The following is a 244575-nucleotide window of genomic DNA, read 5'->3' on the forward strand; positions in this document are numbered from 1 at the left end:
CTAGAGAGTTTTATTTTTTTTAATTTTTTGTCTTTTTGCCTTTTCTTTTCTAGGGCCGCTCCAGCAGCACGTGGAAGTTCCCAGGATAGGGGTCCAATCGGAGCCTCAAACAGATCCTGAAACCAGTGAGCAAGGCCAGGGATCGAACCTGCAACCTCATGGTTCCTAGTTGGACTAGTTTCCACTGCACCAAGATGGGAACTCCTAGCTTCCTAGAGAGTTTTAATGTGCAACCAGAAAGGAGAACCTCTGCTATCATAGGTAGGAGTTAAGTCTAATAGCAGTGGTTTTAGCTAGGAGTATAAATCAGAATTATCTAGGGAACTTTTAAACATAAGCCTACAAACCATCACTGCAGAGGTAAATACAGTCTCTGTTGTGAGACTTGGGCTCGTATATTAAAAAAACTCCCAGGTGAGTCTCACACAGATACCATGTTAGGAAACACTGACCGAAAATGTAGGAAGGATTGAAGAACCTGGGAGTTGGGAGAACAGTCCTCGAAATGGATATAATTACGAGTAATCTATTCTGCATGTACAGAGAAACATCCCAAAAGAAATTCTGTCAAATAACTAAACTTTAAAAGATTGATGAGACCAAGTATTATGAGAGGGGAAACAACTGGTATTCTAACATATTGTTGGTAGAAATATAAAAGGGCACAGTCATTCTGGAAAAGAGTTTGACATTTTCTCATAAAGTTAAATGTACTTGTACAGTCCAGCAATCCCACACCTAGGTATTTACCCGAGAGAAATGAAAAGAAGTATCCACGCAAAGAGTTATTATACCTGATGTCCATAGCAGCATTGTTTATAACAGCCGGAAAAGTGGAAATAACTCAAACGTCCATCAACATGTGCGTGGGTAACCAGTCTGTGGTATATCCGTACAACAAAAAAGGGCGCAAACCACCTCTAAAACAAGATAGATGGGTCTCCAAAACATTATGCTATGTAAAATAAGTATGTAAAAAGGAGCACATGCTATATATTGACATCTTCACCAAGGTCAAGAAGAGGCAAGAGTGGAGTTCCTGTGGTGGCTCAGTGGTTAACAAATCTGACTAGGAACCATGAGGTTGCAGGTTCGATCCCTGGCCTTGCTCAGTGGGTTAAGCTGTGGTGTAGGTCACAGACGCAGCTCGGATCCCGCGTTGCTGTGGCTGTGGCGTAGGCCGGCGGCTACAGCTCCGATTTGACCCCTAGCCTGGGAACCTCCATATGCTGCAGGAGCGGTCCAAGAAATGGCAAAAAGAAAAAAGAAAAAAAAAAAAGAATAGGCAAGAGTAATCGATAGTGTTAGAATTCACCATAGGGGGTGGAGTTAACTACAAAGGCATACACAGGGTCTTCTGGAGCTGATGAAAATATTCTACATCTCAATTCAGGTGGTGATAACATGGGTGTGCACAGTTATCAAAAATCAAATTGTAAGCTTAAGATCTGCATGCTTTCTTTTTTTCTTTTTCAGGGCTGCACCCGTGAGCATGTAGAGGTTCCCAGGCTAGGGGTCGAATCAGAGCTGTAGCTACCGGCCTATACCACAGCCACAGCAACACGGGATCCTAGCCGTGTCTGTGACCTAAACCAGAGCACATGGCAACACCAGATCCCCAACCTACTGAGGGAGGCCAGGTATTGAACCTGCATCCTCATGAATCCCAGTCGGATTTGTTAATGACTGAGCCACAAAGGGAACTCTGTATTGCCTTTTTTTTTTTTTTTTTTGGTCTTTTCTAGGGCTGCTCCTGCAGCATATGGAAGTTCCCAGGCTAGGGGTCTAATCAGAGTGGTAGCCACCGGCCTACGCCAGAGCCACAGCAACAAGAGATCCGAGCGGCGTCTGCAACCTACACCACAGCTCATGGCAACGCTGGAGCCTTAACCCACTGATCAAGGCCAGGGATCGAACCCACAACCTCATGGTTCCTAGTCGGATTCGTTAACCACCGTGCCATGAGGGGAACTCCTATATTGCTTTCTAATGGATTTTAATTTTGTCTGAATTTTGAAAAGTAAAATAAATACCTCACATCATGCACAAAAATAAACTCAAAATCACTTAAAGACTTACATAAAACAAGATATCATAAAACTTCTAGAAGAGAACATAGGCAAAACATACTCTGACATCAACCATACCAATGTTTTCTTAGGTCAGTCTCCCAAGGCAATAGAAATGAAAACAAAAATAAACCAATGAGCCTTAATCAAACTTACAAGCTTTGGCACAGCAAAGCAACCCATAAAAACAACAACAACAACAAAAAAAACCCCAAAAGATAACCAATGAAATGGGAGAAAACAGTTGCAAACAATGCAACCAACAAGGGCTTAATTACCAAAATATACAAATAACTCATACAACTCAATAGCAAAAAAACAAACAACCCATTTGAAAAATGGGCAGAAGACCTACATAGACATTTCTCCAAAAAAGACATATGGACAACCACGGGCACATGAAGAAATGCTCAATAACACTAATTATCATAGAAATGCAAATCAAAACTACAATGAAATACCACCTCACACTGGTCTGAATGGCTATCATTAATTAGTCTACAAATAACAAATGCTGGAGAGTGTGGAGAAAAGAGAACCCTCCCACACTATTGGTAGGAAAGTGGTACAACCACTATGGAAAACATTATGGAGGTACCTCAGAAAACTAAATATAGAACTACCATATGATCCAGCAATCCCACTCCTGGGGATATATCTGGACCAAACCTTCATTCAAAAAGATACATGCACCCCTATGTTCACAAAAGCCAAGACATGGAAACAATCTAAATGCTCATTGACAGATGAATGGATTAAAAAGATGTGGTACAGGAGTACCCATCATGGCTCAGCAGAAATGAACTGATTGGTATCCATGAGGATACAGGTTTGATTCTTGGCCTCCCTCAGTGGGTTAAGGATCTGGTGTTGCTGTGAGCTGTGGTGTAGGTCACAGACATGGCTCAGATCTTCTGTTGGTGTGGCTGTGGTGTAGGCTTGCAGCTGCAGCTCTCATTCAACCCCCAGCCTGGGAACCTCCATACACTATGGGTGCAGCCCTTAAAAAAAAAAAATATGTTGTACATATACACAGTGGAATACTACTCAGTCATAAAAAAGAACAAGACAATGCCATTTGTAGCAATGTGGATGGAACTAGAGCATCTCATACTAAGTGAAGTAAGTGAGAAAGAGAAAGACAAATACCATATGATATCACTTATATGTGGAAACTAAAACATGGCACAAATGAATCTATCTACAGAACAGAAACAAACTTATGGACATAGAGAACAGACTTATGGTTGCCAAGAGGGGGAGGGAGTGGGATGGACTGGGAGTTTGGGGTTAGTAGACACAAACTATTACATTTAGAATGGATAAGCAATGAGGTCCTGCTGTATAGCATATGGAACTATATCCATTCGCTTTTGTTTGTTTGTTTTGCTATTTTAGGGCCACACTTCAGGTATATGGAGGTTCCCAGGCTAGGGGTCGAATTGGAGCTACAGCTGCCGGCCTATACCACAGCCACAGCAACATGGGATCCTAGCCAAGTCTTCGATCTGCACCACAGCTCACGGCAATGCTGGATCCTTAACCCACTGAGCGAGGCCAGGGATAGAACCTGCATCCTCATGGATCCTAGTCAGGTTCGTTAACCGCTGAGCCGCAAAGGGAACTCCCTTTTTTTTTTCCATTCACTTGTTTTTTTTGTTTGTTTGTTTTTGTCTTTTTAGAGCTGCACTCATGGCATATGGATGTTCCCAGGCTAGGAGTCGAACCTGAGCTGCAGCTGCCAGCCTACGCCACAGCCAGAGCAACTCGAGGTCCGAGCCCCATCTACTACCTACACTGCAGCCCACAGCAATTGTGGATCCTTAATCCAATGAGCAGGGTCAGGGCTTGAACCCACATCCTCATGAATATTAGTCAAGTTTGTTACTGCTGAGCCACAACAGGAAACCCTATATCCAATCATTTGTGATAGAACATGATAGAAGGTAATATGAGGAAAAGAATGTATATATATGTATAACTGGGTCACTTTGCTGTACAGTGAAAGTTGACAGAACATTGTAAATCAACTGTAATAAAAAATGTTAAAATAAAATAAGCAAAAAGAGCATCTAATTCAAATAATCAGATACAAATCCTCTACATTCATTGTCTATTTTTTTTTGCAAAACAAATTACCACAAATTTAATGCCTTAAAACAACACCCATTCATTATCTACAGAATTCAGTTCCTTGAAGTTATAAGAACAAGGTCCCCATTGTCCCAGTACAAACTCTCAACTACTAGAGGACCTTATCAGGTTCTAGGCATGAGGCCTCCTCCACCCCAGGGATGGAGGAGATCCCTTAAATTGAATCCCTCTTACATTTCCAATCTTTTTTTAAACTGATTTTTATTTTTTCCATTATAGTTGATTTACAGTGTTCTGCCAATCTTTTTGATTTCTCCTTCTGAGACAGTTGGGAAAAAACTGCCTGCCTGCTTTTAGAAGGCTCCTATGATTACATTAAGCCCACTTAGATCATATTTCTTTTTGTTAAAGTCAGCTGATTAGGAACCCTACTTACATCTGCAAAATCCCTCTTACCACATAAGGGAACACTATCACACACACGACTGCTCATCATATATTTACAGTCCAGGGATTAGGAGTAAATTTTGGGGTACCATCCTAGAATGCTGCCTCCCACAACACCATATCAAAGCCATATGCTCTCAGAGAGCTCTTTCAGGGTCCCAGTTCTGAAGAAATCGCCAAAAAGCCAAACGTGGTTGGTCCAGCATCAACTTGCTATAACAAGAGACTAAGGACAAAACACAGACACAAGGAAGCAAGGGCCCATTACCTGCTACCCTGTCAATCTGAGTCACAGGGGCATTCACCACCCTCAAACCTTTAGTCATGTTCACAGGCACTGAGAAGCAGCCAGCACCGAAGCTAAAGTTGACAGAAACCAAAAGCCATCCCAACAAACCAACCAAAACCAACAGTAAGGCTGAACTAATACAATCAGGACATTTTATAGATGATTCTGATGATTCACGCATTCAACATCATTTACTGAGGATTTACTATATGTCATTACTCAGCCTCTTGGTGAGAAAAACATGGTAATTATTAAACAAAGCCCTTATTTGGATCTTTATTCAAAAAATTCTCCTAAAAACATGAGAAGGGAAGGAAAGGGAAAAACTATGAGATAACCGCAAAAATGCAAACACTGAATATTTTATGATACTGAGGGAGAATTACTTTTTGGGGTGGCAATGGTACTTGATTACGTTTTTTAAAGCACCCTTATATTTTAGTAACACCACTGCAATATTCACAGATGGGATGCTTTGATATCTGGGATTTCCTTCAGAACAAGCCAGGTTTGGGAAAAGGAGTATAAATGCAACCAAGCTGGCCATGACATGACAGTTGCTGAAGCTGCATGATGAGCACATGTAGATTCATTATATTATGAGCGTTACTCCTGTAACTATTTGAAAATTTCTGGAATAAAAAAAGTCCTTGCTCTCCAGAACTTATAACACAAGAGTCAGATAGTTCAACACACAGAACACAAGTAGTTAAACAAAATATACGCAAAGTGCTAGTCGAGCTCTAAGGACAGTGACTGCCCCGGGAGAGGCAGGAGTCAGACCCGATGTCAAGGGAGCGGCTCCCTTGACCAGAGTCTTTAAGGAAGAGTCTTCCGGGCAAAAAGGCAGGCAAGCGGGTACCAAGCCTGTGGATGCGAAGCTGCAAAGCTTCCACACACTCTTCTGAGGACTCACTAGAGGCCACGTTACCTTCTAGAGCCAGACCAGCTGTGCTGGAGCACCTGCTCCGGAGTCCCTACCGGGAGACTCCAGGCAAGCTACCCGTAGTGTCTCTGCCTCAGACGCTTCACCTATAAAACGGGGATTATAACATTACCCACTTCACAGGGCTGTTGTCAGGACTCAGTGAGTTAATCTGTGTGCAAAATGCTTAGAAGACAGCAGGTGAGCAATAAATGTTTGCTGTTCTTGACAGAAGCAGTATCCCAGCCCACACCACCACGCATCTAGAAATTCTCATCCAGTTTCTCTTTGTTGTTGTCTTCTTTCAGTTAGACTGTACATGGTAAGTGGGGACTATGTCTATTGATCTCTACAGCCCAGAACCTAGCCTAAAGCCAGGTCCATAATAGCCACCGATCAGGCAACTCTTCTTGCAGGCAGCAGGGGTGGGACCACCCAAAGTCTCTGTCTAGCCCCCTCTTTATTCTCCTATGGATCAGACCCTCACTTCCTACAGTTCTTTGGCTTCCTTTAGTTCCCTTCCTTCTTTGCACCTCATCTCTTGGTCTGTCCTAGAGATGCTCTCTGGTTCCCTTCCCTGGCAGGTGATCCAATGCTTCCTCCACTTTATCTAAATGGAGGAACACAATCTGCAACTAATAAAGGGGGGGAGGAGGATGAATCTATAGACATTTGGCCTCATATCTCTTTGTGAGATTAGACACCTCTGGAAAAGAGAAAAGCATGTAAAATGGTAACCAGAACATAGGTCTCCCCACCTTTAAGGAGATCCTATAGATATATTGGTACAATCAGCTACTTTCTCACCTGGGTTTGGAGGGGTGTTCACGAACCACTAGGGAGGAGAGGGAGGCATGATGGGCAGGGAGCTCAGCTTTACATTAATTTTTGCTGTGCACTCTTTTTCTTTTTCCTCTACTAGTAGACATTGTCACTTCACCCCAAGAACAGAGAAGAAAAGAGGAAGAGAATATGAAAATCTAGAGCTTTACACCTGAGAAGACACAAGACCACAGGTTAAATATAGACTCTAAAGATGAAGTACAAAGGTCAGGTGCAGGTCTCTCTCGAAATCTCAACTCTCTACAGAGTGCCCTCTGCCCTGAGCAGTGATGTGGGGCTGGAATATGATCCTCTGCTCCTCACAATAGGAAGTGCTGGTAGAACATTAACCAACTATCCAGGAGCACAAGGAAATGTAGCCACATGACATTCTTCTCCCTACACATTCTCCCCAAGTTACTTTGAGAATTGGACAATTCAGGGCTACGTCCCAGCCCTAGGACTTGATGGTTCTTTACCATACAAACGGTGGCGGAGGGATCACAGAGCAGAAGTGGAACAATGGAAAGGACAGACCAAAAAGAGCTGCTTAAGCTTGCTTTGTTTAAAGGTCAAAGTCTTGTGAAGCCTGCCAACTTCCCTTCCCTGCCTGGGCTCTCTATGGGGATGGACCTTGCCCCCTGCCTCATACTTGGAGCCCCATAGAATCCAGAACTCTTCTTGCTTGAAGACTAGAACAACAAAGAAAAAGGGGGACTGGGAACTGGAAGACAAAAACAAGCAGAGTGGCAAACTCTCACTGTGATAGTGTGATTATAAGAAAGTTTAACTGGCTTTCTTGCATGGCTGAGACTAGTTTTGAGAGGAATGCTAGATGAGGTGACCACAATATTTTTAGCAATGAAAGAATTTTTGAATAAATATGTAGCTAACTAGGACAACTACTTAAAAATTTTTTTTATTATAGTTGATTTACAATGTTGTGCCAATTTCTGCTGCACTGCAAAATGACCCCAGTTATATATCTATATACACATTCCCTTTCTTATGTTATCTTTCATCGTGGTCTACCCCAAGACACTGCACAGAGTTCCCTGTGCTGTACAGTAGAATCTCATTTTTTATCCATTCTAAATGTATTAATTTGCATCTACTAACCCCAAACTCTCAGTCCATCCAGCTCTTTCCCCGCTTCTCCTTGGCAACCACAAGTCTGCTCTCCACGTCTGTGAGTCTGTCTCTGTTTTTGTAGATAGGTTCACTTGTGCCATATTTTATTTTATTTTATTTTTTAAATGCACTGAGTTATTTAAGGTTCTAGCATTTTATTTTATCTTTTTTTTTTTTTGCTTTTTAGGGCCACACCCATGGCATGTGGAGGTTCCCAGGCTGGGGGTCGAATCGGAGCTACAGCACCTTACGCCACATTCACAGCACCTTACGCCACAGCCACAGCAACACCAGATCTGAGTCGCATCTGCAACCTATGCCACAGCTCACAGCAATGCCAGATCCTTAACCCACTGAGAGAGGCCAGGGATTGAACCCACAACCTCATGGTTCCTAGTCGGTTTCTTTTCCACTGCGCCATGACGAGAATTCCCTGTGCCATATTTTAGATTCCACATATAAGTGATATCACATGGTATTTGTCTTTCTCTCTCAAACTTACTTTACTTACGATAATCTCTAGTTGCATCCATGTTGTTGCAAATGGCACTATTTAATTCATTTCTATATATGTATAGACATGCCTGAGTAGTCTATTGTATATATATATATACTAATCTTTTTAATCCATTCATCTGTCAATGAACATTTAGGCTGCTTCTATGTAGGACAACTACATTCAAGGTACCGATATTTATCTGGATATGAAATGCTTGTAAATGTACTCCTAAAACTCATGTGAGTCTCATAACTTTATTGTCTTAACTTACAAAGGTCTGAGGAACAGTTTGATATAACCAAGAGTGTGGTTCTATCACACTCTATATATAAGAGGGAAGACTGGGGAAAAAATAGGGGTGTAAATGGATGTGTGGATAAGACAAAAGTAGACCCAAAGAGAAGAGTAATACAAAAGGAACAATAAATGCCAGAGATGGAAGCACTGTGTTAATTATGGCTAAAATCAGCTAATAGGCCCCCTTCCCCATCTGAAGCTTTTCGGGTAACACTGTCAGCCAGCCCTGTGCGACCCTGTGTGGAAACAGGCAGAAACAGACAGGAAAGTCTCCCACTTCCATGTAAGCCCAAGAAGGGCTTTATTAACATACACTAGAGAATTAGACTTTGCACATTTGTTGGCTCCTTTACATTAGACAGAGAAATTTGATTAATGTCAATTCTGCAAAGAACCAGCTGTAAAAAAGAACGAGCTGTAAAACTTGCCTGTCACTAAATTAACAAATTAAGGAGCAAGAGTTATTCAAATAAAGTACTTCACGTGTTTGTGTGGTTATTCTCTCTAAAACAACATAATTTCTTAAGAATCCCAAGGCCTCTTTATGGCTTAGTAATTTTACACACCTGTATGAATACTCAAGATAAATGAAAATACATATCCACACAAAACTTGTACAAGAATGTTCATAAGTGGGATTATTTATAATAACCAAAGAGTAAAAACTATCAATGTGTCCATCAATTATGAATGGATAAACAAAATGGGTTATACAGTGGAATATTATCTGGCAATAGAAAATAAATAAAGTACTTTATATGACAGAACATGGATGAATTTTGAAAACATTATGCTAGGTGAAAGAAGCCAGTCATAAAAACCACATATTATATGATTCCATTCATATAAAATATCCAGAATATGCAAATTCATAGAGACAAAAAATAGATTAGTTGCTTTCAGGGGATAAAGAGAGGACATGAGCGGAGGAATGGGAATGAGGAGTGATTGCTAACAGGTATAAGGCTTCTTGTTGGGATGATGAAAATGTTCTAAAGTTGAGTATAGTGATGGTTGCACAATTGTGTGAATACACTGAAAACCACTGAATTATACACTTTAAATGGATAAATTGTAAGGTGTATTAAATATAGGCTGAAAAATCTGGTTTTGGGGGGTATTTTTTTTTAAGGAGACTCTTAAAGCCTGGACAGGGGCTATGTCAGCTGACTGTAATTCAGATTTAGCTAAATTATCTTATAGGCCTATTCAAGCCCAGAGTCAGCTTCTAAAACTGCAAAAATCTGAACGTTGATTTAATTTTTTAAAAAATAACTGACATTAAGATCTTGGACCTCATCTCTGCTCTTTCTCGACAACTCTATACCACTTGTTCAATTGGTTTAAGAAGAAACATATCTGAAATAACAATGGAACTCATTCACTGAGATCACAAGTGTTTACTGAGCATCTATTATGTGATGGATGGCTTTCCAGGCTCCAGGAATTCAACAATGAGACGCAAAGTCCCTGCTTAAAAGATGCTTACAATACATTCACCAGGCAGTCTCAAGAAACCATTGATAAGTGCTACAAAAGGGTAAGTGTTGAATGCTTCAGGAGCATAATCTGGGGTTGGTGTGTCAGTACGGGAATACGGAAGAAGGAATGCCTCAACCCAGGCATGAATAATAACTAAAATTGATAGAAAAATAATGAGGCTTGACAGGAGTGTTCTAGGCAGATGGAGTAAGTACAAAGGCCCAGATGCAATAGTGAGCAGGGATAATTAAGAAATAAAGCACTTTGATGTGCCTGGAGCATAAACTGCAAGAATTGGGGTTGCAAGCAGGGAGGGCTGATATAGCTGAAGCTGGTGAAGACCGAGACCTTTTAAATTTTTTTTTTCCTTTTTAGGGCCGCATGAGTGGCATATGGAAGTTCTCAGGCTAGGGGTCAAACTGGAACTACAGCTGCTGGGCTATGCCACAGCCACAACAGCACGGGATCTGAGCAGGGTCCACCTATACCACAGCTCACTGCAATGCTTGATCCTTAACCCACTGAGCAAGGCCAGGGATGGAACCCGCGTCCTCATGGATACTAGTCGGATTTGTTTCTGCTGTGCCACAATGGGAACTCCCCCTTTTAAATTTGTAGCGTGACAAAAGACTTGGGAGCCAAGCTGAAGAGATCAAAGTGCATCCTGAGGGAAAGAGAACTAAAGGACTTTAGTAATGGGAAAAGAGCTGATCAGAATTTAGTTTTCTAAGATCACTCCAGCTGCACCATGGACAATGAATTAGAGGGGGTGTGGAATTAGATTGGAGGCAGGGAATGGGGAGAGAAGACGGTTGGTGTGATCTAGAGAAGGACTGGTGGTGTCCTGAGTGAGTATGTGAGGAAGGTTAGAAAAAGGAGTGGACAGGATACAGAGATATTTAGGAGGTAGCACTTTTAAGACCACGTGATTGGCTAGATAAGGGAATGATGAGAGGAGGAGCCTTAGGATGGTGGCTAGGTTTCTGGCAGAGATCACTGTGGGGTACCAGCCACTAAAACAGAAAACTATATTTTAAAAATCAGGTTTGAAGGTAAGATAAGTTCAGTTGTATAGTCAAAGCAGATCTCCAACAGACAACTGAGATATACAACATGAAAGCAAATGATTATAACCAAAGTCACACAGGGCATGATGAGTAGATGCAGAAAGAGAAGAGTGCTCAGGTCAGGCCTCTAAAGCCAACTGACATTTATGGGATGGACAGATCAGGGGAGGTGGCAAAGAAAACTGCAAAGGAATGGCCGGATTGGTGGAAGCCAACAGAGTGAAGGCCATAGCAGCAGCTCCAGAGGGAGGCAGTGGTCAACAGTGGTAAGTGCTCAGTGATATCAGGTAAAACAGAGAGAGAGAAGAGTTTAGCGTATTTTGGGACTTCACCATTAGAGACCTTGGTTAGAGCAGTTTCAGCTGCACGGAGAACAGGGGGAAAATAAACTCCACAATACTGAGGCGTGGATAGGAGATAAGTAACTGGGGATACTGGCTAATAAACAGGTAGAGGGGAGGGATGGAATGGGGGCTTGGCACTGGCATATACATACTGTAGTATATGGAATGACTGGCCAATGGGGACCAGCCGTGTAGCACAGGGAACTCTACCCAATACTCTGTGATAATCTATATGGGAAAAGAATCTGAGAAAGAATGGATATGCGTATATGTATAACTGAATCACTCTGCTGTACACTAGAAATTATCACAATATTGTCAATCAACTATATTTCAATAAAACTTTAAAAAATGAAAGAAAAAAAAAAACAACTGAAGATCAATAGTAGGTTGCCAGGCATGATGATGTGACAAATGCCAACAGAATGATCATTATGGCTCTTGTTGAAGTTTCCCACTTTCTCTCTCTGGTCAAAGTTTACAATAAAAAAATTCACAATTAAAAAGAAAAGCTTCTCCATAAAAAGGAAGAAAGGGATAGGGTAAGAGTCAGCAAAAGAAATAGAGTTCAAAAAGGGATTTTTTTTAAGATGAGAAAGACCTAAAATATTTAAGTAGTAAAATAGATATGGAGAGTCTGCAGTCTTATAATCTTTCCCTTAAATACCTCCCTTCTTCATATCTGATGTTAGGAGTGAAGCATTTTTTTAAAATGTTTTATTAAAGTAGGAGTTCCCATCATGGCACAGTGGAAACAAATCCAAGTAGGAACCATGAGGTTGCAGGTTCCATCCCTGGCCTCACTCAGTGGGTTAAGGATCTGAGCTGTATGTTGCAGACATGGCTCGGATCTGGGGTCGCTATGGCTGTGGTTTAGGCCGGCAGCTATAGCTCCGATTAGACCTGTAGCCTTAGAACCTCCAAATGCCGCAGGTGCAGCCCTAAAAAGACTAAAATTAAATTAAATTAAATGTTTTATTATAGTTGATTTACAGTGTTGTGCCAATTTCTGCTGTACAGCAAAGTGACCCATTCATATATATATATATATATATATATATATATATATACACACATTCCCTTTCTTATATTATCTTCCATCATGTTCTATCCTAAGAGAGTGGATATAGTTCCCTGTGCTGTACAGTAGGACCTCTTTGCTTATCCATTCTTAATGTAATAATTTGCATCTACTAACCCCAAACTCCCAGTCTATCCCATTCCCCGCCCCCTTGGCAACCACAAGTCTGTTTTCTAAGTCCAGGAGACTGTTTCTGTTTTGTAGATAGGTTCATTTGTGCCATATTTTAGATTCCATGTATAAGTGATATCATGTGATGTTTGTCTTTTTCTGTCCTATTTCATTTTGTATGATAATCTTTAGTTGCATCTGTATTGCTGCAAATGGCATTATTTCATTCTTTTTTATGGTTGAGTTGTATTTCATTGTATATATGTACCACATCTTCTTAATCCCTTCATCTGTCGATGGACATTTAGGTTGTTTCCATGCCTTGGCTATTGTGAATAGTGCTGCTATGAACATGTGGGTACATGTATATTTTTGAACTGCAGTTTTATCTGGGTATATGCCCAGAAGTGGGGTTGCTAGATGATACGGTAGTTCTTTTTTTTTTTAAGTCTTTTTTTTTTGTCTTTTTGCTATTTCTTGGGCCGCTCCTGTGGCATATGGAGGTTCCCAGGCTAGGGGTCGAATTGGAACTGTAGCTGCCAGCCTACACCAGAGCCACAGCAACTCAGGACCCGAGCCGCGTCTGCAACCTACACCACAGCTCACGGCAACGCCGGATCGTTAATCCACTGAGCAAGGGCAGGGACCGAACCCGCAACCTCATGGTTCCTAGTCGGATTTGTTAACCACTGTGCCACGATGGGAACTCCTGGTAGTTCTATATTAAGTTTTCTGAGGAACCTCCATAGTGTTTTCCATAGTAGTTGTACCAATTTACATTCCTACCAACAGTGTAGGAGGGTTCCCTTTTCTCCACACCCTCTCCAGAATTTGTTATTTGTAGACTTATTAGTAATGGCCATTCTGACCAGTGTAAGGTGGTATCTCACTGTAGGTGGTTTTTTTTTTTTGTCATTTTAGGGTTGCACCCACAGCATATGGAAGTTCCCAGGCTAGGGGTTCAATCAGAGCTATAACTGATGGCCTATGCTACAGCCACGGCAATGACAGGTCTGTGCCACATCTGCAACCTGCACTACAGCTCACAGCAATGCCGGATCCTTAACCCACTGAGCAAGGCCAGGGACTGAACCGAGTCCTCATGGATATTAGTTGGGTTTGTTACTGCTGAGCCACAACAGGAACTCCTCATTGTAGTTTTGATTTATAATTTTGTAATAATTAGTGATGTTGAGCATCTTTTCATGTGACTACGGCCCATCTATATGTCTTCTTTAGAAAAATGTCTATTCTATTAAGATCCTCTACCCATTTTTTGATTGGGTTTTTTTGTTGTTGTTGATGAGTTGTATGAACTGTTTGTATATTTTGTAGATTAAGCCCTTGCCAGTTGCATTGTTTGCAACTATTCCATTTCATAGGTTGTCTTTTCAGTTTTTTTTGTGGTTTACTTTGCTGTGCAAAAGCTTGTCAGTTTGATTAGGTCTCATTTGTTTATTTTTGTTTTTATTTCTATAGACAAAATAGACTTTAGAAGAAAGGTGATAACAAAAGAAAAAGAAGGGTATTATAGAGAGTTCCTATTGTGGCTCGGTGGGTTGCAAACCTGACTAATATGCATGAGGAAGCAGGTTCAATCCGTGGCCTCACTCAGTGGGTTAAGGATCCGGTGTCACCGCGAGCTGTGGTATAGTTCACAGATGCAGCTTGGATCTGGTGTTGCTGTGGCTGTGGCGTAGACCGGAAGCTGTAGCTCTGATTAGACCCCTAGCCTGGGAACCTCCACATGCTGCGGGTGCGGCCCTAAAAAGACAAAGAAAAAAGAAAGAAGAAAAGATAAATGCATCCCAGTGTTCATAGTGGCACTATTTACAATAGCCAAGATATGGGAGCAACCCAAGTGTCCATCAACAAAAATGGAACAGAAGATGTGGTATATACACTGGAATGTTACTGAACCATTAAAAAAATGAAATTCTGTCATATGCAGCAAGGTGGGTGGTTCCAGAGAATCTTATACTTAGTGAAATATGTCAGACAAAGACAAATACTACATGATATCACTTATAATGTGGAATCTAAAATTAATACACACAAAGATATAAGCAAAATGGGAACAGACTCACTCATACAGGAAACAGACTGGTGGTCACCAGAGGGGTATGGAAACTACTCTGTATAAAAGAGATAAGCAACAAGGACATGTTATATAGCACAGGGAATTATAGCAATTATCTTAAAATAACTTTTAATAGAGTATAATTTGTAAAAATACTAAACATTATGCTGCACACCTGCAACTAATATAATACTATAAATCAACTATTTTTCAATTAAAAAAATCTTATGGAGTTCCTGTTTTGGCTCAGTGATTAACGAATCCAACTAGGAACCATGAGGTTGCAGGTTCGACCCCTGGCCTTACTCAGTGGGTTAAGGATCCTGTGTTGCCGTGGGCTGTGGTGTAGGTCGCAGACACAACTCAGATCCTGCTGTTGCTGTGGCTCTGGAGTAGGCTGGTGGCTACAGCTCCAATTAGACCCCTAGCCTAGGAACCTCCATATGCTGTGGGAGCAGCCCTAGAAAAGGCAAAAAGACCCCCCCCCCAAAAAAAAACAAAAACAAAACTTAGTGTGCAAGGAAAATTGAAAGCCATTTGTCTAAGGGTAGGTGGGAACAGACATCATTCCCATCTCCTAAGTAGGACCTAATTCTGGCCCAGAACCTATCAGAAACCATTTCAGTTCAACTGCTAAATATTTCTGAGAAGTATCTTACTTCCTATTCTGCTAAATTCTCCCACCTCCTAGAGTTCCTCTCTGTCTCAGGCCTTCAAAATGCCCAGTTACCCCTGTTAAAAAGCTTCCAAGTGGGAATCACCATCTAATTAATATTTACAGTATATTTCATGACACACATTTCAAGTTCTAAACAATGTCTTTTTTAAATTATTGTTACTGTTATTTCCCCCATAAATTTTTTTCCCTGCTGTACAGCATAGTGACCCAGTTACACATACATGTATACATTCTTTTTTCTCCCATTATCATGCTCCGTCATAAGTGACTAGACATAGTTCTCAGTGCTTAACACCAGGATCTCATCGCTAATCCATTCCAAAAGCAAGAGTTTGCATCCATTAACCCCAAGCTCCTGATCCATCCCACTCCCTCCTCCTCCCCCTAGGCAGCCACAAGTCTATTCTCCAAATCCATGATTTTCTACCAGTGGAACAGAAGAGAGAAGGCAGAAATAAACCCAGACACCTATGGTCAATTAATCTTTGACGAAGAGGCGAGAACATAAAATGAGAAAAGACAGTCTTTTCAGCAAGTATTGCTGGGAAACCTGGACAGCTGCATGCAAATCAATGAAACTAGAACACACCCTCACACCATGCACAAAAAATAAACTCAAAATTGCTGAAAGACTTAAATATAAGACAAGACACCATCAAACTCCTGGAAGAGAATATAGGCAAAACATTCTCTGACATCAACCTTACAAATGTTTTCTCAGGTCAGTCTCCCAGAGCAACAGAAATAAAAGCAAAAATAAACCAATGGGACCTAATCAAACAATTTCAAATTATTAAACATTTCTATCATCACATAATGTGTACCTTGTACTGTGATAAGTCTAGGGGGAAAGAAATAAATCACAAAACCACAGTTCCTGCCCTCAAGGACCCACTATCTGTTATCAACCTAGGTTCCTGGATGCTTTCCTCAGTAGAAATAGATAAGAGGCCAGACAAGAAATTCAGGCAAGGCTTTATGGGCACTGGCACGAGGGAGGGAGAATAAGTAACATGTTCCCTTGCTCCCAGGCGGGGGGGGGGGGGGGGGGGGGTGGCAAGCTGGTCCCTTCAATGGGGTGAGGATGGGGGTCGACCTACAGACTGGGCCAAGGAGTGGCTTAGGTGGTCTGCCCACACCCTTGGTGGGATCGTGGTAAGTACTTTTGCTCCTGGCATCTTAGCCCTGGCAGTTGGACTTTGGTCTTTTCGGATCTTGTCGATGATTTGTTCCAACTGCAAATAACTGGTTATTTTTGGTGTCTTATACTTTCTTTGTATCCTGTTGGTTGAGGACACGTTTGTCCAGGTGTAAGCACTGCAGCAAAGGGACAATGTCCCAGTCTGTCTCACTCGTGTGTACTTTGGAACTTGTTGCAAGATGGAGAAGGTCTTTGGAGGCATCTTGAGAAGGGCCATGCAAAATATATCTTCAAGGTCACTTCTGACCCGCAAAGAAATTTTTCCTGGTTTGTGACCACAGGAAAAAAAAGTGCCAACCGACATTCTTTTAGGGCTGCACCCTCAGCTTGGTTCCTAGTCAAATTCGTTTCTGCTGCACCACGACAGGAACTCCTCAACCTACACTCAGATCAGAGCTCAGTGGCTGCTAGCACAAGCCAGAGCAGTGGAGCTGACCAACCTGAACCAAGCACCTCCCAATATCAGCTATTGTGTTAGGCTTGGGAGATGCAAAGAGGAGTGAGCTAGCTAAGATGCTTTTATTAAATGCCTCCTGTTTACCAGATGCCATGGCAGGTACTGGGGACCTAGTCAGTGAAGATGGAAAGGAGTAGCCTAGAGAAGGAAGCAGCATCACAGCTAACTCGGCATTTCCTGTTCCTTGCCAAACCGCCCCAGCCTTAGCTCGTTTTCCCAGCTCGTTGACTCAATCTATTCTCCACTTTAACATTCAGGATGATCTCCCTGATTACAAATCCAATCGTGTCAATGCCCTGCCTAAAATCTAGATGCCGCTCTCCATCACTTTGAGGAGAAAATTCAAAATCTGCACCCAGTATGCTGGAATTTTCATAATCTGCTCCTTGCTTCTTTCCAACCACCACCCTCTGTACTCTGTTACAACATATTCAACTACCAGCTTTCCCTGAAGAGAGGTACTCTCTCACATCACTGACTTTACACATGCTGTTCCCTCTGCCCGAAGGGCCCTTCCCTCATTTTTCAGCTCTTGAAAAAAGAAAAAAGAATCAAGCTGTCTCTTACTGATCTCGACACTTCCACACGCATCCCAAATTGACTTGGAAGACCCTCCGCTGAGCCTCTATAACACCTCCTCTGTCCTTCAGTCACAACACTCTGTTCTGTAACTGTCTGTACACTGTAGAGGACACAAAACCCTGAGCTGTTATTCCCATGCTTAGGATCTACTAGGCATTCAGGAAACTAAATACTTACTAAGGGACTGATTGAATGAAAAGTCCCAAGCACTGGCCGAAATCCAAGTGGGAGACAGACACATGGAGAAATCTTCAATTTAATGAATATTCATTGTGTATCTTCAGTGTAAGTAGTATCTTGCCAGATACTTTAAAAATCAGAAACAGGGGAGTTCCCATCGTGGCGCAGTGGTTAACGAATCCGACTAGGAACCGTGAGGTTGCGGGTTCGGTCCCTGCCCTTGCTCAGTGGGTTGACGATCCAGCGTTGCTGTGAGCTGTGGTGTAGGTTGCAGACGCGGCTCGGGTCCCACATTGCTGTAGCTCTGGAGTAGGCCATTGGCTACAGCTCCGATTCGACCCCTAGCCTGGGAACCTCCATATGCCGCAGAAGCGGCCCAAAGAAATAGCAAAAAGACAAAAAAAATTAAATTAAATTAAATTAAAAATCAGAAACAGGAGTCCCCGTCGTGGGACAGTGGTTAACGAATCCGACTACCATGAGGACTCAGGTTCGATCCCTGACCTCGCTCAGTGGGTTAAGGATCCGGCATTGCCATGAGCTGTGGTGTAGGTCACAGATGCAGCTCCCCCGTGTTGCTATGGCTGTGGCGTAGGCTGGCAGCTGCAGCTCCGATTCAACCCCTAGACTGGGAACCTCTATAGGCCGCAGGTGCGGCCCTAAAAAGACAAAAGACAAAAAGAAAAAAAAATCAGAAACAAAGACACAGCTTCTATCTTTAAGCTGCTTTCAGAAGAGAGTGAGAAAGTAAATATGTACTCAAACAGAGAACAAGGTACAGTGAGCCATAAAAATGAAATAATGCCATTTACAGCAACATGGATGGGCCTGGAGATTATCATACTAAGAGAAGTCAGACAGAGAAAGACAGGGATCATGATATCACTTATATGTGGAATCTAATAAAAATGGTACAAAAGAACTTACTTATAAAGTTAAAAAGTTATAAAGAGGGCAATGGGATGGCCATGGGATCATCACCTGTTTTCAAGAGTTGCTCTTTCAACTGCCCTAGTTATGCTGTGTAGGTAAGAATGCATCTTTTGTACTTCGTTCAGCCAAGTCTGACTAACTTTTCAGTAGGGACTAACAACAACAACAAGCGAAGAAAAAGTACAAAAGAACTTTTTTTTAAAAGATAGGGATTGTCAGCCAAGTATAACTGAAGCATAGCCAGAGAGTTCTCTCTGGATAGCTCATGCCTGGAACTTCCTTGAAAAACAGATCCAGCTCCTGGGGCCCCTGACCAGCTCCCCTAGGGTTTGGCCTGACTTACTTTCCCCTCCCTTTCACTAATCCCTCGCCCTGCTGTATGTAAACTCTGCAGATCCTGGTCCCTGGGGGAGGAGAAAAGCCCTCCTCTCTGTACTCCAGGCTTCTCTCCTGAGCTTTTAGCCTGAACTGAGCCCTACCTGGCAACAGCCTCCTTTGCCCTACCCCTGAATCATTCTAATTTTGAGGCCCTGGAATTTCTTCAGATGCCTGAAACTCACCATTTCTCTTCCTTTTTTTTTATTAAACACACACACATACACACACACACACACACCCCTCTGTGGAACATACGCCTTAGCCTGATCTTTGTCAAGGATGGTGCTATCTTTTAGGGTGTCTTAACATTTTTTTTTTATCAAGGCTAGACTCAGAGCCAGACTCCAATGGCAGGTTCATCTTCCAGAGGCTTCCTCATGTCCACCCTTGCCAAAACAATAGAAAACAGCTTCTTTTCCCACTCCAAAACCCTCTACCTCCACTCATATAATGCCAATGTGGTTACAGATAATTCTAACAACTTTTGGGAAACAATGTGGCAATATTTGTCAAGAGCCCAGGTAACTCCTTTGACCAAATTATCTGTTCACATTCAGAAACATAGCTGAGGGAAATACTGGAATGCAAAACAAACATAATGCCAAAAGACATTTTTTGTAGCAATATTTAAAAGAGAAAAAATTGGAAATAATACAGATGTCCAACAAGAGGGGGATTATTAAGTACACTGTGAATCATTCATTAATATAAAGTTATACACTCATTTTAAAATGTTTGTTAAAATTTAAATACATAAAAAATTCATAACAAGTAGAGTTCCCACTGTGGTGTAGTGGGTCAAGGATCCGACTGCAGTGGCTTGGGTCACTGTGGAGGTGCAGGTTTGATCCCCGGCCCGGCGCATTGGGTTAAATAAAGATACAGCACTGATGCAGCTATGGCATAGGTTGCAGCTTTGGCTCAGATTCAATCCCTGGCCTGGGAACTTCCACATGCTGTCAGTGTGGCCCCCCAAAAATTCATAGCAAGTGAAAAAATGGTAAAAAATGATATATAAAGTATGATCTCATTCCCCGCTGTCCCTCTGCTCTGCGGCCGCCGCCGCCCTCGTCCCCCCTTCCTCTCTCCCCTGCTCTGCCCTCAGGGGCCACCAGGCCTCCAGCTCCCCTCCCCGGTCTCACTCCCCGGGTCACCTTCCCACACTCGGCCGTCCTCGCCAGGCCTCCTGCTCCTCTGCACACCGCCCTCCTCTGTGTCCCTCCCTCTGTCACTCTCTCGCTCAGGGCTCATGGGTCCCCCTGCTCGCATCACCTGGACCCCAGTTGTCTCCTTGCTCCGGCCTCCCCTCCCGCTTTCCTCTCCGGTCACTGGGCCCTGCTCTCTGGGGACAACCAGCAGAGCTGGCCCTGCCCTCGGCAGCTGTGGTCAGAGGGTCAAGGACCTGGTCCCCTTGAGCTCCTCCAAGAGCAGGCGTGACGTGGGGCAAGCTAGGCCTGGACAGCACTCAGCGGGGTGCCCTCTGTTCACCACAAGGTGTGGGCTCACTGTTACGGCGGGAGGGAGGCGCTCCAGGGTAAGGTGATGGCAGCACACAGTGTCCCGCGTCACAGCCCGGGTGCGCCTGGCCTCCCCCAGGGGCCTTGAATGTTGAAGGGAGAGTGGGGCCCAGGCAGTGGAGAGGAAGGAGTGGGGCACAAACAGGGGGCAGGGTACACGGGACCTGCTTTCCAGCCCAGGACCCAGGAGGGGACCCTGGCTGCCCCGAGTGCTGTTCCCGGGGCCATAGCGGGCAGGTTACCATTTCTCCTTGTTTTTCACGCCCTTGGCCTTGTGTTCCTCTTCCTCCCACCACTGAAGGTGGCGTCGCTTCTCCTGGGCAGAGCCGGTTGGGCCTGGGCCAGCTTTGGAGTTGGGGGTGCAGGGTGGGCTGCAGCCTCTCCTATGCCCCCCGGGAGGGACATCCAGGGTGGCAACAGTGTTTTTAGGCTTGAGGCAAGACTGGTTCAAATACTTTCTGCCAGTTACTGCCCAGGCGACACTGGCCAAGTGGCTTTGTCCTCGGGTCTGTAAAGGTAGGACCGCACAGCTTAGGGAGGCGGGGAGGGAGTTCATGCTGCGGCACCTGGAAGAGCTCATTCCCAGCGCCAGCTGGGCCTCCGACCAGCCAGGTCCCCCAGGGTAGCCGTCAGCCCTGCCGCCCCGTGCCTGTCCCCTGCCCCTCGGTCACAGTGGGCCCTCTTCTGAGGGTCTGGCCAGGCCCCAGCCAGCAGAAGAGCTGGCGGGGCCCTTCCCTCCTAGCCCCTCCTCCCGGTCCCCCCACCCCTGCACAGGTAAGTGAGGGCGAGGGGGGGCGCAGCCGGGGCTGGGGCTCCCAACCCTCCCCCCCGGCCCCCCCCCGCCCCCGAGCCCGCGGTGGGGAGGCTGTGGGCTGGTGGTGGGGTCAGCAGGTAACGTGCTGAGGAAACCTTTTGGGTACCTGAATGGGGGGCACCCACTCCCTGCTCGTGGGGCCCTCCCCAGTCCGCCGCCCGCCTCATCGCGTTCTCCTCTTGTCTCCGTAGCTTCCGCCCTGCGCTGCCAGTCTCCTACCTGCAGGCCGAGCTGGCCTTCGAGGGCGAGGCCGCCTGCCGGGCCTTCCTAGAGCCCCTAGGCCTGGCCTACACGGGCCCGGACAACTCCAGCATCGACTGCCGCCTCAGCCTGGCGTAGCTGTCAGCCTTCTGAGCACTAGCGCCGACGGGGGCGGGGGGCAGGGCTGCAGCCCCCCAGCACCGCCATGGCACATTTTGTTTTTGAGCCATGGACTTGGGTTGTAAATTAATTTGTGGGGATTGGGCTCCAGGACGAGCCACCACCCCTGCCCCCGTTTTCCCACCGGGGAGTCTGTACAGAGATGTTTTCTACGTTTTTATTTTTGCCTCAGAGGGATGGGATGGGATGGGATGGGATGGGATTTGGGGGGGCAGCGGAGGGCTGGGGCAGGGTCTGTAGGCTGCTCTGTGTCCGCCTTGTACCTCCACTAATGCTGTCTCAGTGTTTTCTCTCTCTCTCTCTAGCTTGTACTCCGGTACCGACCCGGCACCCTGGCCAGTTCCATGCCGGGGGGCCAGTGGAAGAGGACAGGCCGCTCCGCCCGTGCCCGCCTGTGGCGGGGGCAACCAGCACACCAGCCCGCCGCCCGCTGCCCCATCCGCCTCACCACAGACTCTTGTTGCCCAGCCCTCCGGGGCCTCAGTGTTTGGGGCGAGGGGAGCCGCGTAGAGACTGTGCCCTGCCCTCGGCCCCGACCCCAGAAATGACAACACCTCTCCACCACCAGATCCACGCCACCATGCTGCACTGAGGACTCCCGGAGGCCATCGCGGGACCTGACGGCAGGGCCGCCTCGTCTGCAGTTGTATTGAGTTGTCTCCGTGTCCCCTCCTCCCTCTACTCCCAATGTTTCTCTGGTTTTTTTCCCCTCCCTCCCCCTCCTCCCCCGCTCCTCCCTTGGTTCAGCACAGGTAAAACGGTTACCCTCCCGCCCTGCCTCATGGATCACCAGTTCACGTCATGTTTCCTCCTCTTTTCTTTTTGTGTGTGTTTATTTGTTATTTTTTTTCTTCCTCCCCTTTTCTTTTCCGTCCTCCCTCCCTCTTCTGCCATGTAACTGGAGGATGTGCAATGAGTTTGCTAACAGCTGGACTGTCAGGCTGCTTTTTTTCCAGATGTTCCTCCTCTGCCTCCCCTCCCCTCCTCTCCCCTCCCCTTTCCTTCCTTCACTCTTTCCTTGGAGTACTGAGCGCCATTTGGAAGCTTGAGACCCAAAATTAAAGAAAGAGAGCGAAAAAATAAAATAAAATAAAAATAAAGTATGATCTCAGTAAGTAGAAAAAGCACAAAGCAAAATCGAAACGTGTCTCGAGGTGGTGTGCTTCGGAAAACCTTTAACTTTACAAAATTTCTACAGTATGCATGTATTGCTTTTACAATCAGCAAAAAAGTATTTTTCCTTAAATATATACCCTCTGTGGACTCATCAGCACAGTACCTGATGCATATTGGGCACTTAATAAATCCGTGGTGAGTTAATTAAAGAAAGAAGGGATCCTATTTACTGCGTGAGGAGTAAGGAGCAGGGAAAGGTAACTGCACGTAGAATGAGGAGGCCTAGCTTTGAGACACGGAGAAGCTATGGCCTCTCTTTATCCAGAAAATGGAGAAGCACCTGCCTAACCCTCTTCAGGAGACTCTGATGCGAAGCAAAGGAAGATCATGCCTGTGAAATTATTTTGTAAATTGAAAAACTCTACACAGCATCTAAAGACACACAATAGGGGGCTGCTGCTGTTATTTTTTTGCAGCAGAATGGGAGTGATATAAACCTGAAGCCCACCAAATAATCACTCCTTTCCCAGAACAGTTAACCAGTTTCCCCACTTTACCAGGTGCCCCAAGAGTGGGTATCTCCTGGGGAGGCATCTTGCAGAACTCAAATCGGTATAGAGTTATAATGTCAAAGTACTTAAAACATACAGTAAAAACCTCCCCCACCTACACCTGGAGTCTCTTTCAAGTGGCAATAACAATGCCTGATACTGCACTGGCTTCCTCTACCTCCGGCTTCTCCCTCCAACAAATTCTGCACTTTATCATCAAAATAATCGTTCTGTAACATTGAATCATGGACTCCTTTACAATCACATGGTCCAAAGTTCTTCCTTACTTTAAAGATGAGGAATCTAAGGCCCAGAGAGGTTAAAGGAATGTCATTGAATCGAGGTCCTAATAGGAATGTCATTGCCATCCGCAAAAGCCTTTGGATAAATCCCCAACTCTTTAGGCTAACAGGCAAAGCCCTTCCCACCCCACCCACAACCCACCTATTGAAACTCCTCTCCCTCTAGTCTCCCTCACAAACCCTTGAACCTGACTGATTTCCTCTCTATTCCTTGAACGCATGCCACACACATGGCCTCATCTCAGATGGTTTCAATGGAATGTCCCTCCACCTGCTCTTCCAACCTTCTCACATGTGTGAGGGTCACTGGCTCTGGAAGCCTTCTCTGGCCAGCTTAGCCCACAGGGCAGCTCTCCAACCTTTGAACTCCCAAAGCTCTCACTGTCCATTACAACTCTTTGTTTTTTAATTTTTTGTCTTTTTAGGGCCTCACTCGCAGCATATGGAGGTTCCCAGGTCAAATCAGAGCTGTAGCCACCAGCCTACACCACAGCCACAGCAAGGTGGGATCCAAGCCGCATCTGCGACCTACACCATAGTTCACGGCAACACCACTGAGCGAGACCAGGGATCAAACCACTGAGCGAGACCAGGGATCAACCCACTGAGAGAGACCAGGGATCAAACCTGCGTCCTCATGGATGCTAGTCAGGTTCATTAACCACTGAGCTACGATGGGAACTCCTGTCCGTCACAACTCTTGGCCTGTGTTTAATTATATGCAGTCCTGATACTGTGATTTCTATGTTCACCTGTCTTATTGCCTCTCCCTCCACCCAGACCAAAACCTCCTAAAAGACAAGGGTTGTACTTTCTGTTTCTCCACATCTACCCATGACGGAGAACATTTCCTTGAGCACCTACTGTATGGAAACTGCTGTTCTGGGTACTTTACGTAATGTTATTTCATTTGGTCCTCACAATTTTCTCATAAATGTGAAAACTGAAGCTCAGAGAACAAAACACTGAGGTCACACAACCAAAACGTGGCAGAATCGTGAAGGGAATCCAGGTCCCCGAGCCTCAAAAAGCCTTCAGTCATAAACGATGCTACCCCTCTGTTCCAATCCCTGCAGCACCTGGGGATGGGGCACATGACTCGCAGCAGATGATCAAGGCCGTGGGAGATAACGCCTGCTGGCAGATGTCTCCAGAGCAAAAGACAATAGCACTGAAACAGCTGCAGGGCCACATGTGGAGGGCAGCATTCAAAGCTGGGTGCATGAAAGCAGAGTTCTTTGAAGATATAGTTCCCTCAGTCAGGAAATGGAGATAGGCTGGAATGTCAGGGAGTAGAGGCACAGAAACTATTACTTGGGCAATCTGCGGAGGGAGATATTCCTGAGCTTGTTGATGGTCACTTTGATACCAACACTGGACACAAAGTGGAGGGTAAGAGTTATCGAAAGATTGCCAACAGCATTGGGTACTCTACCAGCAACATCTTGCTTCTGAAGGATGTCACCCAAGAGGCCAGTGCTGCTGAGGAGTCAGATGTGCATGTGGCTACTGTGGTGAGACCTGGCAACTCGGGGTCAGCAAACAGTGAGAAGACTTTCTGCAGCCTCACGCTGAACTTGCCTTCCTCCATCTAGTGGGGAAGGCGCTAGGGAAGACCAGACTGTCTTCACAGAGTGCTCCCTGCAGCCTCATTTTATTCTGATGGTAGAAGTAATTTACTTAAAAAATACACTAAGGTATGTAAGTGTGTATATGTGTATGTTCAAATTACCTTTTCAGAGGCACATAAAAAAAGAGTTGTCAGTCAGAGCACACGTTGGACATTTGGAAAACAACAATGGCAACAACTGTATGACACACTTAATGCCTGGAAATAACACTTGAACAAAGTGAAAAACAGCCTTTTGAGTCTTTCTGACACCTAAATTCTTTTTTTTTTTTTGTCTTTTTGCCTTTTCTTGAGCCGCTCCCACTGCGTATGGAGGTTCCCAGGCTAGGGGTCCAATCAGAGCTATAGCTGCCAGCCTACACCAGAGCCACAGCAACGCAGGATCTAAGCTGTGTTTGCAACCTACACCACAGCTCATGGCAACGCTGGAGCCTTAACCCACTGAGCAAGGCCAGGGATCGAACCTGAAACTTCATGGTTCCTAGTCAGATTTGTTAACCACTATGCCATGACGGGAACTCCTCTGACACCTAAATTCTTATGCTATATAATTTTGTTCTTTTTGGAAAAAAAAAATCTAAATCATAGTAAAACATTATAGACCCTCAGTGGTTAATGAATCCAACTAGGAACCATGAGGTTGCAGGTTCCATCCCTGGCCTTGCTCAGTGGGTTAAGGATCCAGTGTTGCCGTGAGCTGTGGTGTAGGTCACAGACTCGGCTCGGATCCCGAGTTCCTGCGGCTGTGGTGTAGGCCGGCAGCTGTAGCTCCGATTAGACCCCTAGCCTGGGAACCTCCATATGCTGCGGGAGCAGCCCAAGAAGTGGCAAAAAGACAAAAAACAAACAAACAAACGAAAAAACATTATAGACTGAAATCTGACTATAGTATGGACATTTACTGTCTCAACTTTAAAAGAAATTAAAAAGAGGTCACAATCTTCAGAGGATACAAAGTAGTTACAAAGGGTCACTACGTCTATCTTGTAGAATACATAAGTTGTGTTCTGTTAGGAAGGGCTTTGAGCTGCAACAAGAGCCTTACTGAGAGGATATATGGAGGAAAGACACTTTAATTAGGGGAATGGGTTGCAAGGATCAAACCTTGCAATCTTAGCTATCTCCAATGAAGCATTTACTGAGCAGAGATGTCATAGTAATATAATTACATCACATCAGAAAAGGTTGGAAAACTGAGTACAACTATAAAACCTTAGGTGTAATTGTCATTGTGTTCTGATCTAAACCACGTAGATATTTTAATTCAATCATCCAGAACTGAAAAAATAAATAAGTAAATACATAAACCTTGCTGCCCCTAACCCAGCCTGTGCCTTGTGAGGGCAGGCGCACTGGAACTGCTCACCGCTCACTGAGCTGGTCCCAGGGTGGGGCGGAGTGCCAAGGTACACACGACAGGAAACAGAACAAGCTTGATGCACCCCTCCTCTGAGCCCACACTGGGTTTCCCTGGCTCCCTGGAGGGCCTCTGAGCTTCCTAGCATTAACCCTTCACCCTTTGCCAATCTTGGCAGCAGACCCACAATGTTTCACAGGCAGCTCATCTGGGAGCTCTGACCAAATGGGCAAGATGACAGGATATGAAAAGCCAAATTCCTCTGAAGAAGAGTCAGAAAAGTAAGCAGCTGGCTCCCTGGGAGGGAGGGAGCCCCTCCCTATGGCCACCCAGTTTCAGCTCCTGTGTTTTCTTTTCAGGGCCTGTCAGACAACTTTGGGACTGCAGGGACAACACCTTGCCAAAAGCCCTGTCAAAGAGGGCAGGTTGGAAGAAGTCCTGATGCTGTGTGAACCCAGGTCCCAGGAGGACCTGTGTCTCTCCTGCCACGCCCCGACCCAGAGCCGTATCTTCCACATGCCCACCTGGAAGCAGGCTTCCCCCCTTTGGTGGTAACAGCATTTATTGAGTGCCTACTGTGTGCCTACTATACCTGGGCTTTAAATGTTCATCCCAATTAATTCTTATTAATGGTCTCTGAACTGCACAGTCCATTGCAGTAGTTAAGGATATAGGATCCAGGATCTAACTGTCCAAAATCAGAATCCCAGCTCCACCCCTTACATGTTATATGAACTTGGACCTGCTATTTAACTTTTCTGTGCCTCAATTTCTCATCTGACAAATGACAGCTACCCTAATTCCTAGAAATGTATGAAGATTAACTGAATTAGTAAGTATTAACTGCTCAGCGTTCCTATTATGGCTCAGCAGGTTAAGAACCTGACTAGTATCCATGAGTATGTGGGTTTGATCCCTGGCCTCACTCAGTGTAGGTTAAGGATCCAGTGCTGTTGCAAGCGTCAGTGTAGGTCACAGATGCAGCTCAGATTTGACCCCTAGCCTGGGCCTTCCACGTGCCCCAGGTATGGCTATAAAAAGGGAAAAAAAAAGTATAAAATGCTCAATACATGTTGGCTACTATAATAACTATTATGTGGGAACTGTCTGCATTTTACAGCAACTGAGTCTTGAAGAGCTTATGTCACTTGCCAAGGTCATACAGTTAATGAAGGACAAAGTATGGATTCAAATCCAGGTCTGGTCTACCTGACTCCAAAAGCACATGGACACTTGACAAGCTCAGGGCCTGAAGCTTCTCTCTCTTTCTGTCTCTGTCTCTCTCTGTCCCTTGGTAAACTGCTCTTAGGAGCTGCTGGGTGGTGAAAGAAAAACAAAAGTCCTTAGATTTTAATTACATTCCCAGGGTCATCATGGAGAAGTAGACGGGTGCAAGGCCTAGAGCCAGCCCTAGGAATGTGGGGTCTGGAAAACTTTCACTCACCCTGCCCCCTGTGATTTTACACAAGAACACTGGGCTAAAGTGAATATCGCAGGCAGTATTGAAGGAGAAAGAAGTCACACAAGGGCCCCAAGAAGCCTTAGCAGAGGGGGTTTTCAGCACAGAGGGCAGGTCCTACCAAGTTGACTTGGGGCCTCAGTGTGGTCAAAGGGACATATGCCTAATATGGGAGCCTCAGAAAATATTTGGCACTGGTTGCTCTGAGCATTTTCGTGCATCTTTCTCTCCACCTCACCCTTAGCTACTGTTCAATCTCCTGGTCTGAACGGTTCCCTAGAGACAATACCACAAGGCCTCCAACTGCCCTGACCTCTCACTGCCATTGTCCTTCTTAACAGTGGCTAACAGTGGCCTGCTTCTTGCTTGTCAAAGTGCCTCTAACCTTCCTGGAATAGGATGATTCCTCTGTCATAGAAGCTCTCAAATCCCCTGGATCCTACTCACAAGTCCAAAGGTGATGATGGCTAAATACTCAACACTGAATTTCTGAGAGCTGACTTCAGACAGCTCAGGAAGGTCTGGTGTGTCATCCTCCACTGCCACACCCTCACACAGCCAAGAATAAAACAAAATACATTTCAGACCAGATTAAGGCAAATTCTAACATCTTTTTAATCAGCCCTCTGACAACACAAGTTACTAGTATGTTGCATAAAAAGCAGAAACATAAAGAGAGCAAACCCAGCTCCTGAATCACTTCCACACTCTGACCTACATGCTCACACTCCCGCTCACTCACAGCACCCACTCTCAACTCTTAGTTGGCAGGAACAGACGTTAGGGCTCCACAAGGGTTCACATATGCGTTATGAGGCAACTTTAAGAACATAACCCCACCCTTCTCCATACGCAAATGCTGGGAGCTGGAGGGGGCACATGCGTCCCCCTGAGCCCTGTGTGTTCTGTCAGGCTCTATGGGGAAAGAGGAAAACATGAAGCAGAGACTCTGGTGGCTATGAAATGAATTTCCTCCTCTCTGTTTCAGGGAACTACAGGCAGGAAAGAAATAGCCAGAAAAGTTATCAAACAATCTTAGCCCACTCCGGAAACTGAAAGGGATGCTCAGGGTTGGGGAGGGGGTGGGGGGAGGACAGGAAGGAAGTCTTGTCACAACAAAACAGAGTCTCTATGATGGCAGGGTACCTATCACCTAGGCCTCCTTCCCCAGCACCACGAGGACTCCTGGCTCCAGAGACTTCTCACCACCTGCAGGGCACATCGCGAGGCCACTGCGACACAGCGCTGTGCAAGAGGGGCACAGACAGAACTCACTACCTGCTCGTAGCGGGGGAGACATGCATGTGAGACATAATAAATACACACACACACACACACACACACACACACACACACACACACACAAGAAAGAAAGAAGCATTCACAGCTCTGCCACACCTGCCCTGGCCTCCCTGAGGTGGATTACAGAAGCAGAACTTGAGAGCAAAGATTTTCTCACCCCAATCCAACAATTCCCAGATGGGAAAACTCAAGTCCAGAGTGAGCAATTGACTTTCTCATAGTAACAAAGAAACTGGTTGCTGAGCTGACTCAGAACCAGCTCTCCTCACTCCTAGCCCATGGCTCTGCCCACACCCCACCCCATACCCCTATCTCTGCAGGTCCCCAAGGTCACAGTGTGTGAACATCCCAAAATAAACCATAGAAACTCTTCATTGTCCTCCCTCGAGGTAGGGAGTGTAGATGGATCAGCCCGGCAAACATGCTATGCCAGCTCCGCATTTCCTCCTGGGGCTCTGCACAGCAGCTCAGAGCCTGGAGGGAGACCAACCCTCCATTTCAGAAAGATGGGGAGCAGGCAGACCCCTGCATGGGTGACAGATTTCACTTCACATGCCAAGCTGCCCCTCCACCATCCCCACCCCTGTTCTCAGCATGTCTCTGCTCTTCATGGGGTGAAGCACTTGAACTTCATGGAAAATTCCACCTCCATGTCAGGGTGGCTGGGCCTGAGAAGAACCTAGCAACTGCTCCTCTCCCAGCACTCAGCCCCACTGAGCCCCAAACCTCACGGATGTTGCCCTGCCCTCCCCAATCTCGTCCCACCCAGGCAGTAAGCCACCTCGAGTGACAGGCAGAGAGGTGAAACCCACAAGAGAGGAGAGAAGCAAATGAAGGGTGACAGGAAAGTGAGTAATAAAAGATGCTGCCTCAAACACCACTCCCCAGCATGAGCGTCAGCATAATTTTATCCATTCTTAGATGGGAAGGACCCCTCCAACAGCCCAGAGAAAGAAGGAAAGCAGAGACTACAGTGTCAGCCTCACAAAGGGACAAGATCCAAACTGCAGGTGGCTGGAGAAGGCAAGATTCCATTGCCTTCCAGAAACCCAGACATCCAGCCCCAACTCAGTCTCAAATACCAGTGTTTGAGAAATTTTGCTTTTGGTTGGTCCCAAGGTGAGACATCTCAATTACTAACAAAGATCCCAGGTAACACTCACACGGACAGTCTGAGCACCACTCTGTGAGAATCCCACATCATCACGTCCCCAGAGGACTGCTGAGTGGTTAAGAGCACAGGCCAGAAAGTCCTCCAGGCAACCTGGCTTCAAATTCTGGCTCAAGCCCTGCAGCTGCAAGGCCTTGGGCAACAGACTACATCTTAGTCCCCACATCTGTAAAAAGGGGGCTCATAAAAGTACCTACCACATGTGCCCTTGTGAGGAACAAATGAGGTCATCTGGTTATTTAAAGTGTTTAGCACACTGCCTGGCCTGCAGTAAGCACACAATATTTGTTGATTGTCAGTTGTTCTATTAGTATACGACTAGTGGTACTAGTTGTCAACTGTACTGTCACCAGCAATGTCAATCAATGCGCTGGCTGTTAGGAGTTTCTACTGCAGTATGTACACATCAAACGCCTTACCCCCGAGGAATGGGCAGGTCAAGAAATTTTTAAGCAGTAAGGAGCCTTCCAAGGACGTTTCTAGACCTAGGAGCCTAGCTACTAGCTTCTCCTTCTAAGGCACTTCTTCCTCTCCACCCTCCTGGTCTCACCCCTCTGCCTTCTGCCCGTGGACAGGTGCTCTCAACACAACCTCACATTCACGCTGTGCTCTGGGTTTCGTAAAGAAAGCCAAAGGGCCTTAGAGTGCGTGACTGCCTGCCCTTCTCCGCCACTTTGTCCAGAAGTTCTTCCTTTCTCCCTCCCTCCCACCTCGCCCCTCGTCGCGTAACAGCGCCCATTTGCCAAAGACTTACATTACAGGCAGGTAGTAAGTGACCCCCAGGTTAAGAATGTCTCTCTCGCCCAAACCCTGAAAAGGCACCCTGATCAACAGAGGAAAGGGTGATGAGGAGCGGAACTCAGCCCTGTGCCTTGTGACGAGGAGACCAGGCCGAGCAGTACCGCACAGGCGCAGCCCCCAGGCTTGCTCCCGCTTCCCCCCCTCAGCCTCCACCACTCACTCGCTCCAGCCCCAGCTCCTTGGGGAGCTTCTTCCCACTGCCTGGGCAGCACTTCCACCTGCACAGTCCACAGGCATCTTGTCTAAACATTTCCAGGTCTGAGTTAGCATCTCGGGCCCTAGACAACCTCCCCTCATCCTTATCTCAGGGTTCATGGCATCTGATCGCCCAAGAGCCCTAACTGGACGCCGCTCCCGCTCATCTTCAGGCCTCCTCCTCACCACCCTCTCCTCTTGGGTCACTCGCCAAGGCCTGCTCGTCTTCCAAAGGCTCTCCTGTCCCCTGTTCCCCAGGCCTTCTGCTCTCCCCGTTCCGATCTCAGCCTCTCATGGGGACGCTCCACAGCCACAGTTCTCCCTACATAACAGCTGCCAGAGCACATGTCCCAACACACAGATCTGACCAGGTCACTTCCCACTTAAAGCCGCTGGTGGTTCCTCAGTCACAAGAGTCCAAACTCCTTAAGCTGCTCGTCGAGACTTTCACAATTTCATACAACCCTGCCCTTCCTGCCACCAAAGAGGGTCCCAAATGAGACCAGGCCAAAAATATCCACCCTTCACTCCATCCTAAAAGACCAGCCAACTGGGTACAGGATACCTGGGAGCGGGTCCCCTCTCACACAGACATTAGTCAAGTTAGTTTTATCTGATGGTGGATCCTTGGGCTCAGAAGGAATGATACAGATTTCAAAGAGGAAGAGGAAAGAAAATGCATGGCGGGTGTTCAAGCCGGAGTGCCTGAGCTCATCGTTCTGCAGCAGGGAAGGCTGAGGCCTAGAGAAACAAGTCTGCTAATTCAAGGTCAAGCTTAGTCACCAGCCCCAGGACCTAGGTCCCCTGGCCCACAATCCTGCTTCTTCTGCAAACAGGCCTAGAACTGCTTGGGATTCTCACAGGCCTCCCCTTTCCCTGAATGCAACTCAGGACCCCCTTCCAGACCCACAAGCCTGTAGATTCTATGATGACCTGGAAGAAACAGAACAGGGAAACTCAACCTGTGGCACCAGTTCAGTGTGGAACTTCTAGGGACAAACACAGGGGCCTTTGACTATAGAGAAAAAAAAAAAAAAATAGGCCTATTGTCTTGATGGGTGGAACCAAACCACAGCAGGATCAAGGAAACCAGTTCTATGCCAGATATCAGGACTTGGCACTAAAATACCAGAGTGGAGAAGGAGGAAAAGAGAAAGAAACATATCCTCTAAGAAAATAAAGGAGTTCTGGTCATGGCTCAGTGGTTAACAAACCTGACTAGGATCCATGAGGAAGCGGGTTCGATCCCTGGCCTCGCTCAGTGTGTTAAGGATCTGAGCTGTGGTGTAGGTCACAGATGTGGCTCAGATCCTGAGTTGCTGTGGTCTGGTGTAGCTGGCAGCTGCAGCTCTGATTGGACCCCTAGCCTGGGAAACTCCATATGCTTCGGGTGTGGCCCTAAAAAGGCAAATAAATAAATAAATAAATAAATAAATAAATAACATCTTCAGTTAAAGACAAAAGAAGTGATGCCTTAAAAAAAAAAAGAAAGAAAGAAAATAAGGACATTACAACAGTTCTTACTCACCTCTGGTTTTTGTTTTGTTAGTGTTTTTCTTTTTTTCCTCTCCTCTCTCTCTCTCTCTTTTTTTCTTTTTTTCTTTTTAGGGCTGCACCTGTGGCATGTGTAAGTTCCTGGGCTAAGGGTTGAATCAGAGCTGCAGCTACTGGCCTATGCCACAGTCACAGCAATGCCAGATCCAAGATGCACCTGCAACCTACACTGCAGCTTGTGGCAATGCCAGATCCTTAACCCAGTGATCGAGGCCAGGGATTGAATCTGCATCCTCATGGACGCTAGTCCAGGTCTTAACCCACCGAGTCACATCAGGAACTCCCTGTTGTTGTTTGTTTGTTTGCTTTTTAGGGCCATGCTCACGGCATATGATATGGAGGTTCCCAGGCTAGGGGTCAAATCTGAGCTGCAGCTGTCAGCCTATGCCACAGTCACAGCAACGCAGGATCCGAACCACATCTATGACCTACATCACAGCTCATGGCAAAGGTGGATACCCGACCCACTGAGAGAGGCCAGGGATTGAACCCCCATCCTAGTCTGATTTGTTTCTACTGCACCACAGTGGGAACTCCTGGTATTTTTTAAATTCAATTTTATTAATAATTTTATTAACAAATTAACGATGTTTGTTAATTTCTGCTGTACAGCAAAATGATTCAGCCAGGAGTTCCCATTATGGCTTAGCGGTAACAAACCCGACTAGTATCCATGAGGATTCGGGTTGGATCCCTGGCCTCATTTGGTGGGTTAAGGATTCAGCATTGCTGAGAGCTGTGGTGTAGGCTGCAGACTTGGCTCAGATCCTGAGTTGCCAAGGCTATGGCGTAGACTGACAGCTACAGCTGGAATCTGACCCCTAGCCTGGGAACTTCCATATGCCTCAGGTGTGGCCCTTAAAAAAAAAAAAAAAGAAAAAAGTGATTCAGCTATACATATGCGCATATCTATTCCCATATCAGTTATGTAGAATATTGAGTAGATTTCCCCGTGCTATACAGCAGGTCCCCATTGACCATCCATTCCATATACAAAGGTGTGCATTTGCCAGTGCTAAACCTCCAATTAACCGCTCCCCCCACTTTCCCTTTGATAACCATAAGTTTGTTTTTGAAGTCTGTGAGTCTGTTTCTGTTTTGTAAATAAGTTCATCTATATCATTTTTTAAGATTCCACATATAAGTGATATCATGTGATATTTGTCTTTGTCTGTTGTTGGGTTTTTTTCCCCTCACATAGGCCTCTGAATTCCCCAGGATATGGGAGGGCCAGGGACAGGAAAAGAAGCTTCCCTGGAGGGTGGAGGACTCCTGAGGAGATTCGATGGCTCCACTGTAAGACTGTTAGGAGAGAAAAAACCTACTCTACCATTTCCCTAAGAATAAGTTAAAAAAAAAAAATAGCACGAAACCCTCTACCCCTCAACAAAGGCAACAAACCCTCCTGCAAAATACAGGGGATGTATTTGGGGACTGAGAACCTGACCACCTGCAGGAAACAGGAGGAGGGAAAAGCACAAAAGCCTGAGCCTTAAACAACAACTCTTTCACGAGCACATCCTCCCCAGCCACCGAGTCTGAAGCTACTTGTATGATTTCAAAATGCCAGAAAGTCTTGGTTCAGCCCATAAAATGTCCCCAACCATATTCCCTGATACCTAGAGACTCGTCCCTTTGGATTTCATCCTTTGCATGACTAAACATTTTAGACTGAAGGACAAAGTCTCATGCTCACCCCGACAAAGTCTATCACTCCTCCTTCCTGTCCTGGCACGAGCTGTTCCTCTACCTGTAACATCCGTCCTTCCCCTGCCCTTGCCCTCAGCAAACTCACAGGGCACACACCCTCAGAGTGGGAAGGGCCTCCACAGACAAAAGAGTGTGGTTCCCTCTCTGTGCTCCTACAATTCATTGAACATACTTATATTTCAACGTTCATAACATCACAAAGTAATGATATTTCATTTTTACTTTTGAAAATTAAGGTAAAGTATGAAAAAAACGATCGCCCGTGTTCCATTCTCCACCCATCATCTAGGCTTAATCAGTTTAATATATGGACATATTTCTACCAGTCTCCTTTCCTAGGTGGCAAACTGGAATCTCCTTGAAATGCAATGGCAATATACACCCCTCCACCCCCGTTCATACAGTTCTAGAGGTAGAAGCCCAAAATGGGTGTCACTGGGATAAAATCGAGGTGTTGGCAGGATGGTAGTCCTTCTGGAGATCCAAGGAGCAAAACCGCTCCCTTCCCTGCTCCAGTTTCCAGGGGCCACTCGCATTCCTTGGCCCACAGCCCCTGTATCTGCAAAGCCAGCGATGCTGGTGGAGTCTTTCTCACGCTGCGCTGTTCTGACCCTGACTCTCCTGCCTCCCTCCTTCACTTATGAGGACGCTTGTGATGACACTGGGCCCAGCTGGAAAACCCAGGATATTCTCACTGTCTCAAGATCCTGAACTTCATCACATCTGCAGAGTCCCTTTTCCCCTAAAAAGTAACATTCACAGGTTCCAGGGATCAGGATGGGGACGTTTGGGGAAGACCATTATCTGCCTAAACTTGACCCACACCCAAACTTGCTTTGCCTTCCTTCTCTTTCCTTTTTCTGATCCACAGGCAGGAGCACAAGCCTCGACGTGAAACACACTAGCTCTGTCATTAACTGGCTGGATGACCCTGGAGCCATCACTTTGTCTCCTTTAGCCCCTTCTTCCTCATCTGTAACACGAGAATAACTCTTACCTCACTGGGAAATGACAGTAAGACGGCAGGTGAGACATCTAAGGCATTAAACACAGTGCCTGCTACGTGATGAGCCTGAAGTAAACCTCCCTTTCAACCCCTGTCTTTTTCCATCCTGTTTTCTCTCACTCTCGTCCATCTTCTCGTCTCCTTGCACATCAGTGACTCATTCTTATTATTTAGCCAAAAAGGTTGTACACATATCCCTTGTGATTCCGCTTCAGTGCTTCTTCAGATGGGAGTCTATTATCAGTGGAGATAGCTAGCTATATTTACATGGAGAGATCTGTTTTTTAAAAAGTCTTTTTTTTTCTTTCTTTCTTTCTTTTTTTTGTCTTTTTTTCCATTTTTTTATTACTCAAATGAATTTATCACATCTGTGGTTGTATAATGATCATAACAATCTGACTTCACAGGATTTCCATCCCACAGCCCAAGCACATCCCCCCACCCCCCGAACTGTCTCCTCCGGAGACCATAAGTTTTTCAATGTCTGTGAGTCAGCATCTGTTCTGCAAAGAAGTTCCGTCTGTCCTTTTTTCAGATTCCACATGTCAGTGAAAGCATTTGATGTTGGTGTCTCATTGTATGGCTGACTTCACTTAGCATGATAGTTTCTAGGTCCATCCATGTTGCTAAAAATGCTGATATTTCGTTGTTTTTGATGGCTGAGTAATATTCCAGCCGCACCCACAGTGAATGGAAGTTCCCAGGCTAGCGGTTGAATCGGAGCTACAAACGCCAGCCTATGCCACAGCCACAGCAACACCAGATCCAAGCTGCATTTGTGACCTACACCCAGCTCAGGGCAATGCTGGATCCTTTAACCCATCAAAAGAGGTCAAGGATCGAACCTGCATTCTCATGGATGCGAGGCAAATTCATTTCCGATGAGCCTCAATGGGAACTCTCTCTTTTCTTTTCTTTTTTTTTTTCTTTCTTTCTTTCTTTTTTAATGAGAGTTGCAACATTTATTTCAGGTTCTTGCTCTCTCTTTTTGTGTTTTTTTTTTTTTCTTTTTTGCCACACAGGCAGTATGTAGGAATTCCTAGGCCAGGGATTGAACCTACACCACACAGCCCCAACCAGAGTCACAACAGTAAGAACACAGGAGCCTCAACCTGCTAGGCCATCTGAGAACTCCCTAAAACATCTTTTTATGTTCACATGAAACTTTATATGTTCTTTTAACTTATACCTGCCAGTCCTAATTCTGCCCTGTTAATTTCTACATATGTTTCCTTATTTCCTATTTCTAAGGGCTTTATATGTAGGTACAGTTTTCACCCCAAACCCCAGACATCCAAGTTAATACTAGGAAATATTATGGGAGTAGATTTAGACAAGTCTTTGTATTGCTAAGAACTTAAGGTTTCTGTGTCCTGTCAGTCGTGATGTCACCAGCTGTTCTCAAAGCAGCATCAGCGGGCAGCTGCAACCTTACATTTTCATGGTCTCCTCTTATAAAAACAGAAAGGAGGCAACATGTATAAGGACCAATAGCTCCTGTTAATTATGTGTTAATACCACATCAAACATTAAAACCAACTTAGATAAAACTACACTCCACCTTCAACACTACCGGTATCAACCTATATCCCAAGCCTCTGTTTAATCTTATTTTTCTTTTCTCCCCATCCTCTATGGTAGGAACCTACCATGTCCAGCCACCCAGGATTCGTCGCCCCTAGCCAGCAGGAAGTAGCTACAAAAGAGTGGACCGTTGCCCCTATCCCATTTAAGAAAAGGCTGGAATGATAGGTTCCCAGGAAGATGGAGACAGACCCCAAACCCCCAAATGTGGCTGTTCATCTTGCAGCCTAGCACAAGATCTACTCACTTTCCCAGAATGTGGAGTCTCAGGTTGGGCAGCAAGAAACAATGGCCTATGGAAAACTACTGCCTGCATAGATTAACCTCCTACAAGGATTAACTGCCCTCTGTCATGGGACTCAACACCCCTACTCCTCCCTTAACCTTCCCCTCCTTCTTCTTTATCATTCCTGCCACAAGTTCCAGCCATAAACTCCATCCAGACACAGATTCCCACCACAGATCTTTATAAACCTGGCACCTCCTCACGGTCAGAGCTGGTGCCACCTTAAGCTCAGCTCATGCCCCTCTGATGCCTTAATAAATTCTTTTGCTTTACTAACTTGGCCTTGCGTGTTCCTCCCTTGGCAAACCTAACATTATCATCTCTGCTTTTAAAAGATTTTAAAAACTGAGACATAGATGTTCCTTAACTTACTCAGCATCATACAACTCCATAATTTAACCTTACCTCCCACCCAAATAAGTGTTAATGATTTAATCTGGGCAAAGGATACTCTAAGATTTCTGAGGTTTCCTGAATGAAATTCACATTTTAGTTTGATTTTGTCCCCTCCATTTTCAGGATTCAACAAACACTCAGCAGTTTAATTTCCTGTCTTGTCTTCCACTCACACACCTGTTCCCTAATTTTACTCATAATTATACATCCCTTCAAAAGAGCTCGCTTTTATGAATCTCAGTCTCTTTGGGGATGAAATAGGGTTCCCAGTTCCAAGAAGACTTTTTCATTTTTACTGAACTATCAACTATCTGCACAGCTATTCTCTGGCCATAGACAGGGAGCACTGGAGAAAGAATGTGTAACGAGTAGGAGAGGAGGGAGAGTCCCTGGGTTGATCACAAAGGGGAGGAGGTTCCTAAATGCAGAAACAATCATAAAACACACCCAGGGTTTGTGGCCTTTGAACAATGGCAGTCCCACCTGCCTCCTTCCCTACCTGCTGGCCTCTGACTTCCTCCCCAGCCTGCCCCTCCTGGCCTTGACGTCTTAGACCCATACTAGGGGCCTGGAACCGGGGGGCCAAACCAGAGCACCCAACACCGAACTGTGTGGGTGGAGGGAGCAGCAAGGGAGAAAGCACTCAATTTACAAGGGGCCTGACTCACTGTGTACACAACACCTGGGCACAGAATGGATTAGGGAAGGCTTGCTAAGCAGAACTCGTGGTTTAGGGAGTTTTACTAAGGACACTTCCTCAATGTCCTACTGAGAGCAGAGGGGTGGGTGTGGGAGGCATGGTGGCTTCCTCCCAATGTTTTTAACCCATACTCTACCTGCCCCCGCCCTGCTCAGTTACATTCCTCTATCCATAGGTCACTTATTTGCTGAGTTGGTTTCTAGGAAATTAAAAAAAAAAAAAAATCTCAGTTGAATTCCTTGATGATCCAAGCACTCAGTTCAGATCAAGTGTGTCTGTCATCTTAGTGATGACCAGTCAGATATCTTTTCAGGCTCTGGAGGAAATTTTGACAAGAGCTTTGTACCACCCACTTTCCCTTTGAGGAAAACTGAGCTACAAACAAGAGGAGGAAGGAACCTCCCGTGTGCTGGGACATTTATGTTTGCACCTCTAATGCCCACGAGGACCCTGTGAAGTAGGTACTATTATCCCTATTTGGCAAACAAGAAACCAAAACGTCAAGATCAGTTAACTTGGCCCTTATCCAAGAACTGCAGAAACAGAACCAGGACTCAGATTCTGAATCTAAAGCTCATGTTTTCACTCCTCACCATCCTACCCACCAGCATCCAAGGACAGGAATATAACTGCTCCCAGCAGAAATACTCATAAAAGACTTCCATGAAGTGACAGGATCTGAAATGGGCCTTAAGATGAAAAATAATCCAGGAGGCTAAGCAGGAAGGCAAGGGTACTACAGGAAAAAGGAAACAAATTAGAATAAATGCAGATATGAGAATGTAAAATGTGCGTTCAAGTCTTACTGCAGAGCCCAAAGGAACAGACCTAGGTCATGCTTTGGGATTCCGAATGACATCTTAGGAATTTGAACTTCATTCTACAGATGCTAGGAGTCACTGAAGAGCTTTAAGAAAGTCATAATCATGACAAAAAGCATTTTTAGGAAGATTACTCTGACAGTATTAGGCAAGTTGATTCAGGAAAGTGGTTCTCAATTTTGGAAACTCATTAATTATCTGCAAATTATCTTACTTTCCTTTTCTTAACTTTTCCTCTGTGTGTGTGTGTGTGTGTGTGTGTGTGTAGGGACACACCTGCAGCATATGGAGGTTCCCAGGCTAGGGATCAAGTTGGAGCTACAGCCGCTGGCCCACAGCCACAGCCACGCGGGATCCGAGCCAGTCTGTGACCTACATCACAGCTCATGCCAATGCCAGATCCTTAACCCACTGAGCAAGGCCAGGGATCAAACCCACATCCTCTTGGATACATCAGATTCGTTACTGCTGAGCCACAAAGGGAACTCCCTTAACTTTTCATTTTAGCATAATTTTAGACATTCAAAGACTTTTCAAAAATAGTCAAAAGTCCCCATATATCCTTCACTGAACTTCTGCAAAGATTAATCATGTAGGTAAAACCACAACGATGTTCAAAATCAAGAAATTATTGTTGATATAATACAATGAACAAATCAATAGATCTTACTCTAATTTCATCGCCTTTCCCACTAATGCCTTTTTTCTGAACTAGGATCCAGTCTAGGATCACTCACTGCATTTAGTTGTTTTAATCTCCTAATTCCCATTAATCTGGGCCAGTTCCTCAGAATTCCTTATACTTTCCTAACCTTCACATTTTTAAAAGTATTAGCCACTTATTTTGTAGAATGACCCTCAGTTTGAGATAATCTAATATTTGTTTATGATTCGATTTAGATTATGCAGTTCTGGCAAAAAGAGCACAGGAGCTGTGCTGTGCCTTCTCAGTCCATTATATCAGGCCCATGGTATCAGGATATTTCATTACTGGTGATGTTAACTTCGAACACTTGCCTAAGGTTTCTCAACTCTGAAGTGACTACTGTTTTACTTGGCAGCTTTAAAAACTACCACTGCCTGGGCCACAGCACAGGCAAATTAGGAAAAAAAAAAAAAAAAAAGACTCTCTGGGAATAAGGCACAGGCATTGCTAGGTCTAGATGACCTGGCTTCTAACTAGCATCCAGGTTTGGAAACCACCAGCTGAGACAATGACATTAGAATTCTGGAAGTCAGCCAAAAAAGTCCTTATATGAGCCAGCCTTTTTCAGAGAACAGCCAGTTCAAGGCACAGATAAATTTATCTGGACTTTGGCATGAACTAAAAGTAGGGGATGGGAAAGGCCAAAAATCCCCTGATAGAGAAAGTGGTGGGTGAGTAGGTTGCTGCCCAGTGAAAGAGAAGGCAGGACGCCAAGTAAAGTATCCAGCCCTCCTAGTCTATTTTCTCTCCGGACCTGAGAGAAATCTTTGCTGCAGTGAAAACACACATGGCATAATCTTCCTGTCAGGAGCCTGTGAGCTCCTAAGTGCCACTGAGGGAGGGAATTATGGATCATGTGATATGTGGCCACACATGTAACACTTCCAGGTATAGTTGAATGAATAATTCACAGCACCTAGGTCAGAAGTATGCGACCTCCCTTAAACAGCCGTGCCCTCCCCACCTGTTCTTTTGTCCTTAGTGTCTTCTGAAATAAGAGAGTAAGGACCTCAGCCAAGACATGGAAACAACCTAAATGCCCATGGACAGAGAAGTGGATAAAGAAGATATGGTACATATACACAATGGAATATTACTCAGCCATTAAAAGGAAAGAAATAACGGCATTTGCAGCAACATGGATGGACCTAGAAATTATCATGCTAAGTGAAGTCGGTCAGACAATAAGACACCAACATCATATGCTATCACTTACATGTGGAATCTAAAAAAAGGACACAATGAACTTTGCAGAACAGATACTGATTCACAGACTTTGAAAAACTTATGGTTTCCAAATGAGACAGGTTGGTGGGTGGGGGGATACACTGGGGGTTTGGGATGGAAATGCTATAAAATTTGGTTGTGATGATCACTGTGCAACTATAAATGTAATAAAATTCATTGAGTAATTAAAAAAAGAGAGTAAGGACCTTGTACATTTCATGAAATAGGAAATTGCACACATCTTCTGTCACCAGGCTGTTGAAGCAATGACTTTGTGCTCAACTTCCTTAATGTTATTATCTTGGGGTTGCCAGAGAGAGATTTCACCAACCCCTTCCTTGGATGAGCCATTCAATAAGATGCAAAGGGAAACACAAATTTACCTGAAATGCAAAGGCTAGAAGGACCCCAACAAGAACTAGCCGTAAAGTATTCACAAACCATAAGGATCTGGTGCTGCTGGTGCAGGAGGAGCTTCTGCTAAGCAGTAAGAGACCAAAGAAAAGGCAGGAAGTACTCTAAAACTCAGGGAATACTAAAACAAATTAATTCAATTATCCCTCAATTATTACACAATTTTCCCTAAAGCCTCTCTATGGGATCTTACTAAAAGGGCTGGTACATAGGAAAATGCTATAGGCAGGGATGAAATAACTTAGAGAAAGATGGGATTGACTAGGCCAGGAATGGCTGGGAAGATTTCATAGAAGATGCAGGATTCAGGTTAGACCTTTGAATGGTTAAGCATTAGGGAAACAGAGACAGAGAGAAACACAAGCACAGGAAACCAACTGTCAGGTATCACTGTAGATGCAAATTTTGAAAAGGATTTCAGATGTGGAGTGGGTTTGCATGTTCTTTTATCTACTCCACTCAATCCCTGTATGCAGTTATTTCAGAGGAGGATGCTGGTTCTCCGAAAGGTGAAGCGACTTGCCACCATCAGTGGTGGATCTGGAATTAGAAAGTAGCTATACCTAACTCCAAAGCCCATGCCAATACCACTACCACTGAGAAAGGATTGCACACAGACTGTTTAGGGAAAGGAAGGAGCAAGGATGGCTACAGAGGAAAGACAGCGTTAAGAAACAGGGAATTTAAGTAAGCTTGCAAAAGTGGGAACCAGTGTCATACAGCCATGAAGATGAGACAGACATTTGAAATTGATCTCGTAATTACATTCAGAGCCACGATGGGAACTCAAACATTTTTTTTCTTTTTACAGCTGCACCTGTGGGATATGGAAGTTCCCAGGGCTAGGAGTCAAATGGCAGCTGCAGCTGCCAGCCTATGCCACAGCCACAGCATCGCTGGATCTGAACCATATCTGTGACCCATGCTGCAGCTTGAGGCACCGCAGGATCCTTAACCCATTGAGTGAGGCCAGGGATCAAACCCGTCATCACAGACACCATGTCGGGTTCTTAACCAGCTGCATCACAATGGAAGCTCCATATTTTTATATTTATTCATTTTGGGCTGTGCCTGGAGCATGTGGAAATTCATGATCTAGGGACTGAACCCAAACCACAGAGTGACAACACTAGCTCCTTAACACGCTGAGCTATCAAGGAACTCCTTTTTATTTTCATTAAAGAATAGTTGATTTACGGAGTTCCCGTCATGGCGCAGAGGTTAACGAATCCGACTAGGAACCATGAGGTTTCGGGTTTGATCCCTGGCCTCGCTCAGTGGGTTAAGGATCTGGCATTGCCATGAGCTGTGGTGTAGGTTGCAGACGCGGCTCGGATCTGGCGTTGCTGTGGCTCTGGCGTAGGCTGGCGGCAACAGCTCCGATTAGACCCCCTGGCCTGGGAAACTCCATATGCCAAGGGTGCGGCCCTCAAAAAAAGAAAAAAAGAAAATTAAAAAAAAGAATAGTTGATTTACAATGTTGTACTAATTTATTTTTTTTCTTTTTCTTTTTTATTACTCAAATGAATTTATCACATGTATAGTTGTATAAGGATCCTAACAATGCAATTTCACAGGATTTCCATCCCACAGCCCAAGCACACAATGTTGTACTAATTTCTGTTGTATAGCATAGTGACTTAGTTATACACAGTTGTACATTCTCTTTTTTTTTTTTTTTTTTGTCTTTTTGCTATTTCTTTGGGCTGCTCCCGCGGCATATGGAGGTTCCCAGGCTAGGGGTTGAATCGGAGCTGTAGCCACTGGCCTACGCCAGAGCCACAGCAATGCGGGATCCGAGCCGAGTCTGCAACCTACACCACAGCTCACGGCAATGCCAGATCCCCAACCCACTGAGCAAGGCCAGGGACCGAACCCGCAACCTCATGGTTCCTAGTCAGATTCGTTAACCACTGCGCCATGACGGGAACTCCTGTACATTCTTTTAAAAATTTTTATTGGAGTATAGTTGACTTATAATGTTGTATTTCAGGTGTACAGCAAAGTGATTCAATTAATACTCTCTGTATATATCCATTATTTTTCCCATATAGGTCATTACAGAATATTGAGTAGATTTCTCAGTGCCATACAGTGGGTCCTTGTTAGTTATCTGCTGGATATATAGCAGTGTGTATATGTTAATCCCATCCTCCTCATTTATCCCTCCCTTATGGTTTCTCCATTGGTAACCATAAGTTTGCTTTTGAAATTTGTGAGTTTGTTTCTGTTTTATAAATAAGAAAACAGGCCATGTGGGAAAACCTTTGAATCCCAATCACCCAGTTTTAGCTGGAAGCAGGCACTCGGTAAATGTCTATTGAACAAATGAACTCGAGTTTCCGAAGGCAAGAATTGTGAGGAGTTCCCGTCCTGGCTCAGTGGTTAACGAATCCAACTAGGAACCATGAGGTGGCGGATTCGATCCCTGGCCTTGCTTAGTGGGTTAAGGATCCGGCGTTGCCGTGAGCTGTGGTGTAGGTTGCAGGCGCGGCTCGGATCCCACGTTGCTGTGGCTCTGGCGTAGGCCGGCAGCTACAGCTCCGATTACAAATGGCAAAAAGACCAAAAAAAAAAAAAAAAAATTGTGAGAAACTTCTCTCCTGTTCTCCATGGTGCACTGCTGTGGTCTCTAGAAAATCCACAGGTTAAATACATAACCAAGTTGGAGAGGATCTACTGGTCTAACTTGGTGAATGGTCCATGTGAACCTGAAAAGAATGTGTGCTTTGATGTTGGATGGAGTCTTAAAGACCAAGAGACTCTTCATTATTTTTAAGACATAAAGAACATCAATTCTAGGATTTGGGGTAGGCTAAAAATTATAAATAAGAAAACATTTGTATCACTTTTTTTTTGTCTTTGTTGTTGTTGTTGCTATTTCTTGGGCCACTCCCGCGGCATATGGAGGTTCCCAGGCTAGGGGTTGAATCGGAGCTGTAGCTACCGGCCTACGCCAGAGCCACAGCAACGCGGGATCCGAGCCGCATCTGCAACCTACACCACAGCTCACGGCAACGCCAGATCCTTAACCCACTGAGCAAGGGCAGGGACCAAACCCGCAACCTCATGGTTCCTAGTCGGATTCGTTAACCACTGCGCCACGACGGGAACTCCTGTATCACTTTTTATTAGATTCCACATATAAATGATATATGATGTTTGTCTTTCTTTGACTTACTGCACTTGGTATGGTAATTTCTGAGTCCATCCATATTGCTGCAAATGACATTATTTTGTTCTTTTTTATGGCTAAATAATATTCCATTGTATATATGTACCAAGTCTTCTTTATCCACTCCCCTGTCCATGGACATTTAGGTTGCTTCCGTGTCTTGGCTAATGTAAAAAGTGCTGCAACAAACATTGGGAGGCATGCATCTTCAAATTATGGTTCTCTCTGGATATATGCCTAGAAGTGGGATTGTGGAATCATACGGTAGTTCTATATTTAGGTGTTTGTTTTTGTTTTTGTTTTTCTTTTTAGGGCTGCACCTGGGGCATATGGAGGTTCCCAGGATAGGGGTCTAATCAGAGCTACAGCTGCCGGCCTGCACCAGAGTCACAGCAACACCAGATCCAAGCCGCATCTGCGACCTACACCACAGTTCCCGGCAACTCTGGATCCTTTAACCCACTGAGCGAGGCCAGGGATGGAACCCGCATCCTCATGGATTCTAGTCAGGTTTGTTACTGCTGAGCCACGATGAGAACTCCTATATTTAGTTGTTTTTTGTTTTTCAGTGAGAGAGAGATGGAATTCAGTTTTATTTTGTCCTCTCTGAAACTTCCATTTACACCATGGCCTCATCTATCAACGAAGAGGAGGAGGAGGAAAAAAAAACCTCTGCCCGTTACTTCTGAACTCAAGTACTCAAGTACCTGTTCCTTAGAGGTGGCAGGGTATTTGTTTCTCCAATTTTTTGGCTCTAAGAGATTACACTTTCAGGACCAGGGTAATGAGGAACCACTGGCAAAATGCTGGAAAAGTCTTCTGGATGAATCAGTGTGTCATTTCACAAAGTGCTTCTGGAGTTAAAATCTTGTCAAGCTGTCAAAAAGTGTGCACGCTTTTGCAACACAAAGGACAAAAGAATCCCAATGGGTATGTATGCCTCTGAGTCCTTCCCAACTGGGTCTCACCATTGGCATTGCCGCTTAAACCGCTGAGGCACTGGCCCTCATCCCAGGTGAGGCCTCCTGGCCACTCTTTAGTTAGTGGATTGTAATTTGGATCTTCATCTGATGTATCAAAAACAGCAGAATAGACAGTGCTTTCAGAAATCTTATTCTGCCAGGCTGATTGGGAAATACATCTTCCAAGAAAAAAATATACATGTCCAACTGCAATATCCCAGAGGTCCACAAGGATTGACTTCCCCAACAACAAGGAAAAGCCCACAAGCACCCAGGGTAGAAAGGGAGCTTGGAAATCGAGAAGGTCAAAGAAGTTTATGCAGACATATGGGTTCCTACAGCTCCACACGTAGACAAGCAATACTGTAAAGGCCTGGCCCAAGAACACTAAGCTCGAACACAAACCAAAAAGAGTCATTAAGAATCCACCAAAAAGGAACGTAAATACAAAGTTTGCTGTCTGACCTCTGAAAGAGTCTTCTAGCATTCAACAGTACTGATACAGAAAAATCATGTTAAATAAAAAATTGAAGGAAGTTCCCGTCGTGGCTCAGTGGTTAACGAATCCAACTAGGAACCATGAGGTTGTGGGTTCGATCCCTGGCCTGGCTCAGTGGGTTAAGGATCCTGTGTTGCCGTGAGCTGTGGTGTAGGTTGCAGACAAGGCTTGGATCCCACATTGCTGTGGCTCTGGCATAGGCCGGTGGCTACAGCTCCGACTGGACCCCTAGCCTGGGAATCTCCATATGCCGTGGGAGCGGCCCAAGAAATGGCAAAAAGACCAATAAATAAATAAATAAATAAATAAATAATAAAATAAAAAATTGAATCCAGCTGGCCCCCAAAATAAGAAATTGGTGATTAGCCTCCATATCTGAAAGTGTTTAAAGATTAATTCAGGATTGAAGAACAAGTGAAAAGGTATGATCAATTCCAACTGCCAGTCCAGATAATGAGAAACTGGCACTGCAGCTGCTCACCACAGTGGTGGTGGTGACCACGCAGGCGGTGGTATGGGTGCAGCTAACTGGTGGGATCTGCAGGTACTCCAGTCAGAGGCTCCGGTACCCTATCTTCCCCACCACTATCTGCCCCCTATTTCGTTTTTTAAGGAATCTCCATACTATTCTCCATAGTGGTTGCACCAATTTAAATTCCCACCAACAGTGTAGGAGGGCTCCCTTTTCTCCACAACCTCTCTAGCATTTATTGTTTGTGGCCTTTTTGATGGTGGCCATTCTGACCAGTGTGAGGCGGTACCTCATTGTAGTTTTGATTTGCATTTCTCTAATAATTAGCGATGCTGAGCATCTTTTCATGTGACTTTTGGCCATCTGTCTTCTTTGGAGAAATGTCTATATAAACCTGGCCGGGTTTTTTTTTGTTTTTTTTGTTTTTGTCTTTTTAGGGCCACACCCGTGGCATATGGACATTCACAGGCTAGGGGCTGAATCAGAGCTTCAGCTGCTGGCCCCCACCACAGCCATGACAACTCAGGATCCGAGCTGCGTCTGTGACCCATGCCGCAGCTTGCAGCAATGCCAGATCACCAACCCACAGAGCAAGGCCAGGAATTGAACTCACATCCTCATGGATACTAATCAGATTCTTAACCTGCTGAGCCACAACAGGAACTCCCTAGATGTTTCTATATTTTGAATATTAATCCCTTGGTTATTTTGCTTGCAAAGGTTTTCTCCCGCTCTGTGGGTTTTTTTTTTTTTATGGCTTCCTTTGCTGTGCAAAGCTTTGAAGTTTAATTAGGTCCCATTTGTTTATTTTTGTTTTATTTTCATTACTCTAGAAGGTGGATCAAAAAAATGTTGCTGTGATATATGTCAAAGAGTCTTCTGCCTATGTTTTCCTCTAGGAGTTTTACAGGACCTAATCTTACATTTAGGCCTTTAATCCATTTTGAGTTTATTTTTGTGTAAGGCATTAGAGAAGTGTTCTAATTTCATTCTTTTACATGTAGCTGTCCAGTTTTCCCAGCACCAGTTATTGGAGAGACTTTTTTTTTTTTTTTTGTCTTTTTGCCTTTTCTGGGGTCGCTCCCGTGGCATATGGAGGTTCCCAGGCTAGGGGTCTAATGGGAGCTGTAGCCGCCAGCCTACGTCAGAGCCACAGCCACAGCCACAGCAACATGGGATCCGAGCTGCGTCTGCAATCTATACCACAGCTCACGGCAACACAGGATCCTTAACCCACTGAGCAAGGCCAGGGATCAAACCCACTACCTCATGGTTCCTAGTCGGATTCGTTAACCTCTGAGCCATGACGGGAACCCCGAGACTGTCTTTTCTCCATTATATATCCCTGCCTCCGTTGTCATAGATTAACTGACTCTAGGTGTGTGGGTTTATTGACTCTAGGTGTGTGGGTTTATTTCTGGGCCTTCTATCCTGTTCCCCTGATCTATAGTTCCATTTTGATGACTTAGCTTTGCAGTATAGTCTGAAGTCAGGGAGCTGATTCCTCCAGTTTCATTTTTCTTTTTCAAGATTGCTTTGGCTATTTGGGGTCTTTTGCATTTCCATACAAATTAAAAATTTTTTTGTTTGCTTGTGTGAAAGTGCCATTGATAATTTGAAAGGGACTGCATTGAATCTGTAGATCGCCTTAGGTGGTATAGCCATTTGGCAATTTTTTTTTATTGTGACATTTTTTAAAACTTAAGGTATTTACAATGTTGTGTCAATTTTCATTTGGCAATATTGATTCTTCCAATCCAAGAGCATGGTATATCTTTCTATCTGTTTGCCTCATCTTTGATTTCTTTCATCAGTGTCTTATAGTTTTCAGAGTACAGGTCTTTTGCTTATGTAGGTGTATATACATATATGTCATGTGTGTCTTTTTAGGGCCTCACCTGAGGCATATGGATGTTCCCAGGCTAGGCTGAATCAGAGCTGTAGTTGCTGGCCTACACCACAGCCACAGCAACTCCAGACCTGAGCCATGTCTGCGACCTACACCACAGCTCATGGCAACGCCAGATACTTAACCCACTGAGCAAGGCCAGAGATCAAACCTGCATCCTCATGGATGCTAGTCAGATTTGTTTCCTCTGAGCCATGACAAGAATGCCTATATTTATTTATTTATTTATTTTATTTTTTTTTTTTTTTAGGGCCGCACCTGCAGCATATGGAGGTTCCCAGGCTAGGGGTGGAATTGGAACTATAGCCGCTGGCCTATACCAGGGCCACAGCAACACAGGATCCGAGCCACGTCTGCCACCTACACCTCAGCTCATGGCAACACCGAATCATTAACCCACTAAGTAAGGCCAGGGATTGAACCTGTGTCCTCACGGATGTTAGTCCAGTTCATTAACGGTTGAGCCATGATGGGAACTCCTATATTTTTTATTTTTTGGCTACCTGTGGCACATGGAGTTCCCAGGCCAGGGATCAGATCTGAGCTGCAGTTGTGACCTATGCACCAGCTACAGCAATGCCATATCCTTAACCGACTCTGCTGGGCCTGGGGTTGAACCTGGGTCCCAGTGCTGCAGGGATAGTGCTGATACTGTTGTGCAACAGCAGGAACTCCCTTTAGCCTCTTTAGATAGGTTTATTCCCAGGTATTTTACTCTTTTTGATATGAGGGTAAATGGGATTATTTACTTAATTTCTCTTTCTGATCTTTTGTTCCATCCATATTACTGCAAAAGGCATTATTTTGTTCTTTTTTATGGCTGAGTAGTATTCCATAGTGTGTATATATATATATATATACCACGTCTTAATCCATTCATCTGTGATGACTATACTTAGTGTTGTTTTGGATTGCTTTTTTTTTTCTTTTTTTCTTCTTTCTTTTTCTTCTTCTTCTTCTTCTTTTTTTTTTTTTTTTTTTGCCTTTTAGGGCCACACCTGTGGCATATGGAAGTTTCCAGACTAGGGGTCAAATTGGAGCTACAGCTGCCAGCCTATGCCATAGGCACAGCCACACCAGATCCGAGCCATGTCTGCAACCTACACCACAGCTCACGGCAACGCCGGATCCTTAACCCACTGAGCAAGGCCAGGGATCGAACCTGCCACCTCATGGTTCCTAGTCGGATTCGTTACTGAGCCACAACAGGAACTCTGAGGCCAGGGATTGAACCCGCAACTTCATGGTTCCTAGTTGGATTTGTTTCCACTGCACCACAATGGGAACTCCTTTTTCTTTTTTATGTGTATGTCCATTGCAGTTTTTTGGTTTGTGGTTCCCACGAGGTTTTGTTTTTTGTCTTGTTTTCTTTTTTTTGTCTTTTTGCTATTTCTTGGGCCGCTCCCCCGGCATATGGAGGTTCCCAGGCTAGGGGTCAAATCGGAGCTGTAGCCGCCGGCCTACGCCAGAGCCACAGCAACGCGGGATCCGAGCCGGACACGGCAACGCCGGATCGTTAACCCACTGAGCAAGGGCAGGGACTGAACCCGCAACCTCATGGTTCCTAGTCGGATTCGTTAACCACTGCGCCACAACGGGAACTCCCCCACGAGGTTTTGATATAGCAATATGCACACATATTGCTCTCTTGCTCTCTCTCTCTCTATATATATATACACACAAAATTGTTTTAAGTTGTTTGTCCCTTAATTTCAAATGCATTTTCAATATATTCTGCATTTGTCCTCTCCTCATGATTCCTGGCTTTGATATCATATTTGTCTGTGAATGATTTCCTACTTTTATTTTATGTTTGCCTTTACTGGTGAGCTTTACCCTTCATAATTTTCTTGTTTCTAGTTGTGGCCTTTTCTTTTCTGCCTAAAGAAGATCTTTAGCTTTTGTTGTAAAGCTGGTTTGGTGGTGCTCTTAGCCTTTGCTTGTCTGAAAAGGTTTTGATTTCTCCATCAATTCTGAATGAGAGCCCTGCTGCATAGAATATTGTTGGTTGTGTGTTTTTCCCTTTCATTACTTTACTTATTTTTCTTTTCTTCTTTTTTTTTTTTTTTTTTTTTGGCCACACTTCTTTTTCATTAAAGTGTCTTCCTGTTCTAAAATGCAATGTTTTCAGACGCATCTCAACTCTTACTTCACAGAAAAAAAAAAATTTTTACTTAGAAACTTCTTTTGCGCCCTTTCCTAATCCTAACCTAGTCTCCAACTTGCCCACATCTAGGCAGAGACTTGGGAAATCACAGTGGGACGGTGCTGCTGCTTTGCGGCCAAAGTCAGAAAATGCACTTCATCTTATCTTTCTCACCAGTAAAGGTGGGAGGGTTGGCTCTTGCCCCAAATGTCAGCACATACTAAACACCACTCATTCCAGGGACTTTAGGAAATGAGTTCAAGGTCAGAGAAGAGGCCAGGCTTAAGTTCTGGGTGATATTTTTGGGGCTGAGGGGGAGGATTTTTTTTGGGGCCACGCCTAGGGCACGATGAAGTTCCTAGGCCAGAGATCAAACTAGCGCCAAGGATCTGGCAGAGATCAGAGCCACAGCAGTCACAACACCAGATTCTTAACCTGGTGAGTCACCAGGGGACTCTGACCGGAAGGTTAACAAGGAAGTCCTCCCTGGCTCCTCCAGACCAGAATGAGAACAGGTGGTGTGACCATTCCAGCCAAGGAGAGGGAGGAGGCAAGGAAGGCATGGCTTTGGTTTGCTCTTTCTTACCCTCTCGGTTTCAGATTGTCTGCCTTTGGACATGTTGTAGACTTTGCTACCACGGAGTTTATAAAGCATCTGCAGGCAGCAGGCACTGTGCCAGACAGTGGAGATTGTCCTGGAGTTGAAGGCTCGGGCTCGGCTGAGCTTGGTCTGATATAAACCACTGATGTGGCTCCTCCCTGCAATGTTCTAACAGTGGTCTGTGTCCTCAGGAAGCTCAAGTCTAGCCAGGGAGGTGACGTGTATACGTCATAACACCTAGAGACACAGTGGGACCAAATTTGAGAAGAGGCAAGAGTTCACTGCGGACTGTGAGACGCCAGGGGACTCTGGGTTTAGCAGAACTTGGGCTGGGTCCGGAGGGTGGGGAAGGATTTGTGTTGGGGGAGGCCAGAGGGGGGCAGGGCAGAGAAGGAGCCTGGAGCTGATTGGGTGGGGGCTTTTGAGGCAGGGGCTGTTTCTTTTTTTTTCTTTATTTCTTTCTTTTTTTTTTTTTTTTTTGTCTTTTTGCCATTTCTTGGGCCACTCCCGCGGCATATAGGAGGTTCCCAGGCTAGGGGTCTAATAGCAGCTGTAGCCGCCGGCCTACGCCAGAGCCACAGCAACACGGGATCCGAGCCGCGTCTGCAACCTACACCACAGCTCATGGCAACGCCGGATCATTAACCCACTGAGCAAGGGCAGGGATCAAACCAACAACCTCATGGTTCCTAGTCGGATTCGTTAACCACTGCGCCACGACGGGAACTCCCGGGGCTGTTTCTTGTTCATTTTTATGCTCCTGAATTTATGTAGGGCCCGGCACTTTGAGAGTATTCTGTAAAAGTTTGTTGAATTGAATGATATTTTTGTAACCCTTTTTGTAACCCTGCTATCTTAGAAAGCATTTGAAATAGCAGTCTATTATCAAAAAAGAACATTTTCTGATAGAAGATCACACACACACATAGGGCCTGAAGGGGTGCTTTCCATTTTCTGTCCACCAGTCAGGTTTAGTAAGTGCTGATGTCCTGTACCCTTGGTATTTGCTCCAGGTAGGATCAGCTCCTGCTTTAGCCTTGGACTCTTTCCAAACGAGGTCTGGCACCAAGAGCCCAGCAGCCTGAGCTAACACCTTCCCCGCTGTGGTTCCTGTTTCTCAAACCCTCTTGGACCTGAAGCCTTGAGGGTCTTCCACCAACCCAGGTCCCTCTCCTTTAGGCAGCGCCACCTTCCTGACCAACAACAGGAGGCCTGGTTTGACCCAGCGCTCCAGGGCAGGGCTCGGGGCAAGAGACGAGAGCCTCTCCTCCCTCATCCTCTCTGCTTCCCACCTCGTGTGACCACAGAACTCGAGGAAACTGTCAAAGTCAGGACACGGCAACTTCCCAAACAACAACACTGCTATTGCCGATAATGTGCCAAGGCTGGGAGTCGGGAGGGCAGAGGGGAAGCAGACCGTGTCCTCCTCGCTTTGCCAACCCTGAGACTCGCTTTCCTGTCAGAGACTAAGCTAGAAAATGCCACTCAAAGGTATAAGGAAATTCAAACAAGCAGACAGACTGGGGGAAGAAATCCTAGCACGTTGGGGGGTACAGAGGGGGAGGGAAGCAGCGCTGCTGCCAAGTTATCAGTCACCTGCTCAGGTTCTTAAGAGTCTTTCACTTCTTTTGTTTGCCTGGTTTTCCCTCCCAGATTCCGATAAAGCCCATGATCCAACCTGTTACCTAACAAGGCTGGTGGCACTTAGCCCTTCTCACCCTCTAGTGGGAACACTGGCCTGGGATTAAAGCGCAGACCACCAACCCCGAACCACACACAGCCTGAGCCACCCCAAGGAGTGGGAACCTGTCACAGTCTTCAAGCGACTTCAAGTGACTTGTCGCAGCACCAACAGGTGGAATGAAAGTTCTAATCGCTTCCCTCCTTCTGTTGCTGCCACTAAGGCTGATGTCCACGGTCTCCAGCAACCCAAATACAGGTAAAACAATTTTTTTAAATTTTCTGTGAAAGATAAAAAGGTGGGAGAAATGTGGCAAAACAGAAATGAGCATGACCACACATGCAGTAAAATGCAGCCCCTCTAGGCCTCAGGAACTGGGGGCAAGTTAGCCTTTCTCAGTGTCTGTTTGCTCCTTTATAAAAAGGAGAGAACTATACAGAAACCCAGAGAGAGCTGTGAGAGTTAAACGGGAGGATGTGTGTGAAAGTGCCTGCAACTGTAGCTGGCGGGGGAGAAGTAAACACGGGCTCCTCAAAGATTTGCCGCCTTACCTCTGCCCCAATCCCTGTGGCAGAGAGCAATGAACCTCCCCAGGGCCAGCCTGGGAGGCGGTGGTGGAGGGTGTTGAAGGTGACTGGACATCTGAAGACAAGAAGTCGGTCCTCCATGACATTCTTTACAGCGCACCAGACGTGTCCCAACCATTTTTAGCGCAACTTCATGGTAAGGTGATGATGAACTAGAAAAATCACACCACCACACAGTACCCATGTTTGAAGCCCTGTTCCCACAGCTCACCTTTGGGTTAGGGGTTCCGAATAAGCGCCACTTTTCACTACAGCCAAGTGGCCGAGCCCCTAGCAGGGCAACTGTGCAGAAGGGACCTCATCCCCACGTGTGTGCCCACTGGAGGGGAACATCTCCCCAAGGGCTACCTGAAGGCCAAATAGCTTTGTCACTCAGCATTGACTCGGCCCTAAAGCCACGGCACCCCAATCCCCCCGACTCCACCCCAATTCCAAACGTTCCCTCCCTTACAGAGAGAGCTCTCTGGAAGCCGCTGGCCCCACAGCCCTGGCACTAGACCACCATTCTGGAAGGGAAGGCTTTTCCACCGCTGTGACAGACACCAAGGCTCGAGTCCTCAGGCTGGATTCAAAGCTCCAGCCACAGCTGCCTTTCAGTCCACCCCTCCTCACACTCCAGAGTGCTCTGTGCTCCACTCAGCTAGACCCGGGGCTGCTCTGCGCTCTGTAACCTGTTTAGCACCATCCCTGTGGCCTCGACCTGCTAGAAGCCAATAGCAGCCTCGCCCAGCAACCCCCTCCCCACCACACCCCCAGTTAACATATCCAAAAATATCTCCAGACTTTGTAAATGTCCGCTGGAGGGGGAACCCATCCCCAATTGAGAGTCACTGCTCTATATCAATAAATCTCAAACTCGGCGACTCATTTATACTCACTTGGACTTTTTTTTTTTTTTTTGCTTTTTAGGGCTACAGCGTCAGCATATGGAAGTTCCTAGGCTAGGGGTCAAATTGGAGGTGCAGCTGCTGGCCTATGCCACAGCCACTGCAACAGGAGATCCAAGCTGCCTCTAAGACCTACACCAGAGCTCATGGCAATGCCCACGGAGCAAGGCCAGGGATCAAGCCCGCATCCTCAGGGATACTGGTCGGGTTCTTAACCCACTCAGCCACAACGGAAACTCCATAGACTCACCTCGACCTTTAGATTCAGACTTGAATTCAGGGGAACTGGGTTCCAAATCCTGGATCTGTCACTTACTTTGCAAGCCTGGACAAGATGCTGAACATTTTTAAGCCTCAGTTTTATCATCTTAAAATGAATAAACCCCACTTAGCATATACAACGGTTTTGAAGAGTACACCATCGATAATGCAAACCTAGTAAAGTTTCAATGAATGAACTGTGTAAAACTTCTAAAATAGCTCCTAAGGCACAACGGCAATGAGTTGGGGAAAGCGCACGATGCCACCAGGTGGAGCAATGACAAACCACAGCAGATGTGTGGTGGTGGTGGCTGAGCTCAGATCTTGTTTCCCAGACAGGGACACTTGGGGTGAGAGGAAATAACATGCTCTTGTCTGCCCACACCCCAAATCCTCAAAATCAAATCTGCTCTTATTTTATCTCTAAAATAACCACCTACATTCTTAAGAAGCTTTTCACAGGTCAGAGGGGAAAAAGAACTAGCTGAGAAATTACAAGAATATTAGGAAATAAATGACAATAATGAATAATCATTACTTATAAGATTACTTATTAATTATAAACCAGCAGTAATAGCTCCCATCTGTTAAGCAATCCTATGTGGCAGGCACTGTCCTAAGCACTTTGCACATATTACCTCTTGTGTCCTCACAGATATCTAATGTGTTTTCTTTGTTTTTATTATTGTGGTTGCCAGCAGCTTGTGGAAGTTCCCAGGCCAGACACTGAAGCTGAGCCACAGTAGTGCCCGAGCCGCTGCAGAGACAACACCAGACCTTTAACCTGCTGTGCCATAAGGGAACTTCCTGTCTAATGTATTTTTACATTCAGTTAAAATTAAAATTTTTAACTTTTCATTTTTCAGACTTCAAAAATGTCATAAAAAGGATCAGGGTTCCCATAGATCAAAAAACTCCACAGTTTTATTTTTTGTTTTTCAAATAACGCCGCATATAGCAATAATATGATTATCAAAACCAGAAGATTAACAATGATATAGAACTATTATCAATGGCACAAATTTTCAGACTTTGCTAATCATCCACTGATGTCCTTTTCCTGGTCCAGAATCCAGTCCAGGATCCCACACTGAAAAAAAGATCTCCTGTCTCCTGGTCTCCTTCAATCTAGGGCAGTTTCTCAGTCTTCCTTGTCTTTCATGACCTTGACACTTTTGAAGAGTACCATCATTAATTTCATAGAATGCCCCTCAGTTTATCTGGCCGTTTCCTCGTATCTAAATTCAGATTATGCATTTTGGGCACTAATACCACAGAAGTGATGTTTGCCTTCTCGGTGCAGCACAGCAGAAGACCCGCGGTAACAAAATCTCTCGTGACAGGTGACGTTAAGTTTAAACACTGGTTAAGGTGGTGTTGATAAAACTACTATTTTCCCATTGTAATTAATAAATATCTTGCGGGAGGTACTTTGAGACTATGCAAATAGCCTTTTTTTTTTCATCATAATTTTTCCCATTAATTTTTAAAATCCATTGATGATTCTTGCCTCCAACAAGCATTACCATGGTCTCAGCAAAATGGTGATTTTCTATCTCCTTCATTCCTTCTACATTTATTAAGATTCTACTATATGAAAGAGCTGTTCCTTCTCTCCCACTTACTTATTCAATTATTTATTTATAGAAGTAAAGACTCAGGGATATTTGTGGAGTATAATCCACTGTTACCCTTATTTCTAATGTTACTCATATTGTCCCACTGTTGCTCACTGGCCACTGGGCTCAAGGTGGTTTCAGTGAGTTCTGACATGTCTTGACATGTCATTTCCTGAATTTCTCACACCACAAAGATGTTCCAGGCTCAACTTGTACTTCCCTTCCCCAGCCCTGGAGTCAGCCGTTTCTCCACAGAGTCCTGGTTCCTTTCAAGGGAGAATGATAGTCACAAACCTTGGGCACAAGGTATTGCCCGTTGCTACAAAGGCTACTTATCTGGGCCTTCTGGTGGACAGAGCTAGGAAACAGACAATGCATACACACACCAATGTACTTTCTTCAGCCCTATTTTACAAATTATATAAATGAGGCACAGAAATGTTAGGCAACTTGTCCAAAATTACAATGCTAATAAGTAGTGGAACTGAGACGTCAAAATAATAAGAGATCTACCACAAAACCTAACAAGTGGAAATGACTTTTTTACACAGGCAAGTCTGCAGAAAGCAAGAGGCCTAATACTCCAGCATAAACACTCCCTTTGGGAAGTAACTAGAAATCTGCAAAAACAATGAGGATAATAACCATTGTGTACTGAACACCTGCTTGGGCCCTGGGCCCACAGTAGCTCCTTTAGTCCTAACGACACTGCCAGGTGGATACTAATATCCACTCTACAAACCAGAGAACCAAAGATCATAGAAGCTAAGTGACTTCTCCAAGATTACATAGGTAAGCAGTTGACCCCAGGTCTGCCTGGATGTAAAGTCTATGCTCTTTCATTGTATTAATATTTTCCAAAACTGATTTTAGGTAGAACATAAACTAGCTTATACTTTAATATTCATATACTTATTTTAATGCATGTATAAAGAAATCTAAGCACATATCAAACTCATAATCTCACAGAAAATATTGCACAGGAAAAAGCTATTGTGTAAATTAACTTTAAAAAATTTTTTTTTAACTTTTTTGTCTTTTTAGGGCATATGGAGGTTCCCAGGCTAGGGGTCAAACTGGAGCTACAGCTGCCGGTATATACCACAGCCACAGCAATGCCAGATCTGAGCCACATCTGTGACCTCCACCACAGCTCATGGCAATGCCAGATCCTTAACCCACTGAGCAAGGCCAGGGATTGAACCTGTGTCCTCATGGATACTAGTCAGATTCGTTTCCGCTGAGCCACAACTGCAACTCCAATAAATTAACTTTATTTAAGAAAAATTATAAAGTAAATAGTGGAAGAGGTGGTATAAGTTATAGCAAAAAATCATAAAAGTGGTCCAGAAATGTCGGATGTTTCTTTTGAGAGCCATAATACTATAGTAACACACAGCTTCATTTTCAGGTACACCCTAACATTAGGGTCATGTAGGGCTGCAGAAAGAACAACAGAATAAGAGCCTCGGCCTGGATTTTAACTCCAGATGAGTCACCATTACCTTTGTGAACTTGGGCATTTCATTCGCTCTCTCTGGGTCTCAGTTTCCTCACCTGGAAATACAAGGGACAGTGATTTAGGTAATTAGTACAACTCTTTTAAAAGCAACTTGGTAATGATATTAAGAAACATAAAACGGTTCTTAACTTTTTTTTTTTTGTCTTTTTGCCTTTTCTAGAGTCGCTCCCACAACATATGGAGGTTCCCAGGCTAGGGGTCGAATCGGAGCTGTAGCCACCGGCCTACACCAGAGCCACAGCAACGTGGGATCCAAGCCACATATGCGACCTACACCATAGCTCACGGCAACACCGGATCCTTAACCCACTGAGCAAGGCCAGGTATCGAACCCACAACCTCATGGTTCCTAGTCAGATTTGTTAACCACTGAGCCATGATGGGATCTCCGGTTCTTAACTTTGGACCCAATAATTCCACTTGGGAAATCTTCCCCAAGGCAGCAATGCAACATTTGGAAAACAGTCACAAGCACTAAGAAAATTATCAATATCCAAAAATAAAACAATCTATATAGTCAGCAAAGGGAGCCATTAAATACTCTGGAGACATATACTGGGAAATGTTATGCAGTCATACAAAATGTCTGTTATAAATGTTGTAAGATGACACAGGAACAAGCTCATAAAGTGAACAAGAGGGAGTTCCCGTTGTGGCTCAGTGGTTAACGAACCCCACTAGCACCCATGAGGACACAGATGCAATCCCTGGCCTCGCTCAGTGGGTTAAGGATCCAGCGCTGCCGTGAGCTGTGGTGTAGGTCACAGGCATGGCTCGGATCTGGCATTGCTGTGGCTGTGGGGTAGGTTAGCAGTTACAGCTCCAATTAGACCCCTAGCCTGGGAATCTCCATATGCCAAGGGTGCAGCCCTAAAAAGACAAAAAAAAAAAAAAAAAAAAAAAGACATAAATAAATAAATAAATAAATAAAGTGAACAAAAGGAAATTTGTTTACATATGGTGGTTATCATTATACTTAAAAATCATATGCAGAAAACACACAAATATACTAACAATTGGTAAGATTTCTTGATGTGTACTCCAAATTCTCCCCAATATAGTTATGTTGCATTTAGAATGAGAAAGAAAAACTTTTCAAGTAAGAGGTTACAGAAATCATCTCCAAGATTCCTTCTGGCTCTAATATCCTGTGGCTTTTCTCTAGAACTAGAAGTAGAGGTCAGGAGAGAGTGAAATATCAAAAAACTGTAGACGGCAAGGACTATGCCTGTTGAGATTAACACCACTCAAAACAGGGCATGAGGAGTTCGCGTCGTGGCTCAGTGGTTAACGAATCCAACTAGAAACCATGAGATTTCGGGTTCGATCCCTGGCCTTGCTCAGTGGGTCGAGGATCCGGTGTTGCCGTGAGCTGTGGTATAGGTTGCAGACACAGCTCAGATCCTGTGTTGCTGTGGCTCTGGTGTAGGCCGGCGGCTCCGATTCGACCCCTAGCCTGGGAACCTCCATATGTTGTGGGAGCGGCCCAAGAAATGGCAAAAAGACAAAAAAAAAAAAAAAAAACAGGGCATGAGAACATTTGGAAGGGACCAATTACCAGATTGCTTAACCTAATTATACTTTTATGTAAATGAAAACTAGTATGTTTTTACATGTGTTTGGCTACTTTCAGTCAAAACTATTTTGTGGGATTCAACCATATTGATGTTTTTGTGGGATTTTTTTCTCATTGCTGTATCAAAGGATTCCACTGAAGAATTCCATAATCTGTCTTTTCCAGTGCTCATTCAACAGGATATCAGCAACCAGAGATAATTGCTAATAAAAGCCCTTCTCTGAAGCCAAAAGTTTCAAACTGGTGAAATCATATGGAGCTGGAACACACTAGCCAAGGTGAGGGCCTAGGGTGAGACACTGATTTGATTGACTGCTGCTCATGCCTTTCAGATTGATGAAGGTGCATATTCTTCCCTGAACTTCAGTGCCCAGGAATCAAAGAAACCTACTTCAGCACTTCCATCTCCATCAGCCACAGAAATGATTCATTCAGAAGTTAAAAAAAAAGAGTAATACAACCAGTCCTGCTCGCTGCACTGCTGACTTATTCCAAGCTTCTCAGCCCCATCCCCAGGAGACCCCTTTCCCCTCAGGGAAAATGGGAAGAGGGTCTTTCCCCCTCTTCATTCCCCAGTGAGGCTCGACCAGGCTGCCTGGTCACAGCCTCCTCCTTCGGTGTCAGTAGATGAAAAGGCACATGTAGGAGGAGGTCTGCAGGAAACCCAACCGTCCTTGTCAGTGACATGTGGCAAAGCAGACCTTGGGAGAGAGGTGCCAGGGCCTCTGCCCCTCCCCATTTCCTGACCTAAACTGGTTTTAAACTTGCCTGTTTAGAACATACTCATTCCTTCCCACCTCAGCCCTGTCCTACTAGAGTCTAACTTGAATGTGACATAACTTTGAGTTATATCCTTAACCACTGAAATGCACGTGCCAGAAAAGAAGAGAGAGAAAAAGGAGAAGCTTCTCCTAGTTCTCCAAAGCCCAGTGTGAATTAAACATCCACAGGAAAATACATACATAACTAATTTGGGACTGCAGATTCTATATCTTTTTCCACTGTGAAGGTTGTCTACCTGCAAGACCAAGGCCTAAATACCTTCTTGCTTATTTAGAGTACCGCCTGGCCCTTGGGAAGCCTGACTCCAGAGAACCTACTAGAAGCCACTAGAAAACTAGTTGTCAAGGTCTGTGAGTGATTCCTATGAAATACGCAAAAAACGCAGGTATGTTATAATAATTTATGGGCTTTATTCCAGGAAATGCCCATAGAGGTAGAGGTTATCGGTTTAGGGGACAGTCAGCTCTCAACAGAGACAATCTGCTGGGATTTGGGAAAGCAACTGAAAGCTACCCTTCAGAGATTACTGAAATAATTGGTAAAGAATGCACATTTGGGAGTATTGGATTGTTTTCCTTCCTTCCGAGATATTCTACAATTTTCTTTTTGTAACTGCTTGTTTATGGGAAAAGGGTTATGTTTACTTAGCTACCTGTGTGAGCCAATCTGACTGCCTTAGGGAAAGAAGCCTCCCAAACTCCCCAAGTCCCTCTGGCCAGGACCTTCGGTCCCCTCACAGGTCAGATCCATTCTACCCTGGATAACCCTCAGTTATTAACTCCACCAAGAATTAGCTGTTACCTCATTTCCTTCACTGCCAAGCAACTGAAACATGTGCTGTCTCTCCCCTGCCCCGTCACCTGATTCCCCCTGGCGCTCTGCACTGTTCCCAAGACAGAAGCAGCATAAAATCAGTACCCATCTCTTGGCCGATGCAAAAGTACATTCACTGCCCTCGTGTGGTTCACTTTTACAACATCTGAGATCACAGACAACATTTTCCTTCTTGGACATTCTCCTCCTACACCCCCACATCGGATGGGGGCGTAGGATGTACATAGCACTCCCACATCGGACCTTGACTCAGACCTGCCAGTCTCGCTCCACACCAGCCTCGTTCCACAGCTTCCACGACGCTCTGCAGACGGCTCCTTCATCGATACCTCCAGCCCTACCACTTCCCAGAGCTCAGACACTCACATCCAAACACCTTCTGAAATCACTCCCCACCTAAATGGCTTCCCCCACAGCACACGCATTCCTCTCAGGGACACCACTGCTTCCTCATCCCTTGCTCTTTTGTTTCCTCATAGGAAAGCCATTCAACTCTCAGGGAGCGCGCCCAGTGTCCCAGTTCTGAAGAAATCGCCAAAAAGCCAAACGTGGTTGGTCCAGCATCAACTTGCTATAACAAGAGACTAAGGACAAAACACAGACACAAGGAAGCAAGGGCCCATTACCTGCTACCCTGTCAATCTGAGTCACAGGGGCATTCACCACCCTCAAACCTTTAGTCATGTTCACAGGCACTGAGAAGCAGCCAGCACCGAAGCTAAAGTTGACAGAAACCAAAAGCCATCCCAACAAACCAACCAAAACCAACAGTAAGGCTGAACTAATACAATCAGGACATTTTATAGATGATTCTGATGATTCACGCATTCAACATCATTTACTGAGGATTTACTATATGTCATTACTCAGCCTCTTGGTGAGAAAAACATGGTAATTATTAAACAAAGCCCTTATTTGGATCTTTATTCAAAAAATTCTCCTAAAAACATGAGAAGGGAAGGAAAGGGAAAAACTATGAGATAACCGCAAAAATGCAAACACTGAATATTTTATGATACTGAGGGAGAATTACTTTTTGGGGTGGCAATGGTACTTGATTACGTTTTTTAAAGCACCCTTATATTTTAGTAACACCACTGCAATATTCACAGATGGGATGCTTTGATATCTGGGATTTCCTTCAGAACAAGCCAGGTTTGGGAAAAGGAGTATAAATGCAACCAAGCTGGCCATGACATGACAGTTGCTGAAGCTGCATGATGAGCACATGTAGATTCATTATATTATGAGCGTTACTCCTGTAACTATTTGAAAATTTCTGGAATAAAAAAAGTCCTTGCTCTCCAGAACTTATAACACAAGAGTCAGATAGTTCAACACACAGAACACAAGTAGTTAAACAAAATATACGCAAAGTGCTAGTCGAGCTCTAAGGACAGTGACTGCCCCGGGAGAGGCAGGAGTCAGACCCGATGTCAAGGGAGCGGCTCCCTTGACCAGAGTCTTTAAGGAAGAGTCTTCCGGGCAAAAAGGCAGGCAAGCGGGTACCAAGCCTGTGGATGCGAAGCTGCAAAGCTTCCACACACTCTTCTGAGGACTCACTAGAGGCCACGTTACCTTCTAGAGCCAGACCAGCTGTGCTGGAGCACCTGCTCCGGAGTCCCTACCGGGAGACTCCAGGCAAGCTACCCGTAGTGTCTCTGCCTCAGACGCTTCACCTATAAAACGGGGATTATAACATTACCCACTTCACAGGGCTGTTGTCAGGACTCAGTGAGTTAATCTGTGTGCAAAATGCTTAGAAGACAGCAGGTGAGCAATAAATGTTTGCTGTTCTTGACAGAAGCAGTATCCCAGCCCACACCACCACGCATCTAGAAATTCTCATCCAGTTTCTCTTTGTTGTTGTCTTCTTTCAGTTAGACTGTACATGGTAAGTGGGGACTATGTCTATTGATCTCTACAGCCCAGAACCTAGCCTAAAGCCAGGTCCATAATAGCCACCGATCAGGCAACTCTTCTTGCAGGCAGCAGGGGTGGGACCACCCAAAGTCTCTGTCTAGCCCCCTCTTTATTCTCCTATGGATCAGACCCTCACTTCCTACAGTTCTTTGGTTTTCTTTAGCTTCCTTCCTTCTTTGCACCTCATCTCTTGGTCTGTCCCAGAGATGCCAAGTTCCTATGACAGTCCTGCCCCCTTCTCTCATACTCCCCAGCAGTGGGGCCTTCCTTTTTGGTGGGCCTGCACTCCCTTGGCTGTGGCTCACCACCACCACCCCCGGCCCCCTCAGGCTATTTCCACACGGCCCACTCTAGTCCTCTCCAGGACAGACCTCCAAAGCCCAAGCCTTAGCACCCAGGCCCCGCTTGTGCATCACAGTCCAACCATCTGCCTGGCTCTCTCTCTGCTTTGCTGTTCTCATACCAGTGGCTGCGCTTTTCTCTGAGGCTTTGAGAATCTCCCTCCTGCCCGGCTGATCCCCGTGAGGCAGCGGGCCTTCCACTGTGTGGAATCCTTTCCTTTCATAGCCCCTCCCAGGAACACTATTCCCATCTTGATTCCTTTTTCTCTCTCTTTTTTTTATTTTTCTCTCTTCTCTTTGTTTACTTTTCCTTTTTTCCTACCCAGTTATGTGGAGGTTTTCTTGCCTTTTTGGAAGTCTGAGGTCTTCTGACAGCATTGAGTAGACGTTCTGTGAGAACTGTTCTAGATGTAGTTTTTTTTTCTTTTTATTTCTTTCTTTTTTTTTTTTTTTTCTTTTTAGGGGCCACACCTGTAGTACATGGAAGTTCCCAGGCTAGGAGTCCAATTGGAGCTACAGCTGCTAGCACACACCACAGCCACAACAATGCCAGATCTGAGCTGCATCTGCAATCTACACTCCAGCTTGTGGCAAAGCCAGATCCTTAACCCCCTGAGCAAGGCCAGGGATTGAACCCACATCTTCATGGATAACAGTCAGGTTCTTAACCTTCTGAGCTGAAATGGGAACTCCTAGATTTTTTGTTAATGTATTTCTGGGAGAAGGTGGGCCACATCCTACTCCTCCACCATCTCTCTCTCTCTCTCTCTCTCTCTCTTTTTTTTTTCTTTTTTAGGGCTGCACCGATGGCATATGGAGATTCCCAGGCTAGCAGTCTAATTGGAGCTACAGCTGCGGGCTTACACCACAGCCAAAGCAATGCCAGATCCGAGCCACATCTGCAACCTACACCACAGCTCACGGCAACACCAGATCCTTAACCCACTGAGCAAGACCAAGTATCAAACCTGCAACCTCATGGTTCCTAGTCAGATTTGTTTCTGCTGCGCCAAGACAGGAAATCCTCCTCTACCATCTTGATCTGTCTCTTAATTTGTAAAATCGATTGATAATTCTTGCCTATAACAGGTATTACTATAGTCTTAGCAAAACTGTGATTTTTTTTTTTGCTTTCATCATTCCTTTCATATTTATTAAGATTCTACTATAAGAAAAAGAGCTGTTCCTTCTCTCATATTTATTTAGGTATTTGATTATTTATTTTTGTAAGACTCAGGGATGGTTGTGTATTATAATCCATTACTGTCCTTATTTACAATGTTACCCTTATTGTCCCACTGTTGCTCACAAGCCACTGAGCTCAAGGTGTTTTGGTGTGTTTTTGACATGTCCTTTCTTTAGCAGTTCCTGACCTTCTCACACCACAGGATATTCCAGGCTCGTCTTTTTTTTTTTTTCAATATTTGCAAACCATATTTTTTTGGCCATGCCTACAGCATGTGGAAGTTCCAGGGCCAGGAATGCAACCCATGCTACAGCAACCCAAGCCGCTACAGCAACAACACCGGATCCTTAACTAACGGCGCTGCAAAAGAACACACCGAACTCATCTTGCACTTCCGTTCCCCAGCCCTGCAGTCAGCTGCTCCTTTCATGGGAGAATGATATTCACAAACCTTGGGCACTAGGTATTGCCTGTTGCTGCTAGGGCTAGTGCGTCTGGGCCCGCTGGTGGACAGAGCTAGGAAACAGATGATGCGTACACACACCAAAGTACTTTTTTTTAAATCCCTGTTTTAAAATTATATAAATGAGACACAGAAACATTAAGTAACTTGGCCAAAATCACAATGATAATAAGTAACAGAACTGAGAAGTCAAAATAATAATAGATCTACCACAAAACTAAATAAGTGGAAGTAACTTCTTTACACATACAAGTGAGCAGAGAGCAATAAGCCTGATATTCCAGCACAGAAACACACTTAGGGAAATAACTACAAGTGTGCAAAAATAACCAGGATAATAACAATCATGAACTGAACGCCTGCTTGAGACTGGGCCCACAGTAGCTCCTTCAGTCATAACAACATTGCAAGGTGGATACTAATATCCATTGCTTTTTTTGGGCTGCATCTGCAGCATATTGAAGTTCCCAGGCTAGGGAGCGAATGAGAGCTGCAGCTGCTGGGCTACATCACAGCCACAGCAATGGTAGATCTGAGGTGCGTCCGTGACCTATACTGCAGCTCATGGCAATACCGGATCCTTAACCACTGAGCAAAGCCAGGGATCAAACCCACATCCTCATGGATACTAGTTGGATTCGTTACCACTGAGGCACTGAGTTACAGAGTGGGTATTAGTGGAGAACCAAAGGTCATAAAAGCCAAGTGACTTCTCCAAGACTACGTAGTTAAATGATAGAGCAAACAAGCAGTTGACCCCAGGTCTGTCTGGATATAAAGTCCATGCTCTTTCACTGTATCAATGTTTTCCAAAACTGATTGTAGATAAAACATAAATAAGCTTTTATTTTAACAGTCATATGTTTATTTTAATGCATCTTGGAAATAAATCTAAGCATTATCGAACTCATAATCTCATGGAAAATATTGCATAGAATGAAGATATTATATAAATTAAATTTATTTAAAGAAAAAAGTATGAAATAAATAATAGTAGAGGTAGTATAAGCTATAGAAAAAATAATTAAGATGGTTCAAAAGTGTCTGATGGGAGTTCCTCTCGTGGCTCAGTGGAAACGAATCTGACTAGCATTTATGAGGATGCAGGTTCAATCCCTGGCCTTGCTCAGTGGATTAAGGATCCAGCATTGTCGTGAGCTGTGGTATAGGTCACAGATGCAGCTTGGATCTGGTGTTGCTGTGGCTGTGGTGTAGGCCATCAACGACAGCTCTGATTCGACCCCTAGCCTGGGAACCTCCATGTGCCACAGGTGCAGCCCTAAAAAGGCCAAAACAGACATAAAACTACAGTAGCCTGTACCTTTGTTTTCAGTTACACCCTGATATTAGGGTCATGTAGGACTGCAAAAGAATAACAGAGTAAGAGTCTTGAACCTGGGTTTTAACTTGAGGTGAGTCACCATTTCCTTTGTGAACCTGAGCATTTCATTTGCTCTCTCTGGGTCTCAGTTTCCTCCCCTGAAAATAAAAGGGGCAGTGGGAGTTCCATGGTGGCTCAGTGGTTGGTGAATCTGACCAGGATCCATGGGGACACAGGTTCAATCCCTGGACTTGTTCAGTGGGTTGGGGATCTGGCAGTGCCGTGAGCTGTGGTGTAGGTCACAGATGCAGCTCAGATCCCATTTTGCTGTGGCTGTGGCCGGCAGCTGTAGCTCTGATATGACCCTTAGCCTGGGGACCACCATATGCTGCAGGTGCAACCCTAAAAAGATGAAAAAAACAAAAATAAAAGGAGAGTGATTTAGTTAATTAGTACAACTCTTTTTTTTTTTTTTGTCTTTTGTCCTTTTAGGGCCTCATCCACAGCATATGGAGGTTCCCAGGCCAGCGGTCCAATCGGAACTATAGCTGCTGGCCTACACCACAGCCACAGCAACTTGGGATCCTTAACCCACTGAGCAAGGCCAGGGATCGAACCCACAACCTCATGGTTCCTAGTCAGATTCGTTTCCTCTGTGCCACGACGGGAACCCCAGTACAACTCTTTTAAAAGCAACTTGGTAATGATATCAAGAAGCATAAAGCTGTTCTCAACTTTTGACCCAGTAATTCCACTTGAGAAATCTTCCCCAAGACAGCAATTCAACATTTGGAAAACAGTCACAAGCACAAAGAAATTGATCAATATCCAAAAAATAAAACAACCTAAGTATTCAGCAATGAGACATTTAATAATCTGGAGAACAAATACTTGGGAGTGTTAGGCAGTCATTCAAAACATCAGTTATAAATGTTTTAAGACAACACAGGAACATGCCTACAAAGTGAACAAAAAGAAATTTGTTCACACACTGTGGCTATATTTAAAAAATTATACACGGAGTTCCCACTGTGGCTCTGTGGAAATGAACCTGATTGAGATCCACGAGGATGTGGGTTTGATCCCTGGCTCAGTGGGTCAAGGATCTGGCATTGCTGTGAGCTGAGGTGTAGGTTGCAGACATGGCTTGGATCTGGCATTGTTGAGGCTGTGGCATAGGCCAGCAGCTGCAGCTCCAACTCAACCCCTAGCCTGGGAACTTCCACATGCCGCAGGTGTGGTCCTAAAAAGCAAAAACAGAGAAAAAGAAAAAGAAAATAAATACAATTAAATGAGGAGTTCCCATTGTGGCTCAGTGGAAATGAACCTGACCAGCATACATGAGGACACAGGTTCAATCCCTGGCCTCGCTCAGTGGGTTAATGATTTGGTGTTGCTGTGGCTGTGGTGTAGGCGGGCAGCTGTAGTTCCAATTCCACCCCTAGCCTGGGAACCTCCATATGCTTCGGGTGCAGCCCTAAAAAGACAAAAAAATAATAATAACAATTAAATTAAATTAATAAAAAATTAAAAATGAATCATACGCAGGAAACACACTAAAATTCCAACAGCTGGCAAGAGCAAAGATTTCTCTATTTGGACTTTATAAATTCTCTCTAATATAGTTATGTTGCATTCAGAATGAAAAAGAAAAACTTTTCAAGTAAGAGGTTACAGAAATCATCTCCAAGATTCCTTCTGGGTCTAATATCTGTGGCTTTTCTCTGGAACTAGAGGTAGAGGTCAGTAGAGAGTAAAACACTAGAAAACTTCAGATGGCAAGGACTATGCCTGTTGAAATTAACACCACTCAAAACAGGGCATGAGGATATTTGGAAACAGCACTTGGGGAAATGATGCAACGCCCTCCATCTGTGTGGTAGAAAGGGCACGAGTCTGGGAAACGGGAGAGCTGGGTTGAACCAGATGCTGCTCCAAGGGCCCTCTCTGGATGACTGTCCATCCACTTACCGAACAAACATTTACCAAGTGCCTGACATGTGTCAGGAACGATAAAGTTGAATCACTACTGAGCCATTGGTTCAGAGTCTAGTGAGGGAGAAGATTTTTAGTTTGCCAGGACTGCCACCCACAGACTGGGCGGCCTAAACAAGAGAAACTTATTTTTTTACAATTCTGCAGGCTGGAAGTCCAGGATCAAGATGTCAGCAACTTTGGTTACTTCGGAGGCCTCTCTCCTTGCTATAACCTCGCGTGGTCATTCCTTGGGCACATACATGCCTCATGTTTCCTTGTGTGCCCAAATCTCTTCTTCTCATAAAGATTCCAGACAAACTGGATTAGAGCCCAACCTAAGGGCCTCATTTTAACTTAATCATGTCTGTAAAGGCCCTATCTCCGAACAGTCATTCTGAGTTATTAAGGGTTACAGCTTTAATGAGGTTTGGGGGACACAATTCAATCCAAAACACATTACAAACAACAAACTATAAGTGTAATTGTGCAATGATAGAGCTGCATTCAAATGGGATGGGGAATCATGTGAAGCCATAATTAAGTCTGACAGGAAGTAGCAGCAATTCCTATACAGACGAAGCATCATCTGGACCCAGTTCTAGACCAGAATTTCTATAAAACAGCGTCCTTGATTGTCATAAAAATATCTTAGGTATCACAAAATTGGAATAAGACAGCATCAGGTGATAAGACAGGCTTGAATAGAGTCCAAAAGAGGAAAGGATTCGTGCCAGAGGAATAGAGGTAAATACCATCCTCTTGCAGTTAGCTGATCTGGGATTATGGATTCAAATAAAACTAAACATGAGGTCAGGTGAAGTTCCTGACTGGTTTATGGAATAATCTTCTCTTTGTTCTCTTTCCTTAAGTCATGAGAATTTTAATGTGTATAGGAGGGCTCAATGGAGGGAGGTTTTAAGGTCCTGATTAACCCCTACATTTTGTCCTCTTTTCCATCCAGAAGCTATTCTTTCTCCACCTACTTCCAGGTAACTTCTCTCTAGGCCAGATTTTCTTTTCTTTTTTTTCTTTTCTTGCTTTTTAAGGCTGCACTCATGGCATATGGAGATTCCCAGGCCAGGGGTGCAATTGGAGCTACAGCTGCCGGCCACAGCCACAGCCACAGCAACACGGGATCCGAGCTGCGTCTGTGACCTACACCACAGCTCAGGACAACACCAGATCCTTAACCCACTGAGTGAGGCCAGGGATTGAACCCGCAACCTCCTGATTCCTAGTCGGATTGGTTTCTGCTGCGCCATGATGGGAACTCCTCTAGGCCAGATTTTAAACCTTAATTCCTTATCCATTTAAAATGCTCCTCTCAGATAATGTGAGAAGAAAAAAAAAAACTGTGTGTGTGTGTGTGAGAGAGAGAGAGAGAGAGAGACTGGGTCACTTCGATGTACAGTAGAAAATTGACAGAACACTGTAAGCCAAATATAATGGAAAAAATAAAAATCATTACATAAAATAAATAAAATGCTCCCCTCACATACATATGTATGACTAGGTCACTTTGCTGTACAGCAGAAATCAGCACAACATTGTAAATCAACTATACTTCCATTTTTTTAAATGTTAAAGAAATAAAAAATATATCCTCTCTTGGATGTGGAATATAAATTGATGGAGCCACTATGGAAGGTTCCTCCAAAAACTAAAAACAGAGTTGCCATATAATCCAGCATCCCACTCCCAGGCATATGTCCAAACAAAACTATAATTCAAAAAGATACACGAACCCCAATGATCATAACATAACTACTTACAATAGTCTAGACATAGAAGCAAACTAAATGTCCATCAACAGATGAATGGATAAAGATCATGTGACATATAATATGAATATTATTCAGCCATTAAAAAAGAATGAAATTGAAAAAAAAGAATGAAATTGAAAAAAAAACTGAATGTTATTCAGCCATTAAAAAAGAATTAAATTGAAAAAAAAAAAAGAAATTGAAAAAAACCTGTGGCTCAGCAGGCTAAGAACCTGACAAGTATCCATGAGGGTGCAGGTTCAATCCCTGGCCTCACTCAGCAGGATAAGGATCCAGTGTTGCCACAAGGTGCAGCAAATGTGGCTCCAATCTGGCATGGCTGTGGCTATGATGTAGGCCTGCAGTTGCAGCTCTGATTAGACCCCTAGCCTGGGAACTTCTACATGCCACAAGTGCAGCCCTGGGGGGGCGGGGGGGGAATGAATGAAATAATGCCATTTGCAGCAACAGGGATGGACTTAAGAGATTTTCATACTGGATTTCCTGCTGTGGCACAAGGGGATTGGCAGCACCATGGGAGCACTGGGAAGCAGATTCGATCCCCTGCCTGGTACAGTGCTACTACAGCTGCAGCTGAAGTCACAACTGCAGCTCAGATCCGATCCTTGGCCCAGGAACTCCATATGCCACAGGGTGGACAAAAATAAAAATAAAAATAACCAGCGAGGTTGTCATACTAAGTGAAGTAAGTCAGGAAAAAAAAAAAAAAAGACAAAAACCATGTGATATCACTAATATGGGGAATCCAAAATATGATACAAGGAATCCCCTGCAAATTAAGGACCTGGTGTTGTCGCTGCTATGGTTTGGGTCACAGCTGTGGCAAGGGTTTGCTCCCTGGCCCCAGAACTTCCACATCCATGGTAGTGACCAAAAAATACATATATACATTTCCTATATATATGAATGACTCAAATGAACTCATTTATGAAACAGACTCACAGACAAAAAACAAACTTATGATTACCTAAGGGGGAAGATGATGGAGGAGGGATAAATTAGGAGTTTGGGATTAGCAAATACAAACTATTATATATAAAACAGATTAAAAAAACAAGGTCCTACTGTATAGCACAGGGAACTATATATCCTGTAATAAACCATAGTGGAAAAGAATATGAAAAAGAATACTGAATCATTTTGCTATGTCCCAGAACCTCACACAACACTGTAAATCAACTATATAATTTAAAAATAAAATTAAATACATACATACATATAAAATAATGTTTTCTTGAAGTACTCTAGACGCCTGAGTGGAAAAGGGAAAACAATGAAGCTATGCTCACCTAGGTAGCACATTGATGGGGGAAAAATATTCCCTTGGTGCTTTTGCTTTCCGGTGGCTGGAAGTGACATGTTTCCTTCTGACAGGGCCCATGAGAGGCCATAGGGATCAACACCAAGTTTCAGGGAGGTGGCTCCAATAAGCCATCCAAGAATGTGAGTGCAAAGGTCAGTAATTCAACACTGAAAATGGTGATGCGCCATCAAGATCCCAACTTGCTCCCTGAGTCCCTCTGAGACCAGAGCAGATGTTATCTGAGCTGACCTCACCCTGTTCCCTCTCCACCAGCCCATCACATGCAGCACCAACACTTATTTTCTTCCTGAGTCTCAAGCAAGTGCTAGACTCCTCCAAGGTCCAGGAGGGAGCTGGCTGAATCTCTGGCTGCCCTCTCCCCTCATCCTATTTCTCAATAGCCCAGGGCTTCCCTCCAAGACCTTCCTGGATCCCATTGTCAACCTTATTTTATTCACAGGTAATAATGGGATCAAGAACCAAAATGGCCTGCTCGAGATAAAGCAGCCACTAAAAGACAGACATCCAGATCTAATTACTCATTTTCGGTCTCCCTAATGATACCCTAATGCCTCCTGCAACCAAATTCTTGCCCAGAGAGGTCAGGCAAAACAACCTAGAAACTCTATCAGGCTAAAGCAAGCAAATAGAGGAAGGGATTAACATACTTGAAAAACAGGGCAACCACAAAGGAAAACTAAACAATACAGTCACAAAAACCAAAAATAAGAAACACAAGCATAAAATAAAAGGAAATCATCAAACCAAAAAAAGAAAGAAACAAAGGAGAAACATAGAATCAACTGGAAAACAAGGTTTAAAATGGCAATGGAGTTCCCATCATGGCTCAGTGGTTAACGAATCCGACTAGGAACTATGAGGTTGTGGGTTCAATCCCTGGCCTTGCTCAGTGGGTTAAGGATCCAGCGTTGCCATGAGCTGTGGTGTAAGTTGCAGACGCAGCTCCGATCCTGCTGTTGCTGTGGCTCTGGTGTAGGCCAGCCGCTACAGCTCCAATTAGACCCCTAGCCTGGGAACTTCCATATGCCTCAGGAGTGGCCCAAGACATGGCAGAAAAGACAAAAAAAAAAAAAGGCAATAAATACATATGTATCCATAATTACCTTAAATGTAAATACACTGAATGCTCCAATCAGAAGACATAGAGTGACAGACTGGATAAAAAAATAAGAGCCTACAATATGCTACCTACAAGAGACTCACCTTAGGGCAAAGGACAAATATAAATTGAGAGTGAGGGGATGGTAAAAGATATTTCATGCCAATGGAAAAGACAGGAAACAGGAGTTGCAATACTCATATCAAACAAAATAGACTTTAAAACGAAGGCCATAAAGAAAGACAAAGGAGGACACTATTTAATGATAAAAGGATCCATTCAAGAAGAGGATATTACCATCATCAATATATATGCTCCTAATATAGAAGCACCCAGATACATACAACAAATACTAACAAACATAAAAGGAGAAATTGATGGGAATAGTAGGAGATTTTAACACCACATTCACATCAATGGACAGATCCTCTAGACAGAAAATCAGTAAGGCAACAGAGATCCTAAATGACACAATAGAAAAATTAGACTTCATTGACATTTTCAGAACATTACATCCAAAAAAATCAGAATATACATTCTTTTTTCAAGTGCACATGGAACATTCTCAAGGATTGAACACATACTGGGGCACAAAACTAATCTCAATAAATTTAAGAGAATAGGAATTATTTCAAGCATCTTCTCTGAGCACACTGGCATGAAACTATAAATCAACTGCAGGAAAAGAAATGAGAAAAAACCAAGTACATGGGGACTAAAGAATACACTAATAAGAAACCAATGGGTCAATGACAAATCAAAAGGGAAATTTAAAAATACCTTGAAACAGGGGAGTTCCTGTCATGGCACAGTGGTTAACGAATCCAACTAGGAACCTGAGGTTGCGGGTTCGATCCCTGGCCTTGCTCAGTGGGTTAAGGATCCGGCGTTGCTGTGAGCTGCGGTGTAGGCCACAGATGCGGCTCGGATCCCACGTTGCTGTGGCTCTGGTGTAGGCTGGCGGCTACAGATCCGATTCGACCCCTAGACTGGGAACCTCCATATGCTGTGGGAGCGGCCCAAGAAATGGCAAAAAGACAAAACAAAAACAAAACAAAACAAAAAAACTCGAAACAAGTGACAATGAAAACACAACCATTCAAAATCTGTGGGATGCCACAAAAGCAGTGCTTAGAGGGAAATTCATAGTGATACAGGCCTTCCTCAAAAACAAAGAAAAATCTCAAATCGACAACTTAACCTACCACCTGAAAGAATTAGGAAAAGAAGAACAAACAAAACCTATAGTCAGCAGAAGGAAGGAAATCATAAAGATTAGAGAGGAAATCAATAAACTAGAGATTCAAAAAACAATAGAAGAAATCAATAAAACCAAGAGCTGGTTCTTTGAAAGAGTAAACAAAATTGGTAAACCTCTGGCCAGACTCAAGAAGAGAAGAGAAAAAAATCCAAATAAACAAAATAAGAAATGGAAAAGGAGAAATCTCAACGGGTACTGAAGAAATACAAAAAGCAAAACCATAAGAGAATGCTATGAACAATTATATGCCAACAAATTTGACAACCCAGAAAAAATGGACAACTTTATAGAGACTTACAGCCCACTGAATCAGGAAGAAATAGATCAACTGATCAGACCGATCACTAGAAATGAAATTGAATATGCAATAAAAACACACCCTACAAACAAAAGTCCAGGACCAGATGGCTTCACAGGTGAATTCTACCAAACATACAAAGAAGAACTGAAATCCATTCTTCTTAAACTTTTCCAAAAGATTGAGGAAGAAGGAACACTCCGAAAGACATTCTATAAAGCCATCACCCTAATACCAAAACCAGACAAAGATACTACCAAAAAAGAAAATTACAGGCCAATATCTTTGATGAATATAGACGCAAAAATTCTCAACAAAATTTTAGCCAACCAAACCCAACGACACATAAAAAAAAATCATACACCACAACCAAGTGAGATTCATCCCAAGTTCACAAGGATGGTTTAACATATGAAAATCAATCAGTGTCATACATGACATTAACAAAAGAAAAGTAAAAAACCACATGATCATCTCAATAGATGCAAAAAAGCATTTAACAAAATCCAACATCCATTCATGATAAAATCTCTTACCAAAGTGGGTACAGAGGGACCATACCTTGACATAATAAAAGCCATTTATGACAAACCCACAGCAAATATAATACTCAATGGAGAAAAGCTGAAAGCCTTCTCACTAAAATCTGGAATAAGATGAGGATGCCCACTCTCCCACTTTTATTCAACATAGTGTTGGAAGTCCTAGCCACAGCAATCAGACAAAAGAAATAAAAGGTATCCAAATTGGAAGAGAAGAGGTAAAACTGTCACTATGCAGACTACATGATACTATACATAGAGAACACTAAGGACTCCACAGAAAAACTATTCAAACTGATCAATGAATTCAGCAAAGTATCAGGATACAAGATTAACATTCAGAAATCAGTTGCATTTCTGTATACTAACAATGAAATATTAGAAAAGGAATATAAAAATATAATACCTTTTAAAATTGCACCAAAAAAATTAAATACCTAGGAATAAACCTGACCAAGGAAGTGAAAGACTTATATGCTAAGAACTATAAAACCTTATTCAAGGAAATTAAAGAAGAGTCAAAGAAATAGAAAGATATTCTATGTTCCTGGGTTGAAAGAATTAATATCATAAAGATGGCCATACTACCCAAAGCAATCTACAGATTCAGAGTTCCTGTTGTGGCTCAGTGGTAATGAACCCAACTAGTATCCATGAGGATCAAGGTGTGATCCCTGGCCCTGCTCAGTGGGTTAAGGATCTGGCATTGCCGTGAGCTGTGGTGTAGGTTTCAGACATGGCTCAGATCTGGCATTGCTATGGCTGCGGCATAGGCCAGCGGTTGCAGCTCTGATTCAACCCCCAGAACTTCCATATGCCACAGGTGAGCTCCTAAAAAGGAAAAAAAAAAAAAAAAAAACCTGCAGATTCAATGCAATCCCTATCAAATTGTCCAGGACATTTTTCACAGAACTAAAATAAACAATCTGAAAATTTATATGGGACCATTAAAGGCCCCAAATTGCCAAAGTAATACTGAGGAACAAAAATCAAGCAGGAGGCATAACTCTCCCAGACTTCAGACAATATTACAAAGCTACAGTAATCAAGGCAGTATGGTACTGGTACAAAAACAGACATACAGACCAATGGAACAGAACAGAGAACCAAGAAATAAACCCAGACTCCTATGGTCAATTAATCTTCAACAAAGGAGGCAAGAATACAAAATGGGAAACAGTCTCTTCAGCAAGTGGTGCTGGGAAAACTGGACAGCTGCATGTAAATCAATGAAACTAGAACACGCCCTCACACCATACACAAAAATAAACTCAAAATGGCTTAAAGACTGGAGTTCCTGTCATGGCTCAGTGGTAACAAACCTGACTAGTATCCATGAGAATGTGGGTTCAATCCCTGGCCTTGCTAAGTGGGTTAAAGATCCTGTGTTGCTGTGGCTGTGGCATAAGTTGGCAGCTGCAGCTCCATTTCAACCCCTAGCCTGGGAACTTCCATATGCTGTGGGTGCGCCTCCCTCCCAAAAAAAAAATGGTTTAAAGACTTACCTAAGGCAAGACACCATAAAACTCCTAGAAAAGAACATAGGCAAAACATTCTCTGACATCAACCGTACAAATGTTTTCTTAAGTCAGTCTCCTAATGCAATAAAAATAAAAACAAAAATAAACCAATAGGACTAGTCAAATTCACAAGCTTTTGCACAGCATAGTAAACCATAAAACAAAAACAAAAACAAAAACGGAAAGACAACTTATGGAATGGGAGAAAATAGTCACAAACAATGCTACCAACGAAGGCTTCAACTCCAAAACATACAAACAACTCATATAATTAAAGGCAAAAAAAAATTTGAAAAATGGTCAGAAGACCTAAAGAGACAATTCTCCAAAGAAGACATGGGTGGCCAACAGGCACACGAAAAAATGTTCAATGTCGCTGATTATTAGACAAATGCAAATCAAAACTACAGTGAGGTACCACCTCACATCAGCCAGAATGAATTAATAAATCTACAAATAACAAATGCTGGAGAGGATATGGAGAAAAGGGAAGCTCCTTTGCTGTTGGTAGGAATATAAATTGGTACAGCCACTGTGGAAAACAGTAAGGGGGTACCTCAGAAAACTAAATATAGAGCTACCATAAAATCCAGCAATCCCACTCCTGGGGATATATCCAGACAAAACTTTCATTCAAAAAGATACATGCACCCCTATGTTACAATAGTTACAATAGCCAAGACACAGAAACAACCTAAATGTCTATCAATGGATGAATGAAGAAGATACACATAATGAAATACTACTCAGCCATAAAAAAAGAACAAAACAATGCCATTTGCAGCAACATGGATCAAACTAGAGACTCTCATACTAAGTAAGTCATAAAGGGAAAGGCAAATACCATATGATAACATATATCTGGAAATTAATATATGGCATAAATGAACCTATCTATAGAAAAGAAACAAACTCATGGACATGGAGAACAGACCTGTTGCCAAGGGGGAGGGAGAGGGAGTGGAATGGACTGGGAGTTTGGGGTAAGTAGATGCAAACTATTGCATTTGGAATGGATAAGCAATGAGGTCCTGCTGTATAGCACAGGGAACTATATCCAATCACTTGTGATGGAACATGAGGGAAGATAATGTGAGAAAAAGAATGTGTATATATAACTGGGTCACTTGGCTGTACAGCAGAAATTGACAGAAGATTGTAAATCAACTACAATTTTTAAAAATAGGAGTTCCCAGAGTTCCCGTCATGGCGCAGTGGTTAACGAATCCAACTAGGAACCATTAGGTTGCAGGTTCGATCCCTAGCCTCACTCAGTGGGTTAAGGCTCCTGAGTTGCCTTGAGCTGTGGTATAGGTCAGAGATGCAGCTTGTATCCCGAACTGCTGTGGCTATAGTGTAGGCGAGCAGCTACAGCTCCAATTAGACCCCTAGCCTGTGAACACCCATATGTCACAGGTGCAGCCCCAGAAAAAATAAAAAATATTTTTAAAAATAAATAAATAAAAATAAGAGTTCCCGTTGTAGCACAGTTGAAATGAGTCTGACTAGTATCCATGAGGATGCAGGTTCAATCCCTGGCCTAGCTCAGTGGGTTAAGGATCTGGTGTTGCCGCAAGCTGTGGCACAGGTTGCAGATGTGACTCGGAGCCCACGTTGCTGTGGCTGTGGTGTACACCAGAAGTTGCAGCTCCAACTCAACCCCTAGCCTGAAAACTTTCATATGCTGTAGGTGCGGCCCTAAAAAGAAAAAAAAAAATTTGTCTTGAAAGCAAATTGTGCAGTTCTTCAGTTGTCAGAATAATTAGGTAGATCATTATGTATTGACTGGAAAGATATTTACAATAAATTAAGTGGAAAAAAAAGTGCAGAGACCTCCTATTTCAAACCCATCACAAAAAAATAAATTTCAGTGGATTAAAGATCTAAATTTGAAAGACAAACTTATAAGGGAATGTAGGAGAATATATTCATAACCTTGAGGTAGGAAAGGATTTTTTAAACAAAGTACAAAAAGTATAAATCATAAAGGAAAAGATTAATAAATCTGACTTTATTGAAATTAAGAAATTTTGATCATCGGGAGTTCCCGTTGTGGCTCAGTGGTAACAAATCCAAGTAGTATCCATGAAGATGCAGGTTTAATTCCTGGCACCACTCAGTGAGTTAAAGATCTGGCATTGCCATGAGCTGTGGTATAAGTTGCAAATGTGGCTCGGATCTGGCATTGCTGTGGCTGTGGCAGAGGCCAGCAGCTGCAGCCACAATTCGACCTCTAGCCTGGGAACTTCCATATGCCACAGGTGCGGCCCTAAAAAGAAAAAAAAAAACTTTTTTTAGTCATCAAAAAAATTAAAATAACAGTCTACAGAGTAGAAGAAAAGTCTGCAATATATATGATCAACAAAGGATTAATATTCAGACTATATAAGGAATTCCTATGGATCAATGAGAGGAAAGCAGGCAACACAGCAAAAGACTTGAGTAGGAACTTCAGGGACAAAAACCCAAATAGCTAACAACATGGAAAGTGGCACTCAGCCTTACTAGTAACTGGGAATATATGAATTAAGCCCAAACACAGATCGCATTACATCATCAGATTGGCAACAATTTTAATATCTAACAATACCAAGTATTGGCTGAGGGTAGAACAGAGAAACTCTCATCTCCTGCTAACAGCAGTGTAAACTGGTAAATTACTTTGAAAAAGTGCTGTAGTTATCTACTAAAGTTTAAAGCTCTGTCACCAAGAAATTCCACTCTTAGACTGTATACTCAAAACAAATGCTTGCTTATTCCACTCTTAGACTGTATACTCAAAAGGAATGCTTGGGAGCAGGTGTTTAAAAAAAAGAAGAAAGAAAGAAAAAGAAAAAAATTAAATTTAAGGGGATTGGCGTATGCACACTGAGGTATATGGAATGACTGCTATAAATCAAGGATTTCATTAGCAGCATTGTTCATAATTACTCCAAACTGGAAACTGGTCAAGAATAAATAAATAGTAGCATATTTGAATATTATATATCCATGAGAATGAACAATAAAAAATATAATCTTTTTTTTTCTTTTTGTTTTTAGGGCCCCAATCACAGCATATGGAGGCCCCCAGGCTAGGGATCCAATCAGAACTGCAGCTGTTGGCCTACACCACAGCCATAGCAATACCTGATCCGAGCCACTTCTTCGAACTCCACCACAGCTTATGGTAATACTGGATCCTTAACCCACTGAGCAAGGCCAGGGATCAAACCCACATCCTCATGGATACTGGTCGGGCTCGTTATCACTGAGCCACAACGATAACTCCCAAAAATTATAATCTTGAATGAAAGAAAAAAAAAGAGAATAGTTATAGCATGACTTCATATACATAAAGTTTATAAAAAGGCAAAATTATACTAAATTATTTAGGACTGTATCTGTAGGTAATAAAACTATAAAGAAAAAATTAATGCGTACTGTAAAATCAGTATTACCACTATGGGGGGAGAAAGAAAACAGGGACCAGAAAAGGAGGAAGATTGCTGCCAATGTTCTATTTCTAGGCCTGGGTAGTAGTTTCATGAATATCTTCTTTGTAACCATTTACTGAAGTGCACACATAAGTTTTATGGACTTCTATAGATGTATAATACTGTGCAATAATAAAAGACTTGTTAAAGGTACACAGCAAAACAATATGTATAGTATAAGCTCATTTTTTTAAGTAAACTATTATGTTTACATACAAAGAGGTATGGAGAACAAACCATTATGTATAAAATAAATAAGCTTTCATTTTCATTTTTCCAGTTGATGAGTCTTACTTTTAACATTTTAAAGCTCTGATAAAAATTAAATTTTAAAGGAGTTCCTGCTGTGGCACAGTGAGATAAGAATCTAACTGCAGTGGCTTGGGTCGCTGCAGAGCCGCAAGTTTGATTTCCAGCCCGGTGCAGTGCGTTAAAGGATCCTGCGTTGCTGCAGAGGGAGCTTGGATTCAATCCCTGTCCTGAGAACTTCCATACACCTTGGGAGCGGATGTTTAAAAAAAGAAGAAGAGGAGGAGTTCCCGTCATGGCGCAGTGGTTGACGAATCCGACTAGGAACCATGAGGTTGCGGGTTCGGTCCCTGCCCTTGCTCAGTGGGTTAACAATCCGGCGTTGCCGTGAGCTGTGGTGTAGATTGCAGACGCGGCTCGGATCCCGCGTTGCTGTGGCGCTGGCGTAGGCCGGTGGCTACAGCTCCAATTCAACCCCTAGCCTGGGAACCTCCATATGCCGCGGGAGCGGCCCAAGAAATAGCAACAACAACAACAACAACAAAACAACAAAAGACAAAAGACAAAAAAAAAAGGAAGAAGAAAGAGGAGTTCCCATTGTGGTTAATGAATCCGACTAGGAACCATGGGTTGCGGGTTCGATCCCTGGCCTTGCTCAGTGGGTTAAGGATCTGGCATTGCCGTGAGCTGTGGTGCAGGTGGCAGACACGGCTCAGATCCTGCATTACTGTGGATGTGGCATAGGTTGGCAGCTGTAGCTCCAATTTGATGCCTAGCCTGGGAACCTCCATGTGCCGCGGGTGCAGCCCTAAAAAGCGAATAAAAAAGAAGAAAGAAAAAGAAAAAATTAAATTTTATGGGATTGGCATATGCACACTGAGGTATACGGAATGGTTGGCCAATAGGGACCTAATGCCTAATATATAACAGAGAACTCTACCCAGTATGTTGTGATAATCTATGTGGGAAAAGAATCTGAAAGAGAATGGATATGTGTATATGTATAACTGAATCACTTTGTTGTACAGCAAAAATTATCACAACCTTGTAAATCAACTATACTTCAATAAAACTTTATTTTTTTAATGATTTTTATTTTTTCCATTATAGTTGGTTTACGGCGTTCTGTCAATTTCAATAAAACTTTTTTAAAAAGCTACAGCTCCAATTCGACCCCTAACCTGGGAACCTCCATATGCCGTGGGAGCGGCCCAAGAAATGGCAAAAAGACTAAATAAATAAACAAATAAATAAAATGAAAATGTATTTAACAGTGGAGTTCTCCTGTGTCATAGTGGGTTAATTATCCGGTATTGTCACTGTAGCAGTTGGGGTGGCACGGGTTCAATCCCTGGCCTAGGAACTTCCACATGCCTTGGGCATGCCTAGAAAACTTTTTTTTTTTTTTTTTTGGTCTTTTTTGTCTTTTTGCCATTTCTTGGGCCGCTCCCTCGGCATATGGAGGTTCCCAGGCCAGGGGTTGAATCGGAGCTGTAGCCACCGGCCTACGCCAGAGCCACAGCAACATGGGATCCGAGCCGCGTCTGCAACCTACACCACAGCTCACGGCAACGCCAGATCGTTAATCCACTGAGCAAGGGCAGGGACCGAACCCTCAACCTCATGGTTCCTAGTCGGATTCGTTAACCACTGCGCCACGACGGGAACTCCTAGAAAACATTTTTAAATGCATTTAATAGTAGTCTCCCCCTTTTGTCTTCAACCTAGGACTCCAATGACACCACAAAAAGCCAAACAAGAACTCCAGAGCCTGCCAGAAATTCTCAGAGGATGTCAGCTGGCAAGCTTTGCTCTGCCTTTATAGGAGCTCTGACAGCCCAGCTTCCTGATGAAACATTGTCAGTCAACAGGGCAGTGAGCACACCTAGAAGATGCCTTTCTCTCACCTCAAGCTCCCTATGCTTGTCCCTACTCCCTAAACCATTCCAGTCTTCTAAAAAAAAAAAAAAAAAAGCATTATTGCCAAAATCATTGCTCCCTCTAGTGCCTTCTGACAATCTTTTCCTGTGCCCTCCACTTACCCAGGCTTAAGCTTATTTACCAAAAGAATCCAGGAAACCCAGGTTTCCTAGCTGGCACCCCCTGACCTTAAATACAACCAGGCAAGCAGCAAAGATAAGTCGATGAATATATTTAAGTGTAATAGATCAAAAGCACTTCTTTCAAGGGGTCTAGAAATCCATGTTAAATCCAGTCAACCCATTTTACCCTGTAAATTCCAACCTCAGTCCAGATTCTACACATACCTCTTCCCAACACCACCCTCACTCTCTCTTTCTCCAGTGCTCAACTTTTTATTCCTTTACTCATTCAACACATCTTTCTGAGGTAAAAGCTAGGTGGGACAAAGAGAGAAGTTAAAGCAATAAATCAGACATCGTCTTAGTAAAAAGAGTATAGATTTTAAAAAATGGCACAGTTTCTTAGTGTGTAAAATGCCTCCAGTATTTATGATAATCATCATTAATGGTCATCTGACTCTGGAAGTTTCCAATCTACTACAGAAGACATATATGTGGAAGCAAAGTTGAGGGCTAGAGAGATGGTGTGAAAGATCTCAAATGCCACTGAAAAGTGCTTCAAGCTGAAAAAATGGGAGGGTGTCTTGTTTTTTAATATGAGAGTGAAATATAAAGAAATAAAGTGGCAACCATTTGAAGGGATGAATAAAGAGGAAAACATTAAAACAGTGTAGATTATGCCTCCCCCTTTGACCATTTCCTCAAACATCAGAAAAGGAGATGCTGGCCTTATAAGAAGGGTTTCAACTGAGCGGTGAGTTGGGTGGGGTCTTATTTATGACACAACAGGGCAAGCCCCTCCCCTCTGACAGGAAAGTTGATGGGCACACACCTCTTCTTGTTCCCAATCCCTCCTCTCAAAGCAAGAGGCATAGAAACACATCACTTGGCACAGGAATAGGGGGCCACTTGCCAAGTGCCTTAAAAAGGAAGACCAGGGGTGCCAGGATGAAGGAGTGGAACCCAAAAGGAGGTGATATCATGAGCAATCAGTGAGGGATCTGTGATAAAGGAAGCCTGTGGGGGCCCAGAAGGATGAAGCCTAGGAGATCAACATCTCCCTTCAGGGAAATAACAGTGGAGCCAGATTCCAAGTTAGTTTCTAGGCCTAACTGGGAACCTGAGCCACAAGAGACACCTAACACCCAGCCAGAGTCTGGGCAAGAAAAGACACCCATAGCTCAGCCAGCATCTAAGCTTCAGCAGGGACACAATACACAGCAGGAGCCCACTGCACAGCAAAGACCCCTCACTCAACAGGAGCCCTTTGCCCAAAATGAAGCTGAATCCCAGCAGGAACTTCGAGCCCAAGATAAATCTGCTTTGCAGCAAGAATTTCTTGTTCCATTGGAGCCTGCACCACAGCAGTCACCTCCCATCCAAAGAGTTCCCTTCACCAACCATGAAGTTATCTCATGGTATGGACCAGGGCCAGGAAAAGAACAGGAGACAGAACTGAGAGAGGAATCCAGAGCCCAGCAAGGACGTAGACCCCAAAATGGACCACTTGCCCTGACTGAACCTATGTTCCAAGAGAGACCACAACAGTCAGACCAGTACACAGCTCCAGCCCAAGGAGTCAGATCTCAAAAGGGATCTTTGGTTCAGTGGCAATTTCCATCAAAACCAAATGAACCACCCAAACAGCAACCAGTCTCAGAGCAAAAGACATTTCTTGAATGGGTCACAGATTCAGGCACAGAATCAGATTTGAAATCCACATTAGAGACCAATTCACCACCCAAGAGGGATGGAAAAATGGCCCAGGGAATGAAGCTGGCCTTCGAAGGGAAACCCAATTATGAAGTGATGTCAGGATTTGGTGGGATGCCAGCACTCAAGAAGAAAACCAGCGGCCAGAACCCCCGACACTACCAGAACACAGGTAAGTTGACCTTGGAGGCATGGAGGCCTCCCAGGGACTGTCCTTCTTTAGGTCAAGAAGGACTAAGACCTACCAGAATGTCAGGTGAGCTCAGGTCCTGCCACACACAGATCAACAGCCCCATCTGATGGAGGAGGAAGCTGAGGCCTAGAGAAGACAAGGATGGTGCAGGAGGCTGGGCGGTGAGGGGCTGGCCAAGCCAGGATCCCCAGCCAGGCTCTGGCTCTTTCCCCTGCAGCAGGTTGCCTCCCCACAGGGGTCTGGGGGAAATCAAACCGATACTAAAAAAGGCCCTGGGCAAGGAGCCGGTACTCATCCCTGAGTTCCAGAACGCTCTGAGCACAGCTCTGGGGCAGGCACCATGTTGAATGTGGGCCCTTACCTTCGGGAGTTTCCGTGCGGGCCAGGCTGAAGATCGGGCAGGAGCCACCCTGGAGCTCTCTGGGTGCCCAGCGGGCAGGAAGGCGCTTGTTCCTCTGCCAGGTGGCCCCCCAGGGGAGGCCCCGTCCCGGCAGTCCATGGCCTCGTGGGGTGTGATCTCAGGTAGGGGGAGCCTGGCTGAGGCGCTGGGGCTCCGTTCAAGTCTCAGGCAAGGTCGGGGCTGCACGGAGTGAGAGCTGGGGGAGCGGTGAGAGCGAGTCATGGGCTCAAGACTCCGTGGGCAGAGGCACTCTCGGTCCTCCTCCCGAGCTGGCCATGCTGCCCCGGGGGAGCAGGCTCAGCCCCTGAACGCCTCCTCTAGGCTCAAAGGGGCACGGAAGTTCTACCCATGGAATGTGGGGAAACTTGGTGAAATAGTCTGAGGTGGAGAAAACAGCACGGGCCCCAACCTGGAAGCTGGGGGCGCTGTGAGGCCGCTTAGTCCAAAGGCTGGTAGTGGGGGGGGGTCTCAGCTCAGAGGCCTGTGTCTCCTGGAAAGGCTGCGCCGTCTTCCTCAGGAACAAGAAGAGGGTCATTTGGGCTCAGTGCCAGGGCTGGTCCTATGCTTTGGGAGGGCAGGGAGGAGGGGCGGGATGGGAAGAGAGGGTTCCAGATCTGCTATTTCAGGCATTGACACGGTAGAGCCACTTCTCTAGGCCTCCCGAACCCAGACTCAAACAACACCCTCAGGACATAGCGGAGACAGCCGAGGACGCCCCTCCCCAAACTCCCAGAGGCAGTTGAGGGTGTGCGCATGCGCGAGCCTCGAGCCGCGTCTATTTCCCGCTTTTCCAGCCGCTTGTAGTTCCTGTGGCAGCTTCTCTCTGCAGACCGTGCGCGGCTTGGACCTAGTACGCAGGCGCCGAGCACCCTACAGCAGCCCCGCGACCACCACCCTTCTTTCATTCTCACGGGGAGGGACAGGGCAGAAAAAAAAATCCCAGGAAACCGAGGAATAGGAGAACTAGAAGACAGAGGGTAAGGGGGAAAGGCGGGGCTCCCTCCTCCTAAGGCTCGCTGGCAGAGCCACGCCTCCTGCTCTGCCGCCCCGCCTCTGCTATGAATTGCAGAAGGATCTGGCCCCTTCCCCAACCCCAGGCGGAGGCTAAGTGGCATCCGGCTCGCTTCCTTGGCGGGCAGGCCAGGTGCATTTTAGACGATCCCTACGTGGGAACGTGAGTGGGAAGGCGAGGATGACAGCCAGCATGTGACAACATCAGGCTTCCTTGCTAGGGTAACCCCCGCGGGACTCCCCACTAGTTTTGCTTGGATACTCTTTTCGCTGCCTGCAGGGGTGCATTTTTGTTAGTCACGGGCCCTTTAATGCGGCGACAGGGCGGGGCCAGGCTCTAGGCCCTAGCGGTGAGAGGCGGGGCCCGAAAGTGGAGTGAGGCCCGCCTTGCTCAGGGGGCGGGACCCAGAAGGAAGCAAGTCCAGGATTGGGTGGTATGAGGGTGCGTAGCAAGGATTGGCCTTCGGGGCGGGGACAGACGACTGGGAATTGGCCCAAGCGGGTGGAATTGGCTCCGGGGCCAGGACCGCGTAAAATTGATGGAGTCTGCCAGAGAAACGAGGCCCACGGTGGCTGCTGGGGCTCCGGCCTCGAAGAGGGTTCAAGAAAGGCCCAAAAGTCAAAGGCGCAGGCGGTGGCGAAAAGGCAAAGCCAAAGGTGAGTAGGCGGGCGGGGGGAGGGGGGAAAGCCCGGAAGAAACCTTAAACATCCTATGGGATACTGGGGACCAAATGGACTGATTTACTGCTACGAGAAGTGGAGGAGACCATAGACTGGCCCGTTGCCTCCCTACGAGGCAGGGGTGCAGGGATAACCCATTGTGAGAAGGGGGCGATGAGAGGGAAGTATCACACCCAGCAGAGAGACTACCAGACCCCCCCTCCCAACCATCTTGGGAGAAGAGTCTAGAATGTTGGTGTCCTAGACCAGGGTTCCCTCTCTGGCTCCATATTCGCTATGTGACCGTGGGCATTTCTTGCCATGTGATTTCAACGTGGGAAATGGTCGAAGCTGCGATTTTCAGGTCTCTGGCACTCTTGAGACCATAATGGCGAAGAGGTTTAGCAACTATTGCCCAAAGAGGAAGTTTAGGGGTGACTTAGAGACAGATAGGAGGAAAGGGTGCCCCATAGTGGGGACTGCCGAGAGGAGGGGATGCAGTACAGCTCAAGGCAGCCCTGCGCCACCATAACTCATTCAATCCATTCATCCATTCCTTTGTCAGTCCACCTGCTTCAGCCTGGCTGCCCTAGGAATGCAACTTCGTGATACACATTCCTAGGACCAGGGGGCCCAGGGTTGGCTTTGGACACCCTCCCCATTGCTTAGGAGAAAAGAGAGCTGTCACCTTGGTTCCCTTGGGTGTCACATTATCTACAGATCTCAGCAGGCCAAAGAGAGATGGTACAAGCCTCAGGCATGAAGTCCTTGCTGGATTAGGAGTATGCGTCAATCCAAGTGAGGACCTATGGGAGGTTCCTGAGCAGGAAGGAAATTGACAGAGCCCTCAAGCCCAGAGACCCCCAAGCTCATCATCCTCCCTGCCATAGGCTTTATCATTAGCAAGGATAGAACTGGAGTTGGCTCCAGATGCATAAACAGGCTTAAGTAGGCTCGGAGCTCAGACTGGGGCCCAAGGGCCTTCCCTGTCACACTGTAAGACTCAGCCCCACACACAGGACACAGAGCCCAGAGGCAGCACAGACCATGGTCAAGAAAGGGAGACCTGGTTCCTCAGGCTATGAGGAGTGGGACACTGGACAAGAGGCTCCCTCCTTCCCTGCCTCAACTTTCTGAGCTATAAAATGGGCATGATGACAGGAGTGCCTATGCCAGTGCTGTTGTGAGGTTTGGAGGAGCGCAGTAGTGTGTCTGGCGCTGTCACACAACCCGCCCTCAGGAGGGATGGGGGTTATCCTTACCTTTACCGCCATCTAGCCCGTGAGTTCCCTGAGAGCGGGGCTCTGTCTGCCCCACAGTTTCGGAGCCTGCTGTGCCAGCACACAGGCACTCAAATATTCATTCCATTAAGAAGGAAGGAATGGGTGAACTGTAACATGGGGATAATAGGGGATAATAATAATCGCGCTGCCCTTAGGGTTGTTATGAGAAGTTAGAATCCTCTTGGGTAGGGACCCCTGCACAGGGCTGAGCCCGTCCTACTCCCAAACCCATGGGTCTGCCTACTCCCAAGGGCTCATTCCCCCAATCGCCTAGATTCCCCTGCCGTTTCCTGAGGCCCTGCCCTGGTGCAGGCCTCTGCTGAATGAATCAGACCCACCCCCACTCCAAGGGCATCCTGGCTGGCTGGAGCCATCCTACTCATCAGTTTGGTCTGGCCAGTAACAGATGACACTAGCGTCATTATGATCACCCCATTTCCCAGATGATGACACTGAGGATCTGAGGGAGCGAGGGCTCCTGGGCATCTTTGCCTGGCCAGTGAGGGCAAGGACATGGCCACCCCAGCCTCCTGAGGGCAGGGAATGTGTGAGCTCAAAACTGCCATGTGCCCCAACCTTGATTCTGAACCCAAAAGGCTCCAATGGCACAGATTTGTTTAGCAGACATCCAACAAAGCCTTACCTGTGCCAGACCTGGGCTCTCGTGGTGAGGACAGGTTCATGTTTAGGCTGGAGATACAGGCATTAATAATTCTCCCACAAGTCAGATATAATTATCTGATTATCTGAGTTTTCTCATCTGCCAAACTGTGGTGAATACAAGAGGGGAAATCCTGAGAAAATGTATGAGGGAGGCTTCCCAAGGAGCTGACATTGGACCCAAAGATGAGCAGGTGTTGGCTGCTGGGCAAGAGGGTCCCAGGGAAGTGGCAGCTTACAGCACAGAGGGAGCTCACTGAGGGAGGGGAGGAAGAGAGGGGGCCAGATGCACAGAGGCCCAGATGGTACCTGGTTTGGGAGGCTGTTTCCAGGATTTGGGGCTTTATCCTGAGAGCAAGGATAGGGCTGTTAAAAGGCTGGGAGTGTGTGAACAGATTTGAGTTTTAGAAAGATCCTCTGGCTACTTTGTGGAAAAAGCCTGGAGGGGGCAAAAACAGAGACACAGAAAGATCTGTCACAGTCATTAAGAGAAGGGGGTAGTGGAGGTGGGAGAACGGCGAGGTTCCTATGGTTTCTAGAGGGGCCAGGGGAACAGGACTACATAATGGACTGGATGGGAGTAGGACGTGGCCAGGATGATGCCCTGGATTCCAGTTGGAGCAAATGGGAAAATATGAGCACCCTCCCACAACACACACACAAAGACATGTGTCCATACATATACAAACACATGCCTGTACAATGTCACAGGCCAAGAGAAAGAGACACAGAAACACTCACAGGCTGAGCAGTACAGACAGACCATGACACATGCATATGAACATGCCTGCAGATATACCAAGAAACATAAAAACACACAGCCTGAGAAGAGATGTGAACACACCCACCTATGAACACAGGCCGAGCCCAAATCTAGGCATGATAGGTACCTACATCCACGTGAGTTTTTTAAAGACACACAGCTGCCCACCCAGAAAGCAGAAAGCTGAGACATGACAGGAGTAACATGGATACACACAGAAACACAGCAGAGAAGCTCAGTGACCCTGGGTGGTATGGCCCCTCTTTACATCTCCGTTTTCTCAGCTGCCAGAAGTGGTGATGACAGCCCCTACCTCATGGGCAGAAGGGAAGATAAAATGATTTACCTCACGTAAAGCACAGGAAGAGGGCAGTGCCGGGCACACAGCGGTCTTAAAGCAGTGTTTGCTCTTTCCTGCAGACACACTCAGGAATCACTGCCCCCTCATCTGCATCTGCGTTGCCTCTCCCAGGCCCCAGACCTGGCCTTTCCTCCAACCTCCCCCCAGTTCCTTCTCCACCACCTTTCTTTCCCCTGCTCAGTCCCCAGGGACCAAAATCCAGGCTGGGTCCAGTTGTCCTGTGACTCTTTAGGGCAAAGGGCTGGTACCCAGGCAGCAGTACCCTCAGCCCTCCCTCTGCCCCAGTCCCTGCCTAAGGCCCTGGTGGCCTGCCCCTGCCCCAGTGCCCTCCGCCTCGGATTCTTGGCAAGTTTTCTGGCAACCTCAGTATCCTGTCCTCCCCGTTCCACAGAGCCAGCCCCTAGGGAGCTGCCTGGAATAGGGCAAAGGGCAGTGCCTGAGATCCAGCCTCTTCCCCAATGCTTTGTGCAAGTTACTTGTTCTGTCCAGATCTCCTGTGCCCTCATCTTCGATAAGGAGCCCTACCCCATAGACAGGAAATGACAGCTGCTTTATAAAACAGGAAATGGCAGCTGTGCAATAAATACCACGCTGGTCCTGTGACAGGCTCAAGCAAAGGCTGGGATACAGCAGTGAGCAAGACAAAGTCTCTACCCTCAGGGAGCCTATAATCTAGTGTCAAACACAGAAATCACACAGCACAAACAGTAAATTCTATAGTATGTTGGATGGAAAAATGACCCAGTACACAGCTCAGTGAGTCCGAATAAGAGCCACAAAGAAAACCCAGAATATAAATGCCACCATAGGGGCTCATTTTCAAAGATCATTTCTGGCAGCAGGGCCAAGTAGTTTCCAGATGAGGAAACCAAGGTCATGGAGGATCACCCGGCAAGTGGCTTAGACAAGTGTTCTGTGGTCACAGCCACCAAGCTTAGAGCTACTTCCAGAGGCCTCTGTATGTCCATCTGTCTGCCCTGGGGAGGGGTGGTCTTCTCCAAGGTCCCCGTGCGGCCCACCTGCCCCCACTCTGACTCTTCACTTTCCTTCCTTCAAGTATTTGCTGGGTTATGTACTAGGTCCCATGATGGACCCTGGAGCCACCCACACCCCAGTGGGGATGACATTCGAGGCAGAGGGACAGAGGAGGAGTCCTCTACAGTCAAGCAAATGATACTGAGGCCTCAGGGCCTCTCATTTGCACAGGTCCCTTCCAAGGCCCTGTACCTGATTTTGTACTTGTGATTTCCTATTCTTTCTCTTTCTATTGCTTGTTTATATATTTACTTACTTATTTGGGGGCCACATCCACAGCATACAGAGATTCCCAGGCTAGGGGTCAAATCAGAGCTGTAGCCACTGGCCTATGCCACAGCCACAGCAGCGCAGGACCTGAGCCGCATCTGCAGCCTACACAAGCTCACAGCAACATCAGATCCTTAACCTACTAAGCAAGAGCAGGAATCGAACGTGCGTCCTCATGGATACTAGTCAGATTCGTTTCCACTGAGCCACAATGGGAACTCCCTCTGTTGTTTTTCCTAAAGAGCCCCACCTCCACTTGTAAAAGCTTCCCAGGTTCAGCTCCTAGGGGAGACAAACTAGCATGTAAACAAATAAATGGAAAATTGAAAATGTATCAAATTCTAGGAAGAACAACAACTTAAATATGATGGCAGGAAGCGGGGGGGTGCATGTTCGATGGGCAGGAGGGCTTAGGGAGTGCCTCCTGGAGGAGGTGACAGGCTGAGGCCTGAAGGGTAAGAAAGAGCTGGCCAGGCAAGGAGCCCATAGGATAGTGAAGGAAAAGGGTCTCTGAGCTTTAGTTTCCCATATGTGAGCTGGGGACGACAGTCACAGCACGCTGGGCTGAGGGTGAGTGGCAGGTACAGGGTGCCTGGTGCGGGAACACCACACAGTAGGACCTGTGCTCAGGCCCCTCACTGAGCTTGGCACTGCCCTTCATTGGCTTTTGTCCTCCAAACAGGCTGGCTCCCCTCTCTCTCCCCACCAGCTGGGGCTGGCTGTACCACAGCCTGGCAGAGCTGAGACCACGGCTCTCGCTCCCTGAATCTACCCTGAGGAAGAGGACAGCCAGGCTGGGCAAGAGGGCACACTTTGTTCACTTTGTTCAGGTCTAGAGTGAGACTTCTGGGTCCAAGGGAGGAGGGGAAAGGGGACCTGGATGCTTCAGTTTCTAACTGTTGACAGGACTAGGAGTCTGGACTCCTGGAACCACGGGAGGAGGCCAAAACTCCAGGGTTCTAAGGCAGAAGAGGCTGGGACAGTGACCGGGAGTGGGCGGAGGAGGCAGTGAGTTCCGCTCCAGGCTCTGTTTACATCACGGAGGCTGCCCCTGTCCTTTCTGGATGAGTAGGTGGAGCAAGTGGCCACACCCTGGGCAGGCTGGCCCCTCCCCGGGATTATCACCCCAGGCTGCAACTGGCACTAGCCACAGTCAGCAGTCCCAGCCCTGGGGAGCTCTGAAGAGGCCCGGCAGGGGTGAGTTCACAGCCAGCTGACAGACAGGAATGGCCACTGCCAAACCCAAGGGCTTGGAAGGGAGAAGAACCAAACGCCTTTTACTGGAGGATTAGGGGAGCCAGGCAAGGTGCTGGATGGGTTTCAGGAGGGAAGAGGGTCTGAAGTAGAAGGTAGCATCCGCCACCCAGGGGAACAGGAACAGCTTGTCTGGGATCCGGGTGACAGGGCAGAGATCCCGAAGAGCTCACTGGGGACCCTGGAGCGTGGGGGGCTGGAGGGAGTCAGGCCTGGTCCAGGGCAAGTTTTTGAGGCCCAGCCTTCAGACCCCTGGGACAGGAGAGCTCCTGCTCTCCCAGTTTGAACGCAGCCTTCAACTCCATCCTTAACACCCCTGAGCCTCAGTTCCCTCTCTTGGGAGATGGGGATGCTCCTAACAATGGTTGGAACCTGAACTGAGATGGTCTGGGTCTCGGAAGGTCAGTGAGGACCAAACAGCAAACACACAGAATACGCTAAGCACAGGGTCTGGAGGGAGTGAATTCCGGGCTAACAGCAGGAGGAATACTGTTCCAGGCAGGGAGCAGGGCTGGTCCATGCAAGCTAAGCCAGGTGGACAGGCCTGAAGGCCAGGGGCTCAGCTGGGGGGAGGAGTGGGACCAAGATTTGGGGACCCCAAAGGAACAGGGAGGGGTTTGGAAAGGATTCCACAGCCAGACTGGACATAACAGTTATAGGTATGGCTGGAATTATGAACTCCTGGGTTCAGGAAGAGAATTGGGTTGGGACCAGGGTCCTGGGACACCAGCAGGTGGATGGGAATGGGTGGGTTGAGGGCCAGACTCTCCCAAATATTGCAGAGGGCAAGGGCCTGTGGGCAACTCCTGGTCCTAAGAGAAGGGACTAACTTTGGATCCAGATTGCTCAGAACATAGAAGGAGTCCTGGGCCCCGGGGGAGTAAATGGAGACAGATACCTGAACTTGGGTCCCTGGAAGGATGAAAGAGGGCTACACAGACTCCTGTGCTGTAGGACAGATGCTGGAGCTAGAAAACCATTAAGTTTCCCAAATAAGAGAATGGAAACTCCTGGGGCCTGGACTCTTGGGTCTGAGGAAGGAGAGGGCTGAGGGATCAAACTCAACTCTTGAGGAAGAGAGGGCCTGGGTACCTGGACCCATGATTCCCAAGGAAAGAAGGGGCTGATGCCCTAAATTCCACCTTTGGGTCTGATGGAGGAGGCTGGGGTCTGACGCATGGGCCTGTGGGAGGAGGGGATAGAGCCTGGACTCCTGGAACCCAGGGCCCAGCTGAGCAAGGGGTCACCCAGCCCTGCCTTAATGTGCCTCCTGACCTGCCCGCAGCCTCACGGCTCACGCACAGCATGGACCTGCGCACAATGACACAGTCGCTGGTGACCCTGGCGGAGGACAACATGGCCTTCTTCTCTGGCCAGGGCCCTGGGGAGACAGCACGGCGGCTGTCAGGTGTCTTTGCGGGTATTCGGGAACAGGCACTGGGGCTGGAGCCGGCCCTGGGCCGCCTGCTGAGTGTGGCACACCTCTTCGACCTGGATGCAGAGACACCAGCCAACGGGTACCGCAGCCTGGTACACACAGCCCGCTGCTGCCTGGCACACCTGCTGCACAAATCACGCTACGTGGCCTCCAACCGCCGCAGCATCTTCTTCCGCACAAGCCACAACCTGGCCGAACTCGAGGCCTACCTAGCTGCTCTCACCCAGCTCCGCGCTCTGGCCTACTATGCCCAGCGCCTGCTGGCCATCACCCGGCCTGGGAAGCTCTTCTTCGAGGGTGACGAGGGCGTCACTGCTGACTTCCTGCGCGAGTACGTCACTCTACACAAGGGCTGCTTCTACGGCCGCTGCCTGGGCTTCCAGGTGAGCCCCCCGCCCTGCCCCTCTGGGCCTACGGTGAAGGCACCTAGGGGGACCCACCCTGGCCCAGGAGTATAGAAACCACGATGGTCTGTGTTCCTGGACTCAGAAGACAGCAGCTGCGGGAACAGGAAGCTGTCTGGGACTCAGGCAGCACTGCACCCAGGGTGTCAGATCTGTGGCCCCTTGGGCAGATCCACCTCGTAGGAAGAAATCTTTAACTTGTACAGACCAGGATCCTCAACCCCACTGCCCTACACTCAGGAGATTCATTCACTGTTTTAAGTGACCTGCCTGGCCCTTGAATTCATTTGAAACCCCCTAGGAGAGGGACCAGTATTGTTCTCAAGCCTGTGCCTAAGAGCACACCCAATTCAGTCGTCCCCACAGAAGACCTGGCAGGCAGGGAGGAAAGACGCTGGGCTGATTTTACAGAGGTTCAAGGGGAGGGGGCCCCCAGCTGCTTAACTGGACCCAAGTTGGCCTGGGCATATCAACTCACCTAAGGCGCAGCAGAATCTGGATTTTCAGGCTGCAGGGAGAGCCGGGGAGCACATCCAAGTTGGTGACAATGAGGAAGACCTGGTCGTGGTGCCCCTCTTCCCCAAACCAGGCTCCTGACCCCTAGCTGCAGGCCTTCTCCTACCCTCTGCCCCCCTGAACCACCCTCAGGGAGATAGAGCTCATCTGAGCACTGAGAGGGAGGCAGCCTCGAGGCCTTTGGACTCACAGGAAAAGTAGTTTAGGGACTCAGACCCCCTTAGAGCAACAGGCCCAGAGCTAAAGCCCAACTTGCCCCCATCTGGGATCAGTGCTGGCTCCCCTAGTCCCCAGCCACATGTGGGAACCCCACAAGAGCATCTGGAGCTATGTGACCCTGTACCCACAGACCCTCTCTGAGCCTCCCCCCACCTCAGTGGCAGCCAAGCTTGGCAGTCGCTCAGCCCCCCCTTCCATTCCACCTTTCTCTGTGGGGCAGCTTGTCCTACCAACCCAGCCTGGGTGTACTTGGGAACCTCCCCTTACTGAAACTGAACCCACAAATACTGATCAGCCCAGCCGGCTCCTCCCTGTGTCCTGGCCTTGCCCTTGAAGCTCAGAGGTGAGATCCTGGGGCCACCCAAGCCAGCTGTCCAGCCCCAAGGGCCAGGCACTGCTGTGCTCTCTGGCCCACTGGGCCCCTGGCCAAGGACAGCGCCTCGCCTGACTGCTACTCTCTGAGGCCCAGCTGTGATGTTGAGGGACAGCCGCCCCCTGTAAGATGTCAGCCCCAGGGGGCAGAGCCACCACTGTCAAGGTCTCACTCGGCCCCTGCTCCAGCGCAGTGCCTAGCATGCAGTAGGACCTAGGCCAGTATTTGCTGAATGAAAAGAACCCTGCTGGCCCCTTGCCCAGCCTCCTGTGGTGCACGCACGCGCTCTCTTTCCCCCTGTCTCTGATGTGGTCTATTGTCTTTTCTTAACTAACTGGCCCCCCTCAGATGCTGGGTCTCCCCATTTGACTGTTTCTTTTTTTTTTTTTTTTTTGGCTTTTTGCTATTTCTTTGGGCTGCTCCCACGGCATATGGAGGTTCCCAGGCTAGGGGTCTAATCGGAGCTGTAGCTGCCAGCCTACGCCAGAGCCACAGCAACGCGGGATCCGAGCCACGTCTGCGACCTACACCACAGCTCACAGCAACGCTGGATCGTTAACCCACTGAGCAAGGCCAGGGACCGAACCTGCAACCTCATGGTTCCTAGTCGGATTCGTTAACCACTGCGCCACGACGGGAACTCCAGACTGTGTTTCTGACTCAATATCTCAGGCCCTGTCTCCGGCCTCTCCCATCTCTGCCTTCCTACTGCCTTCCCTTGCCTCATCTCTGTCCTCTTGACTCTGAGGAATCATCCTTCTCCCAACCCCCAACCCTCTACAGCTCCATCCACATCTAGAATAAAGCCGAATTCTCAGGCCCCACGTCGCCCCCTTTGCTTCTCTGGCCCCACCTGCCCCACTCCCCAGCTCACTCTGCTCCAGGCACACCTCATCCAAACGCCGAGCACAGACCCAGCTTGAAGGCTCGGCATGGAACAGCCTACCCTGGCGTCATTCCAGTCCCTCCAGTCTCGTCCTAGAGACCTGCGTAGGGAGTCAGACCCCTCGTCATCACTTCAAACAGTCATCCTTTGACATATGGCATGTCTTTTATTTGAGTATTGTCTTTTCAATAACACCAGCTCCATGAAGGCACCTAGAGCTGTGCCTGACACCCAGCAGGAGCTCACTAAATGTCCACTGAATGACCACATCTCCCCCAACCCAGTAACGTCTCTGCCCCTCATTCCTGCCAACCCCCGGCCACTGATTCAGAGGCCTCTCTCTCCAACAGTTCACGCCCGCCATCCGGCCTTTCCTGCAGACCATCTCCATTGGGCTGGTGTCCTTCGGGGAGCATTACAAACGCAATGAAACGGGCCTCAGTGAGTCCCTGCAGGGCCTTGCCTGCAGCCTCCCCTCCCCTGCTGACCCCCCTCCTCACCACTGCCCCAGCAGCCCCACCTGCCAGGGGCTCCCTGACACCCCTCCTGACCCCCAGGTGTGACAGCCAGCTCCCTCTTCACCAGTGGCCGCTTCGCCATCGACCCCGAGCTGCGTGGGGCCGAGTTTGAGCGGATCATACAGAACCTGGATGTGCACTTCTGGAAAGCTTTCTGGAATATCACCGAGATTGAGGTGCTATCGGTGAGCATGGCCAGAGTGAGGGCTCCAGCCTGCTACATGACAGGGACACTGGAGCGCAGAGATGCATCCCAAGGCACCTCACAGCTCTGCAGTGTTCCAGGCCTAAGGATAGCACTTGAGAGGAAAGACTGGGGGTCGGACGGGGCATGTGAGGGGAACCCCTGCCAGCAGCAGCCCCCCAACCCCAGCCTCCTTCTGTCCCCTCCCACAGTCTCTAGCAAACATGGCATCGGCCACCGTGAGGGTAAGCCGCCTGCTCAGCCTGCCGCCCAAGGCCTTTGAAATGCCACTGACTGCTGACCCCAAGCTCACGGTCACCATTTCACCCCCGCTGGCCCACACAGGCCCCGGGCCCGTCCTCATCAGGCTCATCTCCTATGACCTGCGCGAAGGACAGGTAGGGCCCCTGCCTTGGCCAGAGCAGGTGCAGAGCTGAGGAGCACAGCCCCTTCCCCAGATGGCCTCCTGCCTCTCACTGCTCCCACCTGTCCCCGGCTGTCTCTCTGAGCACATACCTTTGTGGGGGGCGGGGGAAACCCCCTCCGCTTCACTCACCTCCTCCTTCCTCATCCCCAGGACAGTGAGGAGCTCAGCAGCCTGGTGAGGTCCGAGGGCCCCAGGGGCCTAGAGCTGCGGCCCCGCCCCCAGCAGGCACCCCGCTCCAGGTCCCTGGTCGTGCACATCCATGGCGGCGGCTTCGTGGCCCAGACGTCCAAATCCCACGAGCCTTACCTCAAGAGCTGGGCCCAGGAGCTGGGGGTCCCCATCCTCTCCATTGACTACTCCCTAGCGCCCGAGGCCCCCTTCCCCCGTGCGCTGGAGGAGTGCTTCTATGCCTACTGCTGGGCTGTCAAGCACTGCGGCCTCCTCGGTGAGCCCACACCCCCTGGCCCTGCCCTACCTGCCCTACCGTACTGCAGGGGGGACAAGCCATGAGTGGCCCCAGTCTGAGTCTTGCACACCCTGCCTCCCCTACCATCTCCTGCCACCCAGCCCTCTGCCCCACCCGACCATGCCGCTTGTCCCCCGGCCCACTCCTCCTCCCTCCCAGCCTCAGTGCCCTCCCCTGTTGCCCCAGCGCTCCCAGACCTTCCACTGCAACCACTTCCTCCTCTGCCTCCTGCTCCCCCACTCCAGCCTCACAGTCCAGCATCCCGACCTCCCCAGCTGCTCCGGCCTTTTCCTCCCTCTTCCTGTTCCTCTTCCCCCCTGCTGTCCTGCACCGGCTGTCACCCAGCCTTACTCCAGCCCACTCTTCCAGCTCCTCTGGCCTCCCACTTCCTACGGCTTGCGAGCCCCAGATCGGGGCGGGGCGGGGCAGAAGCACCCGTAGGCCTTGCGTGCTGTCAGCCTGAACCCTGGCTTCCATCTTCTGGCCTTGATGCCTCTCCCTCCTGAAAAACACCCTTGGTCTCCCCTTTCTCACAACAGGTCCTCCTTGCTTCTGACCTCCAGCCTCCCAAGCTTCCCCAGAGCTCCCTGATCTCCAGGCCTCTCCATGTCCTAAGTTGGCCTGATCCTCTGACCACTCTCCCCAACATGGGTCTAAATCCCTGCCTTAGTTTACTAGTCTCTAAAACTGGAGTTGGCTGGAGCCTGAGGTGGGGCCCCCCCACCCCCAACCCCCCACCTCCGAGAGCCCACTGCTCCTGGCCCAGAGCCCAGTTCTTCCCTGTCAGGCCTGACCAAGCCCCCTCCAAACCAGGTTCCACAGGTGAGCGGATATGCCTCGCAGGAGACAGCGCAGGCGGGAACCTCTGCTTCACTGTGTCCCTTCGGGCAGCAGCCTATGGAGTGCGGGTGCCAGATGGCATCATGGCAGCCTACCCGGCCACAATGCTGCAGTCTGCCGCCTCCCCCTCCCGCCTTCTCAGCCTCATGGACCCCCTGCTGCCCCTCAGCGTGCTCTCCAAGTGTGTCAGTGCCTATGCTGGTGAGTGCCACACCCACACAGTTGGGGGCCCGGGCGGGGCTGGGATGCCTGGATCCTGCAGGGACACGGGCTAGAGCCCCATCTCCTTGGCTATGAAGGAGAGAAATCTGGGACCCCTTGTTCCTACTGAAGAACCAGATATTCTTGGGTCCCTCAGAGCACGGATGCCTGAGGTTCTGGGTGTTGAGACTGGGCCCAGAAAGGGAAGAGACCAACTCAGCGCCCACATCCACTCTCAGGTGGGGAGATGGAGGATCACTCTGACTCAGACCAGAAGGCGCTGGGCATGATGGGGCTGGTGCGGCGGGACACAGCCCTGCTCTTCCGAGACCTCCGCCTGGGCGCCTCCTCGTGGCTCAACTCCTTCCTGGAGCTGAGTGGGCACAAGTCCCGACCCAACTTGGTGCCCACAGAAGGTGAGTGAAGCCCATTCCCCACACACTCATCCAGGGTGGCAGGAGGGACAGCCTGGCACACCAGAAGTCCTGGAGGAGGGAAGGGCTGTGTCTGGGACCTCAGGGAAGCAGAAATCACCTTCCTGGCTCTGCCTCATTTCTGTCCTAGGTCCCTACCACGTTTTGATTTTCCATAATAGGCTGCATCCTAGAAATTCCAGGACTCTGGTCCCACATGACATCTTAAGAGTCCCAGGAACCATAGGATTTAGCTTTCCTAACAGCCTCTCTCAGAAAAGCACCCTGATGGGAGTTCCTGTTGTGGCTCAGGGGATTAAGAACCTGATTAATATACATGAGGATGTGGGTTTAATCCCTGGCCTCACTCAGTCGGTTAAATGATCTGGCATTGCTGCAAGCTGCACTGGTCGCAGACACAGCTTGGATCCTGAGTTGCCGTAGCTGTGGCATAGGCCAGCAGCTGAAGCTCCAATCCAACCCCTAGCCTGGGAACTTCCATATGTGGCAGGTGTGGCCCTAAAAAGCAAAAAAAAAAAAAGAAAAATTCACCCTGAGAAATGACCTAGAAAACCTGCCGCCTGTCCTGATTTTCAGTCCCAGGAATGTCACTCGTATCTCATGTGCGCTTGGATGGGAGTCCAGCCCTCCTGGATTCTTTCCAAACTTTTAACAGAGGCACACGGGAAATATACTCCCTCTAGGGGCAGACCTGGAGCCGGTGGGGGAAATCAGACTAGATAAACCTCAGGAATGGAGGAAATTCCATTCTTGGGTGGTGGGGAGGACCTTCAGGCAGCCAAAAAATCACTTCCATCCAGGGATCTATTTTTTTCCCTACCCTTTTTTCTTTTTTAACATTTTAAGGATTTTTAAAGCAAAACCAATTTATTTCTTACCTCTAACATATCAACAGTATTTTCTGGGTAATAGGAATTGCAAACATGTTCAAACATAGATACAGTTCCTATTATTCAGAAAATTATTACAACTAAGTGTGTTTTAAACTCAAGTTTTTAATGTTAGGATATTAAAGGAGGCAAATAAATTAACCCCAAGACAATTAAAAGGGATGTGAATTTTAGGCATATGGACCATTGGGCACTGGGGTTTCCTCGTAGGAGAAAGGTGAACAGAGCAGATCCTAGAGGCGCACAGGCCAGTCTAGCTCCCTACTGTACCAGGTACTTACTGGCTGGTGGTTGGCTGACATGGGCAAGTCACAGTAACTGTGAGCCTTGCTCTGCTCCTCAGTAAAATGGGTACAGTAAGAATACCTGCCTCATAATGTTGTAAGTACTGCATGCCTATCTGTGCAAAGCACCTGGCATATGGTAGGTGCTCCTGGACATACTGGCACCCTGACTGGCTTTACCCATGACTCTAGTCAACAGTTCTGTTCCCGTGACCCTCTGGGGCACAGAGCACCTATACAGTTATTCTCATAGCATCTTCATTTTGCCTTCATGGATTTATAAAGACAAGTTTTAAAAAAAACTGGAAAATGTAGTGTCCTACCCCTACAGAGCATGAGTCTGATAAAATTAATGGAGCTGAGGCTGAGATGGGCATACCAGGCAGGCTAGAAGCTCATCTTTGGTATCATTTGGGCACTTGCTTGTCTGGTCATTCAAAGGAAAGGGATAAACTAAAGACCACAAAAGAACTTCTGACCATAGATCTGAGTGGCTACAGGTGAGGGATCTCGGGAATCTAGTACGTCCTCAAGACTCTTTTCAGCTCCCTGTGAACAGAGCCTCCTGACAAGCCATGTGGGCCTGCTCTCTATTCCACTTTGATTCACTCACACCCTCTGATTCAAGTGACCGTAAAAAGCTGACTAGGCCAAGTGCCAGGGCCAGGGAGGCAGCTGAAACAGGGCGCCTGGTAGTAGAATGGTAATATTGATATGTTAGGACCTCCTGGAGGGTTGCAGTACCTAATCCCAAATCTCATCCCACTCGGTCTTCACCATCTCCTATGAGATAAGGACTGTTTTTATCCCCTTTGCATAGAGGAGGAAACAGGCTCCTTGGAGGTCACCTGACTTGCACTTAACCACACACACCCCTCCATTGGACACAGCTCCACCTCTAAGACATGGGACTCTTCCTACCTCCCCGCTGGAGTTGCAGCCGGGGGGCTCCCCTGGAGCTCCCCACCCATCCCCAGGGAAGGAGTCTGGGGGAGCACTAGGCCTCCACAGCACTAGGATGCAACTCCTCCTCTAGCCAAGGCTCTTCCCATGACCTTCCCTGCCAGCCAACCACACACCCAACCCACAGAGCCAGGCTTCTCTGTGGCCCTGGCTGGCCCCCTAAACCTGCACCTCTCACAGAGCCAATGCGGCGCAGTGTGTCTGAAGCAGCACTGGCCCAGCCTGAGGGCCCACTGGGAACGGACTCCCTCAAGTACCTGACACTGCATGACCTGAGCCTAAGCTCCGAGACACAGAACACCCCAGAGCTGTCACTGTCAGCTGAGACGCTTGGCCCCACCACACCCTCGGCTGTCAACTTCTTATTTCGACCTGAGGATGCACCTGAAGAGGCTGAGGCCCGAGACGAGATTAGCACCAAGGAGGAGAAAGTCTACAGTGTGAGGGCCGCCTTCCCTGAGGGTTTCCACCCAAGGCGCTCCAGCCAAGGCGCAATACAGATGCCCCTCTACTCAGCTCCCATCGTCAAGAATCCCTTCATGTCACCACTGCTGGCACCCGACAGCATGCTGCAGACCCTCCCACCTGTGCACATTGTGGTGAGCCCAGGAGAGGGAAGGTGCACCCAGGAAGGGGGGGGGGGGAACGACTCCTGGAACAGAGTGGGGGAAAAGGGAGCTTGCCTGAAGGGAGAGCTATGGCATCAGGAAGGAACGCCTGGCAACAGGCAGACTAGGGTCAGAGCAGCCGTTTTCTTTTGCAATCTTGTTGAATACCAAGGGGCAGTGGAGCCCACTGGGCTTGGAGAGTGTGAGAATGGCAAACAGAGGGTGGGTCTCTGTGGGAAGGGAGAAGCTAGGTGGACGCCAGTCACTCATTCTCCAGCGCTCCACTCCCCCCAGTGCCTCCTGCCTCTGTCCACCCCCGTATCCACACATTTCCCCCTCCCTGCCTTCACCTACCTTGTTCATACCCTACCCCTCCTGCAGGCCTGCGCGCTGGACCCCATGCTGGACGACTCGGTCATGTTCGCTAGGCGGCTACGCAGCCTGGGCCAGCCCGTGACGCTGCACGTGGTGGAGGACCTGCCGCACGGCTTCCTGAGCCTGGCGGCGCTGTGCCGGGAGACCCGGCAGGCCACGGCGCTGTGTGTGGACCGCATTCGCTTTATCCTCAATCCGCCGGGCCCTGCCACGCCAGCTGCGCCCACCACGCCGCCAATCTGAGCTGTGGGACAGGGCCCACCAGGCGGGGAGAGGGGGGCTGGGGGAAAGCAACACTAAAGGCCTCTTGTACCCACCTGCCCAAGGTTCCGTGGTGAATGCGCCTTGGGAAGGGCGGCGGGGACCACAGCCAGCGGCGCCTGTCCCATCCGGCCCCTCCCTCGGAGCGGGCAGGAAGGGACAGGCTATGCTTTAGGTCAAGGGTACAGCAAAAGGGGCGGGGCAGGGACCCCTGAAAGCTAAGACCCTGGCCTGGGGTGGGGGGGCACACACAAACCAGTCCCCAAGACAGTTAGACCTGCACTCCACCACTGACTTCTACTGCTGCTGCAACCGCCTCAGGGGCAGGGCTTCGCCCTACCTTGCAGGTCGGTTTGGTTTTGCTTGTTGTAAATAAAGATATTTAATTAGTTTGGTCTCTCAGAAATAAAGTGGGGGCTTGTCCACCAGGGGGCAGCATTGGCAACGGAGAGCAGAAGGCTGCTGCTGCCCAGTGTGAGTCCTGAGGAAGGAGGGGTCTGCAGGCCTGCATTTTTTTTTTCTTTCTGCCTTTTCTAGGGCCGCTTCCTGTGGCATATGGAGGTTCCCAGGCTAGGGGTCGAATCAGAGCTGTAGCCTCCGGCCTATGCCAGAGCCACAGCAACGCAGGATCCGAGCCACATCTGCGATCTATACCACAGCTCACAGCAACACCGGATCCTTAACCCACTGAGCAAGGCCAAGGACCAAACCCGCAACCTCATGGTTCCTAGTCGGATTCGTTAACCACTGCGTCACGACGAGAACTCCAGACCTGGATTCTTGAGTGCAGAAGGACAGGACCCCCTTGCTAACACAGACCCGCCTCCCTCTCAGACTTGAATCCAGGTACAGAACCAGAGGACCTGGCTTCTCAGCTACTCCCCTCTATAAACCCAGCCCTAGAACCCACCAAGAAAAGAAAATCCAAACTCCCAAGAAAACTGGAGCAAAACTAACAGGAAACCAGAAACACAGTGGTCACCTAAGTTCTGCCCAGCTGTGACAGACAGTTCCTTGCTCTTTGTAAGCCCTGGGTTTGGAGCAGAGATTTCTATCCAGGGCCAACCTTCAAGGGGTTTCCAACCCTGGACTCAGGGGAGAGACTCAAACACAGACTGTCACAGTCCCCACCGGCTCCATCAGTGGTAGTCAGGGAGGGCTTCACAGAGGAGGTGATCCAAGGATGAGCACGAGTTTACTAAGCAGAAGAAATATGCAAGGTTGTGCAAGCCAATGGGCAGCAGTCAGGGCTTCTTCCCAACAGAAGTTCAGATGCAAAGTGGGGAGTGGTCTCAAGAGCCTAGAGTGGTCAGCAGCAGATCCTTAAAGGGCCTGGAGTGCAATATGGACTATAAATGAAGGGCAGGGGGAGCCACAGAAGGGCTTTGAGCAGTGGAGGGACAGGATCAGTTCAGACACTGAAAGAGTCTAGAGGGAAACTGGGGGATGGACTAAAAAGGGTGAAACTAGAGCCCAGGAAGCAAAAGAAGAGGCTGGGAACAGGGGCCATGAAGATAGGGAGTAGAAGCAGGGGGCACAGCAGATCATAGAGCCATAACTGAAGATGCATAAATAAGACTTACTGAGGATGGAGGAGTGGTTACAGAAGAGCCAGGGGATGAGAGGACACTCAGGTCTAATGAGATAATTCATGGAAGCTTGATACAGAGTGTGTGTTTCAAGATGACAGAACAACATGTTTTAATGCTGCCAAGGAAAGAAGGGAGGGGGAAACAAAGATGCACAAGAAAGAACAGCTTCCTAAAAGTTCGGGGAGATGGGGGCCCTCACCTTGGAGGCCCGCATTCTCACAAGTGATTTCTGAGTTAAGACCTGTGGTGGGGGAAGGATCCCAGAACTCTCCCTGAAGGTCCAGACCCACTGGCCTGAGTCACAGGTCTCCCTGTCCAGCCTTAGGACCCCTTGCTCATCTCTGCCAAAACAGTCATCACCCATCAACCTGTTCTGCCTTCCTATCTCCATCTCAGGAACAGCTCCATCATCCCCAACCCCCCAAGCCAAAGCTCTAGGTCTTTTCCTGGGCACCGCCTCATCTCAGAGCCCATTGGGCCCCATATTGGTTTTTTTCCTGCCTCCTGCCAGTTCCCTACCCAAGCCAACTACTACCAAGGACTTCCAGTCTCATTCCTCCAGTTCTGGCTCCAGCCCTTGAGCCAGGCTTCCCTGCTTTAAACTATTCCATGGATCCTTATTACCCCTCCCGACCAAGACAAAACCCAAGCTCCTCAGCCTGGCCTCTACCCAGCCCTTCATCTCTGCCAGCTTTACCCGTCTGGCCTTCCACTTGAGCATCTACACACAGTACCCTCCTGCAAGCCCCCGTCTTTGCTCATGCTGAAACACCCACCCCACAGTCTCTTCTCCAGCGGTGCTTGGTATCTTCTACTCCTCTGATATCCAGCTCCAACAGCTCCTCCGGAAACCCTTTCCTGACCCACTAAACCCCCAAAAGACTCTTCCAGACGCTCCTGCTTCTGCACACCCCTGTACATCAATATGTGGGTCTGTCCTCCCATTTGACCTTGGCTCCTGAAGGGCAGAGCCCAGGTCTGATTCACCTTGGTCACACCATCGCCCAGCATGAGGCTTGGAACACTGGAAGACCCAGAAAATGTTCAACTAATGGGTGGTTGAGCATGTTAATGAGCAAGTGTGAGTGAGGGACTTAATGAGGGCAGGAAGGACTGAATGTATGGGTGAGCAGGGCGGGTAGGGGCAGAAGAGAATCAGGTTTAGAGTGGGAGGGAGGGAACAAATGGATGGATGAATTTCTGAGATCATGCATGCATCCCGGACTCAGTCTCTCTCCTCCCAGCTAAGTTCCCCGCTCCGCCTCGTGCCTCACCAAACAAACCTCACCGTTTCCCGCTCGAGCTACGTCCAGGATCCCAATGTGAGGCGTGCTATGAAAGGCTTATCCGGCCAGACTTGCAGAACCTGTCCGCTCAAGAGCCCCGCCAGCGTCCACGACACCAACCCGGCAAGGGCCCAGCCTATTGGCCGACTGGTAGGACTGGCAGAGACTGGCGTCTTCCACACCCTATCGCTGTCCGACTTGGGCTGTAGGCACCACCTACTAAGGAACGCGCCCTCCCCTGAGTGGCTCAGGGAGTGGAGGCAGAGTGCCTATTGGCTGGAGGATAGTGACTGACGTTGTGGGTACCTTATCACAGATCGACTCCAGGGCGTGCTCAAGTGTCAGACACGCCTCTGCAAAGAGAAATGGGAGAGAGCTGACCGCGGGGGTTAATTGCAGAAGGACCGGGAATAAAGCTTCTGGCTGGCTGCCACGTAGCTGGGCTGTTCGACAGCCTGAACCTGTCCTGAATGGGTCTTGAGAGGCAGGATTCGTTGGAGGAGGGGCTAAGGAGCCTAGGCTTCTGGGTCTGAGATAGGAGGAGGCTGAGCGGCTAGGATTCCTGGATCTCGAGGGAGGAGGGAGCTATGAACCTCAAGAGTCTTGCTCTAGGAACGGGGACTCTTGGATCCCAAGAGTCACTGGCCTGTCCAAGGATGACAGATTCGTGGTTCAGGATTTTATTAGCTATTTATGGTATTGGGGCCAGGCTTTGTCCCCAGGCAAGAGTTCTGGGTCCTGACGTGGTGTGTGGACTAGAGATGCAGAGGAAGAGGCTTAGAAGAAGCTCTGGCCTCCATAACTCCCTTTCTTCATCCCCAAAAGGGAAGCCAGGGGCGGGTGCTGGGTAAAAAAAGAGCCCACAGCAGGAGGGTACCTGAGACTCATGTGGAAGCACAGAGAAAAACAGGTACCAATTGAAATATTAAAATACTAAAAGCAATAATAACAATAGAGCTCTCGTATGGAGTTTACTGTAATTTGACATAATCATCTCATGTCTTTCTCATTGCAGCTCTCAGAGATCGAGTTGGGTTTTTTTTTTTTTTTGGTCTTTTTGCCTTTTCTTGGGCCGCTTCCCGCAGCATATGGTGGTTCCCAGGCTAGGGGCCTACTTGAAGCTGTAGCCGCCGCCGGCCTACGCCAGAGCCACAGCAATGCAGCATCCGAGCCATGTCTTCGACCTATACACCACAGCTCACAGCAACGCCGGATCCTTAACCCACTAAGCAAGGCCAGGGATCAAACCTGCAACCTCATGGTTCCTAGTCAGATTCGTTAACCACTGTGCCACGGCAGGAACTCCCTAGTTGTTATTAATTATTATTGTTCCCACTTTGCAAGTGAGAAAATTGAGAACTGGTAAGGAAGAATCAAGATATAGATGTAGGAGTTCCTGTCTTGGCTCGGTGGTTAACAAGCCCGACTAACATCCATGAGGACATGAGTTCAATCCCTAGCCTCCTTCAGTGGGTTGAGGATCTTGTGTTGCCCTGACCTGTGGTGTAGATCACAGACGTGGCTCCCATCCTGCATTGCTATGGCTCTGGCGTAGGTGGGCCACTACAGCTCCAATTTGACCCCTAGCCTGGGAACCTCCATGTGCTGCAAGTTTGGCCCTACAAGACAAAAAAAAAAAAAAACAATATAGATGTAAAGAGACAGGAGAGGAGTTCCCGCTGAGGGAACGAAGCTGACTAGTGTCCATGGAGATGTGGGTTCGATCCCTGGCCCCTCTCAGTGGGTTAAGGATCTGGCATTGCTGCAAGCTGCAGTGTAGGTCAAAGACGCAGCTCAGATCTGGTGTGGTTGTTGCTGTGGTGTAGGTGGCAGCTGCAGCTCCAATTTGACCCCTAGCCAGGGAACTTCCATATCCTGTGAGTGTAGCCCTAAAAATAAGACAAAATAATAAAGTAAAATAAAGAGGAGAGAAACCAAACACAGGTCGAGATAAACAGATAAAAGCAGCCCCAGGGATGGGGAAAGACAAATTAGGAGTTTAGAATTAATATATACAGGATTTCCCGTCGTGGCGCAGTGGTTAACGAATTCGACTGGGAACCATGAGGTTGCGGGTTCGGTCCCTGCCCTTGCTCAGTGGGTTAACGATCTGGCGTTGCCGTGAGCTGTGGTGTAGGTTGCAGACGCGGCTCGGATCCCATGTTGCTGTGGCTCTGGCTTAGGCCAGTGGCTACAGCTCCGATTCGACCCCTAGCCTGGGAACCTCCACATGCTGCGGGAGTGGCCCAAGAGATAGCAAAAAGACAAAAAAAAAAAAGAATTAATATATACACACTACTATATGTAAATAGATAATAAACAAGGACCTACTTATAGCACAAGAAATTATATTTTGTAATAACTTATAAGGGAAAAAATGTGGAAAAAATAGATATATTTGGGAGTTCCCACTGTGGCACATCAGATTAAGGATCTGGCATTGTCTCTGAAGAAATGTGGGTTCAATCCCCAGCACGGTACAGTGGTTGCTGCAGAGGTGGCTCAGATTTGATCCCTGGTCTGCCACAGGTGCAGCTGAAAAATAAAAAGTTATATTTGTATGTATAACTGAATCATTTTGCTATACTCCTGAAACTAACACAGCGGTGTAAATGAACTATACTTCAATTTTTTTTTTTTTGGTCTTTTTAGGGCTGCACCCACAGCATATGGAGGTTCCCAGGCTAGGGGTCCAATTGGAGCTGCAGCCTCCAGCCTACACCATAGCTCACAGCAACACCAAATCTTTAACCCACTGAGCGAGGCTAGGAATGGAACCCCACATCATCATGGATGCTAGTCAGATTCGTTAGCCGCTGAGCCACAACAGGAATTCCTATACTTCAATTTTTTAGAAACTTTTTAATTAATATTTTTTTTAAAAAGGCCCAGAGAGAGAAGAAAAAGTAGACAGTGAAAAAAGAAGAGGGACTGAGAGCTGGGACCCCTCAGGAGTGGGGGTGGAGGGTTGGAGCCTGGGACTCCTGGGTCCTGGAGGAGGGAGGACCAGGGATGGGGACGCCCAGGTAGTTCCTCCTCGACTCTTAGGTACCAGGCTTGTTCAGCCCTTCTTGATTTGAGTGTTGGGCCTGGTTGGGGTCAGAAATAGTGACTAGGAGAGCACAGGGGTGTCATTATCCTATCAGGAGATACTAAGAAAACCATTCATAGGGGTGCCCCTGGCCTGGGAGGATCCTTTCCCCATGGCCTCTGTTCTTTGATCTGGACATATCAAGCCTCAAGCTGGTCCTCTCTGTCCCTCCCCAGGGCTGCATCCCCAACACTCAGAACTGTCACTGAGGCACCCACTGTGAACACAGACGGGCTACTGTGGGGGCAAGGAAGAGCTTTCCTGATGGGTCTTCACCAGCCTGAGCCTCTCTGCTTTCCCCCAGACCTTGAACCAATGCCTGCCAGAGGTCCTGGCACATGGCAAGCGCTCAGCAAATACTTGTGGAATGGATGGACAAACATCCACATCTCTCTGTGCAGCTCTTCCTCGGGCCTATCCCGCCATCTCTCTCAGTGTCCCCATCACCTTCTTTCTCATCCTCCTCCAGGTCTCACCTGGCCCCTCCCACCTTCCCTTTCACCCCGGTATTTCTCCTGAAGTCACTGGGCCCACCAGCCTCATGAGGGAGAAACTGCAGCCCCTTCTGGAATGAGGTCATCCTATGGGGCTTGTAAAGAAGTGGCTGAAAGAGGAGTTCTCAAGAACCTAGGTACAGGCACACTCCTGGCACCTCAAAGACAGAAATGGAAGATCTTGGCAAACATGTCCCCACAACACCTGCTTGGCGTGATCTTACTTTTACAGCCAGAAAATCACACACCTGGCAAATGCACACGAACACACACTGAGCACACAATCGTGGAATCACCAGCACTGACAACACACAGAACTATCCTATTCCACATGCAAAGCAAACACACCAGTTATGCAATTAAATGCCCAACCACAGATCGGCTATTCGTCTAATCCCTACTAGGACCATGAACGAAGATTTGGTTTCATTCACTATTGTATCCCCAGCAACTAGAACATCATCATCATCCCCATAAACACAGACTGTTTCCTGTGGGCCAGGCACAGTTCTTTTTTTTTTTTTTTTTGGTCATGCCTGTGGCATGTAGAAGTTCCTGGGCAGGGATCAAACTCGTGCCACAGCTGTAACTAGAGCCATAGCGGCGACAATACTGGATCTTTAACCTGTTGTACCACCAGGGAACTCCTTTTCTTTTTTTCAGGCACAATCCTTTACATGAATTAACTCGTTTAATTCTCTGCACATTCACAACAACCCATTTTGTAGATGGAAAAACTGAGGTCCAGGAAGTTTAGTGATTTGCCCGAGGTTTTACAGTCATTAAGAGGCCATCAAGGGAGTTCCCATCATGCATAGCTCATGTATTGCCCTCCTGTGATCCTCCCTAGGGTGCACCTGTGTTTGGGTGTGGTTTCAGTTATCAAGTTTCTATAATTCTGACTAGATTAAGGCAGGACTTATTTTTTGAGTGGTAGTTTTGTCCAATGGACTCCAGAGCCAGAAAACCTTAGTTCGAATCTTGAATCTTGATGGCCTTTTTTTTTTTTTTTTTTTGGTCTTTTTAGGGCCTCACTGCAGCATATGGAAGTTCCCAGGCTAGCGGTTGAATCAGAGCTTTAGCTGCCGGCCTATGCCACAGCCCCAGCAATGCCAGATCTGAGCCATGTCTTCGACCTGCACTGTAGTCATGGCAATGCTGGATCCCGACCCACTGAGTGAGGCCAGGGATCGAATCCCAGGGCAATACAGATGCACAAATAGAAAAGACCCCCCTTGGAGTTCCTGTTGTGGTGCAGCGGAAATGAATCCAACTAGTATCTACGAGGATGCAGGCTCGATCCTTGGTCTCTCTCAGTGGGTTAAGGATCTGGCATTGCCATGAGCTGCGGTGTAGGTTGCAGACCAGGCTCCGATATGGTGTTGCTGCACTTGTAGCGTAGGCCAGCAGCTGCAGCTCCAATTCAACCCCTAGCCTGGGAACCTCCATATGCCGCAGCCCTAAAAAGAAGGAAAAAAAAGACCCCTTTACATGTCACACCCCAGAACAAGGGAACATGCAAAAAGAGACACATCTTGACAATCCCCATACGGATACACAGCACCCAGAGAGGGACATACCAGGCACAGATACAACACACCCAAACCCAGACATGGTGACACACCCAGAGCTGCTCAAGTCCCTCCTGTTCCACTCCCAGCCCTGCTGGGCTAGCTCTCGAGGGAGCAAGTGACAGGCTTAGAATGGGAAGGGGGCCACCTCACTTGCCAGCTCAGCCAGACCGGTTCCACCAGGGCCATTGGATGGCACCACCCGCCTTGTGAAACCTACATTGGGCAACTGGACCCTGACCTGGCCTGGACATCTGAATTCAGGGGAGAGAGGGGCTGGGAGCCTGGACTCCTGGGTTCTGAAGGAATAGGGGCTCGGTGCCCAGTTCATGGATTCTAGGGGAATGGAGGAGGGATTCCTGGTTCTGGAAACAGAGGGGCCCAGGCATCTGGATTCCTCTGTCTTTGAAGGTAAGTTTCCAGATTTAGCAAATAGAAATATAGGACACCAAATTCACCTAGAATTTCAGATAAACAGCAGAGACTTTTTAAATGTCCCATCCAATACTGGGGACCTACTTATACCAAAAAAAAAAAAGTATTTGTTCTTTATCTGAAATTCCAATTTAACTGGACATCCTGTATTTTACCTGGCCACCCTGTTTGAGGAGGTTGGAGGCCAGATGCCTAGAGACTCTTCCATAGTCACTCCTCTGCCCCTGGGCTTCCCCTCTTCCTGCCCACTGCCCTCCTCTTCATTCCCCAAGCGGGCCACCTCACAGTTTCCCCAGTCCCGATTTCCACATCTACATGAGTTGCTGTATCAAACTAATTGGGGCTCCTAGGCTGTGTCAGAGTTGGGAGAGGAACCTTGAGGACAATTCAGGTTGTCACCTTGGGAGCCCTAGGGTCTGACCCTGAGTCACCTGCAGCCCATGATCTGGAGAGCTGGGGGATGGGGCCCTGTGGCCGCTCCATGGGGCAGGCCTCAAAATAGGGAGAGATGCTGAGATTGGAGGCAGAGACTTCAGGATAAGGGAACTGAAACACAGCTTGGGAGAAGAGAGACTCAGAAATGAGGAGACAGAGAACCAGAGAAATTTGGAAAGATTTGTAGAAATGAGGAAAGACGGAGAAGAGCGATCTGGAGGCAGAGATGCAAGATGGGGGTCAGAGACACTAGAAAAGAAGTGGGGAGATCTTCCCCTGACATTCAGGCTCCCTGACCAAGTGATGGACACATACAGGCAAGATGCTGAGTGCTGCTCTTAGGTCCAGGGACAAGGACAGCAAGCTATCTGGGTGGTGCCAGGAGACCAAGGCTTGGAACCTGGTGTGTTGGACCAACAAGAGGGGGAGAACTTGGGATCCCAGGCCAGCAGGGTGATCCACCTCATCACCTCATTCCCATCCCTAGTGGGGTGACAACACTACCTTCTCTGTAGGTGACACCCCTATTTTCCGGCGCCTCCTACATTTTTTGGGGTGCCACCCGTGCTGGGAACACCCGGCTCTAATTCTGCTTCCCTCACTGAGTCACCTCCAACCCCGCCAGGCCTGTTGGGGGGAGACTTTGTTGACTCAAGCATCCAGGCCCCCAGCTCTTTCGTCTCCTAGGAACCCAGCAGTCTGGGTATCCCAACACCCCTACGCCACTCAGGGATGCAGCCTAGCCTAACCCTAGGAGTCTGGACCGCCAGCCCTCTCCTTCCTCATCCTAGGAATCCCAGCCCCCAGTTCTCCCCTCTGCTAGGATTCAGATGTCTTAGACCACATCCACCTTCTTCAGGAAGCACAAGTTTCTCAGTCCCCAGACTCCTTCCCAATTTGGAGTTGGGTGCAATGTGTTTATGCACATATGTTCCAGCACAAGTCCCCAAAACACACTGCCCCCCATGTGCCTGGTGGCCCTGAATGGGAGGACAAGACCCCCTCACTAAGGCCTCACAAAGGGTGAAGGGAGAGGGAGCCCATTCTTGTCTCCCCCATTTCCCTTCCCTCTAAGCCACTGCTTGACCAGTGGCCAGAGCCTCCACCCACCAGCCCCTCCACCTTTCCATCTTCGGGTCTTTTCTCTGAATCTCTGTCTCCGCCTTTCTTGTTATTTCTCCCAGATCTTTGTGCCTCTCTGTCTTGGCGTCTCTCTCTCTGTCTTCCCATCTCTCTCCATCTCTCTGAATCTCTGTCTCTCTCTCTCCTCTGGCCCCTCCTGCCTCTGTCTCCCATTCCTTCCCCCTTTTGGTCTCTGTACAGCTGTGCCCTTGAGCCTCCCCTCTGCCTTCTCTTTCCACCTCTCTGTCTCTCTGCCCACTTCCTTTTCTATCTCTACTCCCAGCTCATCATCCCTGGACCTCCTCCCCCACAACTCCCGAGGTCCTCTGGGAGTAGGGGGAGAAGGGGGAGTGGGGGGTGGGGGATGGGGAGAGAGGGAGGGAAAGTCCCGGTGAGGGGAAGAGTCAGCCAGACAGGCTTGGCTCCCTAGACACCTTTGTCAGAGCCCCGCCCAGGGCCACATGGCCAGCCTGGATATAAGCAACTCCTGGCCCAAGACTGAGAATTCAGTGCCTGCTGTCACCTACGCCTCTGTCTCCATCATCACCGTTGCAGTCCTGCAGGTAGGAGCAACCACCCGCAGCCCTCTGCTCAGAGGTTGGTGCTTTCTTCCCACCCAACTCCACACACATTTGTCTCCTTATAAATCTCTGTTTACCTCTCTGGACATCCCTGTCTTTCTCAATGTCCCTGGTGACCCCCTTCTCAACCTAATGGCACTGGGTTGAATTTGGAAGTCCTGGGGCCTAGTTCCCTTCTACTGACTCTCTTGGCTGGGCCATCAGCTGTGGGACATTTCTCTTCACCTCACTGAGCTTCAGTGTTCTATCTGTGAAATGGGCTTGCAGAAAAGTCAAAGTACTGGGCAGGTATGAGTGTTACTGGTGGCATCTCTAGCGGTATGTGGCTCTGACCTCTTTTTCCTCCTGTTTCTGACTCTGCCTGTCTCTGTCTCTTGGTCTCTCTCTCTCTCCAGCTCTGCCTCTGGTATGAGGAGGGTCCTCTGGGGTCTGTCGGGCAGCTGCACATTGATGGGCGAGTTTCTCGCCCCGACCCCATCCATCCCTGTCCCAGGTCTCTCGTGGCTGGCAAGGTGACTTGGCCTCTTTCTCCCCCAGCATCCTTACCCCCAAGAACCCAGCCCCCAGTGCCCCTGCCCCTTGCTCTGCCCTCCCCCAGTATCCAGCATCCCTTGGACAGACTCTGACGCTGTCATCACCACCACCTCTGCGGTCCCCAACGCCAGCCACCTCCTCAGGGCCAGCAAGATGCAGTTTGAGATGCATGACAACGTGAAAGGCAAAGGTGGGATCACTGGATGGACCTGCAAACCTTCAAGTCCCTGGAATATGGCCGTTTCCCTCCCCTGGGCACCCTGGCTTCGAAGACAGACCGCACCTGTTTGCATCCCAGAAGCTCCGAAATGGAGGAATCCAGCACCCCAGGCCCAGACGTGGAGGACTTGTTTCTGTCAAACAAGTCTCAGCCCCGCCCACATGTGGCGCAGGCCCTTCCCCGAATTGCAGGATGCCCCCCGCCCCAGCCCCCGCTGAACCACGTGTGCAGGAGGCAGCAACAACCGGGACAAGCTGGGCTGACCAGGCCCAGATGTAGCAGGAGGGAAGGGGGAAGCACAGTGGCGTCCCCTCAGTGGGCGGCCTGGTGGCCTCGCCCGACTGCCCGGCAGAGGGAGGGGTGACTGAAGTGTGAGGGCCCAGGAAGTGCTGCGAGGCTGTCCCGCTGACCCCCGTCCTCCACCTCCGCAGCCATGTCCTACCCAGTGACCAGTCAGCCCCAGTGTGCCAGCGGTTGCTACCAGACCCAGCTCAGTGACTGGCACACCGGTCTCACGGACTGCTGCAATGACATGCCCATCTGTGAGTCCCCGCCGCTCCCTCTCCAAGCCCGGGGCGGGGGCGGGGTGGTGTTGGTGGGAAGGGAGGGACGGTCACTCCCAACCCTCTCCTCGCCCCACTATCCCCGGCTCCCATCTTTGGGCACTGAATTCGCACTCTCTAACCCTCACGCCATTCTTGGATGCCCAACACTCTTTTGGCCTCACACCTTCCAATTTCCACTCAGATTCTCCACGTCCCCAACTCCCCCTTCATACCCTATTTCCCAGTCTAACCCCCCCCCCCCCCGCCCCCAACATCCTCAGACCCCTAACTCCCTCTGGGACCTTCGCTTCGCTTTCTCCAACACTCAGTTCCCTCTGGGACATTCGACCGCGCTCCGCTGACTCCGGCTTCGCCCCTCCCCGAGGCGGAGCCGGCGGGGGGCACCCTGCGGGCCGGGCCCTTACAGTGCTGCGTCCGCCCCAGGTCTGTGCGGCACTTTTGCCCCTCTGTGCCTCGCCTGCCGCATCTCCGATGACTTCGGCGAGTGCTGCTGCGCGCCCTACCTGCCCGGAGGCCTGCACTCCCTGCGCACCGGCATGCGCGAGCGCTATCATATCCAGGTGCGCGCGGAGCCCAGGACCCGCGGGAGGAGAGGGGTGGGACTGGCCCCCGGGATCCAAGGCGGAGCGGCTAACCTTTCTCCCACTCTCCAGGGCTCTGTCGGGCACGACTGGGCGGCCCTCACCTTCTGCTTGCCCTGCGCCCTCTGTCAGATGGCGCGGGAACTGAAGATCCGAGAGTAAAGCTCCTCGATCCCTCTCCTTCCCCATCCGCCCTTCTCCGTCCTCTCTTGGGAGGTCCTGCCCCTCTGCCCTCTCCCGCCACCAGAAACGCACCCACAATAAAAGAAAAAAAAAAAAAAACCGGAAAACCAACTCCGCCTACATCCTTTTGTCCCAGGGAAGGAATCTGGGTAGAGAAGGAGGTTTGGTGAGGGAGGCGGGGACCCAGGGAGGATGCCTAGGTGTGGAAGGAGGAGTTCCAGAGTCAGTTGGATGTTTGATCTGGGTCTGCTGTGTTCCTACACTGGAAAGTCTGTTCCCTCTCTAAGCCAGGGAGTCCTCACTAATAAAGTAAAATCACTAACCCCTTAGCTGCCTACCTGGAGCTCTGCCCAATTCCTGAAACTAAGCAAAATCAGGCTCCTTGGGGATAGTCCATGCACAACCCCCACATAAAGTTAGGAGATTCCCCCTGCTCCTTCAACACCTGTGGACTCTTGGTCGACACACAATTCTAACAGATTAGGGGAGCTCTTTGTCTTCAGGTTTAAACTGCAGGTTTAAAACTCTCCAGAGCTGAAAGGAATACTCAAGGATCACTGGATTCGGAGTTTCCACTGTGGCAAAATGGGATCAGCAGCCCAGGCCTGGCACAGTGGGTTAAAGATCTGGCTTAGGTCAGGACTGCAGCTGGGATCTGATCTGGGGGATGTGCTGTGGGGTGGCCAAAAATGAAAAGAAAAAAACAAAACAAAAAAAACACCTAATTCAATCCACCCTCTTTATTGCAAATGCAACTAGCCTATTAGGAAATGTTAGGATCTCAAAATTGTACAGACTTGGGATTCAGCCTTGACTCTTGCCACTTACTGTGTTGCCTTAGTAAATTAATACACTTTTCGGTCCCAGTTTCCCCCTCTGGGGATAATCCCTAATATGTCACATGGCTGCTGTGAGAACAAGAGATGGGACAGGTGAAAAGGCTAGAGCGAACTTAACAGACTATTGCTGTTAATATTATTATAATATTATGTGTAATTTATAACTATTCTATTAATATATTTGTGTTATTTTCTGTGCTCTGTGTGTATTCAACCATGGGGTGTCATCACTTAGAACATCTAATAAGCATCTTAAATTTAACATGTCTTAAACCTACCTCCTCACTCCCCCTCCAAATTTGCTCTACCAGTCTTCCGCATCTCAAGAAATAGCAAACCCCTTCCTGTTGCCCGCTTTCTCTCTCACCCAGTGTGTGAACTGTCAACAAATTCTGTTGGTTCTACTTTCAGAATATATCCAGAATACTCCTTTCCACTCTGCTGCCTCCGCCTGGTTCCGGCTACCCTCCTCTCAGCCTACATGAAGGTTGAGGCTCCTGATCGGGGTCCCTGCCCTACCCACTCCCCTTTTTAGTCTCTTCCCCACAGAGAAGCCCTGTGGACACCTGAGGTGGATCCCATCCCTCCTGGCTCAGAATCCTCTCCTGGCTCCTCCTGCACGGAGCAAAAGCCAGAGTCCTCACAGTGATTCAAGGGCCTGCTCATTCCCTCTGTGCCCTTGTCTCTTTACTCTCTCTGCACCACAAGGAGGCTCTGCTGTTTCTCTGGAATGCTAGGCACATTTCCACCTCAGGATCTTTGCCTTGGTTGCTCCCTCAACTTGGAATTCTCTTTCCTCAGATGCCCCTATGGCTCACTGCCTCACGTCAGCTCGTTTGCCATCTTTGGAGTGAGGCCCTCCCTCTACCTGACATTGTACAGCAAGTACCAACCCCCCACCATGCCCCTCCTTTACTGCCTTATTTTTCTGGTCACTTTTCAATGTGCCAAATCTCTACTTATTACCTGGCTCCCCACTGACTTGTCTGCTCCATGAGAGCAGGGACTTTGCTCACAGCTATGTGTCCAGAACAGTGCGGGGCTCAGTGTGGGTGGAGACAAGCGTGGTCAGGGGTGGGAGGCACTGGCTTAGAAAAGGGAAGTGGGGAGTTCCCGTTGTGGCGCAGTGGTTAACGAATCCGACTAGGAACCATGAGGTTGCAGGTTCGGTCCCTGCCCTTGCTCAGTGGGTTAACGATCCGGCGTTGCCGTGAGCTGTGGTGTAGGTCGCAGACGTGGCTCAGATCCTGCGTTGCTGTGGCTCTGGCGTAGGCTGGCAGCTACAGCTCCGATTTGACCCCTAGCCTGGGAACCTCCATATGCCGCAGGAGCGGCCCAAGAAATAGCAAAAAAAAAAAAAAAAGAAAAAAGAAAAGGGAAGTGATTTTAGAGGTAGTGGGGGGGGGCAATGGAGAATCAGACAGGCTTGTGTCAGAATGTGGACTTGCCTACTTATCTGCCCTGAGTTCTTAAGCAAGGGACTTAATTTCTGAAACTGCAAAACGGGGGAACAAGCCAATACCTCCCAGCAGTGATGTTGGCAAGATTAAAAGACTCATGATGGAGTTCCCTGGTGGCTCAGCAGGTTAAGGATGCAGCATTGTCACTGCTGTGGGAAGGGTTTGAGGCCCTGGCCTGGGAATTTCTCTGTGCTGTGGGTGCAGCCAAAAAAAAAAAAAAAAATTGGTGCCAAGCCCCCAGCACAGCACAGTGCTGGAGTGCTGCAGGCCCTTGGTAAAATTTCTCTCCTTTCCCAAAGTCCTAGGACGTCAGTGGCCACACATGGGCTAGAATCCAGGTTCCTAGCCTCCAATGTCCAGGCATTCACTTCACCACGAGCCTCTTGCCTTCAGGTGTGTGGATACCAGGGCAAGGTGCCAGCCGAGGGGCTGACCTGGAGAAAGGAGGAAAACATGCTGTGGGGCATCTGTGCAACGGTGACAGGACTTGGAGGGGGTCCCAGAGGAAAAGTCCAGTCAGAATGCAAACACCCTGCTTAAGGAAGGCAAAGTCACAGGGTGGAGGAGTCAGGAAGAACCACCTTAGTTCTTTTCTGTTTACACAGGATGACCCCACTGGCCTCCGGACCCCTTAAGGCAGCATGTCCCACTGCTGGTTAGCTCCCCAACTGGGAAACTCTACCTTATCCCAAGCAGATATTGGCCTTTATTTTTTATTTATTTATTTTTTTTAAAGGCTGAACCTGTGGCATATGGAAATTCCCAGGCGAGGGGTCAAATCGGCCTACGCCAGAGCCACAGCAACAAGGGATCCAAGCTGAGTCTGCAACTTACACCACAGCTCATGGCAATGCTAGATCTTTAACCCACTGAGCGGGGCCAGGGATCAAAACTGCATCCTCATGGATACTAGTCGGGTTTGTTTCCTCTGAGCCATGACGACTCCAAATATTGGCCATTTTGAATACCTGCCCCTAGCACCTGCTCTGTGCTGAGACGGCTCTTGGCTAGTCAGCCTATGCTAAGTAAAGCAGTCCTTCCTTGTGCTATGGGACAGCCTGGTGGTCAGGATATGAGTCAGAAGGTCAGGGTTCAAATGGCAGCTGTCACTCAACCGCTAAATCAGGTCTATGAACTCGTTTTCTCTGTGAGATGGGGATTACACGGAACCTACCTCATAGTTTGTGGTCGGAAAAATCAAGTGAAACCACAGCAGTAACATGCCAGGCGAGCCATCCAGCACTGGATGCAAGTTCACAGTCAGGTCTTGGAGGTTAGGCACTGCCACCAGCTTAGAAAGGCAAAGTGTGTGGGCAAAGTAATCCCTGAAAATTCCTCAAGTTGCTTTTACAAAGTCTGAAAATACCACGATCTTCACAGGCCGCCTTGGAGACTCGCAGGCCCCTAAATCTAACACATGGCTGTGTGCTTACCTCAATATCACATGAAAACAGCCAGCCTGTGCTTAGGGGCTGGGCTGTGCAGAAAGGTCACTGGTGAACACTCCCAGCAAGACTCAAGCTGACTGAGCCCGAGGGGACAGAGGTCTCCCATTCCTTCCCACCTCCCCTCATTATGGGGTCTTGCCTGCCCAGGGGGCTGGCACACCCATGATGCTCTCCATTTGAGCGGTGTGAGTGCACCTGAGTTAGAGAAAGCTCACCGTGCTGGGGCCTCGTTTCCGTCTTTCTGCTGCCTGAACTCCTCTTACACCAAGAGCCGGAATAAAACCTGAACCTGGGATCGAGGCAGTCTGTCTTTCTTCCTGAGCAAGCAGGGGTCTCCATGTGACAGGGACCTGGGCAGGGGTCAAAGGCTTCACTGACCTCAGGTCACCTTGGTTCATCACTTCTGGGGAACAAGAGCTTCAGCAGCACAACCCCCAGCCCTGATGGGACAGCCAGGCCCAGGCCTCAAGGCTTGGAGGGGGTACCGGGAAAAGGACATTTATCCCACTTAACCAGCACTTTGGTGCTGGGCCAGCAAGACTCTCACGCTGGTTTCCCAACCTTGGTTTCATGCACACACAGCCCACCTGGGGCAGCATCTCAGACAGAGCTTTGTCTCCTCTTGCCCCCTCTGAGCAGAGTGACCTTGGCCCTGGGGTCAGGAAACACCACCTGAGCCTTGTCCCTACAGCCTAGTGGTGGCAGCAGCAGTGTACCTGCTCTGGCTCACCCCTGGTCTGCCTCACTCCCGTCTCTGAGCAGCAGCATCCCTTCCGTACAGCTGATCCCAGCACCCAATTCTGTTTGCTGGAACCCTCGGTGTGGCTTCTGTTCCCCTGGTTGGACCTAACTGAAGAGGTGTCTCTAAAGGGCATCCAGAATCTAAAACTTGACCCCTTCTCTTCCCCCACAGCCCATCTGCCCCATCTTAATAAACAACCCCCCCATCCACCCACAGTTCAGGACACAAAGTTGGGGTCTTCCTGGATTCCTTCCTTTCCTCATGTCGGCATCCAGACCATCATTACATCCTTCTGCCCGCAGCCTGCATCTGTCTCCGACTCCTCCTCTTATGGCCACTACCCTGATCTGTCCCCATTTCTTGGCCCACTGCTGCCACTCTCACCCGCTTCAGTCCATCTTCCACACACCAGCTGAGTGACATCTTCAACATGTATGCTGGATCCTGCCATTCTCCCTCATAAAACTGGCAAATGGCTGCCCGACGCCCTGAGAATAAAACTCCCAGCCCTGTCGGGGGCCCACAGACCCCTGCCTGAGCCAACTTACTCTCTTCACACTTGATCTGGGTCACACTGGCCAGCTCTCCCACCCCTCCGATGACACAAGCTTCTGCCCTTATAGTTCCCTCTGCCTGGAACCCACTTCTTGCAGCTCTTCCCACAGTCCATTTTCTTTTTTGTTCCCCCCTTTTCTGGCCACACGCATGGCATGCAGAAGTTCCTGGGGCCAGGGACTGAACCCACACCACGGCAGCAACCCAGGCTGCTGCAGTGACAACACGGAATCCTTAACCTGCAATGCCACAAGGGAACTCCCCAGTTTCCTTCTTAAAGTCTGGCTTTGCAGAATGACCGGCTGACCACCCTGAGGTCCTGCGCAGCCACACCCTGTGGATGTTTCACAGCACGCGTCCCGCTCAGAAGGGATCTTATTCTCTGCATGTGTGCACGCATGCCCACTGTCTCCCTTCACCAGAACCCGAAGTCCACAAGATCAGGGGACCTTGGCTGTCTCAGCTCCCACTCTGCCCGGTGCCTTCAACAGTGCCTGGCACATAGTAGGTATTCAATAAATAATTGTTGAATGCAGAACAAAGAAGGCCCTGTCTGGGGACCCCTCTCCCCCCATCAAGGAAGGAAACCAAAGTCTCTGAGGACACAGTGTCCCAGGTAGAGGGATCCAAGTCCAGGGTGGTCTCAACTGCTGTGGCTGAGGATCCCGCCACGGGTCAGAGGGACATGCTGGTGAGGTTGTCCTGGCTCAACAGTCCCTTCCGGCCTGCACCAGCCCCGTGCCCACTGCCCCCAGCACCACTGCCACCCCCACAGTACTCGTGCAGCCTGTGTCGCAGCGTGACGAGGGCCGACCCCAGGCAGGCACCGTTGGGAGCATGGGGCCCGCCAGGCAGCTGGAGCAACAGTGTGGCCACACCAGCCATGCCATCTTCAGTGGGCTCCAGGGTGATAGGCCCAGCTCGCAGGCCAGCAGTGGTGGCGGGGATGGCCGGTGGGCAGCAGCCCCCTCCCACAGGCCCCCAGGGCCCGCCAGCCCCTGTCAGCAGCAGGGGGGCCAAGAAGGGCTCAGAGCGGCGGAAGGTGGGTGGCGGGAGCCCGGCCGGCTTCCAGGCGAGGGCTGGGGCAGTAGGGTCAGGTGGGAAGCAGACCGTGACCTTGGCGAAAGGGCGGCTGGCCATCTTGGTCATCTCTTGCAGGTGCCGACGCTGCTCCTGCCGCTGGTCCAGGGCCTGCTTGGCCTTCCAGAGGAGCACGCAGAGTGAGAGGAAGAGGAAGAAGCAGGAGAAGAAGACGGAGAAGAAGACAAACAAGTCTATGTGGGCCTGGTCCTGCCGGAAGAAGAGCAGGCCCTGCGAGTCGGCCGAGCCATTGGCACTGGGCCCACTTGGGTCTCCTACACCCAGTAGTAGCAGGTAGAAGCGGCTGGACTTGAGGGTATGGTACTCGTGCGGGTAGGTGATGACCAGCCGGTCCCGCACGCCACGGACTACCAGCACCGCTGATGGCTCCGTGACTGTCACGTAGGTTATCAGGCCCCGCGGCCACACCTCCCGCACTCGTGGCTCCACTGGGGTGGCCGGCCCACCTCCCGTCCCAGGTCCCCCCAGATCCCCAGCGCCCCGGGGCCCACCATCAGCAGGGGGTGGGGGGGGTGGGGGAGGTGGCGGCGGCTGGATGTGCACAGTGTGGACACCCGTGTCAGGGGCCACACGGACCACGAAGGTGTCATAGGAGGTGGAGACATAGAGGTCCACGGCACCAAAGGTCACGTCCAGTGTCAGGCGGATGTCCACATTGGTGAACTTGGGCTGTACGCCAAACAGGACGGTGCGGCCAGGGCCCAGAGCGCGACGCTTGGGCTCATGGAAACAGTTGGTCTGGGATGTGGGGTCCAGGCAGCACTCCTGCTCCACGGAGATGAGGCGGTAGCACTGCTGGCCACCCAGAGGGCTCCCGTGGAATGACTCCCGGCATTTGGCACACTGTGGGCAGAGGAGGGGGTGGAGGCGGCCATCAGGGCTGAACTCCGTACCCAGCCCTCCTCCGAGGAGGACTGATATTTCCTACCTATGGGTAAGCAGCCACTGCCCTGGGTTTCCCCAGTGCCCCAGGAGCTTCCTTGTGCCACCCCCGCCCCGCCTGGGATGCCCTGTCACGGTATGGACACTAACAGTATCCTACACTCCAGCGCTCCTGTTCCTGGTGCTACCCCAGTGACTATAGCACCCTGATGGGGAGGCCTCTGCAACTCTCAGGAACAATGAAGAGCTCTGTTGAATCCTGGCTCCACCTCCTCACCAGCTGTGTGGTCCTGATGAGCAAGTCTGTGCTGCCTCCACTGTATCTATGGCACAGCGCACCAGCTCAGTGGCAGGCACTCCCTCCATAGTAACTACTGCTGCTAACATTAGAACCTAAAGAAACTGATGTGAGAAAAAGATCTGAATTACTCTCTGAAGTTGTCTGTTTAGACAAAGACCAACAGGCCTTTTGCTTATGCATCGAGAATGCAGAAATCCTGGAGTATCTGCTGTGGTGCAGTGAGTACGACTCCAACTGCAGCAGCTCAGGTCACTGCCGAGGAGCAGGTTCAATCCCCAGCCATGCGCACTGAGTTAAAGGATCCAGTGTTGCCATGGCTGTGGCGTAGGTCACAGCTGGAGCTTAGATTCAATCTGTGGGAGGATTTGCTCTGGGTGTGACCATAAAAAAATTTTTTTTTGTCTTTTTTTGTCTTTTTAGGGCCACACTTGCAGCATATGGAGGTTCCCAGGCTAGGGGTCTAATCAGAGCTACAGCTGCCGGCCTACACCACAGCCACAGCAATGCCAGATCTGAGCTGTGTCTACACCACAGCTCATGGCAACCTCAGATCCTTAACCCACTGAGTGAGGCCAGGGATCGAACCTGCAACCTCAATGTTCCTAATTGGATTTGTTTTCACTGTGCCACCACGGGAACTCCAAAAAAATTTTTTTTAAAAAAGAAAGCAAAAAAATTCTGGTCTCGAATGGCAATGTTAGGGTCAGTAAAGCTTGCGAAGCTTAGCTGCCAGTTGGGTGGAACTGCATCTTTACAAATGTTTCTGTAGATGGGTACGGGAGACAGAAGCAAGAGCTTCCCTCTTCTTTCTGGAACTAGAAAGAAGGTAGGTGGATAGGGTGTTAAGAGCTGTACTCCAAGGAGGGAACATGGAAGAGCCCCTCTGTGGATGCTAGCCTGCAACACAGTAACCAACTAGGTGATTAGAACAGGGGCTCCAGGAGCCCCCAGCTATGGGCTCAAGGGGAATTTACATCCAGGTATTAGCAATAATAGCAGATCTCCAACTAGTCCCATGTCATCAGGCGGGGGCTGTCACTTGAGGGAAAACTTGCCTGAGAACAAAGCCAACACAGAGGAAAGCAGAGTCAAGATCCAGGGAAAGAAAGATTTCTGACTGCACTGAGTAAGCAGCTGAATCTGGCCATTCCTGAAGGTAGACTCCAGACCTCAGTTTTGAAAGTTAACACATTTTCTTTTCCTTTTCTTTCTCTCACTCTTTCTTTTCTTTCCTTCCTTCCTTTCTCTCTCTCTCTCTCTTTCTTTCTTTAATGGCCACATGCATGGCATATGGAAGTTCCTAGGCCAGAGACAGAATCTGACCCCACAGCTGTGGCAACACTGGATCCTTTAACTCACATCCCAGGCAGGGGATCAAACCCAAGCCTCTGCAATGACCCAGGCCACTGGAGTCAGATTCTTTTTTTTTTTTTTTTTTTTTTAGGGCTGCACTTGTGGCATATGGAAGTTCCCAGGCTAGGGGTCAAATCAGAGCTATAGCTACCAGTCTACACCACAAACCACAGCAATGCCAGATCTGAGCCTTGTCTGTGACCTACACCACAGCTCACGGCAACACCAGATCCTTAACCCACTGAGCCAGGCCAGGGATCGAACCTGAGTCCTCATGGATCCTAGTCGGGTTCACTACCACTGAGCCATGACGGGAACTCCTGCAGTCAGATTCTTAACCCACTGTGCCATGGTGGGAACTGCAAAACACTTTCCTCTTTTCCTTAAGCTACCACGAGATGAGTCTTCTGGCATTTGGAACTTTTACGGTGTGACTATCTGTAATGGAGTCTGTCTCATCAGCAGCCTGAAAGCCCCTGCAAAAGGCCCATTTCTGGGTCTCCAGCATCACTGCCTAATAACCTGAAACTGACTAGGACTCAGGAATAGTTTATCAAGCTGACCTTCAACCCCATGACCATAGGTATGGGAACCATGTGGTCAGCTGTGCCTGGGCCAGGCTACCTCACCCCACCTCTGACCTCTTGGGGGCACAGGGCCCTTAGCCCCTAACTTGCTTCTCCAGCCCCACCTGGTATTTGTAGCAGTCCCGGCGGTCACTGGGCGAGCTGCCCTGGCACGTGCCCGTCTCGGTGTTGTTCTGACACGGGCACCCTGTCCCATCCTGCTCGTTGCAGGTGTCCGCATGGCCATTACATTGGCATCTGAGGAGAGGGAAGAAGATGGAGATTAGAGAGCTTCCACGACCTGCAAGGGCACAGGCTGGATGATGCATATATGAGCTCTGATCTGTGAGTCCAGAAGAGGAAACTGAGGCTCACAGAGGTCAAGCCATTTACCTCAAGGCTGCAGGATTGTTACGTGGCAGAGTCAGGATTAGAACCCAGGTTGGACTGATGCCAGAGTTTACTTTCTGACCATCCAGAAGGAAGAGGGGAGAATGGGGAGGCTGACTCCAGGACTCTGCCTCAGGGCCCTTTCTCTGCCCAACAGTGTCTCCACCAGAGCTGCTGTCGCCTGTGTTAAATGAAGCACTGGCCCCTGAGGTACAGGGCTTCTATCTACATCTAGTTCATTGCCTCCCATGCCCTGTCTCAGGGGGTCTCATCCTTCCCTGACTGAGGGCGGAGGCCAAGGGAGGCGTCTGGCTCCCAGAGCCATCCAGCTGAGCCGGGCGGGCTCCCAGGGCCCCCTTCCACTTACTTGGTACACTTTCCTTCGAGGAGGAAGTAGCCGTGGAGGCAGCTCTCGCATTTGTCCCCATAGCTATTATTCTGGCAGTTCACACACACGGCCTCATCTTCACTAGGACCCTCGCTCACCCAATTTTCAATCTGGCCAAGGAAGCACAGATGATCACAAGAGGCTATGGACCAGCACCCCCTCCTTCCTCAGAGTCCAGACCCCAGTAGCCTCCTCCTCCCTCAGACCTGGGAGTTCAGGACCCAAACCTCTTTCACCTTGTCTGGATCCAGCGAGTACTTCTCTGGCTCCCTTCTGGCCATTTCAAGCTCCTTCCTGGAGAGGCAGACGTGGCTGTTGCCACGACAGAAGGCGTGGCAGGGACGGCAGGTCCCGCCCCCCACAGCTGAACCCACGAACAATGGGAGGCACTGCTCGCAGTGGCTGCCCTGGGAACCAGGGACAGGACAGTCAGAGGGGTTGAGGAGTCGTGGCGGGTTGAGGATGGGTGGGGGACGGTTCTGAGAGTACCATGGAGGGCAGCAGTGGCTCAGGCCCTCACCTTGGCGCATCCCAGCCTATCTGGCTTTACCTGCACACCTCACTCCCCCTTGGCCCAAAGTGCTGAAGTCCTTTCCAACATGATCCCAAATCCTCTTCTATGTGATCACCCTCCCCGGCCCGGCACCAACTTTGTCCCACTATTCCAGGGCAGTCCCTCTGAATACAAACCCAGACAGGGTCCCCAAAGTCCTCTCATACACCCCTGGGATACGGCTAAGCCACATCTTGGTGCCCAGCTTACTGGGGCTTAGAACAAGGCTCAAGATGCCTGAGTGTGAGCTGAAGGCAAGGAGTGCCCAGGGTCAGGGCCTGAGGTCCTGGATGGCCACCTTGGTGTGATTGTGGCAGAGCAGGCAGTGGTCACGGGCCCCCACGCCGGCGCACTCGCTGTGGCGGTTGCAGCGACACTCCGTGGAGCAGTTGCGGCCAACAAAGCCGAAGTGGCAGCGGCAGTGGTCAGGCTCCACACATGAGCCATTCACGCAGCCCTGGGCGCACACGGGGCGGCACAGCCCGGTCACGCTGCAGGGATGGGCAGGGGTCAGGACAGGGCAGCGGCCCACCCCTCCCAAAGACAGACCCAGCCATCCTCAGGGTCCTCACGGCTCCTCAGAGCCCACCCCCCACCCTCTTCAAAACTAGTCCGCCCCCCCTCTAGTCAGTCGCACACCTCTTCTACTCCAGGGTCCAGCCCAGCAGCTCCTCTAGGAGCCACGCCCCCTTCCCAGGACAGGGTTAGTTAACCCTACTAAGTCAACTCACCAATCTTGCCTTCCATGACCTAGTCCCCACCCTCACACCTTCCTGGGCTAATCCCACCACCACATTTTTTTTTCCTTTGGCTGCACCGGTGACATATGGAAGTTCCCAGGCAAGGGATGGACTCCAAGCCACAGCTGCAACGTACACCACACCTGCAGCAACACCGGATCCTTAACCTGCTGCACCACAGGGGCAACCCACCACCACATCTTGGACTGCTTTCTTGCATCCTGCTTTGGTCCATGGCCCCATCCTTCGCTGCATCCCACAGGCTCTCCCAGCCCACAGTCTGTTTGGCCCCACTCCCCTCTACCCCACCCAAGGCCCCAGTCTGGCCTGCAGACTCACTTGTCCATGGTGTAGCCTGTCTTGCAGCTGCACTCGTAGCCATGGGGCCGGTCATGACAGTTCTGCGTTTCGTTGCAGTCGTGGTGCCCGTTGGCACACTCGTCCTCAGGGGGGCAGGACAGGAAGGCCCAGGAGGCTCCAGGTCGCCCACATGTCAGACCTGGTATGAGGATACAGGGTTTCACCTGTGGGAGCCTGTGTCACCCCCCAGCTGCCTAGGCTCTTGTTCTTACTTCCTCTGAGCACCACCTCTGAGTCCCCAGAGGCCCCCGACGTACTTTATACCAAAGCCCAGGCCAGACCCAGCCAAGGGCCAGCCCCTTACCCCATCCCCAAATCCTCTCACCATCACGGGGGCCGCTGAGTCCACCCTCCAAGCAGTGGCCGCCCCCGTCCTGGCTGCCCCAGGCACACCAGCCACAGTGGGGGCGTCGCAGGCACAGGGCGCACTGGGTTGCCTGAGCACAGCCCAGGGAGCAGCTCTCAGGTCCTCGGAGCAGCCGCCCGCAGCCTCCAGCCATACAGCGCAGGGGCAGGTAGGAGGGGCTCAGACACTACAGGGGAGGGGAAACGGCGGAGAAAGAAAGTCAGAAAACACACCCTGGGTATCTTCCCAGACTCTTCTCAGAGACTTCACCCCTGCTGGCCACAACCAGGTGGACCAAGATGGACAGTAGCTGAGGTCACCACACTCTCTCTCCCCGGCATTTGTAACAAGTTCAAACTCAGAGTTCCCATCGTGGCTCAGTGGTTAATGAATCTGACCAGCATCCATGAGGACGCAGGTTCGACACCTGGCCTTGCTCAGTGGATTAAGGATCCGGCACTGCTGTGAGGTATGGTGTAGGTCACAGACGCAGCTCGAATCTTGAGTTGCTGTGGCTGTGGTGTAGGCTCTGATTCAACCCCTAGCCTGGGAACCTCCATATGCCGTGTGTGCGACCCTAAAAAGCAAAAAAAAAAAAGAAGTTCAAACTGCAAGTCAGGCTGTGGATGTCCTTGTAACTAGAAGACTGGGTAAACTAGAGCTGGCTGGGCCACTTGGATGAACAAATGACAGTGAAGAGGCAAGAATAGAGCAGAGGCAGAAGGAGGCAGACATGAGAATCACACACCCCATTGAAAGGTGGAGGCAGCTTCCCAAGCTCAGTGTCCGGTATCTGGTAAGGCCTGCCTGCATTTTCCACCTGGGTCCCAAGAGGGGCCACTGTGCTACTGTAATGGGCCCCCTTTACCCACCTGGTTAGGCTACAAGTGTTTCTTACCATCAAAGAATGGCAATGATCCCAGATGGAAACAGAAACAAGTATCAGGATGGAGGTTGCAAACCACAAGTCTTAAAAGAATATGGACCCTCCTGCTGGGGCAACAGGATTCTCCCACCCTCACCTGGGAAGCTGAGTCCGTAGTCAGGGGCTGCGCAGCGGGCCACATGCCATCACTTATCAGGTCCTGGGACCAGACATGGTGCGCAAAGAAGTTCAGACCCCTGGGAATTTACCTCAGTGTATGAGAGCATTTTAGTTACTGCTCAGGCCTTAAGCAAAGTATAAGAGGAAAGAGATGAGTCTGGGCTGTTTGGCTGGGAGCACTTGGGAATAAACAAAGCAACCCCGCACTCCTGAAATAGAAAACCCTGACTGCTGCAGCCAGAGCTCTGCGCCCACTGTGCACTACGCCAGCGATGAGCGGAGCCTGGCCGAACTGCCAGAGCCAAATTCTCCTCCAGATTTGGCGCCCAGATCCAAATTTAGTGCACCCCTTGGCAGACAGTGGGGTAATCTGGAGAGAGGTGGGAAGAAAGCCTGAGGCTCCAGTCTGCAAGGCACTTTCCACTGTGACCACGCTTGTGGCCAAATGCGATGCTGCCCAACATCATAGCCTGAACTTCCTATGTTCCTGGAAGAGAGGCAGGAACCTCGCTGTCTGCTGACATATGCCCACAGCCTAGCAAAGGAAGGTACTCAGTGAAGAATTTGGTGAAGGGAGAAAGGGAAGGAAGGAAAAAGCCAGCCAGCCAGGCAAGAGAGCACTCTGTCACCTGCCCTGGGTTCTGAGACAGAAGAACAATGCCTCACGGTTAAAATATGGCTCCCCTTGAGCCAAATCACAACAGGTCTGGCCTGTGCACCTGCTGTTTGATCTGTGTTGCTGTTGTGTGTGTGTATGTGTGTTTGGTGGTTTGTTTTTTTGTGTGTGTTTTTTTGGCCACCCCGCGGCATATTCAAGTTCCTGGGGACAAGGATCAAATGCAAGCCATACTGCAACCTCCACCACAGTTGTGGCAATGCCAGATCCTTAACCTACCATGCCACAGTGGGAACTCCTGATCTGTGTTTTTAAAACACCTGAGCCAACACTTTTTTAACTGATTTACCCAGAAATCAGAAGATCTGGCAGCAATCCCCTCACATTCCCCCATAGCGGCCAGCAAGCTCTCTGGTGTCCAGGCCCTGGAATCCCAATGGAGACAGATAATGGAAATCTCCATCAAATTCATGGAGAACCTGTATCACCAGCAGGATCCCAGGCTTGAGGACGAGAGGACTATGCCCTTGCCATACTGAGAGCACCCCCACCCGAACTGCCACACTGACCTCTTGGTTGTATGGACAGGGGAGACTGGGGATCCTCCCAGGGGGCAGAAGCTGGGTGTTACTGAGTTTTTACTGAAGAGCAGGCACTGCTCCGTGTCCTAAATTCTCCCAGCTAGTCTGTATGACCTTCCGGGGGGGGGGGGCATGACACAAAAATAAATTCGCTCTTTCCCCCAGTTTCCTGGTACTGAGCTACTAAAACACTGGGAATTCCAGGAGTTCCCTTCATGGCTCAGCAGTTAAGGAACCCCACTAGGATCCATGAGGACGTAGGTTCGATCCCTGGCCTTGCTCAGAGGGCTAAGGATCTGGCATCTGGGTGAGCTGTGGTGTAGGCCGTAGACGTGGCTTGGCTCCTGCGTGGATGTGGCTGTGGCTGGGTATAGGCTGGCATCTATAGCTCTGATTCCATTCTACTCCCAGCCTGGGAACTTCCATATGCCATGGTGTGGCCCTAAAAGAAAACAACAACAACAAAACACCAGGAGTTCCAGCAGGTAGGGAATATCTTTTGTTATTCATTAGGAGCCCCTTTTACACCTGAGTTTATGTAATGAGGTGACTGGGGGCGGGGGGGGGGGGGGGCACCAGAAGACCAAGTGGTTAGAGGGCTGGAACTTCCAGCCTCACCCACCAACATGGGGTCGGGGCAGAGATGGCTCTATAAAAACAAGCCCTTGATCAATGAGATTCAGAGAGCCTCCCAGTTGATGGACACATCCTCCATCCTGGGAGAGGGTGTCGATGCTGGGAGAAGGCATGAAAGTTCTTCATGCTCTGCCTTATTCTCCTCTTCCATTTGGCTCTTCCTGAGCTGCATCCTTTTTAATAAGCTGGTATTAGTAAGTAAACGTTTCTGAGTCTCTGAGCCATGCTAGGAAATGATCAAACCTGCAGAGGGAGTGGACGGAACCCCTGACTGATAAGCCAGTTTTTGTGCCTGGCATCTGAAGTGGGGGCAGTCTTGTGAGATGTGACGGTGATTCCAGGTAGGTAGCATTAGAAATTCACTAAACTGTTGAACACCTAGCTGGCGTCCAGAGAACCGGAAAGTGGGCTGTGGTGATGGAGGATACCCCAGATAAGGTCTGCTGACCGCACTCACATTTGACCAAAGGCGCGTGTAGGCTCGTGGGTTGTGAGACAGTGAAGGGTCACACCTCGGTCAGGTCTTGCACAATGAGGATGCATAAACGTGTACATCAGGGGGAATCAGACTCACAACCCTAGCCCAGTGACATTGCTTTGGGATGTGACAGCAGCAAGTGAAGCTTTCTTATCTCCTGCTGCAGTGGGTGGGGGTTGAATGCCTGGGTCTGTCACTGGGATGGCTGAATCACGCCAGGCAGAGGTATGGGCAGCCAATGGCAGACTGTGTCTCCCCAGACCACGCCCACCTTCAAGAATCAGCTCTCCAGCCCACAGCCATAGATGACAGGTGCATCTGAACTGCCATGTCAGAACCAGGGCTCCTTCCCTTCCCTGGCCACATGGACCAAGGCTGGACATCTAACTCATGAGCTGAGCTGCAGTCTTCCCTGAGAAGGTGAATTAACCAAAGAGCACAGTGATAGCCGTGATCTCTGGAATTAGAAAGTCACATACAGAGTTCCCATTGTAGCTCAGCAGTAACGAACCAGACTAGTATCCGTGAGGATGCGGGTTCAATCCCTGGCAGCTCTGATTCAACCCCTAGCCTGGGAACTTCCATATGCCACAGATGGGGCCCTAAAAAGCAAAAAAGCAAAAAAATAAAGTCACATCCACTGAGGGTCAAGGGTGCCACTGGAGGCCATGTGTTGCTGACCAGGCCGAGAGACACCAGAGAATGGGGACACGCAAAACAGCTGAGATCAGAGATGATGTGCCCTGAGAAGGACAGAGCAGCAGCACTTCCCATCCTCAGGTTCCGTCAGAGACCCCCAACTCCTTATAATCAAACCAGCTCAGTGGTTTTTTGTTTCTTACAACCCAAACTTTCAAAAGCAGAGAAAGAAGGAGGTGGAGAAGGGAAGGGAAAGGTTTGGGAGGGAGAGGGGAGACGGTACTGAGTCCCAGGAAGGCCGGGGCCAGGAGGGTGGAAGGAGAGCTGGACAGACACAGGGGCTGAGGAGTCGGGAAGGCGGCACCGGGACGGGACAGGGAGACTCACAGGGCAAGGAGGGAAGAAAGGAGTCGAAAAGAGATAAGAGAAAGTGGGAGAAAGAAAGCACGGAAATGAAGGACGAGACAGGACAGAGGAGGAGAGCCATGGGACACCGGGCCGGGGGCAGTACCTGTTGGAGGCTGCTGCTCCAGACACAGTGCTGCCAGCCCCCGTCTGCACCCTTGGAGTCCAGGCAGGAGGTGCAGTTGGGCAGGAGGTGACAGGGGGTGGGACAGGGCAGCGGGGGTGATGACTCCACCGGCATTGGGGACACGTTCAGCAGAGAGTGGCTGAAGCACGTCCAGTCATAGGTGGGCTGCACTGAGAGGATGCGGCGGGTCTCTCCTGGGGTTGGCACAGGGATTAGAGCCCAGTCTGGGCCCTGGGCCCCTCCCCTCCTTCTCCCTCACACCAGGCCCCTGAGCCCCTCACGTCCCTAGAGCAGGAATCTAAGCTCCCAAACTCTCCTCTCAGGGCCTGGGGCCCAAGCTCCGGTGCTCACCAGTCCTCTTGAACTGCCGTGTCCACATGCACTTGCCCTCCCGTGTGCACTGCTCGCAGTCAGCCGCCCCGCACACGGCCTCTGAGCAGTTCCCGGCCCAGAAGACCTCACGCTGGTTGATGCGACAGTCATTCTCTGAGGTGCAAGACCCATTGCGCCCGATGCAGGCACCCTCGGGGCAGTTGGTACACCACTTGCAGCGGGGGGCAGGTGCCTGGTGGCGGGATACAGGCTCAGTGGGGTCGGCAGGGCCGCCGGCACCCCTCCGGGCTCAGCCGTTGCCACCCAAACCTAGCTGAGGAGCCTGGTGGCACCTGAGACCCGGCCTCCAGCCCCCACCCCACCCCTCACCTCTCCATCTCCAGGCTGCAGGGTCCGGGGATGGCGGGCCAGGCACTCACTGCAGGTCCGAAGGCGTCGGCATTCCTCAGGGGAGTGGGGCATCGGGGAGCAGGGGGAACCACCACAGCCCAGCCTGGGGAGGCGTGAGGCCTCGCTCATCACACTCAGCCAGGCCCCACCCTTCCTCCTCACCCTGGCCTCTTCCTGGTGCCTCCTGGACACTGTGCTGTGGGTCCCATGGGCACAAACTGGCCTCAGCACAGGCTTCCCAAAGCTGCTTCTCCGCCCGCTTACTTGGTGATGGTCACACTTCCACCTGTCACCCAGACCAGCGACACTGGACAACACCCCATCTCCCGCCCCTCCAGCCACCCAGGCCTCCGCCTCTGGAATTTTTCTCTGACCATCCCCTCCCACCCACCCCTAGAGCTCCCCCACCCAGCTTGGGCCTCCTCTTCCCTTCCCACACCCTCCCTTACAAGCCTGCCCCCGCCCTTGCCTGCTCAGACCTTCTGCAGCTCCCCAGCCCCCACAGTGGAGGCCCATAATCCTTTACTCAAAGTCCTCAAAGGCACATGTTTCAGAACTTTCAAGGTTTTAGAAAAGGAGTGGGTGTACCCACTGTTACAGAATACCCCTAGCAGAGTCCAAGGGAGCACCCTAAAAATCAAACACTTTCATATTGTGCAGTAAACACAGTGACACACTTAACAGGACAAAATTAAGCCTGCTGGTAACCGTGCAGGAAAACTGTGTAGCCAGATTCATTTGTGCTAAACCTAGGACAGCACCTGTGGCCTCCCAAGATGTCTGGGTTCCCAAACTGCAGAGGAGGAGTGTCTGGAGCTAGATCGGGCCCGGCACTGCGGCCAGGCACTGGGAGGCCTTCCCGAGCTGACCCGCCCACCTTTCCGTCTCATTCTCCCCCAAGTCAGGTGGTTTCTAAAACACATCGATATAGCCCCCACTTTTGAACCTTCATGGTCTAAACTCCTCTGGTCACGTAGGGCCCAGTTCGGCCTCAGCTCCCAGGAAGCATCTTGGATGATACTCCGGCCCACAAACAGGGTTCTCTACGTGGGGCGATCCCCAAGCTGGGCCCTCCTGTGATGAGCTGTGCATTTTCCCAAGTGAGCTGTATCCTGACCAGACAGTAACCCCCTGAGGCCTCCCCCACCAGCCTGGCCTGGAACAGAACCCACTTTGGAGGGCACCAGTACCACTCACCCACGTGCCATCAGTCATCCTAGTTACCTATGGGCCTGGTCCCCGGACAGGCAGGCGCCATGGCACCAGGTACAGGCCCCAGACTGGTTACAAGCTTCAGGCGAGGGCAGCAGGTGGCAGGGGTCAGGGGGCAGGGTCAGGGCCAGCAGGCGTCCCAGGGCCACTCCCCCAAAGCCTCCTGAGATATAGAGACGACCCCCCACCGCTGCCACAGCATGGGCCACAGACTCCTCCATCGGGGGTCCCACAGAAGCCGGGCCTGGGGAAAGACAGTCCTTTCAGAGGGAGAGCGAGAGCAGAAGAGGTCCACACAAAGGTGTCAGCCAGGGAGAGATGCTGGGCAGGAAGACAGTCTCAGGAGAAAGACAGACAAGGAAAGAGAGACGGACGAGAGTTTCAGGCCAAACAGGACAAGAGAATCAGACACAGGCAGCAAGATAAAAGAAAGGCGCCAAAACAGAAAAAAGGAACAGAAAGGGTGGAATAAGAACAGAGACAAGGAGTTCCCATGCGGCTTGTCATCACTGCAGTGCCTCAGGTGGCTGCTGTGGCACAGGTTCAATCCCTGGCCCAGGAACTTCTGCGTGCCATGGGTGCAGCCAAAAAAATAAATAAATAAAGATTAAGGAGTTCCCGTCGTGGCGCAGTGGTTAACGAATCCGACTGGGAGCCATGAGGTTGCGGGTTCGGTCCCTGGCCTTGCTCAGTGGGTTAACGATCCGGCGTTGCCGTGAGCTGTGGTGTAGGTTGCAGATGCGGCTCAGATCCCGCATTGCTGTGGCTCTGGCGTAGGCTGGTGGCTGCAGCTCCGATTAGACCCCTAGCCTGGGAACCTCCATATGCCGCGGGAGCGGCCCAAGAAATAGCAACAACAACAACAACAACAAAAAGATTAAGAGCAAAAGAGAATTAGAGACAGAGGGTCAGAGACAGAAACAAAAAGAAAAGGAGACAAGCCCAGAAACACACGCAGTTATTTACAATGTATGTCAAATGAAGCAAAAAGGCAAGATACAGCCCCTTTCCAGCCTATGAACTGGAAGGAAGCTCCCCCCACACAGCAGTCCTTGTCTCTAGCGAATGGGATGATGGGGAATTGCTTTCTTCTGTTGTACAAATCACATTCAATGACTATCCTTACTTCATAACCAGAATGAAAAAATAAAACTTTTCGAAGAAAAAGAAAGGAAGGCGAGCGTCTCCATGGGTGTCTATACCACACAGAAGGGACAGGAGCTTTGCCGATGGGTATGAAGGGGCCCAAATAACTCCTAAGGGTGAGGGTCACGGGACGAGGCCAGCCTCCTCCCGGCTGTCCTGGGCCTCCCCAGGGAGAGCGGGGACTTACGGATGAGGTCAGGCAGGAGCCAGGTGTTGCAGTTGACCTGATAGAGCAGAACGTCACTGCTGAACTCGTCAGGGTCCGAGCGGCCCCCAAGGACCACCATGGTGTCCCCCAGCAAGGCTGAGGCGTGGAAAAGTCGGGGGCGGGGCTGTCAGGGAGACACGTGGCAGGACCACCCGTCAGAGGAGCTCTTGAGTTTTTGTTTTGTTTTGTTTTTGTTTTTTTAGGGCCACACCCGCAGCATATGGAAGTTCCCAGGCTGGGGGTCAAATTAGAGCTATAGCTGCCAACCCACAGCAAGCCACAGCAACGCAGGATCGAGTCGCGTCTGTGACCTACACCACAGCTCAAGGCAATGCTGGACCCTTAACCCGCTGAGCGAGGCCAGGGATCGGACCCACGTCCTCATGGATACTAGTCGGGTTCATAATCCACTGAGCCACGACAGTCGGTCATCCGCTCTCCACACTCCCTCTCAGCTCACCCACGCCCCCAATCTCCTGACACCCCAGCTCCCACCAGCCCACCCCTTTCTAACCTTTCTCAAATCTCACCTCCTTCCCCCAGGAAACCTCTGTCGTTCCTCAGAGCAGCATCTAGAGCCATCTCCTTTCCCTGATCTCCCAGAACCCCCAGACCCTATGCTGCTCCCCAGAACCTCAGCATGGACTACTTGAGATGAACCCCACATTTCCAGGGTGACCTCCCCCAGCTGGGCTCAGGGCATCCTGCTGGGGCTCTTACTTCTGCCTCCCTCGCAGTCCAGCCCCAAGAAGGGCTTGGAAATATGCTTGTGGAAGGAGAATGCAATTGTCTCTAACCCGCACACCACCCGGGGCTTTGTGTTCTCCCACACACTATCTCCTCTAGCCTTGAAGGCACGAAGCGCAGGAGCCTCAGTGCCCCGTTTCACAGCTGGGGAGGCCAGGCAGGAGAGGAACCTGTCAGGGCCACACCCAGAGTGTGGCAGAGCTGTGACCTCCTGCTCTAGGATTCTTACCTCCAAGTCAGAGATAAAGAAAGGGAGACTCGGGGTACCAGAAGGACTGGAAAGGAGGGCCCCTCCCAGGGCCCCCTACACTATCTGTCTGGAACTCTTTTCCTGACCTTTGCTCCCTGAGAAGGGGCCAGCAGGCTCCAGGTGCGGTCAGGACAGTGCAGGGAGTAGAGCTCAGGGGAAGGGGCTGCCAGCTCCACGTGGAAGCGGAAACCCCCAAACACGTAGAGGGAGTCCGTGGCCTCATGATACACAGCGGAATGACCATAGAGACCTGGGGGTGGGAAAGCGAGTGAGCACAGGCGCTGGGGGAAGGACTGGAGTCCCCCAGCTTCCTGGGCTCCCCGTCTCATGACCACACCACCACCCTACCCAGAGACCTTTCTCAACACCCCCCCCTCTTCAGTCCTAAAGGAGGACCAGCAGAGACTCTGGGAAAGAGAAGGGAGGGAGACAGGGTGACCAGAATGACCTTGGGGACAACGATCAAAGAATATAGAAGGAGCAAGAAAGGAAAACCTGGGTGGCAGCGATTAGGACCCGGGAGAGGGAAACAGTGACCCACAGCTCCTGGGCAGGAGGTGGGCGGCTTATCATGGAGTCTGAGAGGGGTAAAGAGGGAAACTGAACTTCCTGAAAGACAGTATCCTGAGCGTAGGGGCGGGAGATGGGGGAGACAGAGGCAGTGAGGTATGGGGGTGGGGGCGGTGGCCACAGAATGCAGGAGGGGACAAAGAGGATGCCAAGAGTCAAAAGTGCTATATGCCCTCCCAGTCCCCAGGCCCACCTGTGGGGGGTGTCCCGCTCTGGGCTCCAGACACCCAGGTGCCCGTGGCCAGCTGGTATTCAAGCAGCTGCTGATTGAAGCCATTTTCAGGAGAGTAACCACCCACCAGGAGCAGCGACAGGCCTCGGCGGGCGGTAAGAGTATGACCAGCAACTGCCGGCAGCTCCACGGTCTGAGGGGCCTGGGGGATGGAGGGCAGAGGTTGCCAGGGTCGGGGGGGGGGAGGTCAGGGGTCATCTTGTGGGTAGATAAGAGGCTCAGAGCTCCCCATACTCCCCTCGAACCACTAAGAAGGTGGTGAACCTCCTGGGGTTGGCGAGACCCCAGGCTTTCCACCAGCCATGGGCCTGGCATCTCTTCATGTAGGAGCAGCCTAGGGTTCCTTTGAGAAGCGCCAGCTGTTTTGCTCTCACTGGGGCCGGGTCCCCACCTGGCCAACCAGAGCATCATGTCCCCTTGGCCAGGGATAGGCTCAGGAACTGAACGTGACCCAGGATGGCCAAGGAAATTCAATTCTGAGACTTGCGCTGCAGCCCGGGGCCAGGCAGGCCAGAGCTGCTGTGGTCCTTCGCTAGAGGCTGGTTGTGGGGACTGGGGGAGGGGGAGACGCTCACCTTCTCCTGCCGCCACTGCAGAGTGGTGAGGTTGAGGACCCAGAAATCCCGGGCCACGCCCCCAGCCGTGAGCCCCCCCAACAAGTACATGGCACCACGACCAGCAGGCACATAGGCAGCTGCATGGAAGGAACGGGGTGAGGGGCCTGGGCCCCCATCCTCAGCTCCTGCCAACATCTGGGTCCACCGCCGCTCACTCACTGAGTACCTGGGGCCAAGATGCAAAAAACAGCCTTACTTTACAGTCAACTCAGCCCCCCCGGGTCATCCTCTCACTGGTATCCCAGCACCCCCTGGGTCACCCCTCACTAGGCAGGTATCCCAACACCCCTAAGGTGACCTTTTATGACAATCCTTACCATCCCCTGGGGTAGCACCACCCAAATAAGGATCCCAGTCCCTGAGTTAAGCCTCCTGTGACAAGTGTCTCAGCATCCCCTGGGGTGTTCTTCACCTGCAGAGGTTTATCTGTGCCCCCCCCCGACAAGGGGACATCTCAGCATCCCCTGTTGAGGTGACCTTCTCTCATTAAAGTATCCCACCTCCCCAGGGCAGACCTCACCTGTACAGGTTTCCCAGCAGCCCCTGCGGCAGACCCAGGCCCCCAAACATCCACAAGGTGGCATCAGGTCCCTCCACCATAGTGTGCCCCAGGCGGTGCAGGAAGCGGCTTGCAGTGTCCTGGGGGTGGGGTGTGGGCATGAGGGCTCAAGTAAGCAAAGTCATTACAAAGTGTCAGGCTGGGTGCAGGGTCTAGGGGATATAATCACGGGACTGGAGTTGGGGGAATATTCCACTAGGTGAACTGTATTGCATCTCCCCAGAGAGTGGCACCCACAACTCACAGCTGAGAGGCGGCTGTCCATGAGGGTCTCCCAGACCAGCTGCCCACCGTCCAGCTTCGTGGCACAGTCAGGGCCCCCGAAGCCCTCAGCACAGATGCACACGCCCAGGCTCTGGGGGGACAGCAGAGAGAGGCTCGGGAAGAGCCCTGACTACCGCCCCTGTGCCACCCGGCTTGCCCTCTCCCACCCGTACCTGGTTACAAGTCCCTGCCCCATTGTGGGCATTACAGTTCTCGGGACACAGAGCCATGCGGCAGTGTGGGCCAGCCCAGCCCTGGGGACACTGACAGAGTCCAGCACCTGTGACCCCATCCTGGGGCACACACTCCTGGGGGACAGGGCAGCTTCCAGGGCCCCCTGACCCACAGCGGGCAGAGCCCACGGAGGCATTGAAGCCCCAGGACGAAGAGCCGTTGGCCTCCCAGTGCAGCACCAGCAGCCCTGTCAGGAGAGAGTCCAGAGACTTGTCACAAGGCCACCTTTCAGGGCACTGCTTCACCCCCCGGGTGGAGAAGACCCAGTACAACTGGGCAGGGAAGCGAGGCACCCCTGTAGTCACTGCCATGATTAACCGCTCTCCTGCACGCTGCACACCGCACACCCTCTCTCTCACCCAAGCCATCAGGTTCTGCCAATTTTCAAGCCTGAATCGCTCACATTCACCACTGCTCGCCACCTCCTCAGCCATCTGGCCTGGACACCAGCACCAGTCTCGCCACCGTCTTCCCGGGTCCCCACATTCTGCCTTTCACAACAGCCCAAGCGATCCTTTAAGAACATGGGGGGGTGGGGGGAGTTCCTGCCTAGCGGCTAAGGGCTTGGTGCTGTCACTGCTGTGGCTCAGGTTCCATCTCCGGCCTGGGAACTTCTACATGCCACAGGTGGGGCCAAAACAAAACCAAAAAACCAAAAAACGTGAATCACTGGCAAGCCTCAAGCCCTCCACCGCTCTCATACAAAACCGAGTCTCCTTAGAAAGTCTATTAGTGGTGGTGGAGGCAGGGGTGGGGGTGAGGGGCAAAAACTACCTCGATGATATGCTGAAAATGCCTCGATAAAGTGATATTTAAAAAGAGAGGGGTGGCCTGCAGGCCCTCTGACCTCATCACCTCCCACTCTCCCCGTGCTCTGCACTCCAGCACCACACACCACTTCCCATTCTCAGAGCCTGGGCATCTGCTCATCCTCCACCTGGAGTAGCTGCCCTTGACCATACCACCTCCTGCAGGTCTCAAATGAAATTTCACCTCTGCCTGAGGGTGTCAACCAGCCCGCACAGGTCGGCCTCCCCACTCCTTTCGGTTTCCTCTTACCTCTTACCAAAGGGGTTACTATTGTTACTATGATTTGTTTGCTGTTTGTCACTGCCACCCCGCTTAAGTCCAGGAAGGCCGTGCCCATGTCCCCTGTGCCTTGCTACAGGCCCAGCATCTAGCTCAGACCCAGCTTACTACAGATCTTCAGTAGACATCTGCCAAGTGAAATAAAGTCTCACCGGGCGGGGTCTGGGCTTGTGTGCCATCGCCAACAGGCCACTGACAGCTCTGCCCTCTCTCAGCCTTGGAGCCACTCTGATTCACAATACAAAGAGAAGTATTTCCAAACTCGGGCCTTTAACTGCCACGGGTAACAAATTACTTCCAGCACATGTCCATCACACTAAGCCAAGGTCTCAATTTCTCAGCACGGCTGACATCATGGGCCTGGCAGTTCTTGGCTGTGGGGGCTGCCCTGTGCACTGCAGAATGCAGAACAGCATCTCTGGCTCTACCCATGAGATGCCAATTAGGACAATCAGAATGTCTCTAGACACAGACAAAAGCCCCAAGGGGCAAAGTCACTCCTGGTGGAAAACCACTGGGCTGAGGAGACAGATGCTCAGAAACCTTCACACTAGCTACGTTCTGTGTATCCCCAAGACAGGTCCAACTTGGAGTTTCTCTCCAGAGATACAACACAGCCAGTATAACCCTCTCTATTTGCCTCTCAGCTGAAGAAACTGAGGCCCAGAGGTGACAAGGGATTGCATCACCCAGCAAGTCAACTGGCAGATTTGGGCTGGATCTTAAGCCTACCTCAGGCAGCAAGGTACAGGGACAAAGCACAGCCCAGGACAGAGGTCCCACTTCCCCCAGGCCCATACCAGACAGGGCCTGCACCGTGAGGGGCCTGTCCCGCCGCTGGCCGCAGAAGGCAGCAATGAGGCTACGGTCCGACTGGATGACACCAGTGTCCAGGAAGCGTGGGAATCCATCAAAGGCCAGGACGTAGCTCAGCTGGAGAGGTGTAGAGCCGAGGATGAGGGGACAAGGAAGCTGAGAAAAAGGGATGCTTGGGGTCTTGGAGGAGGTAGAGCTCAAGAGGAGAGGGCAATCTGAGACGGGGAAACGGGCTGCTTAAACTTCCTGGGCAGACTGTCAAACTGTGGCATGGAGGCCACCATTCCCACGTCTATGTTCACAACAGACATGGCTAATCAATCAGGCACTCTTGCATGGAGACTTTTTCTCAATACACAGATCCTGGCAGCCACTCCCAATCGATCAGAGTTGGCACACAGGTACAAGTATTTACCACAGCTGACCTGGGGACTGAGAAACTGGAGTCCAAGAAACAGGGAGGAGTCTGGACAATGGGAGGGTCTGTGAGCTTAGGAACAAAGGGGGAGGCCTGAGGACAGAGTTGGGGGTTGATGGATGAAGAAACAAGGACCTGGGGGCCAGGGTCTATCTGAAGATGCAGGCTGGCTCGGGGAGGCATAGACCTGTATTCTAGCGCCCTTGGTGCTCACCGTGCAGGGGGTGCTGCTGTCAGGGGAGAAGGTGAGGGTAAGTGGGGGACAGAGGGTCCCAGGGGCACAGGGCTGTAGCACCTCGGTGGCCGAGACAACCCACACACAATAGGACAGGCCCGGTCCGGCTCTCGCTGCCCCACCACCTGTAGGCAGTAGGCCCCCAACCCGGCGTGAGCCCAGTGCCACAGAGGACACGTTGGTGAGGAGGGCGCGACCCCCACATTCCCGGAAGCAGGAGCCACCAGCCCTGGGGAGACGGAGGAGAGCCAGCATCAGACCAGTCCCGCCCCATCCTCCCCCATGTCCTTAATCCTACCCCCACCCCCACCCCCGCTCCACCCGGAGGGCCCCTGACTCACCGGGGGTCCCCGTAGTAGCCAGGGGAGCAGAGCTGGCAATGGGCGCCCTCAGTGTGGTCCTGGCAGAAGCAGAGCCCGCTGAGGTTGTCACAGTGGCCTCGGCGTGGGTCCCCATGCCCGTTGCACTGGCAGGGCCGGCAGCCACCTGAGCCTGTGGCGTTACCGAAGCTGCCAGGCCGGCACCGTTCGCAGTGCTCCCCCCATGTCCAGTCTGTAGAGGGCCCAGCAGGCAGGACGCAGAGTTAGGGGCAAGGATGGGAAGGAGCCCGACCCTCCCTAACCCCAACTGGCTGCTTTAAAGGAGGGAACTGGGGCCCAGACTGGGGAGGATCTGCAAATTCGAAGATGTGGAGCTGGGGAGCAAAGAGATGGGTGGTACTGAAATCTGTGTGGAGTCAGGGATAGACACTGGGGTGGAGGGACCCCATGCGACAAAGGAAAACTGGAGCCCCAAGGAGGCTTCCTTGAAGCCCGTCCCAGGGAATTTAGGGTGAGGGCTGCTCACCCTGGCACTCATCGCAGAAGCCAGGCCCCCGCTTGCGGCAGTGGCTGTGGAAGTTGCAGCCACAGTCCCGGGAGCAGCGGGGGGCCGGGGGTCCTGGGGCGGGCGTGGGCAGGGGCAGGTCCGACGTCCAGCCCAGGTCACACACGCAAGTGAAGTCCGGGGGGCCACTGCACACACCATGGCCACAGTCCTCCAGGCACCTGAGGGGGCATGGCAAGCGTGGGGGAAGGGCTGGGCAGGCCTGGAGCCCCCAAAGCATTCATCCCTCACCCCACTTTACCCCACTGTCTCCATGGCAACATCATCATGCGCTACTGCCTGTTCTATAGTCCTGGACTCTGTGGGTGGCCCTGTCTCCAAGGTAACGCCATCACATGTAGTAACTCCCGTCTCCATAGCAACCATATATCACCACTGGTGATCTGTTCTCTGTGAAAACTCTTTTCAATTTGGTCCTCCTCCATCTCCCTGGCAACGCTGAAGACTATGGCCTGCAGTGCATGGGTGACCCGTACCCACGGTAACTAGTGTTACAGTGAGGACCCTATCACTCTAATGAGGGCTGTTCTACAAGGGAAAACCCCAAGGTTCACTGGGGATGCTGGCTTCATGGGAGGCAGCCCAGTACCAGGATCACTTCCTCCTAACATCTCCACATGCACCAGCCCTGGGGTGACATCTCTACGGAAACCCATGCCCCACTCACGTGCGGTTGCAGTATGTGATGCCATCACCCTGGTAGCCCCTCTGGCAGTGACACTCATAGCTGAGGGGTGTGTTCAGGCACGTCGCTCGCAGGTGGCACCGCGCCAGGCCCAGGCGACACTCATCCACATCTGGACAGCGAGCATATGCCCAGCGGGCAGGGAGGGCCACAGACAGCCCCAGGCCCTCCCCAACCCACAGGGAGCAGTTACCCCCACCCAGAGGCCCTGAGAAGTCCCCCTGGAGGCAACTGGGGGAAAGGAGGTTGAAGAAGGTGGTTGGAGTTGGGGGGATGGTAAAGAAAAAAAGAGACAGACAGAAAAACAGGGACAAGGAGAGAGGAGACCAATGAGAAAAAGAGAAAGAAATACGAATGTGGAGAGAGACAGAAGGAGAAATGAAAGAGAGGCAGAGAAAAATCCAGAGTCAGACAAAAAAAGATTTTAAAAGACAGGAGAAAGAGAAGGATTCAGTGAAAGAGAGAAGAGAAACAGAGAGAGAAAGACAAGAAAGAAAAAAGGAAAGATGACAGAAACCAAGTGACAGACACAGGGACAGTCGGAGGGACAAAGACAGAGGAAGAGCAGGGGGAAAAAAACAGAGATGATGGAAGAAAAAGGCAAAGGGGCAGAGAAACAAAGAGGCTGTTAAAATTAGGGCAGGCTAAGAGCCACCCACCCGGCCCTGCACACCAGGCCCCCTGTCCTGCCTCACCGTCCCAGCGTGGGGTTGTCCTCATTGCCACACCAGCCACACTCATGGCTCTGCAGACACTCATGGCAGGTCAGGAAGCGGTCACAGCTCCGGCACCGCGGCTCTGAGTGCACGCTGCAGCGTGATGGGAGTGGGGCTGTCAGAGCCTCCCCTACCCAGGCCTCCGCCCTCCCTTCCCTGAGCCCTGCCACCCGGACTGCACCTGTCATCCCAGCCTCGGCAGCCCCCGTGCGGGTACCGGGCCAGGTAGGCGGCAAACATGAAGCAGGTGTGCGTGGACTGGCACCAAGCACACTGGCTTGAGTTGGCCAGACAGTCATCGCAGGTCAGGCGCCTGGGGAGGGGGAACAGGGACAGGGTCACACCATGGCCCAGTTCCCCCACACCCTGACACACCCTCTCCCAAGGCCCAGTGGGGCTCACTGGCTGCAGAGTGGGGGACACTCTTCTGGGCTCTTCAGGGCACCCCGGCCCCGGCCCCGCCGGCTGCATGCTGCATCCCCTTTGCGGCTGGTGCTCTGATGCCACTCGCAGAAGGGATCCTAGGAAGGTGGAGGAGTGAGGGCCCAGCTTAGCCTTCTCCCTGGAGCTCCCAGTGCTGGTCCCCCAGCACCGGTTCAACAAGCAGCTGCCTGTGCCCCCTAGTACTCATGGAAACCCCTCCTCGGCCCATTCCAAGCCCGCCTCCTGCCTCAACTGCCTGCCTCTCCAGACTCCCCACTTCGGCCACCGGCATTCACCGCCAGTCACCTCACTGACTGGTCTGGGAGCTGGCTCGAGCCACAACCAGAGCTACTGAAAGGTGCTTCTGGGACTTCAGTTGAACTGGGGAGAGTGAGTGAGGTGGGGACAGAAAGGTGCTCACCCTCCCCTGGGACTCAAGTGGATAGATGGGGGGATAAAAGTCTGGAGCCCTTGTGGTTCCCTTGCCACTCCCCAGGAATGACCCTCCAGCGAAAGCGAGAACATGGAATGGAAGGAGGTGAATTCCAGGTCTGAACCTCTGGAGCTGGCAGGCCTAAAGACCTACCCGAGCACTCTGGTGTCTAAGCGGATAAACGCCCCTCTGGTGAAGAGGTGCTGAGTTGGGGTCTCTGACTCCTGCAACATGCGGAGTCGTGACTGCCGGGAGCCCGCACTCCCGCCCCTCTCTGATGCTCCCTGCCTGGCTCTCGCCTGCAGACAAGGACAAGGGCCCCAGCTGTCCACCTCCCAGAGGGCCTCTCGTGTGCCCAGTGTGGGCAGCTCTCGGGGGCCCTCCGCCCTGCTCGGTCGCCTGCTTTGTCTGACTCTGTGCCAAGACCTCCCCTCTGTGGCCTGGTAGGCACCTGGGTGCAGGCATGGCAGTCGCGATGCTCCTCACAGAGTGGGCAGAGGGCAGGCACCAGCACCAGCAGGGACCCGCCGGCCCCGTCGTTCCCGCAGTGGGCCCCGCTCTGGCGCAGATGGCAGGTGGCGCTGGTCAGGCACCAGCCACAGCCCTGGTCCGCCAAGCAGCCCAGGCAGGAGGAGTAGGAGGCGCAGGCCGAGGAGCGGTAGGGCTCCAGGAAGAAGAAGGAGATCTCCTGGCAGAGGGGGGGTCATATGCGGGTCAGGGGTCCACGCTCCAAGGTAAGGTCGGGGACAGGGATGAGAGTTTGGAGCTAAAGGCTCAAGAGAGGTTAAGAACTCAGGCACAAAGAAAGTCAGGATTTAGGACATGAGCAGATAAATGAGGATCAGGGCTTGAGAGACTCTAGAGATCAGAGGTCAAAGTAAGGAGGGCAGAAGTCAGGGGTCATAAAGGTCAGAGCAGGAGTCAAAGACATGGGCAGGGATCAGAATATGAGATCAGGTCAGACTCTGCGGGTCAAGGTGAGACCCAGAGTTCAAGAGTCAATAAGAGACATCAGGGTCAAGGGAGTCAGTTTGTGACCTTGGCTTCAGAAAGTCCAGGGCATCTGAGGCCAGGGCCTGGAGGGTGGGGTCAGGGACAGGGCCCAGGTACTCACACTGCCGCCGGGCACACCCGTCCGGTCCCACAGCAGGGTAAGCTCGCTGTGCCCAGGGCCTGCTGAACCGTTGAGCTGGCCCCGGATCTCCACCGCATACTTGTGGCCCCGGCCAGGCAGTGGGAAAAGGCGAGCAGACCCTGGGCGCTGTAGCCGCCTCGTCTCCTTCTCCTGCTGAGCCACCCAGCGTCCTACCTCCTCCTGGGGTAGGGGTGAGGGGCAGATAGAAGCTCAGAACTTTCCACCCCCACTCTGACCTCTGAAACCCCAAGAGCCCCCAACCCACCTGGTACCCATCCTCTCCTGGGTAAGGGGAGCCTCAGAGCTCCTTAGACCCTAAGAACCTAAAGTACCCCCACACCTCCATGTGCAACCCACATCCTCCTCAGAGGGGGTAATTCAGACCCTTCCCCCTTCTCCAACCCCCCCCCCCCAGTTATGTTTACACCTGAAAACCCCAAGGCTCTCCCTCCACAAAGGATATATTCCAGGCCTCTGGTTTCTCCCCACTCCTCCTCTGCACAGTCCATCCAAGCTGCCATATTTACCACGAACAGCCCCCTGAATGTCCCAGGCACCCTTACCATGTTTTCTGTGTCAGGGCCACGGGCCATCCGGGCCAGTACATGTAGGCGCTGGGCCCGGGCCCACACGGCCACGTCCTCAGCCCCTGGCCCCCCAGGCCCTCCTGGCAGCAAAGGGTGGATGAAGCCACGGTAGACCAGAGACACGTCAGTCTCCGCACTAGGCGTCAGGGTGATGGTTGTACTGCGGACAATCAAGACCTGTGCAGCCAAGGAGAGAGGCGTGCATGAAGACCTCTCCGCGTGGCCTGTGGTCCCCACACCTCTCCAGCCACATCAGAGCCAGAAAAGACCAGGCAACCCAATGTCCTTTCCTATTTTACTGCATAGGAGCCTGAGGCCGGGAGCAGAGGGAGACAGCCCGCCCACAGTCAATCTGTGAAAAGAGCTGGACTCCAACTCAGAGAGCGGACAACAGGGTCCCAGCCTCTGCACATCTGTCTCATCAACCTCCAGGACCCTATACCTTCAACCTCCTCTTCCTCAACATCCCATCTTTCCAGGTAGGCCCCTGAAAGTCTAGATCCCATACCAAGGGGGACTGGAGAACTTCCAGGTTAGTGAACACATCCATGTGCCAAGAGGGTGTCACACCCATCTCCATGGGGACAGAAGTTCCTGCACTCATGTCTCTTCTGGACCTCACCCTATGTATCGTGTCCTCTGTTATTTAAGAAACCAGTATATAAGTTAAAAGAAAAAAAAAAAAGGTCCATATCCAACATCTGAAGTGACAGACATACGAAATGACTTACTGCTAGTAAGTGTTTTTATAACTGCCAAAGGGGGGAGGAACCCAAGTGTTCATCAATAACCTACAGCCCGGAGTTCCCATCGTGGCACAGTGGTTAACAAATCCGACTAGGAACCATGAGGTTGCAGGTTTGATCCCTGCCCTTGCTCAGTGGGTTAAGAATCCGGCGTTGCCGTGAGCTGTGGTGTAGGTCGCAGACGTGGCTCAGATCCCGCGTTGCTGTGGCCCTGGCGTAGGCCAGTGGCTACAGCTCTGATTCGACCCCTAGCCTGGGAACCTCCATATGCCACAGGAGTAGCCCTAGAAAAGGCAAAAAGACAAAAAAAAAGATAAAATAAAATAACCTATAGCCCTATAGCACCAGAACGTAAATGAAATATTATGAAGCTGTAAGACAAAACAAAATTAAAAAACAAAACAAAACAAAAAAAAACACAGAGTTCCCATCATGGCTCAGGGGAGGCGAATCTGACTAGCACCCATGAGGCCACAGGTTTGAGCCCTGGCCTTGCTCAGTGGGTTAAGGATCCGGTGTTGCCACGAGCTGTGGTGGAGGTTCGCAGACACAGCTCAGATCTGACATGGCTATGGCTGTGGTGTAGGCCAGTGGCTACAGCTCAGATTCGACCCCTGGCCTGGGAATCTCCATATGCCACGGTGTCAGCCCTTAAAAGGAAAAACAAACAAACAAACACAGAGGTCTTTCCAAAGTTCTGCTCCAGGAAGCTTGCCAGGATACATTAAGGGAAAAGCCAAGTGGCAGGATAGTGTAGACAGCATATTACATGAAAGAAAAACAATTAAAGGTCACATTTACTTGTAGGTGAATAGGTAAACTCTGGAGGGATATAAAAAAAATCCAGATAGATCTTCTGGGGAGACTTGGGGTGGACTCAAGTTGGGCGGATGCTGAGGCCAGCTTCCCACCCTGAGGGGTGGGGACTGGGGAAGCTGGAAGAGACTTTTCACTCAACAACTTTTTACATTGTTGTGATTTTTGAACCACGTGCCTATAATACCTATTTTAAAAATCAGTAAGGGGAAAAAAAATCAGTAAGGGGAGTTCCCACTGTGGTGCAGTGGAAATGAATCTGACCAGTATTCATGGGGACGTGGGTTCAATCCCTAGCCTCACTCAGTGAGTAACAGATCCGGCATTGTCGTGAGCTGTGGTGTAGACTGAAGACTCGGCTCAGCCGTGGCTGTGGTGTAGGCCAGCAGCTGCAGTTCTCATTTGACCCTAGCCTGGGAACTTCCATATGCCACAGGTGCGGCCCTAAACAGCCAAAGTAAATAAATAAATAAAAATGAGTAAGGAACCACTGTGAAAAACAGTTGGTGATTCCTCAGTAAGTTAAACACAGAATTACCCTATGACTCTGCTCCTCTATCCCCAAAATAATTGAAAACAGGGTTTCACTTCGATAGATGCAAGTATCAAATCATCACGCTGCACGCTAGAAACTAATATATGGTTGTTTGTCAATGAGACCTCAAGTGAAACAAAAAGAAAAAAATGGCCAAAAGGGGCAAACAACGCAATGTCATCATCTGATGAATGGATGTGGCTTGGCCACACACTGGAACGTCATTCAGCCATACAAAGGAGTGAAGTTCTGACACATGCCACGTGGATGAGCCTTCGAAACATCATGCTAAGTGAAAGAAGCCACGCATAGAAGGCCACATCTTACATGATTCCACTTACATGGGCTATCCACAGTTAACTAATCCAGCAAAGTCAGTGGCTGCCAGGGGCCAAGGGAGTGGGGAATGGAGAGGGTTTCCTTTTGGGGTAATAAAACACGTTCTGGAAGTAGACAGTGGTGATGGCTGCACAATGTTGTCAATGTGCTAAATGTCACTAGTGGCAAATTGTATGTTATACATGTTCTACCACAGTTAAAAAAAAACCTTTGTTAAGTCAATAAGGAAAATCAGACCCTTGAACGTAGACTCATGGGGTAAACACAAGAGCGAAAAGATCCATTGGAAAAATGAACACTCTAGGACCCTTGAATCCTCCACACTGGGCCCCATTCCCTGGCTCCCCACCTTGTCGGGCTGGGAGGCATTGGGTGGCTGTTGGAAGGTGAGCAGGTGCAGGCCAGGCAGGAAGCTCTGGGTGACACAGGCCTCCAGGGAGGTAACGAAGACAGGTGCGGGCCCCCACCAGCCCACGGTGCCTGAGATCTGCTCGCCTCGGCAGCGGGCCTGCTCTGTGAGGACAGGAGGGTGGGAAGACGGGTGTTGGTGTGGGGTGCCGTGCTGCCCCCTCCCACACTGCCACGGGACACTCACCAGGTCGAGGGAGGCAGCTCTCATTGTGTACGCACCAGCCCAGGGCGCCGGGGCCCCGGGGAGGAGCTGCTGTGCTGCTGAATGCCAAGCAGGCCTGGCAGTCACCCAGGAGGCGGCCCAGGCCCAGACAGCTGGCAGCAGGACACTGCAGAGGAGGGAAAGACAGGAGTCGCCATCTCCCGGAGCTTAAAGGACCTGAGGAGAGCTGTGGACTCAGGAGTCTTGGGCAGAAAGGCCAGGACACTGGCGAAGGGCACTGAAAGCCAGGTTGGGCTAAGAAAGAGCAAGAGGACAGGGTGGGGTGTCCACGGCCAGGGTTATAAGTTCACAAAGACAGAGGAGAGGGTCAAAGGGTCAAGGGTGAGCAGTCAGAAATCAGGAATGCCCATCTCAGGTGGAAAACAGGTCTCCCACACGCAGGAACATCCTTCTCTACTTGGTTTAAACAAAAGGAGACACTGAGGACCAGGTCTCTGTGCTGGGGGACAGAGTACTAGGACACTCACAGCTCCAGAGGGAGTCCCAGGAGGCGGTGCAGCTTGGCAGGCCCCCTGACACCAGCTGCATTCAGGGTCTCTAGAGCAGACGCTGTGGTCGGTGTACATGGAGCAATAGTCCAAGTGGTACTGCAGAATGATGGCGGGGGCAGGGGAGCTCAGACCTGGGGCCTGCTCCCACGTCCTCACGCACTTTGATTATCCCTGGGAACCCCACGACTCAGCACCTTGAAGACTTCCAAGGTGACCACTTCTCCCCCAGCCCCGGAGACTACTGCCCCTCTGCCCTCAGCCCAGTGAGCAGCATTCCTTCTCCCTAGAACTGGGGGGCTGATCTCCCTCCTCCACAGCCCTAGGGACTGCCACTCCTTCCCCCAGAGACCCCTCAATCTCCACCCTCAACCCTGGGAATCATGCTACCTCCTCCCCAGCCACCCTCTCCCAGTCCCCCCGGTGCTCACATCTGGAGCAGGCGCCTGGAACACAAAAGGAGGCACCTTGTAGGCCATCAAGTCCCCACGGGGCCGGCCACTGTACCCCCCTGCCACCAACAGGACACTGCCACCAAGCACAGCTGCCACATGTGAGTACCGACCACTGGGAGGCGCTGCTCGGCCTAGGAGAACACAGACCCCCTCAGCAAGGATGTGAGACCCTCCCAGTCTCCCCTCCCACCTTCAGGCTCCCCACCCAGAGGACCACCCCCAACTCTTGCGACACCTCAGCCCAGCTTCCTAGTTCCTGTTTCAGGCCTGGTTGCCCTGGGAGCCCCTCATGGCCAGCCGGGCCCTGCTCTGGCCTCTCACATCTCAGAGCTCCCTCATCACTGCCCATATCATCTTTAAGACAGAGCAGGAAACCTGGGTTCAAATCCTGGGTCTATCACTTCCTTGGGGTCAAATCATGGATCAACTGCTGACTAGCTCTTGGGCCTTGGGCAAGAGACTTGATGTCTCGGAGTCTTGGTTTCCTTGTCTATAAACAGAACCATCACCTTGCCCTTGGGGACTGTGAGGCTGGCTGCCTGGCTCTCACCTGCTGTCGTCTGACACCAGCCTCCCTTCTGGGGACAGCCTCTGGAAAACCGCCCCTCCCACTCACAGTGCACAAGATCCAAGTCGAGCTGGCCTGCCTCTGACAGCAGTGGGGCTTTAGCCTATCAGAGTCAGTGACCCGTTCAGGGTGGGGCCCTAATTCCCTCGATTCGCTCTTCCCTTTGGGTGTTCTGAAGGAGGAGGAGGATAGAAGCCCAGAGCTGCTGATGACCATCTACAGAAGGCAAGCCTGCTAGAGACTGAAGGAAGCCCCGCTGAGCGCTGGAGAGAGACACTGAGGATGCCATCACGTGAGCACCTAGATCCAGGCCAATCTGCAGCCAGTTTTCACTCAAGTGAATCCAGAAACTCTTCTTCTTGCTTAAACTGGTTGGGTGGGGTTTCTGTCGCTTACAACCAAGAATCCTGACTCATGGGTAAGCGGTCAGCGATTGGTGCCTCCCTCACCCTCTTACTGACCTGTATGCTCTGTAATCGCATGCGACTTGGCCCAAGGGATCAAAATCTACAAAGAAGGAAGAGACCTCCAGAAACCTCACATGCTGGTTGCCCAGGGAAGGGGCCTAAAATGCCAGGCCCAGGTTTTATTCCTGATGGCCAACAGGGTCCTTGGGGACCCTTCCTCCTGCCCATCTCTGAAACATTAATGTCCCTTCTTTTTTTTTGTCTTTTTTTTTTATCTTTTTTGCCTTTTCTAGGGCTGCTCCCAGGGCATATGGAGGTTCCCAGGCTAGGGGTCAAATCAGAGCTGTTGCTGCCAGCCTATGCCAAAGCCAAAGCAACGCGGGATCCGAGCTGCGTCTGTGACCTACACCACAGCTCACAGCAACGCCAGATCCTTAACCCACTGAGCAAGGCCAGGGATCGAACCCACAACCTCATGGTTCCTTGTCGGACTCGTTAACCACTGAGCCACGATGGGAACTCCTAATGTCCCTTCTTTTATACTTGTCCTCTGTCCTCACTCTTCTGTTTGGCAAGGTAGGGAAAACAGATGGGCCTCTGGGAAGTCCACAGCCCCTGAAAGGATATGCCCAGTCTGTGCATACAAGTGCCTCTCTGAGGAGAAGGCTTGTGGCTGTCTTCCCGGTCACCAAGCCATCTCTGATCTAATGAGTCTGACGGGTTTCACCATACCTCCTGCCAGGCAAGCCCCCCGGCCCTGCATTATTAGAAGGACAATGTGTTGAGCCCTTCACAGGACCATCTTCAGTCTTCACTTCCTTTTACTCAATTTGTCCTCCCAAGAGCCCAGTGGTTGAAGTGTTCCTACACCTTACAGAGGGGGAAGCTGAGGCACAGAGAAATGAAATGATAGGTTTTATACACATGGTTGTTTGGGAACGGCCATCCTGGTTGGTTCTGCCACTTGCCCACTGTGTGACCTTGAAAAAGTTGCTTCTTTGTAGGCAGTTTCCTGGGGTGGCTGAAAATTGGCAAAACCTGGATTGGAATCTAGATCTGATGCTGCTGAAAATGTCTCCCATCTCCTTGGAAACAATGCCCTGGTCCTGTCTCCAGAGGAGGCATGCCTCCTGAGGCCAGCTCTAATGGGATATTGGGCTCAGCCCAACAAGGACCAGGGTGCCTCTTGCCCCAAACCCAGACTCACTGTGGGGGCCAGTGTGACCTTCAGGAGTCCCTCATGGAAACAGAGGGGCCACTCACCCTCAGGGGTTCCTGGAGGGGCAAGCTCAGCCCCCGACACCCACTGATGGCAGCCGAGATGGTAGAAGAAGATGCCATCTTCATAGCACTTTTCCTCCTGGTAATGGGTGTGCACGTTGCCCCCTGGGAAACGGGGACAGAGGCACAGCTCACAAACCTGGGGGAGGTGAGGACACCCATGCAGGAAGCCTCAGCTCAGGGCTGGTTTGGGCCCCAGCAGGCAGACAGGTCGGTGGGGCTGGGGAGCCTCCTCACCATAGACCACCATGTAGTTGCCCAGGACACTGGCCGTGTGGAAGGCTCGCTCCCGTGGGCCCTGAAGCCCATCTCGGCCCTTCAGGGTCGTCCACACACGCCGATCCACGTGGAAGAGCTCAGTGGAGTTCACGCGCACAGAAAACCTGTCAGGGAGGGACGGAGGAGGGGCTCGGGGCAGGAAAGGCCTCTCTCCCTCCTCTGGGCGCTTAAGAGTTGTGTGACCACTCAGAGTGGAGACCAGATTTAGGGAATTTACATCCCCTTAGCACTGGAAGCTCCCCATGGGCAGGACCCAGGTTTGACTCATCTCTGGATTCCTTGCATAATCTAGCCAAGGATAGACATAAGGGGTTTTTTCCTTTTTCTCTTTTTTTGGCTGTACCCACAGCATGTGGAAGTTTCCAGGCCAGGGATCAAACCTGAGCCACAGCTGCAGCCTGTGCCACAGCTGTGGCAACACTGGATTCTCAACTCACTGTGCCACAAGGAAACTTCCAGGCAGGGTTTGGTTGGATGGATGGATGAGTGTGTGTGTAAGCAACTGACCAAGAGACTGAATGGAAGATCAGAGAATGAGCAGTATAAAGAGTGAATGAAGGGGAGTTCCCGTCGTGGCACAATGGTTAACAAATCCGACAAGGAACCATGAGGTTGTGGGTTCGATCCCTGGCCTTGCTCAGTGGGTTAAGGATCCGGCGTTGCCGTGAGCTGTGGTGTAGGTCGCAGATGAGGCTCGGATCCCACGTTGCTGTGGCTCTGGCATAGGCCGGCGGCTACAGCTCTGATTCAACCCCTAGCCTGGGAACTTCCACATGCCGTGGGAGCGGCCCGAGAAATGGCAAAAAGACAAAAAAAAAAAAAAGAGTGAATGAAGGAAGGAAGGAGGGACTGAATGCCTGCAGGAGTCCGTCAGTGCTAAAGACCCAGGACCCAGGGTGTTGTAAGGCAGGGGCTATGGGGCAGGTCACTCACCGGGCAGTGGAGGGCCGGTGTCCTCCATGAACCAGCAGGGCGCGAGAGGGGGCATGGAACACCATGGAATGGCCAGTGGCGGCAGGCGGCCGCCCACCCGCTGGAATCACCTGCTCCCAATAGCCCCTGCTGGTGCTGTTGAGGCGGAAACGGAAGAGGCCGGAGGAGAAGAGGTCGTGCTGCGTGCGGCCACCAGACACATAGAGCCAGACATTGTCCACTAGGGCTGCCGCGTGACCTGCCAGGCCTGGGGGCCCTGAGGAACTGGAGGCAGGTGGTGCCAGGAGCTCCCAGTGGCCGCCGCCCAGCGGGCTAAAGGCCCAAACGTCGTTGGTGAGGGAGCCATCAGCCAACTCACCGCCCATCAGCACCAGGGAGCCAGCCCAGGCCACAGCCACATGGGAGTGACGGGCAGCCTGCAAGGAAGAGACCAGGAGACAGAGATAGAGAGGGAAACAGATGGTGACACACAGAACAAAAAAGACAGAGAGAGCCAGACATAGAGAGATGCAGAGATAGGGAAAAATGGAAGGACAGAGATACAGACAGACAGAGAGAAGGTGAGATATAGATAAAGACAGACTCAAAGAGAGAAAAGACGGAGAGACAGACACATGCAAATAAAACAAATGTGTGATAGACAGGAATCAGGAGAGATGGTAGAGGAAAGGAGAGAGAGACGGGGTATGACAGGGAAGGAGGGGACCCAGAGACCGAGAGAGAGCAAAAGACCAAGAGTCAGATATAAAAATGGAAAGATGGACCACGAGGGTCAGGAGACACGCAGAAAGGTACAATGCAGAAAGGGAGATAAAGGAAGAAAGAAGAAAGTCAGAGATAGAAAAGCAGAAGCCAGAGGAGCAGACATTCTGCAGCAAGCTGCAGGGGCTGGGGGCACGTGGGGTGATAGGGTCGCTCTGAGGTGCCCTGGCTGGCTGTGACAGAGCGGACAGGTGCCTCATACCGGAGCAGGAGTCAGGTCCCAGCGCTCCCAAGTGTTGGCAGAGAAGTTGTACAGGACAAGGTCACCCAGGGCGCGGTTGAGGTCCTGGCCTGTAGAGGGGTGGACAGTCTCAGGGCCTGGCCACAGGCTGCCAGGCCTCCAGATCCCAGACTCATATCCTGTCTGCTCACCTCCAAATACAGCCAGCAGCCCCAGCGGGGACAGGAAGGCACCAGCCGCCCCAATACGGGCAGAGAAGGCAGGGTCCCCAGCACTCACGTTGTGCCACCAGCCAGCCCCCTGGTTCTCCCACAGGTGCAGGTCACAGGCACGTCCCAGGAAGCCAGGCTCACAGCGGCACGGTCCCAGGGGCTGGGGGGAAGGGGACACAAAGGCAGGGACAGAGAAAAAGAAAGAGACAGACGGGAGGAGCGACAGAGCCAGAGTGACAGAGATGTGGCAGAAGGGAGAAGAAGAGAGAGAACAGGAAAGGAGAAGATGGAAAAATGAATGCAGGTGAAGAGAGAGACCAACAGAGGAAGAATGGGACACAGAGACACAACCAGAGGGAGGCAGAGGGGTGGAGAAAGAAGATGGATCAACAGAAAAAGGGAAAGGAAAAAGAAAAAGACCCAGGGAGAAAAAAAGAGGACAGAGAAAGACAGATTGGAGAAGAAAGACAGTGTCAGCCTGGGCTGGAAGAGCTCAGATCCAAGGAGGTCAGGCAGGGAGGGCTCAAGGCATGACCCAGTCGCAAAGCTGGAGATGCATGGCTTAGGCCCAAGGTCAGTGGTCAAAACTCAGAAGTCATGGTGGGGGGCCCAAGGCCCAAAAGAATGGCTGGGTGGGAGGCTAGTCAGGCCTGGCAAGAGGAAGGCAGGCGAGTTCCAGTTGAGGTGGGTTAAAGGTGAGGAGAGGCCTGGCCTCAGGCGGAAGAGGGGCCCCAGGTGAAGGTGCGGCAGGCCTGGAGTGACAGGTGGGAGGGTGCAATCTGGAAGGAGAGGGGAGGGCAGCGGGAGAGAGTGGGGTCCCTGGCGGGGTCAGCGTCACGGGAGACATGGCAGGGGTGGTTCCAGGCAGGGGCAGAGTCAGATCTAGGAGATGGGGTAGTAGGTGTGATCAGAGGTCAGGGCCCCAGGGGGACATAGCCGGGGGACAGGCTCACCGAAGCACAGGTGCCATGGCTGCCACAGTAGGCTTGGCACTCCTGCAGGCTGCAGTCAGGGCCCCCCCAGCCAGGCTCACAGACACACACTCCTGGGGGCTGGCACTGCCCATGGCTATGACAGCCCCCAGGGCACAGAGAGAAGCGGAATGAGGCGTTAAAGCCCAGCAAGTTGTAGTTGGCATCACTGAAGAGGTGCAGCAGCATCTGCGGGCACAGGCAGGCAGGGCGCTGGGGCTGGACTAGGAGCGGGGTCTGCTCCTACCCCCGCCCCACCCTGGGGGTCCCCTTCTCCTTCCCTTGTCTCTCACCACCTTTCCTCATCCCTGTATCCTTTCGACGGATGCCAAGTCCCCCCACCTCCTGCTTCTTCTCCCCTGTCCCCCACGGTCCACTTAGATCCTTCGGCCACAGCCCCACAGCCTGGCCCCACCAACCTTGCCTGAGGAAGCCTCGATGGGCAGAGGCCGGGTGCTCCCGCTCAGACTGGCAAGCAGGGGCCCGCGGGGGGAGTCTCCGTCATACACAAACAGGTAGTCATACGTGCATTCCGTGTCCAGGAAAAGGAAGTCCAGCAGGATCCGGTGCTGGGGGCTTGGGGCTGAGCAGTGAGAACAGGGGGCCAGGCTTAGATGTGGACCCTCTCCCCACGCTTCCAGGCAGCCCAACCACAAACACCGAGCCCTGCACCTCGTGATGCTGGGGGCTCAAAGATGAGTCGGACCTGGGCCATGCCTTCAAGGGGCTCCCAGGATCACAGCCCAGGGAGATCAGAGCTGTGAGAGTAAGCGGGACAGAAGCTCAGAGAAGGAATTACAGCACCAGCCCTCAAAAGGACTCCTGAGCTCAGGCTAAATGGCCCCTACTATTCAGATGAGAAAACTGAAGTGCAGAGAGAGGAACCCCATCCCACTGGTCACACAAAACTGTTCCCATTTATTCTTTGTTGTTGTTGTTGCCTTTTGTCCTTTTTAGGGCCGCTCCTGTGGCATATGGAGGTTCCCAGGCTAGGGGTCTAATCGGAGCTGTTGCTGCCGGCCTAAGCCAGAGCCACAGCAATGCAGGATCCGAGCCACGTCTACGACCTACACCACAGCCCGCGGCAATGCCGAATCCTTAACCTACTGAGCAAGGCCAGGGATCAAACCTGCAACTTCATGGTTCCTAGTCAGATTCATTTCGGCTGCACCACAATGAGGAACTCCCCCATTTATTCTTGAGCCTCAGACACACCCAAGCCTGAGGGTCAGGGTCCAGGCCCAAGCAGAGAGGAATACTCTCAGATGGTAAAGGGCCCCTGTGCGGGTCCTGTTCCAGGCTCAATGGAGCTCCAAGGGATGGGGCCATTTCCTCCTGCTGGACTAAGTCTGGAACTTGGAGTGCCACAGCTGCTCTCTGCCCCCACCCAGGGTCTCATCTCTCTGTTTACCGCAGTAGCCAAGGGCACAGACTCTGGAGCCAGGCTGCCTGGGCTCAACTCTTGGCTCTGCCACTTATAAGCCACGAGCTGTGTGACCTTGGGCAAGTCACCTAACCTCTCTGGATCTGTTTCTTCATCCATAAAGTGGGGATATAATCACTGCGGTGGATTCAAACTTCTTGGCCACTCCTCCCATCAAGAGATGAGGGCTAATTCCCCACCCCTACCCTCTGGGAAGTGCCTCAGAGACCAATGTGGCCACTACAAAACTGCAGAGGGAGGCACTGGGACTTCCAGGGCTAGATCAGAGGAAGCCTGCAGCTTTAACCTGGGCCTCGTGGACTACTCCTTCTCAGAACACAGCTGTCATGCTATGAAAAGTCAAAGCCACGTGGAGGGGCCACGTGGAGGCGTCCCAGCTGTCAGCCCCAGCTGAGCCTCCAGCTACCAGCCTGCACCAACTGCCAGCCCTGTGATGGAGCCTTCTTGGACACCTGGCCCAGGTGAGCGTTCAGATGACTGCAGTCCCTGCTGGCATCTGACTGTGACCACACAGGAGGCGATACTGCACAAAAAGTGCTTATGCTGGGGCCCAGCATTCTCACTATTCTCGCTCTCTGCCAGGTCCTGGTTCGAGAAGGTTCTCTCATCGCGCATCTCCAGGGGCTCAGGGGGTCTTCTGGGCTAGGGAAACCAGGAGACCTGGGTACGAGCTCTGCTCCTGACCCGCTGGAGGCCCCGGGCCAGCCCCTTTTCCCGTGCTCCTCTGCACACCCATCTCACCCACTACTCAAGAGCTATATGATCTCAGACCCGTTCCATGGGTCCTTGGAGCCGCAGTTTCCTTGATATAAAATGGGGATAACGCTCCTCACCCGCCAAGGCTGTGACTCTAAGACGCCAGCCCAGGCCTTGTCCTCCCCTCACCAGGACCACGGATCCACCCTTCTTCCTGGCCTCCTATCCTGCCCTGATATGGGTCCCTGAGGGATCTCCCCAGCTAACCATCTTAACCTCCCTTGCTCAAAAAGGGCTCCCCACCATCTCCAGGAGAAAGTCCAGCTCCCTGACCTTGGCTCCCACCACTGCACGGCTTATAGCTTTATCAGGAACTGGGCCTTTGCATAAGCTTCTCTGTCTAGAGCACAGTCTCCCTTCTGGCCAGCAAACTTCCTCACCTTCTCCAGGAAGCCTTCCCTCATCCCTGGCTGGGTTACGTGCCCCTCTAGGTTCTCACTTTCTAACATAACCTTCATTCCTCTGGGTCAGGGTCATCTGTGTTCAGGTCTGTCTCCCCTGCAGCCTAGGAGGCCCTTACAGCAAGGTCTGAGCCTACTCATCCTGGGGTCCCTCCCAACACTGCCCAGCACAGGGCCTGGGGTTGAGCAAGGCCTCAGGAAATACTGGATGACAGTGGGAAGAAATGCACAAAAGACAGAATACTGAGTTGGCAGTTCTCCCTCAGGCTCTGGCCAGAGCCCCAGAGAACATTGCACATAGACCCTGAGCCGTGGTCTGGGGAACCCAGAAGAACCATTCAGCCAAGCCAGGGAACCAGACCTCCCAAAATGTTACCAGCCTCGACCAAACTATAAAGTTCTGTTCCTAGAATCATAACAGGCACATCTTTGTCAAGTGCCTCCCAGAGAGCGGCTCACCATCTGCCTTCCCCAAGTTCCTCCCCAAGTTCAAGTCCTCCTGTTTCTACCTGGCCTAACCCTCAGGCCATCCTGGATATATACCCAATCCCAAATGCCCTCGATTTTCAAAAGCATAATGCCTCTCATTCACAAGGCTGTTATAAGGACTAGGTACAATGAAGTGTGAACATGGTACAAAACTAAGTGGGTCGGGGGCTTATATTTCTAATAGATGTGATAACATGTTGGTTCTTGGAGGTGAAGAGCATTGAGAAGGATGGGGAAGCAGTTGCCGCTGTGGCGCAATGGTATCAGCGGTGTCTTGGTAGCGCTGGGACATGTATTCAATCCCAGGCCCAGCAAAGTGGGTTAAGGATCCAGCATTGCCACAGCTGTGGCGTAGGTCGAGACTGCTACTCGGATTTGAACCCTGGCCTGGGAACTCCATGTGCCACAGGGCAGCCAAAAAAGAAAAAAAAAAAAGAAGAAGAAGAAGGAAGATGGGCGATCAAGGGGGGGTCCAGAAGTCTCCCAGACTCCTCCTTACCCCAACATCCAGCCAATGGTCCCCAAGTCTCACTGGTGAAAAACACTTCACAAATCTCTCAGGGCTCTCATTCTTAGTTCCTGCCTCAGTTCAGAACTCATCCTCTCCTGCAAGACTAACACACCAAGTCTCCAGCCACCCCCCACCCCAGTCTGAAAGCAATGCCCCTCTTCTGCTCAAAATTCCCTTTTGGCTCCCCATCAACCCCAAGATAAAAGCCAAGCTGCTCAGCATGACATTCAAGGCCTTTCTTCCCCTGCTTCTGGCACCTTCCTCACCCCCCAGCCAACAGTTCAGCCAGACCAGACAAGCCTAGACATAGCTCCTGAGACGCACCAAGACCCTCTTTTGTCTTCACAGAGGCTGCTCCCTTTTTTTTACCCAGGAAAACTCCTGTGCATGTTTCAGAACCCTGCTCCGGTGGCTTCTCCTCTTGTGACCCCCAACAGAGTCTTCTCACTCCCCTAGACCTGTCTAACCTCCTGGTCCTGCACCTTCTGTGTCTCAGCCCTGAGCACACTGGAGACTGAACGTCTGTGTTCAGCCTTACTATCTCCAACCAGGCTGGAGCTCTCCAAGGCCGGAGAATGACTGATACCCCCTAACACATACACATATTTCCCATTCTCTTCTGAACCCCAAGACAGGAATGGCCCCCAAGCTGGGGACAAATACACTCATCCCCAAGAAACATGCTTCATCCACACCCCACATAACAGCCATAGAGAGCATTTAAAACATAAATTAGGAGTTCCCGTCGTGGTGCAGTGGTTAACGAATCCGACTAGGAACCATGAGGTTGCGGGTTCGGTCCCTGCCCTAGCTCAGTGGGTTAACGATCCGGCATTGCTGTGAGCTGTGGTGTAGGTTGCAGACAGGGCTCGGATCCCGCGTTGCTGTGGCTCTGGCGTAGGCCGGCGGCTACAGCTCTGATTAGACCCCTAGCCTGGGAACCTCCATATGCCGTGGGAGCAGCCCAAAGAAATAGCAAAAAGACAAAAAAAAAAAAACATAAATTAGAGCACATCCTTCCCCTGCTCAAAACCTTCCATAGAGCCCCAGTGCCCCCTGATAAAGACCAAGCTCCGCATCCTGCAAAGGGAGGTGCCCCACAATCCGGGCCGTCACACCTCTGGGCTTTACCCAGGACCTCCTGGGGACTCCCACATCTCTCGGAGGCCAGCTCCTCATCTGCTGCCAAGGAAAGCCCTCCTGGACTTCTCCAACCACTGTCTTGGATTTCTCTTTTGCCTCCTTATTGCCTCAGGACACAGCTCAAAAATCACCAGGTCCTACACCGTCTGGTTCCTCCCAACCCTCCAGCCTCTGCCTCATTGGATTCTGTATTCTAGCACAGATTTTGAGTTCCTCAAAAGCAGCATATCCTCCAGCTTCCAGGCCTTTGCACGGGCTACTCTCACCTGAAATGCCCTTTTGCTCTCTCCTACACATGCCTCTGGTCTCAGCTATAGCCCAGAGTGAGTCTGACATCATCTCTGGGCTATAGTCCCTGGGGTGTGCTTGTTTCCCCCATTGGACTGGGAACCCGAGGCTAGGGATGGGGCCTTAGCACAGGATGTTCCCTCTTCCTGGAGCACATCTCTCCTCCTCCTGGCTGATCCCTTAGGTCTCAGTTCAAACATCAACTCCAAGAAGCCTTCTCTGCTCTCACCCACCCCACAGGTCAGACATCTTCTCTGGGCTCCCCCAAGGCTGTGGGTTTCCTCCATCACAGCCCTAACCACTCCAGGCTGCCATTGTTTTGTTCAACCTCAGGCTAGGGATTGAATCGGAGCTATGGCCACCAGCCTATGCCAGAGCCACAGCAATGCACCATCCAAGCCACGTCTGCAATCTACACCACAGCTCACAGCAACGCTGGATCCTTAACCCACTGAGCAAGGCCAGGGATGGAACCAGCGTCCTCATGGATGCTCAGTCGTTAACTGCTGAGCCACGACGGGACCTCCATGCCACTGTTTATTAGCGTGTTTGTCTCTCCCACTGGATTCCAAGCCCCAAGTCATCAGGGATTGCTGGGGCTGTGTCTCTTGCTATATCCCAGTGGCAAAGACAATGTCTGGCACATGAATGACTGGAAAAAAAAAATGCTTGTGAGTACTTTAAAAAGAACCACATTCATAATCCTAAGACTATTTATTGAGGATTTACTGTTTGTGCCAGGCACGGTAAATACCCGTTCTTATTTAATTCCAACAGCCCTATGAGGTGAGTACTATTACTGGTCCCACTTGCAGGGAGGGAAAGCCGAACCTTAGACAAAAAAAGCTGTTTGCCCAAATTCAAAAAGCTACTAAGAAGCAGAACCCAAATTCCAATGAAGCCAGGTGGTTGGGCTCAGAGCCTGAGTTTCTAACAGTTAGTTACTCACAATACCCCTCACTGATGCTCCTGACTTGGGCATCTGGGTCTGAGTGCAACTCCCCCACCAGATTTCAAGGCCTTCCAGGGCAGGGCCCAGGTTGGCTGCATTTCAGAGCAAAGGGGTTGGACCAGACCCGGGCTCTGGGAACGTGGGGAGTGGGTGAACGAGTGCACAAATGAACGAATTAGCGCATGAGTGAGTGTGTGACCCACTCGGCCCCACTCACCCTCGATGAGCCACTCGCAATTGCCATTGACGCTGTAGTTGCCCGCACCATCTGTCACGAAGCCTGGAGCCTCCCGCAGCACTTGCCGCTGCCCCTTGCAGTCCCCTGCCTGGGCCCCAGGGAACAGTGGCCCCAGCGCGGCCAAAGATAGAGCCAGCGCAGCCGCCAGAGCCCGGCCCAGGGCCATCGCCTCCTCCCTCCAGCACTGACCCCTACAGACGGGATGCGTGGTGAAGACCTGGAGAGGATCCTCCACCCGGCTTGAGGCCCTGAAAATGCGACCTCTATAGATGGTACATTGCCTTGTAGGCCAGGGAGGTCAAGAAGTCGCTGTCCCCGCGAAGGGAACCGCCGCTGCTGACCGGCTCTGAATGCCGAGGGCTGGGCCCTATACACCCATGGAAAACCCTGTCAGTGAGGTCGTTATAGACCTGGCAGACCCCTAGGGACCATGGGAGTACCTTATAGACACGGGCCCCCATAGACTGGCTAACCCCATAAATGGTGTCCTGCAGTTACAGTCGCGGGCCGCTGCAAGCCGAAACAGACCTTAGAGCCCGGTGGGTCCCCAGGGGGCGATGGGCTCTACAGCCTGGCAGAGACCTACGTAAAGTGTGCAGGCCGGGCCAGGCCTGGCCCAAATGGTCCGGAAGAGACCCCTCCAGCCAGGGACGGGGCGCGAGCGGGTGCCCGGAGCCGAGCCGGTCTTCAGGGGCTCAGGCCTGGACCCCATAGACAAACTCCCTTGCTCACCCACCCGCGCCTCCCTTCGAAGCCGGATGAGTCAGGTCAGAGAGACGAGGGGACGCTCGGGCCAGAGCGGCCGCGGGAAGACCCGCTAAGAGGGCGAGGGGGCGGGGCCCGAGAGGCCGCTGTGGGAGAGAGAACGAAGAGGAGGCGAGAAGTCGCCGAGAAGCAGTTCAGAGCGGCCCTGGGAGGACTGCGGTGCCCCCAACCCCACCCCTCCACAAAGGGAGACTTCCGGAAACTTCCCCGCCCATTTGTTCCTAGACGCATGCGCAGCAGTGACCTACTTGGCCGACGGAAAGTGAGACTTATACATGCGCAGTGCCGAAATCGTAACCCGAACTCTTGTCGCAAGCTGAGTGAAGCATCCGCCACTGGGGGGCGCATCTACCTCTGACTCGGGAAGAAAAGGTAAAAATAAGCCAAACGTAAGAGAGAGGACTCTGCTAGTTGATGATTCATATCTTCAGTGCTCCCAGATTCTAGGGCAACAAAAGGTCATGTTATGCAAGCCCATCCTAAAATACCATTTCTCAGATGGGCACACTGAGGTCCTGAGCCTGAAACAGTTCTTGCTCAGCCCTGTCTCTGAGCACTATCAAAATGTAAAAGAGGCCATCATATAGATAAAAACAAAGAATCTTCTTTATTTTGGCAAGAAGGGGAAAAAGTCTTTCTGCCAGGGACCTGAGGGAGGGTCTCTGGGATGGAGATAGGGTGGAAAGAGTAGGGGTCCAAGGTCACAGAGATGGAGACTAGCTTCACAATATCCGTCCTGGGAACAGTGGCTTGGGGTCGTGGAGTCCTGGAGAATCACAGGCAGGGTCCCGGTGATCGTCACTGGAGTTCTGGGGTCCAGCAGGGTCAGAGGTCTCGTAGGGGGCCCGGGGGCCGGAGGTCACGGAACAGCGGGAGCCCAGAATCCGGTGCCGCTCGGGGCAGGGGCTAAGGGAGGGGACGGGGAGAGCGGCTCCCGCGGGACCGTTTGGCACTAGAGTCGGGGAAGGGGTGGGAGGATATTACGCACATGGGCGCGTTGGGTGGGGAGGTTTGGGATGGCCTGGATGGCAGAGCCCTGGGGCCGGGATAGAGTGGGGATCTGGAGCCCGGCCTGGGCCCGGCGCGCGGCCCATTGGGCAGGGGAGGGCAGGGGTGCTCAGACCGGGGGTGCAGTGCCCCCGGCCGTGTGCATGCTGAAGTATTCGGTGAAGCCAGTGTGCGGCGCCGCTGTCTGAGGCACGAGCGGCTGGTAGGGCGGCGTCGGGCCATCCCAGATCGGGTCGACCGCCTTGGGGAACCGAGAGGGAGGGGGCGGGGAGGCCGCGCCCGGCTCGGCCATTGTCACCACGCGGCCCCTCGGGGCCGCCGCCGCCACCGCTGTCTCCTCCACCTGCTTCCCGGCCTGGGAGGGGGGTCAGGGTCAGAGGCCGTCCAGGACCCACGGGGGGCAGATGCGGCCCCGAAGGCCCGTCCCCCTCCCTCTGGATGACCCCCCCTCCAAGGTGTGAGCACAGGTGTTAGTCAGGGGCGCCTGGGCAGGGGGGCAAGGTACTCAAGGGGCGGCGTCGGGGTGCGGTGGGCGAACTCCGGCGGCGGCCGGGGAGGGTAGGGAGAACCGCGGAAGGCCGGCGGCGGGGGCACCGCGCGGGGCGTCTGAGGGGGCGTGCGCAACAGCGCCAGGACCCAGTCCGGGAGGGTGGGCGCGGGCGCCGGGGAACGGTCGCGGCGCGGCGTTGGGGCGCGGGGGGTGCGAAAAGCAGGGGGTGGGCTCAGGCGCCGGGGTATGGAGGGTGGTGGAGGGGCCGGGAGCGGGGTCAGGTACTCCAGGGGCGGCGCCAGCAGCTCCTCGGGCGCCGGGGGCGCGGGGCTTACAGAGGAGGCGGGCGGGGGGATGGAGAAGAGCTCCGTGAAGTTGGGCACCGAGTCGCTGATGAACGTCACGTTCCCATAGACGTGCTGCGGGAAGGCCTTGTCTGCTGATTGGCTCCCTCCCGGGCCCGGGGCTCCGGCTGAGGCGATCTGCGACGTGCGCACGTGGTACGGGAAGTTCTTGTTGGCCGCCGAAGGGCGTGTCATGATCTGGGGCGAAGGGCAGGCGGAGTTTGGAGAAGGGCTATCCAGACCTCGGGTTGCCTCCCTAAACATGGGGCCCTAAGGATTCCCCTTCACTTGACGTACACCATACCCCGCGTCCCTGAAGCCCGTCAGCTGGATTAGGCCCCTCCTCTGGGCTCTCACAGTGCCCTGGGCTCTAACTTGGCCTGGTCCATCACAGCTCATTACTCTGTGGGTGCTTCCTCCATCAGAGCCCTGAGATATCCCTGACTGGTTAAGCATCAGCAATCTACGCTGTCCAATATGACAGCTACTATTATATGTGGCTATTTAAATTTAAAATAATCAAAAATAAACTAAAAATTTGATTTCTCAGTCACACTAACCACAATTAAGTGCTTAAGAGCCACGTGTGGTTAGTAACTATTGTATGAGACAGCACAGATTGTAGAATATTTTCATACACACAAAGCGTTCAATTGGACAGCAACTGACAGACTCTAGAATGTTAGTTCCATGAGGGCATGGAACTTGACTCTTCTGTTCCCTGCTGAACCCCCAGTACCTTCTAGAACAGTGCCTGGCATATATAAGCTCTTAATAAAATACTGGTTGAATGTGGAGACGTCTCCCCAGTTAGTCTGGCGGGCAACAGGGCAGGGACTGGATGTGATCCTAGCACTGCACACAGGAGCCCAGCACGGCCCCTCTAAGGTTATTGCTGAATAAGTGAACAAGGAGCTAAAACCAAAGAGCGGTGGAATCCCAGAGGTGGAGCTGTGCTAACGTGAGCATTTTTAGGATGGAAACCGGCTGAAGGTGAAGTATAGCAGAAAGGGCACTGCACTGGCGTTCTGAGCCTGCACCCCACCCCCCGGCCCCACAGCTCACTGAGTATGGGATCTGGGGCACGTTGATTAAACTCCCTGAGCCTCACTGCAGAAAAGGGGTTGCAGTGCCACCCTGGAAAGATGAAAAGAGGGCGGAAATGAAAACCGCTGGTGCAAAACCTGGCACGTGGTGGGTTCTCAGCATTTCTCCTCTCTCTATCCCTTTCTGACTTCCTGTAGAGCCTCAAGAGGGACTGTCCCAGGAAGGTGAATCTGTATCTAAGTCAGGTTCTAGAGGAGAACATGGGGGACCTGGCCCCATCCCCCAGTGGCTGAGTATATCTGTACAAAGAGTACGTGGTAGACCTTTCAAGAGTCAGGAGCTGGGGCCCTCAGCAAAGCCTGTTTCCCTGTCTGACTCCCTCTTATGCCAGGTCTTTGGTCCATTGGAAGACTGAGTTCAAAGTTCCCACATACCCCCCACCCTCCTTGCCACCAAAGGCCATGAAACCCTGTCAGGTCACCCCCTTTCTGGGCCTTCGTTTCCCTTCTCTGCATAATGGTTTCAATGACCGTTATCCATCCTGCCCTGGGGTTGCTCTGCCAATTAAACAAGAGGACAGAAATAAATACATATGGGTGTTCCCAGCATGACATAAAGGCTGGTTTGAGACAGGTACCCACTGAATGGCTAATGGCTGGATGGATAGATGGATCAATGAATGAACAGAACTGTCACCCAGAAGGCCAGACAGAATTTAAATCAGGGCAAAGAAGGGTACTCCCTGCTGCGATTCAGATCTGGGCCCCTAGAGCCCCAGCCTGACCCACCCCAGCTGCTTCTTCCTGTGATGGAGCAGCAGAGATGGGAGAACATGGGGCAGGGGAGCAGAGGAATAGAAACAAAGGGGCTTAGGGAAGGCAGTGGGAATACCAGAGGGAAAAGTAAGAGCCTGGGGACTCAGGGTCAGGAATAGGAGTGATGAAGAAAGAGGGTGAGGTTGGGGAAGAGGCCAGGACACAAAAGTGGGAGAGAGAAATAGAAGAGAGTTGACGCTGGGGCATATGGTGGAATAGCTTGCGGGAACCCAGCAGGCTCTCAGTAAGTGTCTGTTGAATGACTAAAGGGATGAACTGAAGGAAATGGACCAAGAGCTCAGGATAGAAGGTTTAGGCAGCTCAGGGGTGGGGATCCTCATGTGTTTTCCACCCCCACCTGGATGCCCAGCCTCACCAGGAACACGCCATGGGCATACAAATGGATCCCCAGCTGAATGCCGTTGACGATCTTCTCCCGGGCCCACTTGGGGATCCCAAAGTTGGCAATCAGGGCCATGACTGGAACTGCAAAGAACCTGAAGAGGAAGTATTAGGTTGTTAGAGACACTGTCCCTGCCTTCCTCCCCACCCTATGGCCCCAAATCCCTTCCTATGCACACACACAGACACCAAATGGATCCCAAACTGGAGGGAAGCTAGGTATGACCTTCAGAAGCTGGAGGTTAAAAGGAGACAGGAATCCCACTGGCCTGGGAAATTTGGAGGGGGCAAGAAATAGGTTGAACTCAACTAGGTTCTACCCTACGGGAAATCCTGGCACCTGACAGGAAATCAACAGATGTTTGATGAATGAATTAACATATGATAATAACAATTAAGGACTTAACTGCTTGCCAGACCTGTTTCTAAGCCATTTCACATATAAACACTTATCTAAATCTCATAGTGACTCTATGACACAGGTGCAACTTCCATCCCCATTAAACAGGTGAGAAAACTGAGGCAGAGAGAATTTAATTGACTTGTTTAAGGTTTAGAAATGGGATCTAAACCCAAGCAATCTGGCCTAGGTTCCACCTACTTCACTGCTATGTTACGTTGAGTGAAAAAAATTACAGCTAGCTTTAATTGGACACTTGCTATGTGCCAGACTCGAAGCCCTCATATGTGGCACTGTGCATGCCTGAGAAAACCCTCTGCAGGGTTTGAAGATACCCTTGACAATCTTTCTTTATGGGTAAGCCACCTGAGACACTCTTTTTTTTTTTTTTTTTTTTTCACTTTGGGAAAGTAATTTTTTTCCAGGAAGTTGCAGGCTCTGGTGACAGCTACCTAACTTGAAAGCCCATCTGCCTCCCTGGGGAGGGACTGAGCTGGGGGACAGCCATTTCTGAGGAGCTGGGGAAGAAGGCAAGGACAGGTTCGGGGCCCAGCACGTCTCACCAGAGGGTGTAGGCAGCAAAGAAGGGTATGTAAAAGGGCTGCTTCTCTGGGAAGTGGCGCAAGGAGACCAGCACGGCGTAGCAGAACCACACATAAGCCGCCACCTGCAGCCCGATGAGCCCGTAGCCTGCTGGCGACTCATATGTGTACAGTACCTGGCCTGGGTCAAAGAACTGGACCCAAGGGAGAGGGTTTATCATAACCATGGCCTCCGGCCCTCCATGCAAAGACCCCAGGCCCCACCCCTGGGTACCCAGCAGGGCAGAGGTACTTGGTCAGGACAGAAGCAGCAAGAGAATAAGAGATGGAGATGAAAGCACAGAGAGGTGGAGAGAGGGTGAAAAAGATAGAAAGAGAAAATATCCACTACCATAGGGCTAAATACCACCATGTGTAAGCTTTTCCATTTGCATCAAGTTAATGAAGCAAGTCTTTTTTTTTGTCTTTTGTCTTTTTGGGGCCTCATTTGCGGCATATGGAAGTTCCCAGGCTAGGGGTCCAATTAGAGCTACAGCCACTGCCTACGCCACAGCCACAGCAATGCCAGATCCAAACTGCGTCTGCGACCCACACTACAGCTCATGGCAAAGCCATATCCCTAACCCACTGAGCGAGGCCTGTGATCGAACCCGCAACCTCGGATTCGTTTCTGCTGCGCCACAACGGGAACTCCTAAAGCAGGTCTTATTATCACCCACTTCACAGAAGGGGAAACTGAGGCTAAGCAGGGAGGTTTTAGCCAAAGCCAAGGTGATATAAAGCCTTAGAGAAATTCCCTGGGGTAGGTGAGACCCTCCTAATTTTACAGAAGAGGAAATAGACCCAGAGTGGGGGGTCATCAGTCAAGGTTAGGCAGCTGGGAAGTGGGAGGGCCAGAGTAGAATCCCAGCCTTTGTGACTCCTGAATTTAGTCATGACATTGAGCATGAATGTGACAGACAGTGAGAGATGGAGGAGGAAGAAAGCTACTTGGAGATGGTGAAGAGGGGAGGAATGCACTTAGGAAGATGGGAAGGCAGAAAGCCACGGAGTTGGAGAGAGAGAGCCTGGAAGAGAGCCATGCGGGGAAGGGCTAGCAGACAGATAGAAGAGGCCACCAAAAGCTTTGAGGGGTGGGGCGGATGGGGCAGAGCCTGAGCAGTGGCCGGCGGGACTCACCTCAGCCTCGTAGATGAGCAGCACCACGTGGGTGAGGGTGTACAGGGTCATGTAGACAGACAACTTCACTGAGCCTGAGTGGCTGATGCGGCCCCTGGCGGCAGGCCATGAGGGGGGACAGCAGGAGTGGGGCTGTCAGAGAGGAGGGGGCAGCTACCCCCCAACCCAACCTTTGCCCTGCTCCCTAGCCCAGCCACACACACACGCCCCCATTGCTCCCTCCCACCCCAGCCTGGGCACCGGGTCACTGTGAATCCCTTCCCCAGAAGGATGAGCATCAGCAGGAAGATGAGGAAGCTGGAGGAGAAGAGCAGCTTGGCTGGTAGAAGGGAGAAGAGGGCAGCTCAGAACAGGGCTCAGCTTGGAGAAGAGCCCCAGCACCCTCCCGGCCCACTTCATTCTCACCCACGATCTTCAGACTCTCGTTGCCAATGCCATCAGTGGCATACTGACCCCAGTAGATGCAGAAAAACAGGAGGCTCAGGACTGAGGGGAGGATGGGCAGAGAGAGGAAAGGACAGAAACCGGGCTTAGGGCATCACTGTTCCCCAGCACTGTGATCCAGATGACCAGAACCTTCCTTCATCCCCATCAGGACTCTAGACCATTTACTCCCACTGACCTGCTAGGAGACTCTGGAGTCCAGCCCCCCAGCCCCACCTCCCTCAGAGCCAGGAGTCCAGGCTCCCAGCCCCTCCTCCCTCAGACCCAGGAGTCCACCGCCCAGCCTCTCCTTTCTTATGCCCAGGTATTTGAGCCCTAAATCCCTCCTCTCACAGAACTCAGAAGGTAGGATCCTCTACACCTCACCCTCCACTCCTGCTGCAGCCATGAACATTTTATAAGTTGTGTGGAGCAATTGACGACCTTTCAGCAAATCTAGAAGGAGGGGAGGGGAAGGCTGTTCACACAGAGAGTAGCCATCTCTCCAACCCTGTTCCCCTCCCCCACGTTTCCTACCTCCCCCAGCCCACCCCCACCATGTGCTGGACTCACATCCAAAGTAGCAGGAGAGGAAGAAGATGAGGATGAAGATGAGGAGGAAAGTCACGTCTGTCTCCAGGATCCCTGCCAATGTGGTAGGAGGAGGAAACTGTTCAGTCAAGCTGGGTGCCCCTCAACAAGTTCCCCTGCTCTGGGCTCCCACAAAGATCCGGGGTCCCCACACACTCACCAAACTCATCGGCGGAGAAATGCCGTGTCCAGAAGGACTTGCCGTTGGTGAGGACCATCTCATACTCCAGCTGCAGCCCATCTCCCTGTGGGGGGTGTGGAGGCCTAAGGGGGGCCCTGGGCAGGGAGGGGATCGGCAGGAGGGCAAGGAGGAGAAGGCCCTGGTGGCCAGTCCAGACCCTTACCCCACACTTGCTGAGGGCGATGTACCACCACCTTTCGCGCACTGAGCGGAAGCTTCGGCCACTAGAGCAGCTCAGGTAGCGAGTTCCCTCCTCTGACACCACCTGGGGAGAAGCAAGAAGGCTGAAGCCTGCCTGCATTTCTGCCTGGCTGGACCTTCAGCACCTGTCCACTGGCTGGGCCGGTACCTGACAGCCTGACCAGGCATACTGGGTGGTGAGGTTGATGACCTGGTTGTTCTCTGGCCTGATCACTGACTCCTTGGCCAGGCAGTCCTGGGGAAGGCAGGGACGTGGTTACTCCTTGGCCAGCTTCAACCTTATTCCCCCACCCCCACCCCCTGCTCACAGACTTCACCTTATCCCCTGCCTTGTACACGGCCGGCCACTGCGATGGGTCATCGAAATAGAGGAGGATGTTCTGACAGCACTTGGCCTGCAGACCCAGAGATGTGGGGGTTGGGGGAGCGCAGGGAGCTGGGATGGCCCCTGCCTTGGGAGGCCAAGGGAGTATCCAGCCTCAGCATGGCTAAGGTTTGGGGAAGGCTCACCTCAGGGTATCGGAAACGGAAGTCCAGTCGGCCGTAATCCGAGAGGAAGCAAAATCTCGTCAGGAACACCCAGTCCTGGAAAAGGGGCCCACTCAGAGCCTCTTCGGAGTCCTTTAAGAACTCTCCTCCACTCCACAACTTTCCTTCCTTCCCCTGGACCACCTGGCTTCCCAAGAAGCCTAAGGGCACCAAGTTGCCTCCAAAATTCTATAATCCTTTCGCCTTGGTTCCCTGTCTCACAGATGTCCCCCGCCCGAGTTTATTTCCCTCTGTTCAAACACTCCTCCCATTTCCCAGACACCTGAGAAAGACCCTGGACAGCCAGATCCCCATCCTGGCGACTTTCTGTCCCAGACACCATCCCACTGGCATCCCCCGAATTGTGCGCACATACGTACACACACACACACACACACCCCACGATCAGGTACTGGGGAGTGTTCTAAACGGCCCTCTCCTGGTCCGGAACAGGACTGTGAAAGCTCTCTGCGGAGTGAAAAGTGCTGTCCCTTCAGCACCACCTCGGCATTCCCCCACCCCCACCCCAAACTCCGACTCTCCCAACCCGGCCCCCCTCCTCGCCCAGCTCTGACCTCAATGTCCCTCCTACAATCCTTGAGTCCCCTCGCCACCCCATAGCTCCCCTCAGCCTCAGACGCAGACCCGCAGAGCCCCTGACCCCACCTCCCCACCGCCGCAGGTTCCAGGGACCGCCCGGGAGGGGCGGCAAGGCACCTCCCCCCTCCCCTCCCTCCTGTCCCCCGGGGGCTCGGGGGGTGGCTGGGGAGGGCCCGGCGCGCTCACCTCCTTGGAGCTGAGGTTGCCCCGCACGTACTTGGCCCGGGCGCGGGGGGGCAGCGGCAGCAGCAGGAGCAGCAGCGACGGCAGCAGGCGGCGCAGAGCGGGCGCGCGCGGGGGCTCCATTCCACCCGCTCTGGCCCCGGCCCTGGCTCCGCTCCGGCTCCCGCTCCAGCCTGGCAACGGCGGCGAGAGCGCGCGGGCCGGCTGGCGCGCGCCCTCGATTAAAGGGGCCGCCGGACGCTGCGGTCTCTGCCCCCTCCTCCCGGATGGCTAGGGCTGGCACCTTCCCAATTCCCATGTAAGGAGACGCCCCTTTCCCACCTCTCCAGCCCTTCGCAGCCCCAGTTCTCCTCGCTGGGAGTCTCCTCGATACCTCTGGCTCCCCGTGTCCTAAAATGAACTCACATTCCACCACCCCAAGCCTCCTCCTCCAGACAGCCATCTCGGGATGGCCTACAACTCCAGCTCTGTCCTGACCTCCCTTCAGTTTAGTCCCCAAACTGCTCTTTGCCCATCCCTGCCCCATGACAGCCATCTCCAGCTGTGTTCATCCCAGATCCATGTACTCTTGTGAAGTGCCTACAGAGACACAGAAGCAGAGTGGGCAAATCTCTTGTTCAACAACTCAGAGGTGGCGGAGTCCTCAGCCACAACCGCTACACCCTGTTGCCTGACCCTGTCCTGTCACTACTTACCAAGGTGTGAAATCAGTTGCTGTGAGGCAGAGGAGGTGGTGTTGTGAGAAACCCTCAAGCAGACTCTGAGATCAATTGTTTGGGTTCAGACCCCAGTATTGCCACTTTCTCCCTAAGACCTCAGCCAAGTCAAAGCCCTATGACCTCCCAGTCCAGTTCTCTATGCCTTGGTACTGACCTTATGGCTCCCAGAGGCAGGGGTGTGTGTGGGGGGAAGCCCTGGAAAAGCTTGACAGGTACAGTCCAAGCCCTTCAGCTTCATTTTCCTAATCAGATTGCAACAAATTTTTAGCTTCAACCTCCTCTTCCACTATAGAAAACCCGCCGCTCCTCGAAAAACCATTTTTAAAAATTTTCTAAGCATAGAGATCAAGCAGGAAACATGCACATGAAACACTTTCAATGGAGAGTGTGGGCACCATGAAAAAGGGGGCCTCTGTTACTTGGCTTAAGCCAGTTGTTGCCAGGACAGATACTAGGTCTACTGGAAAGTCCTTGTCTTTTTTCTTCTTCATTTTTTTTTTTAATCTTTTGTCCTTTCTAGGGCTGCACCCATGGCATATGTACATTCCCAGGCTAGGGGTCTAATCCGAGCTGTTGCTGACAGCCTATGCCAGAGCCACAGCAACGCCAGATCCTTAACCCACTGAGTGAGGCCAGGGATCGAACCCACAACCTCATGGTTCCTAGTCGGATTCGTTTCTGCTGTGCCACAACGGGAACTCCTCTTTTTTCTTTTTCTTTCCTTTTTTTTTTTTTTTTTTTTTTGAGAGAGAGAAGCCAGAATTTTTTCTTTCCAAGCAAACCGTCTGATTTGTAACAGTAAGCAATTGATTCAAAAGTTTAAAATATATTTTGACCAGGTGTTCCCATTGTGGTGCATTGGAAATGAATCCGACTAGGAACCATGAGGTGGCAGGTTCAATCCCTGGCCTCACTCAGTGGGTTAAGGATCCAGCATTGCTGTGAGCTGTGGTGTAGGTCACAGACACGGCTTGGATCTGGCGTTGCTGTGGCTGTGGTGTAGGCCGGCAGCTGTGGCTCTAATTGGACCCCTAGCCTAGGAACCTCCATATGCCACAGGTGTGGCCCTAAAGAAAAAAAGACAAAGTATGTATATGTATGTATGTGTATATATACATATATATACACACACACACCTATATGTTTTTTGACCAAAGGAAAAAGAAATCTGTGGACCATATCCAAGCCTCATCTGCCATTTCTGCCCTGATTCTGTACACACACTATTCCTGTGCCCACCAGACCAGAAAGCCTCTCAAAGGCCAGGCCCAGACGTGACTAACTCTAGGTCCCAGCATGGCCTAGAGATGCAGGTTGAATAAAAGGGCCACATCCCCTATCTGTTCTCCCCAGGCCTTGCACATGCTGTTCCATAGAAGAGCATTTCTAGTATTGCCTGAACTATTCTTTTCCTCCTCTACCAGCAAGTTTCTATCAGACTCAAAAAACATTGGGAATTCCCGTCGTGGCTCAGTGGTTAATGAATCCAACTAGGAACTATGAAGTTGCGGGTTCAATCCCTGGCCTTGCTCAGTGGGTTAAGGATCCAGCGTTGCCATGAGCTGTGGTGTAGATCACAGGCGTGGCTTGGATCTGGCGTTGCTGTGGCTCTGGCGTAGGCCGGTGGCTACAGCGCCAATTAGACCCCTAGCCTGGAAACTTCCATATGCCATGGGTGGGGCCCTAAAAAGACAAAAGACCAAAAAAAAAGGATCATGGAGTTCCCTGGTGGCCCACAAAGTTCAGGATCCAGTGTTGTCACTGCTGTGGCTTGGGTCAAAACTGTGGTATGGGTTTGATCCCTGGCTCCAGAAACCTCTGTGTGTCACAGGTAAGGCAAAAAAAAAAAAAAAATTAGTCTTGTGTTAATTCCTTCATGAAAACCTCTGTCAGCAGGGCAGAGTCATCACTCCCTCCTTGGGCTCCCCCACCTCCTCTCCTACACTCTCTCCCTCCCAGATGCAACCAACCACTAGGGCATGAACTGGACTGGGAGTCTTCTGGGAATATAGCCTCAGTCTCACTCACTCTGGGGCCTCAGCATCACCAGAGTTCAGTTTCAGGCACATAATTGGCCTCAGTGGATGGACGTGTTGGACTGACTGAAGCCCCAGGAAGTTTCCCCAGCTTGCTAGCCCCTGGGGCCCTAGGAAGGTAACAAGTAATAGTACCTTCCCCTCCACTTTGCACCCGGAGGTCAGAGCTAAGAAAAGCTGCTCTCCTGGGTTAGCCACTCACTAAAAATCAAAAGGACCATCAAGAAGGTACTTTATTGAAGTGATCAGAGTGTGGGATTCCCGTCCCCAACTCAGCCTCAGCCCCCTCAATACAGTCTCATGGGTGGAAAGGACCAGGCCTCTGGGCTGCTCTGGGCCACAACCCAGGAGAGGCTGGGTAGCGGGGCAGGGGGGCTGGGGCTCCAGTCCAGGGCAGAGGTTCGGGACAGCAAGGGTGATGGTGGCTGAGTCAGGGGATGGGGTGGGCCAACCCCCCAGGGCCGGGATGGGGGTGGTGTGGCTATCAGCCAGATACTTTTCAGCAGATCAAAAGCTGTTGGGGGGCCCCAGGCCACCCCAGATGGTGAAGGCAACAAGGATGATGGAGGTGGCCAAGGACCTTTCGATCGTGCCAGGCTCGCCCGGTCCACAGTAGGAGTGTGGTTGTGAGGCATGGCGAAGGTGAGCTCCTTTGTCCCCAGTTGCCCCCTCTGCCTCCTCTCTCCTAGGGCCTGCTCAGGGCTGTGGATCCAGGAAGATGTCATCTTTTGTCTCTCAGGGCCCGCAGGCTGGGTCTCTAGCACAGAGGAAAGAAGCATGGGGGACAATTGAGCTAGAGCAGACAACAGAAAGGGGAACTCAGGAGGCAGGAGATGGGCTCACCTGGCAAATGTGGCTGGCAGCCCCGGAGCACCAGGGTAAGGTCAGGCACACAGCCATGACAAGCCTGTAAGGTGCTCACAATAGCATCTCTGGCTTCTTGTACTAGGTTCCTCCTGGGAAAGGCCTGTGGCAGAACCAACTGGCACTGAAGCTCCACCAGCAACTGCCCCAAGCTAGGGATCTGTGGGGGACTGGGTGGGCCTGGGCCTGAGCCTCCCAGCACCTGGTTCTCCTTGCCCCTTGACTGTAGGGCTCGTTCTTGGGCTCTGTCTGGGCTTGGGGAAGATCTGATGGGAAGTGCAGGAGTGCTTGGCTCCAGAGAACCACTGCTAAGCAGCCGTGCCACATCCAAAGATTTCACCTCGTGGTTGAAGAGACCCCGATGCTCCCGGCTCAGCCGGCCCTGGGTTATGACCACAAGCTTGGGAACAGAAGGGGCCACAGAATTCCGGAGGACCACATGTGGATCCCGACTGGCCAGAGAAGGATCCTGATGAGCCAATGGCCGCCGACTGCCCATGAGGGCCTCGTTACGTTCCCGCCTGGTCTTCCAACGACGGACACGACCAGGTTTCTCAGGCCGCTGGAAAGGCTTGGGGGTTGGCCCCTTGGGGTCCATGGTGCCCTGAAAGATAAAAAGGGTGGTCATCAGCATCCAGATAAGTCAAAGGCCTAGAAGTGAGTAGCCAGAAGAGGAGAGGGTTTGGAGAGAGATTGGGAGTACTATTGAGAGACAAGATGACAGAAAGGGATGACAGAGAGCAACTGGAAAAGGCTTGGTAGGGGTAAGGTCAGGTCAGGGAAAAGGCAGAATCACAGGGGTAGGATGGGGTCAAGAATGTCATACTTAATGGGAATATCTGTCAGAGGATAGAGAAAGAGAGAGAAAGATGTGAGGAAATAGCTAAAAGATGGGGAATGGGAAAGGGATCACGATATTGGAGGGATCTGGTGAACCAGAAAGGGACTGACTTTGGACAGAGGAGAAATCCAGGGGTAGAAGAGGTACTGGAGAATGCAGAACGTGAAGAGAGATAGTAGAGAAAGGAAGAAAACAAAATAGAAGTTGGAGAGATCTCGAATAACTTCAGAGGACAGAAAGGGCAACAGAGTAGCTCTCAAAGACTAGGGACTGGTCATGGAGGGGGGTGGTAAGAAACAAGGCAGGGTGGGGCAGGTGAGGTAGGGAAGGAGGTACAGGGTGGGAGCAGGGTGGGGGAAGGATACATACATCACCCTCTCCTTTCCCAACGAAGCCTGTCCCCTGCCCATTCAATGTGCCTGTAGGGTAAAATGGCTTATTTCCCACAGTGACCCCCAGCTCTCGACGCACCTGAAACCCTTCCGGGCCTTACTCAGAGTCTTGTGCGCGCACGCATGCGCGTGCCCCTCCCACGCCCTTTGGCTTCCCTTCTCGCGAGAGGCACCAGGCCCAGGGGCACGTGCCACCAGCCCAGAGTGTAGGTTATAGCCCCGCCCCTCCCAGTCTCACTTTCAGACCTCTTTCATTTGTCCTCAGGCACCTCCTACCCAACTATTGGCTGTGATGTCCACAGGCCCCGCCCCCTTCCTCAATGCTGATTGGTTTACACATCTATTGGCAGACTTTCTCGCCGGAGCGGGAGATGAGGTGAGGCCAAGAGGAAGTGGCCAAGGGCCACTGTAGCCTCTTTGCACAGCGACTCCCTACGCGGTCACACACTTTATCACTAGAGAATCAGTATAATGTCATTTAGAACTAGGCTCCAGAGCTAGACTACCTACGTTCAAATAATACATTTGAACTCCATGGCCTTGGAAAAGTATATAAACTACTCAGAGCTTCAGCTTCCTAATCTGTAAAATGGAATTGGTACCTCCTTCTTACAATTGATGTGTGAAATGAGTCAACATTTAATCTGAAACAGTGCTTAGTGAATGGATGACTCTAAACTTTGTTTCTCACTGCACTTATCCCCTTAGACTTTTTTTTTGTCTTTTTGCCATTTCTCAGGCTGCTCCCACGGCATATGGAGCTTCCCAGGCTAGGGGTCCAATCGGAGCCACAGCAATGCGGGATCTGAGCCATGTCTGCAACCTGTACCACAGCTCACGGCAACGCCAGATCCTTAACCCACTGAGCAAGGCCAGGGATCGAACCCACAACCTCATGGTTCCTAGTCGGATTCATTAACCACTGCGCCATGACGGGAACTCCTGACCCCTTAGACTTTTAAGTCAAGCTATGCCAGGGTATTCCCCATACTCTAATAAGCTATGTTACCTGATGATATTTGCTTGCCCAACCTTCACGGTTTTTTTTTTTTTTAGGGCCACACACAACAACATATGGAGGTTCCCAGGCTAGAATCAGAGCTGCAACTGCTGGCCTATTCCACAGCTACAGCAATGCAGGATCCAAGCTGCATCTGGGATCTACGCCACAGCTTGTGGCAACGCCAGATCCTTAACCCACTGAGCGAGGCCAGGGATCAAGCCAACATCCTCATCAATACTAGTCGGGTTCTTTACCAGTGAACCATGACGGGAACTCCTTCATGATCTTCCAAAGCCGAACTCCTTAGGAAATTCCTCACTCTCAAAGTCCTTCTCTTCCTCCTCCCAAAGAGGTCAATTGTACCTTTCTTTCTTTGTCTTTTTAGGTCTGCGCTCGCGCTTATGGAGGCTCCCAGGCTAGGGATCCAATCGGAGCTGTAGCTGCTGGCCTACACCACAGCCACAGCCATACCAGAACTGAGCTGTCTCTGTGACCTACACTGCAGCTCAAGGCAACACTGGGTCCTCACTGTATGGGGCCAGGGATTGAACTCTCATCCTCATGGATACTAGTTGGGTTTGTTACCACAGAGCCACAACAGAAACTCCTCTCCATATATCCCTTAGTCACAACCTTAATCCTTCCCTCAGCTCTGTTTGCATCTGCCTCCCCCAACATGCTTGGACAAGGCTAGGATGTGACCCATTCACTGAATACTCATTCAGCAAGTACCTGAGAACAGCTACAGATAGTACTTGGTACTATGAGTCAGACGCTATTCTAGGCAAAGGGATTAAGGCAAAACATAAACACAGTAAATAAGATTCATCTCTATATTTCAGTGTCAATCTACCTAGAAGGAATGAATAGATAGGAAGGTCTTACCTGGGAGTGGAGCTGTAGAAAGGAATGTGACCAGGATGTGTTAGGGGGTTGTGGGACCCTCACCTATTTCCCCAGAACAGGATATGGAAAGACTTGAGGTCTGAGATTAATTTGGGGCAGGAGGTGGGGGGGCGGGACTTTAGGTGACCTAGGCTGTGGATGTAGGTTTCAGAGTCCAGACACACCCAGATGAAGTTGTTGGTCAGCTATAGATTTAGGGAGGGGTGCAAAGACCACACATCTGTAAGATGAGCTGAGGGTTGCCAGGCTGGACTCCGGCCTTGCAGCATCTCTAATTTCCTTTATCTTGCTGCATCTTCTACTACCCTCCTTGCAGGATCAGTAATGTCTATAATGCAAAGATACACACGGTTTAGATATTATGACCGAAACCAGTGTTTTTGAGCAGGGGAGGGCTATGAGCTGATAGGCTCGCTAAGGTCCTGGCACAGCTGAGCCTCTGATTTTCACATTTTTCCATCCTCCTTTCTTCTCTCCCATGTCAGGGGAAAATGGGAGCGTCCCCTCCTAGCCAGGTGTGTATGAGCCACCCCCTCAAGGGATCCAGGAATGGACTCGTCCACTCACTCCCCTCCCCCTCCCACGTGAATGAGACAGACACATCTCTCGGTCACTCACACACACACACACACACACACATACACACACAGTAGATGGTCCCTTCCCATTTTTCGCCCTACAGCAAATAGTTTCTTTCCGCCAGTAAGGCCGCTAGGTTTTCCCCGCCCACTCTCGCCCTTTCAGGTAGTTCCTCTATCCCCATGACCCCGGTAGAGTGGTTTCTCCCTCCTCCCCCAACGGGTGCTGAATGGTCTCGCCTCCCCCTCACGCCCCCGGTGTCCGGGTGTGCCAGCCGCCACCACTGCCCGAGAGTGTGCGGCCCGGTCAGGAAGCGCCGGACGAGCCCGCTGCACGGCCATCGTGGGGGAAGCAAGGCTTCTCAGTTCCACCACCCCTCCTAAGTGAAGGTTTCCGCCCCGGTAGAGGAGGTGGCGCCCAGCCTCGGCCGTCGCCTTCCGCTGGAGTGCAGGCTTTGGGACCGTCCATTGTTGCCTGAGAGTAGGGGTGGGCGTGGCGTCTCCACCTCCTCCAGGAACACACTCGGGCCCACAGCACTCGCTCGTCCTGCGGGAGCTGCGGCGCCAAGATGAGCGAAGAGGAGAACCCAGCGAGCAAGCCCACGCCGGTGCAGGACGTGCAGGGCGACGGGCGCTGGATGTCCCTGGTGAGCGACCCCACCTGAGATACTCTGGAGTTCGGGGCTAGGGCCGGGGGAGGCTCTGGAAAGACAGCTGCTTCGCGCCGCTCTCACTACATAATTGGGAAACGGAGGGCAGTTAGGGTGGTGGTACTGCATAAGGAAGCGGAGCGGGGCGGGCCCAGCAGCGCGCGCGCTATAACTACCCCCTTTACGTTCCCAAAGCACCATCGGTTCGTAGCCGACAGCAAAGATAAGGAACCCGAAGTCGTCTTCATCGGGGACTCCTTGGTTCAGCTCATGCACCAGTGTGAGGTGAGGCCCGCCCCCTCCTGCTCCGCCCTGGCCTGTGCCCTCACTGACACACCTGGACCAGAGCCCAGGCCAGGCAGTGTTTGGGATCCCCGAAATATTCTCAGGTAGCGCCAGGTACCCAGAATCTCAATTTAAAGTGCTTCATTCTACTGTGCTACATTCTACTTCAATCTCACTTTGAAGCTTGCTACATCCATCAGAAGCGCGTGTCCTGGCTTTGTCAGACTGGGTTTATGTGTAGTGAGACTTAAAATGAGGCTTCCTTGCAAGAAGATTGCCTAAGATGAGGCTTTTTGTTTGCTTGAACTACTGCACAGCCCTAATGGATTTCCACGAAGCTGTAGTCGTTTCCACAAAGTGAAGGTCAACTGTAATAGGTCTCCACTAAGGGGGCTCAAATATGTGATCTTTCCACTAAGGGATGTTAAACTATGGCTTTCCTCAAAGTGAGGTTCAGCTGGAACGCTGCTGGTTCAATGCATGGGTCAAGCAAAATGGGTGTCCATACAGGGAGTCTTGGAGTCTTGCTTCTGTGAGGTTTTGCAAAAGTGAGACTACAATGGGTTTGCATAAAGTGAAGTTTGACCATGTTGTGCTTGGCACAAGGTGAGATTTAACCGGACTGCTTCTGTAAAGCAAGGTTCTTCCATGATGACATTTGGTTCATCTGCACAGGGGGTGGTGGCCCATGCTAATGATGCCTCTATGCCCATGTCACTTCTTGCCCACAGATCTGGCGGGAGCTCTTTTCCCCTCTGCATGCACTTAACTTTGGCATTGGCGGTGACAACACACAGCATGTGCTGTGGCGTCTGGAGAATGGGGAGCTGGAACACATCCGACCTAAGGTAAGCAGAGTTTGAGCGGGCAGCTAGAGTACCCGTAGCCTGCTCCTAACCACTGCTTTATGCCTCTCTTTCCACAGATTGTGGTGGTCTGGGTGGGTACTAACAACCATGGGCACACTGCGGAGCAGGTGACTGGCGGCATCAAGGCCATTGTGCATCTGGTGAACCAGTGGCAGCCCCAGGCCCGAGTCGTGGTGCTGGTGAGAGAATGGGAGGGTGGGGAAGGAAGAGTTGCAGTGGTCTGGGACCCCTTCAGGTAGGTGGCTGCACAGTTCTGGGCAGCTTGGCACAGAGTAGTGGCTTTCAGGCAGAATCTCACATTGAAGCTTGCCACACCCATCAGAACGGCTGTGGTTAAGTACATGTTCAGGGACCAATTAGCCTTTTTTGCCCAAGGGATTGCTAGAGATTCTGGAGGTGGTGAAAAGCTCTAGACACTTAAATAGCCAAAAGTTGTCAGTCATTCCCAGGGTGAATCTAGCCTCCATCACTTCAGGAAGATTTTTCCTGAATGAGGGCTCAGATCGTAGTTTGGAAACTGTGTTTCCAAACCCGCATCTTCCCATTCCTAGTGTGTTCTGCAGCTGGGGACTTCCTAGTAAGGGGTAGAGAACAGACACAGGGAACAGGCTCCCCTGAAGGTGCTAGAATGCCTCCTCACAATCCCGGGTGTTTTTCAGGGCCTGCTTCCTCGGGGTCAGCACCCCAATCCACTCCGTGAGAAAAACCGACGGGTGAATGAGCTGGTACGAGCGGCATTGGCTGGCCACCCACGGGCCCACTTTCTGGATGCAGACCCTGGCTTTGTGCACTCAGATGGAACCATAAGCCACCATGACATGTATGATTACCTGCATCTGAGCCGTCTGGGGTACACACCTGTTTGCCGGGCCCTGCACTCCCTGCTTCTGCGTCTGCTGGCCCAAGATCAGGGACAGGGTTTTGTCCCCCCACCAGAGCCTGCACCCTAAGCATCTGCCTTCCTGCTACATTAAATTCTCATTCTTCAGTCTCCTGTTTTCTGCTTTATGCCCAAGCCCACCTGGGTACCTCAGTCTCCACACTGATGTCTGTGACCTTGCAGCTCTGTTCAAGGCAGGCCTCCCCAGTCCATCAAGATACTCTGGGTTTTGTAGAGTCAGCCAGATTTCTGCTATCACAGTAGTGCTCCAGGCAGACAGTACCGATCAGTAACACACTAGGTCAAACAGGTATGCTGACACGACCCCACAGGATCAAGGTCAAGCCTACCCAAAGCTTTCCTCCAATTCTGCACATGCTTTTTCCTGACTGGAACTTCTGCTGCTCTGGTCCTAGCTTAGACGTGACTTCCTGTGGCAGCCTCTTGACCTTTCCACCCTTGGCAGTCATCCCTTGATACACGGTATGTCTGTCTCCTCAGAAGAGCATTGTTCACAGGCTGTGAGAGGTGGAACCAGGAGTTTTTCCTCTGGCCTGGCTGCAGTGCTGGGCTTGGGCCTTGTGGGGGCAGCAGAGGTCACCGAGGATGCCACGGTCCTCTCCACCCAGTGCCACCCCTGGCTCAGACCTCTCAGGGGCAACTGTAACTCCGGCTCCGGTGGTGCCCTTGCACCACCACCTCAGGCCTTCCCCAAGCCCGTGCATACTGGGTGGCTGAGTACGCCACAGCTCTTCTGCCCACCAGCCCACCAAGTCCCTCTGAGGTAGCGAAGGGCTGGTCCCTGGAATCGCTTCCCACCACCTCAAGGTGGTTGGGCAGGCAAGTAACTCGCTCCATGGCCATCTGGGCACCAAACTGGTACGACCCACATCCCTTCTCCCTTTAGTGTGGGCAGCCACACAGATGTGTTAAACAGCTTTAATCTCGTTCATTGCGGCTTCTCGGCACAGTAAGAAATATTGCACATGATCAACATGTTTTGTTCTGGGGATGGGGACAAGGGTAGGGGGAATCACCTTCTTAGAAAGTACAACCCAAGTTGGGAGGGCAGAGGGGGTGGGGAGAGAACCCTCCCCCTGCCTGTGGCAAAGTGCAGGAGCCCCCCACCCTCAAACTAACCTGAGTCCAGCCCCTCTGGGGAAAAAAGGGGTACATGAACTCCCCTACTCCACAGGCGCCTCCCTGTGGCCCGAGGCCTGCACTACCCTCCAGCTTGCAGCCCTCACACGAGCCATTTTGCATAAAATACAAGTGAAAAGTTCTGAACGTAACACGCTCCAGGTTATGTACAGGGGCTCGGTGGAGGGAGACTCTGCGCCTGCTTCCCCTCAGCTGCCCCCCATCACAGGGAGGGAGCTGTGGGGGGAGGGACATAGACAAGAGGAGCAGGCCTCATTCCGCCCCAAACTGGAAAGGACGAAATGGCTTTACTGGGGAGCAGGTAACCATCCTGCCTCCCCCCATTCCTGCCACCTACATACTGTCCATGTCCTGAAAGGGGTACTGTGAGTCTGGGATCTTCTAGGGGCCCCTCACCTGCCTGTGGCAGCTGTGGAGGGGCCAGAGGGGGGCGGTGAGGGTTGGGGGGGCCCCTCCCAGCCAGGCTGTCCAGACCCCGGCTCTGAGGGCAGAGGCAGTGGCGGGGCAGCCGGGGCTGTGCCAGAGTCCGAGCCAGGTGAAGTGGGGTCGGGGCCCCCAGCAGGGCTAGGAGTGGGGCCAGGGGCAGCAGCAGTGCCAGTGGGAGGCGGTCCGGGGAGGGGGGCCTCGGCTCCGGAGGGCTGCTCTGTGGGAGTGGCCGCCTGCATGATCTTCTGGCGCACTTCACGGATCTTCAGCTGCAGACAGACCTTGGAGGGGAAGATGTCTGCGTAGCGGGCCTGGAAGGCTGCTGTGGCCTGAGCTGTGGACAGAACGGAGGTGGGGGCGCGGGAGGGTAGGATGAGATGAGTGGGGAGGCCCCGTCCAAGAGCCCTCCAAGACTCCAAGACCTGCTCACCTGATGGGAAGAAGCCATGGTCCTGGAAGAGCTGCATGACCAGGGCCCGGCGCTGGTCCAGGGTGCGCCGCAGTGACGAGTATGGCACCTTCTCATATTCCAGCTCCCCGAGCACGTCCTCGGCTTCGGTACCTGGGAGCAGCGCAGAGAGCACAGTCGGGCCTGCTGCATCAGCCTTGGAGCTCCCCCCCGCGCCCCCCACCATTGCCCAGTGTCCCCTCAGCCCTCGCCGAACTCTATTTCACTGCAGGCCTCAGAGAGAGACCCCCTCCAAGGTCACGTGCCAGCCTAGGGGCCCAATGGACTCCAGAACCCACCCATGACCTGCTGTCCTTCCTCTCAGCAACGGCTTCCTGTGCCCCCCCCCCCAGCCTTAACCCGGTTCTAAGACCCCACCCCACCTGGAGGCCCGTGGACCCCACAGCCCTGCCTGCCACCACACCAGCACCTGTACGGTCAAAGGTGAAGATGTCCCCTTCGCACTTGGCACTCTTGGGGGTGTTGGGCTCCGAGCTGCAGCTGGAGCGTCTCCTCATCTTGCGTTTGGGTGAGGTGGGGTCCTCAGGGGCCGAGTCCAGGTCTGGTCAAACAGAAGCAGGCTCAGTGGAGGTGGCCCCAGTCTGTCCCCCACCTACCCTGAGTGCCTTGTGCTCGCCTACCTGTGGAGTTCTTCCTCTTCTTGCGATAGGAGCCCAGGATGGCCCGGGGTGAGGTGGCCAGAGACTGCAGGGTAGGTGAGGGCAGCACCTCTTCAGGCCGAAATTCAGGCAGCTCAGCAAAGCGCTCCTCGAAGTCCACCTCTGACAGGACCCTGCTGGAGAGCGGGCAGGGTCACCGCCCCCGCCCCGGGCCACGGCTGCCCCCTCTCCGACCAACCCACACACTCCGCCAAGCCCTCCAGCCTGTGCTCACTTGTCCACAGAGTCAAAGGTCTTCTTCAAGGGCGGGGGCCGCACCTTCACCTTCTTGCCGGTACCAGCCGCCTCCTTGCGCTCAGGGGTGTCCCCAGCTGCCCTCCCACTGCTGCCCTCGCTGCTGCCACTGCTGCTACCAGGAGCCGGGGCCGGAGCCGGTGCTGGGCTGGGAGGGGTAGGAGGCTCCCCTCGGCTCTCCAGGCCCAGTCCGGGGACGCGCCAGTCTGCAGACGAGCTAGGGAATTTGTTGGCCTGGGATGGGGATGGTGAGGAGACAGAAGACACTGGGCTCAGACTCGCCGGGGTAAAGACTCAGAAACTCAAGCAGATGGAAGCTGACCGCCAAGACACAGAGCCCTGGGGAGACCCAGCCCTACACGCAAGCAGGAGAACAGCGGAGCACCCACAATAGCAGGGCTCAGACAGGTGTGCAGCAAAGAGGGGAGGAACAGAAAGACAGATGGTGGACTGAGGGGCAGAACCAAGCAGCAGCATGAACCTTGAGTCCTGTGAGGCACTTACCATGGTCTCTGGGGCCTTGGCGCTGGTCCGCTCCTCAGCAGGTGGGGGCGGTGGGGGACTACTCCGGGCCGTGGGAGCCCAGGTCTCTGGGGGCAGTGGAGGGGCCGGCGTTGTTGGCTGCCCCTCAAGTTCTGACTCAGATGCAGGAGGCTCCCGGGCTAGGCCAGGCTCCAAGGGCTGCCGGGGTGCAGGGCCTGGCCGCCCAGGGGCACCTGCCTCAAAGGAGCCCACAGGAATGCTGGCAATGGCCGCCTTCACTTTCTGGGGGGCCTTGGGGGTAGGCCGCTGAGCCTTGGGGGCCACTAAACTGTAGGTCATAGAGCCTGCTGGTGGAGAGAAGAGCATTTTCTGAGCCAGGCCTGACTAGAGCCCATCCCCTGGGTCTCCCCACCCACTCTGCCCTGGGTTGGCCAGACACCCACCTGTGGCACTAGGGAAAGGACTGGTAGGGGCTGGAGTGGCAGTGGCAGGGGCCGGTGGGCCCTTGGGCAGGATAGTGGCAGCAGGTGGGGTGGTGCTGGTGGCCACAGTGTAGACCAGGCCTGGGGGAGCCTGGGATGGCTGGGCCAGGGGTGCTGAGGAGGTGGGTATGGGGCTGCCAGGGTAAAACGCTGTGATGACAGGACCACTGGGGGCTGCACAGGTGGGAGGCAGCTGGGGGCTGGGCACAGGCGACACGCCCACCTGGCCGGGAGCCAGCAATGGGGCTTGGCCTGCAGAGAGACAGAGGAACGGCAGGCCGTCAAGTTAGGGCCTGGGCTGCCTCTGCCCCACCCATGGTTCCCAACTCTGCCTGCCAGGCCAGCCCTCACCTGAAAGCAGTGGCTGCACAAAGGCGGGGCCACTGGGCCCCAGTGAGGTGAAGCCTAGGGCTACCGAGCTCGTGGGTCCATATGAGGTGACTGTCCCAGCCTGACTGGATGCAGGACTGGTGCCCAGGGGCAGCGCATGCCCCCCTGCTGACTGCACATAGGTGATCCTGTCACAGGGAGAGGAAAGAGAAAGGTGTGGGGCGAGCCAGCCCCACCAAACCCCTGCCCTGCCCCGACCTCAAGTGCGATTACCTGGTGGAGGAGGGAAGCAGGACCTTCTGAGGCTGAGAGGTGGGTCCAGGGAGCGTGGCTGGGCTGAGGGGCGGCACCAGGCCGCTAGGCGTACTCACAGGCACCGGAGTCAGCTGGATGATCTGTGGGCAAGGGCACCAAGGGCTAAAGTGAGCTGGGGGCCCAGAGTGGGGCAGGGGAGGACCAAGACCTTGAACGTGGGTCTCAGCAGAGACAGGGAACAGAGAATTTGAAGAGGGCGTGGGAAGGGAGAAACACAGGGAGAGAAGACAGCACAAGGCGGAGACACCAAGAAGGAATAAAGGGCAAACACCGAGAGCAGAACCCAGGTGTGCAGAGACATAGAGCAAGACAGAGGTCCAGAGAGAAAGAGGGAAAAAAAGAGACCGAAGGAGAGGCAGACACGGAAGCCATGGAACACAGAGACCATCAAACACCCAGGAAAAGAAGAACGAGGGCCAGGAAGGGCCAGCCTTACCTTGCTGGGTGGCTGAGCACCGTTCTGCACAGGTACTGAGAAGGGTGGGCTCACCAGGGGTAGTGGCTGGCCGGCTCCTCCTCCCCGCACTGACACGCTAGGGGTGGCCAAGGGCACTAGTACCTTCCCAGGTAGCAGCTGGGCTGAGCCACCTGGGGGTGGGGCCTGCACAGGAGAAACTGACTGGGCTGCAAGTTAAGAGACAGGAGAGGAGATGGTTACGAGGGAGCTGAAACGGCCTGTGGCCCCCTCCTTGTGCTGCCCGGCCCAGGCCTCACCTTTGGGGGGTGGGGCAGAAGGTACGGACTGCAGGATGGGGATGCCAGGAGTGGGTGCGGTGGCAGCCAGGACTTTGCCGTTGGTGGAGGTGCCCGGCGGGAGGGTGAAACGGATGCTGGTGGTGGGTGCAGGGCCGCCAGGAGCCGCCGCCTTGGTCCCAGGGGCTGGTGCTGGGGCAGGCGCCACTTGAAGTTGCTGGGGCAGCGTGGGCAGAATGTACTGCACCTGGGTGATTCCCCCAGCCTTGCCCAGAGGACCTGGCTGCAGGATGCCCAAAGGCATTGGCCCATTGGGGCCAGTCCCAGCACCTGCTCCTGAGCCCCCAGCTGCCCCGCTGCCAGGGCCCCCCTGGGCAATGAACTGGACAGCAGGGGGTGGTGGGGCCCCATAGCCTGGGGTGCCCACTAGCAGGTTGGTGACGGTGGCAGGTGCCTTCCCCACAGTGCCCAGGAGGGGCCCAGCCACCAGATGTGGGGCTGCCGAGGTGGTTGCTCCTGACTTTTTGTCTGAATACACTAAGCTGACACCCAGCGGGGAGCCCCCAGGTGCCCGGGACCCAGTGACTGTCTCAGTCCTGGGACCGGCTGTGTCATTTGGAGATGCTTCCATCCGGCCAGAAGCAGGGAAAGGCTTAGAGGCGATGGGCACAGGAGTGCTGCTAACAGGCCGTACCACATTGGTGACCATGGTGGCGGCTGGGCGGGACAAGGGGGCTGCTGGGGCCCCATAGGCCAGCGATGGGGCTGGGGCCGAGGGCACGCGAGCTCCGCTGCCCTCCCGCTCCTCCTTGTTTGAGGGCAGGACCAGTGTCTGCAGGACACTTCCTCCCCCGCTGGGAGGAGCCGCAATGACTGAGGGGCCTGGTGGCTCCAGGCCGCCCACACTTTCAGGTCTCTTGCGCCGGAAGGTGGCAGGATCCGTGGGGAGAAACCGAGCAGCCTTAGAAGGTGTTGCTGGGCCCCCAGTTCCAGGGGGTGGGGGCCGTAGGGGGCCTGTTGTGCTGCCCTGACCTGACTCCTGGGCCTTGAAGGTCCCTGAGCCCAGTGGAAAAGAGGTGGCGGCTGAGGAGGAGGCAGGCGAGGAGGAGGAGGAGGAGGATGGGGTGGGCCCATAGCCTTTGCCGAAGCCTGCAGGTGGATCCGGGGGCCCTGGGGGCTCGGGGTCCAGTGATGGGCGGCAGTGAGTAAAGGAGGAACGGATCACGGGTGAGAACACCTTCCGGCCAAAACCCTAAGTGGAAGGAGAAAGGAGACACAGCATGATGGGAGAGCCTGGATGCGCCCACCCTGCCCATTCCCCTCCCCATCCCACCTGCCAGCCAGGCCAGCAAAGGGCCTCCATTCATCCAGGCCATGACCCAGTTCCCCACGGAGCAGATAGCTCACCCTCTCTGGGCCTTAGTCCCCCCTTCCCCCCACTCCCCGCCAACATACAGAGGAGTCATGTTCCCCTCGCAGGATGTGTGGGACCAGACAGCACCAAGTGCCAAGAGCTCACCTTGCTGCCCTCTGGGTCCTCCCCAGAGCTGTCTCCACTCTCACTGTCAGTCACCCGCTCCTTGCACTTGAGATCAATGTCAGTGGCACTGAAGCCATCATCAGCTGAGGAAGTAGAGGGAACAGCATCAGTAAAAGGGCTGGGGGTGGGGGCTGCCCAGAAGGAACTGCCTGGAATCTAACTCTGGCCTAGGCTCTGCCCTAAGCTGGCAGTAAGGAGACTCCAGGAATGCTGTTCCTTAGCCCAGGTGTGCCCACCCGCCGACAGCAGACCCTAAGAGTGCACTGTAACGGCACCCGACACTGTGCCCAACGGCCTGGCCATGCCCGTGTCCTCCTGGCTTCCCGTCTGGCCTGGGGCTTCCTGAGGGTAGAGTAAAGCTTAACCAGCAGGGCCTGAGGGCCCGGACTGAATCTCTGCCTACCCTCCACAACAGCCTGCTGCTCTATGGCCAGGGTTCCAGGCCCTGCAGCTGCTTACCAATGACATCATCATCCCCTTCCTCCTCACAGATGACCATGCGTTCCTCGTCACTGGTCATGTCCTCACTGGCTGCACGCTGGGAACGGGAAGCCCGGGTGGGCAGCAGTGGTGGCCGCCCACTGGCTGCCAAGTTGCCTCCCTCACCAGGGGTGGCAAAGGGGCCTGGAGCCCCATACTGGGTGGAAGGCTTTGGACCAGAGTAGGACGCAGGGCCAGATACCATCTGCAGAGAAAGTGCAGGGAGGGTTCAGCCAGGGCCATCACCTTGGGCAGCCCTCCCTGCTTCATCTCTCCTACGCCCTGGCCTGCACTCCAGACCTGAGTCAGTTCCTGTAGTGCCTGGCTGTCTACTTCTCCGCCATCCAGGCCATGGACCCCGCTATGAGAGAAGGCTCGGGGCCGGGCCGAGCCAGGTCCCCCAACTGTGTGCAGACGTTCTGCCCCACAGGAGCCGCTCCCTGGAGCCTTCGTGTCTGAGCTCAAGAGTGTCTGGGCTGTGACAGACAGGAGTTCCGAAGACACTGTAGGGCAGAAAGAAATAAGTGCTGCAGAGTCAGGAGGCCTTTGGCCAAGACATCCATAGGTATTTTTCTAGATACCCAGCAGAGGCAGGCTGGACTTCCTGGGCCACTTGGCAGAAGAGAGCTACCACCCACTAACCCAGCATTTCCCACTGACTGCCACCCTTAGGGTTGCCAGGAACAAGCCCATTGCTCCCTGGGAGGCAACCATACTGAGTATGAATGCCTGGAGACAGGTACGCACGGTGCTGGCCAGGTAACAACCACTGGCCTGTCTAAGCCTCTATTCTCCCATCTCAGAGAAAGAGAAACCTACCCTCCATCACAGAGTTAAGGGCCCAAACCCACAGATCACTCCAGAGAAATGCCTCAGAACAGCACCAGGCATACTGGACACCCTCAGTCTATAGAAGCAAAGGAGGGGCTTCCAACAGCAGCCCTGAGAGCCAGACAAGCTGGGGTTCAAATTCAGGTTCTGGGAGTTCCCATCATGGCGTAGTGGTTAATGAACCTGACTAGGAATCATAAGGTTGCGGGTTTGATCCCTGGCCTTGCTCAGTGGGTTAAGGATCCAGCACTGCCATGAGCTGTGGTGTAAATCACAGACATAGCCGAGATCTGGTGTTGCTGTGGCTGTGGTGTAGGCCGCCGGCTTCAGCTCCTATTGGACCCCTAGCCTGGGAACCTCCATACGCTGCAGGTGCTGCCCTAAGATGCAAAAAATAAATAGTAAGTTCAGGCTCTGCTACTGACTAGTTTTTGTGACTCCATCCAAATAAGTGATTTTACCTGGGTCTCAGTTTCCTAATCTAGAAAATAAGGTTCAGTTTTGAACACCATGGACTATACTCTTCCTGATGCCCATCGTGTACTAAATGCTCAATAAACAGCACTTACTAATGAGACTCATGTCTGAAAATTTCATCTACCTGGACATCCCTGACTCCTTCACATAAAAGAAGTGCCAGTTCCTCTGGCGGTAAGGATTTCTAGACAAAAGTGATAAAGCAGGAGTTCCTACTGTGGTGCGGTAGGTTAAGAATCCAACCACAGCGGCTCGGGTCACTGCAGAGGTGTGGGTTCAATTCCCAGCCTGGCACAGTGAGTTAAGGATCTGGCGTTGTTGCAGCTGCAGTGTGGGTCACAGCGGCAGCTTGGATTGGATCCCTGGCCCAGCAACTTCCATGTGCCACAGATGTGAACATAAAGTTATTATTAAAAAAAAAAGTGATAAAGCAGAGAGGAACTTCTGGGAAAGAGGATCGAAGGGAAGGCTGGCAGCTCTCAGGGAGGGAGATGGCAGGGACGAGCCAAAGGGCTCACTAACCTCCAGGGGCAGCAGCAGTGCCTGTCTCCGACATGCTCCGCTCCCGCGTCTCCTTGTGCCCTCCTGCCAGCCCCAGGCTCGTGGGCTTGGCCTCTGAGCTGGACTTCTTCCGGTCCTTGTTGCACCACTTCCAGTCTGGGTGGGCCTTAAAGTGGGCCTCTTTCACCTGGTAGGAGAGGGCAGGGAGACCCTTCACTCACCTGTCCTAGCACAGGAGGTTGAGGAGCCAAGAGAGGGCGGTGTTACCTGGAAGGCCAGGTCATGGTACTTCTGCTTCTCCTTGGGCCCCAGAGCGTACCACCACTCGCCCAGGATCTTACTGACGGTCCGGTTGTCCTGGTTGGGGTGACGCTGGTGGACCAGGGCCCGGTGCCGCTTGCTGAAGATCATGAAGGCATTCATGGGCCGCCGGATATGATCCTTTTCCCGCTGCAGTGGACACAGGCCCGGGCAGGATGGTTAGGACGGGGGAGACAGGGCTGGGTGGCTACAGGGTGAGCTGGGGACAGACGGTGATGAGGCACCTTGTTGGGGCTACGTCCATCCTTCTCAGAAGAGGAATCTCGTTCCTTGGGCAGGGCGCTGAGAGACTGGGTCCGGCGTTTCCCGGGCGGCAGAGGCAACTGGATCTCAGGAGACATGATGGAGAGGAAGCTGTGGTGGGAGCAGCAGGGACGGTGAGAGCCATGCCTCTGGCCACTCCACCCTCCTCCCCAGCCAGGCCTCAGGGCGCTCACGCATCGTCGTGGTCACTCTCTGTCTCACTGTCCAGCCGGGGCTCTCCTGGAGGACCAGAGGCCTCCTCCTCCGTGATGGGAAGGGGGCCCTTTCCAGGTTCCACCACCCCCAAAGTGTGGGGAGGTCCGGGCCCTGGGCTCTCCGGGCATGTGGCTCCAGGGGGCCGGCCAGGATCAGCACTCCCTGTCCCTCCTGGCGGCTGCTCGTGAGCAACAGCTGCCGACTCAGCAGGTTCTGGGGGCAGAGTGAGCGGCAGGCAGATCAGAAAGCAGCTCTTGGGCCATCCCGACCCTATCCCCATGCCTTCCCACAGCCCCCTGCCCCTCACCTTTGCTCTGGTTGGAGGCCACTGGGTGGCTGGCCGGTTGCTGGGCCTCACTTGGCTGCACAGAGGGGTCAGGCTGGCTGGGGGCCAGGAAGGGGACTAAGGAGTGCCAGGGGAACACGGCCACAGAGCGAGGTTCCACGTTCGTCCACACTGTGGGAAGGAGCCACCTGAGCTGGGCAGCAGAAGAGCTTGGCCTTGACCAACAACTCAAGCTCTTTTCCACCCTGGACAAGGTGACTCAACCCCTTCTTTACACCCCTCTTTCCCAGTCCCAGAGCCCCTTGGGCTGGTGCATGCAAAACCACTCAGGAAAACCTCCTCCTTCATAAGAAAGAAAACAGAAGCAGGCAAATAGTCCTCCTGCCCCACTCCCCCCACCCCCACTTCCACCTCCACCAGCCTCGCCACCAGGGACCAGGCCAGAGGAAGGACTGGCTCCTCTCGCAAACCAGGCCATGCCTGACTGCCATCTCACTCTCTCAAGGCCCCGAGACCTTGGCGAGGCTGGAGACCCTCCCCCAGTCAGGTCACACTTCCATCCCCAGGTTCCCATCTGACCTCGCCCCTCACCTTGATCTTACACCCTTTCTCTTTCCGGAGGCAGATAGCCCAAGCACTCCGCCCCCACGCCGCCCCCTCCATTACCATAGGGCATGAGGTCTCAGGCCTCTCTCCTCACCTCTCTCCCCCTACCACAGACCCCAGGGAGCCAGACCTGCCTTCCTGGGCTTGATACAGGTCACTCCAGCATCTTTCTTTCTTTTTTTTGTCTTTTTGCCTTTTCTAGGGCCACTCCTGTGGCACATGGAGGTTCCCAGGCCAGGGGTCGAATAAGAGCTACAGCAGCCAGCCTACGCCAGAGCCACAGCAATGCTGAATTTGAGTCGCACCTGCGACCTACACCACAGCTCACAGGAACGCCAGATCCTTAACCCACTACGCAAGGCCAGGGATCAAACCCGCAACCTCATGGTTCCTAGTTGGGTTTGTTAACCACTGAGCCACGACCGGAACTCCTCCAGCATCTTTCTCCCTCCTCCCTAAGGAGAATCTACTGCTCATGAAAAGACCCCCCAGCCTCCCTCACTCTAAACCCTGGAGAGCTTTTCTTTACCGTCTAGCCCTCCTGCCCAAAAAGATGGGAGGGAGCAGTAAACTCCTTGGAAGCCAAGGCACAGACAATGGGGCAGACAAGAGCACTGTCACAACCTCTGCCCAGGCGAGGCACATGTGCCAGGTGTTTCCTTGAGGATGTACACAGGAAGGCACTTCCCTCACCAGGGGGCTGGCCCTAGAGGGCCAACCTTCTCCTCCAGGAGCTGGGTAAGAGAAACAGCCCTACACTGGGGTCCCACCACTGGCTTGGACTCCCATGGCTGGCCCAGCCTGGGAGTGGGCTTCCTTCTTGCTGCCAGCTCCCTCAGGGAAGTGGAACTAGCAGAGGAGGCCCCTGCTAAGGGAAGATCATGAAGAGAGGAGGGAAATGCCCAAACCCTGGCCCCCATCATTCCAGGCCTACCCCGGATCTACATCAAATGTGACCTGGGTTGACCCCCACTTCCCGTGCCTTCAGAGAGCTGGCCTAGGAGAGTTTCCACGTGAGGCACTGGCCTCACGACCTGATTCTGTGAGATACTATCATAAATGAAAGTAGACATCGGGGCAACAGGACAGAAACAAAAAAGCCAACACTGGAGAGAACTCAAGACACTTTGCCCATCCCGTTCTCTACCACGGGGGCACTGGAGCCCCAAAAGCCTAGTGGGCCCTCCAAGCCCATGACAGCCTCTGGCAACCTGGACCTGACTCTCACCGCACAAAGATCTTTCCCACCACGGCTTCCTCATCTGCTGGGTGGGAAAGAAGGGGCTCAGCAGACAAGAGGGAAACAGTCCTGGCCCTCCTGAACTCCTTCCTGATGCACTACCCTCCAGATCCCTGGGTCTCTTTCTCTCTCTGAAAAGCATACCCAAGACACATCACTCTCCAAAACAAGTAGTGCCTCACTCGCTTCCCAAAACCTGTCCTTGGCTCTACTACTCAATCAGAGTCCCTAGCCCCTTACCCATCTCTATTCCACACCTAGGACCAGCAGGTCGCACACTGCTCCTACTCTAATCCATGCTCAGAAACCAGACACTGCACTCCTCACCTCCAACGACAACGGACCTGTTCCACCCCACACCTAGCACGACAGTTGTCCCCAGCTACTCTGCACTCCCATCACTCCGCTACACTCTCACCTGCCGTCACTAACCACTTGGCCAAGCGGAGCTCTGTAACTTTCCCCTTTACTCTGCCTCCACTAGTCTCTTCTATACCCCCATCACCATAAGTCCGCACTCAACACCCCGACACCTTGATCCCTGCAGTCCCAGGACCCAGGCGCTACTGACCGAACATGCCGAGGCCACGGGAAGCCGCGCCGGACGCGGGCACCAGGGGCCTGTGGGCTGAGTACATGGTCCGGCGCGGGGGGGCCCGGCCGGGGCTCGAGCCTCCTCAGCGGCCGTCGCCGTTCCGCCCGCCGCCGGCTCCTCGGCCGCCGCCGCTCGGGCCCGGGGGGAGCTGGAGGCCGTCGCCGCATGCCCCCCCCCACGCCGCCGCCCCCAACCCCGGCCGCCCCACGCGGGGGGTCTCTGCCGGGCGCGCCTGCGCACAGCGCCTCCTGCCTCCCACCGCCCAGGGGGCGGGGGGAGGTCAGAGCGAGCCGGCCCCGCCCCGCCCCCCGGCGCGCGCGGGGGCCGTCACGGGGCGCAAGGCACGGGGGCCATCGGCGCCGCCCCCTCCCTCTCCCTCCTCCCGCGAGGAGCCGGGCGGGGCAGGCGGGGCGGGCGCGCGGCGCGCGTGCGCGGGGGCGGCCCCCTCCCTTCCCAGATCGCTGGCTCGTTCCCTCCCTCCCTCGCAGCTCCGGCGGGTAACGGCTCTGGCCCCGCGCGCCCCGGCTGCCGGCGCCGCGCCCCGCCTTTCCGGGCCCGGGGCCCGCAGCTCAGCGCCGGGTCGACCTCCGGCCCCGGGCGGGCAGACGGACCAGCGTGCGTGCGTCCGTGCGCTCCGAGCGAGCCCCGCGCCGAACCACCGCCGCCTCCCCGCCCCGCCACTACTACGCGCTCCCCTCCCCCCGCCGCACCTCCCCCCGCCCCTTCCCCGCTTCCCCCGCGGCCTTCCGCGCAAGCCCAGCCCACCGCGAGCGAGCCCATTGGCTGCCGCCGCCGCGCGCGGGTCAGGCCCCGCCGCTCCCGCCCCCATTGGCCGCCCCGGGGGAACGTCAGTCATATGCAAATAAGGGAAGGGCGGGGCGGGCCCCGGTTGGCCCCAAGCCGGCCCGGGGCGGGACCGCCGGAGGAGGGCGGCAGCGAGGGCGCACTGCAGTAAAGGCACCGAGCCAGGGGGGCGGTTGGGGTGCCGCGCTGCTGAGGCCCCAGGGCTGTGGGTGGTGCTTGCGTTGTGTCCATTCCGCTCAAGGAACACGCTCGCGCGCGGCTCGGCCCATCTCCCCCACGCCCACCTGGGCGCGAATGGCCCCGCAGGGCAGATGAACTGCGTGTAGGTCTGGGCCAGCCATCTCTGTGCCCTTACCAACTCTCACAACAGCAGTCACACACGTACGTACACACTCCTCATAGACAGACTTTTCTACAATACCCATTATCTCATACACACACCTGGAACACCTGCCCACATAAGTGTACTACCTCCCACACTCTCCATCACTCCCTACCCACCATCACACACACTCATTCTCACCCATCTTCCTCACATCACTTCATACATGCCCTGCCATACATGCTAAACCAGTACATATCCTCACCATACATCCACCAACCCATGTGAATCATCATACACACAACATATGAAAACAAGCAGAATTATCTCATATACTTCATCAGAGCCACTGCTTGTCCACTGTATGCACCCTATGTCCTTCCAACAAAACCACACACTCATATGACCTTCCTGGCACCCCCCCAATCCCAACACAGGTAGCTCACAAATGCCACCATACTGATTCCACACACTATATAAACATTCAGTACCCTGGCTCATCTGGTATACAAAATGCTGTGGCCATTCACCATCATTCAGCTGCCCCGCCTGACATTTAGCAGCCACCTGGGACCCTCAGGTACTCAGTGTCAGGCTGGTGGCCACCACCCTGGGCTTAGAGGCACCCTTTCCAGAAGAGGGCCCAAGAGGAAGGACGCAAACTACCATTGGGGTTGCTATGTGGAGGGAGCTTGGGTGTATTACCCTGTTCATTGCCTCTTCACAGCCACTAGGGAAGTACACTTGATTATGCCCATTGTTCAGATGAGAAAATGAAGCTCAGAAAAATTGAACAAACTGTGCAAGATCATGCAGCCAAAAAATAACAGCTCAGAGCTCCAACTCAAGTGTTCTTTCCACTTACTGAAAATTTAACCTCAGGGCAGACACACACAAAGACTCCCAACAGAGGTCTGGGAATACCAGAGAGACTGGAGAACCATAAAAAGGTCAGAAGGCATACACTGAGACACAGGCAAGGTCTGGGGCCCACAAGGCAAAGAGGCAGAGGCCTTGGATCACCCAAGAGGATCCCTGAGGCAACGTGGAGTAAAGATAGAGGCCTTGGGGTCATACCTGGACAGGTTCGGATGGACCAAGATTGGGTTCCTACACAGGTGAAGTCAATGAGAGGCACAGACAAACCCTTTCCCCAGCGTGCTGCATCCACAAACAGAGCTGAAAGCATGGAGAGGGGGCAAAAAACTGGGTAACCTGAGCCCAGAGGAAAGGGAGAGGTCTCTAGCCCTCTGACCTCCAGAGACTGCAAGGCCAGACACTTGGCTGGGAGCCTGGAAGAGACCACTGCAGGGACTATTAGGTGACTGCCCCCTCCTCCCTATGCAGCCCAAGACTGCAAGACTCAGACCCTCCATTACCTCACTGCCCTAGGGACTGCAAAGTGAAGCAGAAATCAAGGCTGAAATCAATGTGGCCTGCTATCTACCCACCACTGCCCCCTCCTCTCCCCACCAGTGAGTCACCTACTTGCAAGTTAACCCTTCCCCCATTGCAATGCAGCCCAGGGACTGAGCTGAGAGGAACCTTGCCCAAGCTCCCCCACTTCTGTTGGGTGAGATAAAGAACTAGGCCTGATACAGTAGGGAAAAAGGGCCCCACACATCTGGGAGGGTTGCACATCTGGTAGAAGACAGTGCCCACATAGGAGTGGAAAGAGGCCTCTTACAGGGAACCGAACAGCCAAGTGGGGGCCCAGCCTGGCAGGGAGGGGCCGGAATCTGGGCGGGAAGGGCCCCCCTGCCCTGGGCATTAGGCCAGCCCTATACTTAGCTTCCATTGTTCAGAGTGGAGGAACCCTGGGTGGGGGTGATTAAAAGTGGAGCAGAGAAGAGGGAAGCAGGTCTGTCCCCAGACTGCTCTATCTCTCCAGCCATACCCAAACCTAACTGGAGCCTCCCTAATAGGAAAAGATTGAGGGGGTTCCCCAAATTAGGACCCTAGCCCCATCTGAGAGGGGGGAGAGGGGGTGCACCGATTAGCAACTCCACAAAAGGTTTGGCCCTCAACAGTCCCCACAGCACCACCTCAGCCCAGCCTGGGACTGGGAAGCCCAGATGGAGAAAACAACTGCCACCCAGGGTGGCACAGGCTGAGGCCTGCCCAGAGGCCTGGGGCCCACAGCCAGGGATGCTGACAGACTGAGGGACAGGCAGGCAGCTCTGAACTCACCGGGCCCCCGTTTACTGAGCCCGAGAGGCACCGCGCCCTGCCGCCTGTGGCTCCCCACCCTGCTCTCCAAGCCCGGGTCCCGCCTCGGCTCACCACCCGGCTCACCACCCGGTGTCCCCAGCTCCCCTCACCCGCTCTCCACATACACACCCACCCACCCACCCACCCCGGGCGGCGTCGGCAACGGCCAGGGTTGCCTGGGGAACGAGCCCAGGATTGGGCTGGAGCTGCACGGGAGGGATGGGGGCCTAAAAATAGCGCCGGGGTGAGTCAGTGTGAGTGGGGCTGGGGTAGGCAGGGGAACCAGAAGGGAAAGAGAGGAAGGCGAGAGGTATGGGGGAGGGTCCCCAGGGATTGGGAGATGGGCGGGATAGGACCGAGGGCGGGATGTGGATTTGGGGGTAGAAAAGGGGGAGGCGAGGGAGTGTTTGGGCGCCGGGGCTGGAAGGGCTGGTCCGCTCGGGCTGAGGGAGGCGCCACTGCCTGGGCGGAGGAGGGGGCGCCGCCCTGCGTTCTCCTCCCCAACCCCGTGCTCACGAGATTTTCCACTCGCCGCCTGGCCCCCAGCCAGACCCCGGCAGGCCCCACAAAGCCGCTTTGTGCTGGGAGGGCGGGTGAGTGCCCGGCCAGCCTGACACCCACGCGGGCCGCGGCGGGGCGCGGGCCAGCTGGCACCCGACCTGTCTGCCGCCCCCCCGCCGCAGCAGCCCGCAGCAGCCCCCCGCGGCCCGAGAACCCAGCCGCGCAGGGGTTAATGGCGCAGGGGGTTTTGGGGGGGAGCGAGTCTCGGCCAATCGGCGTCGGAGGACGGGACAACAGCCAATGGGAAGGACAGAAGCCCAACACCGCCTCCCCCCTGGGGCGCGGGAATGGGCGCGGCCCTCAGTGTGCGGTTCTGGTTCCACAAAGCCCCGATGCACCTTATTTCCCCTGCTGCTATGCAGGAAACAGGTTCAGAGGGGGGCAGAATTTCGCAGTCAGGAAGTGGCAGGGTCAAGATTTGAGCACAGGTCGGCCTGGGTTCACAATCATCTTTTCCACCCAAATGGGGAGACAAGGCTTCCCTGGCCCAGGCCCCCACGGGGAGCGGGAACAGGGGACGGGGTGCAGGCGGAGACGGCGGCTCGGCGGGCTAGGGTCCAGCCGCCTGCGGTGCAGCCGCTGCCGCCGGTGGTAATGGGAGCCAGACGCCGTCGTCACCGCTAATGCGCCTCCCTCCCGGCCACTAATGGAGCCATTAATGCCCGGGCGCCAGAGGCTGCAGGCCACACACACCACCACTCCGCTGCGCATGCGCGCGCCAGCAGCTCAGCAACCCGCCGCCGCCGCCGCCAGGAGGCAGCCTGCCCCCTCGAAGTCCCTGGTGCTGGGTACTCTTCCAAGAAGTCTCGAAGACTGGCTCCCGCTACCTCAAAAAACGCCTCTTTTCTCTCTTCCGCAAATGATCCTCTTCTTCCCAGCCCAGGCCTCCTTCCTTTACAGGGATCTTTGACACCCAGATCCAACCTTTTACCTCTGCTCCAAACCCTTTCTTGGCTCTCCACGGGCTGACATTCAAGCACGGGCTGGACCTGTCCTCCTAGGCACCCTTCTGCCAAGCCTTGGCTAGTGTCGCCTCCAGCCTCAACTAGTCACTGAGAAGTCATACACTTTCACCCCTCCTGGCCTTTGCTCCTGTGGCTGCCTTGGCCTGGATGGCCCTTCCCTTTATCTCTCTACCCTGAAATCCACTCATTTATCCTGCTTCAGCACAAACGTCACCTCCAAAAAGAAAACCTCCCACACTGCCTCACATTAAGCCACAGAGTTGTCTCTCTCTTTTGGGCTCCCCAGACTCTGTAGCTCCCTCTGCTCATCCTTGCCTGGACCTATATCCACACCTGTCTTCCCCACCCACTTACCCCAGGCTGCTCAGCCTGGGCCTGGTGGAGGGATGAGGAGGGACTTCTGGTGGGAGAGATGGGGTTCATTGTTTGAGACAAAATGGAAATTCTGATGGGCAGAATCTGGATATGGATTTAAGAAGTCAGGAGACCCTCAGCTCCTCTTTAGGCCTCCTTTCCCCACCCACCCAGGCATAGTTGGTGTGTACTGCCTGGTCTCTGAGGTCCTACTGGTTGGGATGGACTACATGTGGGACTCGCTTAAATGGAACTGGCACCAAAGTGTCTCCTGAAAGGCCATGGGGGGGGTAGGGGAGATCTGGGTCGTGCCCTCTAGCAGGTGGGTGGGCACAGGAGCTGCTTTCCTGCTGCTCCCCCACAGCCGGATCTCCTGGCTTGGCCCAAACAGCCCCTGCCTTCCTGCCTGTCTTGGGAACAGGTGCTTGGGTATTGATGGGTCTGCAGGATGGCTCCTGACATCTCTTAGCAGTTTTCAGGGACAGCACTGGGCAGTTAATTTGTTAAGGAACAAGAGGGGGCTCCTAGGCCTAGACATTCTCCCAACACTCCCCAAGATGGGAGCAGGAGACCTAGTGTTTAGCAACTGTCTACTGACTTAAACAGAGTAGCTGATGTGCACGGGGTGGGGGATAGGGGTAGCACGTCTGTCTAAAGAATGGGAGGAGGGCCAGAGGAGAGGCCAAGGCTGGCCCAGAGACCCAGGATCCCAAGATGGGAGCGCCAAAACAGAGCATGGGATGAAAGCTCAGACAAGAGCTGATGTCTAAGGAGGGACACACCAAGAAAGGTATATTGAGCCAGACTCAGATAAAGTCAGACAGAAGTCCAGTGAGAGTGACTCAGGCCCAGAAATAGAGACCTAGACAGAGACAGACATAGGAACCCAAGAGACAGATAGACATACATATAGCGGCCCAAACAGGCAGCAGACAGGCCTAGGAGAAGGGGCACTGCCTGTCAATACGGGAATAGCAGGCGGACGCTGGGAGCTGGAAGGGAGGCTGTGCCAGGAACAGGGCTGAGACATCTGGCCTCCTGGGCTGGGGCTGCAGGCCCTGGGGTGGTTTCCTCTCCCCGGCAGCAGGCGGGAAGAGTCCAAGGGAGGTGGCAATGGCAGCTGGCTGGCCCGGCCATGTGCAGAATGTGGAGAATGCTGGCCCGCCTGCTCCAGCAAGTCCCCCAGCGGAAGCAAATGCCTGGTGGGGGGCAGAAACAGGCAGGCTGCCCTGGGCCGCCTCCTCACACCTGCTGCCCTGAGTGAGGGTCAGGCCCTGGCATGGGCAGCCAGAAGAGGCCAGGACAACAGCCTTGCTATCCCCCTGGGCATGGTCTGGGGACTTAGAGAGAGAAGGTCCCAAGGTGCCTACCTCCCAAAGGTTCAGGGAAGCCTCTGAGCAAAGAACAAAAGGGCTTGCTGGCTGGGAACCCGAGGGCAGCCCGGATACCTCAGCATGGGTGTTGTCAAGGAGGCACTGCTCAGAACCGCCAGGACAGGCACCATGCAAGTTGGGACGACCAGATGGCTTCCAGCATGGGGCCTCCCGCCCTGAACCTCAGTTCCCCCTCCCCGCCCCCACAACAGGGCTGGTAATCACTATTTCATGGTATCAGGAGGTTTCCATGAGATGGCCCCACATCTGAGGTTGGGCAAAATGCTCAATAAAGTGGGCTACTATCCTTGTCATGATTACTATTACTGAGAATGCTTAAGAGCCTGGGCTCCTTCAAATCCCGGCTCTCCCTTTTCCTAGCTGGCTGACCTTGGGCAGTCGCTCTGCCTATCATTTCCTCCTCTGTCCACTGGAACTCATAATCATGCTGACCCCTGGGATATTGTGAGGGTTCAGTGAATAAAGACTCAGTCAGAGCTTGCTGACTTACAGGCACATCCAGGGGTGGTACTCAATAAATTAATATCACCGTAACCACTGGTAGGAAGAGGCCCATGATCTAGAGATCGAAAGAGACATGGTTCAAGGCCCAATCCTGCCCCTCCCTGGCTGGGTGACCTCAGTCAGGACTCTTCTGCTGTCAGGGCCTCACTTTTCCTCAACTGGAAAATGATGGCAGGAATCTCTGCTGGGCCACCCTGGTAGGTCTCAGGTCACCTGCATCCATGCCATCCCTCCCCACAGGGCAGCAATGCGGGTAACGACTGATGCTGTGTACGAGGGCAATGTCGGGGGCTGCAGGCATGCAGGGGGTCAGGGCTGTGGAGGATGAAGAGTCCTTCTGCTTTGTTTTTTCATCTGCTTAAGGACAGAAATCCTGCTGTGCCCACTTCTGTGGAATTTTGCTCACATCAACTACAATAATACACGTAAAAAATGTTGGGGATGGGGCTGACCATCTCATTATATGAACATGAGGGTCAGGCAGAGTCCCTCTGCCCTGGGTCTGGCTGGGCTTCTTCCTGCACTGGTCTCTGCCCCAGAGCAAGACACAGGAGCTCCTATCCAGATCCACACCCCAGCCCCCTTCCTTCCTGGTCTCCCTGCCTCTGGTCTCAGGGACTGGAACTCCTCCTCCATGGTACAGCCACAGGGGATCGGCTCAAAACCTCCCATGGCTCCCTAGTGCCCTCAGCATTAAGTTCCTGAGTCTTCTAAGGACCCTCTATGATCTCACCCTTGATGTCCTGCTCACCGATACAGCCGTGCATCCCTCACAATACACTCACTCACTCTCTAGAGCCCCTGACTTTGCAGATTCAACTTCCTTCAGATACCTGCTTTCGCCTCAAGGCACACATCGGGTCTCCCTTTAGATGCCCCTGGCCCCTTCTCAGAAGTCCTCCCTGACACCCCATGGCCCCTTGGCCCCATCCCAGCCCTGACCACCCTGGACAGTTACTATCTGGAGACAGGTCTGCCTACTCCAGGGGCCATGAGCCCTGTGAGGGCAAGACTATGTCCTTAGCACCAACCAGCACAGGGCCACGCACAGAGAGGGCCCTCAGTCAGTAGTGGATTAAGAAATAAGTAAATGAGAAAAAGATGCTTGGGAAGGGGTTGGAGATGGGTCTGCCACCCTGTGGGAGAGTTGCTTGGACAAGGCCCAGGCCAGCTGGCTCTCCTGCATCATCTCAGAAATGCCTCTCTCCCTGCCCCGGCCTCGGCCCTCTAGCCACACTGGCTGGCCTCAGCTGTGTTCCTTCTGGCCCTGGAGCCTTCCCATCAGCCTCCCAGGAGGTTCGTCTGTCCCCTGGTTGCTGGTTCCAACTCATCCTTCAACTCTTGGCTTACACACCCTGTCCTGAGGGCAGCCAAACTAGCTTCACCAGCGCACCCCTAGCTCCCCACCATGGCACCGACCACACCTGTGCTATTTACCAGGTGCAGCGGCGACGATGAGGCGTCCAGTCCTGGTCCTGCCACCACCTGGCAGAAGAACCTGTTGCAGCCTCAGTCTCCCCATCTGCAACCTCAGACTATGGCTGAGTGGTCACGGGCTAGCCAGCCTGGGTTTGAAGGCTGGCTCCAAGATGTATTAGTCGTGAGACCCTGGACAAGTTATGAACCTGGCCTCAGCTCCCTCTAAATGAGCACGGTCATAGCAGGGTTCAGGGTGCTGTGAGCGCTACGTTAAGGGAGGGGTTAGGTGCGATAACCCACTCATGGTGCTTATCATGAAGGTGCCCCTGCCAGTCCTCCAGACTTGGGAGTTGTCCTCATGATTAGCATCTGTGTTACCCCAGCAGCTCTGTGGGGGCCTGACTTTGAGCTCTGCCCTCAGGAAAGGTCTGCTGACTGATGGTCCCCTTGACAGTACATTTCCAGCAGGAAGCCTCTGGAAACACTGCACTGAGCCTTCACAGTCCACTCCATTGCCTGACTCATGAATTCCCACCTGAATATCCATGCAGATGGGAGGCCAGACTCCCCTTGAGTGACTCCCAAGGTGAAGAGCTCACCTCTCTTGAGAACCAGCTTGCACGTGGCCCTGTTCAAAACGAGCCCTTGCCCAGCCCATTCGCCTAAACATCTTACCTGTCCCAGGCCGGCCCATGATGACTTCCTTCTTGGGGGCAGGATGGCTGGTGTAGCTGCTGGGCACCAGAACAGGCAACAGGGCAGCAGGTGAAGGGTGGAAGGCCACTGGCTGGAAGGGTGAAGAAGCCAGGCCAAAGGTGGGCATCGGCTGGGCCACGGCAGTTGGCGCGGCTGGAGGCACAGTGATGGGCACGGGGGCTGGCAGAGGTGGGGGCAAGCCAGGCTTCCCACTGGTCACCCCAGGGGGCACTGGGGTCTCTCGGCAGCCCCGTCCAGGTCCCCCGGCCCGTGCCTCACTGGCAGCTCCCACGTCCCCAGGGAATTTGGAGGGCAGCGGCACGTCAGGGTTGCGGACAATGACAGGTGAGTCCCGCTGCACTGCAGGCACCCTGCGCACAGAGGGCCCAGGATCTGAGGTCAGGCCAGCAGGTGGGGGCAAAAGCAGCAATGGTGAGGGCTGGCGGGAGCGGGAGAAGGGCACGGCGGGCGACACAGCACGGAAGCCAGCCGGCGTGGAGGGTGTAGGTGTGTGGGACACCGACTCCACACCAGAGTCTAGGCTGTCACTCTTGGGGAAGTCTGGGGCAGCTCCTCCGCCCGCTGCACCAGGGGCCCCCAACGCCCCTGGGTGGGGCAGCAGCTCTGCCTTCCTTCGCCCCGGGCTGATGGGCACAGTGAAGGTCAGGTTGGTCTGGAAGGTGGGTAGGATGCCGGAGGAATGGCGCTCTCGCGGGGCAGGCGGCGGCGGGTGGGGGCCCAGGTCTGAAGGCGTCAGCACGCCTGCCTTAGGGGTACTGGCGCTCAGGTGGCGACTGCGAACAGCAGTTCGTTGGATGACAGGTGAGGCGTTGATGGGGCTGAAGTTGGCGGGGCGGAAGCCGAAGAGTGGCGAGGGTGAGGGTGACGGAGCAGGCGAGAAGGGAGACTGCGTAGAGACGGGTGAGAAGGAGGGCGTGCCTGAGCGAGAGCTGCCCAGTGACACCAGCATCACAGCCGCTTCACATTCATCAAATTCAAAGCGTGACAAGTCGGCAGGGGCCACCAGGCGTGGACGTGAGTCTCCGCGGGCCGCCACGCTGCTGGCCTCGCTATCCCGCGATGTCTCATCACCCCAGTCGAACTCGGTGCTGCCCTCACGGGCCGCCACGCCAGCCGGCCGCCCAGCACCCCCCGGGCCACTGTCCGCCAGGCCCTCCATCTCCTTGGTTCGCATGGACAGGTGGCGCGAGCAGTAGCCCCGCCGCTGCGACTCCTTCATGCAGCCGTCTCTCGAGCACAGCCGTCGCCACTGCTTGCCGTTGAATTTCTTTCGAATGCCATTGGGTGTGCAGACCACGTCGCCCTTCTTGTATTTCTGCTGGGCTGCTGTCAGTGGCGTGCGGGCCCGGGCAGCCGGCGCAGCCCCTTTCTCCAGAGAGGCCACACTGCTGCTCCGGCTGCCGCCCTGGCTCCCCTCCTGGCAGGGTGAGGGCTGCTCGCCAGGGCGGCCCGGGCCTGTGAAGGCTGGGGACTTGGGTGGCGGTGACAGGAGCTGGGGTGGGGGCAGTGGGAGCAGGGCCGGGGTACCCAGGGCTGGCGGGTGCTTCTCCTCGCCCTCCTCACAAGCCCCCAGAGTGCCACCAAAGCTGATCTTGGAGACCTCAGCATCCTCAGGCTGCTTGGGATCCAGGGCAGCAGGGCAGGGGGGCAGGGCGGCCCCTGGCTTGGCCTGCTCCTCCTCAGGGCCGGTTGGGAGCTTCCTCGGCAGGGATTCAGGCTCCCAGGGGGGCCGCAGCAGGCGCAGGCTGGAGCGGGCCACCCACACGGCCTCCTCAGGCTCACGGTGTGGTGGCTGTGGTGGCTGCGGCAGGGTGGCTGCTGGGCCGGGCTGGGAGCTGGGACCAGGGCTGAAGCGGACCTTGTAGGCAGCTGGCTTGGTGGCCACCTCCACCACCACACCCTCACGGTAGGCAGCCACACCGGGCTCCACGCAGGTACAAACGGCTGTACCCACCACCAGCGCACCTGGTGGTGGTGTGGCATCCAAAACCACATCCACGCCACTGCCGGGGGCCCCCTCGTAGAAAGTCAGGGCCCGGTCCCCAGGGAACTGCACACCCAGGTCCTGGCTTCGGCGCACCTGGCGTACCACAGCCGGCAGGAAGAGGCCGTCCCCACGCCGAGCCAGCACTCGCTGGGACCGCAGCTGCCGCAGGTCATAGCCACCACTGGTGCTGCCAGGGGGCCAGGGGCCTGGACCACAAGCTTCGGCCGGCTCATCCTCCAGGTCAGCTGAGTGCTCACTGGCTGTATCGGTGGAGGAGGAGCGGGCGGAGGTGGGTGGCTGTGGAGGCACACCCAGGGCGCTGGCCTCCTCAGGGGTCCGTGCCCGCTCTTCAGGGCCACCGGCTGCCCCGCTGCTGCCACTACCAGCCCCGTGCTCCTCCACATACTTCTTCTTGGGTGCTCGTGACTTGAACGTAGCCGTCTTTCGACTGAGTGAGGGCTCCCAGCGGCCTGCCTCCCCCTCCAACTTGGGTTCCTCAGCTGGGCCTGGGGCTGGCTCGTCGGGGCGCAGTTCCAGGGGCAGGCCCTCAGCTCCAGGGCCCTGCTCGGCCTCCTCCTCTTCCCCCTCCTCAGCCTCTTCTGGCCCCGGCTGCTGCTGCTGCTGCTGCTGCTGCTGCGGCGGCGCCTCATCGTCTTCCTCCTCTGGCTTGTCACCCTCCCCAGCACCTCGCCGCCTCAGGGCCTTGGCCCTGGTAGCTGGTGGGGACTTGCCACCAGTGCCAGAACCTGGGAGGCCAGCACATGCCTTCTTCATTGGCTTCATCTTTTGTCCACCTGCAGGGTGAAAGGGCAGACGGGGATCATTGGGAGCAACTCAGGAAGACTCCCAGACCCCGTGTCCCCAGGACTTTCCACTTGCTGAGGCCACTGCCTCACCTCCACGATCTCCAAGGTCTCCTTCCTGGCTGCCCCTGGCCGGCACCCAGACACAGACTGGCACCCATATGCCTCCTGTGCAGAGAACAGAGTAGGTGCAAGCACACACTCTGACTGCCCCAAGGGGACATGACAAGCAGTAACAGTTCACGCCTGTGGAGCACTAACTTTATGCCAAGCCATGGGCTAAACCTGACTTTATTAACCCATTTCAGCATCACAACAACCCTAAGAGGCAGGTGCTACTATCAGCCCCATTCCACACTTGAGGAAAATGGAGCACAGAGAGATCAAGCAACCTGTCTAAATTCATCCAGCTAGGAAAGGGCAGAGTTAAGATCTGAACCCAGGCGATCTGGCTCCAGTCTGTGCTCCTAACCATTTCAGTGTGCTGCTGCCTGTCACATGATCCAGAGGGCACGCTTCCTTGCACTGTCACTGTCCAGAGAGCACGCACACTCACACACACACATGCACAGGCACACAGTCACAGAAAGGGAGGTAACGGGGCTGTGATGGGAGCCTCTCTCTACCACCACCCCCCGACCCCCATGGGCAGCCTGGGCATGGCCAGGCATTGTGGGAAGGAGTGCATAGCTGAGAGTCCCAAGGGACAGCTGCCCACGTTGCTCTGCACCCCAGGCCTGCCAGGTATAGCTGTCTCCCCAGATCCTGGCAGGGAACAGGCAGGGGCAAGTCTGGGGCAAAAGCTCATACCCAATGCTGCCACGGGGCCGTGAATAAGCACACACATGCCCACAAAGCCACACACACACACACACAGGCACACAAAGAGGCATGCACACGTCATCACACAGTGGGGCACAGAGCTACACCCCAGGGTTTCAGTGTCCCACTGGATGGAAGCCTGCCCCTCCCCCCACAGCACCCAGTATGATACCCGAAAGCCCAGCCCCCTCTTCTGACCTGCTTGCATCCCCGCCCTGGCTGGGCTGGCTCTGGCAAGGTGGCGGAGCCGACCGGGCCCCCCTGGCCCCCAAATATGCCCTCAGACTCCAGGTGGGGGTAAGTAGGAGAAGGTCAAAGAAAGCAGGACAAGCCCCGCAGACCAACCTCACCCACTTCCTGAACAGTCATTACTGCCCGCCCCCTTTCAAGCTGCCCTGAGAAAAGAGAAGGGAAAAAACTTTACTCTAAAGTGACTAAGAGAACCTGAGAGGCCCAAAGGGGGGGCCTCTTGGAGAGTTGGGGGACCCAGGACCATAAGACAAACACAAGCAGAGGCAACCCTGACTTCAGGCTCCTACGGTATCCCTGACCACATGCTCTCCTACTTGGGGCCTGCTGCTCCCTTGGATCCTGCAGTCCCAGTTGGTCCCTTCTCTGAGCCATACCTAGGGTCCTCACAGGCAGAGGCTGGAGGGCCCGGGGCTTCTCACACTGGGACAGGAACCCAAGTGCCCAGGAGTCACCACCACCACCTTCTCCCCACTGACCTGCTGGGCCCATCATCCTGAGGACTGAGATCCAGCCCCAACACAAACCTTTGCAGACCCCACCCAGGGCCTGTAACTACACTGCCTGGCACCCCTGGACTCTGCTGCCCGGCCCAGCCTCATCACACCAGAAACCAAGCAGCCTCTCTCTTTCCCTTGGGGCCTACTCTCTTCCTGTCCACTCCTCTCTGGCTAACTCCTACCCAAGGCCCTGTGAGCCCTCACCTCCCTCAGAGTCTAAGCAGTAACTCCTGAACCCCGGGCCGGCCCAGGCTCTTCAGGGTCTCCTGTCCTCTGCTCCCATTGGGCCTCCTAGCACCAGTTTCTCTGCTACACTCTCTCCCATCCTGTCACCATCTCTATCTCTACCTCTCTCTTCAGAGGCCCTAGGTCCCCTCCTCAGGCACCCCTCCTTGTCAACCTCATCTATCTCTGTCACCTCTTCCTTCCAGTCACTCTCATGTCAGCCATCTCTGGACCTGTCACCTTCTCTCCCCATCAGCTCTCCTTGTCACCCCCTCGAACTCTGTCCCCTCCCTCTCCCTGTCACCCTGATCTAGTCCTATCAGCCCTCCATTCCTGTTACCTATTTTCTGCCCAACACCCCCTCCTTGTCAGCCTTTTTCTGTCACTCCTCCTCCCCACCACCTCCTCCACTCAGTCCCCCTTCCCACCATCCTACTCACGCCTTTTCCCCTGTACCCCCTCCCCGTCCCTGCCACCTGTCCCCTCTCGGCCCCAGCACCCCAAATACCCCCTGCCTGTGTCAGCCCTGGCCCCGCCCCTCACCTCGGGCTCAGCGGGGTTTCGGGGCGGGGGGCCGAGGCCCCGGCTCGGTCCGGTCCGGTCCCTCCCCGCCCCCCCTCCGGCTCTCCCTCTCGATTCTCCCTTTTTTTTTACTCCAACACACAAAATGGTGAATGGACCTGCAACAGCTGGAGCAGCCAGCCAATCAGCGGCCACAACCCCGCTGACCGGCGCCATCCTAGACCAATAAGTATTCGGAGCCTGGACAGCTCCGCCTCTCACTGCCGAGCGACGCTTGCCACAACCAATCGCGCCCACCCGGCAGCGCTAGGGGGAGGGGCCAAAGTCCAAGATCGGCCTCCCTCTGGGACCGACACCAACCCGAGCCTACGACCGCCGGATCAGCCCAGGGTCCCTCCCTACACGAAATGATCGGCACCAGTATTGACCAATCGTAGTCCGTCTTAGTACCGAATGACGAATACAGTACCCAGTCGCCTTGCACTCTAGGCCGGAACCCAGCCTCTGTGAGGGACAGTAGCCAATGAAATGAAAGAAGGTGGGGCTAAGGGACAGGCACTCCAATGAGAAGGCTCGGAAGGCGTGGCCTGAGCATTTGTTGACCGGCTAATCGCAGTTCCTGCTGGGAATGGTAGTCTTCTTACATCTCCGGCCCATAGTCGACAGTACAAGGCAGACTACAACTCCCATGTAACAGAGTGCTTGGAGCACCGAAGAACCCGTGCGAGGAGAAAAAGTCGAAAGGGCAGTTCCTCTTGAGTCTCACTGGACACCAGGGGCATCTTAGACCCAGGGCCCCGACTCACCCGGATTCCCGGCTCTGGCGTCGCCGCTGGCTCCTCTCAGTGGCGGCGGTAGCGGCACAAGGGGGTGGTGCGAGGAGCAGCCAACCGCCACCCTCGAGTCCCGTAGCCAATCAACAGCGGTCAGGGCGGTGCAATGACCTCACCGGGTTCTACTCTCTTACCCCTCCCCCACGTGGTTGTTGCTGCTGGTAGCCGGGAGTAGGGAAGTTGAAGGGGGGGAAGGGAGGAGAACAAGTGATGTCACCTTTCCCCCGCTTGATTGGCTGTCGAGTGGCCGGGACTACAACCAATCAATAGTCTCAGAAAGTCTGGCGCGGCCCCGCGGAAAGCCCTGTTGCCACCGGGAGGTGAGAGAACGTGCGCTCCTCCAGTGGCGCGCGCTGCAGAGGAGCCAAGGCGCGCGGTCTGGGGCTTGGTGGCCCTGGGAACAGGTCACCTCCTCCGAGACTTTAGCATTTAGGGCGGCGTAGTTTTCTGACAGCCCCTCAGGCATGGGGGCGGGGAGGCACGAGACTGTGGAAATGCAGGTCTTAATGGAGCGTCACACCGCACTTCGTGAAGAGCTACACTTTGTGAGGGTTCACACTTGAGGAAGCAAGATTTTTTGTTAAGGTGGCCCTCCACCGCAATGGGAGTGGAGAGGAGAGGGACATGCCCTGTCAGTAGTAGATTCCTGCTGCCCAGATCTGGGGTTCCCACCAGGTGTGAACCTGTTGGCAGTCCATCCATACTCTCCACATTGCATTTGCCCTGGATAGTGGGTGACATAGGGGAGTCACCTGATGCATCTGATTGGTTTCCAATATACACATGGGATTGTCATCCAGTGTAAAGAATATGCCCAGCCTATTGCAGGTCTTTACTGCCTATAACATTCACACTACCAGTGAGAGTACACTGTGACGTGGCCAATTCACTCCTGGCTAGAAAGGAATAACAGTTATCCAATAGGATTCATTGAGTATGAAGGAGATTCACATTCACTTTATCCATGAAATTCACATTATCCACTGTCCTGCAGAAGATTTGCCTTGACAGTGGGGGAAATTTCACTGTCTACGAGAAGTTCACATTGGGAAGGAATCTTACACTATTACTTACGCTATTATATTATGACTATCTTATACTGTCGTATTATTACTACTATTTTAGTATCATTCTAGAAGAGAGTTTGGAGGAGAGTTTTCCATGTAGCATACATAGCAGGTTAAAGATCCACCGTCATCACTGCTGTGGCTTGAGTCACTGCTGTGGTGCAAGTTTGATCCCTGGCCACATGCTTGCAGGCACAGCCAAAAAAAAAAGGTTTATATTCATCAAAGAGTTCCTGCTGCCCACTTAGGTAGACCCTTGGAGAATGGCTCTTGCTCTCCTACAAGGGATTCACAGCAGCCACAGAAAGTTTTTCATGCACAGAGGTTCTCCCTGTCTGTTAACGGTGTCATGGATATGAAAGGGATTTTACTCTCTATGGGGAGGTACATACTGGACGAAAAGTTCACCCTGCCCATGGGAGCTTACATTGTGTCAAGGGGAGATTTCCATTGACTGCGATGGTGTTTCATGTTCCACAGTCAGTTCACATCAGGTGTGAGGGAGAATTAGACTCAGTGGGGAGAGTATACCCTGCCTAGGGAGTACTCTGCCATAGTACAAGGGGGTCTCTACTGTCTATGCAGTATTGTCTCTGGCCGTGGTGTGTTTTTAATGTCCACAGAGGGATTCCCACTGCTTATTCGAGTTACACCCTGCATAAAGGAGAGCTGTCTCTGGGGGTTCACACTATCCAAGGCCTATTTCACCTGTCATCAAGGAAAGGTGTGCCCAGGAAGCTGTACCCTACCCCCGGAAGAATTAGTTACACAGTTCATTAAAACTACACTGTCCTGTGGAGTGGGGGGGTGATGTTGCAGGAAGCAGGATAACACAGGCTTAGCTGCTCATGGTCACACGGAGTCAGCCTTGAAGACCGGTTGTGTGACTTTGAGCAAGTTACTTAATCCCCCTGTGCTTCAGTTTCTTTTTCTTTTCTTTTTGGCCGCCCCATGGCATATGGAGTTCCCTGGCCAGGGATCAGATCCCAGCCATAGTTGTGACCTAAGCCGTATCTGCAGCAAAGCCATATCCTTAACCCACTGTACCAGATTGTTACCGCTGAGCCACACTGGGAATTCCCTGTTGTAATTATTATTATTCAGAAGTTGTTCCTCACAACCTGAAGAGTTTATGTTGTCACAGCCTTACTGGTAACCTTCTCTATAGTTTGCATGCCTTGTAGAGGTACTAATGGTGGTGATTCTTGGAAGGATTCCCGGGTTCAGCACATCTGTGGGGCATTTATCAATCCATCGGGAAGCATTGTGGTCTTGTGCTTGATGTCTCAGCTGTAAGGATTGATTTCTAGCTGTGTAATCTTGGGCCTGTAACCTCTCTGTTTTACTCTCCTCATCTGAAAAATGGGGAGGGAGTTCCCGTTGTGGCTCAGCAGTAACAACCTGGACTAGTATCCATGAGGATGCAGATTCGATCCCTGGCCTCACTCGGTAGTTTAAGGGTCTAGCATTGCCATGAGCTGTGGTGTAGTTTTGCAGATGCAGCTCGGATCCCATGTTGCTGTGGCTGTGGTGTAGGCCTGCAGCTGCTGCTCCAATTCAACTGCAAGCCTGGGAACTTCCATATGCCACAGGTGCAGCTCTAAAAAGTGCGCGCGCGCACACACACACACACACACACACACACACACAAATGGGGATCATTAGCGCATCTTGCTCATAAAGTTAAGGTGAGAATGAAATAAGATGCTGAATCTAGGGCCTTGTGCATAGTAAGTGCTCAATAACCAGGAGTGGTGTTTTTTGTTTGTTTGTTTGTTTTGTCTTTTTGCCATTTTTTGGGCCACTCCCGAGGCATATGGAGTTTCCCAGGCTAGGGGTCTAGTTGGAGCTGTAGCCGCAGGCCTACGCCAGAGCCACAGCAATGTGGGGTCCCAGTCACGTCTGCAACCTGCACCACAGCTCACGGCAGCGCCAGATCCTTAACCCACTGAGCAAGGCCAGGAACCGAACCCGCAACCTCAGGGTTCCTAGTCGGATTCATTAACCACTGTGCCACGACGGGAACTCCTGGAGTGGTGATTTTTATGTGCCCTATCTTGCATTGGACTCTGGGAAGTTCACCATTTCTTGGCCTTTATTTGGAGCCTATTGTCAATGATGAGTTACATCGCCCTTCAGGGAGTCATACTGTCCTAATACATAGGTGTGTTGAAGGGGAGATGGGTTGCTTTTTATGGGAGAGTTAAGACTTTCAGAATTGGGGGGGATTGATATGATCGTATGAAAATTACAAAAGCCCAGAGGGTTTGGGGGTTTTTTTTCGGGGAGGGATTGTCCTCACCTGCAGCATGCAGAATTTCCCAGGCCAAAGATCAAACCCATGCCACAGCCATGACAATGCCGGATCCTTAACCTGCTAAGCCACCAAGGAATTCCATGAGTCTTTTCCCTTTTAGAAGCTTTTACAGAGGCCCCACTCCATCTATATGACTTATATCTTATTTTCCAGGTACATTTTTGGGCCACATTCATTGGTGCCTAGAGGATTTAAATACAACAAGGAATTTCATCCTGCCTACAGGAAAGGGCTGCATTACCCATGACTTCATAAAACTGACAGCAACATTGGGATTGGACATGTAGGCCAGCAGCTACAGCTCCAATTAGACCCCTAGCCTGGGAACCTCCATATGCCACAGGTGCAGCCCTGGAAAAGACAAAAAGACCAAAAGACAAAAACAAACAAACAAAAAACCAACAGTGTAGCCCTATAGTCAGCATGGCCTCAGGCAGTGTAACCTATGGACACTGTGCTCCCATGTGGACAATGCCACCTAACTGGGTGGACCACTCGAATAGTGTAAACTCAACCAATGGGTTTACATGAACACTCACACTGCCGGAGGTCTTGTTGTGGCTCAGAGGGTTAAGAACCAGACATGACAATGCAGGTTCAATCCCTGGCCTCGCTCAGTAGGTTAAGGATCTGGCGTTGCCACGAGCTGCAGCATGGGTCAAAGACGTGGTTCTGATCTAGCATGGCTGTGGCTGTGGCATGGGCCAGCAGCTATAGTTTCGATTCTGCCTCTAGCCTGGGAACTTCCATATGCTTCAGGTGCAGCCCTAGGGAAGTTTTAGGGCTAGGGGTTGAATTGAAGCTATAGCTGCCGGCCACAGCCGCAGCCAGAGCAAAGCCAGTTCTGAGCCACGTCTACGACCTACACTATAGTTGGTGGCAATGCCAGATCCTTTAACCTACTGAGTGAGGCCAGGGATCGAACCTGTGTCCTCACGGATACTAGTTGGATTTATTACTGATGAGTCACAACGGAACTCCCCTAAAAAGAATTTTTTTTTAATTAAAAAAAACTCTTCACACTGCTTATTGAGGTGACCTGGTCTATATGCTTATCTACACCATGCGTGTAAGGTTTATCCCGGTTGTGGGGACTGACCCTCCTGCTAGAGGAATTCACACAACATTAAGTGAGTTATTCTGCCTGTGTGGTGATGCACACTCAGAAGGGGGGACACTGTTTGTATGGGGTGCACATTGTTTATTTGCTTTCCCACCATCTGTTTGGGGCTCACACTTTTTCTGCGGGTTACATTGCCCATGTGGGATTTATACCACTTCTCTGGGTTGCCCTGCTATATGACTCCACAGAGTTTATGGAGGTTAAAGTGTTTGTTTGGGGCTCAGATCATTTACTTTTTGTCTTTTTTAAATTTTTTAATTTTTAAAAAAAATTTTTTTGTCTTTTAGGGCCATACCCATGGCATATGGAAGTTCCCAGGCTGAGGTTGAATCGGAGCTGTAGCCACCGGCCTACACCACAGACACAGTAACCCAGTTCCGAGCCATGTCTGTGACCTACACCACAGCTCACGGTAATGGTGGATCCTTAACCCACAGAGCAAGGCCAGGGATCGAACCTGCGTCCTCATGGATACTAGTCAGATTCATTTCCGCTGAGCCACAAGGGGAACGCCCTCAGATCATTTATGAGGGTTACCCAATCTGTACAAGGTGTGTGAAGGTCGTGCTACCCATATTGGGGTTCACACTGTTTTTTGAGCGTTGCACTGTCTATGTGGGATTTAAACTGTCCATGTGAGAGACACACTGGATATGGAGTTACGCCAGTCATGGACGTGGCACTGTCTGGGTTCTGAACATGGGGTTATACTAGCTGTATGTGGGCTCAGTTGATTTCAGCAAATGCATATTACCAGCCTACTCTATGACAGACCCTGCTCTGGACACTGGTGATAAATCAGTGAAGAATACGGGTCAAGTCTCTATCTTTGTGGAACTGATGTCCAGTAGGACAAATACATGTTTTATGGAGGTTTCCCTGTTATTGGGATTAGACTAGGATTCATACTCTCTAGGGGGTTGCACGGGCATCAGTTGTCCAGGAGGGTTCCTCTGTCTGTTTTTATTGCCATTACATTGGGCGTAAGGGGGTTCATTGTCCAATGATCAGCTTATTCATTTTTTTTGGCCCTGCCCACAGCATGCAGAAGTTCCCAGGCCAGGGATCAAACCCTTACCACAGCAGCAACACTCACCACAGAAGTGACAATGCCAGATCCTTATGCCCCTGGGCCACCAAGGAACTCCTATTTCTTCATTTTATATATATATATTTCTTCATTATATATATATGTATGTATATATAAGAAAGACATATATGTATATATATGTATATACATATATGTGGTTTTTTTTTCATTTTTGGTTGCCCCAAAGTATGTGGAATTCCCGGGCCAAGAATCAGATCAGAGCCTCAGTCAAAAACTAAGCCATAGCTGCAGCAACACAGGATCCTTTAACCCACAGAGCTGGCCTGGGGATCGAACCTGTGTCCCAGTGCTCCCAAGACATTGCCAAGCCTGTTGCACCACAGCGGGAACTCCTATTCCTCCATTATTGATTGCCATGCTCTGAGGATACTATAGGCAACAAAACAGTCAAAAATCACTGCCCTCTTAGAGCTGACATTATGGAGGAGGGATTCAGATGGCAAGCAAATACATTATGAAATATATGTCAGATAAGGATAAGTGCTATGAAAAAATAAAATAACAACCATAGAAGGAACATAAAAATCTAAGAAGGGGCCTGAAATTTAAAATATAGTGCTCAAGGAGTTCCTGTTCTGCCTCAGTGGGATAAGAATCTGACTAGTACCCATGAAGATTTGGGTTTGATCCCTGACCTCACTCAGTGGGTTAAGGATTCACGGTTACTGTGCTATGGCCAGCAGCTGCAGCTCTAATTCGACCCCTAGCCTGGGAACTTCCTAATCCCACAGGTCTGGCCTTAAAAAGAAAAAAAAATTTTTAAGTAAAATAAAATATAGTGGTCATAGAATTCCTGTGTGGCTCAGCAGTTTATTTATTTATTTATTTATTTATTTATTTATTTATTTATTTATTTTTGTCTTTTTGCTATTTCTTTGGGCCGCTCCCGCGGCATATGGAGGTTCCCAGGCTAGGGGTCGAATCGGAGCTGTAGCCACTGGCCTACGCCAGAGCCACAGCAACGCGGGATCCGAGCTGCATCTGCAACCTACACCACACCTCACGGCAACACCAGATCCTTAACCCACTGAGCAAGGGCAGGGACCGAACCCGCCACCTCATGGTTCCTAGTCGGATTCATTAACCACTGTGCCATGACGGGAACTCCTCAGCAGTTTAAATATCGGGTGAGGTCACTGCAGCAGCTTGGGTTGCTGCTGGGGCACAGATTTGATCCCTGGCCTGGGAACTTCCACATGCTGAGGGTGTGAGAAAAAAATATATATGTATATACAGTCAGTGGTCAGCCAGGGTCTTATTGGGGAGGTTTTTTTGTTTTGTTTTGTTTTTTTTAACTTTTTTGGCCACATCCACAGTACACAGAAGTGCCTGGGCTAGGGATCAAATCTGTGCCCCAGCAGTGACCTGAGCACTGCAGTGACAATACCAGATCCTTGACCCACTAAGCCACACAGGAACTCCATGGGAAGGTGGAGTAAAAATTTGCAGGGGTGTGGCTTGGTGGTTAAGGATCTGGCATTGTCATTGCTATGGCTCAGGTCACTGCTGTGGTGTGCATTCAGTCCCTGGCCCAGGAACTTCTGCATGCCATTGGCACAGCCAAAAAAACCCAAAACACCCTGAAGGGGAGGAGAAACCTCTGGGGGAAAATCCTTCCAGGCAGATGGATGGAATAACTTGGGCAAATTTTCTGAGGGAGGAATCTGGAGTGCGGTTAGAGAAGAAACGAAGGGGGAAGGTAAGCCCTGGGAAGGGGCTTGTGGACAAGGAGCTGTGAAAGCAAGGTGTTGGCTTTTGCTCCCAGGGAGCAGAGGAGGTGTTGGAGGGTTTGGGGCACCAAAAAGGTGTCATCTGGCTTACTAGAACCCTCTGGCTACAGATGGGCACAGGTTACAGAGTCCAGTGGCAGCAAGGAGACCAGTGAGGAGACCCCAACCCAGGGTGGTGGTGGTGATGGTGAAGAGTAGCTGATTCTGAAACGGCTAAGGGTAGAGCTGATGGGAATTTCCTTCAGATGGGATGTCAGATGAAAGAAAGGAGTCAAGAATGACTCCAAAGTGTTCAGCCTGAGCAACCAGCAACATGGAGTAGCTGTTCCCCGAGATGGGGAAGATTGGGGTGGGGGACAGTTTGGAGGAACTTCAGAAGACTATTCTGCCTTGCCAACCTCAAGAAGTCCAAATGGAGACACCCGTGAGGCAGTTCAATATGTGAGATTGGAGTTCAAGTGAGAGTTCTGAGCTGGAGACAGAAATGAGTGTGATTAGGGAGTTGCCATCGTGGCGCAGCAGAAACAAATCTGACTAGGAACCATGAGGTCCCTGGCCTCGCTCAGTGGGTTAGGGATCCTGTGTTGCCGTGAGTTGTAGTGTGGGTTGCACACATGGCTCAGATCTGGTGTTGCTGTGGCTGTGCCTGTGGCTGGCAGCTTGGGAACCTCCATATGCTGAGGGTGTGGCCCTAAAAAGACCAAAAAAAAAAAAAAGGAAAAAAAAAGAAAGAAAATAAATGCGTGTGATCAGTTCTCTTATAGTGCATCAGGTTAAAGATCCAGCATTATCACTGCAGCAGCTTGGGTCATTGCTGTTATGCGGGTTCTATCCATGGCCTGGGAACTTCCACATGCCTCGGGGGTGGCCAAGAAGAGAAAAAAAAGGAAAAAAGAAAAGAAAAAGAAATGGGTGTAATCAGCACAGAGATAGTCTTTGAAACCTGGGCCTGGTAGAACTTGTCAAGGGAATGAGTATAGCTAGAGAAGAGAAGAGCACTTGGGACTGAGCCCTGGGGCTTCATCGTTTCACTGAGGAAGGGTGATACTGTAATGGGCTTATATTTTCTGTTTGCCAGTGGTCACACTGTTTAGGTGGCTACTCACTCTACTGCTACACAGGGTGGATCGTACTATTTCTTTTTTTTTTTTTTTTGTCTTTCTGCCATTTCTTGGGCCACTCCCATGGCATATGGAGGTTCCCAGGCTAGGGGTCGAATTGGAGCTGTAGCTGCTGGCCTACACCAGAGCTACAGCAACTCGGGATCTGAGCCGCCTCTGCGACCTACACCACAGCTCACGGCAGCGCCAGATCCTTAACCCACTGAGCAAGGGCAGGGACCGAACCCGCAACCTCATGGTTCCTAGTCAGATTCGTTAACCACTGCGCCACGACAGGAACTCCGGATCGTACTATTTCTAAGGGAGCTACATTGCTTGTAGAGTAGCAGTGATGTCATTATTATTGCTTATATGGGTGATGGGTAGGTTTGACGATTTTTTTTTTTTTTTTTGCTTTTTATGACCGAATCCATGGCATATGGAAGTTCCCGAGCTAGGGGATGAATTGGAGCTGCAGCTGCCAGCCTGTGCCACAGCCACAGTAACATCAGATCCGAGCTGTGTCTGCAACCCACACCACAGCTCCTGTCAACTTCCACATGCCATGCCTCAGAAGAAGAAAAGAAAAGAAAAGAAAAAAGAGGAGTTCCTGTCGTGGTACAGTGGAAACGAATCCGATTAGGAACCATGAGGTTGCAAGTTTGATCCCTGACCTCGCTCAGTGGGTGAAAGATCCAGTGTTGTGGTGAGCTGTGGTGTGGGTTGCAGATGCAGCTCGGATCCCATATTGCTGTGGCTGTGGCATAGGTTGTCAGCTGTAGCTCTGATTGGACCCCTAGCCTGGGAACCTCTGTATGCTGTGGGTGCGGCCCTAAAAAGCCAAAAAAAAGAAAGAAAGAAAGAAAGAAAAAGTAATGGCATGGCAATGCCGGATCCTTAGCCCACTGAGTGTGGCCAGGGATTGAAGCCATGTCCTCAGGGATGCTGGCGGCATTCATTACTGTGGACCACGACGGGATTTGTATTGTCCACAGTTTCCTTTCTAGGAGTGAAGGCTGTGGAGGGTTGTGAAGGTTCTGTCCACGCCTTTGCCTGACAACAATTGGATAAACATTATCTGTGTCAGGACAGTAAACTAGAACAAGAACTACCAGGTCCACGGGAGCGGGGGTGTCCTCACTGTCCAGACAGAGTTGTTTTCTCCGGGGAGCGTTACACCATTCATCCCAGACACATCCTCAGTCTGTGAGAGGCTGTGCTTTTTAAGAGCCCCAGGGGCCTTTGTGGAGGCTCTCCTTAGTGAACCAGGGAAAGGGAGTGTCCTTGCTCACCAGGGTTGACATGGCCTTGGTTGGACTGTATCTCTGCAAGGAATGGCCAGTGATAATGAATAGTTTCCATCCCAAGTTAACCACATCTGGGAGCTCCACACAGTGATGACGGTGTTCGCCGTCCCTGGCGGTGGTTCGCTCCCTCTCTCTTTTTTGTCTTTTTAGGGCCACACCCATGGCATATGGAGGTTCCCAGGCTAGGGGGTTGACCAACCACAAACAGCAACATAGGATCTGAGCCGCGTCTGCGACCCACACCACAGCTCACGGCAATGCCGATCCTTAACCCACTGAGCAAGACCATGTCCTCATGGACAATAGTCAGGTTCTTCATTAACTGCTGAGCCACGATGGGAACTCCTCTCTCTTTTTTTTTAATAGGGTGCACCCGAGGCATATGGAAGTTTCCAGGCTAGGGGGTCAAATTGGAGCTGCAGCTGCCAGCCTACACCACAGCCACAGCCACGCCAGATCAGAGCAGTGTCTGTGACCTACACCACAGCCCACGGCAACACTGGATCCTTAACCCCCTGAAGTTCCCAGGGCCAGGGACCAAACCTGTGTCTTCATGGATACTAGTTGGGTTTGTTACTGCTGAGCCACAACGGGAACTTTTAGGGGTGGTTCTCTGTGTTAACAAGGCAAATTCAAGAGGGTCCACACTTGAATGGTGGAGTCACATAGACCCTTGAGGGGTTATAATATCCATGCACAGGTAATTTTCACCAGGGACTCCCATTCTCTGTGACTAGTTGAGAGTCTCCTACAAGGCATGCCCACCATCCATACTCTGTTTCATACAAATAGTGGGATTGAGTTGTCCCCTGGATCAGGGTAGGATTATGCCATTAACAAGCAATTTCACTGTCAATACTGTGTGTTTCTTGTCTACAGTTGGAATCTATAAGGTGAGAGGTGCTTACATCTTCCACACGGTATACGGTTCACTCTGCTAAAAATTATTGCCAGTATTTATTGCGTACTTACTTCAAATCTCTGATTTCTCAAAACAACCTAATCATATAGGGCCTACTAACACCCCCATTTTACAGATGAGCAAGCTGAGGCATAAAGAGGTCAATTCACTTGTTCTAGGAAGTGGGTGGGTTAGGATTTTGACACCACACCAATCTTGCTGGTGGGAGTATGGGGGCCACTGAAGCTGTTACAGACCTATTCTCTCTCTCTCTCTTTTTCTGGCCACGACCATGGCATATGGAAGTTCTGGGGGCCAAGGATTGAACCTGTGCCACAGCAGCAAGTTGAGCCGCTGCAGTGATATTGCTGAATCCTTAACCCACTGTGCCACAAGGGAACTCCCAGATCTATTATCTTTTAAACTTTGCATTATCCTTTTTTTGAGGGGTGTCAGGAAAAGAGGTAGCAGAATACAGTGGTTAAGGGTGTGATTTTGAATTGGTTAGATTGGGTGAATCCTGGATCCAACACTTATTGAGCCTCACTTTCTTAATCTGTAAATGGGGCTAACGATAGTAATTCCTTTCTTTGGGGTTTTGTGAGGACTGAATGAGATGTCCAGACAATGCTTGGCCCAGTGCCTGGCACATCATGAGCATCAGCAATTCGGGAGCTGTTATAATAACAATGATGATGATTATTATTGCTGGACCACACTGCTCCCAGAGGGTAACAATATCCGTGGGGGAGCTGCACTGTCCGTAGGCAAGGTTACATAATTCCCCGGGCGGGTGATGCTTCCTGGGAGGCTTTGGTCTCCCTGAGCAAGAGGCCTGAGACTTCTTCTGAGGTATCCGTGAGGGACTAGAAACCGTCCTGCAGCTAGGAACCCAGCCATAGAGGCTGGGCGTGAAGGCTTAAGAACCCAAAGTCTGACCCTTCAGGCCTTCCATTCTGTAGCTGGTTTGCTTCTTCCTGTCTTCTTGGTTTTAGTCTCTCTGAGCATCCCTCCTTCCCTGCCTTCATTCCCCTCCTTTGCTACCTCAGAGACTCTTTTAAGACTGTTTCCAGGCTTGGCCTGTGAAGATAGCTTCTGTTTGCCCTCTGCCCTGATGCTGGCTCCTGCTGGCCATCTGATCATTGCTGATTTCCTGTTTCTTCAAGCCTCAGGCTCCATCCATTCCTCCCAGCTGCAGAGAACAGACTTAACACTGCCCTACCTACTGGCCTTCATCCTTAAGCCCTTTCTTCCTCTCTCTTGGTGACCCCCCAGTGAAACTTTGGGAGCACATTTGTTCAGACTTTGGTCACCCCCACACATCCTGGCCCAACCTCCGGAACCCCCTGCCCTGGAAGTGGAGGTGGGGGTACCTCCGGTGCCAGGACAGCTGCAGTCTGGGGATGGGGGAGGCTCTGGCGGTCATTCTCTCTGGTCACTTCCTCCCCAGCTGGGATTGGGACTATCTGGAAGGCCAAGACCTCATCCCCAGAGGATCGGAGGGCACAACCATTTCCGATGCTAAGAAACACTTCCCACCCATTCCACCCCACCCCGTGCCCCCATTCATGCTCAGGGTTGGAGGGGAGGGGCGCATAAAGGCCAGCCTGGGAAATGAGGTAGTCTTGATCATCCTCCAAAGTCTTGACCTGGCTCCCCTGCAGAGAAGATTCTGTCTCCTCCCCAAAGGTCCATACCCCTCCTCACAAAAGTTTCTGACAGTCATCAGAAGGTACCCCCCCCAGCCCATCTTAACAAGCTTCCAAAGAAAGTCTGGACCCTGCAGTGTGCAGGAGAGGAGGAGGGGCGGCAGGTCGCGAGGCCCGAGGTCTTAAGTTATCTGCACACTAGGAGCCTCAGAGAAGGGTCATGACCCCTGGGACCCCATTCCACCCCTGCCCCCTCCTTCCCTCCTCCCCCGCCGCGCGGCCCCTTTAAGCCTAAAGCCGGCCGGTCCTCAGTGGCTGCGCGCCGGCGAGTGTGTGTGTGAGTGCGCGGGGAGGGGGCGGGCGCAGTGTCTCCATGGCGACGCGGCGGTGACGTCGCCAGCCGGGGGGCGTGGGCGTCCCGGCCCCGGAGTGCGATATTAACCCGGGAGGCGGCGGCGGGGAGGGGAGAGGCTCTGAGAGGCGAGGCCGGGTGAATCGGCGAGGGCGGCCCGACGGGCTCGGGACGGGACGGGGCAGCGCGGGCGCCGGGAGCTGCGGCCCGGAGTCGGGGCGTCTCGCCCCGGGCCCCCCAGCATGAAGACCCCGGCGGACACAGGTGGGGGCGGAGGCAGCACGTGTGGGGGAGACTTGTTGCCCCGGGAAACCAGGCGGAGAAACTTTGGGGGGGTTGAAGGGTTCCGGGGGAGCCCGAGTGATCCCCAGTCCCGGGGGACCCCCAAGCACTCGAGACCTGTTGCTTCTTGAGGTGCGAGCGGGGGTGCAGCATGGGACCCCCAATTCCTGGCTCTGGGCAGATTGGTGTAGGTGCCGTGAGTCCTGGTCCTCTCCCTGCTTGGACCCCGAAAGCTGAGCTCTTCCTCGCTCCCGGGATCACGGGGGTGGCGGGGTTCCTCCCCGCCGCTCTGTCACGTTGCACTCTGGGGGCCGGGACGTGTGCGGGGCGTGAGGAGGGGTGGGGGCTGTCCACTGGGCCCGCTATTCCCAGTTCCGCGCTGCGCGGTCTGGCCCATGACCTTCACAGCGATGCGTGCCCCGCACCAGCCTAGAGGGGGATACGGGATGGCCACTAGAAGGAGGGCGTGAGTGGGGAGCCCGGGACTCGGGGTCCGGGCTGCGCCGCCCCTCCCCCGCCCGTCTCTGCTGGCTCCTCGCTCCCCCGCCCGCGCCGAGTCGCAAAGTTCCAAAGCGCAGCCCGAACGTTCGAAAAAGGAACTTTTTGTTTCCGACCTTAGAACGCGCAGCTTTAAGGTCGCTCCGGAGAGACTTGGGAACCCTCTTCCCTCGTCGCTGGGGGCCTGGGGTTGAGGGGGTTGGGGAAGGTGGGGGGACACGGAGGCTCCCCCTTCGTCCCCCCTCCCTCATCCAGCTCTTCTCTTTCAACCGGCCGTCTCTTCCCTCCGCCCCCCTCTTCCCCGCCAACTTGCTCCTCCTTAAGGGGCCAATGTTCCCCTCCCCCCTCAGGCGGCGGGCGGGGGGCAGCAGGATTAGCCCCCCTCCCACTCGGACTTCCCCCCCTCCCCTCCCCCGCCGCCCCCGGGCTCTCGCGGGCTGGACTTTGCGCCGGAGCGCGCTGGGGGAGGGGTCCCAGCCGCCCCCTGCCCGTCTACCCCGTCGGAATCCGGCCCGGGGCGGGGACGGGGGAGGGGGAAGGGGGCCGGGCGCCGCTGTTCAAACTTGTTTCCTTCCCCCGGCGGCGGCCGCGGCTAGGGCTCCAGTGTGCGGGTGTGTGCCCCGACCGGCCCACCCACCCCGCCCCCCCTTGCTCGGCGGGTGGGGGCGGCTCTTAAAGGGCTCCGAGCTGGTCTCCGGCGCCTGCGGATTGGGGCCGAGGAGGGAGGTGGGTGTGGGGCAGGGGTTCGGAGTGCTGTAGGGTCAGTCACGTGCGTCCCACATACTCTCTGGCTCCCAAAGGCTCCAGCGCCGCTGGGCCTTGGGGGCAGCAGGAGCCTCCCCTCGCCCGAGGAGGGGGCCGAGGCACCCAGACAACCCCGCCTCGTCTTCCCTCCCTGCTACCGGCCTTCGCCTGGTGGGACCGGCTGGGCCGCTCCCCCAACCCAGTCTTGGGGCCGCGCCTTGTGTGGGTTCTCTGGTTGGGGGAAGGGGCGGGGGCCTGGTCTGGCCTCCCGGATCGGTCCATCGGTCCATCTGCCTCCTGGCTGGCCGCTGCACGCCCCTCCATCCGATCCTCCATCCCGGCCCTTCTCTCCTCTGCCGCGGCTGTTTCCCACTTCCTGTTTTCTTCCCGGCTCTGGCGCCACCGAGGGCTGCCTGTAGTGGGGGAGGTGGTGGGGCCCCCCAGGAGGCCGGCGTGTTCTTCCTCTACCACTACCCCTCCCTTCCGACCCCTCTAGTCCCTTTAAAGAAAGTTTGGGCAGTCATATGAATTTGGGGAGTGCCCAAGAATTCTGCACCCCCCTTCCCAGGTTTCCACAGTCTGTCTGGGAGATTCCCTACCCCGCCTCTGCGAGACCCAGGTGTGCCTTCAGGGACCCCGCCATCCCAGCCCTTCCTGTCTGCTGCCTCTTCTCCCTGTCTGGCAGTGTCCTCAACTCCTCTCTCAGTGTCAGCTATCTCTCTGCCTCACTGTCCCTCCCACCCCCCCCCCCATGCTCCAGAGGTCCCGCACCCTCAAGCTTTCTTGATGCAGGCCTGGTGGTTCCCTGTTTTAAGCACGTGGACCCATACACAACACACACTCACACATGCTCCCCTTGCCCGTGCCTGGCTCCCGGCTCCAAAGCCTGGGGAACAGAGCCCCATTGAGACACCCTGACGTCACCCCCCCCATCTTCCTTCTCCCCCCAAAGCTGGGAACAGGCCCTCATGTATGCCGTGTCCGATGAGGAAAGCTGGCATGGGGGGGGGCTCTGAGTGGGGAGGGTCCCTGCCAAGAGTGAGAGCCAGGGTCCTGGCCTGGGAAGGGGGGTTGTTCAGGGAAGGGGCTTAGCAAGGGAACCTAGGTCAGCCCCCAGAATGCAGCTTGAGGCCTTTCCAGAGCCCCCCACCTCCCTTCCGAGTTCCCTTTGTGTTGCATGTAGTCTCTCTCACTCCTTCTCTTCTGCAAAGTTTATTTTTAGCCTCCTGCTCCCCCGCTCCCAGGACTGTCGCTGCATACACGTTGCCTGGTTACCGGGACAAGGAGGCTGGGGCTGGTGGGCTGGGAAGGGTGGCTTTAATTTTGGGGGGAGGGTGGAAATCAGTATACCCCCCAACCGTAGAGTGATGTCTTGGGGGCTTCGGCCCCCACCCTGAGTCAGAGAGCCAGATTGGGGCTTAGGTGGTGGGGAGCATGGAGCTTGGTACCCTGAAGGGAGCCAGGAGCTTTTTGGAGGGGGCTGGAAGGTACATGGAGTAGGCAGTCTCTTGAGTTCCCAAGGATCTCTGGGCCCTGAACAAGACCCTTTGGACCTGGGTTCTCTAGCAGGATGAGGATAAGGGGGTGAACACCTGGATTCTTAAGGGAAGGATGAGGTTGTGGATGCTGGGGTCCATGGAAGCTCTTGTCAGGGGCTATCACTTCTGAATGGAGCAGGGGCTGCTGCTGCAGGGCCCTGGGTCTATTGCTTGCCAGAGGTCATGTTCCTGGAGCTGGTTCGAAGCTGGGATTTCTGAATGGGGAAGGTACTGGGTAGGGAATGCTGGCCATCCCTGTCGTCTACCCAAGGTCAGGGGTCAGGGCACTGGGTCCCTGTGGGGCTTAGCGCCAGCTCTTAGATGGAGTGGTCCCTGTAAGAACAGGAACTGCTGATTCCCTGTGTCCCCATGGGGAAGGATCCCCTGTTGGATTCCAGACTTGGGTGGAGTCTTTGGGGGAGGTTCCACGTTGCCCCAGGCCTGGTTGGTACCTGCTTGAGCTGGGGCTTGAGCCGGGGCCAGGAAGGAGGCTTGACCCTTGCAGCCTGACTGGGACTCGGGACCCCACCCATCCTTGGTTGTCCACCTTGGCCTCCCTCTAGTGGCATCAGGGCTCCTGCCTTGCCTCCCCCCTCCTTCTCTTCCTCCCTTTCCCTCCTCCCACCCCTCCATTACCGGCTGCCTAGTGCTGAATTATTGATGGCCTCTGATTACCCGGGGGTTTGGGAAATGACAACAACCGCAGCCCCCACCCCCCACTGGCTGCCCATCCCCTCCAGGGACCAGCCAGCCCACCACCAACCTCTACCCAAGGTTAATGCTGGGGGTGGGTAGGTAGGTGGACAGGGTAGAAGCTGAGGACAGAAGGCAGAGGGAACAGTCTGCAGCTGGCAGTGCTGAATTCAGTCCTGAGGCCCTCCAGCCAGGTTGGGTCCGTGTGCCTGCCTGGGTCTGGGGAGGGCAGTGCAGCACAGAGGGTCCAGGGCTTGCGGCGGGGGGGGCTCTCTCAGACAGTCTGGGTTTCACTCTCCAGGGAAGACAGAAGCCTCTGTGTGTGCAAGCGCTGACCTCATCGTCAACCAGCCACCCCACCCCTCCTGGTCCTTTTAAGAAAAAAAAAAATCCTCCTCCCGGGTCCTAGGGTGGGAGTAGGGGCTCTGGTAGATCTTGGGAGGGAGACAGTGTATGTTCCTAGGAGGGGACCAGGGGAGGTGGGGGGAGGTGTGGTAATGACTGTCCCTGAATGGGAGTGGGGGTGGGCCCCGGGGGGCTAGCCCCAACCCATCTGGCCACGTGTGCCCCTTCCTGCCCCTCCCCCACTGGCATCCCTGCCCGCCGGCCTGGCTTGGTGCCTGGCCCCCTGGCACTGGCCCCGGGACCCGCCGCCGACGGTTTCCTGTTTCTCCCGGTGTCGCTGGAGCGGGCTCCAGCTTCCCCTCCCCCCAGCTCCCGTTTAGCCCCCTCACATGCAGACAGACACACACTGTCTCCCTCTAACCAGGTCCTGACTTGGCAGAGGGGAGACAGATTTCCCCATATCGAGGGCTGGGTGGGAAGTGGACCCTGGGATGGGCCCCAGAGCCCCAGACTTGGCGCCCTGACCTGGGGCCACCCCCCTGCCTCCTGTCCCCAGGGTTTGCCTTCCCGGATTGGGCCTACAAGCCCGAGTCATCCCCCGGCTCGAGGCAGATCCAGCTGTGGCACTTTATCCTGGAGCTGCTGCGGAAGGAGGAGTACCAGGGTGTCATCGCCTGGCAGGGGGACTACGGGGAATTCGTCATCAAGGACCCTGATGAGGTGGCTCGGCTCTGGGGTGTCCGCAAGTGCAAGCCCCAGATGAATTATGACAAGCTGAGCCGGGCTCTGCGGTGAGGAGGGCAGAGACTCCGGGGCAGATGTGGACAGCCCCCCCCACCGGTTGGGAACCCCTGGCACATGGGTATAGGCTCTGGGTTGATTCCTGGCTCTGCCGAATCGCAGCTGTGTGACCTTGGGCAAGTCCTAACCCTTCTCTGAGCCTGTTTGTCACACAGAGGTGTCCTGAGGAGAGAATACAGACATGGATGTGGCCGCTAGTCTGGCCCCAGAACTGTGAGGAGAGCTAGTCTCCACCCTCTGGACTTTGATTTCTCTCACATGGCCCATGTTCTTGGTCACCCTTTGTGAGCAGCACTAACACGTGACAAGGTATGGGGTCTAGACTTGAGTCCAGTGTCACTGACCTTCCGATGGCATTTCTACACCCACAGCTATTATTACAACAAACGCATTCTGCACAAGACCAAGGGGAAACGGTTCACCTACAAGTTCAACTTCAACAAATTGGTGCTGGTTAATTATCCTTTCATCGATGTGGGGTTGGCTGGTAAGTCCTGGCGCTGGTGGGCGTGGCCTCAGAGGGAGGACAGGGTCTGTCTGAATGTCCAGTTTAGGCTAGGGACCTTGACACCATGTCTCCCCTCTCCTGCCAGGGGGTGCGGTGCCCCAGAGCGCCCCGCCAGTGCCATCAGGCGGCAGCCACTTCCGCTTCCCTCCCTCAACGCCCTCCGAGGTGCTGTCACCCACCGAGGACCCCCGTTCACCACCAGCCTGCTCTTCATCCTCATCCTCCCTCTTCTCGGCTGTGGTGGCCCGACGCCTGGGCCGAGGCTCTGTTAGTGACTGCAGCGATGGCACGTCAGAGCTGGAAGAGCCACTGGGAGAGGACCCCCGGGCCCGGCCGCCTGGCCCTCCAGAGCTGGGTGCCTTCCGTGGGCCCCCACTGGCCCGCCTGCCCCATGACCCTGGTGTCTTCCGTGTCTACCCCCGGCCCCGGGGTGGTCCTGAGCCCCTCAGCCCTTTCCCTGTGTCGCCTCTAGCCGGGCCTGGCTCCCTGCTACCCCCTCAGCTCTCACCGGCCCTGCCCATGACACCCACTCACCTGGCCTACACTCCCTCGCCCACGCTGAGCCCTATGTACCCCAGTGGTGGTGGGGGCCCCAGCGGCTCAGGGGGAGGCTCCCACTTCTCCTTCAGCCCTGAGGACATGAAACGGTACCTGCAGGCCCACACCCAAAGTGTCTACAACTACCACCTCAGCCCCCGAGCCTTCCTGCACTACCCTGGGCTGGTGGTGCCCCAGCCCCAGCGCCCTGACAAGTGCCCGCTGCCACCTCTGGCACCTGAGACCCCACCAGTCCCCTCCTCAGCCTCGTCGTCCTCCTCCTCCTCCTCCTCTCCATTCAAGTTTAAGCTCCAGCCGCCCCCGCTGGGACGCCGGCAGCGGGCAGCTGGGGAGAAGGCACCAGCGGGCGCCGACAAGGGCAGTGGCATTGCTCTAGGTGGCGGCGGCAGCGCCGGTGGCGGGCTGGCAGAGGGGGCTGTGGCGCTGGCCCCACCCCCACCCCCACCACCGCAGATCAAGGTGGAGCCTATCTCCGAAGGCGAGTCGGAGGAGGTGGAGGTGACTGACATCAGCGATGAGGAGGAGGAAGACGGGGAAGTGTTCAAGACGCCGCGTGCTCCACCCGCGCCCCCGAAGCCCGATCCCGGCGAGGCGCCCGGGGCAGCCCAGTGCATGCCCCTCAAACTGCGCTTTAAACGGCGCTGGAGTGAAGACTGTCGCCTGGAGGGGGGTGGGGGCCCCACTGGGGCCCTCGAGGACGAGGGTGAGGACAAGAAGGTGCGTGGGGAGGGGCCTGGGGAGGCTGGGGGGCCCCTCACCCCCAGGCGGGTGAGCTCTGACCTCCAGCACGCTACAGCCCAGCTCTCTCTGGAGCATCGAGATTCCTGAGGGCTGTGGGCAGGGGACCCCGTTCCCCCCACCCCCCATGCTTCTTTTGCTGCCTTAACCCCCTGATGCCCTGGAGGTGAGGGCAGCTTTCTAGTCTCTTCCCTGCCTCCTCCCTTTTCCCTCCCCAACGTTTTGTATAAAACTTTTCTTTCTTTTTTTTTTTAATGGTGAGGGTGGGTGGGTGCCCAGGGCTGGGGTTGTCCCCTGTCTCTGTGGGTTTCTAAGCTCTGGGCAAAGTGGTGGGGGGGGGAGGGGGGAGTTAAGGGGGCCACCTCCATTCTGGGGAATTTATATTTGAACTGAGGCTGTGGCCTCAAAGCCCAGGAACTTTTTTATTACAATCGCTTAGGAAGTAAAGCCTTGTCTCCCTCCCTGTTCTCTGCCTCCTGTACCTCTCTCCACTTCCACTCCTGACCATCCTCAGCCCCAGTCCTGCCTTCCCTGCCCCTCCAGGGGCCATGAGTGCCTGGGTTTCTCATACCCCCACCGGGTTGCAGCAGGGGAGGGAGGGACATTTTATGATGAACCAAAAATTCCGTGTGTGCGTGTGGGGGGGGGTGGGAGGGTGGAGGAGGGTGAGGGGTGCCGCCCATAGGCCACAAATCTCTACAAGTGCCTGCTGTCCCTCTCCTATTCCCTACCCCAGTGCCAGTCCAGCCCCTTCACCCCCAGCTGCTCCTAAGGACTAGCCCGTAGGCAGGCCAGTGGGAAGGGTGCCCTGAAACCAAACTGGAAGCCCCCTCTGACTCCCAGCTGGAGCCCCTGGGGTGGGGGTCTGGTCAAGCCTTATTCTGTATTGGGGTCAGGGTCGGGGGGGAGGGTAGTTGGGGGCTGCTGGAGAATGTATTCAAAACAATAAAACTTTGGACCTTTGGATGCAGTGATCTGTCCTGGGTGCTCGTGGCTGCAACCACCGCAGAGCCATAGCCTTTGCTTGGTTCTTAACGACAGGGGCCTGAACTGGGACCCCCAGTGGATCTATGGCTAGAGGGCCTAATCCCTCCTGGAATGGGCCAAATCCAGGCCTGGAAAATGAACTGACCTCAACAGGGGGCACTTAACTCCCTAGGCCTGGTGATGAAGGTCTCAGGCATCCTCTGGCCCTCTGACTGCTCTTCCGTCTGAAATGCCGTTCCTTTCTGAGTTCCTATCCATTCCTCCAGGCTCTGGTGAAGCCCTGGAGCTCCTCTTGTGTCCTCCCAAACTCCTTAGGGGCGCTCTGGAGTTAAGCTGGAAGTCTTTAGGCAATAGACCTGCACCACCTCTTGAAATGTAGACATTGCAAGCTTGCTTTGATTATCTCATCAAACCATGGGCACTCTCTGCCAGCAAGTTCAGAAGGGACTAGCTTAATCATAGTTGGTATTGATTGACCTACTGTGTGCCAGGTACCTACTTAGCAGCTACAGTGCTTTATCTCCAGCATCCAGCAAGGTAGGGGCAAGCAGCTCGCTTAAATGACTTACCCAAGGCTGTAAACCCAGCCGGGACTTGAAATCTCTCTGAAATGTTCTTTCAACAACTCCTGAGGTCTCCTAAAGCCAAAACGGTTGGATTTAGACCAGGATCTCAAGATCATGGGATCAGAGAGGTGAGCTCATAAAACTAGAAGCCCAAGTTGGAGAGCTTGAATCAGATGAAAGAATCAGGAGGAATCCAAGCTAGCTAGAGGTCCCCTTAGGTACAGGAGGGCAGAGAGGGAAAAGTTTCCCCAGGGCCACAAAGAATTGAGGGCTCAGGGCCTGTTGGAGGGGCTTTAATCCATGAAATTCCACCCCCCGTGTAGCTCTGAGGGAGAAGGAAGTGGCAACTACCCACATTCCTCCTCATTTCATGCCAGCCCAGGGTGGGTGGTCCCAAATGATGCCCTTTGGCAGTGAAGAGAGGCTCCAGGGCTGGGGTACTGACAGGAAACTGAGGCTCGAGTGGTAGCCTGCGGGCAACTGCTCCCTCTCCTGGGTGATGTAAGTCACTCCCTGGGGTGGGGGCCACGGCTATTTCTGGAAGTTGGGATGAGCCATGTTTCCTGGCAACGAAGATGCAGCTGAGTTGGTGGTGGTGGTGTGATGGAGAAAGGGGATGTCATCACTTGGGGAGGAGGGAGGAACCTGACTAGTAGTCTCATTCCCTGATTCCAGTGTCTTCAAAGCACCTCAAAACTGGGTCTAACATGGATTCAAAAGTGTTCAGCTCCAGAACTGCTCTCCAGGTCAGACCACAGCCCAGGCAGACTTGATGCCCCAAATTCTGGCTGAGGAGGATGTCACAGGTGGCATCTGGTCTCCAAAACTCAATAACCTACCCAAATCAACTTCTGCAAGACCACACCCTATTGCCTTCCACATCCCCTGGGATCTCTGATACCTAGTATAAAGCCATTTATAGATCTAATGACACTGCATCAATTAATTCACCCCATCAGAGAACCTCTTCGTGTCTGTAATACCTAGCACTGTCACAGCTCTTTTTTGATGCTTCTCAGTCACCCTTCACCTCTTCAAGTCCCTCAGATCCCCTCTGTCACTAGCAGCTTCTCACAGTCTCGCACAGACCTTTTAGACAACCCAAGTCCTCTCAGACTTCACTTGTCTCTAGTGAAACCACTTCACCTCTTCACGTACTCCCTTAGCGCCTCCAGACACCAATAGGCCCCTCTTAGCCAGTCACAGTCCGCTCTGGAACCCCTCAACGAGCATTCTCAGCCCGTGCAGACATCCAGGTAATGACTGGCACCTGATTCCCACAGACCCCGCAATTCCCTCTGGCGGTTGCCCACGCGCGCAGCCCACTGCGCATGTCCCACTGGTTCTGGCAGTTAAGTAACCGCCGCTATCCCGCCCGGCTTTCCGGCTCTTGCTCGCCTTCTTGGTTCAGTTTAGGACTCCCTAGGCTTTGGGCTTGACTCAGATTTTTGCTTTTGGACTCCCAGCCGCCGTCAGAGGGCAGCAGGCCCTGTTTGCCTGAAAAATTACTGCAATTCCCAGAAGTACCCGCTCCGGGCTGTGGAAGACGCAGCCACATTCATTGAGAAGGGAGCGGAAGTGTGACTGCGCTTTGCCTTCTGGTTAATGTAGTTCAAAAAGGCTTTGGTGTTACCTTCTCTTCTGCCTCAAGGGAGTCTTTGTCCGCTGGGAATTGCGGTCGGCTACAGACCTAGGGGCCAATTTTCAGAAAGGCAGGCCAGTTAGTGTGATCACAGGGTCTTATCAAAGTGAGGTCTATAGGCTCCATTTCCCATCACTTCACGAGGCAGGAGGGCTGAGGGTAGTTTCATTCCAGTTCCAGGTATTTCCGGGACACACACACACACACACACACACACACACACACACACACACACGAACTGTTTTCCAGCGCGGTTTGGGACTACTACCCTTCCGGGTATAAACTGATAAGTAGGGCGACATAATGAGTGCACAAACCCGAGGCTACTCCTAGCAGCCGGCTTCTTTTGAGGCTTCCGGGATCCTGTAATTTAGGAAGCGTGAGGATGCAAAAACCTGAATGGGGCGGGGGAGGTTCCAAACAAATTATATTTTCACCTCTTTCAACATTCCGCTCAGTCTCCTGGTGTAAGTCACATTGCTAGAAAAAGCTAGACAATATCCGAAGACTGTATTGTCCTGAGAAGCCGCCAGAAACTTTGTTTCCTAAATCGTTTGCGGAGAGGGTTTCCTTCTCGATTTGTGGAAACTTGGATTTTGGAGTGTTAGGACTCCATTTTCCAGCACCGCCTGATCACCTTCGGCTTTTTTGGGGGACCTGGGGGCGGGGCAGGAGGCGCTGAAACTTTCTTCAGTTACACCCAGGCGACTGCCGTTCTTTCACCTTTCGCTCGCGCTCTCTCAAAGGTACCAATTAGACTACACCTCCCGGCAAGCCTCTGCACTTTCGTCTCATAAAGGGTCAGGATGCGGTCTGGCCTTTCCCTCAGCCCGCTTCCGGATCATGATAGATCCCTTTCCCTCAGTCAATGGGAAGGCTGCCTTGAACTACATTTCCCAGAAGCCACAAGGGCTCGCTGTGGCAACTACGCTGAAGCGTTGGTGTTGACTACATTTCCCAGCAGGGGCTGCGGCCTAGCGTATGAGGGAGGAGGAATGCTGTACTTACTCCATTTCCTATCCTATCTCCGGAACTGCAGTATTCACTTGAGGCTTAGGGGAATCACAGGGGACTCCATTTCCCGGCGTTCTTTGGAAGTAGCTTTACACCTGCAATGCGGTGAGGGCGTGGCGACAACTCCATTTCCCAGCTTGCCTTGACGCTGGATAGTTTCGGGTCCCTGGTCTCCGACTCAGTTTCCCAGAGTGCACCTGGCGCCTGTGGGCATACAGCCAATAGACTAAGGCAGCGACTGAACTCCGTTTCCCGGAGTGCATCAGGCCTATACGGCTCACTGATGGAGGGACTGCGACTATGTTCCTAAGGCACACACTGGTTGTTGCGGTGGAGTGAGTGTGAGACTCTGACCCAGCTTCCGAAAGTGCTTCAAAGTCAGCTGTCAGCACAGTCGGCCAACTTACTGCCCAGAACTCCAATTCCCGACGTGCAGCTCATCATCCCCGCGGTCTACTCTGAGGTCTTTGCAGACTCCATTTCCCGGCGTGCCACGCGGCACTCTGTGAGGGCCGAGAGAGGCGACGGCGGCGCGCAGGGTAGGCGGACTGCATTTCCCGGCGTGCCCCGCGGCGGGCGCTGGGCCGGAGCCGGAGCCGGAGCGGCGCGGCCTGGAAGAGGCCGGAGCCCGGGGGAGGCGGCGGCAGCGGCAGCGGCAGCGGCGGGGGCAGCCCGGGCAGCCCGAGCCCCGCAGCCTGGGCCTGCGCTCGGCGCCATGAGCGGTGGCGCGCCTTCAGGAGGCGGCCCTGGGGGCTCGGGCCGGGCGCGGACCAGCTCGTTCGCGGAGCCAGGCGGCGGAGGCGGTGGCGGCGGCGGCGGCCCCGGGGGCTCGGCCTCCGGCCCAGGCGGCAGCGGCGGCGGGAAGCCGTCTGTCGGAGCCATGGGCGGGGGCGTGGGGGCCTCGAGCTCCGGGGGTGGCCCCAGTGGCAGCGGCGGAGGAGGCAGCGGCGGCCCGGGCGCCGGCACCAGCTTCCCGCCGCCCGGAGTGAAGCTGGGCCGTGAGTACTAGCGACGCCCGTAGCGGGTGGAGGTTGGGGTCCCCGAAGCCACTCAGACGTCGATCAGGTTCTTCTCTAGGCTGAAAGAGGAGCTCGAGGTCACTCTCCCTCCCCAAACTGGGATCTGAGCTCTCCCCCTCCCAGAAAAAGGGATTTGGGGGGTTACCATCACTTAGAGTTTAGAATTAGAATTAGTAATCCTCTAAGAGACAGGGCTCACAGATTCCTGTTCTTCTAGTACCGAAGTCTTGGGTCTTTGAGCCTTAAAAACAGGGCTCTGATGTTGCCATCTATCAGAGAACACGATCAGGGGTCACTGTCTCTTGCAAATGGGGCTCAAGGATTATTGTTCCCCAAGAGAACAAGAATAAGATTACCACTACCTGGACGGGGGAAATATGAATTTGCTCTCCTTTAGAATGTGGGGATTTGGAGTGAGTATCACTCAGAAGCAGGGATTTCGGTTTGCTGTGTCCCCAGAGAACAGGGCCAGGGCTTTCCAAACCTGGTACCCATTTACCTTCTGTTTTAAAACACTAGGCCTAGAATCATTACCTGTCCATAACATGTAGAACTGTATCCCCAATGGTGGAAATTAATGATTGCTGCTTCTTTAGGACAGACTGGAAGTCAGCATACCCTTCAGACTAAGTCCATAGTCACTAATATTCAAAAAAGATGGCTTAGTGGATCTTCTTTCACACACACACACACACACACACACACACACACAGAAATGGGGCAGGGGAGGGTCGCAGTTCCTTCCCATAGAATAGGGATGTGAGCTTATACTCATTTCATTATTCTGAGATATGGTGTCATTGCCACTGGAAAAATAGTTACGTAGGATCATCTCCCTCCAAAAGATGGTGTCACTGGTCCCTCAAAATGGATTTGATTCATCATTTATCTCTTTTCTTTGGAGAACCTTTCAATTTCTCAAAGAAAAAGGGTCACTCTCCTCCAAGATTGCCACCAAATTTTGCTGCCATTCAGAGAATGGAATTGGAAATTACAGCTTTCTTTCAATGGACTGAGGCTGGGATAGCCCCTGTTAAGAAATCAGGTTTACCATTCTCCCTATTTAGTACTCATCCATTAGGGATCATTCACATACAGAATGGGGTCTGGGGCTCTGGACCACAGGTCACCAATGAGTTCAGGCCAGTGCCTTTTTCTAGCCCCAGAGTATCTGGGTAAGAGCAAATTATCCCCAAAAAGTGAGAGTCAAGACACTAGCACTTCTTATGGGAGGACTCATTCATTTCTGTCACCAGAAACCAGTGGTGAAGTTATGAGCTCCACTCAGAGAGGACTTGAAGGTCACTGTTCCCCCGAGTTGTGAGAAAGCTTAGTGCTTTTCTCAAGTTGAAGTACCTCGGAGTTATTGCTCTCAAATAGAAGAGGTCAGGTCAAGGCTTTCCGCAGTGAGAAGGGACCAGGGCAGTTAGCTCACAGTGGAAGGATTCAACATCTGGGAGTGTCGGTGCCTCCTCACATCAAGAGGGACCAGTGATAGGCTGCTCACTAGAAGTGGAAATTAAGGGTTATCAACTCTTGAAAAGCAAAAGGTTTTATGTGTGTATCTTCCCAAATGGGAAGAGTCAGGATTTAGGGTTTCATGAAGGGAACAGGGGAAAGGGCCCTGGGAGGCAACCAATAGCCACCTTTGAAGATGGGGAAGGGACAAAGAACCCCCAGTGAGATTTCTGTAGAGATTCCCCTCCCTCCCACAGCCCCAGGATAGGGTGGTGGCCAGAGGAGGAAGGTCAGCAGATCTGTGTTCCCTTTGTTCCTCCAGGTGACAGCGGGAAGGTGACCACAGTGGTAGCCACTCTAGGCCAAGGCCCAGAGCGCTCCCAAGAGGTGGCTTACACAGACATCAAAGTGATTGGCAATGGCTCATTTGGGGTCGTGTACCAGGCACGGTTGGCAGACACCAGGGAACTGGTGGCCATCAAGAAAGTTCTTCAGGACAAGAGGTTCAAGGTAGCTTGGGGGAATGGGGACAAGGAGGTTTGACTTCATATGATTGGTGAGAGAACCCCAGCAAGAGTGCTGGACCTGGGCTTCCACAGGGGATCTGAGCAAGGGCCAGAGGAGAAGGGCCTGAGTAGTGTGGAAGATGGGAATGTGGATTCCAGGACAGCCCAGAGCTGACTTTTTTATTCAGATTTTATTCTGTGTGAGTGCTTTGTAGGCGAGTTTAACTTAGGCAAAGATCCTGTTAGGGTAGGTACTGTTGTTATTCCCATTCTAAGTAAGCAGAAACTGGAAACTAAGACTTAGATAAGAGAATTGGCCAAGGTCAAGACTAGAATCTGATTCTCAAGCCCTTCACCATAACCACTAAATAGCAACCCTGCTCAGAGGAGAAAGGAAATTGGTGCGGCCAGTGAGCATGTTTGCAAAGGTCAAGCTCTGCTCCAAGGGTTTGGCAAGTGTAGGGAGTGTGTGGGGCTCTGTTTCCCTGAGGAAGGGTTTCCCTTTCCTCATTCATACGGAGGTGTCCTGTGAGCTGGTAGAGGCCCTTGGGATCCTAGGCTATTCTGGATGTAGGGGAACTGAGCCTAGGCCGAAAAGAACCAGGTCAGGGCCTGGGTCTCAGGACGTTGAAAACTTTGAGGGACACGAGGAGCTCCAGGGCACAGGTCAGAATTTGATTACAGTTGAGTCCCAGCAGTAAACAGAATCTAATGACGAGGAGCTCTGAGGCCCCAGAGGGAAGCAGAGTATGGATGGATGCTGAGACTGGGTCCTCTGGGAAGAGGCTGAGGCCAGATCCCCTTTGGGACGATGAGCATTGGAAGCCTGGGATCTGGAGCTCAGCATCCAACATCCAAACCAGGGTCCAAGGGCCCAGATGCATCCAGAAAAAGCAGTGGGGATGGGCGTGAACCGGATGGCCAATTCCTGTCTGTTGTGGCTTGTGCCACCAGGGAGGTGGGCCTCGTGTGGCTGTATCATATGACTTTTCAAGAGAAGCTAGAAAACTTAGATTTATATGTGGAGCCATTTGATTTCTGAATCTCAGCAAAAAAAAGTAGGCTGCAGAAAGCATGTATCAGTGGTCTGAGTTCAGCCCACAGGCCTCCAGCCTGTGTGTGAGGGGAGTGGGTTGGGGGTGAGGAATTAGGGGCTGCCCCAGGGGGCCTTGGAGCTGGGACACAGGGAACAGCTGCTTGGCTTTTTCGGCAGGAATGGGGGAGTAGGGCTGTGGTGAGGGGAGGCAGGGAGAGTTGACTGTTTTCTGAGGCTCTCTTCCTTTGCCCCCAAGAACCGAGAGCTGCAGATTATGCGTAAGCTGGACCACTGCAATATTGTGAGGCTGAGATACTTTTTCTACTCCAGTGGGGAGAAGGTGAGACCTCAGTGCATGGGGGCGTTCTCCACTGTGACATGACTCGACTCCTTTGCCCTTCTGCCTTTCTTATGACTGCCAGTCCCTGGTCCCGTTATTCCTCACAAACCTTCCCTCCCCCTTCCTTGCTCTTTTCTCACAATGCCTCACACCTCTCCTTTGCTCTCTGCAGAAAGATGAGCTTTACCTAAATCTGGTGCTGGAGTATGTGCCTGAGACAGTGTACCGGGTGGCCCGCCATTTTACCAAGGCCAAGTTGACCATCCCTATCATCTATGTCAAGGTAGGCAGGCAGGCAGGCAGGCAGGCAGGCTGCTGGGGCTCTGGATGCTCCTGCCTTTGTGGATTCCCTCATCCCCAAGTTTACTTTGGTCTCCAGAGGCCTCCTATTCCCTGCTCTTGTCCCTATGTCTCCAGAGATGGAGCTCACCAAAGGCAGGGCAGCACAGCCTGAGGCCTGACTCAGTCAGGGAGACAGGCTGACCAGGGGCTGAGGAGGCTGCAAGGTACCTGCTCGGGTCCACACTGGGAGTCTAGTGGTACCAGTAGTGTTGGTGGGGTGGGGTTAGCTCAGGATCCGGGACCTAGAGTGCAGGGGAAGATGATGAGGTCAGAGTCCTGGCCTTTGGAGCCTTGGCAGAGGAGGATGGGAAGGAGGCAGGGTGGGGGGAAGGTTAGTCTCTACAGAGCCAGGAACGCGTGTGTGGTGTGTTTATTCGTCCCCTGTGCACGCTCATTCCCCAGTGCCAGATGCTGTCCCCTATAAGTTACTGTCCCTAAGAGGGTGTTTGAGTGAGTGAGTGAGTCTATGAGCCTAGGGATGCTGTGGAGAACAAAGGTGGAGCAGCCAGCTGCAGTGTGAGGAGGAGAGTGGGTTCAAGTTTGCTGGCAGTTGGTGGGGGCCCAGTTTTCCCTCCCACTGGCTTTAAATACCCCACCAGGTCTAGGTGAGTATTTCAGTGGTTGGTGCTGCAGGACCTCACCTCCTGGGAGCAAGTTGTCTGGTTTGTTGCTTAAGGATACCTTGCAGGTAGACAGGTATCATCACAGAGTATAAAAACTATGAGCAAGTGCCATATTGGAAGAAGCACAAGGGGTTCTGGAAACAGAGGATGGCCCCAGCCCTGCCTGCTTTGTGCGTAAGAAGCATCAAGGAAGGCTTCTGGGAGGAGACTAGGCACAGGGCAAGAAAGTGGCATCTCTGGCCAAAGGCAGTGGGAACAGCAGAGGAGGGGGCTTGCGTGCGTGCCTGAGTAGTTATGTACCAGGCACTGGTTGAAGCCCGGGGGAATGTAGCAGTGATGGAAGTATAAAGATCACTGCTCTTTTGGTACCCATGTGTAAATCATAGGAAAGAGAGTGGCAGGAAAATCCAGCTGTAGAGGGGCTGGCTCAAAGGTGGATTTTTCCTTTCTTTTTAGGGCTGCACCTGCAGCACATGGATGTTCCCAGGCTATGGGTCGAATCAAAGCTGCAGATGCCGGCCTACACCACAGCCACAGCAATGCAGGATCCGGGCTGCATCTGTGACCCATGCCACAGCTCATGGCAACACCGGATCTTTGACCCACTGAGTGAGGCCAGGGATCAAACCCAATTCCTCATGGATACTGGATGGGTCCATTACTGCTGAGCCACAACGGGAACTCCTTCAAAGGTGGTTTTGACTGGTGGATGAAAGAGGCTGAGCCCTGGAGTTCCCATAGTGACTCAGCAGTTAACAAACCCAACTAGGATCCATGAGGTTGCAGGTTCGATCCCTGGCCTTGCTCAGTGGGTAAAGAACCTGGCCTTGCTGTGAGCTGTGGTGCAGGTCGCAGAGGCAGCTCAGATCCTGCGTTGCTGTGGCTGTGGTGTAGGCCGGCAGCTGAGCTCCAATTTCACCCCAGCCCGGGAACTTCCATATGCAGCAAGTGTGGCCCTAAAAAGCAAAAAAAAAGAAAAGAAAAGAAAAAAGGCTCATCCTAGAGCCTTTGGTTTTGGTGAGGGGAAAGCTGAGTGCCTGGTTCCCTAGCCTGCTTTAAAACAAGGTCTTCCCTGGTGTGTGTGTCTTATTCATCAGGCTTCTGGTGAAGTGTGTGATTGAAGCAGTGGTTTCAATAGTGTGGACCAGAAGTTGTACTAGGGGACTTGTGGCAAAGGCCTCATCCTGAACTACTGACTAGAGACTCTGGGAGTGAGGCCCAGCAGTCCCTGTTTTACCAAGGCCTCCAGGTGATTGTAGTGCTCACTAAAGTTTGAGAACTAAGGGGCAGCAGAAGTGTTTTCGAGTCAGGGAGAGTGGGCCTGGAAGGGCTCTTCAGGTTGAGACGATGGAGCAAGGGTGTGCTCTGTGGGGGGAGCTGGGCTGGAGTTCTGCTGTCCCCTGCCTGCCCCAGGTGTACATGTACCAGCTCTTCCGGAGCTTGGCCTACATCCACTCCCAGGGTGTGTGTCACCGTGACATCAAGCCCCAGAACCTGCTGGTGGACCCTGACACCGCTGTCCTCAAGCTCTGCGATTTTGGCAGGTGGGCCTGACCTGGGGTATGCTGGGTGGCTGAAGGGGGCGAGGAGGGATCCTAAGCCTCGGCTTGTGTCGACTCCTGCTCATCTCTTCCCACAGTGCAAAGCAGTTGGTCCGGGGGGAGCCCAATGTCTCCTACATCTGTTCTCGCTACTATCGGGCCCCGGAGCTGATCTTTGGAGCCACCGATTACACCTCATCCATCGGTCAGACTTAAGGGAGGGTGGAGGTGGGAATGGCAGTCATGGCTGTTTTTGAGTTCTTCTGTGTGTGTCTGCCAGGCTTGGTGATAAAGGTGTGCTATCTGTTCTTTCTTCCAGTCCTCACAAATTTAGGAAGGTGATGCTGTTGTCTGCGTTTTACAGTTGAGCAGTTTAAGGCTTAGAGTGGTGAGGCCACCCGCCCGCAGTTGCACCACTGGGACTGGGCAGGGCTGGGCTTTGAAAGCTGACCTGACTCCAGAGTCCATACCGGCTCTGGAACCTCCCAGTCAGGCCTCTCTTCTCCGTCAGCAGGAGGGGCTGACAGTGACCTTGGGGGAGTTGGGAGGTGAGGCTTGGCTACTGGAGGGTGTGACCTGCTTACAGGGCCTCGGTGTCCTCCCTGCTGCTGGGGATGACAGTGCCAACTTCCAGGAATGAGAAGAGGGTGTGAAAGGGTTTGGAACAGAACATTCATCAGCAGTTTGAGGAAACTGCATGGTCCCTGGGTGTGAACTTGTGCTGTGTGGTCAAGGTACAGACCAGGGAGGGGTGACTACCAGGCTGCAGCTATTCCTCAGGGCAGGATAGAGGTCAGAAGAGTACAGAGTGGAGAGAGGCAACGGAAACATCTAGATCAGAGGGTGTAGTGCAGTCAGGCAGACTTGGAGGTTTGCAGTCAAGCTCCCATGTTCCTAGGCCATGTGTGACCTTGAGCAAGGCACTTCCTCTCTGAGCTGAGAAAATAGGGCTCCTGGCATCTCTCAGGATGACCGTGAAGGTCAGAAATCTTTTTGAGGGGGTGGGCCCGGTGGCTCTGACCCTCCCCCATTCCTCCTCAGATGTGTGGTCAGCTGGCTGCGTACTGGCTGAGCTCCTCCTGGGCCAGCCCATCTTCCCTGGGGACAGTGGGGTAGACCAGCTGGTGGAGATCATCAAGGTGAGGGCAGGGCCAGCAGGGTGGGCAGGGGTTGGGCTGAGGGCTAAGGGCCTTGGCTCAGACCCCTCCCTCTCCCTACAGGTGCTGGGAACACCAACCCGGGAACAGATTCGAGAGATGAACCCTAACTACACGGAGTTCAAGTTCCCCCAGATTAAAGCTCACCCCTGGACAAAGGTGAGGCAGGGCTAGAAGCTCAGGCAGTATGGCTGAGGTCCTCACTGGAGGCCAGCTGGTCTGGGGACCTGGCTACAGAGTCATGGCTCAGTAGTGAGGTCCGTAACCTACATTACATTCAAAGTTTATGGAATTTCCCATACTTCAAAAATTGAGGACTCACAGTAAATTCAGGAGTCCTGTTGTTTTTTTGGTTTTTGATGTGTGTTTTTTTTGGCTTTTTAGGGCTGGAACCACAGCACACAGAGGTTCCCAGGCTAGGGGTCAAAACAGAGCTGTAGCCCACTGGCCAATGCCACAGCCACAGCCACACCAGATCTGAGCTGCGTCTGCAACCTACACCACAGCTCACAGCAACGCCAGATCCTTAATCCACTGAGTGAGGCCAGGGATTGAACCTGCGTCCTTATGGATGCTAGTCAGATTCGTTTCTGCTGAGCCAGACAGGAACTCCCAAGAGTCCTATTTTTCTGGTGGGGAAACAGGCTCACAGCATGACCCATATAGTCATGGGACCTGAGTGGCTTGCTCACCTGATACAAACTGACTTCCTCTTGGTGGTGGTGCCTCAGTTTCCTTATTTGGAAAGTGGGTTTGTGGGAGGTGGGCAGGAATATGCCAGTGCCCAGGGGGTCTCACTCTTGTGACCTTTGTGTCCCACCCCCCAGGTGTTCAAATCTCGAACGCCGCCCGAGGCCATTACGCTCTGCTCTAGCCTGCTGGAGTACACCCCGTCCTCGAGGCTCTCCCCACTGGAAGCCTGTGCCCACAACTTCTTTGATGAACTGCGATGTCCTGGAACCCAACTCCCCAACAACCGCCCGCTTCCCCCTCTCTTCAATTTCAGTCCTGGTGGTGAGGGCTTAGCCTGGGATCTGGGGAGTTGAAGGGGCAGCCAAAGGTTGTGAAGAGCCTGGTGTGGAAGACAGGAGTGGGGAGCTGAGGGTGGGCTATGAGGCAAGCCTGGGGCTCAGGAAGCACCCCTGGATTCAAGGAGACCCAAACCGGCTCTGATGTCTTGTGCTAGGCTCTTTCCAGCTTTTCATTTAAGACATTCAATGGCTACACATGTCCACACACAACTGGCCTTGCCCAGAGTTGGGTCCCTACAGGGTGCCCCTTTCTAGCACCCCCTGTTCCCTGACTAGGCATGTCCCTTCCTGTCTCTAGAACTCACCATCCAACCGTCTCTCAACGCCATCCTCATCCCTCCTCACTTGAGATCCCCGGCAGGCACTGCCTCCCTCACCTCATCCTCACAAGGTAAGTTGGGGGTCATCTGCTGCGGGTTGAAGCAGTATTTCTAAGCTTGGGCCCAGCCTGTTCTCACAGCCCCCCAAGCTTCCATCAGGTATGCAGAAATTGTTGATGTCCTGGCAGAAAGCATGTTTTGCAGCATGTGAATGGCCACCTTTATAAGGCATTACTGCCTGTATTTTTGGGAAGGTTTTTGGCAGCACCTGTGGCACATGGAAGTTCCCAAGCTAGGGATCAAATCCAAGCCACAGCTGCGGCAGTGCCAGGTCCTTAACTCACTGTGCCACAGTGGGAACTCCTATTTGTGTGTTTTGTTTTGTTTTTTGTTTTTCTTTTTAGGGCCGCACCTGCGGCATATAGGGATTCCCAGCCTAGGGGTCTAATCGGAGCTACAGCTGCTGGCCTACACCACAGCCACAGCAACGCCAGATCTAAGCCACATGTGCAACCTACACCACAACTCACGGCAATGCTGGATCCTTAACCCACTGAGCAAGGCCAGGGATTGAACCTGCAACCTCATGGTTCCTAATCAGATTCATTTCCACAGCACCATGGTGGGAACTCCTGTTTGTATTTAAATGCAAACTGGAAAACCAAAAGCATGTTTGGCCTGCACAAACAGTTAAATTTGTTGCTCACACTTAAAAATTGTGGCCATTTCATGTATAAATCCAGATTTCCTGTTTCTTTTGGGGAAGAAAATCAGACTGGGCAGCAGTGGGCCTGCCTCTGCTCAGGGCAGTACTGTCAGCTAGAGCTGAGTTCCAGCTGCCCCTTATTCTGTGGGGCCTGGCTCTCTGGCGAGTCACTCATGACCAATCTGGCCCTTTGGCATTTGAGTTTGCAACCCTAGACATAGTGACAGCTTTCGATTTCTAATGCAGCATCTCACTCCGACTTCCTGCTCTTAGGGGTGAGGGCCCGAGAAGGCAAAGGCTAACTGTTCACTCCTTCCTCCCCTTCAGCTTTAAGTGAGACTCCGACCGGCCCGGACTGGCAGTCGACTGATGCCACAACTCCCCTCACTAATTCTTCCTGAGGGCGCCACCAACTACCCTTCCATCTGGGAGCCCCAAGTGGGGCTGGGAAGGGGGGGGCCACAGCCCGTCAAGCTCCTGCCCTGACTGGGCCCCTAGACTAGAGGGCAGAGGTAAATGAGTCCCTGTCCCCACCTCCAGTCCCTCCCTCACCAGCCTTACCCCTGTGGTGGGCTTTTTAAGAGGATTTTAACTGGTTGTGGGGAGGGAAGAGAAGGAAGGATGGGGGTGGGGGGCATGAGGACCTCCTACCCCCTCAGCCCCCTCCCCCCCAGGTCTCCTCCTCCAACCCCCCTCCCCTCCTGTGTCCCTTGTAAATAGAACCAGACCAGCCCCTCTCCTCCTCTTCCCTTCCTTGGCCCCCGGGTGTAAATAGATTGTTATAATTTTTTTCTTAAAGAAAACGTCGATTCGCACCGTCCAACCTGGCCCCTTCCCCTCCTACAGCTGTGTCCCTGCTCCTGCCCTCTGCCCCTAAGGCCTCCTCCCCCCCCACCCTGGAGGGCAGGGGCAGTGGGGGAGCTCCTGATGTCTTAGTTTTCACAGTAAGGTTTGCCTGTGTACAGACCTCCGTTCAATAAATTATTGGCATGAAAACCTGCTTCCTGTCTGGCCACTTGTTTTCACAGAGGCGAAGGAGGTGCTTGGGGGCCTGTGTTGCGACAAGAGTGGGCTGCGTCTCAGACAGGGGAGCAGGGTGGAGTGAACCCAGGCTGGCCCTGGCTCAGGTACTCCAGCTTCCTGCCCCTCTGCTCTCCTTCGCACGTGCGGTGATGAGCTGGGTCTGGCTCATCCACTGCAGAGGCTTAGGGAGGAGCCTGCCCTCATGGACATAGCACACATCATCTACTTCCACTTAGGGAGGGAAGCACTGTCACTTCCAGGTGACTGGTGACAGAACTGGCCATCAGACAGGTCAAGGCCATAGACTGTAAGTGGCAGAGTCGGATGTTTGAACAAAGGCCTCCCTATCATAGCCTGAGCTACCTGCCACTTTAGGGGGACACAGGATGAGGGGGGCCACTCAAACCAAAACGACCTGGCTGTAGACTCTTAGTGGGCATGGATGGGGCAGAGGAGCTATCCCCAAACCCTAGCGGATCCCCAAGCCTTCGTCTCTGTCTTAAATAGCCCCACCTGGCCCAGTTCTTTATGGATGCAGGAAGGCTCTTAGAGAGCTTGGCTTTTCCCTTGCCCTGAAAACATGCTGGGGCCAGATAGTACAGCCGCAGGCAGAGGGAAATGGCATCTCCTCCAAACAGTGCTGCTGGGAGGTGAGGGCAGGAGGCCCTAGAGGTAAAAGGAAGCCTGGAGAAGAGCAACTGATGTGTGTCCTCCAATGCATTCCACTTGTGATGAAAAAGGGAGACGAGTTTCCGACACATTCTAGGGGGTGTTCAGAGACTGTTCC

The 244575-nt window shown here is 52.0% G+C and overlaps 10 protein-coding genes, 1 long non-coding RNA gene and 1 pseudogene across 35 annotated transcripts; 7 read left to right on the forward strand and 5 right to left on the reverse strand.

Annotated features, from left to right (window-relative positions):
* The first annotated feature begins 24892 nt into the window (after nt 1–24892).
* On the forward strand, nt 24893–25424 carry LOC125133210 (enolase-phosphatase E1-like). The gene is given in 2 exon segments (XM_047791337.1): nt 24893–25116; nt 25118–25424. Coding segments are annotated over 2 exon segments (486 nt in total). The 5' UTR covers nt 24893–24937.
* A 20466-nt stretch (nt 25425–45890) lies between these two features.
* LOC125133211 (derlin-2-like) lies at nt 45891–46799 on the reverse strand (annotated as a pseudogene).
* Nucleotides 46800–60214: 13415 nt separating this feature from the next.
* On the forward strand, nt 60215–62569 carry LOC125134665 (uncharacterized). The gene is made up of 3 exons (XR_007136703.1): nt 60215–60323; nt 61103–61213; nt 62142–62569. It is a non-coding gene; the product is annotated as an uncharacterized LOC125134665 (long non-coding RNA).
* A 23069-nt stretch (nt 62570–85638) lies between these two features.
* On the forward strand, nt 85639–102747 carry LIPE (lipase E, hormone sensitive type). 2 transcript variants are annotated; one of them, XM_047794236.1, is made up of 10 exons: nt 85639–86442; nt 93357–93892; nt 96258–96348; nt 96465–96610; nt 96822–97007; nt 97187–97481; nt 98316–98543; nt 98783–98959; nt 101295–101713; nt 102104–102747. In XM_047794236.1, exons 1-10 carry the CDS (start codon nt 86325–86327, stop codon nt 102338–102340), a joined length of 2433 nt encoding a protein of 810 aa, XP_047650192.1. In that variant the 5' UTR covers nt 85639–86324; the 3' UTR covers nt 102341–102747. The 2 variants fall into 2 exon arrangements, with proteins under 2 accessions (XP_047650192.1, XP_047650191.1); XM_047794235.1 differs by lacking the exon at nt 85639–86442 and adding an exon at nt 91335–92014.
* Nucleotides 102748–112875: 10128 nt separating this feature from the next.
* Nucleotides 112876–115160, forward strand: CNFN (cornifelin). Of its 3 annotated transcripts, XM_047790803.1 has the most exons (5): nt 112929–112947; nt 113643–113689; nt 114151–114261; nt 114709–114845; nt 114939–115160. In XM_047790803.1, the coding sequence occupies exons 2-5, from the start codon at nt 113653–113655 to the stop codon at nt 115026–115028; spliced, it is 375 nt and encodes a 124-aa protein (XP_047646759.1). In that variant the 5' UTR covers nt 112929–112947; nt 113643–113652; the 3' UTR covers nt 115029–115160. The 3 variants fall into 3 exon arrangements, with proteins under 3 accessions (XP_047646758.1, XP_047646760.1, XP_047646759.1); XM_047790802.1 differs by lacking the exon at nt 113643–113689 and having other exon boundaries at nt 112876–112981; XM_047790804.1 differs by lacking the exon at nt 113643–113689 and having other exon boundaries at nt 112890–112947.
* A 5438-nt stretch (nt 115161–120598) lies between these two features.
* MEGF8 (multiple EGF like domains 8) lies at nt 120599–162553 on the reverse strand. Of its 3 annotated transcripts, none has more exons than XM_047794270.1 (41): nt 161593–162553; nt 155811–155974; nt 155374–155580; nt 154400–154580; nt 154230–154318; nt 153266–153681; nt 152291–152436; nt 152036–152158; nt 149774–149928; nt 149322–149441; nt 148816–148960; nt 148570–148733; nt 145761–145961; nt 145177–145377; nt 144514–144750; nt 143609–143727; nt 143388–143519; nt 143186–143299; nt 142473–142721; nt 141767–141966; nt 141262–141472; nt 140900–141149; nt 140252–140384; nt 138302–138549; nt 138109–138219; nt 137826–137944; nt 137264–137471; nt 136650–136830; nt 135973–136136; nt 134869–135013; nt 133548–133779; nt 132303–132426; nt 131952–132165; nt 131580–131794; nt 127053–127260; nt 126707–126866; nt 125926–126118; nt 125311–125481; nt 125054–125184; nt 124422–124554; nt 120599–122037 (listed from the first exon to the last, which is right to left on the reverse strand). In XM_047794270.1, exons 1-41 carry the CDS (start codon nt 161777–161779, stop codon nt 120769–120771), a joined length of 8370 nt encoding a protein of 2789 aa, XP_047650226.1. In that variant the 5' UTR covers nt 161780–162553; the 3' UTR covers nt 120599–120768. The 3 variants fall into 3 exon arrangements, with proteins under 3 accessions (XP_047650226.1, XP_047650227.1, XP_047650228.1); XM_047794271.1 differs by having other exon boundaries at nt 162350–162552; XM_047794272.1 differs by lacking the exons at nt 149774–149928; nt 154230–154318; nt 154400–154580; ... (1 more) ...; nt 155811–155974; nt 161593–162553 and having other exon boundaries at nt 153266–153403.
* Nucleotides 162554–162962: 409 nt separating this feature from the next.
* Nucleotides 162963–171509, reverse strand: TMEM145 (transmembrane protein 145). Of its 8 annotated transcripts, none has more exons than XM_047792247.1 (15): nt 171316–171509; nt 170512–170586; nt 170319–170396; nt 170150–170236; nt 169964–170065; nt 169780–169864; nt 169602–169673; nt 169416–169484; nt 169011–169091; nt 168846–168924; nt 168606–168699; nt 167448–167620; nt 166459–166579; nt 164212–164418; nt 162963–163741 (listed from the first exon to the last, which is right to left on the reverse strand). In XM_047792247.1, the coding sequence occupies exons 1-15, from the start codon at nt 171433–171435 to the stop codon at nt 163496–163498; spliced, it is 1689 nt and encodes a 562-aa protein (XP_047648203.1). In that variant the 5' UTR covers nt 171436–171509; the 3' UTR covers nt 162963–163495. The 8 variants fall into 8 exon arrangements, with proteins under 8 accessions (XP_047648203.1, XP_047648208.1, XP_047648207.1 ...); XM_047792252.1 differs by lacking the exon at nt 167448–167620 and adding an exon at nt 165286–165357 and having other exon boundaries at nt 162963–163284; nt 171316–171480; XM_047792251.1 differs by having other exon boundaries at nt 162963–163284; nt 171316–171480.
* Nucleotides 171510–174282: 2773 nt separating this feature from the next.
* PRR19 (proline rich 19) lies at nt 174283–178709 on the reverse strand. Of its 6 annotated transcripts, none has more exons than XM_047794285.1 (4): nt 178238–178709; nt 178053–178064; nt 174911–175535; nt 174283–174824 (listed from the first exon to the last, which is right to left on the reverse strand). In XM_047794285.1, exons 3-4 carry the CDS (start codon nt 175527–175529, stop codon nt 174355–174357), a joined length of 1089 nt encoding a protein of 362 aa, XP_047650241.1. In that variant the 5' UTR covers nt 175530–175535; nt 178053–178064; nt 178238–178709; the 3' UTR covers nt 174283–174354. The 6 variants fall into 6 exon arrangements, with proteins under 6 accessions (XP_047650241.1, XP_047650238.1, XP_047650242.1 ...); XM_047794282.1 differs by adding an exon at nt 176142–176191 and having other exon boundaries at nt 178053–178709; XM_047794286.1 differs by lacking the exon at nt 178053–178064.
* Nucleotides 178710–179160: 451 nt separating this feature from the next.
* Nucleotides 179161–181446, forward strand: PAFAH1B3 (platelet activating factor acetylhydrolase 1b catalytic subunit 3). 2 transcript variants are annotated; one of them, XM_047794287.1, is made up of 5 exons: nt 179161–179298; nt 179497–179586; nt 180318–180434; nt 180512–180634; nt 181115–181446. In XM_047794287.1, exons 1-5 carry the CDS (start codon nt 179221–179223, stop codon nt 181403–181405), a joined length of 699 nt encoding a protein of 232 aa, XP_047650243.1. In that variant the 5' UTR covers nt 179161–179220; the 3' UTR covers nt 181406–181446. The 2 variants fall into 2 exon arrangements, with proteins under 2 accessions (XP_047650243.1, XP_047650244.1); XM_047794288.1 differs by lacking the exon at nt 179497–179586 and having other exon boundaries at nt 179183–179298.
* An 814-nt stretch (nt 181447–182260) lies between these two features.
* CIC (capicua transcriptional repressor) lies at nt 182261–209226 on the reverse strand. Of its 7 annotated transcripts, none has more exons than XM_047794277.1 (21): nt 209089–209226; nt 203133–205955; nt 191504–191653; nt 191175–191409; nt 190962–191091; nt 190684–190866; nt 190438–190603; nt 188908–189110; nt 188587–188812; nt 188107–188210; nt 186609–187839; nt 186331–186518; nt 185853–185974; nt 185601–185767; nt 185211–185501; nt 184789–185114; nt 184265–184518; nt 184012–184166; nt 183801–183932; nt 183353–183484; nt 182261–183256 (listed from the first exon to the last, which is right to left on the reverse strand). In XM_047794277.1, the coding sequence occupies exons 2-21, from the start codon at nt 205942–205944 to the stop codon at nt 182889–182891; spliced, it is 7575 nt and encodes a 2524-aa protein (XP_047650233.1). In that variant the 5' UTR covers nt 205945–205955; nt 209089–209226; the 3' UTR covers nt 182261–182888. The 7 variants fall into 7 exon arrangements, with proteins under 7 accessions (XP_047650233.1, XP_047650232.1, XP_047650231.1 ...); XM_047794276.1 differs by lacking the exon at nt 209089–209226 and adding an exon at nt 208304–208419; XM_047794275.1 differs by lacking the exon at nt 209089–209226 and adding an exon at nt 206985–207089 and having other exon boundaries at nt 184012–184163.
* A 12630-nt stretch (nt 209227–221856) lies between these two features.
* ERF (ETS2 repressor factor) lies at nt 221857–229440 on the forward strand. The gene is made up of 4 exons (XM_047791223.1): nt 221857–222036; nt 226429–226663; nt 227045–227160; nt 227267–229440. The coding sequence occupies exons 1-4, from the start codon at nt 222015–222017 to the stop codon at nt 228565–228567; spliced, it is 1674 nt and encodes a 557-aa protein (XP_047647179.1). The 5' UTR covers nt 221857–222014; the 3' UTR covers nt 228568–229440.
* A 3823-nt stretch (nt 229441–233263) lies between these two features.
* Nucleotides 233264–243765, forward strand: GSK3A (glycogen synthase kinase 3 alpha). Its single transcript, XM_047789205.1, has 11 exons — nt 233264–233684; nt 235486–235673; nt 236962–237045; nt 237218–237328; nt 239424–239554; nt 239650–239756; nt 240593–240690; nt 240772–240867; nt 241536–241722; nt 242038–242130; nt 243093–243765. Exons 1-11 carry the CDS (start codon nt 233402–233404, stop codon nt 243164–243166), a joined length of 1452 nt encoding a protein of 483 aa, XP_047645161.1. The 5' UTR covers nt 233264–233401; the 3' UTR covers nt 243167–243765.
* The last annotated feature ends 810 nt before the right edge of the window (nt 243766–244575 follow it).

This window comes from Phacochoerus africanus, chromosome 8 (assembly GCF_016906955.1).
Source record: "Phacochoerus africanus isolate WHEZ1 chromosome 8, ROS_Pafr_v1, whole genome shotgun sequence".
Taxonomy (NCBI): domain Eukaryota; kingdom Metazoa; phylum Chordata; class Mammalia; order Artiodactyla; family Suidae; genus Phacochoerus; species Phacochoerus africanus.

Excerpts from the sequence above, each read along its gene's own strand:
- CNFN (XM_047790803.1), top strand. The coding sequence starts at position 113,653 with ATGCAGTTTGAGATGCATGACAACGTGAAAGGCAAAG. Across the intron at positions 113,690-114,150 it reads TGACAACGTGAAAGGCAAAG|CCATGTCCTACCCAGTGACC; the intron begins GTGGGATCACTG and ends CCACCTCCGCAG. Across the intron at positions 114,262-114,708 it reads CTGCAATGACATGCCCATCT|GTCTGTGCGGCACTTTTGCC; the intron begins GTGAGTCCCCGC and ends CGTCCGCCCCAG.
- GSK3A (XM_047789205.1), top strand. The coding sequence starts at position 233,402 with ATGAGCGGTGGCGCGCCTTCAGGAGGCGGCCCTGGGGGCTCGGGCCGG. Across the intron at positions 239,757-240,592 it reads CGATTACACCTCATCCATCG|ATGTGTGGTCAGCTGGCTGC; the intron begins GTCAGACTTAAG and ends ATTCCTCCTCAG. Across the intron at positions 240,868-241,535 it reads AAGCTCACCCCTGGACAAAG|GTGTTCAAATCTCGAACGCC; the intron begins GTGAGGCAGGGC and ends CCCACCCCCCAG.
- CIC (XM_047794273.1), bottom strand. Across the intron at positions 191,092-191,174 it reads GAGAGTGACCACGACGATGC|CTTCCTCTCCATCATGTCTC; the intron begins GTGAGCGCCCTG and ends CTCCCACCACAG. Across the intron at positions 186,519-186,608 it reads TTCTGCCCCACCCCCCAAAG|CCCAGTCAGTTTCTCCTGTG; the intron begins GTGAGGCCTGGG and ends CTTAACTTGCAG.
- PRR19 (XM_047794281.1), bottom strand. The coding sequence starts at position 175,565 with ATGCTGATGACCACCCTTTTTATCTTTCAGGGCACCATGGACCCCAAG. Across the intron at positions 174,825-174,910 it reads CTGCCAGCCACATTTGCCAG|AGACCCAGCCTGCGGGCCCT; the intron begins GTGAGCCCATCT and ends CCTCTGTGCTAG.
- ERF (XM_047791223.1), top strand. The coding sequence starts at position 222,015 with ATGAAGACCCCGGCGGACACAG. Across the intron at positions 222,037-226,428 it reads GAAGACCCCGGCGGACACAG|GGTTTGCCTTCCCGGATTGG; the intron begins GTGGGGGCGGAG and ends TCCTGTCCCCAG. Across the intron at positions 226,664-227,044 it reads AAGCTGAGCCGGGCTCTGCG|CTATTATTACAACAAACGCA; the intron begins GTGAGGAGGGCA and ends CTACACCCACAG.
- LIPE (XM_047794235.1), top strand. The coding sequence starts at position 91,882 with ATGAGTAGGTGGAGCAAGTGGCCACACCCTGGGCAGGCTGGCCCCTCC. Across the intron at positions 96,611-96,821 it reads CCGAGATTGAGGTGCTATCG|TCTCTAGCAAACATGGCATC; the intron begins GTGAGCATGGCC and ends CCCCTCCCACAG. Across the intron at positions 98,544-98,782 it reads GTGTGTCAGTGCCTATGCTG|GTGGGGAGATGGAGGATCAC; the intron begins GTGAGTGCCACA and ends ATCCACTCTCAG.
- MEGF8 (XM_047794270.1), bottom strand. The coding sequence starts at position 161,779 with ATGGCCCTGGGCCGGGCTCTGGCGGCTGCGCTGGCTCTATCTTTGGCC. Across the intron at positions 152,437-153,265 it reads CACCGGCCCTCCACTGCCCG|GTTTTCTGTGCGCGTGAACT; the intron begins GTGAGTGACCTG and ends CCTCCCTGACAG. Across the intron at positions 133,780-134,868 it reads GCTCCTGCCTGACCTCATCC|GCCCGGCTTCTGTGGGACCC; the intron begins GTAAGTCCCCGC and ends GTCTTTCCCCAG.
- PAFAH1B3 (XM_047794287.1), top strand. The coding sequence starts at position 179,221 with ATGAGCGAAGAGGAGAACCCAGCGAGCAAGCCCACGCCGGTGCAGGAC. Across the intron at positions 179,299-179,496 it reads ACGGGCGCTGGATGTCCCTG|CACCATCGGTTCGTAGCCGA; the intron begins GTGAGCGACCCC and ends ACGTTCCCAAAG. Across the intron at positions 180,635-181,114 it reads AGGCCCGAGTCGTGGTGCTG|GGCCTGCTTCCTCGGGGTCA; the intron begins GTGAGAGAATGG and ends GGTGTTTTTCAG.
- TMEM145 (XM_047792245.1), bottom strand. The coding sequence starts at position 171,435 with ATGGAGCCCCCGCGCGCGCCCGCTCTGCGCCGCCTGCTGCCGTCGCTG. Across the intron at positions 169,092-169,415 it reads GGCTGCAGCAGGAGTGGAGG|TCCTGAGCCTCCTGTTTTTC; the intron begins GTGAGGTGTAGA and ends TCCTCCCCTCAG. Across the intron at positions 168,925-169,010 it reads CGAGAGTCTGAAGATCGTGG|CCAAGCTGCTCTTCTCCTCC; the intron begins GTGAGAATGAAG and ends CCCTTCTACCAG.